Below are 243,793 nucleotides of genomic sequence, written 5' to 3' on the forward strand. Positions count from 1 at the left end.
TTTATAGTGACACATCCGATTGCAGAGAGCTTGTCAAACGTTTCTGCAATCCATAAAATGTGCTCACAGGGGTTTTTTTTACGCTGGAGTAAGGATGTATGACTACTATTTACAGTATGCTGACCTCCTGGAAAAACAGTCATACTGTAGCAAAACACCAAACTTCCTGCTACATAGATCGTTACCTTTATTGGACGTTTTCCTTTTCTAAACCGTTCTTCATGGCACAAGTATGTAAAAAGTATTTCAGTTTTCAATATTAAGTCTAGAATGCTGCCTTTTGTTTAAACAGTACAACTGACAATAATTCATGAGAAAAGTTCTTTTTACTTCAGGTCCTTTTCATGCAAATCCCAATTATCCGTGATGGAAAGCACCTCCTGCCAAGTAACAAAAAAAAAAAAGGTTTTGTTGCGTTATTGGATCTAATAATGTGATTGATTTGACTTCTTTGTCTCTCAGTCTGAGATGAAGTCATTTAGTTACACAAGGGCGAATGATTTTAAAGGAAAGGATGATAATAATCAAGAGTGCTTCTTTGTCTTTTCTTTTCCCTGATCCTTATGCAGCCGGAAAATCCATCATGACAACTCATTAGAGGAGAACTATGTTTAAGCTTCATTACTGACGGAGCGTTATGATTAACTGTGATTTATCTGTTTCAGCATCCGTTAAAAAATATGATTTACTTCTAAATGGGTGAGGAGAAAATGTTTTAGCGGCTCGTGAAACTGAGGGTTTTTACACGTTGTTTTGAACACCACCTAATTCCTCAAAAGAAAACGCACCGCTGAAACCCACAAATGGAACAAACAAATAGATGTTTTTGGAAAGGTAAATGCCTTAAACCACAGAGACCCTCCAACTAAGGTTATTTATCTACCCAGTCCACTATGTTGATTAGCAGACAATAGGATGCAGCTCAATTTACTTCTAATTAGGCTTCTAATGTGTGTTATTAAATACATCACCATGTCCCAATTAGAAAAAACTGGGGCTATACATCATTTTAATTGATATCCACCTCGGGCCACATGGGCTCACCATATTCCATCAGTGCTCCCAAAATGATCTTTGCTTGTGGAGAGAAGTGGAGCCTTTTTATTGAAGCGCACCCATTGACTTTATGCTGTATGTGTGTGTACTCTGCTTGATTGTATATATCTGGATTTGTGCATTTTGTGGTTTAAGGGACATTTGAGAATAGCAGTGTGGCTCCTCATTATAAAGCACACATCTCCCATGATACCAATGCGTTCTGTTTATTGAATGGTAATGTGTTAGGGAATGCAAATGCAATCTGCCTCGTGCATTTTGTTCAAGCAATCACACTTAATAAGCTATGGCTGGATGCAGCCAGGCAAAATGAATGTTTTTGATTCAGGTTGGATCATTGGAGATAACCAGAATAAATTCCTGAAACAGAAAATGCGAGTGCACCGGATTTCACAACATGATCAGAGTGGTGCAATGAAAGAAGGAGATCCATGATATTAAAGAATCTCTGATTGATATTTTTCCAGTAATAACACATTGCACAGTATCGCCTCTTGCATGAAAAAGAGCCATTAGTTGACCTTAAGATCTGCAAAACATTTGAGAGTCTTTCAGCTCATTGTTTAACTTTTATGGACCGTTTTGGTGCCCTGTGACCCTGACAAGGTCGAGCAGAAGTGGATGGAGTGACAGATCATTTTGGTGTTTTGGTTTAATGTTACCAGAGTCATCATGGTCTGGAGGATAGGGGAAAGTAGTTGAAATTCTATTGCAGTTTACCATTGCAATACCACATAATAGCTAGACTGACTAACAGTGTTTAACTAACATGATGGTGATTTTAGCAGTTAAAGCCAGATATTTCCTTCAGGGGTTAACATACACTAAAAAGAGTGTGAATGTTGGACACGCTACCAATATTATTTAGGGCAGCGTTGCACCTTTAGATAGTTTCTCCAGCCATAAATGGTTATAAGAAGTAATAGAAAATAAAAATAGTTAGTTTGCACCAATTTGTGTCACCTGTGGCCTACATTGAAAAGATGAAACGCAATCACTTGCCATGATGTGTTCTTCTCGCTACCGGTAATATTAAAATATTAAGTTCAGCTTTGATATTCCATGAAATTCGAACTGATACTTTTGTGAGAGAGGTAAAAAAAGTGAAATGTGATGAAATGTGTTGAATTTAATAGAGCTGTAATGAGACTGTATGAACTCTAAGAGTGAAACTAATGTAGTCTGAAAAACCATCAGCACCTTTGCACCTTTCTGGGCCAAGTTAGATTGCATTGTCTGGTTATCAGGGTTGAGGCAGATAAAGCGACTATCGATCAATAGCCATTTCTTATCCTTACCCTTCATCTTTTCTCTATCAAAGGGCAAAAGCTCCTTTCACACGTGATTCTGCCACAGATAACCACATGTTCAGGCCCTCATTCGATCTGTCCCTTTCTGCACTGTTTACTGCTAACCAGCCTCTGAGTGTACATTATGTCTGCCAGCCTACCACTCACTCAGTGGGAGGGCACAGGGATTATGTTTATTATGGACTCTCTGCTTCTTTGTTTTTGTTTTTTTTTCTGTCTCAGTCTCTTCGGCAACTGTCTGCATGAGCATCTGTGTGATGTTCAAAGTCTACTCAGGGTTCTTGTATTTGGTGTGGGCCTTCTGTGAGAGGGATGTGAGAATGCAAATGTGCTCAAGCTTAGCTGACAATGATATTTACATGGAAGATCACAGTGTGGAAGAGCAAACATGTCGCTTTTGTTTGAAGAAGGGAACTGAGCGCTGAGGAATACCAAATAAAACATGTTTAGAATGACAAGAGACATTTTAAATTTCATCTAACCCCCACATAAGGGCTGACTGCTAATGCGTTTTGTCTTAAAACTTTTACAAAGTAGATTAATTAGTGTGACAAAACTATTTAAACTCACCAAGAGTAGAGATGTAATGTAGTCAAACCTCCACTAGGACATGAAGGAATCCCCTGTTTCTGTGTTCATTATGATTTATTTACTGAGGAAGCTGTGCTTTGATCATCATAATTGAAAAACCCTCACTGACCTCTTCCACGTCCTCAAAGTACCATTTTAACAGGAACTGCTTTTAGCAGTCTTTACATCTGGCCTTTTGCATGCCAGTGAAAAGTACACTGCAAAAAAAAAAAAAAAAATCTTCATAATTAAAAGAAAACTTTTTTTTTAAGTGAGCTATTTAATCACATAGACAGTATTTTCAGAAATGCAAGCTTCAGTTTTATATTTCCTTTATTTAGAGAGTTGGTTTTTCAGTTACTGCAGTGGCTTGTGGTGACATGTTCTTTACACAAAAATATTCAGTCATGTTTAATCCTTCACTGCACAGATTAATTTGGTAGTTGACATGTTTTCTCAGACATGCGACTTAAAAGTTCCTTTTATGTCCGCCGGGCGTTTAAAGCTGTGTTCTAATAACAGGACTGGCTGGAAAATTGATAGGACTGAAGAGATATGCCCACAATAAATGGCAAACGGTTTAATGAGACACAGCAGAGTTATTGAGGGGTTTGTTGGGTCAATGAGAAGGTGAAGAGAGAAGGGGAGAGGCTGCTGAGTCATTGCCACTAAACAAGTGAGTTGTACCTTAGTTACATGACTTATTGGTCATCTGTTCTCACATTTTGCTTATTGGTAAACAATGTTTACAGTAACCGAAAATAAATAAGTTGATGAACAAAAATGGGATTTTAAGTGAAGAAAATCATTTAAATTATTCCTGCCATTTTTCTTTTCTTAGAGAAGAGAAGCTTTCTCCTGGTAATCCTTCAAACCATCCTTGTTCAATCTTTTTCTAATTGTACTGTCATGAATTTGAACATTTAACATGCTAACTGAGGCCTGAAGAATCTGAGATGCAACTTAGGCATTGCACTGTCTGACCTTATGGTGAATTTTCAGGGAAGCCCAGTCCTGGGAGGATTGTGGCAAACGCTCCAGACAAGCAAACTGAGAAAATCTCTGCTTTTTTTTTTTTTTAGAGGTGATGGAAGTCAATTAATCATTTGATTAGCAACACCTGACTGCTATTTACCCTTTAATTTCTATGGCAGCTGTAGAGGTATACGTAGTTTTTCATGGAGTCCTGTGAAAACTGATATATAGAAAACGAGAGTAATAGAATAAACAACATCACAATGATATATGGGAATATGACAGTGAATACTAAATATTAAACATTATTGTGCAGCACGTAAGATCGACAGCACAAAGTGTGCTTTGAGGTAGGAGCCAAAAAGGGTGTAGTTTGTGTGTGTGATCACCCAGTTGGGATTTTTCTAATGAAATCCCACATGACCACATTGCATGATCTATTTTGTGAAAATTCCTCTGCAAAGAAAAGGTTCATTAGTGAGGTGATGCAACACTCGATTCTGCTGGCATGACTCGGATGAAATGCAGAAAAAAGGATGTACTATAAGTCATGTGCTGTTGACACTGGCCTTTCTTCCTCATTGCTTGGGATCCTGCAGACTTCACCCGTGTATGTTCAAAAATAATGGCAGTGGTAGAAACACCCAGCCTCCCCCCTACCTCGTTAGACCTCATTAAAAAACCCAATTTGTTATAAAATGATAAACCAGCCTTTTGCCAAAAACTGCGCTTACACATTTGAGAAAAGTTACATAATTTTAAACTGTTTAACTAGCAAAGTTTTGTTTTTATTTTACCCAAAATTCATCACACATAGAGATTTATGATGAATAAATGAAGACAGAAACACACTTTGACTGTTCAACGTGTTTAATCTAAAATATCTGGCACTGTTATCAAAGCATTGGTTAAGTAGCTAACACATTAAGAACCCAGAGAGCTATTAAGATGAAAGCATGTTGTATTTTAGCATCTACAGAGCTTGATGTCCCAAAAGAACAGGCACAGGGACCAAAAGTTTTTCTGTCCCTATCAGACTACATTCACCTTCTGTTTTCTCACAAAGAACTCAGACTCAGCACTACAAATGTAGAAGGGGAACACTTTTACTCACATCGGATTATTTGCATAGCAATATCAAAGTGGATTTCAGTCTCAATTTATCTCTATATCCCATGGGAATGTCATAGGTGGTAATTTTCTTCTCTGTGATGAGAAGCCAAATAGTAATTGAAAGTGAGAATGAATGTTTTAACAGGTAAATCCCCCAATGAGATGTTTGATAATATTTCCTCCTTTGACTTTTTGGACAGAGATGAAGCCCATTCTTTATAGATCCACATTCAGATGACACATTAATCTAGCTTGCTGCTATGTAGTACTTCTCACCCCCATGTGCCTCTGCACCAAATGGCCTCTGAAATGGGAAATTGTGGGGAAAGTGGGAGGGCAGCAGGTGTATTACTTGGAAGCTGGGGCCCCACAGCTAAGAGGAGAGAAGGCTTGTGCGTTAGATTGCTAATACTCTCAGCCTGTCCAAAAAAATGCACCTGCTTGTGGCTTGATGTTAAATTATTTGGACATGGTTTATAATTTAATTCCATTGCTGTATTAACTCCCAATACATGAAGCTATTAACTGGGGAGCTGCTGATCGGTAAAGTACTGTCGTTGCCATCCCAGGTGAATGGTAAAACTTTGAGGTTTGCCTATAAAATACCCAGTGCCTATGGATTTTGTGCTCCGTGGAAACCACAATAAAAATGCAATCTCGACTTTTGAGGAGAATCTATCACAACAGAATGGAGTACAATTCCCTCTCCTGTCATGTGCTATGCTCTGCTGCCTTTCCTGCTAATAGAATGGAGACCCCATAGTACTTAATAGTCAGACTTAACTGAACCTAGATCTAACAATATTGCAGAACAAAATGGATATTTATGTTGCAGACATTTTGCTTTGATGTAACAAAATTTGATAGCTCGCCTTTTATTTTGGTGCCACAGTGAGCCAGTGTTGTCATGTGACGGGATCCTGCTACTGGAGCAACTAATACAGCCACTATTAATGTTATTAGCTTCCCCTGTTTGGTGAGGCAAAATATCTGCAAAGAAAAGAACATGAAGTCAGGAGCTATTTAGGCACCGTCCACTTTATTGTATTTTTTAAGCTCCAAGTTTTGCAAGAGTTTTGACCTCCTCAGACTTTTCTTCTTCGCCATGCACCTTGGCAGTGAGTGATGATGTGCCAGAAATCCTTACTCTGTTCTGTGTCTCTAGTATCTGCCTCTGTTCTTTTTCTGTTTTACTACATAGTTGCAGAGGCTCTTTCTCATGGAAGTTTTATCCATTTCATTTATAGTCCATCTTCTTCGATCTCATAGTAATTATGTTATGTTGATTTTATATTATACAAACTTTTATGGATAAAACCTGATGGTTTTGGCGATATTTTTTTAGTGCCACTATGAGGTTAAACAGCGGGGTTTTGAACAAAATGCCTCAACAGCCACTGAGTGGACTGTCATTTGGTGCAGATATTCACCCTACAATCTAACTAAACTGCAATTAATTTTGCAATTCCTTAACACTTCATCAGGTAGGATTGTTTTGGATTTGAAGCTGGCCGCCTTTCTATGTGGAGATTACATGTGGTGCTTCTAAATTTGCCTCAGATGTGTATAGTTGTTTATCTTTCCATGTTAGCCCTGCAATAGACTGGCAACCTGTCCAGGGTGAGCCCAGACCTTTGCCCTATGACAGCTGGGACAGGCCTCAGCCCCCTCCTTGTGAAAATAGATGGATTTCAGGTGGTAGACCAGATTGCCCAGTAATGATAGGGTTAGAGGTTTGACCCCTCTTTCCTTCAAATGCTAAAGTGTCCTTGAGTAAGACCACCAGTTTAGTGCTTTGCATGGAATGTGTGAGAATGGATAAATGATCACTGCAGGGGCCTATAAGTACAGACCATTTATCATTTATGTCACTCTCATTAACACAAAAAAGTTATATTTTATAACAAAATGCTGTAGGCTGTATAAAAATGACATAACCACCATGCCATCACTTGTTATCAGAATCACATAAAACATAACTGTATTAAATTCAATAATCACATTACATTCACAATAATGTTGCTGCTTAATGAGTGGATTGAAAGACAAAAGATTTCTTTGACTTGGCTACAGTCACCTGATGTTAGTTCCTGTGCAGGCATGAGGAAAATATGGAGCATGTGTGTATCTTTTTTTAACCACTACCAATGCTAATTGCTAGGTGTACAAACATGTGTGTAGGTCCCCACCTGTCACTACAAATGGCCATGCACTTTATAATGCATAACTCTAAACCTTAGCACAATCTCAAATGTATGTACACACGAGGAATAGCTGTAATAAGTAGTTTCTTTATTCGGTATTGTAGGATGTTTGTTAACTGTGGCATATGGCACACAGTGTGAAAAGCCACAGCATTTATTGAACAAACAAGACAGCCGCTATACTGCAGGGCTTCAGACTTATAGATGGCAGGAGAAAGTGGAAATAACACAAACACAATACGCTGTCAACTCCATGACCAATTTGTGACAACTACCTCTGTTCCTCTGTAAACGTGGCACTGGTATTGGAGGCCAAGTCTTTATTTGTAGTATGGCAGTGGAGGGAAAAGTGTTTTTGTCATGCTATGTCAGATTCTGGAAAACTGGAAACTGTGGTGAGGTGAAATGACAGCATCCCAATCACAAGTAGGGCAAGCAATTAGGACTGTAGGAATATGTGAGGGAGTTTGAAATCAGTTCAGATGCTTTCCATTGTGACAGAAAACCATGTGTGGCTGAAGACCAGGACAGAGCATGACTTTCTCTTTTCTATCCTCCCCACTTTGATAGAAGAGAAGAACACCCCAGGATGGGATTCTTGGCAACTACACAGTGCTTAAAAAAGAGTGGATGGCAGATGACACATGGTGTATTTCATGTCTTTATCCTACTGAGTACCAAGCCACCGGGCATTCAAACAGCTCCCTTTTTATTTGAGCTGTGTCCTTTCTGAAGCTCAAGGATGCTGTAAAGGGCACTGACAGAAATCTGGAATAGTGTTAAATTTACAGACACAACTCTTCCAGGAATAGCAGCGACAAGGGAAAAATTGGCAAGGCAAGGGTTTTTCTAACAGAGGTGTTGTCCCGTTATGTCAACAACAGATATGATGCCCCTTTTCAACAATGGTTAGCTGAGAGTGAAATGGGACTGATGTGAACCAGCTTAACTGATTAAACAGACTAATAGAAACAAGATAACCTGCAAACACATCCTCTGCCTGTCTTAGAGGAGCTGAGGATCTGTTTGCAGATTTGCTTCAATTATCTTGATAGTTATCCCAGTAAGGGTTGCAGTGCCTCTGGGACAAACAAAGCAGGGTGAACTTCCTTTTTCCATAAGAGCTCAGTGCCTCACAAAACAGAGGGGAAATCTACTGGAATCCATGAAACCATATGCCTGCCCTGAGGTCTGTACCCAGCAAGCATGCCTAAGATATTACAACAAAACAGCGCCTGAACCACTTTGAATGTACTTCAATGTAGTTTTCAAGTAGTCTTTACTACTTATATTTGTTGAGTCATGCAAAAAGTCGATGCAAAAAACTCACCATTGTGTATGAGGGAGTATTAGCTGCCAGAATAGTACACGTCCTTTGGTTTTCACTATAAGCAGTTCAAGTATTCCAAGTTATCTGATTCACACTACGTTTATGGTCTTACTTTACTTTACTAATGAGTAAAGCCTGTCTTTAGCAGATGAAAGCTCAAAAATTACTCAGGTCATAAAAAAATCAGTGAACTACAAAGCATTATGAGTAGTGTCTCTGTCTTCCCAATTACCTGTAATATTTAAATAATGTTTTTACCTACCTATTTTACCTACCAGTATGAGGATCAGTCTTGCAAACCTTTACAGAGTTTATAGAAGAAGTACCAAAAACCAAGTTAAGCACAAATTTAAGTGATATGCTGATGGCAGAACATCTGTCACACCTCTGCTGGTATCTGATCTTATATTCTGCTCAAACCTGATGTATAATGTTTGCATACGTTTTCAGTGTATTTCAAAATGTTTTCAGCACTCTACCAACTGCAACCACGTTTGGTGTCTTTCAGTATGTTATTTCTTTTATACAATATTTTATCAGTTGTGTGGTTCCTTTCTTCCCCGCTCATAATTAATTTCTCTGCTGTTTTGCTGTCTTGAAGCTCCAAGTGTGGCCAGTTTATGACTGTTTGATTTAATATAACTCTATAGACGGGTGCTTACGATTTAATCTGTGAAAAACTCAAGATTAGAAGATCTTCATAATACATTGAATGAATTCATGATGGTTGTGTTGTTATTTGCTGGGGCATTTCTATATGTTTCATACATATAATTTACCATACTGCAGGGGATTCTCACATATTTTCTGTATTGTAGAATTCCATTTAATACAATATTATCTTAGGATAAAAAAGTGATAGATGGCACAATTCACAAAATGTAATGACCATATGGTGTCTTTTCCTCAACACAAATGGTCTAGCTACCTTTAAAAACAAGGAGACCGATGATCTATTATTGTGAGTTGATCAAAAGCAAGTCCAGCTTTCTGACTCGTACTTTTAACTGTGTAAGTTTCAGCTTTTTACTCCTCAAAGAGTTTACATTCCAAGTACTTAAAAGTTCGTTTCTTTTTTCAAAGTTTACCTCATCTGACTTTTCTCTTAGGGCCCTTTGAGCAGCTGTGCCTGCACCCAGTGTTTAAACAAGACAAGTTTTTTTTTTCTGACAGACTTCTCTTTGCTTTAATCACTATTCATAGTATGAAAGCAGATATCAAAGTGCTGTTTGTCAGACTTGTTATACCAGTGTAACAGTGAGGTACAGATGTGCTTTGCTTTCATTATTCAGTGTGTGTGTGGTGTGTGTGTGTAGACTGAAGTATTTTTGTTTTAGAATAGCAGCATGGTATTTTTGGCTGGTTATGCTGAACATGTGGCAGTCCTCCTGGAAAGCTGACCTGTCGGTCTGTCTACAAGTTAATGTTCAAGTCCATCAATGCCCATCTGCAACTGCTTCTGTTTTCTCTCCATCTGTTCGTCTCACTGCTGCTGACACACACGTGCTCACGCACACACGCATCATTCCATCAAGTACCTGGGATATTTGCACCTTTGCATGCTGGTGGCAATTATGGCTTATGGTGCAAGCAGCACAAAAGAATAAATGTTTGATGAGATGTTCGGTAAAAGTCTTGTTAGAATGAGTGAAAAAATTCATCTCACACTCTCCCACCTACCAGCTGCCAAACCACAAGCTCAAGGCAATATGTGAGACAGTGGTTTGCATAAGTTATCACACTTACTATTGCAGGTTGTTTTCATGACCAGGCGTTGTATGAACACACCAGTGTATTTGATCAGCGTTCTCTTTATATTTATTCATTGTTAATACCTGCATCGTGAGCAGCTTCTCTCTGCAGCTGCACCTGTGTGCTTCAACAAATAATGAATAAAAGATTATCTCTTGTTATTCTTTTATTCAAGACTGATGCCTGACCTCACTGTGTGTCATTGCTTTCTTGTTTTTATATGATTAACAAGTTGCAGATGCAGCCGGTTAACCTGCATATCAAGCATAGTCTCAGCAGCTGACTCTTCAGATTTCTTCTCCATCCACGAACACCGAGTGAATATAAATGGATCTGAACTTTAGCTGCCTTTCAACATCACATTCTGACATATTGCAGGACCTCCAATGGCACCTCATCCGCTAAAGAAACAACAGTGTATAAACAATGAAATTAAATCAAACTGCAATGAAAATATGTGCATGACATATGGGAGTTTTATTTAATAAAGCATATTGTCTTCGCTGCAGTACCTTCAGTATTGAAGCAGCGTTAGTAATATTTTTTAACAATGGATCAAATGTCTATGTTAAATTTAAGGGGGTCAAATATAGAGCATATTAACATGTGTTGTTGTTGTCCCCAGAGAGGCCAATTGCTGTGTACAGTACCTTACCAATCTCAAGCTATATAGACAAGATGACCAACAAGCTGCTGAAGATAAAGAGCAGGATTTTTCCTTGAAGTTAATAGTGATCGAAAACAAGCCTAAACCTAATTAATACCGGCCTTTTATTCATCAAAGCACCAGAAACTTGAGTAGACATTCATTCCATGTAGGTGCGTAATAACGTTTTAAGGTAATGAGGTGCAAGCTTTTCTTTTTATTGTAGTTGATATTTTTAACCCAAATGTGACAAGAAATATCAACAAAACATCAACTGTTTAAACTGGGAAATATATTTATATATTTAATTCTTTTTTTAACTACTGTTTGTCAATAAATTTGCCAGTTTAACTGATTTTGAGATGCTGTCAGACCACCAAACATACACTTAGAACATGACACCTGAACTTGCCACCCTTTGTGACTGATATGCAGAGGGAACCTAAATATTTTCACTTCTTTCTCAAATATTCTCCTAATACTTTCTCCAGGATTTGGTCTGATTATTTGACAAAAAGAATAGAAGAATAATAATTCAAGCTTTCAACTAAAATATTTTAGCTCAGGTCTTCAGATCAGTATGGTTTAGTGATTAATGGCATTAGAGTACATTTTAGATTTAAACTTTTTCCATTAAAACAGGTCAAGTAAACCGAATCAATCAACAGGAATATTTACATTATAATCATTATGGAACAATGGATTTTGACTCAGCGCTCATAGCAGATGGCAGCAGTTTCATTTACTATGGTGCCCATAGTTAAGAGACTGGTTATGAAGCAGCTCAGTATGCAGTTGTCTTATTCAATATTGGCAGCCATTTGTCATGTTAACCTCTATGCAAGGACCTTGAAATTAATAAGCTTAAAATGTAATGACACATAATTGTCATTAAACAACTCCAAGACAACGCATTTTATCTCATTGATGCATTTAGATCAATTTAGACACCACACACCGTCTCTCTGTCTGACATACACGTGTAACTTGTAAGTCAGACTGCAGGTCCATTGCTAGATAAGAAGTTTGTGATGTGGATCTTCATTCCCAGTGGACATAACCTCTGTCCCTCTTTGGACACACCAGGCAGACTTGTTAAGATGCAAAGAGAGCAGGAGCAGTCTGAATGTTCAGTCCAACTCAGAAAGTCAGCTTCTGCGCTGATTGACAGGAGAGGTTGTGTTCATGTTTACCCTTATAGAAATACATGAGACTGTAAAAAAAATAAGTAAATAAATAAGAAGAATACAAATACTGTACTGCAAAATTGCTTGGCAAGTGAATAGCTGGACAGGAGGAAAAAAGAAATGGGAGGCATAATGCATGAATTGATGGACTGATTCAAAAGGATGATGGAATACATAAATGCATCAATATAGAAATTCAATTTTGAAGCCAAATAGAATCTTTTGTCCATGCTGGTTTTCTTTTTAAAGAAGGCAGTGGGAGAAAGTTCCTCTTTAAGCACAGATTACAAACAGATGCAAATCTGAAGATTTGTAGGCTGTTTTTTTCTGAAAAATTATTAAATAGACTTATAGTTGGAGACAAATGCCCGCTACACAGCTAAATTTTGGGATCTCCAGCCAGTGGGGCTGCTAGTAAAGAGTAGAATTTATCATTGTATCATTATCCAAATACAGCTTGAGGTGAGTGCTAATGAGTTAGTGCATACATTTCTTGCCTTGACAATATCATATATCTTAACTATTCAGATGTGTGAATATATCAGTCTGTGCCAGACAACAGTAAGAATCGGGCTTGAACTCAGCTTGCAGTTTGCCCTTTTGTGTTTTTCAAAGCCATTTAAAATGTATGAGATGAGTGACGCACCTGCGAAGACTATAATTAATTGCCACACCCTCCTATTTATATTCTACTTTACCCAACGCCTTGGCGCATGTGACGTCGTGGGCGCATACATTAAGGCTGCTGGCAATGTCCAGCTGCGCAAACATGGAACTTTACTACCTGGGGAAAGCAAACCGAACAGTCATCCCGAAGCCGCCACCACTGAATGATGTGTTTCAGGGACACAGTTTTGCGAGACCAATATGTTTGATTGGCAGCTCATTAAACTGAACCGTATCCGGGTTTTGAGCAGCTGATTGAACATACAAGTGATTTTTCAAGTGGGGTACTCTTCCTTCCAGAGCTGACTTTGCTGTTACCTGCACTTGTTCCTGAGCTGAAAAAGTAGCTGTGAATTTTCAAACGCTTTTTAACTGATAAATTCACTATCAAATCTCAGTTTTACCCCGACCAAAGCTTCAATTTTCGAAACACAGCTAGGTTAAGTTGTTCCCAGTGTTTCATATAAAAAAGACAACTGTTCTCAAAATGATTTTATCAGGGGAAAAAACAACAATAGATTATTATTCAAAAATGTCTTGAATTTCGTTTGTTTTAGAAGATGTGGACATGAGAACCTCGAGAACCATCTATAAAGCAGGCACTTAAGGAGGCTGTTTGGTTGCAGTCTTCTGACAGACAGGCAGGCAGATATCGGTGCCGTTAGTTTAGCGCAGCTTTAGGACCCAGAGAGGCTGACGCGGCTGCTCCCTGCAGAAGAAGCATGAACAGATTTGAATGCGCTGGCTCTCCACCGCTACCCTAACACCACTGTACATAACGGGCCGGAATTTCTCATTTTCACCCTGAAGGATAAGGTTTATCAAAGGACTCTGCGTTGGTTCCAGTTTCCAATGGTTTGTTTCTAGGAAGCAGGATAACCCGCTTCCACTCAAGTCGCTCAGTTACTAGTTGTAGGTTGTCCATGTCCCTGGGTTTTGTTCACAGCTACGTGCACAGCAAATAAAAGTTTTACGGACCAGCCGGCATGGATCACCTCGGCTTTTAAGTGAAACACAGACACACGTGCAGCAGCCCGTCGCGTCATTTTGGAGAGGTAAGTTGAATTTCGCTGTTGTTAGTGAATAGTGCTGCGGAAAGTGCGATGACAAGCGCAGTTTGGTGAAAAATGGTGCTCTTTCTGTCGGTGCGGAAGCTTGCTGTGTACTATTGTCTGTGTGATTCATGGAGGCTAGACTGCAGTTCTTCTGACTAAACACATTGCACAGACACACTGGTTTGCTATGCGTAAAACGGGTGCCTTTTGGTAGATCTTTCTTTATAGCGCATAAAACACGATGATCTACTTTTACAGCAAATTTGATGTATTCGGGTACATAAAATTGTGTCGTAAAAATCAACATTTTATTTTAAAGCCATTTCCACAGCTAGTGTCATGTTGTCTTGTGATTTGACAAGTGTGTCTGTTACTTGTCAAAGCACCCTGTTGACTGATGGGCTGTCATACTCCGCCGGCGGAGCTGTCCCTTTTCTGCGGTGCTGAAAGTTTCCCAACTGGCCGCGTGGCTTGTCGCATCACAGGAGAGCAGTGACAGGAATCAAGCAATGTACTCGTGTATTTTTGTTATTTCCAGGGACTGACATTTAGGATTTGAAAGGTAAACGCAACTAAGCTCTTTACCGGTCTACCTGCAACATGGTTCGTACAGGGTGATGCGTGTAACTCCCACGGCACTTACAGCACTGAAATCTCAACAGGGACTACGGTAAAAAGTGAGAGGAATGGAACAGGCATCATTTGAATGAACACAAAGGGAATTTAAAAAAACTGAATTGTTTTAATTAAACTGTAAAACGATCTACTTTATGCTATATATTAAGATTTAAAGCATTAAGAGTTATGATTATGCATTATGTAGTCCGTTTTGAACAGTTTTTGGTCTATTTATGGACTTTGCTTGGCTGAAGGCTTGCAGCTATGTGAACTCATATTCACCGTGAGGAGCTCCTGTCTGTGATTGCTGTTATCACTAATCTGAAGCTCTTCACATCTGAGATTTACAATATGGCTGTGAGGATTTCTGTAGACAGGTAGAGTGCCGTTGATGCTGCTGCCATGGCATTGCTTCATACAGTATTTTCTATCTCAGCTCAAGCTCCAGAGCAGACTGCCCTTTGTAATACTGTGTGAGTCTTAATAGTCTTGGCAGCATTTGGCACAGTGGCACTTTACAGACTGATTCACTTTCTCAGAGAGCTGATCAGCATTTTCTTTTTCTTTTTCTTTATCTTTTTCCTATTTTTGGTTTTAGTGATGGTGGTGATGAATGGGGCTGGTTGGATTTTAAAACCAATGAATGGCTTTTTTGTTATAATATAAGTCCCTCCTGAGCATTTTTGAAGGCAAGTAAGAATTTCTGGAACTTCTCTTAAGACTTTTTTTTTTAAAATGTAAAAGCACACATTATTATTGGAAATAATAAGATTACATATTTCTCATGCAAATTCGACTCTGCTGTTGTAATAATTTTATCAGTCTTTTTATAATACCTATCCCTGCTGTGTTACTGACATTTAATTATGTTATCAATTATTCTTTTGTGTGCATTTAGCATTTGTTACATTACAAAGACAATTCATTTTTTCCCAAATCCCATTTTTGCTGTAATCTTATCTCTCCCTCTTCACTGCACTTCCAGTTCACATGTCGGTATATTACCATTTTCTTTGTCATGACAAAGAAAATGATATTACATGCATATTAAACATGCTGAATATTCCATATCACACTGCATCAAATTGATAATAATTAGGTTCAACAATTGAGATCAGGGACAAAACAAAGAATGCGATATTAGGGACTTATTCAAAGAGAATAATAGCAGAATTTAAAATCATTTTATTTGCAGCTTACTCTTGCTTTTGTTTGTTGAATGGGTGACTTTGCCCACTGTGAACTGCTGGTCACACGTCTATGGTTGCTTCAGTAAATCTCTCTAATCCAGAGAGGCGGATCATATATGCCGTCATGGCAAATTTGGGGCTTATCAGCAGACTTGAAATTTTGTGCGTGGCAGTCAGAGCGGGACATGAAGAGATCTCATCTAACAGGATTAGGGATATTTGGAAATAAGACAGCAAAGCAGATAATGAATAAAACATTAATACATTGTGAGTAAAACCAACAACAGTAACTAATAAAATCAGTAAAGATTCTTTGAAAGGTTTTCCTGTCACAAATCTCCAGAATTGCATTACAATATTTTGATTGTGTTTACACACTTTCTCTTTCACCGTTTATAAAAAGACCCATTCTCACTTATTAGTATTCACTGGTTAAGAAGATTGAAAGATTTCCAAAGAGTACAAGAAACCATCATTCAAAATTGCAGGTATTTCATGTATTCAAAACATTTCTGCAATAGAAAATGACAAAAAAGAAAAAAACCACAACGATAACCCATTGTTAGGTGAAAATGATAGAGGAAGTAACCATTACTCTTCTTCATCTACTTTCCACCCTGAAGATGTTTGAATACCCCGAGGCTTCTGACGATTGATTTCTATTTTATTGTTTTTATTTTTCATTTCTCTGTCATACCGGATGAAATTGCTGTCCTGCAAGGTTGCTTGATTGAAAAACTCCAGTTCAGTTTAGCTCATCCCCCTCAGAGCCCCGAGGCTGTGGGTCCATCAACGGGGAGATCCCGTTCCCTCTGACACCCGACCTCACATGCAAAAGGTCGAGGGCTGCTCGCTGTCGGCAGGTCTCATCATTCCCCCATGACACGGCCATTATGGTGCCCCCTGGATGGCATGTCAGTCACCTATGGTGGCAAGTCAATTAGTCACGTCTTAAGGGAGTTAGGGTATGTTTGCTTGTTGGATTTTGTCATTCATCTGCACGTGGAGGACATGCTGGAAAGGGATTACAATTTTCCCATCACAATCAGTTAACTTACTGTATGCCACAAAACAATTAAGGACTCACATTTTTATCTTAATTCATCAAATGTTCCTCAAGTAATTGTTAAGAAAACATGTTATAAGACCAAAGTTAAGAATAAATGACTAACAAAAACAACAGAAGGAGATAAAGATGAAGGCTTTCTAGAAAAGTCAGAAATGGGATGCAGGAGATTGTGATCAAAGTTGTGGTTTAAGGTGTCTATGCTTGCCTCTCAAGGAGATTCAGTGTTGTGTGAATCAAACAGAGAATTTGCAGCACCACATGGAGATTTATGCTGTTAAGTACCTGGATTGCTTTTTTCTTAAGTCTGTCTTTACTCTGTATGTGTGTATTTTTAACAGAGGTTGCTTGTGTGCAGATGTCTCATGAATGACTCACTTTCTCTTTTTTCCCACTTTTTCATCTTGGTCAAAATACAGGATTCTCAAACCACACAATATTTTCTTTGAGGAGGGCTATTATAGTTTTTCAGCTTTAATATATTTGTCTTTGCCAGGCCAGTATTTGTATTTATTCTATGAACATAATGTCACAGAAGAGGAATTTGCTCTGTGCCCAAATCTGTAATGTCAAAACAATGTACAGCTCCATAAAGTGTGAAATGGAAACGATAGAAAATGTGGCTGAGAGTGTATTCCATGATTTGTCTCAAGATAACTGTGCATTTGCTGCTCTAAAACTCTGAGTAAAATGGTCCACATAAAGTGTGATCTCGATCAGCAGTAGCTGGCTCTAAGACGCCCTGCCGCACACCTCAGTACAGAAAAAAAGTTTAAAAAAAAGTTTAGCTGCTTGCCACTTAGTATCAAACCAAATGTATTGGGGGTAAGCCTTTGCGATAGACTGCTGTCCTATCCCTGGGTTTGTGTTGTGCAGCTGCTGTAAGCTGCTTCATGCCCCTGCATCAGGTGATAAGCTCCTGGCCCGTCAGCCTCCTCAGCATGAAGTTTCCCTACATAGTAAAGCTAACAGAGAAATGTAAATGCTGAGAAAAGCTTTCTGTGAATGCAAAAAAAACCAAAAAAAACCTCACTATTCACTGTCAGCCTCAAGATCCCTAACAAGACATCTGAATTTTAGACAAAAAGTTAAAGTAAAAACAAAATAAGTTTATTAATAAAATCCATAATATACTGTGGGTAGAAAGAGAGACAAAAAATGCTCTTTTTTGTAGTGTTCAGTGGTGGCTTATGTTGTTAAATGTCATGTGGTTTCTGGTGTTGCTTATATTCAAAAGAGTTTAATTGTTAAAATGTTAACAAGTGCTTTGTTAGTTCTTCAGTTTAGAAGTGTTGAACAGAAAAGTTGTTGTTCTCTGTTGTTTAACATCAAAAGTGAATGAAGTTGTGCATTTTTGCCTTCACAGGCCACATAAGAGCTTCTTTACTTCTGTCCAAAAGTTAAAAAAGTACAATAATCAAATTTAAAGATTAAAGTTCGTATTAAGATAGTACCATTTAATATGGGATAATATTACCATTTTTTTAGATTGCTGTTGTCATGACAGCACCCCCTGTTAGTACTTCTAACTAGATTGGCAGATCTGTGCAGTCTGTCAGTGTAATGGTTTACATCTTGGAGTCTACACGGATCTGAGGTCAACACAAACCTACTCCTCACTGTGGGTTTTGACAGCGACTTCCTCATTTTCCATCCTCGTGACTATACCCTTCCAACAGAAACAGGATGCTTCTCCTTTTTATAATCTGGGACAAACGTAACGGCGCTGGAGTTGCTGACACAGCAGGAGGGATTTAATGCTAATGTTAGAAAGCTAACTTATCCAGCTCTCAATCCTTTCTTCATAGTGAGGGCTAGCTATCGAGAAGTCTACCATGCTGGCTGCTATTTCTGAGAGGAACACGTTCCTAGAATAGCACAAGTCCCCCATATGCTGAAAGTTGGAAATGTCAAATAAGCAGCTATGTGTTGTTGCAACGCTTGAAAACTCACTCTATTACTGCTTAAAGACCATACAGAGGATGTACAGTCAGATACATAGCGCTATGACATTTGCTAACAATACTAGTGCACAAATGTCAATCAACTGCTGACATTATCCTTCTCAGGAAAATGTACACAATAGCTCTAGTGTCATCTCAGTTTATGTTTTCTTGTGAAGAATTCAAATGAAATGTGAAAAAATAGTTTTAAGTCTTATTCTTCTCCTTCTTTCGTTTCCCAAGGCCTATCATCTGCCTCTGGAAAAAAAAATACTTTTAAGTGTTACCTTTGAATTACTGCACTTACATATTCAGCTTTTACCCAAGGGTTAGGAATAAGAATTCAGTTTTCTTCCCTGCCATATCTTATATCTTGATTTTTCTCCTCTAGCTCATTGGAGTATGCCTACTTTGCGATAAAACTCAATATTAGTGTCTGGACATCTCCTACATCACTGGCACCCACACTAGCCAGTATCTGGCAGGATATCTGTGGTTTATTATTTTGTGTTTTTTCTTGCTATAATGTGCTGCATTATTTAACAGGTTTTAAAGTCATAAAACAGCTTGGGTCCCAGCGGGAGGCACTGAGCTGTACTTGGGGTGTTTTTTCATTTCTGGGGATTTTTAAAGCATCTTTTGATTTTGGGGGACTGTCCTGTGCCTGGACACAGTTTGAAATGTGGGGTGGAGGCAGAAAAGGGCTGCTGAATATCACATTTTTTTTCTTATCAGAAGGTTGTCCTCCCCCTTTTTTTCCCTTTTCTGCCTTTGCTCTACCTTCTTCCTTTCATGTGCCTCTGATATCACGGCCAGCTGCAGTAACTGCTCCACTACTTCTTGGGATGAGAATGCCTCAGTCCCTCAATCTCCATATTACCCAAAGCACGCTTAATGAATAAAGTGCCTTTTACTGTGCGGCATTGGACTGGGTGGAGAGCACAAAAACCAAGGCAAGGTCACTTCTGCAGTGTGTTCTTGTTAACTCAAATTCTGAATGCCAGCTGTTATTTGCATGCATTTGTTTGTCTCACGCAGTTTCTTTAAACATAGTGGCCAAGTTTGTGCATACTCAGCAGTGGCTCATTGTTTGATGTCAATACCCAATTCCAAATGGGATGAGAAAGAGTACACAGTTGCCTGGTGTGTATTGTCTGTCAGTGTCTCAGTTGTCTGTGCTGCTCTAAATTTGCAACAAAGTCAAATGTACCCTGTGTATGTGTGCACATTCATTTGCATTATTTGTGTGTAATAACATCCACTCCCAAATATGAATCTGAATAATCAGTTAGCAGTGCAAATGTGCACAACCTTTTTGTTTTTAATGTGTGCATGTGCCGGCTGAGGTGTATGCAGCCACTGGGATTAGTGGTAACCCATAACGTAGGCCAGGTCATCAGTAAGGAGCACATCATCTTGTCTCAGCTCCCCACAGAGACAAAGGCAGTAGATACCCCCTTTGTAGCAGCTGGGAACAAAGCACTAAATGTGCAGACTTGCATTAATGCAGGTAGATTAAAAAAAGATATATGGATTAATCAGCGCAATAGATATATTGAAATGTTCTCTCTCGTAGCCGACTCCAATCAATGGCCATTATGCTACTTGGATACATGTGTAAAGAGTCCCTTTCTCCCTGTCTGTGTACACATTTTGCAATAGTTTCTTTGCTTAATGATGGGTTGGTGTGGCCCTGTGGACATCGTTTGTCCCCTTTAATTACCTGGAGGTAGAGATTGTTATTCATGGTAAGGGACGGGGGAATAGTTGTCTGTACGCCCCCCCTCCCCGAGGCCTGCTGCTCTGAGCATTGATGTGGGAGGATGTGCAGAAAACAGATGCTACCCCATGATTTCTGAGTGTTTGTACTAATGATGAGCATCACTAGTCTATCTTTCAACCCTTTAATGGAGGTTCAGCTTGATTTAAAGTCTGATTTTATGGATGGAGCAGTAGTTTCTAGTCTTTCTCATAACGAAGGGCTGCGCCGCAGCTTTTAGACAGCGATACTGTATTTCTTTACATTGCCTTGCCCTTTAGAGGTTGATGTAAAGACAGCTTTATATCAGATCTGGCACTGCTTGTTTTTGAGGCAAACCAGCAAATTTGTCCCATTCACTGCGAGCTGTGTCTACTTCGATCTTCTTTCAGCCAGACAGCCATTGATCACTGTTCATTTTAGTGCAATGTGAAAATTAACTTGCAGAGACTCAAAATTATTCTGCGATAGGTAATCAATTACATTTTTCAGCTATATGCCATCTCTTATTGTTAGGCTCAATTGCACTTTGAGAACTCGGTTTGTTGTTGCATGCAAGGATGGAAAGACATTTTGGACTTTAGAGTTGGCTAATACTGCACTGACAGACTCTGATGCCCTTAAATCAACCCCAGGAAACAAATAATGAGAAAACATTGAATTTTGTAGCGTTCCAGCAAATTTGATGATATCTTGGATTTGGATAGCTGATGTCACTCAGGTTTCCCACATTGGAAAATCCAGTATTCCTCAACATTATTACACCACAATTAGGTAATCTGGACTTAAAATGAGGGTAGCAACTACATCGTCTATTATATACTGCTACAAAACACAGTTTATACCTTTTACCTCTATTTACCTCATTATCTGAATATTATCAACAAGGCTCATTTGGGCATGCCAGTTTTGGATATGAATACTGTTCATTTGAATATTCATATTATTGGCAAGGCTGGTAGATATTTCTTCCTCCTTGTCTTGTGTGTGAGTCTCTATCCCGCTTGTATTTAAGTGTTGGGCTGGATATGTCCCAAAGGCTGGCTCTAATTCCCTGTGGTGTCCATCAGACCCCTGTCCCTCGAAGCTCTGACAGAAGGAGCTATTATTTTCTCATCGCCCTGGTGGCCTATGTCCCCTGGGAGACGCGTCACCACGTGACTGACAGCTCCGTAAACACAGCCCTGGGGTGACTGAGTGAGAGCTCACTGCAGCGACACCAGCGTCCCGCCTCTCTCCCTCTTCCTCTTCCTCTCTCTCTTTCTCCAGACTTCTCACCTCTGTGTGTCTATCTGTCATGACCTGGTCCACCCTCGGCCTCCCTACTCCACCTCTTCACATTACCCTCACCTGACGCTCAGGGTCAGAAGCCACCTGTGTTGAGGCGAGTTTATTGCTAACCTTGCTGCACCCTTTCCACCGGCTGACCATGAAACAACCCCCACCCCAAACAGCCTTATACCTTTGTCCTCTATGATATTCAACACATTTTCAATATTTTTAGGTGCACTCTATTAGTTCCTTTAATGCAGTATCATAACAACATGGCACAGATTGCATGGGCTGGTGCAGCTCCACTGTGTATGTGTCAGTAGGTCTAACTCCGATGTAACTAAGACAGATGACTATGTCAAGGTTGTTTCCCCACAGGGCTGGGAGAGTAGTTCTCCTCCCAAGCTGCTCCGCTCCCTCCACTTTTCAGGTTTCACTGGGGCCTCACAGCTTATTGTAATGACCTGATGTAGATTCAGAATCAGCAGCCCGGGACATCCATCTACATCAGGGGGCAGGAGACAGGAATACTCTCCAAGTCTGTCTGCGAGCGTGGGTGTGTGTGTGTGTGTGTTTATGTTTGTTCCTTCATGTCTGTTCACATAAGAACAGCGTTTTTGTCCCTGAACTAGTTCTAGGAGATATGGGCATAAAATTCCTACTGGAGTTTTTACACTGAATGGTGCTAGATGGTATTTTCCACAGAGTGGGCTAGCTGTTCATTTGCAAGTCAAAGCATTATGTGAGATGTCAGAAGCACGTCTATTACAACCAAAAACTGTGATTTAGGGGAAAAAAAGTGATGACATACTTAAAAGCAGTCAGGAGCCAATGCACATTTTTGAGAAACTTAATAAGATCATTTTTCATATTCTGTTATAATATTTTAAATGTAACTGTTTCACTGGGTATACTGATTTTACTCAGTTGGGGTTTTTACCCAGCAGTCAAACATTATTTTCCAACAGAGGACTCAAAGCTGTTAAGTCGCTTTCTTCAAAGCCACCAGACTCCATTGACAAGAATAGTAATTTCACCTAGAAGAACACGGGAGTTGCTCATCTACAGATGTCTCAATCCATTAGTTTGAGGTATTGTGAGCCTTTTTGAAAGGGTTCATTTTGATCCACCTAATGTGTTCTAGCACCAGAGTTGCACAGCGCAAGATAAGCATACTTTCACTTTGACTAGCGTGAAAATGAGCTATTTTCTTTTATTAAGTTATTCAGTCTCTTGCTCTTCTCAGTTACCACTTACACCACCCGAATGCAACAATGGCTTCTTGTTTTGGTCGTAAAACTTTTAAGTTCTTCTTTTAATATTTGTTGGAGACATTTATGGTATTGTGAACATATAATGTTTAGCTACTGAGTATGCCCGAATGCCTCAATCCAAGAGTAATGCAGTTGGGTATTTTAGAAGACACTTTCTATGCGCTAGGCTTTTGTGCTGCATTACCTTTTACTGCTAAAACTGAATGTCAAATATCTGCCAATTTTAAGAAAAAGACTATAGTTCAGTAGAGTACTATTTTATTATTCATCATGAATTTTGAATCAGCTGCTGCAGCCGGACGCAACTTATATTCTATTTAACGTTATCTATTAAACATTAAATAATAATTAGTTTTTGGCATCTCCCATTGCGTTGCATAGGTGATGAATGTTTTTACCCAGAAAGTTTATAAACATTTTCTAGCTATGATTTAAGTGATGATTTATCCTTTTAAGAAGTTTAGCATTCACACCTGACTTCTGACTTCTTCTTATCACTTTATCTTTAACAGACTTAAATTTTTTAATTCTGAAACTTCAATGTCACATTTAGCATGGCTATCACTTTTACACCGCTCCCTGGAAGTTCTGTTCCAACCTGTGTGCTCTATGATTTTACAACAAACCTATAACTTGTGCAAAGGGCAAACAGTTAATTCTTTTTTATATCCAAATTTCAAGTGAAGGATCATCTCTGGTGAAGAATGGCATGTCTCTGGCTTTGACTGAGCAATTTTCTGTAGTTTTTTATTTGAAGAGTCCGCAGTTTCCTAGCCTAAAGGCAACACGTCAGGTGAGGAGCAAAACCAGAAGCATGCTCAATTTATTTTATTTTTTTTAAAGATTCATCAGGTTGTACACTGTGAATTCGTCCCCGAAGGTAAGACTGGCAGAGCTGACTTGTACAATAACATACTGTGGTGCCTGAGGGAGAACATTCAGAGGAAACGATCAGAACAGCAGTGCGTCCCATCTCATGCCAGCTCAGAATACACTGAAAATGCATTTTTTGCTCTTGAATTTTTTGCTCAAACAAACACAATCTTTCCTGAGCACCTGGACCACTCGCCAGATATGGCAGCCCCCACAGCCTCGCCCACTTCCTGAAAATCAAAATTATGTTGAAAGATTGCTGTTTTGGTACACTGGAGAGGATCCAATGCCCATTGCAGAAGGACAAGTTCAAGGGGACAAAAATAAAAGCCTCAGTGAAAACAGTTACCAAGCGCATGAGACAACTGATCACCAACAGCAAAATCTAAATCAGGTAAGGTTTTATATTTTTATGGTTCTGTTCTCAGAACATTTTGATCACATCTTTTATATAACTCTCCTCATCCAAAATTTAAGGACATTGTTCAGTCAAGATTCCCCAAACTATATTTCACATTCTTTATGCCAGGCCTCTATAAAGCATATTATAAATGTTCTTTCAATAAATAGTCATAATTGTAAGGTAGGTTAGAGCAGGCAGTATTTCACCAAAGTGTAAATATTTTATTACCTTCTTTTTTCAGATTAAGTCTGGGAGATGATAGTGTAGTGTTTAAAAGTCATGTTTGATGCTTTAACTACCTGCACTGTTTCCACTACACTGGAACATTTACAATGATGTAAGTCCATTGTTCCTATAGGAAATAAATATCTAAGTTAATAGAGAGTCAAGCCATAAAATAAAGAGACACTCAACCCCTGCCCTTTCTCTGCAAATCTTTTTTTTTTTCCAGCTCCACATCTGAAAACCGTCTCGCACCTATTGGCCAATTGCCCTCCTTGCCTGCAGTTACATAAATACATTCTAAATGAGTAATTTTATGAGTAAGCCTGTTTTGGCAGATAAACATGTTTGTTCTTAGCATTTAATGCCAGAAACAACTAGCCTGATTCTGTCTGAAGATAACAAAAGAAATACACATGCTATATGTACTAAACAGAACTTATGTCCAATATATTAGATACAACTGACATGAAGGCAATTGTAACTTGTAACAAACCTTGGCACAGATGTCTACTTCAGGCTACAGTTAACATAGGCTCACCAAAATTGGGCAACAGAAGATTGAAAAATGCTGCCTGATCTGATGCGTCTCAATTTCTGGTGCCACATCCCACTGGTAGGGTCAGACTTTGGTGTAAGCAGCATGAAAGAATGGATTCACGCTGCCTGGTACCAATGTTTCTTCCTCAGCTTGTAATGAGTGGGGGATATTTTCTTGGCAGACTTTGGGCCCCTGAGTACCAAATGAGCATCATTTAAACACCACAACCTACCTGAGTATTGTTGCGGAATATTGTCCATCCCTTTATGACAGCACTGTACCCATCAACTCGTGGCTGCTTCCAGCTACATAATGTGCCATGTCACAAAAGGTGGTCCAAACCAATACTTACAAGGTGAGGTGTAACTAATACATTTCCCCAGTGTCTAAGATTAGCAGCTGGCAACCAATTTAAATTTAATTTGTGGGACCTGGTTTTAGAAAGATGGCCTGCTGATAGAAAGGGGTGAAAACTTGTTCATTTGTTGATGACGTTGTGCAGTTAAGTGAAGATTATTTTTTTTGTATTGTTACGTATTTTTTAATTCATCAGGAAGCATGCACTTTCTGCAGGAGACAATTTTAAAGAGTCTCATATTTCCCACTTTTCATTCAGTTTAATTCATCTTTTTTTTTAAAACAAAGTGCCAAATCATGAGTCATCTTCTGGCACTTTATAGAATAACATTAACACAATAATTCACCCTTGAGCAGGGACTTGAAGACAGTGTACCTCAAACAGTTTGGGTTAGGAAAGAATGGGGGAAAAAACACATGAACAATGAAAGCTAAATGGCTTTGTGTGACAGAGAAAGAAGATTTAAGGACTGACTGTTTAGATCACAACCATAGTCAGTATATGTTTAACACCCCAGATCTGAGGTGATATTGATCTTCCCAATTACATTCAGAAAGAAAACTTAAAAAAGTTGACCAAGAAAGAGTTTTTACAACTTTTAAAAACCCATGTTCTGTCCATATCGTAATTCTCTCTTGACAGCCTATTAATGGAACTTGAGATGCATTTTAAATGAATTCTTTTGATGTCTCTGTCCTTGTATGCACTCAAATGATAAAATACACTGGAGATGTAGGTGTGTGTGCCAGCATGTGTTTCTGTAGGTGTCTGATTTAGTAGAGGAGGTGATACCTACACTTGAGAGGACGAGGCTAATACTAACAAGGGCAACATCTAAAGAGCTTGTGTTTTTAGCACTTTCAGATTTAATACCCTGCCCTATCAACAAATTAACACTGGCACTTTTCTTTCAAATTTAAAGTACCATCCGTAACAAAGCAGGCCTGCTAACATTGCAATACTGTTATAAGAGACTTTATGTTAATGCAGCTTTGCAGAGCATGTAAGTGCAAAGTGAACTCTGCGTAGTGGGAAAGTCAATGAATATTCAGCTCAGTCTTCTTTCTATTTGGCTGCCACTGTAAAGATAAATGAAGAGGCATGGATCTGATTTTGTCAGTTATTTTCATAACCTGACTCTAAGGTAGGACTCTGTAATTGCCAGTTTGATTTACCTGGCAGTGTCACTTTGTGGAGAAAAAGACAAAAAGTTTGAAACAGAAAAAGCACATTTTGACAAAAGAAGAGTCTGTTAAGCGTTTCCCTGAGCACATTCCATTTACCAGATGCTTGTGGAAAAACCTCAAAAACAAGAGAAACAAAGTTTTTGTCCACTTTGACCCTCTGTTTTAATTGGCTAAGGGAAAAGGAGGCTGGGATCACTGCCTGTCAGTGTGTGAATACTCTAATTAACTAGAACCTTGGAGCATTGTAATCTCTGGATTTTGGAGTATCATAATGCATTAACTTTAATTAAGCTTGTGAGCTACGTGAGCTAATTAGATGAATGTGCTTATTTGTAATCTGGATAATATGAATACATTTTACACAAACTGGAATCAGTCAGTCTTGCTAATTACAGTGTGTGTGTGATAGCTCTAATTGGGTACTGTGTGCCTGCCTGTCGACGATACACTCTCTGTTGTTACTATCTGTGCACCCGGCTTAGGCTAATGTGTTGAAATCCTCATGGAGAGATGATGTGCTCGGCTGAAGGCTGACAGTCCCAAGGAGAAAGGCTCACCATGTCGGAGCCTTGTTGAACCACGTACATGTTCAGGACCACTGCTCCTGTCTGTCAGCAACAAGGCAGTGCAAACCCACTGTGTTCTCATTATCTACCTGATTTTTCCTCTCTTTCCTGCTCTGTGGCAGTCGTTGCAGCTGCTGCTGTTTATCCCTGTATAGTTTTCATGTCTCATATCACACATTTGATCTTTGTCTGCTGTTTGCTGGAGCGTGAAAGTCTACCACTATGAATTGTCAGGGCCAGTGGTTTGAATGTTGAAAGGGGAGGAAAGAACTGTATCCATTTCACAGCTGGTCCATTTTCAAGATGGATTTACAGTATCAGTTTCTTGAGATCCGGGCCCTCTTGTAATCATTATGACTTATAAACATTAGAATCATTATAAGCTCTCTTTTGCCTTCAAAACTGCTTTAATTCTCCATAGCATAGATTCAACAAGGTGCTGGAAACATTACAGCATGCACAATAACAACCTCACACCGACCTGTATAGATGAAAGATTCCATAGTATACAATGAACTACATGTCACATTTAAGAAAGCAGTTTAAGATGGTCTGAGTTTTGTGACATGACATGTTATCCTGCTGGAAACAGCCATCAGAATATGGGTTCACTATGATCATTGAGGGATGGATGGTCAGTTGTCACTAAGACTAAGGAATCAAAATGTGCCAAAAATATCCCTCATACTGTTATACCACTAACTCCAGCCTTAGCCCTTTATAGACAATAGGACGTGTCCATACTTTCATGTCTTTTACACCAGATTCAGACCCTGTGATCAAAATGTGGCACTATAAATGGAGTCTTGTCAGAACAGGAAACACTTTTCCAATCTTCTATTGCCCAATTTGTGGGGGAGTGCATTTAAATTGTATTCTCATTTTCCTGAGCTTAGCTGGCTGGAATGGCGCCTGGTGTGGTTGGTGTAGCCCAGCTGTTTCAAGGTTTGTGCTGCTGTTTTTTTTTTATGTAATTCATTTAACCTTTATTTATATGGGTAGTCCCATTGAGACTCAATGTCAATGTCAGAGATGCTTTTCTGCATACTCTGTTTGCAACAAGTGTTACTGTTGTCTTCCCAGATTGTTGTCTTAAAGTCACTTAAATCATCTTTCTCCCCCAACATTCTGCCCTTTACTGTGATAAGCTGACTGGATGAATGTAAGGTTCCACAGCACCATGTTTTGTCTTTATGTAATCTTTTAATAAAAGATATACTCGACTGTTCAAGCTATAATTTGCATAGAATCTTCTGACTGTATTCTGTGACAACGGTGTGTGGATAATATGTTGCTGTAAATGAATCTGTGATTATCTTTATTGTCTGTCAAAAGCCAAGCAAACTACTGTTACCCTGTATCGTCATTAGAGACCTTTTATAAAGGCGAATTAAAAACCTACAAAGACCTACAAAGTTTGTGTAGCTCGATTTATTTCAGATTTCCATAATATGCTCAGTTTTTAATTCAGCAGATCATCGTACTCAAGTTTACATCCCTAAAACCACTATGTTGCTGCCATGTGATTGGATAAACATAGAAACTGACAGTAATGAAGTGCAAATACTTTCTTACTTTAAGTAGAATTTTCAGTAGCTATACTTGAATATTTGCTTTTTTCACAACTTTTAACTTTTATTATCTACATTTTAACACAAATTTAGGTACTTTCTCAGTACTAATTTCTGTACTTACATTTTCATAACATGCTTATTGTCTTAGCTGCAAGTCAAATCAAACTGGTTTGGAGCTAAATGGAGGCAAAACTAAAACATGAAATCCATTTGTGTATCCATTACTGCTAAATGCACATTAAGAGATGAAAATGGCAAAGATTATATAATTCATGCATCATTGCACTATACTCTGAGGATAGACTGTGCCAGAATGATCTGGAACAACGTTTTTGGTGGAGGAGTTGCAGTATTTCAGCATCTAGGTAGCACTACAGAGAAAAAGCCAGTATAAAGAGAGTAACTTTCTTTTAAGTGGCAGGCAATTTCAAATGCAACATTTTGAAACGCTTAGCAAATTTAATCAAACACGCAAATTGTTTCCATGCAGTTTGTCACATGTGTCTGCCAGCTAAAGGTACAGCTGCTGTATTTCTCAGGGAGAGAAAGGAATGTGAGATAGCTTTACTCAGAGATGGAGAAGGATGAAAGAAAACAGGAGAAGAAGAAGAGAGATAGGGACTGCTCAGTGACACTTAATAAACTGGGATTATAAAGCTTGCTAAGAATTGCCTTATTTATCCGAGAATGTTATTGAATTTATGATGTGTTGCTGAAGTAAGATTTTTATTTCTTTTTTTTTTTCATATTGTGAAAAGTCCTGCAAAACAAACTGAACTGTGCTATTTGGTTGACTGGCAGTGCTGCGACGTTTAAGACAGGATATAATGATTAATTTGCAAACTTTTGGTGAAGTTTACAGTAATGCACAATGTTCCACTGGTGTGAAGTGATGTTAGGGTTACACTGGGTAGCAAATTAGCTATGATGACTGCACACCATCTACTTATAGGTTGTTAAATTTAGTTGGCTAACACAAAGAGCAGCAGCACAGCTCAGCTCCAACTCTGGAGAGTTAGGATTCCCACACCTGCCAAATCCTACCTTAACTGTATAGGTGTAAGTCACCTATTTAAAATCTAGGTCCCAGCAAAGAGAGATTTAAAAAAAATCCCTTTGTTTCTCTTCCTGTGTTCTATGAAACAGATGTTCAAGATGAGTACATATGCTAGAATTATGATTTAAGTTTACAAAATAAAATTGCATAGCAGGCAGAGGGTGTCCTTCAAAGAGCTACTTTTTACTGAACTGGAGAATAAACTAGAATAATAAGTATAATAAGTATAGTATAATTAGAAGCATAAATTCTTCTTTTTCTGCTCTGGGGTGAGATTCAGTTACATATAATACAATGCTGCTACAATATTCTGCTCACAATAATGACAATAACAGGGCAGGACGTTTTTGATACCATACCCCATATACAACAGTCATCTAAGATTTATCCAATATGTAAGAGAAAAATACCCTAAACGTGCATGACTTGTGTACTGTATTATTTATTGTCATTAAATTGGCACATAATTTAGTTAATTTGCTGTCTGATTTGTCTTATTCTGTGTTTCTTCTTCTCTTAGTTAGGCACTTTATGTTTACTTTACCTCATTCATTTGATAATAGAGATAAGGAATAGTGACTCTGGTAAGTCGAATACTGAGAATATTTAATTGTAATTACAAATATATTAAATTTCAACAATAATAGTAATAAATAATAACAGTGTAAAGACAACATATCGTAACAGAAACCTGTAGAACAGCGGTCCCCAACCTTTTTTGCGTCACGGACTGGTTTAGGCGCGACAATATTTTCACGGACCGGCCTTTAAGGTGTCGCGGATAAATACAACAAAATAAAACTAGTACCGGTACCGAAAAAAAGAAGATTTATTCATAACACACGTGAAAAGACCCAGGAAAACTGAGTTAATGATAAAAACGATAACAAAATAACGCTGAAAACCGATAAAAACCCTGAAAACCATACATTTCAGACCTGAGCCTCAACTCTCGCGGCCCGGTACCAAACGACTCACGGACCGGTACCGGTCCGAGGCCCGGGGGTTGGGGACCGCTGCTATAGAAGATACTGCTGTATCATTATTTTGTCCGACACTTACTAAGCATACTTCCATAATTGTTCCTCCTACACTTTATCAAGTCATTTGATAAATGCTTCTTATTCTTCAATTTTATTTATTTCTTTTGCTCAGTAAAACATTATAAAGTTTTCTTAACAGTTTGATAAATACAGGCCTTGAGCAGTATTGCAAAATGGAGTCCATAAAGCTGTATTAGAGATTGCTGTGTTGTATACAAGAACCCTATTTATCTACAGGATTAACTGTCTTACATCATACTGTTATGACAAAAAAGCTTAACTAGGTCTGTAAAGATAAATGATACATGAGAATTCACTACAGAGGCAGCAAGAGTTATGTTGGCTAATAAATGAGAAAGAGAACATGTATCATGGAGGAAACAGAAGAAAATGTGCCTGTGGCCCAATTTCAAGCAGACGCCTGGAGTCATGTTGTCTTCAGTCTGCCTTCGTGGTTCTGTATTCTGTTTATTCAGCTTGAGGCATTCTCTGACAGCTGTGCTGAAATGAGCTCTGTAAAGTTAGAAACAGACCTCTGAAGTTAAAAAAAAAAAAAGTAGTCTTACACAACCACCATTGTGATACTTCTTACACCATACAACCCCACAGGGAACTGCAGCCCGGTTTCAATCAGGCATCACAGTGAATAGATGAATAGGAAAAACAAGGTGTTACTATGATCTGTACACAAACTGTAAATGCAGTATATCTCCAGACATTATAAACTGTCAAAGAACCCCCCCTCCCCCCGGAAGCCTTATCTATTTATAGGTTATTACACAGAGCGGGTTGAGATTCATAAGGGCATATGGAAGGCAGAAGGAGATTGTCAGCCACTGTCACTTACAGTAAATGAAACCTCTGCTACTCCCGTCCTCCAGAAAGTGCATCTGAAACACACTATTAACTTTCCCATTGCTGATGTCACTTTTTATTGCCCCTTGGTTTCAGGTTTTTCTGAGTTGGCAGGCTCTGCTGCACTCCTTTCCATGCCCAGATAGATGCTTGTGACAGAGCATAGAAATACAGCAATGATGGAGATATTATTCTGAGGATTTAATTTGCCAGAGTGGGTTGGGAAAGTGCACCCTCATGATGATTAATGCAAAAAACCCTGTGCTCTGCTTTAGGAAAACCATCCACTGTCTAGCTTTTGTCTATAAAATCTCTGAGATTTTTATTAACACACATTTTTCAACCGTGTTTAGCCTGGAATTGAAGAGTAAGCTTAGTGCAGTTGTAAACCTGCCTGTGTGACATTTTAATCAGTTTTATCTGTATATTTCTATATCTAACAGTTTGTTTCTGTGCCTGTCATATGGTGGATGTGACAGATGTTAAATCTGAGAGTGTTTGGTGAGAGGTTAATTACAAATCTGTATGCAGTATGTGGGAACTGGTTGTGAATTAAATTGGAAAATGCCTGCAGCTCATCTTCATCCAGCTGATATCCAATGTAGGTGAGTCTGAGTAATGAGATGGACCAGTTTGTGGGATGAAGACCATCAATTAATCAATTTTAGTTTCTGACAGAAAATATAGTTAGGGATGATTAATAGCAACTATTAATAAGATATTGTTAATGACCAGAGGTCTGCGACTCTACCGTGAGTGCTTAAACCGGCCATCAAGGGACTCGGTGTTGCTTTGCATGTGGCAGAGGGTAAAACGTGTGCTGCTTTTGTGCGGGGCATAATAGAGAGTGGCATTTGAACATACGCTTGCCGCATTGTGCACGCATAATTAACATTGCATAATCTACCTGCTTACATAGCAACTTTTGTAATTAGAGTTATGATTGCAGCAGGATAATGACAGCGATTCTGCAGCCGATAATGACTGTTGTGCTCTTGGCAGTTGCTGCATTGTTTGTGTAGCAGACTTCTGACATATGGGACACAAAAGGACACAATAGCCAGGCTGACTGCTTTTGTTCCCACCCAGGCAGACCCAATCACTGCAGACAAATTGCGCTGTAAGTCGTCCAAATGATGCTGACCCTGGGAAAATGGTTCAGACACATAAGAACGGGCCCATAATGCGAAAACCTCGGCTACTTTAAGCTTGTGGACACTGAACCTGAGCACAGAACCTATAGCTCCCTGGTGCTTTCTGACTTCAATAATACTGCTTCACTGAGAGACATTTCTCACCGAGTAACAGCTTTTGCAATCTCCCAATCATGGTCTAAAGTCACTCAAAGGGAATAAAGTTAAGTTTGTATTAACTAAAGGCCTGTTTTATTGATATTAGAAAACAAATGTATGTTTTCTATTTACAGAAAGAAGCACTTTGCCCAGCTTTTTAAAATATGTCCACATGGAGTAATAGGACTAAATAGGATTGGATGTTTTTATGGTAATACTACGTCGAAAAAATCAAAGAACCACCCATCTGTATCCTGAAATAATGGAATTGTCCTTTAAAGAAATGGTGGAGCCTTTATTCAAATAAATTAAGAGTTGTCAAAAATGGCATCTTGATAGCAGGCACTTAGGCCTGTGGCGTCACTCGCTGTGCAGTCAGTGGGGACAGGTCCATAGTGCAGGCTAAGGACTAATCCATCATCACTAGTGAAGGGGCTGGGGGCCGTGCGCTTGGCTTCTCACTCCAGGAAATAATAAGCTTTTAATTTTTGAAAGATCACATTCATGAGAAGACAGGTCACTATAAGGAAGCCAAGTTACCAAGCTCATCTCCGGAGAGATACTGGAGTAGCTTCAGCTCTGATTTGAGTTTTATTTTTTCTTCTATCTGCATCAACTTCCCGGTTCTAGACAAAGAGATGCTTATTAAATTGGATCTGCTTATTGTCGAATTTTTCTTTACCAGAATAAAAACCTCCATCTAGGCTAGTAGCGTCCACCGTTAAAACAAATCCAAATGATCATTCACTACATGACATACAGTAGCAATGAACAGAAAGTGGGACAGTGAAGACGGGTCTCTCCCGGTGGAATGGATGGAGCATATGCTATTATGTAAGTCAACTGCAGGGCGTCTTAATGGCTGCAGATTTGTTTCTCGTCCCTGAATGTTGCCACTGTCTGCACTGTGGTTCCCACAGCAGTGTGGAAGATTGGTAGTGGGTCTTGGGGGAGCATGAGAGATATGATTTACACAAAGAGGGAAGGACAGTTCAGCCACGTGTCATCCACCCTCCCTACCGATCACTTTCCACCACCCAGGCAGGTTAATCCTTTTATTGTAATGAAGTGAAGGAGCATAATGTGAATGTGAGATCCTTAATCCAGTGTTGGCATTTTTATGAGAAAGGAGAAGACATGGTGACACAGAGAACGGAGTGCATGAGAGGCACAGGGACTATTCATCAAAATACGGTGCTGACATGGCACAGCATGATAAACCACACCTAATGAGATTTGCAGGTGTATGTACAGAAGAAGCAAATCCCCTTAATGGTATTGATGACCACTGCACATGTACTGTAGATGTATTTTTTTTTTTACTCATTCATTGTAACCTGTTCCAATACAGTAGGCTTTATCAGTTTATGCACATTTCACCAAATCAGAAATGGACTGCTATGATCTGAAGCTCATTGTTCATTAAAGTGTGATTCCCATGCTCTTTTGTTTGGGTCGCTATTGTTGTACCGGTTACTGTGCATATGATTCAAGTCTTTTATAGATATATATAGCACATGGCGCACTAATCCTTAACTGTGGAATCTGAAGCTAAGAAAAAATGTAGTCAATGAACCGCTAAAGCAGTTTTTTTTATTATTGAGCAGGAAAAAGCACAGAACAAATAGCAAACCTTATAAGATTTATTTAATACTTATAATACTGTTTGGCCTACTCTCAAATTTGTTTGACCATTTCCAGGTGTGCCAAAAATATTCAGAGAAAGTGATAAAAGAAAAGAAAATGTGCTTCTTTAAATAGTGAGGAATAAATTTCAGAAATAAATGACATCTACAGTCAATATTTCATGCAAAAAGGCATTTCTATCTATTTTATTTCTAACTGCTGAAGCTATAGCAGTCTGAGTTAACAAACCCTGTGGTTATTTTTGGCCCAGTGGTGGGTAATTGTTATTGCTGTGTTCTAAAAGAAACAAACCTGCATGTGACTATCATCTTTCTGGTCCTGCAAGGCAAAGGAACATGGAAGAAACAAAGGTACCGATTTAATCCTAAAAATACCTTAATGTTGGAAAATATCCAGTTTTATTTGGCTAACTTTCAGCAATATTCCACTCACACTCAGCTAAGATGAGGCTGTGAAGGGCATCGGATGCATTTCAGAAGCAGGGTCAGTGGCAAATAGAAATACTCATTAATACTGGAGAGGCCAGGATCTATAATGGAACTGCTAACCCTGTGGTTAAAGACTAAGAGCTTTCTGATCAAAGTCACCAAGATAATATTGCTTGTCAGTATTTGAAATTTTTGGTTCTCTTCAAACTGGGGACAAATGGTGACCAGATATTTAAAACAGCGGTAGCATATCAGCAGTGTTTGTTTGTAAGAAAGACGGCAAAGAAGCACGTTGGTAGAGTATTTAGCAATAAACTTGAAAATGTCAGATTTAAATATTAACTATTAAATTGACTGGCTCTTAAATGGCACCTTTCTATACCTGAGTACTCAAAGTGATTTATACAACATGCCATTCATACAAGCACTTTTTTCTGTGCTCAAATGCTTTCTATCTAACATTCACACACATTCAGATGCCAATGAATGCACTGGTGTTAGTACTTTGCCCAAGGATACTTGACATGCAGACTAGAGCAGCCAGAACCATCGAACCATCAACCATAATGTTTTTATGTTAATGTTTTTGTGGTTTATGTCATCTAATCTCTAAGAATGGATGAAATTATGGTAGTTGGCATAAAGTGATCCATGAGCTAAAAAAGTGTGGAATGGGGCATCTTTATGGTTAGTGAAACTATATCATGTGATCAACAAGTGTTGAAGAGAAAATGTGAACAGAAAACTAATTTCTGCTTGTACACTCAAACCAGTACTTTACAAGACGTCTTTGCAATTTAATCTTTCAAATAGTTATTGCAAAATAATACCATGCATTTATGTCACAGTTTAACTTTATGTTTTGCATTTATTGTATTTGTTTATGTCATACCAGTTAGGCTGATACTTTGAAATCTTGAAGTCTTTCGGCTTTTTATTACACTATCTTTAAACACGAGCATAAAACTGATGCATCACAATAAACAAACATTGGCAAATAACTGCCATTAGTAATTGTCAGCTTATTTGTCTGTTGTTATTCTGATTGCACTCGACAACGGCAGTTTCAGCCTTTTCAGCCAATACATCCCCGATGCTGTCCCCTGTGCTTTTGCTTCCCAAGCTGCTTTACTATTGGTTAGTGTGCAGTTAGTATCAGAAGTAGGAGATGAAAGAAAAAAAGGATTAAGCGATGAAAAGTAGAAGTCCCAGTCAGAGGTAAAGTGAAGTTCATTCTTATAACCAGAGGTCTCCACTTAGCTTTCCCAAAAGTTATTTGCCAGTCCTGTATTTAAACATTTCACCTGAGAATTTCCAGGTTCATGGATAGTTCACATGGATTTTGTGTTTTCTTAATTCATCAAGAAATACTTGCAAGTTGAGAAAAACATATGTCTTTGTTCTTTAATGTTCGATAATATTTTAGCCACAGGTTGTGATTCCTCTTGAGTTTAAGTGCTTGGGTCATGTGGATATGTCACAATTGGAAACCACAGGTTTTGATTGGCATTGCCTTGGTTTTGTAGGCTTTCAGAAATCAATTTGTGGGCAGCGACTGTTCTGCTGATGGTTCCCGTCTTTTGTTGGAGTTGGTCACTGAGCCAGCAGCAATGCTGCTTGTCAGTGCCTGATTAATTGGCTTGAATCCATTCAGCAGTCATTGAGTCAGATAAAAAGAGACAATAAAGTCCTTTCATTCCTCCAGAACTGAATCTGTAGTGAACACAGTCGAAGGCGCTGAAACAAGTCTAGCGAAACATGTGTATTCCCTTTGATGGAAGCAGGTTTAATAATGAGTCCTGAGCAATAGTCATTAAATTGGACTGTGATGCATCCTTATGTGTGTGTTTGTAGTTTCCAGGAGGTAGGGCTCAAATAAATCTTCTTTTATCTCCAATTTGTCCATTCATTAATCAAATGGAACACTGTGATGAGTTGAATTATGAATCCAGCTCCCTACTTGATGGAGGGTTGAGGGGGTCCTCTCAATGCCATTCCCAAACCAAAGACCTCTGATACTGACTTGTCACAGCCATCTCCTTACTGGTAATTGGGTATTTATCAGATTGCCTGCAAGAGGAAGATGCAGTGTTTATCTGACACAATTATCAACAATAATGGGGGAAGCTAGCCTGCTAGTCTTCAAGGAAACTGGTAGTATGGTATGGATTCAGATGGCCAGGAGTAGTGAATGCAACAACTGGGACTTTATCTGACATTCAGGCAGGAAAATGATTGTCATATGGAAACAAATGTGCAAATACAACACATAATTCTTAGAGTCTGCTGTGACACTGAAGGAATAAAGTAATGAAAACACATTTTGGTGCAACCCCAACATTGAGATCTAACAGAGAGACTTTTCAGTGACTTATCTCATTCAAAAGCCAGGAAATAAAAGAGGTGCAAGACTAAATCGATGCAGCTGTGAGGAAAAGAATGACATAAAAGCTTCCATGATAAGTGGCAAATACATGGTCCATTTAGTGCGTTATTAAAAGACATGCAAGTCTGGAAGAATTAAGTAATATGAAACCAGAAAGTTTTCATAGCAGTGCCAAATTTACTGTCATTGCAACATACATATGTTGAATTCCACTGGTTGTTGTGGAATGGTAATATAAATCATCATTATAAATGATCCGATGCTTGTAGAGACTCAGTCACTGCTGTGGTGCCTTGAAATATTTGATAAAGCATGTCCATCATGTTTTTGTTGAAGCATATCCAATTCAAGGAGTATGTCATGCCTGGAAAAAAGGCTGTAAAGAGAAAATCATACTGCCTCACAGCGCAGGGAGGGAAGTCTGAAAGACCAAGAAACGAAGCAGTCAAGGCTGCCTGGCCTGCTGGATGTAATCAAACAAGGGTGACCAGGTTGTTCCACAGATGGCTGATCTGGAGAATCCTCCGATTTATTTCCATGCCACAGACGGTCCTTGTCACTATGTGCAGGTGATTTCAGTATGGCAGCATTGTCTCTCCCCTCTCTCTCTCTCTCTCTCTCTCTCTCTCTCAGACACACACACACCACTACACTCTGACATTTTGTCTCCCGCGTCTGAAATCAATTTGACACCGACTTCTGTTGTGTTGTGAACAATATAAGATGCTAGGTCAGAGTTTTGCAACAAGAAAGTTGATTTGTAGCCTTCTTGGCATTGTTAGCAAGACTGAACTCTCGTCTGACAAAGAATTATGGATTTGAATGACACTGAATTACAACGTGAAGGAACTCATTAAAAGATTGTGAGTCATTTAGATGTGAGAGCTGCGTTGTGTATTATGATTCTTGAAAGTAAGAAGTAGGAAATGTTATGCATTACACAACTTTTTTTTTCTTTCCGGTTGGTATTTACATGTGTGAGAGAATTCCCAGCTATATAACCGATGTTTAACTGTTTGTTTTTAATCTGTTTTTTCAGTTTGACCTTAAGTGATGCCAGGACAGTGAGCATCATTATGCGTGGCACATGGTCAGGGGCCACGCCCCTCTTCATTATGGTCCTGCTCAGGCTGGCTTGGGGTCAAGAGGTTCCTTTAATCCCAGGTAAGACATGACATGTTTCTCAGCACGTGCTTGTCAGCTCATCAGTGATCAAGACTTCATGGTCTGCCTCCATCGTCATGGTTTGTCTGTGTCTGTCTGTCAGTCAACGGCTGTCTGACTTATTGTATGCTTGACACCGCTCTTGTAGTTTTAGTGACTTATTGTTGACATGGGACTTAAATTCAGAGTCATTTGGAGCTAAGATAACTTTTTTTTGGCACAAAGTAATTTTCTTTTTTTTTCTGTGGCATATTGAGAAAAGTCCCTGATTTTCCAAACAACAAAATAAAGAAGTACACTACATCGTAACGGCCCTCCGTGGCTTGAACACACTAATATTCAGAAAATTTTAATTTTGCACTGCTATGAACTTCCTTTTGCTAGTCAGTATGAAAATAATTTACACCTTACCCACCTCTTCCCTCTTCCAGGGTTTGTAAAACAATACAATACAGAATGGAAGGGTTACAAAGACACAAACTACACAGAAACCTTAGATGGACAGTAAAACAGATATAGAGATTCTAAAGTTATGCCAGTAAGATGATCTTGTTTTAAACAATTTTTCTTGAACTTGTTTGGGAATTTGATGTACAAGTAAAGTACATCAAATAAAGTAGAGTCATAGGAATCATAGGAATTAAAGAAAAGCCAACTGTGGTGGGGCCTGCACATCCAGCCACCATTCAGTTATGTTCATTAAATGTGTCCAATGTATACTGTAAATGTTACTAAAACGTTATCCTTCCGCTGATCATTATTATCAACTTCTTTAGGAGTCCTCTACATGTTTGATGACATTATTTTGAAGATCCCTGACCCCATATATGTACATATACTGAATACATGCACTATATGGACAAAAGTACTAGACCAGCAACATGTTACATTTGCAGGATCTTCTTGCATGGAAATGGATGCCATGAAGCTACATGGTTAGATGGATAGATGCTTGGATTTATATAAGTGTGGCAATGAGACTGAAAGCACATGAATTCAAGTATTAGGAGTTGTTTTTGTAGTGTATGCGAGGTGAACTTTTTCTTAGTCTTAGTCTTAGTTTTGACTGAGTAAAGTGAATTACTCTGTAGTTTCTGATAAAAAAGTTCAAGTTCACAAGGTCACCAAAGGATTTCACATCCTATGAAAATTGCAAGTTATTAAAAATTGATGTTTATTTTATTTTCTTTCATTTTTTACAGTGGAAAATAGATTGAAATAATCCACAGGATTGCTAGATGAATACTTCACTGGCTTCTGTCATCGATATCTGAAAGTTCGTCTGTTGACTTTTACAGATTTCTTTTCTTATCTGTCTATGAGATAAATAATCTAAATTGTTCCATGTCTTGTTTGCTTTAAGACTTTAAGATATGGTTGTTTTTACATGACTGATTTTCTAACCTGTGACATTTTATTGAAATGTCTCCATGTTTGAGATAAGTGAACCACCCACACTATGTGCTTTTGTCACCGCAATTGACAGTCATTTCAGTTCCACCATGCTGATTTCTCTTTTTTCCACCCAGCTCTCATCCAGCAAGACAACAGGCCCTTGCAGTCCTGCTTAGCAGAGCATTTCACATTCACTGCTTGCTGTTACCTTCTCATTCTGACTACTCTGCTTCTTTCTATTGCCTTTCACCTCTCATTCATTTTCTTTAACCATGCTCATGCCACCACCTTCTTCTCTTTGTATTTTCTTTCGCCAGCACTATCTAGGAAGCAATTTACTTGTCAAGCAGAGGGCAGTATGCAGCTCCCTGGTCTCCGATGTGATGGTGTCCGTGCGTGTGCGTGTGTGTGTATGAGGGATCGCTACCTTGGCAGAAATGCTTTCAATCACACTCTTGGAGCACGATCTCTGACTGGCAGCAGTAGGAGCTATATTAAGATTGAATCGAAACATTTTTGCTTAACAATCTGATGGCATCAGAGTGCTATACCAAGGGCTTTTACCTATCTCTATTGCTTATCACTGAAGAGATGCAAGGTGATACCCACAAGCATTCTAAGTGGTGGGTGAAGTATCTGTAAGTTGAAATTGTGTCAGGAACAAAGATATGAAAAAAGACATTCTTTCTTATGTAAGGCACCTGTTGTTTAGCTTCAGTGGCAATTCACCTTAACCTAAGATCTAAGTCATGGGTTGTACCTTCTGTACATGTGTCAGCAAAGAAAGGCAGCTCTCAGTAATGTCTAGATTTAGGAAAGCTGAATTCCACCAGGACCGTGTTTCTCAATGAGAGAGAAATGTCAAAGCGCCGCTTTATTTTTTTTATCTTTACATACTTCAAGACTGACAGTGCTATTATTTTCCTTGCTTTAATGTAAATATCAGCTGTTCCCGAAAGCAGTGACTCCCTGTTTCCTTTATTTAGGGCACTTTCATCATTTGGGTTTTCCGAGCTTCTTTGTTAACCATGTCTGTTTCATGAGTAATGCACCATTATTATGTGTACTGTCTAACTTTAGCAGGAAAAAATAGGACGCCATAAAATATTTTGTTTGCTCTAAAAGATTCTACAGCTAGTAATTTGCACTCAGTGACATTGTTCGGGGCCAGTGCAGGAAGACGTACTCTTTGTAACACTGTGGATGGGGATATCATGGTGGTGGGTGTCAGTGTATCTCACGTTCCCAGATCTCGACTGTTTCAGACTGCATAGCTTGAACAGCTTGTTAACATGATCTTCAGTCCTCCATCTGTGTTCTGAGAGGCTGCATTCACTTGGAGGACTAAGTGTAGGGAGCTCATGTTTTGAAAGTGTTCAAAGACTGATACAGTTAATGCATAAAGTTATTTTTTTTTAATGAAAAAAGTTAAATTTGGCTGGCATGCAACAGAAAGTCGACTTGTGTAAACATGCTGTAATCTTTACTGCACTGTAGCTGCCATCCACAGATGTTTCAGCGAGCACAAATTCACACAATGTTGTTGCTGAACATGATCTGGAGGGTTTTTTTGCAAACGTTAGAAATAATGAGCTTGTCTGTGTTTGGTGAAAGGGTTAGAGGATACTTTTAGTAACCTCACAGTTGGCCATTGTAAAATGTGTGATATAACCATACAAGCAAATATATTTGTATCAAATATGGCTTCAGACATTGATGTAGGTTTTTTTTTTATTACTTAATATTACCTACAGAATACAATTTTAACAGTAAGCTTTGACATCCCCATGTTAAAGGCCAAATCCATTTCCAGGGTATCTTATATATCAACTGAATAAAGTTACAGTTTTGGTTGATCAGGCAACCATATGGCGTAAAGTTTTTGTACAGGCCAGGGTTTGAATCTAGTGCAGTCCATGTACTGCAGATACAGATACAGGCTTTTCTCTGTTTCATCGGCAGTTTGACTTTAAATTTCTTCTTTATATTGATTTTTTAACATTGTACTGTAGCAAACATTCAATATATAGTATGTGTGGCTCTGCATGTCCCATAAAGGAGAATTTTCTTTTCTTCATACAGCGGTTTTTGGTGAATCTGCTCTTTGATGTGATTCTCTAGACAAATGAAATCCATAACAAACGATATTACATCTGTTACACTCAAAGTGCAACAGATACTGATTCAATTTACTCATCCGTTGTGTGACTAGAAACAAACTTTCCTGCAGAAACATTCAGGTTTCCAATGCTTTTCTATTAAAAAATTGAAACACTAAGCAATGTTCACAGTTAAACCGCGCCACCACATAGTGTGAGTGGTTTCTGTCAGGTGAGAGAGCCAGACCCCGTGGTGTACTGTGGGTCCCCACTCTTTCCCTTTACATTCAATATTCAGCTTGCACACCACCCCGAGGGTGATTAAATATGTGGTTAATACAGCACCATGAGAGTACTGAATTACACAGGAGCCATGCTGACCTTTTTAAATTACAGAACCAATTGTGCGAGACGGCAGAGGAAGTTTATAACAGGTACTGCCAAGATGAAGCCCGGAGGAGAATGGATCTGCTGCCACTGTCCTGCTGACGCTCTCCTTATTAGTGTTCTGTGCTATAAGCACCCTATTTGACACTCATTCTTTCCTTCCTTTCTCTCACTCTGGATCTCATTTGACTGCAGTTTTTGGTCGCTTTGTTTCTGTATCTTGTTTACTGTTAGAGCATCCGTGTAGATGAGCTGAAACAGCTGTACTGCATACACAAACTAATTTGACATTTCATTTCACCGTTGATGAGACATGTATCACTCTTGACGCACAGAGTAGCCTCACTCCATAAATCTTGATCACTGGCCTTTTTCACTGATGCATCCTAGTCAGCATATTGGCTTTGCAGATATTTGAAGGTCGTTTCTGATGTCTGATTTAATTTGAGGCTAACGGCAAAAAAAAAAATGAAGCCGCCAGTTTCAGCATCAGTCACGTGACTTCTTGGAGTCACAGCCATTTTTCAGGGATGACTGTGCTCATCTTCAATCCCCATCAAAAGAATTCTAAACCTGACTGGCAGCGATACAACAATCTCTGCTTGGCAAAGGGCAGGAAAAGCTTTTTAGCAATGAAAAAGTCAGAATAAAATACCCGGACATTAAAAACCAGGTCTGTTTCTCTCCTAGCCAACTTTCAAGAGTAATTCCTGATTGCTTTTCACAGCACTTTGCAAAATGCCCAGTAATTGTATTTAGATGAAAAATCCTCGTTTCACCACCACTGTTTCAATATTTCTTTCTCAAGAGAGAGTATGGCGTTATTAGAGGAAGAGGAAGGATTGAACGTTTGGCATTTAATATAATGAAATTCGTGTGATAGAATGTTTTTTAAGACAATACAGTTCAGTGACACTATTCATTCCATTAAGACATATTAAAAAGCTTTGTCAAAGACACCAGTGCTCTTTTTTCCCTCTGAACTCTGTCCATACTGATTTCTGCGAACCGATCCCAGTCTTATCATCTGAAATTGTGGTGCTGTGGTCCGTGCGTTATTTTCCTTTACACTTTCTCTCCCATTGTTTTTTGTCTTTAGTGCGTTCACATTCATGTGTTTTTAATCTGTTGCAACATTAAGAATGATACATGGGCGATCGTGGCTCAAGAGTTGGGAGTTCGCCTTGTAATCGGAAGGTTGCCGGTTCGAGCCCCGGCTTGGACAGTCTCGGTCGTTGTGTCCTTGGGCAAGACACTTCACCCGTTGCCCACTGGTGGTGGTCAGAGGGCCCGGTGGCGCCAGTGTCCGGCAGCCTCGCCTCTGTCAGTGCGCCCCAGGGTGGCTGTGGCTACAATGTAGCTGCCATCACCAGTGTGTGAATGGGTGGATGACTGGTTGTGTAAAGCGCTTTGGGATCCTTAGGGACTAGAAAAGCTCTATATAAATACAGGCCATTTACCATTTACCAATAATTGTGTTCAGAAAAACAAAGTCTTTGCTTTTATGCTTCTTGGGGAGTAAAAATTGAACCAAACGTATCTGATGATATTATTGATTGTCTTATTGAGAGGATTTTAAATCATATATTGTTGACGGAGGGTTTTTTTCTGTTTTTCATGTAAATATGCCTTTTTTTTTTGCACTTCTGTGTAAGAGCCTCCAGTGTTCCATTAGGAAATGGCGGCAATCTGTCTGCCATCTTTGTTTTTGCAAAACAGCATCTTTGGTCACAGATAACCATATTGTTGGGAGCATCTGACACATTTCCTCTGTCCTGGGGCACAGAGCCCTGTGCTTATCATCTCCCTGCCTCTCACTTCATTCGGCCACCATTTAATTACAGAGCAGAGCAGAAGCCAGTGTTTCCTCATCACACTCCGTCCACCCTCAGGCCATCATTTAATGATGAAAAATCTGCTGTGGGAGATTTGGGCATTTGTTTTATTATCGTTCTTTTCTCTTTTTGCCATCGAGCTGTGTGTCTGCGAATGAAAGGAGGGTGTTTTTGTACACAACCAGCATATTTTTGGCAATATATTTTGCTCGCAGGCTTGAAATTTGATATTCTGAGCTTAGAAGTAGTGCTCTCCGTATTTCACACCTTCTGCTATAGCTTCTCACGTATGAAGTGTGACTTTATCTTGAACCTCAGCTCCCTACCATTAAGAACGGGTCTGTAACAAAGTTAGTCCAAGGGGAAGGTAAGATTTAGCTCAGGTCACACTTCCTCTAAGGCAACAAAAGATAAAATACCACAGAGGCACAGAGGTGAACTATGATGAGGCTACAAAAAACTTTAATATCACATGCTTTGCCAAGTGTGTGCAAGCCATTTCCGGCACTTTAAGCAAGATAAACAGAAATGGCTGAAGCTGTAATGTCATCATAAAATATGCTGACTAATTCTAACCATTACCACCCACGCATACATCAGCAACCCCACAGGCATTTTAACTAAATGTTTGGAAACCTTGTTTAAGGCATTTGTTAATCTAATTTTGAACATCCTTCAAGAAGCACTATGTGTTTCACTTGAATATTCATACAGTATGACTCAGCTTGTGGCTTAATGATTTCATTCAGAAACATTCCAGTGGACACATTTGAGAGAGAAAAAAATCATATTCCTGTCTATTCTTTATTAGGCTCCTATAGGAGTTTTAAATAAAATATAATTGGCACTATAGTACCAGATGGTACAATAACAGTGTAGCTGCACATATTTTTCACATGCAGCTCCTTCATACATTATTTCTCCCCAGTTGCGAATGTGTGTACACTTGTATGCATGCGTGATATGATGCGCTGTGCATACAGCAGACTTTATTGATTTCCACAGAGACATGACACTAGCACCTTCGTATCTTTTCACCTCATACCTCAGGTTTGGCCCTCTCTCACACACCTGCACACACACATACATGCATACATACATACATGCACAACCCCACTGCTATCCCTCCCCCACCCTCCTGATTCTCCGAGCTGAAACATCCCTCTCATGGGGTTTGTGCTGTGGGGCTACGGGAGAGTGTCATCTCACAAATGAATTTCTCCTCACATCCCGCTCTCCATTAAAGAACCTGTTTGTGCTCCTACAGCAGCACGCAGAAGTCCCCTGCAGCTGTTTGTGCTCTCAGACACAAGTACTTGTTCTTTATATACCTGTGTTGTTTGTGCTCCGGCTACCTGCATCTCATGCACTCAGCAGTGAGACTCTTTCTTGCCATATTGCATTTCTCATGTGCTTTTGTTCATGTGTGCTTCTCGTTGTTTTACTGGTTTTTCCCATCGAGGTTGTTGAATTTGTTAAGTCAGTGTGAAGACATTATTGCATTCTTGCAAAGGGTGGTCTTTAAATTTAATGTCATGATGAAGAAAGCAGACAAACTACAAAATTGCAATGATATCACATGCTTCCTTGTTTCCTATGTAGTCGCAGCTATCGCTTTATGATTTTGGTTTAGATTACATTGAATGTCCAGCCTATTGAAAACTCCTCTTGGCATTTTTGCTTTATTCTTTTGGATCTAGCATAGATGCATGCAGTAATGACAGGATATTAACGTTTTCAAGGTCAGTAAAATATAACACTGCCACAACAGGAAAACATTGTCATTTCTCACTCACACAGGAGTCATGTCGTTCTAGTTTCACTTTTGATGAGGAGCTCAATAGGCATCCGTCTCTACAAACTGTTGATTTGGATTCTGAACTCAGTTGTGGAGATGTATTGAAGGACTGGCAGACAAATTGAGCAACACTCATGATTGGAAATCCATGTGCCTGCCTACGTGCTTTTTGGGACAATGAGCATCTTATTTGTTCCTGCAGAAATCACATGCAGGGATTTCAGGGATTTCCAGGCATATGGAAAAGGCAATTTTCACTCATCAGTGTATGGTTATGTTCCACATGCACTCCTTGTATATGTTCATCTGTGCATCTGTCAGGGGGTGGGTGAGTTGGAAAAGTATGAAAATGTTTTGGTTTTGCGGGAAAGAACAGTTGGATGCAAATCCTCTCTTAAAGTCGCTGTTCTGTCTTAATTGATGTTCCATTGAATTTGAGCTTTAAAGCCTCTGCAGTACCACTGGGTATTCTGTGCATGTAGCCTGAATGGCCTTTGTAAAGTACTGAATTGTGAGCTCAATTTCCTATGCACGCTCATCGTTTCCCTTTCCCATTTGAGACAAGATATTGGAGATGATCCCCCTATTCTGGCAAGTGGCCATTTTAAATGGAAGCTATTTCAGCTCTTTCATTTGTCAATCAGGCTGAAGAGTGAGTCTCTGACGGTGGCTCAATGTGAGGCTGTAATTGTCAGCGTCCCCTTCTGCCCAATGCGCAGCCCGGTGCTTTGCATGTGAAAAGATCCTGAAAGAAGACGTGAGCGCTGAATTAATACTCAAACTGCCTTTTGTCTCCATCACTTTAGCTTCTGCCACCATGAGGCACAATGGCACAGACATGCAGACAATCGATGAGGAAAAAGCGAGCAGGATGAAGGCTTCCTGTCTCCATTTTTAAGGCTCTTTCTGAGTGAAAATTGCAATATTTAGGGATTTGGATCCACCTGTAGAAGCTGCCCTCACTGCCTATATATAGTGGAGTAGCACAATGATTTTGCTGATTTTAATAGACTTTTATTAAAAACTTTTTTTTTTTTTTTTTTTAAAAAGATCAGAACTTGTTGGAAATGTTGGAGCTGAAAAACGGTGTACACCAAAAATCATTAAAAAACACAACTCCTTTGATCTGTGGACAGTGTTATATATTTTTCTTTAAAATAAGGATTTCAGTGTTATACAGTAATTTTTAATAGTATTCTACCACAAATATAACGTGTTTAGTGTATTTGCTTATATCGAGTCGAACATTGAAGACTTAACTGGATGTTATATATCATGGCTAAGAGTGGAAAACAACCGCAGTGGCTTGCTTAGAAGCACTTCCAATCGCAGACAACACATACTGCATGTAACAGTAGATGTTGTAATTGAATTTTCCATAATGATGCTAAAAGCTAATTTAATTAGAAGGTGTATATTTTTCCAAAAAAATAAGCATATTTTATATATTGGATTCATTTATAGTAAAAAATTCAGTTATTAGTGTGACAAAAAGTTCCTCTATCACATTTTTAGGTTGTCAAGTCATTATGAATGTAAGCTCACTAATCAGAAAATGTTTGCCTGCATGCCTACATTCAAGTAAACAGTGCTGAGATGGTCTCGCTCCACCTTTCCATTCAGTGGGACGATAACCAAGCTATGATGATGGCCTGATAACGGTCTGTAAGACTGCCTTAGCATCTATTGTGGTTTTAGGGAAGAATATTTCTGTTTTTCCCTTATCTCCTCTTAATGTTGTCCCACCTGTACCCTCATAATCCCTACAGGTCCTCTTGCTTCCAACATACTGCTGTCTGTTGCAATTCCAAGTAATGATTTGGGTAAAAACTGTTAGGGGACATTGGGAGATAGGATTCTTTACTGTACAAAGGGAATGTTCCACTTTTTATATAATAGTAAATAGGCAGAAGATTAAAAAAGGCACATTCCAAGTCCCAGTTGGAGTTATAGCAGATCTACCAAAACTTTTGCTCCATTTCTCTTGCTGTTAACCTTCTCTATGACTACAATTTCTTCTGGATCTCATGATGTGTGTATATAGAACAGGTGGCCTTAGGGGGAGCAAAGCCTTTGTTTGACAGACTAAAAGAGATTTCCCTGGACAAAGTCCCCATGCTGATGATCATATCTAGGTAATAAGCCTGATATACAGCCCTATTTTCCTGATGTTTACAGCAGCCCCATGCAGCTTTAATTAACGAAAGAGGTGTCCCTGTTGCTCTAGAACAGCCTCACCTGATCAGTTATTTCCATTTAGAAACACACACTTGACTATAAAAGTCAAATGGAAAATGGCTTTGAAACAGCAGAATTTCCTAATGAACACTTAAATCAGGCAGGAAAACATCAGATTAGCATGCTGTCAGCACTAAATGCCACCCAGGAAACGGTGTGCACAAAGACTGCGGGAAATTAATTTGGAACAAAAAGCCAGTGGAAGGTTTTTTTTCCCCTTATCTCTCCATGTGAACTTCACAAGGAGCAGGTTGACATTGGTTTTATTACCCCGGAGCACTGATGACGAGCTGGATGAGCGAAAGTGCTGACAAGAGGGAACGAGCGGGTGATCAGTCACTGGCTGGGTGCCCATCACAGGCACTCAAGGATGCTGAGAGGACGTTGGCCTTTGTCATGTGATTGCCTGAATGAGAAGACCTATGGCAGGGCCAAGTGTGTGGGGGGTTAAACGTACACAGCTAGGCCGCAGCATCGAAGAAAAGGGAATCTTTCCGCATGCAGTCAGACACAAGAGTCCAGATATGCTCACAGTAAATATTCTCACACACCTGCACATACTTTAAGTACACATTTGTTTGTAGAGACAGCTTCGTGGTGATAATGATGGTACTGATGGTGATAGAACCGCCAACTACATTCACTTGACTGATGTCAAGTGTCAGCTTTTCTACCTTGTTCTTTTTCTTTCCCTGCTTCCCTCTCCTTGAATCCATATGATGCACTCCCCCCACTCTCTACATCTCTCCCTGTCATATTAATGTCAAGTTTCTTCGAGTAAAGGTAAGGGGAAACCGAGCTTCCTCTACCATCTTGCTTTTCTTTGCGCAGTTTTATTGCCTGTGTCTGTCACACCTTCAGGCTTTGCTGCACAAAAGTGCAGCTGTGTACTCGACGTTCACTTTTATCGGCTGCATGGAGTTGATTGCAGGAGGCATAGCTTGAAGGTTACAGTGCCCCACGAGTAGCAGCAATTCAAAACGATGTATTGATATATCCTTCACGATCATTTTAGTGCTGTAACATTAGTATTAGTCACAGGTTTTTTATGCCTGAAGGCTTTAATGGCAAGTTAATGATCATTATTTGAGGATTTCTGACCTGTGTAAAACAGGTACCAGCTTGTTCTTTTGTTTGTTCAAGATTCACTCACATTATTAGCCTCATAAGCCAACAGCCTTCATCAAGAGATGACTTCTGAGATGTGTTCTTGATATAACACTCTCATCCTTGTATGTACACTGAAAGAGATAATACTGTGTGTAATTGTTTCTCCGGTTTATACGGACTGTGAAAGAATCGATTCGGATTTAAGCGGGTGGTGATAAAATCCGCAGCTTTGCACCGCTCTGTGCAAAAATATATTCTGAAGGTAAACAGAAGCTATAATTAATGCCACAATTATATTACCTTTTAAAGTTAGTTCTCACAGTATGGAAGCTTCTCTCTGTGTGTCTCTGGATAGAGTTTACCCGCTGTGAGACCAAGAGGGAATTTTGTATAAAAGTCAGTAGCTTAAATAAAAACACGTTTCGGCTAATGTTATTTATGTTTACGTATGTTCTTTCTCTAATTTTTAAAGATATACTTTTGAGTTTACTGACTGAGCTGAGGTGATGAAAATGCACCAATGTACTGTAGCAAATTACACAGTTATGTATTTTATTGGCAGCCTTTCAGATGCGTTATAATATAATTAACATCTGATATTTAAACGTTTGATTGTGTTTTGCCACAGTTAAATGGGTTTATATGACGTCAGATCAGTCATTTCTGAAACCTATGACCTATTCATGTCATGTTCATGTTTTCGATCTGCATTGGCTTTGTTCAAAGACAAAAAGATTAAGTTGTTTTAGAAGATGTTCCTTTAAATTGGTAAGAGGACTGGTTTTCTGTAGCACCTTTCTACTCCTTTTTTGTGTATAAGTGCTTTCTATCTAACATTTCCTCCTGGATAAACTCGGGGTTCAGAATCTTGCCCAAGAATACTTTCGCATGCAGACTGTAGCAGCCTGGGATCAAACCACCAACCTTCCAATTAGTATATGACCTGCTCTACCTCCTGAGCCACAGTTACCCCAAAGATGAAGGAAGAAATAAATTTATGTCCAACAGTGTTGACTGAGCTGCATAATACATCACATCTACACATTATGTGTGGCACCATGCATGCAATGGATTGCACTCTTTTGGACAAAGAGTGCTTTTGCATATTTCAACCGAACAGGGGAAAAAGCAGGGGATGGGGGTTTAGCCCTGGTTCTTCCTTTTTTCATAAATTACATAAATTAATGTGTAAATAGGTAGTTATTAGTGTTTAAAGAGGCCTGTTGTGAAACTGTGTGAAGTGCTGTGACAGATTTGTGAGGACATGAAACTTGACAATGGCACAATACAGCCTCTTCAGCCTCTGTGACATCATTTCCCCGGCCTTCTGTATTCACTATTTTGACTGAAATTAATTGCCTCTAGTGCCCTTTATCACTGTGACAATACAGAGAGATGTGAAGTTGACAGTGTTGACTTCATTATTGCTCATTTCCATATGAACAACAGTGGTGAAGAGGTCTTCAACCTGCCCACTTACCTCTACTGTGCTTATAAATTGCACAACGCTAATACACACACAGTTACACACACGTATCCCAGATTACCATATAACTGCCCTTCACAATCTTTGACAGGTCCTTTTTCTTTTTGTCTGTTATGCGGTATTTTATTATCTAGAGTAGATGCTGGCAGGGATGGGATGTGAGGGACAGTATCATTTGCCAAGGCTGCTCCTAATGGGTGCTGAAATCTACAGGACTCATATGGATTGTGGCCAGGTGTGGAGGGGGTACAGAGTTCCATATCAAATGGCTACACTGCCCCAGACCTCTCTGTGTTGGGTCATTAATCTTGCTGTCAGTGAACTGTCTTTCAAAGTATCTTTTACCTCGTCCTCACCCTTCTTCTTCTTTTTCCTGACCGCCCAGAGTTGTAAAAGCAAAAGAAAGCGTGTCCCATCCCTCTTAGGCTTCCACCCATTTACCACTCATGCAATCACTTGATCAGAGCTGTATTTGATGATGAGTGTGCTGAGTGGAGGTGGGCAGAAGAGACCCATGGGGTGGCTCATCTTTACCTACTTCTGATTGGAAGTAGAACTATGATGGAACTAAACTTCACTGCAGAATGAGCTTTCCTGTTACTTTCTAAAGGCCCTCTGTGCATTGCAAATCACACCGCAAAATAATTTTCAGCTTCTGTGGAGCTGCACAGTAAACATCTTTGCATGGTGAATACGTGGACCATAGTGAAAACTGCCCTTAGCGTCTGCTGACATGGCCATTCTTTGCATGTCTGAGGGAGAAGCTAAGGGGCTAAGCTCATGTTTCCTGACCCAGCAACAGCAGGAAGCAAAGCATAGAAAAGAGAAGAGAAGCACTCAACTCTCACTTAACAGTGGTAAGATGACTGTGTGAGCTGTGCCCATTTTAGACAGTCCCCTTTAATGCTTCATTTGTGTGATTTTGTGAGTGTGGCTGCTTTAGAAAAAGAGTCTTCTGCTTATCATGCCAGAGAGATGAAAAATGCAATTGCAAGAGAAAGTTATTTATGAACTGTGATAAAGTGTAATTTACCCACAGGGTGAAATGAATAACAAAATAGAGATGTTTTTTTTGCCCTCTACACACAAGTTGCTTAAATATCCTAAAAGTGCATATTGCCAACTCTAGGATGAATAAATAAATGGTACATTTTATTCTTTGATCAGTCTTCTTTTGTCCAAATCTATGAAGGAGCAGACAAAGAGCATAATTTGAGCTCATCACACCCTCACATATCAAATATTAGTTTGTTTAAATATTTACTTTTTAGATCTTTAAAGTCAATCACAAAGAGCAGGTCAGACAGTCTTGTGGCACAGTACTATACACACTCTTAAGATATCCTGTGATAGTAATAATTACGAATGACAGGACAGTATCAAGCGTAGCTATTACAGTCTTTAATGATCCCTTTAACGGCAGATTTAAAACTTGTCTTATAATTTTATAGTAGCAATAAAAATCGATGGAGAAATCTCTCTTCCACTTTGAAAAAAAAGAATCTTCTACTGATGACAGTGAAAGACATGGACTCGATCTACTTAAAAGCACATATAGAGTCATTAGGGGATGTGAGTGTGTCATTGTGTAAAGGCTTTACAGCACTGGTCAGCACTGATTGCTCTGGGAAGGGGGTTGCAGGTTTATGTCAAGGTGACTATGTCAGTGTGTCATTCCTGGGCGCCCTCATGCAGAACATTGCTTATTTATACATCTGATTTCTCTTTTCAATTGGTTTTGCTGTTCCTGTGACAATGGATGAAGCAAAATTCCCCAAAGAAGCGTACAAATCAATAGCAAGATAGCTGACGCAGCGCTCTAGGATGGAGTGTGAGTGAGGACCTGACAGGGCTTGTTTCACTCCTACCTGACATGTTCACACCAGATCTGACATGTGCTGTCAAACACTGACCCTCCCCACTGTGCTCCACCTCACCAGCATTACATGCGTCTTCGGGACAGATCTGCGTGGTTTAATAGTTTTATTGCTTTGCGTGTTGGGATTTTGACAGGTCAGGTTTTTACAGATGTGCACAGTATACTCCAACTTTCACTACAGACATGTATTTGTGCTCACCAGTTTTCTTGTGAATGTGTTGCTGTCTTCCATTACCAGAACTTTCAGAAGGCTTAGCATTTCCAGATCTTTCTCTATCTATAGCCATTTATTCAATAAGACCTGTGCCGCTTGATATTGATTAGCCATCAGTCATGAGCTTATGCGTGGTCCAACCCTGACCAATACTTTCCTGGTAATAGAATGGATAAATGGAATATACTATATCATTAGTGGATAAATATCATCAAAATGATCCAACTATGTATTTCGTAACATGGTTCTCTGCTACGTGTACGTTTGGTTTATATATCTGCACTGTATCTGAGCGAGACAACGTGTTTGTATCTGTTTTAATAGAGTAGCTAACTTATTCAGGGTTCTTAAATCTATAGTTTTATCAAGTTTTTTTAATGTCAGAAACATCTATTCCAACATTTCTTCTGCATGTGAAGCACAAGTATTGCTATCAGCATGTTTTGGATATTTTGTTCGTTTATGACTTGAAGCTAACTGCCTGCCATTGGCACTCAATTTCTAACCCAATGTCTTTCTCTTGTACCTCAGCCTATCCATCGCTACCTTCATCACTACCACAGCTTTCCTTTGACCTATAGTGCAGCACTAGAGCTGTCATGCTCACTAATTTAGTAGTGACCATCCATCACCTAGAAAAGGCCCCATGGCTTTTAGTGTATTGGCACACATTAACAGTTCCTTCAATGCTGAACCAACCCCCACTGTACCTGTCTTGCCAGCCTTTCTTTGATCACTAATAAAAGAAAGGTTAAAAAAAAGAAAAAAAAAGAAAAAAAAAAAGTCTATTGTTCAATAATATTGACCTGCAAGGTGATTTATCCACCTTTGTATTGAAAATGTTTTTTTTTCTTTGAGAGGTTTCATGTTCATTGCTACCACCGTAAATGCCCCCATGCTACAGAGCATTCAATAGCTTCTGACTTGATTTATCAGTTTTAAGACGAAATTGACGAGAGCTGGAGAGAAGTGACAGTCTGGCCCATTAATCAATGTAAAGGGCAGTTTTCTCCTGAAACACAGGCAATTCCAACAGAGCACTAAGTGAACCACTGTGGTCATCAGAAAGAATGAAAACTGTTCAGCTAAGGGTAATGTCCTGCACACATCTAAGAATACAAAGGCTCAGGCAGATGCTGTCTTTCCCTTCCAGGCAAAGAAAGCTTTAACCTGCACACCACGTCTAGAGCCTTTCCTTAAACATATCATATGATTTACCCTGAGGTGGAGGGCGCAGAGAGGGCTACCTCTTTATACCCAATTAAGCTTTCCACAGGAGGTAGACGGTCCCGGCTGACACCCCCTCTCCCTCGATGCCCCATTAGAGCACTGAGAAGTTGGTAGAAGCCAGAGTCCCTGGCGGACAAAACCCCTGACCTAGAGCCAAGGAGAAGCACTCCAGCTCCACTCCCCTAAATATACAGACATAAGTACAGAATAAGAAGTTGCCTCCAGTTCAGTAGAGATGGAGAAAGCTGTGTGCGTGCGTGTATGTTTGTGTGTGTGCCAAGAAAGGTGAAAGGCCACTCTTTGTTTATTTTTAGAGAACAGTTTGTCTGAGACAGACCTTAAAAACAAGAAGAAGACTATAACAGACTGTAACAAGCAAACATAAAAACCAAAAATACTCCAACACAACTTGAAATGCTGTTTCAGTAATTTAATCATCCTTTGTCTTCTGCTGTTGCTACATACTTGTTTATTTCTGTTACTTTGTCCTGCACCGAGAAGCCATTCCCTTAGCCATACAGCTACACAAACCATGAAAAATGCTCCAGTGCGCTTACCCAGTGGTTTTGCATCACTCATAATTCATTGTCCCCTGTCCAGCCAGCCATCTGGGATCAGCTGGCCCCAACAGCAGAGATAGACTCGGTGCTGTCGGTGTGCTCCAGCAGCACCGGCCCATCTGTCCCTGCCTGCAGGCTGTGTTGTCGATATTCAGCAGTCTCATAATCAATGACCATACAGGCGAAGGGGAGAAATGCTCCTCCAACTCCAACTCTGACCAGTTTGCAGGTGTCGGGTGTTTTCTCTCCAGAATGCTGTCTTTCTTTTTATATCCCTCTGTTTGTTGTCTGTGACTCACACCCAGTGCTATCGAACCCCATCACCCATTACACAAACCTTGTGGAAAACATGAAGCAGTGAGGCTGTTTGCAATAGTAATTACGATCCTAAAGGCAACTGTACAGGTTCATCATTAGCGTTAGCAGCTGAACCCTGCAGCTGCAAACTTTCTTTTTTATCTCTGGTTTGTTTTCCTGTCAGGGACCCATTGTTACCCACTGATTACGATCATGTTGTTTTCTTCTTTGTCTTTGCTCAATTTATCCCTAAAAGACACCTGTGTTCTTTAGCATCTGCTTTACAGCAAAGGGCACGGATTTAGGAACATCTATGTTCTTAGTGTGACATTTCCAGACAGAAAATGAAGTGTGAGACTGTAAATGTCAACCATAAATGCATATCACAAGTTATACTTTATATTCTTCTCTGAATTTATTTTGCTCCCTGGGTGTGCTTAATTCATGCTACATGAGTGATGGATCGTAGGGGTTGAGGCTTAGTTTTCAAAATAGGTCCGTGATCCTTTTTAATTTCATTTTCACAAGCTGCTAATTTATTAGGACTCATATACTTAGTCATGTTAGTGTGCACTGAAAGGGTGGTTAGGGGACATTTATCTAATTACAGAGGAGGGGATTCCATCACCAGTAAGACGCTAGACGTGCCCACTAGTGCTTTACCACATGGTGGCAGGAGTGGTTGAGGGATTCAGATGCTGTTGCTAAGCCAGCGTGAGTTGTCAAAATGAGATTGAATTAAGAGTACTCAAAACCAGTGCCTATTTTGTTTTATCTGAGTCTACTCTTAGACTTTATGGACTGTCATGTGCATTGAGTTGAAGGAAGAAATTTTCTAATGTATAGACCCATTTTCTGTATAGATATCAATCTTGGTGGGGCTTTGGAAAGTTGTAAACTCACATAAATTAAGTCCGGCACTAACAGCAGCACAAACTTCCTAAAGCTAAAGATTTTCTCATAGGAAGAAAAATGGAGTGTAATTGGAAATCAGGCTTGCTGCTTGTGAGGCTGCTAACTTAACTACCTTAATGAATAATATGGCTGGAGTCTGATGTTGCTGACTGCAAATGAGAAGGGGAGAGAATTCAAGAGACAGAAAGAAAGAGAAAGACAAAGTGTCAGAAATGGACAAATTGATAGCAACACAGACAGAAATGTAGATAGGAGTAGATACTTTTTGGACATCTGTGAAGCTTTTATGGCCAATTAAGATGTGCATTCAAGAAAATCCTATTAAAGCTAAAGTGGTGTTCTCTGTGTTATTGCCTCGCTGTGTGTGTGTGTGTGTGTGTGTGTGTGTGTGTGTGTGTGTGTGTGTGTGTGTGTGTGTAAAAGTGAAAAAGACAAAGGGAAAACAAAGAGAGCAGGGTGGGTGTGTGTCTCAGAGTAAATTTGAAGCTTTATTACTGGCCTATATTGCACCCCAAATTACAAATCTTGGAGCAGTTATTCCTGCCTGGAGATGTTACTTCAACCCCACGTTTGAGGCAAATCATCCTGTAATGATATTGCTCATTGCAAATGAGGGAAGTGATGGAAGGTAATGAATGAGGCGGGGGTACAATCCGATAAGGCGGCATCTAACTAAGTGGGTCTCTCCTTCTCAACCTTCAGTTAGCCCGACCCCGTCTCCCATTGCTTAGGCCATTATTCAAACCGTAACAAGACGATTCATTTAGGCTGTCGGTGAGCAGAATTAGATTCCCGCTTGAGCGACCATTGAGCAAAACATAAAGATGTTTCCCCCACCAAACATACAACATTTACATAATTTCAGCTCAGGGTTGGGGCAGCAATAATAAGTTATGATAAAACTGTCATTAGGGGCAGGAATGTGTGGGGAACGGGCAATACACAGTTCAAGATTAATATGGGAGCTGTCCGCGGTTCTGAAATATCAGGGGCACGGAATAATGAGAGTGGCTTTGTAGGGATAACATACCTATATGAGCACATGCCATTGTGAGTCTGCAATATGCAGACTCACAATGGCTATAGGCTTGCCAGTATCAGTGGTGACTCTAATGTGAAGGTCAAAATGTGTGCTCTTTAATATGGTTTCATAATAAGATTACAAGCCTTGGCAGACACTGCTGCAGTAGATAATAAAAGCTAAATCAGCATATTTTCTACTTAACTTTGACTATGTGTACTCGCCTATAAAGGCACAATACAAATTGAAGGGAAAAACAATGTAAAGGCTATGCCATGTGTTACCAGAGCAGTTTCACTGTACTTTGGTAGTGAGCCTTTGCTGGAGGCATAAAGCTGTTCCTGGAAAAATATATTTTTTCATTTGTTGTTTTGATGAAAGTGTTGGAGAGCACTGTCGAAGACACTATTCAACAATCTCCCATTGGTGTTCATTTGGGTTGAGATCTTCTGGACTATTGCGCTTATTTTATATATCCTTAATTTAAACTGTGGAGTCACAGTTATAGCTACTGGTCTCTATAGTTTTTAAGTTAATTACTTTGTAATGTTAGGCAATCAAGTTATACTGCTATTATAACTATAGATGATGATTAATATCTCATTATCAAACTCTGGCTGTTGCAATAGGATCCATTCTCTGGTCCATTGTTAACTGTAGCATTAATATTTTTTTAATATAGGCAGATGTGAGCCAGTATCTTGAAAACCAACTCTATATCAGAAATCTTCAAAACAGACCTCTGTCTACATATGTGCTTTAAACGGACAATTATTCATAGCTTCTCAGTTTAAAGAACTGTGAAAGCCAGAGTGACGCACACTTTCTACTTCCTCAGTGTGATGCTGAGCAGCATTGGTTTCTTTGAAGGGGTTGTAATGGCCAGGAAAAACTCAAACAAAATGTGTCTAATAGATGCTACAATGCAGGAACGGCTTTACAAGGACATGGCATCCAGGGTAATGTGCAATTTGTCACAAGCGATGGCTGTAAACACTGCATTAGATGGGCATCAGCCTGGATTTATTCATCTCCAGACAAAAGCAGGAACAGCACTGAATGAAATGTTTGACCATAATCGATGCTGCAGAGAGAGATTGTTCTGTGTTCACTGTCACAATTCAAAGACTGTCCTCATTTCAAGCTAAAGATACTTCGTCTCTCGCACATGTGCATGTGTTACTCGTTTTTGTTTTTAACAATGTAAAGTAGATTGTTACTTTACTATAAAGGTTCTGTTATCTTTTTTATGCAAGTTATTTCTTTTTTAAAATAATAATTAGTATGCTGTAAAAACCACAACTGCTGCCCAATCAACTTCATAATCATTTTCCTGATCTCCTTTGACAGCACATAACCATCTTGAACACTGAAGTTTAGCTACAGTAACTATGGAGTGGGTGGGAAATGGAGACACGGTTTCACCACCCTAGGGGAACCAGGGCAGCATCATGGCACAGCTTTACGAAGCTTGGTCTTCTTCAGTTTGTTACATGGCCCTGTGTGGTAGTTTTTGGAGCTGTTACATCTAGAACCTCTGTTAAAAGAAATAACATGTGCACCTGGGCAATCAATCAATGCAGTAAAATCTGTATCAAATTTTAGACAGTGCTGTTTTTAGAGGAGCGTCCGACATCAGTCGCTTTCTTATGTGGCTGCTCCCAGCTGTGGCATTGAATCAAGTCCAACGTGGAATCTCTGTCTCTGTCTCTCTTGACAGACACTTTATTGAAAAAGCTATAGCCCTTTATAGAGAGAGTGTCAATTTCAAGACAAAGTCAAGTTGGCAGTCACGCAGAATCCATATTTAATAGTGGCAAACGGAGCAAACACAATTCAGGAAAATCAATACTGCTTTCACGTTTGATCATACATCACCTTTCACTGAACTAGTGCTTACCTCTGTCCTTTTGTCTCCCTGAAAGACGCCGTGGATCTCTAACAATGAATTGTAAACAAACACATAACAGTTCTACTTCTTTTTGTGGCTTGTAGACAAAGACCTATCTATAGTTATGTATACACACTGTAAATGGTTGTGAGAATGCAGCATTAAGTGAAGTAATGAGTGAAGCTTGACAACAGAGGGGAAAAAAAGGATTTTTCCTGTCAGCTTTGAATGTTACACACATTACTACAAAGGAAATTACTCCGAGATGTTGTTGAACTGCTGTGAAAAACCCAAGTGGAAGAATGAATTAGAGACTGAATATTGGAACTTGTTCATTTCACAGAGTCCATACCAGATGAGGGCGATGCTGTCGTGCTGTAGGCTGAAACAATGTAGTTTGAATGAATGCTTTTAAGCACTTAGCCATTATTCGGGACATTTGAGATCAATCTGGACTTCTTCAGCTCGTGTATCAGTTTAAAATTGGTTATCTGCTGGCAAATAATGCCTGCATAATATCTGCATAATATTGTTGACTAGTTATGTGTAATTGGGGTAGCAGAGGTCAGGGTGGTGTAGTCTGGGTCTCATTTAACTCTGTTTGTCAGAGGCAGCTTGTTCGGCAGATGGGCCTTGGGTGCTGACAGCCATAGTACGGAGCAGGGGTGAAGGAGGACTGGGAAAGGACAGTGGGAGGGCACACACATGATGACCTGTCAACTTCTGTCACCTGTCTCTGTCTGCTTTTTTGTTCTTCGCGGCCCACCACCCTCCCCTTGTCAGGGTCTGCCTCAGAGCCCCACAGGTATTATGCATCATTTGGTGATGAAAGGTCTCGGTAATGGATCTTTTCTATATCCAAGCTTAACTAAACTAGAGTGACAGCTCTTCCCTCTCCCCATTCCAGACTTTATATTGTCTCTGTCTGGGAGCGAATACATTTTGAGTGAATGAATTTCATTAGAGGCTCTCGTGTGTGTATGCTCACATGTTTGTTTTTTCTTTTCTCTTCTCTTCACTCCTACATTTGCCTTTATTGACTACACATGGATTGGGTCACATATTTGGTTGCTACCAAGGTGAGCATGGATTATCTTTGACCCCAAAAGAATACTGTGCGGCGATAACAAAACCAGAGCGAATGAGATGGAAGAGTAAAAGGCCGCGTTGAAGTTTACTTAACAGGCAAATAACCCGTGCGCTACTTTCCCTCACATATTTGCTAATGGGAACGACATGTAGCGATGCAGTTTGTGTCTGTTTTCTGGAAACTTTGTTGACTTTCAAGCAGGAGAAAACCATTCCAGTGCCAGCAGGGAGATGATTGGCATGGGAGCCGTTGTAGTAATGTATAAAAATGTGCCTCTGATCACTGTTCACTCATGCAGTGGAGCGTGCTGGAAAATACCAAGCCCACCACGAGCTCTAGGTCCCCTGTCGCTGGGCAATGTGTCCCCCCCACCAGCCCGCACACTCAATCTGGTGTACAAGTGCCCATCCCTCCCCCCCGTCCATCTTCTACCCCCTCCTCCTACTCCTGCTCTCGCCTTGGCACACACACTCTGGTATGCACTGAAATTCAATCAGATGCTTAATTACATCTTAACATGGGTTCCTACCAGCTGGCTTTATTCCCCCGTTTCTGATTAAAGGGATTAGAAAAATGAAATTTAACAGTGGATTTGCATATTGCTCTAAAAGGGGGGACTGGCATGTCTCTGTGCTTGTATGACCAGTATTTGGCACTTTTGCTCCCTGTAGTCCATCAAATAAGGAAGAAAATACACAAGGACAAGTTTCTGCCTCCAATTCTGCACAGCAGAAAAGAAAAAAAAAAAACCTTAGCTATGCCTGTCTTGGCGCATCTCACTGACTACTGAAGATCTCTGACACAGGTATTCTCCTATATAGATCATAACCCAAAGTAGGATAAAAGGAATTTAGGAATGTGTTTCTGGGAATTATACAGTGCATATTTCATGGGTTTTGGGGCAAAACCATTTCTGTTGCTCATATTTTTCTGATGAATGGCATACAGCAGAACCGGGTGGCTTTAGGCTTCTTCCTAATGGGGCCAAGTAGGCCCACTATCCAAGCTGTGCAAAGAAAATGGGCCCATTAATCACAGAGCCACCACCACCATCATCTCCATATGATTATTCTCCTCATGTGTTGCCTAACTCCTTTCTGCACAGGAATTATCGTGACATTCAGTGCTATTCTCCACACTTCCATTCTCTTTTTTCTCTTAAAATAACTTGCAGGCTTACTTCTCAAGTTAATCCGCTGTATGCAGCCGAACTAAACGTATCCTGGGAGAAGATCTGTTTACGCACTCTCTGTTTATTTTATGCCACAAGAAATCATTCTGTTAAGTTTATATTAAAGGGATTAAAGGCTTATTGGTGTGTCAATTCATCCAGATAGAAAGGTGGAACAGTGTAAGAGTGGAAAAATAAACCTTATAGTGGGCTCTCAAGGGGAAAGAGAAATGAGAGAGAAACTTGAGTATTTAATGTGAGCAGTATGTCAGCATATACTTCAGGTAGGTGTGTGTGTGTGTGTACTTTGAACAATTAGTGAACACTTACCCAGTGCAGCCATTTTAGTACCAATTTGGGAGCAAATCATTAACATTTTGCTTTTGATGAAGGACACTTTAATTAGTCCCGATGAAACAGCGTGACGAGCATAGGCTCGAGGAAACTATAGCATGAACAATCAGAGCTTTAAGTGCTGGCCCTGTCAGTCTCACAATATGAGACTCTACTGCCCTCTTTTGGAAGAAAAGAAAACGTCACACAAAACACAGCAATCTAAAAGTAAAGGACTTTAAATTTTTGAAGAAGGCAAATAAAAATGGGGGGGGGGGAAGTTAGATAAAAAACATCAAACTTTCCAAAGAGAAGAGAACACAAATATAATGATGTGAAACTGCAAGGAACAAGTCAAAGATGCATATACATTTATACTTTCTGCATATGTTGTTATCATAATTTTCCTCAGTGTCGGGCTGTGGTACCATTAACAAAAATGTTTTTAATTGTAGGTCTATTTTATTTTTTTGAAGAACTTCGATCTGTGTATTAAACTGAAAGGTTTAAAGAAGTCTTAGTGCGAACTTAGGTCCACAAAAAGTGCTGTTTGATATAAGAAATATCTCCACAGCATGAACAGATCCGTTCAGAGCCTCCAGTCACGAGTCCAAGTTTATCCTGGTTTAGACTGCCACCTTGTGGTCAGAGGCTGTATTTCTCATATCTCTCCCATTATCTTCTGCTTCACACAACAGCAGGTACTAAAATTTGATTCACAAATAAATATAACTTTAGAATTTTACTTTATATCCGAGACTCTTCTGTGCAGTTTTAAAGGGTAAATGTTTTATGTGCACAGCTTCTGCAGAGATTGTTTTTTAGCACAAAACAGAGTGAGATCCCACTTTATTTGCAGTGCTCCTCTGTGATGCACAAATTTAATATAAACGATGCACACTTGTGGGATTAGGGTATACGTGCTGCACCTAGTTAGAGGAATACACACACATATTTTCTGCTGATATTGAGAGCTGAGAATGAAATTTAAACCCACGTAGGACCCAAAGTAATCAAGGGCTCTTTATAAGCAGAAAAATAATTTATACTGAAAATAGACTTTAAAATTAGCTGGCATTTTAAAATTACTCTATCAGGTATATTATGTAGCAGAAAAGAAATTCGCATATTTTCTGTTAAACCCATTTCCTTTTTCAACTAGATGAAAAATGTCACATTCCTTGATTAAAGTACCAAAATCAGATCACTCCTCTGGATGTCACATGATTTTCCCATCAGCCTGAGCAGTACAAGAGCTTGTCCTTGAAAGGATATGAGGTTAAATAAATTAACTGACAATTATTTATTCCAATCAGTCTGTGGTGTAAGTTATCGTTTAGATTGAGGGTGGCTGAATGAGAAATGTTTTCTAAATGGTTCTAATTCAGGCCTGGCTGCTAGGTGTCACATCAACACCAAAACCCTGATTTTCCTCAGGTGTCCCTGACCTCCCTGGGGTGGAATCACTTTCAGTGGTGGCTCAGATTGATATTGATGTCAAACCCAACACTGCCTCCTCCTGGACAATAGGTACATTGCAGCAGCTGACCTCAGCTGCACCTTCTTACATCTGCAGCTATTTTGAAGCTGGTACGCCTCTGCTCTTAATGCTCTAACACCTTTTTATATGACACCAGATGTTTCAACTGGGTCTCATCACACAGCTCAGCGAGCGCATACTGCTGCAGGAGCCCTTTGAGAGACACCGAATCAGAGGAACAGGGCAGTAAAAGATGCAGGTACACATTTATGACAACCCCATAATCATGAATGGTGCACATTTACGCTGTAGGTTTTGTGATTATCACCTATGCACTTGGGAGGAAGCCAGCAAACCTTAAGTGCAGCTTCAGCATTGATATTGTGTGTGTTTTTTCTTAATTAGACATCATTAAATGCAATTCAGGCACCTGTTAGCTGATTTTTGCAAGCAAAAGCACATTTTTACCCTTGCTGTAATTGTGAACCTGTTCCTGTGAACATGTTTACATTAAAGAGAAAAAGACTAGATTAGATTAGATGGTGTAGGGTGTTCTACTCAGTAATATAATCTACACTGCTTTTTTGGTCTTCTATAATTATAATAAAAGGTTTTGCACGCCGTTTTCCTGGTTGTTTTCGTTTTAACAGTAGCAATTTATAATTTGAGATGCCTCAAAACCCAGTGACATTGGAGAAAGCAAGCATGAATGCGTCTCTATGGAGCAGATGTACGCATGTATGTCATCCAAAGATGAAAGAGAGAGGGTGTAGAGTAGAAAGTTTACATCTGGATGAAGAAAGAGCAGGAGATATGTATATATGCAAGAGAAGAAGATTTATACCGAAAGCACGCAGCATGCACCAAGAGAGTGCTAAGGAGAGAGAGATGTAGAGCCTAATGCTGAGTGTTCAGGAGTGGTTATGGTCCAGATGGCCCTGCAGCCACAGCAGCTGTAAATCACAGTGCGTTCTACGATCTGGACGATAGTGCTGCGGGCTGGAATCTCTCTGCAAGGTGAGACTGCTGACAACAGCCATTACAGGAAATGAAACCAGGACACTTGGGTGGAGGTAGGGGAGGCAAATGACATTCACCCTATTTGTCTCTATAAAATGGCAGATGTTAGTGGAGCAGTGTGGCACCATAAAATCATCTGACATAAACAGAAGTATTTTGAGCTCATTCATTCTTCTTGAATGCTAATGTCAGCCAGCTTCATTTAACACACAATTTGAGAAAATTGTTGTACTGTTTTCTTTTTTTTAAAATTTGACTGCTGCAATCATTAATCATATTTAATCATTTTTAATTGATCACATTTAGAGATTGAATGATAGTAACACATTCAGACATGATTTCAACTTACACACTATATTATTTGAATGGTAACATGGGAAGCATACAGGTGAGAACAAATGAACAAATGAACATTAAAGACTGAAAACATTTTGTAAAACTTGAGTTTTGTAACTAAGCAACTGTATAGAAGTAGTTTCTTCCCCTTTGCATCTTTGTAAGTAATCACACGTGTTTTCCCCTGCACACATTAACCTTCAGCCAGGTTCCTCTTGTGACTTCTCATTGATTGGAGAGTTGCACTGGAGAGGCAGGTGATATATTTGTATTGGAGAAGACAGATTGAAGGATGGAGGTGTGGGTGGGACAGTGTTGTTGATTGAGTGGGGCCATCATCATGATCATGCAGGGAATGCTGGGTGTGGTCCTGTTTATCATCCTCCATACATGGTTGACATAAATCACTGAGAAACATTAGGGCTTTGCTGTGCAGCACATGTGTTTCCAACAGCAGTACTGTATTGCTGCAATCTTCCAAAGAGCGTGCCCACATACTGGAACACCACAGCACATCCAGGTTGTGAACTATATTTACAGCCTGTAGATTAGATGTCACCGTGCTGTGCTGTAACTCTTTCCTTGGGTCGACACTCCCGTCCCTTTAAATGTGGATGGGTACTGATTTTTTTTTATTCTTGAGGTTGAGACACTAATGAAACATGAATCACTAGGAACCCTTCGGAGGGGACGTTCTGTCATCATACCGTATTACTATACAGCATCACGATGGCTAATTTAAGCTCCAGCTGCCATCCTCCACTGTAATTAAAATCCTAATCAAGTTTTGGGGGGAAAAAGTTATATTTAAGTTATTATATTTTAAAGTTGTGAAAGAAAAATTATTAAAATTTGAATGTTATTACTTTGGTGAGCTTAGTATATACTTTAGATGAAGCAGTTATTAAATAGTCAAGTTTGTTTGGTAAAGGTGTTACATTTTATCTACTCATTCACTAGTAATGGTTTCACATTTTGGGAATGGTTTCACATGTTTCCCCGTGCTGGGTAAAAAACTGATATCACTCTTGAAGACAAAACGTTGATATGGAACAGCCAATATTCAACTTCTGCTTAAAGTGTGGAGAAAAATTCAGTTTAAAGTAATCCATCGACCACCATCTTTTAATCTCACATACAGTATTAGCACATTGTATTTCATTTTGTGACATTCTTTTATTTTGAGGCTTTGCGCTAAGCTAAGTGGCTGTTGGGTAGGCAAGCTTTTCTTGGTGCACTCAAATGCACGTTGGCAGCTGGATTATCAGCATTCAGTGTCTGAATGAATGTTTGTATCACCCCACACCATACCATACTTTAAACAAGTGTGTCTGTGTGTAAGCCAAGTTATCTTTACCCTAGCTTGACTCATAGCTTTTAGACTATCTTTGCAATATTTATGACAGGCAGAGAAATACCCTTCAAAAGTTTCCCTAATCAATCCTGTATAACCTCCTCTTAGTAAGCCAATATGTTAAAAAAAAAAATAGATGCAAGCCTGCAGTTGCCCAAAGGTTTTTCTACTTAGCCTGTTTTTCTGATCTCTGGGCTTTTTCCACTGTCCATGTTGTCCATGTATTTATTTATTTGTTTTTAACTTCTAAAAGTCCACACTAAGATAGCAGGGAAAACCAGCCCTGTAATCACCCCTGCAGGCATTCACTTCACAATGGTTGAGGCTACATGCTGGTAAAAGAGGGAGAGAGTCACTTTCCCCGCCCACCTCCCAATCAGTATCTTGCTGTGTTCCAAGCTGTGTGCTAATGTCCAGTTATTTGTCTGTTCATCTCTGGTGGGAGTCTTTGTACCACCCATCAACCCTGCTGTCACATCACATTGCCAGAACTAAGAGGAGCCAGAAAGGAAGCATCATAAACACCCTACTTGCACAAGGGGGGGAGGCACAAGATGCCGATCTAATTTTGAAGACTATATTTTATAGAGGCTGAGCTGTGGGCATGTGATGCATGCTTTGAATAGTGCCATCCGATAATCTTGTTATATCCGACATTTACCAAGAAAATAGTGAGTAAACCAATGGAAAATCAAATATGTTGGGCATAGTGCATTCAGCTTATGATTCTGGCTGAAAAACACCCCACTGTCTTAAAAGAAAAAACAACTCCTAACTAATAATTTACAATTCTACACAACATATCAAATGATGAAAATAATACATTTCACTGTTTTTGAAAATTATTTGAGTGTATTGCATTTGATGCAACATTTTAAAAAAAGTGAAGTCAGGGCCATCTTGCATCACCTCTTTGAGACTTTGTGATTTTTGTTTGTTTTTGAACATTTTCAATAGGAGACGTCTCAGGCTCTATAGTCAAAGCAGGCCTTTGACTATAGAGACATGCAGTGGTAAAATATGCAGAATGTGGTTGTGCATTTTCTTGCTGAAATAAACAAACCCTTCCCTAGGGACAAAAGTGTTTTTTAGCATATGTTTGTCCAAAACATTTATATTTTGTTAGCATTCGTAATGCATTTGCAATGTCCCAAACTCTTCACTTGGGAGAAGTTCCGCCCTTTTGTATCTATTTTTCACCAACTTCTCTGGATGTTGGACGTTTTTTGTTTTCTTTTGGAAATAGAATTTCAATATGAAACATTTAATACTTTTTTCAACCTCCCTAGTCCTGGGGGGTAGCTATTTAATCTGAGGTGTGATTTGAGTGTAGTCTGCTGCACTGAATGTAGTCTCTGTAGATTTCTGGAAAAGGTCCCAGTAAAGAGAACATTGCAGTGGTTTAACCTTGAAGCTAAATCACTCTGTGGCTCCTCTCATCTCCTCTTCATCTCAGGTTATGGTGGGGTGGAGTCTGATGTTGTTGCCTAGGACCGAGGTCTTAGGTTGTTGATGTAATAGCTCTCAGTTTAATTGTCCATCCAATCCTTATGTGCAGACTTGCAGTGGAGGTAGAAAAGAGAGATAAATGTTTTTTATCAGTGTTACATAGCGCTGTTGGCCCTGGACTTTTATAGACACTTTATGGTTGTGACTTTCTATATGGCAGCTTTTGTAACTCCCTATAGATGCAACTAGAGGATGACAGGATAAGTCAAAGGTTTTTCTCTGTTAGAACCCGCACATGCAAATATGTATGACCTCTGACCTCAGGCAGTAAATTTTGAAAGATCCAATACATAACAGTGTTATGGTATTGTGGAGGCACAAGAAAGGTTGTTTTGTACCATACAGCATTAAGATATATAGAATTATGTGTATAAACAACATACACAGGCAAAAACAATGGGTATACCTTTTCCTACACATAAACCAGCATTTAAAAAAGGAATAAGTACACACAGAGCATGTGAAACCTGAGCGATATAATAGCATGTGGAGGTGAGACAAAAGTTGAAATAAAACAAAATAGCAGATGCTGTAACCTTGCACAATAATCTGTCAGTTTCTTTGCGAGAACTGAAGTGTTGATTTGTCTTTCTTCTTCTGAGTTTTTTTGAAAGCTGCAAATTTTTTATTTTAAACCAAAAGCTACATAATAATGTTTGGATTATTTTGTTTTATCTTACAGTTCATTCTAATTATAAAGAAAATCAAATAAAAATCTACAAACACGTTAACAAACAATATACTACAACAGTCAACTTCAATGGTATTACAGTTAAACCACACAAACCAGGTTAGATTCTCTGGTACAGCTATGCTGGTGATGTGATATGCATATCTTTTTTTTTTTTTAACATCCACCGCCGTTGTCTTCCATGGAGTTCGGTGTCTTTTTGCGTAGCTGAGTTCACCAGTGCTTTCTTTCTTTCTCAGGAAGTACCACACTGTAGATTTTGCCACTCCTAATACTGTAGCAATTTCTCAGATGGGGTTTTTTTTTCTGTTTTCACAGTTTAAGGATAGCTTGTTTCACCTGCATGAAGAGCTCCTTTGACCCCATGTTGTTTCTTCACAGCAAAATCTTCCAAATGCAAGCACTGAACCTCAAATCAGTGCCAGGCCTTTTATCTGCTTAACTGATAATGACATAACAAAAGGGTTGTCCGTACGTGTCCATGAAATAGCCTTTTAGTCAATTGTCCAAAATTACTTTTGTTGCCTTTAAAAAGAGGGTGGCACATGTTAAGGAGCTGAAACTTCTAAGCCCTACGCCCAATTTGAATGTGGTTACCCACTAATGAATACTAAGAGACTACACATTATGTCCATGTCCATAACACAACTATAATTACAATATCTTTCAGTAAACAGGTGTTCAGTGTTCAAATATATGTGGACCTAACTGTTTATTACTGTGCTGAGTCTGACATCTTTAAGCTCTTTCTTTAAAACAGCGTTCTTTAAGAGATAGAAAAGATATTTTGATTGTGTAAGGACACATCAGGACTCATCAGATACTGTTGATCTGCTGTAGATAGTCTTTCAGGCCTGATACTACTTCTTTTGTTCTCCACTTGTACAGTTTCTTCAGATTTTTTAATGACATTTTAATGACATTAATTGCTAAATTCCGACAAATTCTTGGCTAATATTGAATCACCTTGGTCAAACTGTCTTATCTTTTTTGTAGATTCAGCTAAAGAAAAAATGATGGAACTAATGATGTGCAAAAAGCAGTAACACAATGCCTCAAGACCCCATCCATCCATTCTCTTACGCTTATCCTTTCAGGGTCGCCGGGGGGCTGGAGCGTATACCAGTCTGCCGCACACCTAACAAGAGAGACATATAACCATTCGCACTTACATTCACACCTATGGACAGTTTACAGTTACCAATTCACCTAACCCAACGAACTGCATGTCTTTTGACTGTGGGAGGAAGCCGGAGTATCCAGAGAGAACCCACTCAAACATGGGGAGAACATGCAAACTCCACACAGAAAGGCCACAGCCTGATGATAGACTGAACTCAGGACCTTCTTGCAGTGAGGCAACAGTGCTAACCACCATGCCACCGTGCTGTCCACACTGCATTGCTAAGTTTTTTTTTTATATGTACACAGTAATTCATTCCCAATTCAAGGGTCAGTGTTAAGTTAACAAAATTAAGTAACAAACAAACAAACAAATCCTTTAAACATAATCAGGTACAAGAACTGGACTGAAAATGAATGAAAAACCAGCCAATGTCCAAAGAAAAGCTTTGAAACACCTGGAGAACTGTTTGGAAGACCACTTAAAAAAATTACAATAAATTGTGGGCCCTTGAAAGCAGGATCTAAAGAAACAAGGAGTTGCTTAAGACAGTACAATAAATCCCCTCATCTCTCTCCCTCTTTGTTTGTCACATTTTCATAGCACACATGAAAAGAAAAATGACCGGAGTCCATAATAGCCATGCTAAGAGTTTGCATTAGAATCTTTTATTAATAAATCCGTTCTTTAAAACCTGTCAGAGAGGGTTATTTATATGTTTTCACTAGGTATACTCTGAGTAAACATAAGGCGAAACACACTGCATATAAACAAAGATACACCTTATACATGTTAGGCAACCAGGTGGACAGTTTGCAAATGCTGCCTCTGTTGTAACTTGTCACACCATTTATTCTTCATGAGTAGAATTAGCATTGCATTGTCTAAGCCTCTGTGCTGTTGGCATTAGCAGTGACATTTCGCAGGTAGTGGGAGAGCTAGATTGGCACCCCGAGGGGTTGAAGTGGCCTGTCGTCACTGCAGTGGTAATTATTCCAGAGGCCTAATCATTAGAGAGCTGTTTTAATCAGACTTCCATCAGTGCCCAATGGAACGTGATTAATTACATCTCCAGCAGCGTGATCCTTAAGGACCACTACATCAGGATTACATGACTGACAAATAGGCATGGTTTTGTAAGGCATTGTCCATACTATTCAATTAGGTTAGAACATCAAGTGACTAGACTTAAATTAGGAGCTCAATATGTAGAATAAATTTTATAGTAAAGTCAGCACACACATTTGTTATTATCTTTAGTTCACCTCCCATACTTGAAATACTTTGGACTTGGCTGCTTTTGTGTAGTATTTTACACTTGGCAATTACACAGCAGTAATGAAGGGCATGTGAAAGAGATGTGGGGCGTGGGCAGAGGGGGAGGTGCTGCTGACACTTCCAAATTCCCACGTTAACCTGTGTTCACCTGCCTCCTGACAGCTGGGGCAGCGGGAGGAAACGGGCAATGTAACTCGAAACTCAGACTTGCTGAGCTTGTGTTTTATAAAAATAGTCTTTTGCAATGCGTGTATGTGTTTGCAAATGTGTGTATGTGTGTGGTGTATTGCATATATTTTAAATAAGATATACAAAATACGGGGTATTTACTACACTTCAAATAAAGAAGCATGGTAATTTAGTGGAATAATGTTGTTATTTTTTCCTGAATGAAGACTTTAGAGGTACAAACATCTTGCAAATCAAGCCTCTATAACTGTAATTGCTTTTTTCATACAAAATTCATCATAAATTATTAGGTCTATTAATATATATCTAAACCAGCCTAAACTTGTTTAAACTTGAACAACTCATCAGTTTGATTCAATGATGGGAAACTGAATCTTTGACAGTGAAACAAGCTTACGTTTATTGTGTCATAATAACTTTTTAATCTGTTTCACAGGAGTGATATTGTTCCGACTTCCTTTCGAGACTTTTGTAATAATTTGAATTATAGACTTACTGTCGCACGCACTAACACAGGCTGTCATGCAGGTTTGTTTACTTATTTAAACAGCCGTGTCGGTTGATTATTTGCATACAGGTTTTGCATACAAGAGTTTGTCTTGTTTGTTGCAAGGCATTAGTCTTCTGTGATCTTGTTCTAGTAACATGTTTGCCACATGTTATAACCAGTTAGCTCAATCAGTCCGGCCACGTTGAAAATCCGCTCATGAATGAGCATCATGGATATGGATACAAGAGCGCCATTGCACTTGTGAAATTGCTATTCACACCCCCACCCCCCCTCACTCAGTGTCTCTCTCTCCTTCCATTGCCCTCCCTCCTCACTTGCTCTGTGGATGTGTTCTCTCTCCCTCTCTCAGACGCTCTGTTTACAAAGTCAAGGCTGCTCTGAAGTGACTATCTCTGTGATTTATTCTTTTTTTTAATATCAACACTGCCTCTTGTGATCTGAGACCTGTGGTTGGTGGATGAAGAGAGAGGGGGAGGACACACATGCATTTGCACACACTCCTGGACTCACTCATCTACTACCTGGTGTGGGTGACAAGCGTGAGCTGCTGTCGGATGTGTCACCATCACTGTGACAACTTCAGCTTTGCAAGAGGGTGAAACATTTGCTTTTTCTTGTGCTATGTATGTTTATGAAGGGGATTTATTGCTGTTTCAACAGTTTCTAGCTCATTCGTCTGCTTTGACCAGGACTGCAACAGATAGCTTCTTAACTCTGTGAGGCACAGAAAAATAGTGCAAAGACAGAAAAAACTTCAATATTACAAAGTTCCAAAATTCTAGGCTTACTTTCACTTCCTATCAACGCTGGGATTACAGTTAGTCTGTGAGGCTATTTCTTTCAAAAGGATCTTTCCAAGGAAAGGAGGAGGAGTGGTTTCTGCTGTGATTGTGTGACCCTTCCTGGGGCTTCACTGTTGTGACCTGAGAATAACGCTCCAGGGGAAGCCGGGGAGGAGGTGTTCTCAAACCAAACAGCTGTGTGAAATATGTCTGAGAGTGGGACAGCACTCCCCATGGCCCTTGACTCTTTGCTGTAGCCCTGATGCAAGTTTCAGAGACGCGCATGGCCACCGGGCAGCTGCCTCTTCTCTTGTTGGTGGTGCTGGTGGAGGTGTTGAGTGGAGTCTGTGCACCAGCAGATGGCTCAGGGAAGTACAAAGGAAGCTGGAGGTGGAAAGGTGACAGGAGCCGTGAGTAACTCCTCCTTCCTTTGCTGCATCAGATTTTCTCTACTTGTTCTTTCTTGTCTTTCCTTTTCCTCTTTTGCAAGAGTGTCCAACAGCTTTTCTTTTCTGGCTGTTTTTTACTGCTCTTTTCACTGTTGGGACTTGTGACGTACGAGCTGGGAAGCACTAAGCACTGTGTGCCACTTTGATTGCTCTGGTTGCTGTTTGAGTCTCAGCTCATTTCTCTGTGACAGGCACCTGGATATGAGAGTGAAATAACTCACTTATATGAGTCCAGCAAGCTTGGCATGTGTTGCCAGTTTTAAGAGGTATCAATATGTACGTGACTGCAAAGTGCCTTTCTGCTTTTGAATTTGCTATGAGTTGCAATCCATAGTTTATTATCCTGTTCCATGTGTCCTTCTTTCGCTCAGCATTACTCTAATATTCCTACATGAATATCTCTCCGGGTCTCATTCGTAGTCATTAATTGATCAGTGTGGAGTTGTAAAAAGCTACTCAGAGTGATAGAGCTGCCTATTTCCTCAGAGTAAAAGCTGAGAGTAGCTCCGACTTCATTATATATGCTGACACATGAGTGCATGGATGTTGGGAGGAGAGAGAATGTTCAAATGAGAGCTGCGGTTGTTTCAGGACATTGCTGCTGTCCCCGGCTTTTGGCTGCTGGCTAATAGGATTGTTTGGCATGCCACCACTGCTTGACTCTGAGTGATGAAGTGGAGGGTATGTCCCTTTGTGTCTGTGTCTGTCCCCTCTGTGGAGGTTAAAGGCAGATCGCTATCTTGATACTGTTCCAAGATTAAATGACTGGAATGGGATGGAAAAGACACTAAGTCAGCCTAGAGGAGGTCACTGCCTTCCCAAGGAGACAGAGCTGGTCTCAAGTTGGCATGAAAATTGATATTGTTAACAGTTTTAGATGGCAATGACACTGGAAGTGTTGTGTTTGGCGTTATATTTAGTTACTTGACAAAGGAATTGGAAATCCTGTAAAGTGCATTAGTAGTCTCAGTCACCAGATCACTAGTAGAGTATTTTTTACAAGAACCCTCTTTCTCTTTTAGTGAATGTCAAACTGAAAGAAATGTTTGGCTTTTGGTTTGGAAACCTACACTGAGACTAAAAGTTGGAAGTGAAATGTAAATACAAAAAGGTACGAGACTCTCAAAAACCTACACCACTCTGGGAAGCACTTCTGCACACAGTGTGCTCTCTATAAAATATATCATCTTGAATAAGTGAAACATTTTACCCAGAAAATATAGGAAAGATTGTTTCTGCAAATTGTACAAATTATTGGTTAAGCTTTGTTTCTGTTATGCAGTCTCCCTGTCAATCGAATTTACTGATAATTTGCCTTTTTACAGCAGCCACAGCAAGTTTGTGCTCTAAAGCTGTGCTTTTTTAAGCTAGAAACAACTTCTGTGTATCTAGAGACAGAAGCACGCTCATACACATTAATATGCAGTTATGCAGTTTCACTCAGTTAACATCCGCAGGGAAATACAGCTGTGTATTGTCTGACTGGTTTATGACTAGAATACATTTTCACTTTCAAATTTCAAGTAATTTTAGTTCAGAGTTTCTAGGTTGTTATTTAAGCTGGTTGCTCATGCCCATGTTCATAATTCTATTTTAGATATAATAAGAAATAAGAAATATTTCCATGCTTCAGTGTTTATCAAACAAACTTGCAGCATCTACTCAGACTTGTTACTCTTTTGTCACCTGCTGTCAATCATCATCACCAACCACAGACTGTACACAAAAGATGGACATAGCTTTTGGGTCTGAACAAAGAAATGTTAGGTCTGAACCTGCATTTTTTCTAATGGCCTGCAGGGGGCAGTTCATGTTAAATTTAATATATCTCGCTACAGTTTCATGTTGACATTTGTGAACATAATGGACAAAAAGGACATGCCCAGGTGGAAGTGTACACAGGTTCAAGCTTGCAGGCAAGCTGTTCTTGAAGAGATGAATGTACATGTGAGACTCAGCTATTGCAATCCATCTTCATCTCAAAATGAGAGAGAAAAAACGGAGAGGGTCGAGAGAAGTATTTCTGTCTGTTGGTGTTGAGTTTTAAATTAGAGTTAATGAAACTGTGAGGTTGCACAGATGTTGGTTGATCACAACTCCTTGGGGGGGCAGTCTATTTGTTTGTCACTGAAAGATGTCCCTGTGTGTTTGGAGAGAATGATAAAGAGTGGGGAAAAGACTGTTGAGCCATTTAAAACATATAAACTGAACACCTTTGTATATGCTCAGTTTACAAATGTGGGAAATTAACTCCTTAATATGTGTATCTGTCTGACCAACAGCAGTAGTGCTGATGTGTTTTTTGTGTTTGGGCAACACAGTGAGAATTGTGGAGGGTGTATAGCAAATGTACCCTGGCAGAGAAAATAGTCTTTATTATTGTAATCTCGCAATTACTTTTTGTCCCTGCAAAATTTCATCTTTGGAAATCGTTGAAATATCTCTCTCCGTATAATCTGTGAATCTCTAAGCTTCTGAAACGCCATTAAAAATGGACAGTCATACACCTGTGCTTCAACCCAGCTTGAGCAGCAGGGGCACAACAAGCCAGGTCACGAAAATCGAGAGGTACAGCACAAGCAGAAAGAGCAGCTCGTGACAGCAGATTGCGATGTCAGTTTGACATCATCTTTGTCATGCAGTGCTCTTCATCAGATCCCACACAGCAAGAACTTCACAAACTAGTCATATTCATGTTTTATATGCAGTGTATGGTTCTGTTAGTTCTGAGTGAAGCCTCGCGAACTCCAAGATGTCTGTGACATAGACGCCTGTGTCACGTCTGTGTCACTCCAATGCTGGGTGAGTTAGGCTATAGCCCCCTGTGTGAACCAAGCTGGTTAACCAGTTAATTATCTATTTAACAGGATGTGTGGTTATTACAATAAAACATGACTCAAAATATAGCAATAAAGGATTATAATGATGGACAACATGCTACATTTTTATATTTTTCTTGTTTTATTTGCATTCTAAGGACTACTTAAAGTGTTAATGTAGTTTTACCAAAGCAATAGAGGACGTGATCAAATTTTATGTGTTTTTCTTTTAATGCATTTTCCTCATAAATTGCATTAACAGATGTCTAAAAGGTTTTTGTATTACAAATCAAAATGAACACAGATGTTCCTCTATGTCTGCTAGATATGTAAATACACAGCTGTTTGCCAGTGATAACACGTCAGGTTTTTAGTGTTTATAGCTTGCTGCCATTGAAAATGGTCAACAGATGAGCTAATGCAGGGGTTTATGTCTCCACAATAATATTCATCTGTATTGCACCCAAGCCCATGTGGTGATAGAATCCTTTAACCTTTCTGTTGTGGCAGGCTGTCACCTTAGAGTCGCCTTATCTTGTCACCTCATTCACTCTACAGAAAAAAAATTGTTTAATCTCTAAAAACCACAAAAATGGGGAAATGTTACTCATAAAATGTTCATGGGTTTATCTGACTCATCTCCTGGATACTGAATGTGGCATGCAGACTGCTGCATGCAAAAGTTTCATTTTGCAGCACACAGAGCATAAAGAGATATGCATAAGTGAATTCTGCTGATATAAGTAATAATGTCACTTGCTAATATTTGCTATCCGAGACTAAATCTCTGCTAAGAGTGTGCAGGCAGAGCTCCTCTCGCTGGAAGAGTAACGTGTACTTTTACAGCTAATGTCAGCACACAGTGGGTTTTTTGTATTTTCATGTCACACCCTCTCATGATCTTACACATTGGCCAGTGCATGAACTCAAAGCAGAATCCATAAAACTGGTGTGCAGGTATGAGTGCGTGCAGTTAATAAATAAAATATTACATTTTCTGTTTTTAGCATCATGTTGTCTCCACACACCTCAGATGCACCATCTCTATGTGTAACTTTTAGTTTTTACAACATTCTGCTTGTCAAGAAGACAACTCAGGAGTGGGTTAGCTCTATTGTTCCAAGCAGATATGACATAATTATTTATAACTGATACAGTATATTTACAGTATTCATGGATAAACATGAGCTTTGGTGAACCCTTACATGAACAAGTCCACAAATGGACCACCAGCTTTGTGCAGTTTGCTGAGGTTTCGGTTCTGCTTCTGTCACAGCCTCATCCTTGTGATTTATGAGGCAGATTATAGGATTTATGGCTGATTTACTCTGCTCTGGATGCTAACAGAATCCACAGAAGTCTAGCTGGCTGCCTCTCAAAATTTGATCAAAGTGCATTATTTATTTCAGATATACCAAATGTTTGCCATGCAAACAGTTTATAACCATTCCAGTTTATTCTGCAAAAAATGTAAATAAACTGACTGATATATCGCCATATTTTTCCATTACATGGTCGATTTGTGTGACAAAAAATACTACTGCCTGCAATATTGTCGTGATAAATTATCTAGCCGTATGTAGTTTAAAGTATGTTTTGGCCTATGTAAGTCTCTGGTATAATTCTCTGGTTTCATTTGCCTGAACTTATGAAACCTCGTTGTGTGCAGCTTTACGCTACATTGTAAATATCAAATTTAGTTGTGGCTAGCATAAATGATTTTCTGTGGGAGTTTGTGGCTAGCATAAATGATTTTTTTGTTGGAGCTGCATATGCAAAAGACATAAACTGATACATCCAATAGATGGCAACAGCGACATGCTGGGCTGGTTTGAGTTTGAGGGAAATAATGAGTGATAAAGAGCAGTGGGCTGTATCATGTGGTTTGGGTCAGAGGCCAGATGGAGTCCAGACAGTCTTAACCACAGACACACAGTCATCAGAAACAAAGCCCAAAACTCGCAAATATGTGGAACAATTATTGTAGATGTCTCACTGTGTGTAAGGAATAAAGTGAATCTCATGGTATGAGCACCAGATCCAAATCTTCTCTTTGCTGTAATATTAGAAACCTTCCTCAACCCTCAACCCTCATCACTCACTTTTTCCATATTTGGAACCAAATAAGAAACAACTCTTCATTATTTAGCCTCACACTCTAATTAATTCACTATTAGATGTGCTAATGAGTACCGGAGCCCAGATGTGTTCTCTCTTTTTTTTTTTCCCAGGTTTTTTGGTCATTCTCTGCACTGCTTCCTCTAAGCTCTGCTCTTCATCACACCTTTCCCATTTCTCTCCCTGCCCAAGGCTCTAAGAGGTACAGACATTTTTTAATTAGATAACCGTGAGCTGGGAATCTCAATTACCGCACGCCATACACAAGGTCAGAAACAAAGCGATGGAAGGTCAGTTTATGGCACAGTGGGATGGCAAAAGGGAAGAGGGTGCAAATGGAATCTCAGTGTCACTGATATTGGATTATTTATCTTGTCACAGTTCCTAAAATGCAATGAACCTGATTCACTCAGTATTTGTAAAAACAGGATCTATAGCAAGACATGGCACACATGATAATCATGCGTGTGTTTTCTATGCATGTTCTGTGGCTATTCTTTTGCTTTCCAAACAAGCCTGCACAATAAATAAATAAATAATTAAATAAATGGTTTTTTTATTGTAGTAAGAGATCCAATCCTTAAATTTTTAATGCGTTCACAAAAACAGCTTCATGTGAGAAGAATTTAAACTTTTCAGCAGAGAGATGTGAAAAAAAACAGGTGGATACTGTGATCAGACATGGCCCATAAATATGGGGCTCAGAGAAGCATAAGCCAGAGGGAAATCACAGGATTCTGAGAACATTCAGGGTCAAGGGTCATTAAGTACTGGGGCATGTCTTTAAAGGCTAAAATTCAAATGGTACCACTCCTTGATGTTTTATTCCTCCTTTTTTCACGCCACTTTCACTTTAGCCATTTTATAGGGAAATTTGCACACGCAGATGCTTTTCTTTTGCACATCTGGATGTGAGATATAAAAAATGGGGGGGAAAGCACATGCTCTTACTTCACTTTCTTATTCTGCTTTAGTCTGGACACCCATATATCTTCCAGATATATAACACATATTATAGTCTGAGTACATATACATCAAACCTTGAATAACCTCACCATACCTTGTATTTACCTTATTTATTTAGCCCTACTAACATTTCTACTACTTTTATCTCTACCTTTTCTTTGTATATGACTGTATGTTTGTCTTTTTCATTGCACCTGAGGCATAGCCATTCTGCAAATTTATTACACATTCTATAATGACAAAAAGGGCTTTTAATTCTATTTCTAATTCTAATTTGAACACGTAAGTGGTGCCAGTGTTTTGTCCTTTGAAAAGACACAAAATATTCACCCATCAGAACTTCAGCTTTCAGGACTTGCGCTCAGCAAAGTCATTGACAGCACTTCTGACTAGCTCTTAAAGCAAGTCACATTATTATATGCCCAGCTGTATAGCTTTAAAAACTATGTTTCTGCTTTGATATACTGGTAGCTATAGCAGCTGGCTGCCAGCAAACACTATACTGGACCTCTCATGTTTGTGCCTTTTGCCATTTTAAATTAAATTATCTGAGAAATAACATGGTGGTGCACTCTGTCTTGTTAGTTTATTGGTCTGTGCTAATGAACAGATATGTATGTTGCTCAATGCACATTCATGGAGATAGCTTGCTAATCTTATTTAGCATTCCAGCTGCTCAACCAATTATGGCAACTTCTGGCTGCAAAAAACGAACAAGTCATGGGTGACATCATAGTAGCCCTTCTGTTTTATTTGCAGTCTGCGGAAATTGTCAATCCAGTGTTTATTGGAAGGTTAACATGGTTGTGTTTATGCTCTCACTATAATACTACTAAGTCTGTGTTGCACAGTATATTGAGGTTGCGGTAAAAGTTTAAAAAAAATTAAAGGACACTTTTCATGTCTTTGCCTTCTTGGTTTAACAGAAATTAATGTTGAGGTTTTGCAAGTCTATGCTATTGTTGAAGAGAAATACTGATGACTGCACATTCTTGCATGAACATTAAATATTCACGTTTGATAGAGCGAGTTCAATTTAAGGTACATTTGTCGACTCCTTGATTAACTTTTCTGCTGACGAGACAGGTTTGCTTTGATTTTCTGAACTACATGCTGTAGGGCATTCAGACATAACTGTGCACATATAGGGCAGGCAGTCTGTCTGGCAGACAGCAGCAAACCCACACCGTCCAACCACAGCAAAGACAGAGCAAGCTGTTTACCAGCCCAGATGAAAATCTGCTGAGGCCCTCGTTCCCCTCACTTCACTGATGAAGTGGTAATTATAGAGGTCTCACACCTCCAGAGAGCGCACAATCTTAAGTCGCTGTGGTGTTATGCCCGTCTGTAACACATTTTGGTCACACTGTTAAACAGAGGCAACGTGGCTAGTGGAGGTTTGTGGCTGTTGCTGTGTTTTGTTACTGGTTCTGCTGATTCATGGTTTATACAAATTTAACATAAATTTAAGTTCCTATCAAACGGAACAAAAAGTATTTGAGTTGCAACTAATTGTTTTCACTCCATTTGAACGATTATATTTATTTTTTATGCTTTTCCTATCTTTTTATGGAACCATTGGAGCAGCCCTGTATATACAAAAACATATTTTCCCCCACAGTTTTGGGGGTTTTTTTTCTTTTGGAAAGCTCAATAACTAATCCACCTCTGCTGTCTGCGTGTCTTCAATAGTGGCAAACACACATCGGTTTAAGCACAATCCAGCTGTGTCAGTGGTTGGCGTCCGTCGTGGGAGAGGGTCTATGTATCAGCATTCCATCGCCGCTGACACAGCATTCACACACCCCATTTACTCACAACAATCCCCTGCTCCATCTTACAGTATCAGCGCTGTCATAATGGAAATCCATTCCTCAGACACTGGTTAACTTGTGAGCTCGTGATTTGCATTTGTGTGGAGATATTCAAGCCATCTGTTTCCATAACCCAGGCATACAAGAGATTTTCTCTTGGTCCAGGTCCAGATCATCAAGTGGCATTAATAATAATGCCACTTGATGGCCTGGACCTTTATATAGCGGTTTTTGAGACCCTCAAAGCGCTTTACAATTCCACTATTCATTCACTCACTGGTGGAGGCAAGCTACAGTTGTAGCCACAGCTGCCCTGGGGCAGACTGACAGAAGCGAGGCTGCCATATCGTGCCATCGGCCCCTCTGGCCATCACCAGTAGGTGGTAGGTGAAGTGTCTTGCCCAAGGACACAACGACCGAGACTGTCCAAGCTGGGGCTCGAACCGGCAACCTTCCGATTACAAGACAAACTGCCCACTCTTGAGCCACGATTATCGTGGCTTACAAAGTGAATGCAGAATCCAAGGCTGATTAGTGGGTAGACTCCTGACGTTAAATTGCTCCTCACTGTCACCACACGGAGCATCTCTAATAAAACTGCATAAAAAATTAAAGCTATTTTAATTCAAAGAAGTATTCTGGTTTTGTGCTTTAAACATTTTCAAATGATGTCACATTACTGCATAAATGAAATATTGACGTCTTGCTGTAACATCTTTTTTAAGTGCAGCGTGAGCAGTGGAACAGTAGGGAATCACCCACTACTTATGATTCAGTGAGAGGCCTATTGTGGCAGCGACACTAATCAGCACTAATGAAGACTGGCTGTGGAGTCTCACGTCATAAAACCTAAAGTGAACCTGTCTAATTAATTTGCTAATTGGAAATCTGGAACAAAACAAGGTTGGTGTTCTTATATTGAACTGTCTCGTTGTAACTTAATTTTGAGAAGACTGTAAGTAGAAAAAGCAGCTGGAATACAATTAATAACTGGCTTTGATTAATGTTATAGGTATTATATTTAGATGCTCACTTCATTTTGTACTAGATGCTGGAAGCAGCCTTACACATCATTCAGAAAACGGTGGGATAAAAGGGAATCGGCACAGAAATAGTCCCTAGCCACATAAAGGCGCTATTGGACATATTACCACCAGATGTCTGACACCATGTGATTTGTTTCACCCTCTGTAACCCCTTTGAATGTAACAAAAATGTTGCTGGTCTCTTGCACGTTTTATATTTCTTCAGATGTACTGCAATAAAGCATTAACTAAAAACATCACCCATTCCATTGTGTGAAGCCACCTTACGTTCTCATCTTTCATGGACAGTGTGCCAAGTTTCCTCGGATAGAAATTCACCCTTTTTTTTAAAGTGCTCAACACAAGCAGATGGTAATGCAATACCCTGCCTGTAACACATCACTCCATAATCTAGCTGCAATCCAGAAATTCACCTGTCACTAATAAATTTTGCTGATTTCATTTGGTGAAGGGGTGACAGAAGGGAGAGCTGTTATGCCTTTACAGGAGGAGTGGAGGGTTGCACTTTGTCCTTTTGTTGCATTTCCTGCCTTTCTTGGATTTACGATGTGCTTCTCACAGCCTCCGGCCCTCCGGTGCTTCGGCTCTCCCATGTGTCATGTGACACCTCTGCTTTACAGCTAGCAAAAATCATCAGAGGCCATGCCTGGGAAGCTGCTTGTGGGCTTTTTTAACACTGCCAAAGCTAATAATAATATTAAGTTATTTATTACATGTATAACTTTTAAAGTTTTAGCTTTTAATGTAAGGGTCTAAGGAAAACACTGTATATGCCCATGCAAATTATTATTATCTGGCTAATACAGTGACTGAATAAGAGGTTAAATAATGAATTTGCTCTTGGTTTATATTGGAATGTGATAGGAAAAAAGTCTTCATATGGTCCTATATGAGGCCAGTCTGCTACTATTTTCCATATCAGGTATAAGGTTGGATATCACAGATCGTCCCTTTTTGTATATGGCTCCTATTCTACACACAAATCCAGTTTTTCTTAGACAGCTGATAATCATATTAAAGGAGATAAAAAAAAAAAGTGGGAGGTTAGTAGATACATTTAAGGCTGTAAATCTTTAAGAAAAGATTTTGGACTGAAATGACTTATGGAAACTGGTGAATGAAATATTGTGATTTGTTTTATGGCCTATAATTATGTCGTCATCTAAACACCCCGTGGCAGAGGCAGAATTTCAGGTGGAAACAAGCTTTGATTTAATGAGATGACAGTTAGATGAATTGCATGGAAGAATATTGTTTCAAGGGTATGTTTGAGGTCATATTGTCAAAAGCCATATGTTGCTCAATTTTAGTGTATTTCATACGTTGGTAAAGTGACTGGGTTGATATCTTCCTTAAACCTGCTGGACATTAAAAAACCATAAATACACTATACTGCTTTAAAACTGCTTTTGTGAACATACAATGAATGGCTTAAGCTGTCAGAGAAAGCAGATGTTGAGGTCTCACATTGTAAAACTTGATCCAGTCTTCATCCTTAAGAATTTTGCCTAAAAACTGCCTCAGGTGAGACGCTTTTCTTTCTTTCTTTTCTTACTGTCTTTGTTGTCTTTAGAAAGACTTTCTTTTAACAAGAGCACAAATGGGTTTGATCTGAGCTGGCCTACCAACAGCATCCACATTCTTGTCCACTGAGTTAGTTGAAGTTTGAAACAGTAATTTTGGTTTGTTATACTAAAAACGGCATCGCAGATGTGCAAGACTGTATGACAAACTTGAGACGTGCCTGTGTGTGATACAGACAAAAATCACAGCCGTGCCGCAGGTTTCCTGACATTTGATCCGTGCTGGCAGCTGTAAACTACAGTGTAACTTAAACATCAGAAAAAGAGGAGGGTTTTTCAAGTTGACCTGTAGATTTAGACAATCCTACAGTCCCCTTGTGGTCTTACCAACTTGATCTGTCTGTCTACTGAGATTGTTAGTTTTATGAGTGCTGAGAAACTGGCTGCATGCCTGCAACATTCTTACCGCACATCGTCTCAAGTCCTCATTTTCATCTCTTCTAATCAGAAAGTGGCGTACTCAGAGCATGAGTTGGTTTATCTGCCCTCTCTCATTGGACTGTGAATGGGTAGTGTGTGCTCCAGTAAATTAGCATACACATGTTTCTCCCTGACAAGCACCAGTCCGTGGTGGAATGAGAGTGTTTGTGTATGCAGAAAGAGAGGGAGATAGGCTGGGAAAGAGAGATAGCGCTTGCTGTTTGTTCAGTTTGCTTGACTTCAGATCAGATCGTGACTGAACTGTGACATGGGCAAATGAACAGAATCATTTCAAAACTGCTATGTGCAAAATACCTGTATCTCAGAGTAAATGCCAGTAAGTGTTGTCTTATACATCAAACTAAAGCTGAAGCATGGAAACTCAGGTTTGTAAAGCTGCAAACGAATTATTTGTATAAATAATAAAATGTGACACAATGTAATGATTTAATCTCTTTCTTTCTTTAATGTAAAAACGAAAAGTGTCTCAGTAAGTTAGATCCTGATGTGAAATCGGAACAACTTCAGTGCTCCTTGGCACTGATTCTCTAAGTTGGAACTGGATCTGTGCCTTCCAAAAAATATTCCCATATTTGATGTTTTGATACTGGTAATTGAGAGTAGTGTCTAGCATGTGGCTCTAACATTTCCCTGCAATTGTTTATTGGGCTGAGATGAAGACACCACTACCTTATGGAAATGTTTTATCGCATGTTTTATGTTTTCTAACAGGATTGCTTAGAGCAACTTTGTACTTGTTGGCATTGCATCTTTCCTCTAAGAGAGGAACTGGACCAAAACTATGGCAGCAAAATGCTCCCCCAGTGTTTCTAAAAGCTTCTGGGCTAACCTCTGGTTAAACAAGGCCCCACCTAAATAAATGGGGAGAGATCTGTAACTTTCATTTCAATGGTATATAAAATCTTAATCTAAATATCGTACATTGACAGAATCATTCCCTTGAGTCATTACAGTAAATCTCTGTCCTTCTGTCTGTGTGCTTGTTCCTTTGTCTGCCAACCCCTTCTACATGATCAAAAGTTGAGCAACAAAAGCGAGCACACAGGTGCATCTTGGGCTCCTGAGGGTTCTTATCTATATCAGACATTACGACATTGTTGTGTTGCCTGGCAACCACCTACAAATAGACTAAAATTCCTCATTTTTTAGTATTTGTACCTATAGACCCTCCTAAAAGCATAAAATCATTTTTCATTTCACCACAATTAACTTCTACTTTAAAAACAAAACTTGAAAATTATGATTTATATTATTAAGCCATCACATTGCTTGGCAACCACCTAATAACTACTACAATTATATTTCTATAATAGAGCAGGGCATGGGCATTGACCAGTGTATATGATAAACATAGAAATTAGATTAAAGAAAAAATGCCTCAAAAGTTTGTTGTTGTTTGCCGCAAAATATGGTTTGCTTACTTCTGCTACATATGCAAATTTACAACATCATTTACAGTTCACTTCGGAGTGTCACCATAATTAGTGTCTCTGGCTCATCTCACCAGAACATAATATGCAAGGAAAAATGAAAAGCACACTTATAAGCGTACATCTTTAATGAGGAAATATCCTTGCTACCATAAGGCAGAAGCTGCCGTGAACGGCAACTGTGCAACAACATTTTTGGCTTTATATGTTTCCTGATCCCACAGTTACTAAACAGATGATTAGCTCTTTAGTTGACAGGGCAGGACAACCACCAGCTTTGGTTATGGAGTCCTTCTATTTCCTTAAATTCTTTAAGTGCCAGATCTTTCCTTCATAATGCGGTTTCTTCCGTAGTACAACAGAGAGACTAGATTATTATGGGTCAAGGCTTTTTCCTTTAATTTGTCATGTTGTCTTTATGTATGCACATATCCTTTAACAGCTGGTCTTTTTTTTTTTGTCTAAGTAGAGGTCAGGGGGGAAAAGGTATTATGTGAAGGAATAATTGTATGTCATTGAAGCGGTTCAGCAAACACTGCCAAACCAAGATGCATTTCATATTTGCTCATTTGTTTTGACCACAACACAGCTTGAGAGAAGAAAGAGATTAAGAGGTGTGCCTAGTGTGAACTGAAAGCCGGGTGTCATAACATCAAAGACTGACAAGGTTATACATCAGCTGTGGATCTTCTCCTCTCTCAGGAGCTTTAATTAAAAAGTCGCAGAATTCCCCTTGGCTTACGTTAATGCCACAAACAACCTCGAGGCGTTTACCAGGAAACTTTGCTGGGCATTGAGGGCACAGGTGAACTGGAAATGATAAACAACTATCAAGTCTTTACATCTCTGTCCTGCATAATTTGCATGAGAAGAGTTTGAGCTTAAATACACCAACAAGTTTTGGGGTCACATATCAAGAATTTTGGTCAGTAACCACCAGATCTCATTTAAGCATAAAAACCCAAGAAATTTTCCTTGTCCCTGGAAAGTCAGACTTCGGCGATGGAGCAGCTCCAGAAAATGTTACTGGGAGGAATGACGGATTAGAGGCTTGCTTTTTGGTCTCTTGGTTTGGGAAAGAATTGTTCACATTAACATATTGATGGAATTTTCAGAGATTATTAAAAAACACATGTGAACTGAGTTAGAGGGTGTTTTTTTTCCCTGTGTGTGTTCATGCATGTGTGTTTGTATGTATCACACTGCCTGATTAAGCGAATCAATGAGCAGGACAATATGCCATCATTGTATTTTGTCAGTAATTTGCCGCTGCCTTGAAGTGAGGTCTAATTTATCTGCTCTGCTGCCCTCTAAACTCATTTTCTATCATCATGAGCCTCCAGTTTCTCTTATAGATTACTTTTTCCCCTACCATCCTCTGTCTTATATATAACATGAAAGAGAATCTGAACACTAGTATTAGCTGTCATTACTCACACAAACCACCCCCACATACAAAGAAATCTTATGGTATTTGAGTGAAGTGCAGGGTAGAGCAGCTGCATGAAGCCGGGAAGTCAGAGAAGGTCACTAGTCTGTCGGCAGTGATGGTGCGGATGTTGACAAGCTGCTTCTGAGTCATGACCATGAGCTGTTCACCTTGGCTACAGAACTTTAAATTCTTGAAAGATCATATTTTTCTCACCTATGAGAAGTCTCTCCTCTCTCTCATTCTCTTTTCTCCATCCTCCAATTTGTCTCTCGCTGAGCAGAAAAAGTGTTCCAGTGTCACAGAAATGGACATCTGGGCTTTTGGCAGCTTGGGGTATGCTTGCCTCAGCTCCACTGGGATGTCAAAGCAAGTTCAGACTCCTTGCAGGCTTTGAACTTATTTGACATCAGTGTGGTTAAACAAATCTGAACGGCAACATTTTAAGTAATAATATATGTTTTACATAACGTAAAGGTACGGGTATAAGATGTCCATAAAAAAGTGTTTTGCAAAAGTTAGCTTTTCAGGGATAAAGGTGCCCTGAAAGCAGCTATGACAGCTTTAGCGTGAGCTGCTCGCTCAGTGGGATTCTACTTGGCACTCACCGATTGCAGCTCAGCAGAGTGACCATGCAATATTTAGCACCCTTCAAGCCAATCAGCACTCTTTGTCCTGGATCTGTCTCGCTGTTTTTCTTTTTGTGGTTGGTTGCCGATGCCCTCCAAGCAAATCTATCAGTGAGCAAATTGAGCAAACATATTTCTTCCTTGACGTTTGCGCTTCTATTTAATAACAATCAACCAATCATGCATTCAGAGGTGAGTCACATTCCAACTATGAGGTGTGTGGTAGTTTTGTAACCAACAAAACCATGAGGGGGGAAAGGATACAGTTCGCACAACCGCAGTGAAACTGTCAATAGCAAAATCCTGTTTGCAGGCATTCATGCACAAACTAACATGTCTGATCAGAACACTTTGTCGTTACACTCGTTTTATTTTCTCCAGCTGGTGCAATGGACCTGTGGCTGTTAAGGACATCAGAGGGTTTGGTGGAAAAGCTGCAAAGTCATTCAGTCAGCCTTTCCCCGCAGTTCACTCATGGGAACTAATACAGGCCTGATTATTGTAGTTTGTCATTGTCAATATCATGGCTCGATTCTTAAATATCTGTTGAAAACATAATAGTTGTGTGGGAAATTAAATACAGTCTTAAACATACTCAAGCACTCACCCTGTTCTTACAGAAACTATTGAAAAACACATATAAAATATCTTTTTCAGTTTCTAAGTCATACTTGTTCTTACTAATGGGACAGTTTTAGCTGGTTAGATATACTTTAATCCTTCACAGATCAGGTTATAGACAACTAATATGCACAGGGCTTGGCAGAGCAACATAAAATACAAACAGTAACAGCTTGTGGATTGTATATATTAGTTTCCTCTCATTTATCATGAATTAAACTGCTCTGGTATAATAATTAGGTCATGCTTGGAGCTAAAGGTATTATCAGCTAGCTATTAATGTACTTTACCGTGTTTGCAGGGGTATGGTTTCATACGTGAACGTTAAGAGCCAGCCTTTCGGCACAGCTGAAGTGTGCATGTGTGAGTGTGAGCCATTTGCGCCACTTTCTCACGACAGCTGCTGCACGACTTAATGATTTGTGACATGGGATTTTATGCTGTGAACGCACCGTTTTAATCTTGTCTTTAAACAATAGTTTACCAGTTTTGAAAATAAAATGTGAAATGTGGCCTATATGGTATATAGCTAAAGCTGGCTAGCTTAGATTAGTGTGAAGGGTGATGCCCAGCTTGGCTTTGTGTTAAAGCTATAAAATCTGCCTACCAGCATCGCTAAAGTCACAAATGAGTATATATTATATATATTATATTTTATCAGTAGTTTAATCTGTACAAAAACTGAAATGTAAAAATGAAAAATAGGGATTTTATTGGCGATTGTGTTGGATGATTTATTTGCCATGAGTGTGGACTCCAAGGAAAAAAACTGTGAGCAGCAGTAGGCAGATTTTCTTAGTGTTTGTACTAAACTAAGTCTGCTGAGCCCAACTATAAGATAATGTGAGTGGTATTGATCTTCTCCGATCTTCAAGGGGAAAGAAACTATGCATTTTCTTTTAAATTAAAGCCAAACTTCTCATTTAAACAGGTCCTAATATGCTCATTTTGACGATCATGGTTTTATTCTCAGACTCTACTAAAACAGATTTCCATGATTCACAGTTTAAAAAAAATACTTATTTTCTATATACTGGGGATTGTGTGGCCATTCAGTTCATCCACTGTCTGGCACAAGTTGATTTTTTTTTATTCTTTAAGGTCACCCTCCACCCTTCTTCTTCACACTGTATGTTATTCATCTCTACATGAAAAAAACTGCCTCTCCACTTTGACTTTGTACTTCTCTCCAGCTTTCTGTCCTTAATGCGTACGTATGTATTATCTCAAGGCATAATTAAAACTCCATTAGTCATGCAGAAAACAAAGAAAGAGTAATCAAAATGGAAATGAATGTACTGGTGCTGTAGAAACAGATGAAGCAGACAGAGTAGATTCTGCTGAAAAGGGCTCTTTTGAAGGAGCTTTTTGTAATTTCTTTCTTTACCGTTTTGTTATAGTGAAGACAAAAAAACGAAGTTTTAAGATGGTGTTATGCGTTTGACTATTGGCAGCAAAGATGTATTTAAATTTGCAGCTTTGAGGATGACTGCTACAAATGAAAGCAGTGGAAATCTTGTTGACTGTGCATAATAATTAGCATTCCTGTTGGCTGTTCATACTTTTTCCCCTCTGTCGTCAGACAAAAAAAGTAAACAGATGTTAGTGGAGAACATTCTCAAAGAAACCAATTTAATAAGTGAAATGGCTTGAGGTCCCTTACAGAAATATGCTGCTTCTCTGATCAGCCTGTGTGAAGGAACATGTCCTACAGCAAATAATCAGTCAGTCCTCTTAACAAGCTCCACAGTCAGACTCCCCAAACTAATCATTTTAAGCCCATCCATCACTTTTGCAGACTGCCAGGGTGCCAGTGACAAGATAACAATGAGACAACAGCAAGTCTCTTCAGCTTCTTCATTCACATTTATTACAAGCTCCCAGTGTTTGTCATTTAGCAATAACTGCATAAGTCAGACTGGACAGCAGCTGAAGTGCTGATTGACTTCGTGTTGTTGCCAAGATACTAACAGTTCCTAACCTGTGGACATGAAGAAACAGCTGTGGTGGAGAAAAAGCAACATGCTGTTCTGTTTGACTCCGAGGCCAGGGCTTATAACCAGGGGCCCGTGAGTAACAAGGGAGTGGTTTAAGAGACAGAATGTATGCTTTTGTATCTTTAAATAAGTAGTTAGTTCACTCCACATGGACCATGTTAATTAGTTAGCAGGGGATCTGATGTTGTGTGCTGCGTTTGGGCTAAAAGGAAAGGGAGATCCAGACTGTGGGTCTGGATACATGCCCCAGGGAGATCTGTGTACACCACCTGTTAATGAACTCTGAAGTTGTCTCTAATAGGACCTCCGCTTATGGACCACCCAGAAAATACAGCATAAAGATGTAAAGGGCAGATACTGCAGACAAGACTCGAAGCCAGTGGAGATGGAAAAACACAAAGTCTAAGACTATCTGATCTTATGCTACATATTTTTTATATAATAACATGTTTCTGCTGATATGTCTTTGACACAATTATCTTAACTCAAAGGTTAACTCAATGGTTGTCAGTCATATCAAACTGTTTTCACCAGCAGAAATAGATGGTAAAGGCCATTTTCACAACTGAGCAAAGATCACCTGCTGATTAAAAACTGTAAGATGATGTTGAAAGCTCTGAAATAAACTAGTAAGTCTTAATCATCCAAAAACAAATTCAGGATATTATTTTATTTAAAATTGGCAGATTGATATTTTTCCTTATGCTTTTAAGGAAGATGTTCAATTAAAGCTAAGTAAAGCTGAAAATACTTTCCACAATATTTGTTAGTGTTATTTGCTATTAATGGACTCAGTTTATAAACTTAACAACATTTTTTTTAAATTTCATCCTTTTCCACTAGAATGAGAAAAAAGCCTTTAAGTCGGTGTATTTGATTTAGTTTATACATGCCTGATTGTGGTAGTATGTATACTATTTTGTTTCTGTTATTTTTTTTTTGCAAAAACACACATTTATATTTTTGTCCTTGCTTTCAGGCTATAATTGCTGCCAGTGTCAAGCTACATTTTTTTTCCAGTAGCAGATGTTTGTGTTTAATCTGTCTGTTGTGAACAAATTAAAAACAATCCCTGACTGCCGGTGTCACGCTATAATTGTCAGACAGTGCATCAGACCTGCTGTTGATGTCTGTGTTTCTTCATGCCATGCACATTTTCATCTCATTCGTTACATGTGTCGTCACACTTCATTCGCATGCACTGATACTGAGTAACCTACACGGTTATTAATGTGTGACTCAGTGGCTCTGCTCTCCTGTTGTGTCGGTCGGATCCTGTTGCTTAGACAAACACACGGGCAGAAAAGTGCCAGATAATACGTTCGGGCCAGCATGAAGCCCTTTTACTGCCACGCTAATTGCATCACTGCGAGCACAGCAGGGGTGCGTAATCACTGCATTTTGAATGTCTTCTTTGTGGTTACCATCATTAATGTGTCCAGTGCTGTTGTTAAATGTGATTTCAGGTCATTGCTGTGTATGAAAAGTTTGCATAAATTTGGACTGTCAATTTTCTAATGGTGGGAGTGGCAGACGATATTGTAGGTCACCTTCTTCTTCTCACTCTAATGGCTTAAAGTACTCTCCAATGAACAATTCCGTCTGCCCGTCTGCTATTTATCTGAAGTGATGCCAGATCTCATTGAGGAAACAGATACTTCCGACAGACTGCCACTCACTTAGCTAAAGGGGTTAGGTGATTAAGATTCAGTTTACCCCCACCACCACCCACCCCAACTGCCCAGCCCACATTAACCCCCTGTCAGTGGTACACAAAAAGAATGGGCATGGCTGAGTCTGATTTATTTCACACAGAGTCATCATAAGGGCACAGCGGGCCTCTCGGCTCCTCGATAAGCCAGATACACCAGGGCCCCGTTGGCCTTTCTTTTTACTCTCTTCCCCGTGCTGTCCCGCCCTCATGCAGTCTGTCACACATACTCAATCTGTCAATCCAAAAAGAGAGACAGGCACAAAGACGGGCACAAATCAAAAGGAACTGATTAGCGATTAATGGTGCATCATTGTATTTGCATCAGGACTGCGTGCACGGTGTATGTGTGTGCATACAGAGTGATGTTGTCAGTCATGCAGAGTGTGCCCTGGCCCTCCCTCTTCTGTCCACCACATGTGCTCCTATAGGGGTGCAGCCACTTATGGCTATTGATATTGTAGGGATGACTCTGTTGTGCGCACAAATGCTCACATTCAATCCCAACACAGGGTAGCAGAACAGCCTCCTGCTGAGCCCAAAGAAAAGCTGAAGATTGCATCAACAGATCATTCTGATGGATCTGTTCTCACCTAGCGGCTGATTGAAACTTCAAAAGTTTTTGGTTGCTTTGTTTTAGGCACATAAAAAGGAATTTAAACAAGTGTTTGGATTATTTGATGTTTGCGTGATGTGGGTGTTTGGACTCCTCTGCAAGAGACAGCGTTTACAGGGATGGAGCCTGGCACTTCTGAGCATATTTACAGTCTGCCTGTGTCAGGGAGGCAGAGGGCTGGAGGTCTGGACCGTGGGTGTGGAAAGTGGGCAGAATGCATCTAGTTTCTCAGTCCCTTTGGTGTTATTGTTGACAGAGACGGGAGTCGCTCAAGATGGTGCCAGCGAAGGGGCAACACCAGCTCCTACCACTGAGCATGAGGATGACAACTCTTTGGGCTACACAGGTACTGCTGCTGCTTTTAACTTAAAAGTCCACTCACATATGTTCTGTGTTTATTGGTTACACAACACTACTTTTGGCTGTTTTTAGTGGAAATATGTCTCAGTGCCCACCTTAAATTTTTGCCAATCAGTTTTGAAGCCACTGAGTCCTCTGTGCAAACTTTTAGTAAAGTAAGACCGGCCTTGTGTCCAGCAATAAACTTTAGAACAAACAAAACAGGAACTCTACGTCAACCAAGGCACATATTCCTTTGGACTTCTGACCTCTTCTTTAGAGTAAACTAAGGTCAAACATTCACAAAATGCAATTTATTCTTTAAAATTATACTTAAAATTCTGCTGCCTTTGTTTTTGTTGGCAACATTTAGTTTGCATTCAAATATCATATCACATTTGACCTCTGATCTATAACCTTGATTTATTTATGTTCAGTTATTTACAAATCAATGCCTCGTATCTATTATTATCCTCTTGCATGTTTATGTAATCAAAGTAAACATCCGGGCAGTACTGTCGTTTATATGCTGTACACATTCATTTTTATTTGTTTGTTTGTTTGTTTTTTAAGGTTAATAGTGCATGATAGATGTTTACTTTGATTACATAAACATGCAAGAGGATAATAATAGATACGAGGCATTGATTTGTAAATAACTGAACATAAATAAATCAAGGTTATAGATCGGAGGTCAAATGTGATATGATATTTGAATGCAAACTAAATGTTGCCAACAAAAACAAAGGCAGCAGAATTTTAAGTATAATCTTAAAGAATAAATTGCATTTTGTGAATGTTTGACCTTATTTTACTCTAAAGAAGAGGTCAGAAGTCCAAAGGAATATGATATTTATCATGTTGACAGACAGAATGACATGCATGTCAGTGGTACCAAAAACATAACTTTCTTGGGGGATGTGAAAAAAATCGAAATATTTTCAAGGTCCACTTTTCGAGAGAATCTTCTTTTTTTTTTTTTATTGATCTGCAATGAACAAGCAAACATTAGGCCTCTCTTCTGCAAAACAGGTTATAATTAGACTTGGAATTCAATTTAAAATCAGAAAAAGTGAGCTGACTGTCACAGCAAGGCACACCAGCCAATTATACTGTACCTAATCCCTTACTAAGATTGGCAGTCAAAAGGATTTCAGAATGCTTTCAGAACAGCCAGTTGTTTATATTTTTCAATCAGAAAGTATTTTCACAGAATAAATAAGCACTTAGTTTAGACACCATGTTCCATATGTGTTTCAGTGGAAGACGCTTCTGAAAGAGGAGAATTGTGGGAAAATGAGGCACAAAACTGAATAGCATTTTTGTAGTTGGGTGTCTTCAATAAATGAGAAGCCAGAAGCGGCTTCCGAGCCCAAGAGACTAACAGACACACATACGCACAAATTCAAAAAGGAAACAAGTCTGGAGAAAATTATGGATGATGCATGTGTTTTGTTTGAGTTTTGGGCTCTTTTCCCAGAGTGAGGGTGAATAGTGTTCCCCCTGTGTTGTTGTAGCAAGGAGGCCTACTTCACTACGTGATTTACCGGACCTCACAGATCTTCAGGAAATATTGTGAAGAAAAAGGAAATCCAAATTGACTGCCAAAATCTTTATGTGGTCCATCACAATGTGTTGTAGCCTGGTAGCTTGTTTTTATACTTGGACTTCTAAAAGATAACCAGCAAAACTATAACATAATCATCAGAAACACCATAGTGTGGCCTTCATCAGTAATGCCAAGGGAAAAGGTCTGAGACATTACGGAAATCTCCTAGAAAATGGCAGCTAATGACCTAGCTAACAGGCCTTGAAGACTTTGAATGCAGGTTTAAAGAGGAAAATCATGTTGTGTCTGCTTCACTGCATTTGTGTTCATCTTTAGAATGATAAATCTACCTTTTGGACAGTGCCAAGAGTTCATCTTTAATCTGGCCATTTAATCCCATCTGTGCATGAAAATGAAGGAAATCGATCTGGCCCAGTCAGTGAATTGGAAATGAGACTAATGTGCCCTAATACCTCATTCTGCCCCTGATAGAACAAAGTGGGCTGCTGCCAAAGACTCCATTTACAAGGAGCGTGACTCTCTGGATGAAACGTGAGGATAATCTTGACAGCTGCCAGTCTGAGCTAAAAAAAAAAGAAAAAGACTGCTCCATTAATTGTTAAGGTGAAGAACCTTTTAGGTGCCTGGGTTTGTTTAATTATGAGTGTTTTTCATTCGATCTCTGTGACCTTCATCCAGAAACAGAGTTCATTGATTTCTGTGTAAGTTTCACTGATTAACTAATCACACTCTATACACGCGATTCAAGGATCCTATGTCCTTGTCATCCATGTCCTTTTATAACATGTCTGAAATCCCTACCAATATCATCATTACTTTAACCTGACCTTCTTTAGTTTAGGTGAAACTAAAAACAACTGCCACATTTCCAGGCACTGACTCAGTAATGTTTTATATTATGGTCACTCGGGACTAATACAGCCTACTGTGAATTTTATAAGGAAACACAAGCTGACCTGAAGTTTGTAACACATTAAAAATATTTTTTATTGGTCCCTTATGATATTGACTCTCAGCCAGCTCTAAATTGTTTCCCGATATCAAAGAGCTTTGCACAGAACTTCACATTCATAATAAATGAGACTGACCTGTGTGGAAGCAGTGGATTAGAGAGGCACGCTAAAACTCCTGCACTTACACTTTGCTAGCCAGTGCTTGGCAGGCATGCACACACAGAGGAGACAGGTCTTTGGTTCTTCTGCCTCAACATGAAAGGCTGAGCATTACTTCAGAGAGCACATCAGCACTCATATCCTCCCTCTCCGCTGACAGCTACCATTGCGTTTGTCACAGATCACAAAGGACGGCAACTTCAGAGAGCTGCTCTATTTGTAAGGTTATGGAAATAGAAATAGGGAGGAAGAGAGGGAACTGAAGGTTGCCACGCTGTCATCACTGATTGGCTTCAGAATAGAGGGGTCCAGGCATGTCAAAATGCAGCATTTTATCATCTCTCAAAGCAGTCACCCCTCAATGTCTCCAAGAAACCATTCACGACACTGATGGATGTGCAGACAGGTGATGTGAGAACAAAGACATGTCTAGCTGGGAGCTGCGGAGGCATCAAGGTTAATATTGCTGAAGATGTGATCAAATAGTTCACATAGTGCAATGCAGGCTGTTGGTCCACATTTTTGTAGCGAAATGAGAAAAGGTGTACTGCAAGTGATAAAGATGATGGCTGTATATACACCATGTAAGATATTCATTACTTCTGCACACTATCTCTAGGCTGTTGCTTTGCTGAAGTCTCCTTTTTGTCTTTACAGTCACTTCTACTGACTTACTCATATGCATACTTCTATCTCTAAATTGTATTTAAGCAATAAGCGCTGGTTGTCACATTGTAGTATATACTGTAGCTGAGTCATTTCTGATGATGTCTCACACTCTAAAATACTGTATTTGTCAAACAGCAGTCGCCTGATATCTACCTAAGAATAAACAGTATTCTACCTGAAACATCCACCAGACTGATGCATATACCAAGTGCAGCATGAATGTAGAAAAACCTTTAGAGTGTACCCTATTCATGTTGAACCATGCTGGTACTTTCAAAAGAATATAGACAACACTGAGCTGAGCCTAGCTTCTTGCCTATGCTGTTGTAGTAAAAGCATGCATTGTGTGACACAGTTCTGTCAGGTGTCATTTTGTCACATGGCACATTTTTATTTTACCATGACGATAAAAGCAAATTTTTTGGAGGGAGAAGGTATTTTTTTTATATTCATGCTAATGTTGCAGTATTTATTGTATGTTCAAATCCAGCATATTTAACTAAATAAAGTCTCAATATCTAATCATTTACACTCAGTTTTACCAAGTACTGATTTTGGTTCATAAACTAATAATAAAATCATTTTAAACCATGATCTATCAAACTGCACAACCAAACAAATTTAGCAGAAAAGGAATTTTAAAAATCAGCTGCTGCTACCAAACTGCACAAAAAGCAATTTAACCTTTGGGAAAAGAAATAATACCTCTATTTAACTGGAGTGGATGGAGTTAATGCTTACTTGATGTCTTTATGATCTTGGCGCTTGTTTTCACCTTATTGATGTGGAGCTGAAGTGGACTGTGCTTGGATACATGGCACAGACAGCGTTATCATGATAGAGATGGAGAACTCTATTCCCTATTCATCCTTTCTTTTCATTACTGGGCTCTTGCGCTGGCCTTGAGTCCCCACCCTGAAAACCAATTTCCTTGACACCATCACCTTCACATATATTACCCAAGAGTCCCCACAGCATCATCGTGTCACATCTCCATGACACTCATTTATGTTCATCAGACGTAGTGCCCTGATAATCATGATACAGGAAGCAAAGAGAATTGTACACATTCTCCAGTATGGCAACAGCACTCATTTCATAACAGTGCAACAATAGAGAGATATCCCTTGCCACGCCTGGAGGAGCGATTCACTTGAGATATAATTAGTTATAACCAAGCACTAATGCCCTATATACAGCTTCCCCGTAGTCTCTTTGCTGCTGGAGGTTTTTTTGTTCCCCATCCAATCTCTTTTCATCTCCCTGATCTGCACAGCTTAGCTTAGCCCTGTCCAAAAAATAGGTCTATTAGCCATTTTTGTCAGGATAGCAAGTGTAGTAATGTGGTCAAGAGGCACTGGAGTGGCAGTAAGATTGGAGATGGGAGTTAGCATGAGTGCAAAGGGGTCAAAACACAAAGACTATGAGGTGAGAATTAAATTAGAATATTCAGATTCACGTTTCTAGTGTCCTCGTGATAATTGGGAAGAAAATTGGATGGGGTTTTGCTAAGTGCTAATAATCTTCTGCTCTTGTCCAGTCAGATATGCTTTGTTTCCAAATGAAAGGATAATAAATGTTTTGGGGGTATTTTAGAGTGTAAATGGGTCAAATTTTTCCACTCCTAAATGGTAGTGGTCTAACTGGTTTGGTTTGTCCAGCCATACATAAGTTGGTGGTTCACAAAATTTCTATAACAGGGACCTGAAAATAAAACAATGAAAGCTCAGAAAGGCAAACCTATCACATGTCAGGGTGGGGATCCTGCCAATAAAATGATTTCAGGAAGAAATCTTTGCCTCATTTTATTGACCTGTTTGGATCTCTTTGCTCAACACACACAGAGGGCACTATAATTCTGGTACAACAATGCAGTAACAGTGTTGTGCGCACAAGTCCCCAAACAATTTTCCTTTACAAAAGAGGCAGCCGTGAGCAGAATGGCTTTTTGCAAAATCAGAATTTAATCTGTTCAGCACAGCAACATTTGGTACAGATATGTGGAGTTAGTTAGTTATGTGATGAAATTCAGTGGATTTACAATCAAAACATTGACTTGAGAGCAGAGGTACAACACACTACACTCGATTTCTTGTTCCAAATGAAACTCATTTGTTTTCACAAAAGTGACCTCTGTTAAAGACTGTTAAAGACAAAGTAAGACTGGTCAAACTAGACTCATCATTAATCTGAGTTTGACGAAACATTAACTGGAGCTGAAGGTAGTTTGTAGTCAGTTCATTATGTGCTTGAAGCATTAGATAGCACTACAATCCATTCACAAGCTTTTTGAAAGGGAGAGAGCATTTGAGTTTAGTTATTTATTTATCCACAAATGCACATTAATTACCTATCCTCAATCAGCCCGGCACAAAGGCAGGATTGATCAGGATCTAAGAGCAAGGGTAATTTTTTCACTTAAGCTACAGTTCAATAAAGCCCTGATCCATTTACTAAAGTGTACTAAAGTGTCTAAGTGTCCCATAACTACATCTAGGATTCCAAAACAACCACCAAAGTATAAAAACCCTGATGCATAAGCAGCACAAGGGGGACCAAAGAAATGTTGCCGTTGGTTTTAATCTTGTGACTCATCAGTGGCTCTTTTGGACTTGTTGTATGCCTCCCAGATTTATTGTTTGTAATGACCCATCCAAAGCACTGGTGTTTATTATTCCTGGCAAAACTCTGTAGTTTATATGTTCACTTCCAGAGTTGCCTTTGCCCTCAGATCAATTAGCTATCTTTACGAGCCAACGCATAAGGAGTTCTTCGACTTCGCCGACAACCCCATGTGCTCCTCCCAGTAGAAATTACTGTAATAACTGTCAGCCGGACTGACTGGTTGATGATCTGTAAAATCATTGCTGGTTTTATTAGTGGTGATATGATTCATGCATAGTCATGTTGGACATGAAGTATAGCCAGAGACAATAATAAGCCTGTTTCTCTGAGAGTCGGCGTGAGCTGCAGGGAGGCTGTGGAAACTCAACAGTGTGACTGTGTCTCAGAAGGGCTCGCTGTCTGTGTGTGTGAGAGAGGGGAATATCACGAGGAGGTGGGCTGTAAATCTGAGCAGCACCTGCTCCCTCCGCTCTGGCGCGTGGTGTGAGGTCAGCAGCACCCAGATATCCCATCGATCATATTTATTGCATTCATCACAGCACCAGTTTGTTTTGGCAGCTGATCGCACCGGGGAAAGAAAAAGAAAGAATAGGCTTTTTATTTGAGGGATGTGAATGCTTTTAGCATGAGCAGCGTCTTTCCTTGCTCGGGATCTTAGAAGATCAATCGCTGATGTTGGCTCAAAGCATCCACTGTAACCCCAACTACTAAAGAATGATATTCTAAATACACTTGGAAAGTTACTATAAGAACTACCTCACAGGAAAAATATTAATGCCCCATCAATTCTCAACTTTGTGCCACTTTAGGTTTGTGTGGATTATTGAAACAACAGTTTGTGTTGTTACTTCACTGATCGATTTCTTTTCAAAATATAAAAGAAAGATTTTACAAACCAAACCATTTTGGAATGTTAAGCAGTAACCGGCTATAATCAAAGTAGCTGTAAGACTCTGACAATGGCAGTGTGGGCCTGTTGGCTAGCTGAATCATTGGACTGGCATAAAATGTGGTCCTAGAGGGTTTACCTTGTGAGCTTTAGTTTTCTCTGACTTCTTACCTACCACCACAATGTAGCTTAGTGAAAACACTAAACTACAACTGGATAGCTTGTCAAGGTTTTGCAGATACAAAATTATGGCTTCTTCATGATTAAAACTATAAATAGTGATCACTTCGGGCCGTCATCAGCAAATTAGAAAATATAGCTGTAAAATTAATGGCATCACAACAAGCATTATGCATTATTAGTCAGAAATATTTGTATTCTAATATTCTAAACTACAACTGTCCTTTACACTTACCGAACTCAGGTCAGGATGATCGTTTTGAGTGTGTTAGCATTTAGCCTTAAATGCTACTGTGCTACAGTCTCAGGGAGCTGGTAGTATTGTAGTAATTTCACAATAGTGTATGCTCAAAACTGTTAGAAAATCCACTTGTTAAGTGACAGATCAACCCTGTTTCCAGTGTCTGAGTGATTAAGGCTGTCATGTTTTTAACATGTGGTAATGCTGTGTGTGTTGTTTTATTTAAGAAAAAACAAGCCCCCCAAAAATAATCAGTAGTCATTCTGTGCCCCTCCAGCGTTTTATAAGCACTATTTATTTGTATGTGCAACATGTCTTTAAACTAAGTTTTAAAAACAAATGTACATTACAGCTCATTGATTCTGGACACCAAATATTAGAATGTCTTCGACTTCAGCAGTGCATCTTTGTAGAGCCAACAATGTAACCGATGTAAGTGGCTGATGTCATCATTATGCTTGTGTTAATTACTTTGTGGTCGTGCAGTTACATTTCCAGGGAGCTGCACATCAGGCTACGTTACAGGGTTTCAGAGAGGTTTGTGGGTACGACAAACCTATGCTGTAGATTTCCTGCTGAAGTCCCCAGTCAGGCAAACTAAGACTTCAGTGTGAATATTGAGTATAGGATCAGGAGTTTTTCACAGCAAGTAATCCAAACCACATAGCAACATATTAATGACAAACCTTGTAGTGGAAGGGATCATCTCAGATTTTCTCTTGGATAAAATCGGATCTATTTTCAGCATCTTCTTCCTGCCATATAATGGTATTTATCTCTGCTCAGCAGTAACCCTCAATATGAATATGAACCTCAATAAGAACAATCTATCCCCCCTCCCAACCTTTTCTGTGCTAATGCGTTTATTAAACTAAACATACATCTGTAGCGAAGACATCCATATACCCCACTTAGCACAACTTCACTTCCCCTCCAAACATTGCTAACAGAGCTGTACTTTTTTTGTTTTGTTTTTTTTAGAAATAATTTATTTGGGATATGGTATATCATCTTTAGGTGGAAACTAGCTTTCTAACTTCCTGCTAACTTCTAGCTTGGCTAAATCTTATAAAGCCTATTTTTCTTAGATGTCTGATTGTTAAAATTTATTGTAACACCTGAGAGAGCAGCCACGCTACTCACTTTTTGGAGGTGAAACTTTTTTTTCTGTTTTTACCTCTAAGTGGTGCCTCAGACTTTCTATGAATTCTGGGAAGTAAAGGAGCTTTTGGCCCCAGAAACTGGTAATGACATCAGACTTAATAAGCAAAGGTAAGACTGTGTGGCTTTGGCTTTTTTCTTACTACTATTATTTGTCTTATTTCTTAATCAGACTTTCTTTTCTCTATCTCTTTTGATTTTTTAAATGCATAGCTCTTTGGTCAACAGTTGTTGTTTTCAATGTGCTATATAAATAACTTTGACTGACAGTACTTCCATCTTAGCTGAACTACTGCTTTTCTCAGTTAAAACTTGACTATTTTTTTAAAGAAAATTAACTGAATGTTGGTAAAATGAGCAACTGCTCTTGACATAGAAGCACTCCAGAACATTCTGAATATATGATTGTCTATAGCAATACTTTTCCTTATATGTGACTTTCTTTGTACACGTATGCCATATCTGCAAGCCAGTACCTACAGAGTTGACTCAGTTGGACATAAGAGTCAAAACCTAAATATACTGTATCAGACAGCTGCAGTGTGTGACTTGCATAAAATGAATCTGACCAGGAAATGATTGTTTATGTTTCCACCTAAATTAAAGTCAGATTGCTGCTCCACTCTGGCTCTTGTTTTCAATCTCACTGCCATGTGATTGGCTGAGGTCCAGCAGTGATAAGAACAAAAGAATCTCTTGGCTCAGTTACTGAGTCCTACTGTCAGTCATTAAAGCTCCTGTGTCTCTAAAGCAATTAAGCCAATTAAGCATGAAACACAATGCTGCTTCTTTCGTCCGTTGTGCATTTTTATGAGGGAAGGAGTGAAGTTTTGGTCACCGAACAAGCTGCATTCAAGGAAAATAAGAGCATCCAAGGACAGCCAGAGAGGCCTGTACTGTTCAAATCTTATCTCCACGTGATGCGAGTACAGTCATGAATAAAAAAAAAAACAATCAGATACCATAGTGAGCGCTGCACAGTAATCTGAACGCTTGATGTCTTTCCATACGGAATGTGGTCTCGCAAGACGAGAATCTGAACAAAAGCGACTAATCAAAAATGTTCGGACAACAGAAGTAGAGAACATTCACGTTAACTTCACCAATGTCTGTTGCTGCACATATTCCAATGTCTGACTGTATTTTGATGTCGCTGCCAGCGTGTTACGTGATAGCTGGGTTATTTTAATCAGACTCCACAGGCCATGTCGAGGCTGACGCTAAACAGATGCTAATGTGAGGCCCATTAAAAGACACAGGGAAAGAGGGATTCAGTGTGCGCAGGCAAGCGGAAAAGCAACAGCCTGTTTATCGCCTCATCCTGTTTTGTGTTCCAAACCTCGTTGTGGCATCCTGCAAAGCACCCCTTCTTTCTTGTCGTCAGTGCCCACCCCGGCCTCGCATTTCTTGCAGCAGTGTCATGCATGAGGACATTCCCTGAACAGAAACACATTTGTTCTGTGATTTTCTTTTAGTGGATCTCTTACTTTTTTTTTTACATGTCTGAACAAAGATTCTATAGTAAGAAGACAAAAACTCTTACTCTTTTCTTTAGCTTTTGTTACATGCAGCTTTGCATCTTGCATTTTTGTTTTGCCTTTTTTTTGATTCTGTGATATTTCTGTCAGTAGAGAACAGCAAAAACTTTTTGGTCATGTCCAGTTTTAAAAGGCTTTTTGGCTTTTGCCTTGTTCCTTGGCTGCATGTTAGTGGGTTCACTGTATTTATCCTGGGACAGAGCCCAGAATGATACATTCTTGGGCTCTCTTGTAGAGCTGATGTCCCAGTGTAATTGTGCATAGTGGAGAGGCATCACGAAATGGCCTGACAGCTGCTGAGGTTTCTGTCATAGATGTTCCAGAAATATGACATGACTGCACTTACTGCACACTGAATAGTGTAAATGTCTAAATATGGCTGATTTGAAACTAACTGGACAGCTGTGTTTTTAATTTGATTCATTGTTTGGCACCGTGGCAGTCTAACTCCTGAAGATGTGTGCACTAAACTCTTGTCCACACTGGTTGATGAGCCTCCCCCATTTCATTGATATGTTAATGTTTTTGACTGTTCTGTGGTTAAACACTGCAGTAATTCTCTTTACGGTAACTGTAGTGAAATTGTTATGATTGTACACCTAGTTATAGTGTGGCTGGTGCTCCTGAAGCTTTATCACCCCCTCACCAACCAATCAGAAATGATTTGTTGCCACAGTGACACAGTAACACTAATATCATCCAACTTCCTCAGGACCCTAAGTCACCTCTACTTTCCACCTCACATCAGTTCTTGTCTCCCACTCCTTCCACTGAGTCTGTCATGCCTCCTAAAAATCATGTTGTCTCAAGAGAGACCTGACAAAGAAGTTCTCATTGTAGGATCCATGTATGATGAAGCAATCTTTATTCAACATGATATTTTCTGCAGGTTCAATCCAACACATATGCTATGCAACACTTACTTCGTTTTAAGTTGTTAAAAAAGGGGTATTTCTGAAAACTGGCACAGGAGTTTTATGAAGTCCAATTTCATATCTTTAATTGAATCTGTTTTAAGTTCATCTTTTGCTTTGTGGTGACTAGAGGACGTGGCTTTTTTCTGGTCTTCTTTCGTTTATTTCATGGAGCTTCAGGTCTGGATCTGAGCATAAAGCCCAGAGAGACTCGACCTTGCTTGTCAAAGGACATTTCTCTCCTGACATCTCAGATATTCTCTCTGATTTTTGATGGGCCACTTGTGCAACTGTAAAATGCATTACAGTCAAAAAACAGGAGCAGGACAAAGTTTCCCTGGAGGTGTTTGCTGATTGTCTTGTAAAATGCTATGAGAATCAATTTAAACAAGTCCTTTTTTATTCAAGTTGTTCGTCTTTATCTTTTGAAAACACCTTGAGGTTGTGCTGTCCACTGCCAACTCAAGGAGACTGTAAATTTGAATTGTTGTGTTATAAAAGTAGCACAATGAATAAATAAAAGGATGGCTCTGCAAGGACAGGACATGAATGAGAAGAAGCTGGCTGTAGTGAATGTGAGGCGAGTAAAGTATGGTAACAGTCCAGCCGAAATGCCTGTGAAGGAAACTCAAACATACTGTACCTGTGGTTCCAAGGTGACTCCAATTGCAAGTCTGTCTCTGTTTATGCCTCAATGGATTTAGGGGTAACAATGCTAGCCTGTGGAACGTTAAATCCCATACTGCATCACTTTTCTGTCTTCTGGGAAAGAGTGTTGTGTTTGCCTCTCAATAGGGAGCATCTTTTTGAGGGGGGAAGTTTTTGTCTTATGCGATCTTGTTTGGTGTGCTGGCGAGATGGGAATGAAAGCCATTAAATAGTCTTAGTCAGAAAAAGGGGGGATGTAGGCTCCCTTGCTATAGCCTGCCTGTGTTTCACCCCATCACCTCTGTGCTGAGGGGGCCTAGGTTTTGTGAGGAGGCCAGCAGAACTGAAAAGACGCCCAGCATGTAGTCAACAGGATCCCCTGTGCTGCTGCATGCATAGAAACATCATAAGAAAAGACAGAATGTCCACAAACTCCTTTTGAATATTAAAAAGAATTATCAGAGAAAGAAAAGACTGGGAAGATGAGAGAGAGTCTCTCCTTTGAGCATTGGGATGAAGAGATGGAGAAGGGAGCGGATTTCACCACGCATATTGTACATGGACTTGCCCTCATTAGGATCCCATCGTACTCTGGGGCGAAACATTGTCCCTGGATTTAGGAGGGTAGCCAAGACTGCAGGGGTTTATGTATTTTGGCAGATCTCAGGAGTAGCAGCATGAAGGACTGGTGGGAAGTGCGGCAGTGTTTGCAAGTTGTTGCTTTGGAGAATTTGGATTGCATTTTTATTATTTGCTACATTTTAAGGAGTGTCTTTTATCTAATTGGAGCAGGGATGAATTAAGGAGTGTTTGTGAAATTTCCTTACTTCAGTAGATTGTTTGAAAGGTGTGTTTTTATATGCACATCTACATTGCCCTGGCTCTGTGTTGTGTAGACTCATCACCATGCAGATTGTTGGTTTGCTGGTGATGGTGTTTGCAATGTCGGTCATGCTGGGAGTCCCTAAAGACCATAAGGGTCCACACGCGACCCATCGCCTATCTGGATTACAGAAGTCCCATTGGTGCAAACAGATGCCAAACAATCCTGAACTTCACAGAAAACATCAGACTTTGAGGCGATTCCACAAGTGTAGCCAGATCTTTCACAGTAAGTACAAAACTGCAATGCCATGTAAATAGTTAACGACTGTTAAAACATTATTTGGAGCACTTTGCAGTCTGGGAGCGGGTGTTTTTGTGTCCTTTTTTACCTCACAAATTCTTGGAAGATGTTTTGTAGGAAATGTTAGGCTGTGGTGTTAAAAGCTCTCAGCTTGGCTCTTCCATCACAGCCTTGATATTGTGTCACTTTTTTTGCCTTTGCTAGTCTAATCAAGGTTATAGAAGGAAGTGTGAGGACAAAGAACCTCCATTTACAGAGCTCAGTCATCATAACTTGTACTGGCTCTTTTCTTTTCTTTTCTTAACAACCATAGAAGAAGAGTGAAGAAAGAAGAAAATAAAATACAAGAAGACAGATTACAAAAGACTTTAATGTAACTTGACCATATTTCGTTATTGTCCTGGTCCTGGTTAGAGTCCAAGAATGGCATAAAAGCATAACGGCATTTTATTGTTGGGAACAATTTTCGGCCTCTCTTGTGTCATCTTGGGGTGTGGGGGGGTCCTCCTTTTTTGTAGCTAATGTGAAAAAAGACATAAGACAGCCCTATGAGTGATCTGTGACACAGATAACTTTCTGCTATGTGAAATTCAGTTTTATACCTACATTTTAGTCTTTGCTGGGCAACATCTAGCCATTAAAATACTCACGTCCTCTTGTAGCAGTCAGCATTTTCATACACCCTCCTGTGTTGATGGAGCTAACCATGAACTTAGCTGATAATTGCTTCTATGTTACTGTCATCTGCTGCTGGCTAGAGGAAATTTTACCATTCAACTGGTAGTGATCAACTGAACAGCCACTTTAGAGATCCAGGGCTGCAAAAGCTTTTAGGAAAACCTGGCACAAGGATGGAGTGAGAATGGAGTGTGTAAAAGTGTAATGTAATGCACACATGGATGAATGAGAAACAAAAACAGACTGCTCTCTTAATATGTCAGTCATGTGGAATTGTTCATCAGCAGGAGTGAAAACTGGGGCACAGAGAAGGAAACAATCAAAGCAGTGAAGGCTTAAAGTAGATCTAAGAATTTTTTTTTTAAACTTAAGAATGCGGAAAGAGCTGTTCTAAACCATGCGTGTGAGAAATATTTTTAATTTATGTATTCATAATCCTTGTATTTTTACCATCCAAAATGCTGTAAAAGAAAGAAAGGATTGTTAGGGCTTGTTATACTCTGTTTCCTTCCCTCTAATGAAGATGAACGCCTTATAAGAGTAATCACAGCAAGCCAGTGTGCTCAGGTTTCACAGTGTGAACACTTCCTTGTTGTCTGAAAAAAGCTGGGGCACATATTTCAGTGCCAGGTGGTAATACTGCCACACCTTCTTTCACGAAAGCAGACACAAAGCAGTCGTTGTTGGATTATTTCACATAGTGTTCACTGGAGGGCGCTGTGTGGTAACAAATGCTCAATTGATCCGACACAGACGCTCTGATCCAATGTGAGGAAATGTGTCTTTCAGTGGCTCTTTTTTTGTCATTCCTTTTTTTTTCCTTTCCACATTTTGGATCTTCTAATAAAGTATATAGTATATCCTGCTGAGTTTGTAAATTCTACATGTTAGACAGCTGCTCGCTGTCTAAAGTCGTCATGCCTACTATTGCGCCTCAGAAGTTGGGATCTATAAACTGCACTGATTTGACCATAGCAGAGAAATCTCACAAAAAAAAAAGGGGGGGGGGGACACATTTTATATAGGTTATTCTGTTGTTTTTGTTTTTTGTTTGCTTGTTTTTTGTTGTTGTTGTTGTTGTTTTTGTTTTAAGGAAATGATAAGCTAGAATATAAATACTGTCAGAATTCAATCAACTATCTGTGGTCATGGACGGTGCACTTTGTCGCAATAACTGTGAGCTGTTTTCTTTGGGTTTATATTAAAATGTATTCATACTGTTTATCTGAAACGGTGGAAAGGCTGGGGGTATTTGGAAAAACATGTTATGAATTCAGCTCCCACTCTCAGCATTTAGCTGCTTGGACTGGAGGACTACTGTTTTACATGTACTGTAAAACAAAGGGACTTTTAAAAACAGTATTGGATATTTAAAGAAGAGATAGTTCATCCAACTCTAGCCTAATGCTTAAAATGATTAAAATAACAAAATTGTATTACTTTATAAAGTAGTTTATAAAGTTGCATAATCACTGGTCTATGAAACCATCGGAGGGAAAACAAAACCTTAAAGTATGTTAAACCCATTACAGGGGCTAATAACTATGAGTTGTGAAAACATTATTAAATCCCTGTAGGAATAGCACTGGAATCGGCTGTTGTATGTTCGTGGTCAGGAGCCACAGAAATAATAAAACACATATCCGGATAGACTAGTTTTCTAGGGTTTGTCTCATGACTGGACATACTGAAAGAAATTACAGTAGACTGCCAGTTGTCTCTGTGAAACTTCGCTGCTCGGTGGGATCCAGGCGGGAAGAGGTTAAATTTCCTCTCTGGGAAAGATTCGGGTCTATGGAGGGGGTAGAAAGGCGCATACCAACTGACGAGGCATTCCGCTTTCCTTGAATGAAATCCTGTGAATATGAATCCGTATTCCCCCCCACTCGCCTGAGGTTCGGCGTCTGCGACGCGCACAAGTGATAGGAGTTGCAGCGGAGGAGAAACGGGGGGGAAAGTGATGGAAAAGTTGCAGTGATCTTGTGTCCGGATCCGGTGGATGAGAGAGGATAGGACTAACTCGCAAAGTTTCCGATCTCAAGTGACACATTCAGAACTGGAATGAAATAATGTGACTGCAAGCAGTTTAGCGTGGACTCTGGCGACCGCTGGCGTGATTTCACGCACTTTTGGACTTAAGTTTTGCTTTGCGCTGGAATTATTACTTTGCTACTTTTTTTGCACAAAGGAACTAAACGATTTAAACAACACAGCCTGGTTGATCAGTGAGAGCAGCAACGGGATGAATCCAAAGAAAGGATAAAGCTCTGCCACTTCTGCGCTGAGTGATTCTAGCACACATTTAACTCATGCTATCATTCAGTTGAACTGGACTACTGGAACAGAACATGTGTTGAAATCTCGGACTGTTTCTGTTTTATTCTTTCCCATCTCAACTCCCCAATTTCACCTACACCAAGAAGCCATATCAGGCTCGTGTTGGACTGATCTTGGACTTTTATCATTTGCGTTTGGGGACTCACAAACGAAAATCGGTGTGTTTGTTTTTAAACTGTGGATTTTAAGCTTTTTCCCTTTGAGTGCAGTTTGACATGAAGAAGCGGATGCCTCAATTTTTATTTATATAATTTGGATTATACGAGAACATTTCTCACAAGAGAGACGTTGAATGATGTCTCCAACTTTAATTGGATTTGTATTTCTGTTAGGAATTCTCCATGTGTGCTCAGGTAAGTCGTTGGTAATGATTCAGAGTAATCTGCTGGCCTTTAACTGGGGTTTTACTAGCTGAAATGAAAAATTTGAGGAAGAATTAAATTCAAGTTTTAATCTTTAATTTTATAAAGGCCATTTTAAAATGATTTAAGTGACAGTGGATACACAAACGTATTTGATTTAGGAGCACTCTGTGCAGAATGGTTTCTGCACTAATGTAGTTACAAACTTTCCCAGAAATAAGAAAACACATTTTGAGAGCTGGACTTTTGTTAGGAAGTGTGTTGTAGTCATTGCTCTGCCCTTTGAAAGATGATCCTATTTTATTAATGTATTTTCTTTCACTTTCATGCTTTGAAATGAGAAAGGTACACGAAACTGTGATTTTTTTTTTTTTTCTTTCACCACAAAAGTCAACATCCAGGGTAAAGGGGTTGTCTTAACTTTTAAAAGCTGAGCACACATAAAGTCACACATAAAGTGCTGAGGCCGTATGGGATGAGTGGAAAGAGCAGCTATCATCGGTCATACAGACAGCACATGCCCCTATGGGGAACATGTTTCTGTGTATGTCAAGATTCTCCCCCTGGACCACGATTATTGCTGAGTGCAACACCATTTTTATGCTTATAAAATTAAAATCTGCTGCAGCAGATCAAATTACAGAGATTATTCTTTTTTCTTTTTTTTCATCAGTTGTTTTGTAATACAAATTTATGCAACTCACGTAGAACTACAACAGTTTTAGGTGTCTTTGTTGCCTAATCCTGCATTACCCCCCTCCCATTATCTTTCACATTTTGTTTCTTCTCACCCATCACATGGATCTCTTTAAAGAGTTTCTGGACCGTGCTAGCTGGGGTTTCCAGGTCAGCTGCTTCAGAGTTGAGAAGAAATGCTTACAACCTCGTTTTAGGACATTAAGAGGAGAGGGTTTGGAATGAGGGCATTTTGTAGCCAAAGAACTGCACAACAAAACAAAAAAACTAGTTATCAGAACTTCTATACAGGAAGATGCTCAATAAACATTATATTTGTAAAGAAACTACTGCGTCAGAGAAATAGTAGTGACATTTGAACCCTTTACTACGGTTTACTGTTGCTACTGCACACCTCATTACCTAAGTAATAGTCAGCAAAACTCATACTCGCACTTAAATGACTTTTATTAAGCCTTAAAGTGACCTATCCCCAATAAAATATCCAGTTCATTCCCTATAAGGTCTGGCAGCCCATATTCATCCATTTTTTGATTCAGTGTTTCTGCATGATTTCATTGTCTGCATTGAGTTATTTGAACCTCTGACTTGTTTCATGCAAGTTTGGCCATTGTTTATTGTATGGTGATGGGGAGAGCTTGTGAACCTACAAGAAAATATTGTAGCACCTAAACAGGAAGTCAGGTCAGAGGTGAGGGCTGAGAACTGAATCTGCTCCGCCTTAAGCTGGCTCCTAAGCCAGTAATGGTCCCGTCCTGTCGGAGAGCAGAGTTTCCAATTACTCCCGTCTGTGAATGTCTCGGGATGTTTTCTGGGGAGAGATGGACTGGACAAGAAATACTATAATGACTAGCCCTGATTTAGACACAAGTGTCAGGAAAATTAGATTTTATGCCACTTCCCAGGAAAAAATATTTCACATTTGCCACTAATTGCATGGCTGAGAACTTTATTCTGGAGTAGGGAATATATCAGATCCCTTAAGCAAACTCTCAGTGGCATTTAGTAACATGTCTTTGTATCCTATTCTACACGTTCAAGATTTAGCCTGGGTGAGAGAATATATTTTTAATGCTTCTTGTATCTGTGAAAGAGCAAGTGAGAGATAAAATGACCTTTGCCCTGACAGACTTGTGATGACTTGCTTATTGCCGCTTTGCTGTGTGTGAAGGGTGTAAATTGATACCTCCTTCTGTCTTGTCTTGCCCTGTTATCAGAATGATCTGTCCTCCTGCTATACACTAAATGGTTGTTATCTCTTCTCCAAGTGCTCATCAAACCTTGCACTCACCTCAGAGGTGCCATTCAGATGAGGGCAAGAGGTGGCTCTGCTTCTCACACACAGAAGGATTCTGTGGATTACTCTGAGGAAATAAGGGTTGTTAGAATGATATATATATATATATATATTAACAGGGAGGCTCTACCTTTAAGGCACATATCAGACTTTCCTCTAAAAGTTTGCTTCTATGCTGGTATAAACCCTTGGAGTGATTACATCCAGCCCAACAGAGTGCCTAAGTGTGAATGTGTAGTCATGCTGATAAAAAACATAGACAGTGGGAGTGGTACCACCTCGGTAAGCATCTCCAGCCCCGGCAGCATCAAGCTGTGGAGGTCTTGACAAATTGACCCATAAGTGCTGATAAATCGCGGAGCACTTTCACCTGCTACATCACAACATTTCATATGACAGGACACAGCAGGTTCCAGAGCCAATTAATGGCCAGAGACCACAGGTGAGACATATCTCTGTCTCCTGGCTTCTTACCACATGGCCTGGAAACATGCTCATTAAAGCCAGTCTTTCCCTTCCCAATTTTATCAGTTCTGTGAAATAGTGTTTAGGAGTTGCTTCAAATGGCCCCAAAGTAATGATTTATCTGAGCGTTTAACCTTCTGAACTGATTTTGGGTAAGCAAAGCAGATTTCTTAAGAAATTTGAGTCTTGAGTCTGTCGTGTCACCTTTTTTTTTTTCTGAGATAAAAAATCTCACACCTGCGTGAGATGATGGTGTCCATAAAGCTGTAGCTCCATAACTTCCACTAATACACTTTAATCTGATCCTAATCCGAATCAAACTGGGTTTTACACCCTAAGATCCGGGATTAAGTAGACTTTGGCTTAGTGAAAACACATGGAGGAATGTGGGAGGCCAGCGAGTGTGCTCTTCCTGTCCATGAGAACTGTGGCTAACTCATTAATGACCGACAAGATAAACATTTCAAAACAGTTTGTTTGAGGGCAGATAAATTAGGCATTGACTCTTGATGATCTGCCTTCCCTCGACTGCTCTTCTTTTAATGACCTCAAAGGACTGCTTAATTGGATTAATTAACAAATCCATCTGACGTCAATAGTTTGTAATTTGCCGTGGCTGCAGCTTGACTGATACGGATGTCTGCAAGGAGAAACGGAGGATTTAGATTAAAAAAAAAAAAAAACCTGAGGAAGATACTTCTCAATGTCCTTTGTGTCAACTTCTTGGTATTTTAAGTACCACAGGAATTAACGGCTGTGTCTCACCAGGATTCAGTTTAGACGGTGTGAGTTTCGTAGAGTATTGCTCGCTCCGCGCTGATAATGTTGTCATGACTTACTTAGCAAGTATCACTTTGTCTGTCAAGTTGTCTGTCGGTCTAAGCCCCAAAAACGTATAGCCAGACAGAGATAAGCTGTCTACACTAAGAATACTCTGGAACATAACTTCATATAAGTCATATAAGCGTTTTAGTCTGCAGCTGGCTGATATTTGAAGGCAGCAGGCATGTCTAGGCTATTAGACTCCTGGGCCAATATAGTTAATGCATCTTGTTCTGTCGGTTGACGTGGAGGACAAACATTCCCTCTTGCCACTCGGTCTAAAAGTGATGAATGTTGTGTCCTTATAGGATGAAAGGTGTTGTCTGGTTTCCGTCCCATTTCACAAATGGCACCCTTAGAATTCCCACAGCTTTCCTTTCTGTTATTAAAAAATATAAAGACCTTTTTTGTTTCCTACAGAGCCCCACAAGTTACATTTGATTCTGTATCACACATGCATGCTTTTTTGATCTACCCTGAATGTATTGCTGGTGTCCTGATCATTTCAGTAATATAGATGTGATCAAGAATAAAAGACAGGCACATGGGGCTTGTGTTTGTGTGGGGTGGCGAAAGGGGCTTAAGAAATCTCTTCATCCTCTTACCCATCCCCCACTTTTTTTCTTTTCTTTTTTTTTTTCTTTTGGCCCAATTTTTTTAAGACTTGCCTTTTTTGTGACTGGTCAGCGCAGAGTCTTTCTTAAATAAAGCAGGCCGACACGCAGAAAAAGCCTGTGGGGAAGGGACGAGGAGGCCGTATTGTGTTGCCTTAACGGGGCGATTGTAAGGCATGGAGGAGGGGAAGAGAATAGTTCACCAGAGACTGAGGGTGTGTGAGGAGAGAGGAGGAGTGCAGCTACACACAAAGGCTACCCTAGGGTGTTGAAGGGGGATGGAGGGAGGAAGAACAGAGGACGAAGGGGAGGACGGAGCAGTCAAACATACCACGATACGCCAGCTTGTGGGAATACTCTTGATATGGCTCCCTGTGCGCACATTGCATATTCTTACTGTTCCCTCATGGCACTGCTGAATGTGCTGATTAGGGTGATAGAGGTGGTAAACTGTGAGTTGGGTTTTTTTAGAGGAGGACATGTGGGGACAGGTGAAGTTGATTTTTAGAAGTGCTGAGTAAATAAAAGATCCTGGTACAAAGCTTCAGTGGTGCGGTGAGGGTTTGGTTTGGTTTTTGGGCTGCATGGCCAACATCCCTCATGTGTCTAACATTTGCATGCTCAGGAACTCTCACAGGGCTTGCCCTGGGCCTACCGTTTGCTGTGGCGGTGAAGCTGTGCTACCGTGGGGTGCTCTGCCTTGTGCATTTTAAAAAGGTTCAGACCTCCCTCCCTTTCATTTTCTCCACTGGGGAGACTGAGAGATGGCATTGAGGACAGCCTTTCCCTGTATCCGTCTTTTCTTTCTCACTCCCAGAGCTCAGGCCTCCTCCCAGCCTCTGTGACCATTCTATTACCCTCTCATTTCAAGGCCTGGATACACTTTTGAAATGCTAAACCTCCCTTTGGTTATAACTGACAGGGGAAAATACCATTAAAGAGGCTGAGAGGAATAGATTAAATTAGCAGTTAAAAGAGAGACTGCTAATTAGTTGATTAATGTATTTGGTTCCTCCCCCTCTCAGCTATGCTGCCACCATTAAGACTCCCTTTGGTGACAAGGTTGTCTTCCTATATCAAACATTTTTTTTTATTATTCTGTTTATTTTATGTTTTGAAACATTTGTTATCTATTTATGCAGTGCAGATTCATGATTAAAAGCCACTCTTATTGTGAGTTGTGTCAGCAGCTAAATCTACTGGTTCCTGGGGGCTAATTCTGTCACACAAAAGACTGTGATAAAAGTAGGAGGGGTGCACTTTATTTAAGGGGAAGCACTGAAAAACATAATTAATGAGAAGGTGACCTTGAAACTTACTATTACAGGACTGCTTTTGGAGCCTGTTCTACCATTCAGCAGTAACCATGGTGAGGAGGCTTCAAATAACTGGGTGATTTTTTTCTTTTCCATCATGTAAATACACTGTTGCTCTGAGTTAAGAGATTAACTTTAATCCCAGCCCATTATCAGCCTCGCATATTTTCTGTGAATTGGTGACATTATTTTTCCTGAAACCTGATGTCACCATTGAATCTCACACAAAAACCCCAAACTTTTTTTTTCCTCTTATTTTCTTGGTTGATAATGTGTGAAGTGCCACAGTCTCTAAAATGTCCAAATGCTATTGAACTCTTTGAACAAGAATAACGCCTTTTAATTATGTGTAAAGGCTCTGAATCTCCCCTCTTTCACAAAGCTTTTACTTCTCAGTTTCGAGACTTGCAAATCTGCTCCAGTTCTTCTGTAAAGAGTTCAGTCTCCTTCAACTGTGTGATTGTTTTGCAGTCACCTCCCCTCTTTCTTTCTGATGTGCAGTCTTTTGCTTAAACCATGAAAGCTCTAATTGAATAACAATTGTAGGTACTCTGTGAAAGACAGCTTCCTCAGCGTTTAAACATAAGATTGGTTTGGTATTTGTCTGTATGTCAGTCAGCAACTCTCAGTGGTGAGCTTCATACTTCTGACTTAAAGCGGGTTCATTGTAGGTTTAGGGCCTCATCCCCATTTCCCTGTATACACTTTGCCTTGACAGATTCACCTTTCCTGCCTTAGAAGTCATTAATGTAGAAAGGCTTTACTTCCTTCTAAAATGTAGTCTTGACAGGTTGTCTAACCAGAAAACACTACAGTTCTTTCTTCACCTCTACACAGTGTACAGTGACAATGATGGGACTACTTTGAGCATATTAGACAAGAGCAAAATAATTCAGAACTCTTCTTATCATTCGTAGCTTCTAAATCTAACTAATGTTCAATTTAGCTGCAGTACTGTGCAAAAGTTTTGAGCGACCCCTTATTTCTTTATTTTTTCTTTCAATGAGTCAGACTTATAATTCTCTGGTCTGGTCAGGCTTTCTGAAGATCTTTTAAAGTTTGGCCATTGGCTGCTTTTTCATTCATTTTAATTACAGTTCTTGAACCTGACCGTTTTCCTTTCTTTCTTTTTTTGGTTTGTTGTTGTTCGTTAAATGACTTAACAGTGACCTGTGGAGCATTCAGCATAAAAAGGAATCTAACTAACTTGAACCAGTGTGGCATCCTGATAGACAATGGCATAAAAGGCAGCCAACATCCAAAGGAGAACTTTGAATGTCCTGAATAACTATTCCTGAAGACTTTTTAAAGAAATTACAAGAAAGTTTGCCTAAAAGACTTGGAGTGTATTGAAGAATACATTGGCATTGGTCATACCAAATATTGACTTAAAGCTTAAATTTTACAAACTCAGTTTTTGTTTTGTGTGCTGTATTTTCATGTATATTTCCACACGTTTCCACATGTGGTCATATTTCCCGTTATCCTAACAAAAGACTTTCACACCATAATGTATTGCACTGCATACAGTGGGGCAAAAAAGTATTTAGTCAGCCACCGATTGTGCAAGTTCCCCCACTTAAAATGATGACAGAGGTCAGTAATTTGCACCAGAGGTACACTTCAACTGTGAGAGACAGAATGTGAAAAAAAAATCCATGAATTCACATGGTAGGATTTGTGAAGAATTTATTTGTAAATCAGGGTGGAAAATAAGTATTTGGTCAATAACAAAAATACAACTCAGTACTTTGTAACATAACCTTTGTTGGCAATAACATAGGTCAAATGTTTACTATAGGTCTTTACCAGGTTTGCACACACAGTAGCTGGTATTTTGGCCCATTCCTCCATGCAGATCTTCTCAAGAGCAGTGATGTTTTGGGGCTGTCGCCGAGCAACACGGACTTTCAACTCCCGCCACAGATTTTCTATGGGGTTGAGGTCTGGAGACTGGCTAGGCCACTCCAGGACTTTCAAATGCTTCTTACGGAGCCACTCCTTTGTTGCCCGGGCGGTGTGTTTTGGATCATTGTCATGTTGGAAGACCCAGCCTCGTTTCATCTTCAAAGTTCTCACTGATGGAAGGAGGTTTTGGCTCAAAATCTCACGATACTTGGCCCCATTCATTCTGTTCTAACACGGATCAGTCGTCCTGTCCCCTTGGCAGAAAAACAGCCCCATAGCATGATGTTTCCACCCCCATGCTTCACAGTAGGTATGGTGTTCTTGGGATGCAACTCAGTATTCTTCTTCCTCCGAACACGACGAGTTGAGTTTATACCAAAAAGTTCTACTTTGGTTTCATCTGACCACATGACATTCTCCCAATCCTCTGCTGTATCATCCATGTGCTCTCTGGCAAACTTCAGACGGGCCTGGACATGCACTGGCTTCAGCAGCGGAACACGTCTGGCACTGCGGGATTTGATTCCCTGCCGTTGTAGTGTGTTACTGATGGTGACCTTTGTTACTTTGGTCCCAGCTCTCTGCAGGTCATTCACCAGGTCCCCCCGTGTGGTTCTGGGATCTTTGCTCACCGTTCTCATGATCATTTTGACCCCACGGGATGAGATCTTGCGTGGAGCCCCAGATCGAGGGAGATTATCAGTGGTCTTGTATGTCTTCCATTTTCTGATGATTGCTCCCACAGTAGATTTTTTCACACCAAGCTGCTTGCCTATTGTAGATTCACTCTTCCCAGTCTGGTGCAGGTCTACAATTCTTTTCCTGGTGTCCTTCGAAAGCTCTTTGGTCTTGGCCATGGCAGAGTTTGGAGTCTGACTGGTTGAGGCTGTGGACAGGTGTCTTTTATACAGATGATGAGGTCAAACAGGTGCCATTCATACAGGTAACGAGTGGGGGACAGAAAAGCTTCTTACAGAAGACGTTACAGGTCTGTGAGAGCCAGGGATTTTCCTTGTTTGAGGTGACCAAATACTTATTTTCCACCCTGATTTACGAATAAATTCTTTACAAATCCTACCATGTGAATTCATGGATTTTTTTTTCACATTCTGTCTCTCACAGTTGAAGTGTACCTCTGGTGCAAATTACTGACCTCTGTCATCATTTTAAGTGGGGGAACTTGCACAATCGGTGGCTGACTAAATACTTTTTTGCCCCACTGTATATGATGAAGTACTGTCTGAAAATCATTATTTTGGCAGTTCAACAGTTCACTTTGAAAAGAGGATGTTGAGTGGACCAGTGGCAGGGAATGATGTTAAGATATACTCAGATATACTTTCTTTCTTTAAAATTTCATCCTAAATCAATATTTCCAAACTAGCATTTCTCACAGCTTTAGTCCGAGCAGTGCTTCTGCTGTCAAATGTGGAAAACTGACAGATGGGGAGTAACTAAATTTGCGATCAAGTTGTTTTCACTTTGAAGCATCAAAGGAAGCAGTATTTGGTTCATTACATTGTGTACCTGGACAGTTGGTGTGTATGTTTTGAGGAAGAGACGTGGTAAGTGGGGCTGGAAAGCATTCAGGCCAGTGAGCAGTTGTCTGCAAAAGGAAATTTCTTTTTAATGCCAGACTGGGCACAGTCTCCCCTCTGTGGACGTTTAGAAAAAGGCTTCTTGGCAGACTTTGCCCCTTCATTAATTTTGACCAAATATTTACTGTGCATCACATGGCAAGCCTTACATCCCACTTAAATTTTTTCCAAGCAAGGTTTTGAACAGTTTGGGGCAATTTGTGTTCCATTTGGCTGGACTTGGGCCATGTCCCACTCAGCAGGCCCATGCTGGTGTATCTGGGATTTTGCCACATGGCTCCACAGAGTCTTAACCTATGCTGTGGGAGCCACGTTTCACTTTAAGAATACCATCATAGCCAACAGTATGTGAACCGCTGTTGCATATGCCAATACCTAAGCTTGCACACATTGACACATCAATACTATGTGCTCTGTATTTGCCCTTTTAACCTAAAGGGCACCAGAAGGAAATGTGCCCGGTTTCTGCATTCAGATGTTACCACTGTGCCCTCGACTGAATGCAATAAATGAAATTCCCTTTCTGCATGCAGCTGTCTGAGATTTACTACAGAATGTTTTTGGCTGAGCGTTTAGAATAGCCCACATAAGAAGTTAAGGTCCTCAGCTTTGCACTAAGCAACTGTAATGTAACGCTGGTCCAAAGTAGACTTGTATCACTGTTGCCATCAAATAAATAACATTTAAAAAAGCATTAGGTGCTTTTGGCCATGCCTGCCTCGATTCACATTGGCATCTCTTCAGAGCAGTTCTCTTTCTTGGCATTAAGCCCACATGCCCTACTCCCCACGACTGGGCTGTGCCAGCTGAGTGTGCTGGTCCCTCTTCCTCCTCACTGCTCTTTCAGCCCCTCCCCTGCCTTCAGTCCCCACATGTCTAGTGGCTGGACAGAAATACTGCAGTTAGCCCAGAGAGCGACCTTGGGAGGAGAGAATCACCTGCTCATATTGTTATTGACACAAAACTAAGCAGGCAGCACTTTTAGAAATTAAATTAAGCAAACTGTTTTATTTACATTTACTCTACTGTGCCATTCCCATCGAAATATGCTCATAATTCTTGCTTGAATGCTTTTTTTTTTTTTTTTTTTCAAAAACAGTAAACACTGAATTTTGCTGAAATACAATTGTATTAATCACTTGAGGATTTTAAGTCTAGCAGCTTGCGTAAGTCAGCAGTGAGATACTCACTGTCCCCTGTTGGGAAATAAATGTACCAGTGTATTCAATTACCTCTGCTTCTCCTACCCTGCTGTTGTAGAAAGCTTTGATGTATCCCTGAGATCACACTGGTCAAACCTCATTAAAAACTGGCAATGCTGGAAAACAAAAACAAGAAGTAATTGCCCAGTCTTGCTCCCTTGTGCTTCTTTTCAGTAATCCCCCCCCCCCCCCTCCCCTCCCCTCCCCACTCTTACTTGAAGCCTTGACTGTGCTGCATGAAGCTCCTTAATAGAAGGTCCAAGCCTGTCATCTGCACTCCATATTAATTACAACTCTTTTCCTGGGGTATCTGCACTGCTGATGGAATGACATCTTTGACACCGGCATTCATGAGAAGTCTGAGCTAGGTTTTCTTCTCAGGTCATCGCTGTGAATATACAGGGTCAACTTGAGGAGCCTGCAAGTCTGCTCAAAGACACACAAACACACACATTGTGAATAGATTGATAGATAGATACCAGACAGACTGACACACATGCATGCAGACAGACGGACTCTGTACTTGCATCCACGCTGCTCTGTTCATCCCATCTGCCTGCGGTCTCTAGAGCCAATTTGACAGGCTGCATCCTAACAAGCATCCCAGTCTTTTCCACTGCAGATTTCCTCCTCTTCCCAGTGAATTGATATAATAAAGAATAGCTATTATACTTATCCTGTAGGAATGAAATCTGCCCCGATGGCCTTCCTCAGAGTTTGACAGCTTTTGTTTGTGTCTAATGACACTGACTGTAGCAGATTGGTATCAGGAAGAACTGCAACTCATTCACAATTGTGTCCCATGGGTGCCTGTTGAAAATTCATTATTTTTAGTGTGTGTGTTTCTCTTGCCACATCTTTTCACATTTACTCCTGCTTGGTATGTTGCTGACAGTGTATGTGAAATTATGTTGGATTGTTTAAACTGTGGGGGTAACATTATTTATAAATACGTTTGCGCTCACATTTTCTTTCAAAGACACACGAAACAAATATTTTTGCATTCATCATACTTGTTCCTGTGCCTTGTATCTACAGCCTGGTGCAGAAGTTGAAATCCTGCTACTATTGTCTTAGATTCAGATGGGGGCCCCAGAGCAGGATGAGCTCCAGCCTCCCAAAGGAGTACTTTGCTATGCTGTCTTACTCTCAACCTGGCTCGCATTGCAGAGGGATGCGCCAGGATGCGTTTCCCAGCTGACACAGCCAGGAACTCGGGCTGGTGCTTCAGGCCTTGAGACCTCTGCTGGTTCTTGTCCTGATGAGCGATAAGTGTGAATATCCTAGAGCGTTGGAAGTTATGCTAGTAACCCTTGGCCCCGAGCAAAGGAAGTAGAACGCCTTGTTTATGGTATCATCAGCTGATTTGTCACGATTTTATTGCAGGTGAGAACAAGCAACAGGATGATCAAAGGCAACAACAGTGATAAAGGGACTCTGACAGATCTTAATAGTTAGGTTGTGTTTGCACAAGATGGAAATTGGAGCAAGTATGGTGGAAGATAACAAGTAATTGGGCTTACTTTTTCTTCTTCTATGTTTATCATATTGTGAAAATTATAAGAATTGATTAGATAAATTGTAGTGGGCTCTGCTGAGACACACAATAGTAAGGAGGGTGGGTTTTTTTTGTTTTGTTTTGTTTTTTTATCAAGGGGTGTTGTGATGTGTATGCAAATTGCCAGTTTGCCACAGCCATATTTTGCTCAAATATCAATGGGAACATTGTTAGTTTCTATAACAACAAATACAGCCAACCCAATAGTGTATTGTTGTGTATAAACTCATAGATAACAAACTTCTGGTTTGCTTGTGTTAAAAAAGCATTTGGACAGATATCCCATTTTTTGGAAATTGATAACTATTCTCAAGTGCTGATGTAGTATAAGCGAGGTAACCATACCCTGTTGTGTTTGGTAAATGGAGACAAAGAGATGAGGAGGAAAAGAGGCCATAAAGATATCCATCAACCCCCTCCATCACCCAACCTCTGGAGCTCCATACAGACTCACACACAGGGCTCTAATCCTGCCTCTTAGGAGTGTAAGCGATAGCCTTGTGTAACATTAAAAACAGGTCTGATCTGATGCAACTGGCAAAGTCATTCATGCAGCACATTCCAGGGTGGGATTCTGAGGCTGAAACGGTAAAAGATTCAGTTTCACTTTCCTGTTAATGTCATCTGATCAGCAGGAGTACAGTACCTCGTCTTTTCTCTCTGTGTCCGTCTCTCCCGCTTATCTCTGCCCCTCTCTCCCTTATCGTCTCTAATTCAACAGAAAAGGGTGCCTTTTCTTTTGTGTTAAGTCATTTATTGGCCGGCCCTGTCCCGAGCAGGCGTGGCTCCTGTGTACGCCTGGCTACCCCGAGGGACACACCCTTTGCTCTTATCTCTGCCATAAATCCCTCTTAAGTCCCCTAATCACAGATTAATGGGGCTGCAGATAAAAAGTGCCCTACTGTGCTTGGCCTTCCTTATCACAGATCCATATTCCATATCTCTTACCATTGCTCAGCTGGACATCTGATATGGCTTGTGATGATACGGCTAAGGCTCCTGCAACAGCTTTCAATTTTACTGCCTCTCTTTATGATATTCTGTGACCTTGCCCATTTTGATGGGGGAAATTAAACTTGCAGCAACTTCACTCATATAATCAAATGAAATTCGTCGCTGGGATCCTTTGTTCTGTGACAGGCGAATGACCCAGCATTGTGAAGTTGTTTTATCAGTCAAGGAAGTAGACACATTATCCTGTCTCCCTACCTCAGGGGACCAGACTGACAACGGATCTAAATTGCTTCACTGTCCTTCTCCCCCGTGAGTACTCTGGGGTAAAGGGCAGGTGCCTGGCTCCCTTCCTCTTCCTCACACTCTGTGAAGATAGTAGCCATGGAAAACAGCTGTGAGGGACAAAGGCACATTCATTTTTGAAGTTAGGGAAATCACTAGACCAGAACTGATTGCTGAAGCTGGGTAATTGTTTTATGTCTTTTTAGCTTGTCTTTCTTCTTTCCTTCAGTCCTTCATATAGGGATTTAGTCAGTGGTGCATGATTAGTTAAAAAGAACTCTATAAATGCTGTTGTCTTCCCCACTGATGGACTGGTGTCAATGGACAGAAAAAAATCATATTAACATTTTAATATTTTTGGTGTTGAGTTGGTCTCACAGGGAACTGGATTCATGTTCCTCCTCTAGGTTCTGTTTTAGCCAATCATAGTGCTTTTCAGCACAAAGAAGGTAACTATTATGAAGCAGAATAAAGAGCCAAAAAATAAATAAAATGACAGGAAATTTAAAAAAAAATTTAAATATTTTTTTTTTAAAAAGGCTTAAGGACATAACTAGCAAAGCAGAGGACTTTCATCTGGTCAGCAATGGTTTTAATCCAAAAATATACACTGAATTATTTTAAGTGCATTTGTAGTATATCCTAGAGGCTATGAAGTGAATAATTTTTTAATTCTTTAATTCTGTCTCTTTTTCTTTGTTTATTTCTATTATTATTTCCTTTTAATTAATTTTTCTCTTTTTTAGATTTCTTCCAACTGCATTTTAAATTCAAAGTGCAAAAGTGTTAACGAAATGGCCCGTGTCTCTACGAAAGCTAACCTTGTGTTTTTTTGTGGGGGTTTCTTGTCCTGAGGCTGCTGAGAGTTGAGGTCGATGGAGGGCCTTCCTCTCTATTTTAAGTCAGAATAGTTAGCTCGATTGATTGTCACATCCCAGACTTGGGAATAGTTGTAACTTGTTACCGTACAGTTGCACTCTATTGCTTTTTCATGTTGATATCTGCAGGCGATTAACACTGGCAGTAAACATTAACAAATAAATTCTTACACTGCAAATTTAAAGAGACTTTATTTGATTATATTATCTCTCATGATAGTTTTACTAGTCCAGTGCAAAAATAGTCCCCTCCTGAGGTTTCACTATGTTGTTTTTATTGGAAGTAGTCTGTCTCTTTTTAGCATATTTCTTTAATCCGATTGAGGAAGCATGATTATCTTTTGGAATATAAAGTCAGAGTATATCATCTCATGTTGCATGGTGAAAATAAAGTTTAGCCCCAAGACATAGATGAATCCATGTGAAGCTAGTAGCCATAATCTCAATACACATAAATATTCCTGGTGATATACTGGCCATTCGCTTCATGAGAACCATCATAAATCTCATTCTTATGCCATGTCTATCCATGTTTAGAGTGGGGGGAAGAGTCTGGGTTTTAGAGTGAGCAAACGCCTGGAGGTCTTCATGAATCCTTGCATGCGTACAGTATATGGGTCAATGTCTAGGTCTGGACCCTTGTGGCAATGCGGTTTGGCATGAGCCTTTCCAATTCATTGTGTTCACTTTTGCTATTGGGATTGTTGTTTGTTACTAAGATTACTTTCATGAGTGAGAAAACTCTGACTCCATTGTTGTTGTTTTTAATTACCTCCAGTGAGCAAAGACTCCCTCAAGCATAGTTTAACACTGTGTAGTGTGAGTCTCCCTATGTGAGTAAATGAGAAGACAGATGCACAAAGCTCTCTAGCAAGTGAGACGGTTAAGGGAGAAGTAGAATTTTGCCTCGGGCACCAATCGATCAGATCCTTGCAGTAGAAGTCCCAGCTTCCCTTTGGTGAAGCTGTGTATTGCATTAGCTCATCTTGCATTCTCTGTCTGGAAGCAAAGAAGGGGGGCGACGAGGGGGATAGAAAACAGGGGAGAGGATGGTTGAAAGCAGCAGTGGAGAAGGAAGGGCAGTGCTTTGAAATAAAGGCGAGTGCAACTTAAAGTAATGCGAGAAAGCAATGGTGAAAGTACGCACTCTGTTCATCTCTTATTTCGGTCTCAAATTTGGTCGTCTGTGTGTGCTGCATCGAAGGAGTGAAGTGAGCTTCCACTTCCTAAAAGCTTGCACCTGTAGAAGGGAGCACGGGCGTGTTTGTTCCTTGACAGGATAATTCTCTTTCCCCCGGTGAGGGGTAATGGAGCTGAGGTAACAGAGGTCACTCAAAGTGTCTGCGGGGATCAGCACGGCAAAGCCTACATACGCACACACAGGCAAAATATGCTTAGAAAGAAGTCAGTCGTGACGAGGAAGGGATGATAGCATTGTGTAACTGATACATCCCGTGCACCCAGTCACGGCTCAAAACGCACACCCTCTCAGCAAACACACACATAACACTTATTAGTATACTTCAGTAGTTCACCTGCTGAATATTTATTAATACAATTATTCTCACCAGCTTCTCTGTTACAGGACACAGTGGCCCACTTCATATTGTATTATCAGTCTGCATGTTCATCATGCAGATCGGCCATAATCATCTACAGTAAACAGTCAATGATCAAACACAGTTCCGCCTGCTGCACAGCTCTTTTCACAGTGTGCTACATCTAAATAGTTAATGGTTCCCCCATAAGGCCCCAAACTTCAGACCATTTCAAATTAGAGAGAAGCTATCTAAATCAGGAAGGGAACGGGCAGAGCAGATAGCGGCTGAGCTCTTCAAAGTCCTCTTTAATAAAACATATTAGCCTGCCTTGTCTGCTGAGGGGTGGTAGCGGTACAGTTGCTACAGTAGTAATCAGCCTGTGTATGCTAGCGAAGTTAGTGCAGCTCCATGCTGTCTGACCAAAGGGCTGGGTCTTTATTAGCATATGGACTGTAAGTTGTCGGTTTTGAGAGCAGGTTACAAATGGGGGTTAATTAGCCTAGTACTGGTTGAGACGGTTTCAATAGCCAGAAAGCATAGATATGTATTTTTTATAAACTTTATTCAGTGCCAGATAGAGGACTAATTCATTCTTGCTAAAGGCTTGATATATCGCTCTCTAATTCTCCATCTGTTTCTGTTCGACTCTCAGAAATGCTTTAATCCACAAATGTGTTTTTATACCCACGGAGCGTCTGACGTGCAGGACCAAAACAGTTTCAGAATTGCGGGGATTTCTGTGTGTGACTTTATCTTATGTGTCATGTGGCCACAAAATAATAAAACTTCAGCTTTGCTGGCGTTAGTGTAATAACTTCAGATACAGTACTGATTACGGGTACATTTTGACTGCAGTTCTCTGTGGTGTACAATTATTGCACTGCACCATTATTATGCTACAATCTTAATCGCAGAATTTCATTTAATTATCATTATTTTAATTCCATTTTTTAAACAAATGCTCGCGTTAAGTGTCACCAAGTGTTTAATTTTTGGAAGAGTTATTGGAGGAATTTTTTTTTTGTCCTCCACCTGATTAAGTGCTTTAAATAAAATAATAACATTGAATTGAAATTACCTGAGAAGAAAATAATCAGCAACCTTGCAATCTGCAAACAGTTAACTCGTTTGCTTTTGTGATATTTTTCCCCACAAGCACCGCAATCAAGCACTGCAGTTTGTGACCAATAATTTAAAAAACAAAAAAACAAAAAAAAAAACGTGTGCAGAATCATATGAACATCAAACAGGGTCCCAATGGAGGAGCTGACGCCACATTTCAGTGTTTGTGTAGGGTTCATGTAAGAATGATGAGGTGCAGAAGAAGCCTCAACCCTCTGAGATAAAAACTCCATTTCTCTAACAGTGTCTCTTTCTGATGATTCCCATCAATCAAGCAATTTTCAAAAAGTCCGCACAGCCCTTACCTGTCAAAATCATTACTATTGGGATATTTCAAAAGACTTGGGATCGTGATGTCCTTCACTGGGATACTGGATTAATTATATCTCATTGACCAAAGTACACATTTGCCTTGAAGTGATTTATCTTTCCACAAAGCTGTCACTAATTATGCTGACTTTACCAAAAATATGTGGCCACCACAAGAAGATGCCTTCTCAGCACCAGTTCTCTTGGGTAATATGGGTGGGTGTATGGCACATAAATGAGGTAGTGTGGCAAGTTCACGGGATGCTGGGTAAATTAATTGCAGGCCTGCGCCTCCAATTATACCCGACTCTCTTTAATTGGTGCTGAATGGGCTCCAAAGGCCTATGCTGGGAGATATGGTGAGAGGGGAAGAGCTCTTTCTCTTTCTCTTGGTAACACAGACACACACACACACACTTTTGTGTGTAGCCACACAATGCATTCACAGCCATCCAGTCCCGCCCTTCAGGAATTAACAACAAGAAGCTAATTTGCATGTAAAGCAGGTTTGATAGCTACAGCTGACTGGTCAGAGAGCAATATTAATGACCAGAGATAGCACTGGGGTGTTAACCCCCTTGGCACTGCTGTTGGCTCTGCTGTGGCTCATCTGTCTTTCTTCAAAAGTGCAATTTCTGCTCTTGCTCCTTTTCTGTCATGAAGCTACGCATGGCACCTTTATCTTATCTTTTATCTCTTAATTTCCTTTTTAACCTTCAAGGTGTGTCATAGTTTTGTTTACCGTTCCCATCATTGTCTTTTCTGCTCTTTAATCTGTGAAATGACACTCACAAAGGTGCAGCAATGTTAACCTTTACCACAGGAGCTGCTATTGGAAAAAAAAAAAAAAAAAGACATGTTCTTTACTTCTTTCATCACCACAACCTCAAATAGTACCTTAAATACATCTATTACTATCAAATTTTGTCTGTATTTAAAAGCAATCAGCATGTTTAATACAGTGAAGAACTTATTGTTAAGAACTGATTATTGCTATATATGTAAAGTAGAATTATATTAACTGTTTAAAATTTATACTGAAGTGACAAAGTATTTTAAAGTGGCCTACCATCAGCTGCTTAAATTTACATGCATCTACTGTAGCCACATTGGGCTAACCCTTTAAAACTTTTCAATCAAATAAGACAAAGTCCACAACAAGCCTATCATTCCTTTAAATAGCTAAAATAAGGACTCGCAGATGTAAATCGTCACTTTTTGTCATTTCTTCTCAGGATCCCGTCTGCGCCAAGAGGACACCCCACCCCGGATTGTGGAGCACCCCTCTGACCTGATTGTTTCCAAAGGGGAGCCCGCAACTCTCAACTGTAAAGCAGAGGGGCGTCCAACCCCAACAGTGGAGTGGTACAAGGATGGAGAGCGGGTGGAAACGGACAGGGACAATCCCCGTTCTCAGCGCATGCTTCTTCCCAGTGGCTCGCTCTTCTTCCTGCGCATCGTCCACGGACGGCGGAGTAAACCGGATGAAGGTTCTTACGTCTGTGTTGCTCGCAACTACCTGGGAGAGGCAGTGAGCCACAACGCCTCGCTGGAAGTAGCCAGTAAGTGCAGCATGTCTTCCCACTTTCACACCCACGCCACGTTCTGGTGTGGGGTGTGAATAGAGTAGTTTGGGTTCAGATGTTGCTGAATAGCAGGCTCCAGCTTCTTCCTGTGTTTCTGCGCTCAATGTGTTCATTGAGTTGAATAATCTCTCGGGCGATGGGCAGGATGTGTTTGGCCCAGCCGTCTCTGTGGGCCTGCAGAGCCTTGGAGGGGGAGAGTGGCCTGATCATTCCAGGGTGAATGCTTCTCTAAAGGGCCCTTGGTAGGTGGTCATGAGCTACAATAGGAACAAAGTCCTTTCTGTTTTCATCCTACCTCTGCTTTTTGTCAAAGAGATAGATATGAGGTTTTATAGCAAAAGGAATGCAATTGCTGCATCTGTGTTTAGTCATCTTTTAATAAAGAGCCTTCCTACTCATTTGATTGAAGAATCGGCGATGCCTTTTTATTGTCTGCTTTGCTTGTGCTATGACAGTTGAGCTTTGATGTAGAGTGGATTAAGCATCTGTAGGGTCAACAAGAGGCCTTTGTGACACATTAACAAGGCTAATATTTGGCTGTCAGTGTGCTTGCAATGCAGGACGAATAATAAAAAAAAAAAAGTCTTTCTAAAACCTTAAGTCTTTTCTAAGAGTTGTGACTGGTGTTGACAAAATTGTTCCCATGATTCTTTAAAAGACAGATTTTGTTGGTGAGGTCAGCTCTTCAGATATATTATCTCTTTGCGCTCTTGACTGGCTGAGAGTGAAGGCTGAGGAGCTCAGATATCAACCGCTCCTCCAGCGTGCCCAGAGGCTGTCACCAACCTCACTCACTGTAATCTAATCAAGATGGGGAAAGAAAGAATGGTGTGTGCGCTTGAATGTGAGCATGTGTGAATGAATGTGAGCCATTGCTGCATTGGGCATGGGCTGCTGTTATGGTACTGGGTATGAGGTGTCAGTCAAGGGATTGCTGTGTAGTTTAAGCTGAATTAGTGGAATATCTGGAATATACAAATGTAACAAAACTTCCCCACTCTGATTGCTTTTTTTAATATTTTCTATCCCAACTGTCAGCTAAATGAAATGTAAAGCAGACGCAATAGATCCGAGACATTTTGAGGCCTGCTGATCAGACTATAAGTTTTTATAGTGTATTGTCTATGCTCTGATTTAGAACTGAGAGTCAAGGTCTTGCTTTAGAAGTAAGGATAATGACAAAGAGCTGCAGAGAATCAGTATCATATATATATTCCCAACTAGGCTTTCTAACATAAAAATGACAATTCTGCACAATTTAATAAAAGTGGAAGACCATTTAAGTTTGGTATACTTACAAGTTTCCATAGGCCAGAGTGCTAAAAATATCTTTCCCTTGTAGTAGGCAATATGCTGTGTTTATTTCAGAGGTGGATTCTTCAAGTAGAAAAACAAGATACTTGGCGGGAAACACGAGGACCAGAGCACCACTGGCTCAGTGTCAAGTTTAGGTCTATGCTGTATAAGGTTCAAACAGATGCATAATGACAAGCCACTGTGCTCCAGCACTCTCTCTCCTTCTCGCTTAGCTGGTGTCTCTCGCTCACCCCTCTCCACAGTTCATGCTTAACTACATGTAATTATGTTGTTGGAGCAACCAGGATGGAACCCTGGAGATTAAAAAGAAAAGCAAAAGAAAAAGTTCAGAAACTCTGAGAGTTCTTTTCAAGGCTACATCTAAACTCCCGAGTAAATAAACTTTGAGACATATATCTGACTTATGAGGGTTTAGGAAAGTTTTAAACCCTTTTTTACCCCTTGTTGTCATTACAGATGCTTGTCATAATAATACTGTTATGAGCTCAATATAGTAGATAGAATCACTCAGGTTAAATTGAGGGATTAACCAGACTTTTAATTTCCAATGAAACTCCAAAGAAGGAAGTCATGGGTTTAATTGTGTTTACTTTGCCTCGTTCTCCCTCTCTAACATTTTCACTTTAAAAGCACTTTAAAAGCTGAAAACGTGAATTTTTTTGTGATGTTATTCTAAGACCCTGGCTTTGACAGTTTCCTGTGCTCACCAGTGATTGTTAACGTAATCCACATTTCAACAAGTCCTGTTTTGCCAGCTAGGAGAGCTAGCCCAGTTTGTTTGGTTTATCATTAACCACATGTACAGTACAGCCCACAATCTCTCTATCTCAGCCTCTTAACCCAAAGCCATTTACCATGAATCACGTTTGCTTGGTGTATTGAGACAAGCTTAAGATAGAATTCTTTGCCTATTGTGTTATTGTTTTCTTTGCTTTAGAGATGTCAGCGACAAATAATGAAATACCTTTGTGCTTGAGAACAGCCAGGTGATAAAGACCATTTGTTCAAGATTGTAACTAAAAGTATTTCAAACATTATGATTATTTTTCCATGATATAAATCTTCAAATGCCATTCTTTTTTTTTCTTTGCAAAACACTAAGCAAACAAGACTCTGAACTCAGCAGGGGAAAGTAAAAGTAAAAAGTGTATCTGAGATTACTTTAATGTGAGTGAACAGAAGAAGCAGAACTGATTTTTTTTCTTAACCCTTTAAGACCTACCATAGAACCAAGTCTGCCAGAGCTTATATTATATTTTTATATGCTATAGTGCCATTTTTGGGAGCATTTCAATTTGATATACATCAATACAACCATTATAGCCCAAATTTTTAATAATATATATGCATTAAGTGCATAGTAATTACATAATTGCAAAAAAGTGCAATAAACTACAAAAAACTTGAAAATCGTTTGTTTTTTTTAACATATATTTCTAGTTAGAGGAATTTAAGATGCTTGTCCCTCAAAACTGTAAATACTAAAAAGTTGCACAAAATAGTTTCCCACCACAGGAAATTGGAAAGTGTCTTCATAGTTTTATTTTTGAAATACACCATTTTTTATATACTGCAGGAAAAACGAAAAATATATTATAATGTAAATTTGCAAAAAAAACCAGCATGTGCATCAAAATAAACTATTTCCAGCAGTGCAATATGAGTCCTAAGCATCCCAGAAACGACACAGAAAGTCATAAAGTCAAACATAACTTTTAAAAACACCAGTATAGGCTCATAAGGCCCTGATGGTAAAAAAAAACAAACCTACATTTCCCCAAAATGACGTCACTTCCGGTTTTGGGCAGGTCAAAGCAGACTTGCAATCGTTTACGCTGAAGTGTTACAAACAGCTGATCGGATCAGCAAAGCGTGTTTCTGGAATATTATGTTTTTGTTGCTGCAAGTGCTTTTTATGCAGTTTTTGCAAAGCTATATGTGGAAGGAAACTGTGACCTAGGACAAGCTGACGGCATAAGATGTAAGTACAACTCCTCCGGTTTCATATGCAAAAAAAATTATTGCGCTAGCTTACGTGGTTGCAGTGCTACCGGATTTAAAAATAGTTACGCAAAAGGGAACGTGCTCATTGACCGGCTTTAAAGCAGCGGTCCCCAACCTGTTTTGCACCACGGACCGGTTTATGCCCGACAATATTTTCACGGACTGGCCTTTAATGTGTCGCGGATAAATACAACAAAATAAAACTAGTACCGGTACCGAAAAAAGAAGATTTATTCATAACACATGTGAAAAGACCCAGGAAAACCGAGTTAACGATCAAAACGATAACAAAATAATGCTGAAAACCGATTAAAAACCCTGAAAACCATACATTTCACACCTGAGCCTCAACTTTCGCGGCCCGGTACCAAACCACTCACGGACCGGTACCGGTGGCTTGGGGACCGCTGTTTTAAAGGGTTAAGTTAATTATTTGAATCTTCTTACCACTGTTCCACTAAGATGGAAATGAATACCTTTATTAATTTTTATATATTAAGTAAGAGAATCATTTATAATGTTTATAATTTTTTAAGCAATCACTACCAGACAGGCACAAAATGATAATAGTGGATATACCCTGTGATCTGTCAGAGTAGATTGTTTTACCCATGCTGTGTACGAGTCCCTGAGAGGCTCTATGAATAGCTTGCTTCCCTTTTCCTGGTTGTGCAGATAGTACAGTGAGGTAATGGACGGCACACTGCTCCACTTGAGTAGGCGATAACCTCAGGGCCTGCTGTGTAGTGGCCTGGCTGACTTGCACAGTGCTGACCGCACAGGGTTGGCTGCAGGCTTCATATCCACACACAGATTCCTTTCTCCAGAGGCAGGGTTTACTTTTTACAGCCACTAACAACAGAAGCAAAGGGATGTTTACTTGAATTCGGTCCACAGCATATAACTCTTTTCAGCCAAGTTTACCCCAGAATCGCATTGATCTCAATGCTGCTGTGAAATCTCTGTCACCATGTGCAGCCAGCTGGCTTCACCGACTCTCTGATTAGTAGGGGTAGGTCAGGGCGTCAGATGTGTTGAAGGCGGCTCAGTTGATCCTGACAGATTCTGGGCCATGCCTGAGGGTCATCTGCAGAGTGGAGGACAGTTGGCTGGCAGGCAGCAGTCCAAAGGCAAAGAAGCCACCTCCCACTGATCTGAAGACCCTCCTGTCTCTTTTGCAGGACATCTCTTATACTACATCTGTTGAATATCGAATAGTTGGGGTCTTTGTATTGTAAACATTTCAGACTAATCCTCTCCACCTGACACACAACATAAACATTCCAGTTGACTTTGTCAAACATTTCCTTCTCTGCTGCCCTTTCCCATCTCCTCATCTCTTCTCTTGTGATTATTTTTCCACTGCTGCCCACTGAAATAGAACACGCTCTGTGACTGAAACAGCTTCTTTCACTGCCTGATGGCAGAGTAATTATTTATTTGTCATGGTCTTTGCCTTTCATTAACTTATTACGAGAGGAGCAATATAGTGCAGAAGGTCTGGGTTTATAAATTTCATCAAGTTCTTGTTCACATCCATCTTTTTTTATTATTATTTTTCTGGGTATCGCGCTTCTTTTAATCTCCTTTTTCAGCTCAGCAAATATTAAGGACTTTGAGAAGCAAAATGAGACTGAGGTGAAGAAAGAAAGGAATAAGGGTGAAAGAGCTGACTGATTTTGAAAAAGGAAAAAAAAAAACAGGACAGCTAACTCCACCAGTAGCACCAGTGAGTGTGCTGGCAAGCTGCCAGTGGACTGGAGGCAGTGCGTTACAGCTCTGTGGCAGTTATTTGTCTCAGGGAGGTTCAGAGCAAATTGGTGCAAACGGCACAGCCAGGGTCTGCTTCGTGAGTCAACATGCAGCTGAGGCGTGGGCTCCACACCACAGACGCTCCTTGGCCTTCACTCTAGTCTGTTTCATGTTGGAATGCAGACCCGGTCCACAATCTCTGAGCCCGATGGCGTGTGCATGTGTAGCTGTCAAAGCTGCCTCAAAAAAAAGAAAGTCTCCGTTTCATATTAGAGTAAAATATTCATGTTGCCTATGAAATGTTTGATTCATTATTCATGTTTATTTTTTATTTTGTTCTAAATAGTTCCAGGGTGTGTGCTGCTGTTCAAACCTATTTCAGTCCGCTGTTGTTAATTTTGAAATTGCAGTACATGGGTAGCAACTGGTTACTGTCTAATTACACTCCCCACAGCACATAACTGTCAGCTTAGTCTTTGTGAAACCTCTGCAAGGGAGATATGCTCAACACATGCATTTCAATTAGTCGTCTGTATAGCCATATATGCATAGAGCAATTTTTATCATGCATGTTACGTGTGGTCTGTTGAACTTAGCGTCTTTGCCGCTTCGGGCTGTTTGCATAAATCAATGCATTCCATTTAATTAAACCTGGAGTATCCATTTGCTATGCTTGGTCGATACCCAAGTCCCCTTTTGAGATGAAAATTTCTGTGATACACAAGCAAGCCCGGAACTAGCATGCAGTTCTTGTTAGTGACTCGGATATGTACCTTAAAACTTTGACCACGTTCGCTAAATATTCATAAGAAGCCTCCTGGCAGATATTGGCTGACATAACTGCCCTAAAATGGAGTTGTCACTCCGAGCAGTGATGGCAACCTGGGGTGAAGGAGAGAAGATGCTAGTGTCTCTTTCAGTCTTGTGAAAGTGTGTCAAATGCCACAGTGATTTGGGGATTTTTGGAACATGGTTTTCGCAACCATGCGAGCGTAACCTCGCCCACACGGCCCTCCCCCACCAAAACTAATACTGCTGGCACGATCGGAGGCCAAGCGCTGAAATTGCTCACCACGGGAAACAGTAGAGTAGCAGCAGATAAGAGCCAGAGCAGCTTTTTGACAGAGTTTTAGGCGCTTTGTGGTGTTTTACAGTGAACACGGGCACAGAGCCTAAAGAGAAACACACATCCTGCAGAGTGAGAGAAACTCGAATAAATGGATTGGTTTACACAAGAATGATGCTTTCGACAGAGCGAGATTTCCTGCGTGTGTGTATGCGTGTGTGTTCATGTTTGATTCCATCAGTCTGTCAGTCTGTGTACACTGCTCTACTGAACAATGTCTAGTGATGTATTCTGTGAAAGAGACTAGAGGTGCAGGTGTAGGACAGGACATGTCCTCCAAAAGTACCTGAGAACCCAGAGTCCATTTGATTCCCACTCTGTATCACCTATATTATCTGATTGTCAGTAAGTAGAATTTCACCATTAAACGATACAAAGAGCCTGGGTGAATAAAGCACTTTGTAATGGTGACAATATACTCCTTTATATTAGGTTAGTCTTTTTAGTGTGATAGATATTGGCCTCTTTGATCTCCCTATATATAAAGACAGAATGAGTGTAGTGCATTAGATGTGCTAAACACAGCTGTTACACACTGACACGAGGCTCTTTCTGCCTTACAGATCTCTCAGTGTGCATTCATGTAGTAAATGACTTGTCTCTGTTAACGAGGCAGCTAGCCCAGACTTACCGAGTCCACGTTAAGCACTTTTCTCTGTTTCTGTGATGGCTTTTGCAATCCGTCCTTTTATATATGATGACATTGCCCAGAAATCTCTGGATTTCTTTGAAAAAGGCAAAACTACCTCACAGCTATGTCTGTCTGAGTGTTTGGACACTTCCCCAAACTCTTGTGCGTCAGATCTTTTTTTTTTCACCCCCCCGGTCGCCACAGTGACTGCTTATTCATCTCGATGTAATCCTCGCCTTTGGCTGTAGTGCAGAACAGGAGGTTTTGTAGGACAGCTGCTGGATCCCAGGATAGTGAAGTATGATATTAACATTATGAAGTGCTAGTCTAGGACAGATAAGATAAAGTGTGTGAGCTCTTGAGACCAGTGGTCCTGTACTACCACTTAGGAGCAGCACTGATAACAGAGTAGTTTCCCTTCCTCTACTCTTAAAAACTGAGTTGTGTCCAGCAAGTGTATTTTACTGTGCTCTTTTTTCTTTCTTTCTTTTTTTTTTAATAAATGTGTCCATATTTTTTGAGTTATATTCCATATGGTGGTAAAGCTTGCGTCAGTGCTGGTGAGAACTAGATGAATGCATGCTGCTAGATCTAATCTCCCCTTCTTCTGCTGTGAGTTGGGTATTACTCTTGTTGGTAGGTGTAATCTCTTGTTGGTCTGAGCTCCTCCTTTGGCCAGAGAGTCTCTGCGTATGAGTGTTCATATATCTGTGAGGTTTGCGCATTCATACGTGCCTGCACTCTGGTGTCTGGTCATATGATGAGGTGTTCTGCTCTGCAGACACACTCTGGTTATTAAACCTGGGTTAAGCCCTCACTTGAAACCTTCTATCATGCTTCTCGATCCGAGACGATGGCGTTGGGGAGGATTAAGGGGTTTGGAGACCAGAACTTTAGGGGTTTTTGCCAAAGTTTTGAAAGTGTGGCAGGAGGCACATTCTGCACCAGTGTACACGAATATTTTTGAAAACTATTTTTTCCCTTCTTTATTCTAAAATGTAATCTTGCCCACACAAGTGCTCTCTGTCTATACGATAACTCTAAACTTAAGCTGTGTCAAGAGCATGCTGTTAAGAGATTTGGGAACCAATCGCTGGCAATATAAACCTAACCTCAAAGCTATGTTGACCAGTCAGAAGCACTGATAGTTCAGATTTCCCTGTCTGCATTGCAAACAGTTTCTGAATCTCTTCAGCCTCAAACAAGTTTTGCAAAGGGTCAGTTTTTACTGACCCAAAACTGTGTTCGCATTTAGTTGAAAGGCTAGCGTGCATAGAGAAAAATGTTTTTGAAATTGCACAGGCATTAGTCTATAAGGTCAGGATCCAGGGATTTTTGCTGTGTAACATACCATCTCTATTGATAGCCTCAGCTCTACTCTCACTCTCTCATGAATGGGAGAATGAAACTTATTGCTTGTTTTACAATTAGGGTAAAAAACACAACCAGTAAAATTTCACCAAAAATAGAAAAAGTATAGTAAATATTTTTTGTGTTTATCTTAAAAGACTAATGTCTCATACTGTGATTTACTCATGAAGACAGACACCAATTTTGCACGTGTGACAGACTGTACAGACTTTTTCTAGGATTTATTTATATCATGTAAACACAGCCCGTTCTCACTCCCGAGGCGTAACATGCCGACGTTTTGTCACGTCCCGAAAGGAGGCCTTCGGTGTTCTTATGGTACGCGGCGGGTTATGGCCGAAATCCAGTGCAATGACGCTCCCGCGGTAATAGACGTTCCAGCCCTGTATTCCAGCCTTAAACCTAACCTTATCCCTAGCCCTAACCATAACCTTATTCCTGACCTTAACCAGGACTTTAATGGCGTTAAATAGCGTGTTTGTAAGCGATTTGAAGAAAAAGAGCGAACATGTGTAGATTGAGTCCAGACGGTTGTCATATTTCCTCATTTTTCCGAGGTCGTCATTTAGGAACGTGGTGGGTAGCTGAAAACGTAATATGTTGACGATTTGTCACCTAGAGTAAAATGTTACGCTTTGGGAGTGAGAACGTGTTGGTAAACAATAGGTCATTTACGTAGAGAAAAGATATAAAACTCAACAACAAAAATAAGCATATTTCTAATATAATATATACACTGTTAAATACAAATGAAGCATGTATCAAGCAAATAACATGAGACCAATAAGTCTTTAAGAACTTTTAGGTGTAAGTTTTGAGTTAGGTTTTTTTTTGCTAGTTCTTTTCCTTTACATTGAACTGTAATGTTCACAAACTTTAGAAATGGTTAAAAAAATATTAAATATAAATTATAGTGACAGGAAACTGTGGCAAGTGGACAGCACACAAATATGTGAACTGGTTGTGTAATTTGTGGATTTCTAACTTCTGTTGGGCTGTTGAGAGGCAGTTAGGTGGTTGTCTGGCAGTATAAGCACAGATGGGCTGATTCTGCTCAGCTTCAGTGGACTGATAGCACAGAAAACAGTGTTTATGCCACACTCGTGTGATACGAGCCTTTATGTGATATGTATTCCCTCTTAAACTGCTATCTCCTCTTTTCCTGCCCACTGTGTTTCTCGCCTTCCCTTTTTTCCTCACTGTTTTGCTTTCTCTCGCTCTGTCTCCTGTGACTTGATAAGGAGAGAAAGATTGAAGTACCGATGTGTATTTCCACGACCTCTGCGAAGGAGAAGGGAGGGGAAAGTGGGGGGAAAAAAGACATCTGAAATTTTATCAAAAATGTAGCATGTTGCTGAGCCTGGAGCGTGACAGGCAGGAAAAGCTGGAGAACTAAGCAGTCGACCCAAACACTGATAATAATCTGCCTTGTGCTATCTGACAGCCAATGAAATGCAGTCTTCTTGCTGCTGATTATGGAAAGCCAGAGCCCTGCAATCACTCACTGACAAACAAACAGGAGATATATGATGGCATTCATTTGTCATTTAATCGCCCTTCGGTAGCTACTCTGATCATTAAGGCACAAATTGGGAGAAAATTAGTTTCTCCTTGTCATGTTACATAGACAAGAGCGTGTCCAAGAATAGGACCAGTATGAATGAAAGTTGATGCTCATTATCATAATGTAGTTCTTCCACAAGCTTTCTTTTCTTCTGACCTTTCTGTAATTCTAACAGTTCATTTCTAAGCCCCAGATATTCAACATGCTAGGTCATGTTACAAATGAAGGGATTGGCTCCATTACCACAGTGATTGTGTACTAATGATGAAGCAAATGAAAAGAAATGGATGAACTGGAACAGCAACAAACTAATGCTATGCAGGTTGTATCTGAAAGCTTTTATTTGACATGTTTAAGCATCTGGCTCACTAGCTTCACAGCGAGTGTTGTTTGTGCAGCTTGGGGTTAATTACATGTGCAGTGATCATAATAATCCTCGATGGAGGGTATGTAAACATATACATCTAACAGTCCAATTTGGACAGTGAAGAAGAGGGTGGCTTGCTTGAGCAGTGAACAGAACAGAAACACCCTCACCTCTTCTTTGTGCCTCTTTGACCTTTCTAAACAGGGTGTGGCAGCAACACAAAGGGAGCTCCGTGTAACCATATACAGGCAAAGAGTTGGATAAAAGACAGACGGGAGACGTCATGTGTAAAAGGAGAAAAGTAGAGAGGATCCATTCAAAATTCAAACAGTAGTCAGTGTTGCTGTGGGTAAGTTTGAAATAGCTGACATGTGACTCACTGAGGCATGGTATTGTATGACTATAGTGATGTTGTTAAGCTTAGGGGTGACATTTCTATTCTCCCTACCCTACCACCCCCTCTCCCACTGCTTTCTCTATGTTTCTTTCTCTGTCCACCTTACACTAGTATCAGATTCTGTCAATGGTGCCTTAGTTCTGTTTAGCAGATTGGCTCACATCTGATGGATCGGATAGACAGGCTGTCAATAACCAGTTGGGATCTAGCCGGTTTCTTCCCTTAACCCCTAAAAATACCTCGGGATTGGACGCTTACTGATTCTAGTTTTCAACACTTTCATTATTCCTTTCTTGTTCTTGAGAAAGGAAAACTTTTAAGAGGCGCTGTACCACACCTTACCTTTACTCCATGGCTTTTATAGTGTAACCTATTTAATGTTTGGGCTTTAGAAGCTACTTTGCTGTCTGAGTCATGTCAGTAATCGCAGTGTGGAAGCGCATGATCTTGAGACCAGGCCTGTGCATCCAGTAGCGTTTTTCCCCTGCCAATGGGATTAGTCCAGAGTGCCGACTCTGCAGGTGGAAGCCTAAGTTAATTTACCCCACTGTTTGGAGCTATAATAGCTTATTGATTGTCTTACAGAGATGCAAAAAGCAACATGGAAGGGCATGGAGAGGGGAGAGAATAAGTTAATCATCACTCAGTGTGTTGCCAGGATTTAATCACATTAACCAGGGTTCACTACTGCTATGTAAATTCACTTTCAACCTCAGAGGAGTCGGAATAACTGCTCTGAGACAGACAGGACCCTGCTGATTTTGTGAAACCTTCCTTCAGCTGCGGTTTGGTCCCTGTCGGCCTGGTGCTTTCTACCCAGCACCCACCTCAGTCCTGAGGGGATGCAGGTTCTCTGCCCAGAGGCCCAGCTTAATTCATGCTAAGCTGTTGGGTTAATTTTAGCTATGCTACCCAGTGGTGACCACCATCTGCTATACTGCTCCTCAGGTTGTCTGAAAAGCATCAGCCTGGCCTCTCTCCATGATTCAGACCATAACTCTCAGACAGCTGGTTGAACCATCACTCATTTCTTCCTCTAGTTTTTTTTTTCTTCAGGCTAAAGTGCTCCTGTTCAGTATGTATATGTGCGTACAGTAGGTGCAGGAAGATGTGTGTGTGTGTGTGTGTTCCTTGGAGGAAGTCTGGCCCATTAGCGCTGCCGTCATATGCACATTCTTGCTATGGCTGGTTACCTGGAGACTGCACATTTTGCTTTTATTTGACTGGCTGCCGTCTAGCTACCAAAACAGACTGACACAATCTCTCTTGTTTAAAAGCTTCAAGCAAAGCTGCTACTAAAAGTGTGCTCTAGATCAATACTTAGACTATGGAAGAGCTCTGTAGCGCTTTCTATTTTTTTCCCTCCCAACCCCATCCTTCCCAATTAAGGATGATTTTGGGACTAAAATCTGTTGCTCATCACATTTACTTTTTGTGTTCTTTCGGGACATCATATTGGCTGCTATTTGCACAGAAAGCAGCAAAACTTGGTTTAGCTGTGGTTGGACTTTGCCCATGCTTTAGTCTGCCTTTTATCAATCTGTCTGCACCCATAGACTCAGCTAACCAAAAGCAAAACAATGGCACAGCAAGGAGAGAGGTGAAGGAGTGAGATAATGTAAACACAGAGGCAGAAAAATGTTGACCTCACACCCTGTCTCACACGCACACCGACACTGACCTGATGGCTGAATTCCTATCTGGCAACAATAGGAGAAACATCTGGCAAAACTGTCCACCTAAGCCCAAATCTAAACGTCATCAGGTTCCATCTCCACCAGGTACAACATTTAAAATACTCTCTTGTCCACTTAAAAAAGAAAAAGAAAAAAAGAAGCCTTGATGCGATTTTAAATAATTGCGCAGTATCTACTGCTTTGAGATCAAACATGCAAAAGGAGAGATAGGAAGGAACAACAAAGAGAGATAAACTATTGAGGAGAAAATTGCGGACAGGCTGCCATTAAGCGTGGGATGAGAGAGTAGAAGAAGGTGGCTCCAGTTGGACAGAGAGTCTCTTTTGGCTTGTGAGGGGAAGATAAGGGGACAGGTGGTGTTCTGTTCTCTCCAAGATCTCAGACAGCTGGCAACTCTCTGCCTATAAGCATGCTGCCATACAATGTGTGCATGTCTCCGAGAGCGCGTGTATGCATGTTTGTGTGACATTTGTTTATAAGTTATTGTGTGTTTATAGCTACATGTGTCTGCATTTGGAAAGTTGTTTAAACACTTGGCAGCTAAGATATGTTGCTGATGTCACTCTCGAGTCATATTTTTTTATTTTTTTATAGTTGTTTCTTGTTTCTTGTTTTTGTTTTTTTCTTCTCTCTGGAAACACAGCAGCTTTTGACAATTTTATGCCAGTAAATATTTTATTAGACTATTTTTATTCATGCGTGTTGAGGATTAAACGTGTCAATAATCTGTAGATTCTGCGTGTAGACGAGCAATGGAAGGTGCACATTTTTGACATTTACTACAACCCATAAAATTTGGGTTTATGAATTTGAAATCATTGCATTTTATTTTTGATTACATTTTATGCAGTGTCCCAACTTTTGGGGGCGTACTGGGGTCGTACATTTACCTTTATCTGTGCCTCCAATACAGTCATGGTCAACAGTGCACAACAGTGCTTGGGGAAAGAATTAGCAGTCAAAAACCAGGGAGGATGGAGAGAAATGATAGGTTGCTAGTTAGTAGAATTTAACAAACCCTGCTTAAAGAAGTGAATGTTTTTCACTTTTCTATATGACAAAAAGTTGCACAACCAATTGTGTTTGTGCTCATTTTGAGGTATGAAAGACCAGCTGAACTGTTGCCTTTTTTTTTTTTACCTACACCCTTAATGTGAGAACAGCAACAAAATTGACAGTTTTTGTTGTTGTTGTTGTTGTTAGCCTTTTTACTGTAGGCAGGATTCCACATCGATATGGTACCACCCCGCAGTGCCTCATGAACTTTATTTCATGACCAATGAAGACTTTTCCATGCAAAGCAAATGCTGGGTTGACAAATGAGCCAAAACAGAAGGGACTTAAAATTCCTCTGTGCTGGCCTGGCAGTATGTAGCATGCGTGTACTGTGGTTAGTTCAGAGTTCTTTACTGTGTTGGCTTTGGGCTCGTTCCACATACAGCACTGTGTTTGATCTGGCAGTGTAGCGGCCACTGAGAAGAGCTTGTGTCATCTCAGTGGCAGACTGCTTTTGTTTGCAGAAAAGAAAAAGAGATGGCACTAAATGGTCCAGAGGCGCTTATTTGCTGTTGGCAAACAAGCACTGTCCTCAGTGGTGAAGCACTCAGTTGCCACAGTGGCCTGACAGCTGGCTTTCATCCCTGAGCGCCACAAAGTTTGTTCACAATGCAAGTTGGTCTTAAATGTAATTCATGCTCTGTGTGGCCATCGTGCTCTGGTGGAGGCTCAGAGAAAAGATTCCCCTCCAGCACTGCTTTTGGTCAACCGAATAGGAATCAATTTCCTAGGGCACTATTGATTGGTGTCAACTCTTATGAGTGTTCTTTTTTTCTCGGTTCTTGTTAATGGTTTCTTTGAAGTTCCTTTCAACTTCCCACCTTCAATAGAACAGTTGGCTTGCACCTGATTCATTGATGTTTCACGCCCCAGAGGTCACCTTGATGAGGCTGCCTTCTTTGTGGCAAAGAACTTTTTCATATGCAAAGATGAATGATGGTGATTTTTTTTTAGATGAAAGCACTATCAGCACTTTCTGCATCCGCGCTCAATTTATTTTCCCTATCAGTCTTGATTAGAATCTAAACATTTCACCATATATGAATCATGGTTACATTCCAAATCTAATCAGCTGTTAAAGCAGACTCGTAATGAAATTTAAAATCCTTTAAAGACCATAATGACACTTGCATTCAGGCCAATGGGGACACATATTTCATCATTTATGCAGAATGACTCCTTCAAGGTTCCCGGTACCTTCGTGTGTATCTTTTAATTTTGACTAAATATCTAATTAACAGTCGTGGAGATAATTCTGCAGATCAATGATTTTAATTTGCTCGGGAGCTTTCAAATACACGCCCACTGCTTAATAGATATTGTGAGTGGAAATGATCTTTTTGTTCAGCTAACACACTAACAGAACAGCTAGCTTTGAGATTCACCATTTAGTGTCTCCTAGTCTCGAGACAAATGAGCAGCACAGGCTTGTCTCGGCAGTGACTGTGGAAAATGCTACATGAAAAATTGCTGCAGTGATTAGATCACACACTGCTTGCATTCAGACATGGTCAATTCCTTACATTCGCTTTGCCACAAGAACTTCTGCAGCACTGCTTTCCAAGGTTGAATGGCATCTGAAATATAGTTTCCCTTCATCCTGCACAAGGGTCCAGCTATTTCCCCTTGAGGCAAGTCCACATAAAGCCATCTTTGTCTTCCAGACACACACATGTTATTATAGCTGTCCTCATAACTATAAATATATTCATTCTGAACATCAACTGTTTTCCTTTTTGGCCGTAAAGTTGAAGGAATCCTGTAGCTTTTCACCGTGGCATGCAGGACACAATAGAAATGTCAGCATTCAATTTTTCTGTGATACCGAATCATACATTAAAGTCTTTGCAGGTGTTACAACAGTATGCATGCTCCAGTGTGAATAACAGTCACAGTACTATGGAAATTCTTGTTGCCTGGTACATGTTAGTGTAACCTTGAGGAGCACATAAACCCAGTGTTGTCTGATGTTTATGTGTGACTTTCATCGCTAAGCTTCACGTGTCAGTTTGGTATTTTCTTGCTTGGGTAAAAGATTCTGATTTTGTTTATGCAAATGAGTGCCAGGATATTCCACAGAAAGAAGAAATATCTGAAACAGGTCAGGTATAGAAAAACTAGGCCAAGTTCTCAGCAGGAAGCGTTCTTTGTCGTGTTGTGTGGAAACTGTCAGAAGAGACGAGATCAAGGTGACTATTCTGCTCATTCCAAACAACCTCAGAGCTGACGGCCGTTGCCCACTCGCTCCTTGGGGCAGCCAGAGCAGAGCATAAACCCTTAAAGCAGGTTTTAAACAAACAGTCTGGTGTCAAGGCTGTGTGTGGCATTTCTGTTCAAATGCCTGTGTCTCCTCTCTACTGCTCTCCAGAGCAGTGCATGAACAGAGCTGTTTCCCTGTCTGATTTATCTGTGCAAGGTGAGATAAGACACTCCCTCAGCCCGTCTGTTAATCCTCTCTAGTACTGATGGAGAATGAGCATCAATCTAGCTTTTACAGAAAAGGTTTGCTGCATGGAAATGGTAGACTACACATTAAATGCACAATTGTAGTATCTAGGCTATCTCCCCTTTCTGAGGAATTTAGTGGAGGAATAGGAAAATATTTAATCTCAACGGGGTTCTCATTGGCAGTGGAATTTTAAGAATATCTTCAAGGAGGCAGGGACGGTCAAGGGATTTGATACATTTCCTGGAGAACTAGGAACTGTTTTTCTAACTTGGTGGTAGTTTGTAGCCATATTTCTTTTTAGCAGGCCTGTACGTAGCAGAATGAGACTGTTTATCCCTGCAGGGCTTTCCTGAGCTACAGCACTTAAAATGCAGGATAAAATACAGTTATTCAGGTTATACAAACACTTCATCTTAGTTATGAATGTCATGGAATATTTTATCCAAGCCATGGTGGGAACCAGTTTCAGCACATTATAGTCCACTTTTGCCTGTTTTTTCCATGCAGTATATTTTTGTTCATACAATTTCTCCATCTGATCTGTAGTGAGTTCTCATACTTGCTAAGTACTGCACTCACTGGTCAACTTTGATGTCAAGCTAAAAGACTGCACAACTGTGTTCAGCAGATGCTCACTGAAGGCTTTTTTCTGCAAACGAGCCCAAGTGAGTTTGTGGAACAAAGTGAGATGTATGAGTCCCAAGGGGACATTTTTCAGCAAGGATGTGTGTCTGAGGGTGTGGAAGTGTGTGGATGCGTGTGTTTGTATGTGCACTTTGGACGTGTGGAGAGACTCCAGATGAAACCCATCCATATCCCTGACACGCCTGCATTCATCAGGAAGCTTCAGCACCAATCTGCTGACAGCACTGGCCTGTAATTGGCTGACGGAATTAAACATCTCTGCACTAGACAAGCAGAAGACAAGTAGTCTGATGTGGACAGTTGCACAATGTGACCTGCGAGTGACGACCGTATTACCTCTACAGTGTTTAAAGTAGAAAGAGAATAAATTGACTTGGATGTAATTTCACCAATCATGCATGCTGCGTGCTGAACTACAACAGTTGCCACCCAGCTGTGTTTTTGTTGTTGTTATTCCATTGATCCTAATCCAAATAAGTGTCAACACACATTTGAGAAAATGACAGGGATTGGCACCAAAATATTGAAATTTTGTTGTGGTATGCATACTTCTCCGTGTGGAATTACACTTTGGATGATGAGGGAAGTTACTGTGTTAATAATTGTTTAACAGTAGAGCAAAAAACTAGCTGGATGTCATTAAGGTAATCAAACGAATTGTGTTATCAAGCAGAGTTTTAATGAAATACTCCCAAGTGTTCCCCAGGTCACAAATAGAATAATTGTGAATATCTGAAATGAAAGGCAATATAAAATAGAGAGGACCATTTACTTTCACAAACATGTGCAGCTGTCATACATGCACATGACTGTTGTCAGGGAGAAAGCATTATGGACATGTCATTGAGGAAGCTCACAGTGTTGAGCTATGGAAATGGAAGCTCTTCAGCTGCATCTCTTTGATGTAGCAGACAAAATGCAGGGATAGTATCCCTGAAGAGCACTTATGCTCGGGATCCATCCCTCCCTCTCTGAGGCCCAGCTGCTATCATTTATAAAAGCAGGGTTTTTACTGTACAGTATACCATTTACATGATAATCTTCGCTTGGTATATGAAGCACTAACACAAGCCCATTCTACACCTTCCCACTCTTTTTTCCACCCCAGTGTGGTGCCTATCATTTTACCTGAATTCTTAATGAGTGATAATAAGTAATAAAGTCTGTTCCAGCTCCCAGACATTACTGGCTCAGCCGTATTATTATTTTTTTCAATAGCAGTGTGGTCTTGGTGATGATCCTCAGCTTGCCTGCGACTGGTATGTGTCAGTGAGAGAGTTTCTCTCTCCTTTCTCTCTCTCTTTGACCTCCCTCTTTACACCTTTAATCCTGTCTGTCTCTGTTTATAAACCTTATGCATTTTGACAGGCAGTGTGGGGAGAAAGGCGGGTTTGGGGGCAAAGGTTTTTTTTTCTCCCCCTTCCTTCCTTAGCCTAAGTTCCCCACTTGTCTGCCAGTAGGGAGAGACACTCGAAAGGTTTAAAAATAATCACTCCCGTTTTCAATGGAGGGCTTTCTAATTGGGCCTGAACTGACCCCTGAATGTGACCGTGCCGTCTGGCTTCCATCCCTGCACTTGATTGAAATGGGAAAAGTCGACGGAGATTCAGCTCATTCTTATTTATTTATGTTTGGTCGTCCCCTGTTTTGCATGGCCCAGCAGTGGATTAGCACTCTTTAGATGGACCCACAGTTGTGGGGCCCCACCCCACCACTGCCAGGGCTAATGGTGTATGAGAAGGGGGTGGTACAAGCTGTCTACCTCAATACACCTCTTTAACTGTGTCTCCAGTCATCAGTCCCACAATGTTTTGCACTTCTAACTCAAGTATAAAGTTTCAAATTCATTACTTAAGAATGGCTGCATTGTAGAACTCATAGTGCTGTTTACCAAATCCGCAACTTGATTCTGTCTTTTTGACACTTTGGCAGTAAAACAGATATTTTGATGTTTGTAGGGAAATACCTCTTGTAAACAGGTTTGATAGCACGCTTGTGTACCGGGAAATGCAAGCAGGATGCAGGATCTTTGTAGGCTAAACACATCTGACCTGGTCACAACACTGTGTCCGTTTATTTCCAGTTTTACGTGCTGGAAATAAACTCTGAGTGACAGCTAAATCTGCAGGCTTATATGAAAAACTAAGCCACTGTGTAATTGAATATTAGTTAAATCCTTGCCATACTACTGAGCGTTGACCTAAAAAGCCCAAATGTGTAATTGGAGTACTGTGCCCACTTCAGGCATCACAGTTGGGCTTCTACCATTGTGTTTATCTTAAATTAATTAGATCACCATCTCTTTGTTGTTATGTTTGTCAGCGATTACCTCAAGTCTAGTAGCAACCACAGCGGAGCGTCGATTGTGAATGTATTTTGATGATTCCTTGTTTAGATCTCTTTTCTTTTCCATTTCACACCAGCTTTTAAGTTAGATGAATCTGATAGCTGCAGAGATCATTTGGTATCATTAGCACCTAGTCTTTGAAAAGCTCTGTGCACGATTATAAATAAAATATCACAGGCAGGTTTGTTAATTTGTATTGTGCACTGGGTTAGCCATCCTCCTGTGTTAGGCTTTTGAAACGTTTTGCTAAAAAAAAAAAGGAAAGTATGAAGTAGTGTTACTGGGCCTGATTTTGAGGGAAGAAAAAGTCGAAAATTGATCCCATTTTTCTCCATCTGTGGAGAATTATAGCCCTTTCTCTATGCATAATCTACTCAGCGAGCTGTCTGCTCAATACTGACGAGTATTTAAACGGGTGAGGACATCAGCTGAGACAGTAGCATTGACAAAATATCTCTAATTAAAATCAGTGTTCTTTCTTATTTGTTCTTTGTATTATCTGGGTTTTGCTCGGTTCTCTTGGGACCAAAATAATTTTCATCAAGTTCAGCTCCAAATGAATCATCTTCATGCATTTAGATATATTTGCTGCCATAAATTGCCGCGCTTCCTAATTGAAAGGCTTGTTAGCGAGGAAACAGCCAAGAGACTTCAAAAACCCCATCTGTATTTCTCCACTTCGCACTCACCCTGCAGATGTCTACTGCAACTGTTTAGTGTCCTCCTGTGTTGATCTGCTGAGATGTGAGTCCTACAGGAGTGTATTAGGAGTCTGATGGGAGTTGTGCAGAAAAGGAATACAAAAAATGAAATACACAGGTCAGTAATGTGACCGTCCCTCTGGCAGCAGATATAGCATAAGGGAGAAAGTGAAGGAGAAGTGCTGCTATTATCTCAGCCAGTGATGCTAGCAAAGTGTTTTTAAATCACTTTTCACTCCGTACCCTAAAGCGCCATACATTTTCCCTTTAGATGCTTCACCCATTGGTGCCTCACAGTCACTGGCTCACTTTGTTTTCCAAACCACTATACGCTAGAGCAGCAATGACTATGAATTATTGCAGTTACTCGAATACCATTAATGTGTATTTTTTTTAAATTGCTGAAACAAACACAAAATGTTAAGTACTGAGTGTAGAAGTGACAGCATCAAGTATTGTACTCTTTCCCTAATTAGTTTTGTTCCATTTAAAGAGAAAGAATGTACCAGATTTATGTTTTAAACCTTTAAAGCCACAACATTTGGAAAATGTGAAAGTTTAAATGGCAGAAAATATTAAGAACTACTATAGAGAACCAAAGAGTGACTGAAATGTCCTAGTCCATTATAGTAATTTGGTAGAAGCTGTTTTTATTGCAAGAGAAAGAGAGGAAGCAGACATGATGGATGTATGGGAAGGTTCATCTTACCACTCTCAGCAGGGGTGCCAGATAATGTGGGCCACTTAACAACTACACAGGAAGGAAGAAAGGACGTGACTATATTTCTTATTTATTTTCCACACAGGCGGCTGTTTACCGAATCAGAACGCCAAATCTCCATCTGTTAAGTACAGCACTGCAAAATTCCTTTGCATTTAGAGCGATTTTAAAAGTTTATCATTTAATGCATCTCTCTGTCAATACTGTAGCTTTTGCTGGCACAAAACAGGAGTGAAAGGATAATTTAATTTCAGTATAAACATGTATCTGTAAAGCACGCTCTTTTCTTTCTGTCTTCATTTTCTGTTTCTGTCTCTCAGCATCTCTCAGGGCTCTTAGTCTGCAAGCAGTGGTAGAGTTGACATTTAGCCCTCCCGTAGACAAAGAGCACTGGCAGAGTGAATGAGGAATGGAGGGAGTAACTGGCAACTCCGGGGCACAGGCCAGATGGATTAACTTGAAAGGCATGGCATTGTAAACCAAATTCAAATTAATCCCTTTTTTGTGTCCCTTGATGGAACAATGGTTCTTTCCTGGGCCTCCGAGAGACATTGACGCTGAGGGGAGAGTCAGGTCTTCACCATATCCGACACTATTCACATCACTGCTCTCAATTACCTGCCACAGAAATCAGGCACTTTCTCAACACTGGCAAAATTGCCTCACATAATTCGAAGCAGGACCCGTGAACTGAATATATTTTAATATTAATTTCCAAGTCACAGTTTGTGGTGAATATGCACATCTGGAAACCGGTTTCATTATCTGTCCGGTATGTTTTTTTCCTAGACTGACTTCTATTTTTAATGCAAGTGCACCTTTGGGATTTCCATATAAAATACTTCCCCATTCTCCACACCATTTGGCTCTCTCCAGTTTTTTTTTTTTTTGGTGGGCATGTCTGTTTCCCCCGTGGCCCTGACCAGCTGAACAGCCTCACAAAGAAAGTGAACTCCAACACCCCGTCCACAGAACAAAATTCATGAGTCCCCCCCAACACTGCTGCTGCTTCCACCTAAAATTCTGTGGTTTGGGGTTGTTTTTTTTTTCTTTTTTACCGAACCAACTAATGCAGTGCAGTCGTGTCACTGCTATAAGACTGGTTGTGTTTGCCAGCTTTTCTCTGTTTTCATTGTCTTTCTCAATGACCCATACTGTTCCATATTTTATTTTAATGGGAAAGTCCGTTAGTAAATCACTCTTAAATTCCTTTCGGAACCACGTCTTAATTCCTCCTCCTCCCCCTTATTTGAGCGTGCGTGTCTTTGTGAGTGCATAACACACAGCAAGAAGTAGGACAAGAGGTCCCACTGTTACAGCTTGTATTATTTGACGCAGCTATTCATTAATTATCTTCTCTGTGCAGTCTTCCTTATCGCTCATTGTTTCCTTTTTTTGTTTTCTGCTTCAAGCACCTTGTTCTACTCCCAGCTCTTTGTTAAATCATTTTGCCTATCCAATATCCTTGGGAATCTTTGAGAAAGGAAAAAAAAAAGGAAGCGTGCGGTATATGTATTATTACTATCTGAATTGCTTGCTTGCAACATTTATATATATATATATATAAGTGTATTTTTACATACAGTAAATTGAAGAAAATAAAGACTGAAACTTGAAAAGCTTTAGTGAGATAAATGCTGATGGTGTTCAACATGAAAAAGGACACGTTGAGCAGAGAATAGATTGCCGGCTGTCACTCTTGGATTTTTCTTCCTTACAAATCTGCCTCTGAGGCTGTTTGTTGCTGACTGGCTCTGAGGACAGATTTATGCTGTGTTTAAGTTGGCTGGAAAAGCTTGAATTTATCACCAAAAGGGTTCAGAGGAACTCCTACACTCAGCGTTTGAACACACTCGCGCAAAGACACCTCCAACGCCTGAATGTCACACATGCTTCTACTTCTGCAGCCCTGCTCTGTTGATGGTGCACTAAATGATCCATAGCGGTGTATATGGACTGCACCTCCTCTTACTGGTCACAGACACTTGCTTTTTATTGTTAGCTCGTACAAATGTTGACTCGTATTTTATCATCAAATCAGCACGGTGCAGTGTTATTTAATGTGCTTAATCTTGTCCTACCACATAAAATAAATTTAAAAAATAACAGTATTCCAACCTTATGCATTAAACTGCTACACCACTTTGCACTACAGAGCTTTTTTTTTTTTCTGAGATTCTGTCCCAGAGGTGACCCCTCTGGCATTCACCACAGCCTATGTGGCATAACGCTAAACCTCAAATGGTTTACTCACAGAGCTATTAATAAAAACCTCAGTGACAAGCACATCAGTAACAGACAGCAAGAATGTCAGTCAGTTATAGACAGTGGGGCACATGGGGGAGAATTATAGACAGCGGGAGACTAAAAGTATGCTGAAATCTGTTTGTAGAACAGGGCGTGAGGAGGAAACGTTGATATTTGCGCCCCCGCTGCGCTCTGGGTGCTGTGATGAATGGTGCTGTATAGCGTTTAACTGCACTGTGCATTCTTGTGTCTGGGCTGTTTACTGTTACCACACCTCACTTCTCTGTGTAGCGGTAACCAGCCTGGGTAACACATGGTGCTGTCAATGCCAAGAACATTGTCCCAGTGTAGTTATTTTGACCCCGTTTCAAACCTAATTCACTCCGCTGCCCAGAGTCGTCGCATACCAGCGGCATAGCTTCACGGCACAAAGCTCAAGAGATCTGAAGTGTAGAAAACAAAACAGTATTGCAGCTGTAGGAGGGAATCAATGGGCACAATTGTGGACATGACGGAGGGGATTTCATGTTCAGCAGGATTTTAAACCATTAGCTACCGTCTCTTGTCTTGTTATCCAAACTGCCCATGTTGCACAGCTGTATGTTGTGTTTTTTTTCTTTGTGTCTGATAGATTCCATGCCTTGTTAAGGCAGGATTTAGTGTCAGTAAATCCACATTAGCGGCAGGAAGGACAGTGACCTCTCCAACTGTAATTAGACAACTCCAGTTCGGTGCTTTGGAGACCAGCCACAGACATGACTTTCATCATGATGTGTGGACATCAGTTGATTGGTTGGGGACAGGTGAGGATAACATTTTGACCTTCAGTATGTGTCTGCGTGTATATGTGTGTGTATGTGTGTGCCTATTTGTGCCTCAGGAACTCATTGACTTGGATTGCTGACTTCTCAGAGGGCCTCTTGTCTCGTTAGTGAAATGTTGATGGTTCCAATGTTAAGTGAGGGGCATTAGCTGCTGCGACGGCTCTTCCAACTCTCTAAAGTCTTAAAGACAGCAGGTCCAGCCTGAACGTTTTCACCTGCTAAATGACAGTCAAGTGTTTAAACTTGCTGTTTCGAGAATGTTAACATCCGTGAAGGAAAAGTTTGCGGCCACCAAACACACACACACACTCACAAACACCTCCACCTCAACCCCCCACGCCAGTTTTCTATCTCGGCGCCATCTTGGCATGTACCCCATAACAGTTGTGGAAAGAGGGAAAAAGGAAATTCAGTGTTCGGTGACAACTGTGAAATCACTTGAGATGGAGGTAAATTGGAGGATTAAGCTGGGATTGAGCCAGAGAAGTGCACAGTGACTGAAATGGAGGAGGAACTGTTCCCAGCAAAATGCACTGAATAGATTTTTAGAGCCTCTGTAATTGTCTTTCTCTTTGTCTGCTGTTCTGGAAAAGCACCGACTCCCTCCTTTCTTTTATTCTTAATGTTTTTTCCCTGGCTTTGAGTTTCCTTCATCCTTTGTTGAAATCCTATAGGTGGCAAACAATAATACTGCTCATTAAGAGTTTTTGTTTTAGGCCTGTTCCCTATCTAATTTGATAGAGACACTCTTAATATTTGCAGTTTTTCTTCCATGATAACCCCACTGTCAAACTATTTTTGGCTGCTTTTGTCTGTATTATGCTTTCTGAAGTTGTTTACCTCCCTGCTGGCCTGTTCACAAGTACCACACCATGTGCAGCAATGTGTTGTGACACACAACACACTTTCAAGCTCCTCTCTTCTCTCACCTGCCTGTTCCTGTTCTTCACATTTACTGTGCCTTTATACAGGTTGGCTTCCTCACAGTTTTTTCCACATGCCTTTGTCTGCCATCAGTAGCCCACCCGTAAAGTCTGCTTTCCTTTTCATTCTACTTCCCTTTTCCTCTCTCCAGCACTCTATCATCTGTTCACTTTGCCTTTTTGGTTTTCCACAGCACGCCTGTTCCTCATCTCCCTCTGCCACTGGATTTCTTGATTCTCATTGGCACTTAGCAGTGGTACCATTCCTTACTTTTCTCCCAGCTCGACTCCACTGGATGACTGGAGCCCTTGTTGAGGTGTTGTTGTGGTTATTGGCTCAGGCTTTTTCTCAAGGGGCTCCTTTAGCTTGTCTCTCTTCCCCGAGTGTCCCTGGCCCCTGGCCTCCAACTCCCACGCCTCTTGCCTCTGCCACAAAGCTGCTGTCAGTTCACAGGCCACATGTGTCAGGCCTCAAGGCCTTATTTAAGACCCAAGTCCTGCCTAGGCGTCACTGCTCCAGCAACAGAGAGGGCACCATGAAAGAGAGGGTGTAGACTATTCAGCAGCCTGGAAAGGCACAGAGGAAGACTGAACAAGAAAAAGTGATGGAATTAAAGCATAAACACACTCTTGGAACAATTGCTCTCAGCTCAGCTGACACTGTGAACTCTAAAAACAGTGTTCTGTGTGTGAATAGGTAGAGTGACTATTCACCCACACATGGTGCCCCCAGTTCATAAGGGTTTATAAAAAAGTGTGAATATGGCAGTTTGGTTGGAGGGGACAGTGGAGCTCAGCCAGACCCGAACACAACAGCCTCTCTGTGAGGCTGCCTCTCTCAGCAGTGCAGGAGCCCAGACACATTAACAAATACAAGCCTCCAATAAAACAGAACCGCTGGACAATGTTCTGCCAGCTTTGCTATTGGCCTGATAGACTGTATGTGAGGCACATGAGAGTCATGCCCTTCGTTCTATTTAAGTCTGTTCTTGGGTCTGTTTTTCTCTATTAGCTTTGCGTGAACAAGCAGTGAGTCATTCCATTTCTGAGCGTGCCAGTGATTTTATTTGATTAATTTATGAGCACATATTTTATCAAGCTGTTAGACTCCAGCATTGTACACTATTTTTTCTTAGTTGTCATCTTATACTGTTTGAAACTGTCTCCATTTGTCTTGGACACACTGGAGACACTCAGCAGTACGTCAGTGTTTTAAGGTGACGTTATCCTTAAATAGTACTGTGACTAACCAGGTAGAGATGACTGACTCTGTCAACAGATCCTTAAAGTGTCTGTGTGTGGGGGGGTCACAAGAGACAGAGACCCTAATTGACAGTCAGTGAGTGTCTAAACTCAATGTTACTACAGGACTCTCAGGGCCTTGATCAGTCAGTGTGGAGAGACGGGCAACAGAGAGCAGGAAGGAGACAGTCAGGACATAAACATAATTGTCCTTTGGTATTCAGCCCTTAGTGCTGTTGCTTCATGTGGCACAAAATGAGAAAGGAGGACTGTGGCCCGAATGATAAAGGTTAGGTTTTGTTTGACCCTTGAATGTGCATGCAAACTCATTTTGTCTCTGTTCTTGCCCTCAGAGGAGTGCTTTAGTGTAGGTGGTGGCCAGGGTAATGATGGTTTCCACAGCCATAAAGAAAAGAAAAAGGAAAGAATGTCCATCACAGTTGTGGGAACAGAACCATAAGCAGCCTGTGAACAGAAATATGTTCAGACACAGATGGAGTTAAAAGGGGGACAAGGCAAATTACCTCTTTTGCCAAGACCCAATTTGACTAGTCATTAAAGTTTCCTCACTGTGGTCATGAGGCAGTATTGGACATGAAAGGTTTAAATTAAAATGTCCAGCATGAATGCTAGTAGATATTTGCCATAATACCTATAATGGTGGGCATTTTCTGTGGCAGATTAGTATTTTGTGTGATTTCACATTTCATTACTTCCCAAAGCCATAATAATAAATTTTGAGCTTCAAGAAATCTGAGCACTTGTTTGACCAACTATTTTTTTTGTTGTTGTTGTATTTTGGGGGGTTTTTCATGGTGTATCTTTACTTTGTGGTCATTTTCACACCATCGTCGTGCTACGCTATCATGCAGTATAGATGAGCACCAGTCTTCAAACGAAAAATTCATTTTGGTGCCTGTGGTGGATCTTCTTTGCCGGCAACCATTTTCACATGAAGCTTCCCTTGTTGCCTTCCATTATCCCCTTTTAATTAATGTGTCTCCCAGAGCACATGGTGTGCAGTAATTAACGACTAATTGCACCCAAGGTCAGTGGATTTATTCATTTATCTGTTCATTTGTTTAGTAATCATCCTTTCTGGTGGTATTTTTATATCCGTTGCTGTCATTTAGGTCTGTACCCCTCCTTTCGTGTTTCCCTCTGCAACAAAACACCTCGCTGGAGGTGATGATGGCCTTGAGTAGGAAGCCAGTGCCCCATAAAGGCTTCACTACTAGCTGGGAATGCCTAAGGGAGCTTTTACTCCTTGTGGGCCGTGTAAAAGGGCTGGCTGCCTTAGGATAGGCAGTCTCTGGTGGTGGTGTTGATGGTATGTTTGGTATAAACAGTGTACTCGTAGGGTCGATGCTATCCGAACAGCTAACATATTCATGTTTTGTCATCCAGATTTTTTTTTCATAGGTGAACAGATTTATTTTCTCTCTTTGTTTTATTTTATCAAGCAGATCTTTTGTCTGTGAGAGATGAGGAAAAGACTCCCTGTGATCCCCACTATTCCCTTTGCTGAGCTTTTGATTCTGGTTTCCTTCATGTTCACATTGCTTTGTCCCTTATTAGTATGCCCGTGTAATGTAGTCACAAGTGCACACTGGTATTTTTCTACACACCTAAACCGAGTCTCATCCATGAATGGCCAAACAGACAACCCACATGCCCTTGCACATTGTCAGTCAGCAGGGTTTCTGCTCAGCATGTGCACACCTTGCTTCTGTCATTTTTTTTCCATATTAAAGTGCCGGTGTGGTGGGTTCCTGCTGGTTTAGGGTAGGGGCCTTGTCCCAGGGCTGTGCATGTGGGCCTAATCCTCTCATTAGTTCAGCCAGTACTGGGTGCAGATGGCACATTGGCACTGAAACAGGGGGCACACCCCCTATCTTTCTACCACAGTCACACCCTCACTGGTATATGGCCATTATCGCTAATGGATTGCTGTTGGTCTGTTTTGTTGCATATGATGCTTTGCTTGTGTGCGTGTTTGCGCATGTGTGTGCGCATCCTCTCTGTTGTTCCATTGATGATGTTTATCGCAGTTTAGTCCAGCTGTCTACAAAGACTGATGAGAGTTTAGATGTTTGCAGGACGGTTGAATCAGCTGTCACTTGAAAAACATCTTTTGTAAAAGCCCATCTGTACAATTTTAAAACAGCAGCTCCATCTGATCTTAATGACAAGCTGTGAGAAATGAAAAAAAAAATGCCATTGTGACATTTTCTGATACAGGCTGAAAACAGGACAATCACACATATATCTATACTCTGCAATTATTGTCTGCTTTACCTTTGTCTCCTCATGATGGATTGTTGGAAACTGTTATTTTCATGCACTCCAGTCTCTGCAGTACTGATAGTCCCGCTGATTATCCAAGGTCCTAAAAGACATTTACAAGGCTCTCAGCAAAACTGACTCTGCCAGTCCATGAAATAACAAACTGTTAAAAATGTTCTTGTAAATTTTCTGCCAAGGGGCTGGGGGAAAATATGAGCAAACTGGCAATCGAGGCGCAGCACTTGAGGTGCTGGGAGCTATTGCGCTGACAAAAACCAGAAGCCCTTCCCTCCTTCGAGAACGTGGTTGTCGGCACTCTGCTACAAGGTATATGTGCTGCCACTCCAGTTAAATATAGGAAGTGTTTCCAACCTTCCAAGAGCACTTTTTTAATTTATTCTAACAGTTCTTTGACACAGTTTGTCTTACTAATTCCATTTCGCGTTAATACACAGGCAAAGTTAAAGAGCAGTTTTTAATATTCAAGACTGGTCTTAAGTAAGCCTGAGTATGAAGTTTTATTAAAACTGAGTGGAACAGATATACACTGCTGGATGTGAGCCAATCATTGACAGATGAAAGCCTATGCGTGTGTGTGTGTGTAGCTCTGTGTGACTGTTTGACTGAGTGCGCGTGCGTGTGTGTATATGGAGGTCATTCTGGGCTTCCTGTTGACAGCTGCAGGCTGTGGGCAGATTTACTCCGTGGCAGATGCTACTAAGGGACACAAGTCAGTCTTGAGTTTATGTTATACCCTTTGGCTTCATCTATTTATGGAGCAGGGCTATACAATGGGAATAGGTAGACTAAGCAAAGCTTCTTTCAATAGTAAAATGTCTTGACAATATATTTTTTAAGGCGTGTGTGTGTGTGTGTGGATACCCTCATTATCAGATGTGCAGAGGAAGGCATGCTTGAGTTCTCCCTACAGAAGAACACATTCAGTCTTTAAAAATCCACAATAGACTCACTGTGACATTCTGGTGCCTCCTTTCATCTTCTCCTTCCTCTTGTCCATGTCTCCTTCCGTGCTGCAGTTCTGTTCAGTGTCTTTACATTGTGGTGTCACATGTGATTTGTATCCCTCCCTGAGTTTTTTTTTGTGAAAGAGGATCAATCTGGGTTTTCTCAGTAGGTGAGTGAACATGGCCACAGCTGATTATGGCCATGTATGCCAAAGACTTCTACCACAGCATTGTCCCTTGAGGTAGGAGGAATGGTCTGGCTTTCCTCATGTGGATACTGAAGTTCACTTTTGTTGGAGAGCCCTAATCCAGATCTTAGAGGGTCTTTTGATAGATTCAGCAAGCAAAGAAAGTTGTCATCATCTGTCCTATGTGAAAGCTCCATCATCTCAGCTTTTTCTTAATTTGGGGCTAAAGAAACACTCATTAGCTTAGGCTTGGGTTCTTAACTGAGCCAGTCGAGTGACTTGTGGATTTGTATTGTGTGTGTTGGCAGTCTGAGATCAGGGGCCCAAAACCAAACAGAGCACATGACCTTAACCAAAAAGTCAAACACAGGTTTGTCATCAGAGGCACAAATGTGGAAATACTGTAGGTTCATCTGGTCAGCAGTAAAAAATGCAGACTACAAGCAAAGCCTCAGACTAAATGAAAGGCAGACTGGAGAACAGAGAGTTTAAACTGGTTAAAGTGTGGTATTTTGTTAAGCACTGAGCTTTTTCTGCCTTCTATTGCTTTTCTTTACTTTCCGTCTTCCCCAGACACATAAATAGCCTGCCAAAGTCCTGAACAGGTTAGACCCTGCTTTGAGCAGTGAAACATGGATTCAGTTTCATTGCTCAAACATTTACCATTTAGTTTGCTATGTATCAGCCTGCACTCTGACAAAGGCTGCCATTGTACCGGAGGGACATTTTTTGGCTTTTCTTTTCCCTCTCAAGGCTTCAGTGCTGTATATTCAAAGGGTGCTACATGTCAGATAAGTTTCACTTTATGCCCACAACAATCATGGCTCTATTGTTCAAACGAGGCGGTTTTGTTTGCAGGCCCTTGACAGGGGAAAGGATGGAAGGAAGAAAACAATTTGATTCCATGTTACTCTAAACCAACAAGACACATGCCAGTGCTTTTTGCGTTTTCTTTTGCTACTGTCTCGGTTTAATTTTAATGTCTTGGCTTGTTGAACATTTCCTTTATTTATAGACTTAGGGGTATGATGGCCAGCTCACACTGGTAGATTCAAATAGCAGTAAGTGAAAAGTGGAAAACTGCATATATTCCCAGAAATATTGCCAGGAAAATGTCAGTGAAATGCAGATAGGACGCTTATGTTTAACAGCTATTGGGATCTGGTGAGTGAATTTTTTTCATTCTTTTTTTCTCTGTCTCTAGTGCTTCTAATGCTTCTGTTCTGTGTTTTGTTTTGTTTTGTTTTTAAAAAGGAGGGAAAGAGGAAAAAAAAGTTTTTATTAGATGACTCATTTTACCAGATAATTCAAACATGAATTTTGCTTCAATAAGCAGACTACATTTACACTAATCATATGAAATGGAGTTTTCTCTTGTAACAAAATAGTTATGCTACAAGCAACAGTAAGTTTTCTGGCTTTATCATGAACAAATGATGCCAATAGGAAGTACATACGTAAATGTCCTATACGACATCAATGAATCTTTATGTTGAACACCAGTTTTTTAAATGCTGGTATGTTTGTTGTACTGTGATTCCAGTTGGTGAGACGGAGGTAGACTAAATGAGAGCCAGACTGTTTTCTGTGAGCCCTGTGAGGTTAGTCGTGTTGACGAACAATATCCTGGCCTCCCCTGGTCCATGTCTCCTAAGTGACTCTCAGCTACATGACCTCCTTTTCTCTCGGCATCACTCTGTCATCATAGTACTTACTCCGGTCCCCCGCTATGACAGCTGTCCTTTCATCAAACATGGCCTTTTCAGATGAAGCCTGAATAACAGTGACATAGCTTTGTAGGCAATATTCAGGATGAATGATTTTAGCTGCCACACTGGAGCTCTAGTTTGTGCTAGGCAGCGTCAGGGCCCTCCTGCGATCCCCCTCTGTTTTAATCAAATCGAAGTCAAAGCTCTTTTAAGTTGAGCCGAACTCTCTATGTACCTACTGAGGACTTTGAATCATGTTAGATAGCCGATGATAAAAAAGGATATGAGGTCATCTTCTTTATGAATGTCGACTAGAATGTACTACACTGTCAACTCTGCCCTCTTTTTATCACCCATTGCTTCCTTATCAAGGTAAAGAGGCTCTAGTATTGACCTTGCGGGAGAGGCTTTCGGTCTTGCTCTCAGTACTGAGCTTACAATGACTGTTTGCTATTGTTTGTCATTCTTTGCTGATCTGAAGGAATCGATCAGGCCATGCTGACTCAGTGGACAGAGGTTAAATGTTCATACGCCTGCTTGACTAATCTGTTCCCTCTTAATGACGGTAGTAACAAAGATGGCCTTTGAAAGGGTGACAAACGAGTTGGGTTACAATGACGAATCTGTCAGACATGGCTGCACTGTTGCACGATATACTTTTCTCTCCAGCTCAAGATGGAGAATAAATGTACTTCATTTGGAGGAGGAACTTTTCTCTTCCCTATATGTGTTCCCTAGCTGTTTCCAACAAGTCGTCAGGGCACTTCTCAGGGGATACTGCCTTTTACTGTTAACCCTCAGGAGTCTATCATCTTTATGTTTCGTCATAATCAGGACTTTATGCTGACAACTCGGAGACAACAGGATTAGATGTGGGGGAAGAAGAAAATAGACATCTTCTGTGTGTTTTAATGAAATCAAATAAATTCCTCTTGGGACAATACTGTGTGTGAATGTGTTCAAAGAAGCACCCCGTGGCACTTTCAGTTATATTGGTTTCAGTATATGTTTGTGCCTGTAGATATATCCAGCACTATAACCTCCTACAGTAATAAGTTTTGGGTAGTTTTCTCCAAAACTAAGAAAAGTTCAGTACATATTGGGTGTATGATTGGATTCTTTGTCCTGCTAAGACTGTCTGTAATATCAGTCTCTCTCTCTATATATATATCCTTTTTATTTCTTAGTGAGTGTGATTGGGGTGCTGTGGACCAACCCTTCATGCGAAAGAGAGAAAAGGGGGGGGAAAGGGAAATTTCTCTCATACAAGAAAAAGGATACTCTTGGTTGGCTTATTGATCTCCCTTTCCTCTTCCCTATTTCTTTCACCCCTTCTCTCAACCCATTCCTCCCTCTTTCCCTCTCCAGTAGACTGCTGATGAGCTTGCTCCCCACAGACCCGCCGCCAGGCACAGTCAGTCAGGGTTCTCTCCGTCCATCTCTAGCCCTGCTAGGCAGAAGATTTCTCCTGAGGCCAAGTAGAACAAGGCATATTCTGTTACAGGCAGTGCAGGAGAAAGAAAAACGTACTGTTACTAGATATGAGTGAAATCAAATCTGTTTGACTTGCCTGGCAGCTACGGCCATTTTCCATGCAGACAGAGAATATCAGGATTGAGTGAATGGAATGCAGTAATTCATGGTGCACTTGACAGATTTATAGGGCTGTCAGTTATTAAAGTAGATCTGATAACAAATTATTTTATTACCACCAGGAGCAAGTCAGGAAATCAGTCGTGCAAACGCGTAAGATGTTCGATATCTATCTTATTTTAGTGACTTATGATCGTTAACTTTTCTTCCGCACCAGACGGCTCTTGTTGCACTTCTTTAACTATACAAATGATACAGCCCGGTGTAGCTGAGGGTCAGAATGGGCAGAAAGTGCTAGAGTTTTTTCCATCTATTCTACATCCTCTGAGTGCCCCCATATATTACAAAACGTGTGCAATGAATGGGTGCAAAGCAGACAGAGGGGAGAGCACGCTCACATTATAACTGCTCTCGGATGTCTAAACTAACACTCAGTCTGCACTTCAAAGGCCTGTGGGCGTTGACACACTGCCCTCCTTTGTGTTCGTGTGTATTTGAGTAAATTGAAATTGAGGAGTGAAAGACAGGGCAGAGAAAACAATGGGCCATAAACAAACATTGAGTCCTAGCTCCAGAACAGCTGGTGTTGTGTTGAGAGGCCACAGTGTTTGCTTCAGCAGTGTGGCAGATGCACTGTAAAGCCCTTTGCTGCTTTTATTATCAGCGTGTGCACGCGCAAGTGTGTGTGTGCGTCTGTCCAAGTGGCTGAACAAGCCTAGCGAGGAGGAAGAACAGTGGAACATTGTGAAGGCAGAGTTTGACAGATCAAACCATTATCTGTACTTCACTGACCATTTTGCTGTTGTCAAATCAGAAATATGTCTCTGTCTACGTCTATGATTCTCTTTCTCCATTATTTTCACTTTTTCTTTTTATCTTAACACACTCGAAGACACACACACACACACATACACACACTTACCCACGCACAACCCAACTTGGGACCTATAGCTAATGAGAGCGTGTAGCACAATTACAGCATTTTTGCTTTGCAGCACAGGTTTGAGTCCACTCAGGCAGCCTTCCTTTTATTCCACCCACCAACATGCTGCATAGCTGGCAGTTCCACTAATTGGATAGTGCAGTATGTGTGTGCAGCTCAATGTCCTGCTATGGCCCTTCATCTGGGCAGATGCTGTGGCTATGGTGGATGTTAATGTGAGATGCCGCAAGCATCATCTGGTATCAGTCACTCTGTAATTGGAACAGCCCTGGTGGTTCATTGTAGCCTTCCCAGGCCCTGTTATAACCCCACCCACGCTCTAATAGTGGATGGGACTCCACATTCCCAACCATGTGTGGAGGAAGAGTCTTGGCGGAGGAGGAGGAGGAGATGGAGAAAAGAAGGCAATGAAAGGGAGCCAGAGGAGGAAGAGTGTGATTTCTTGCTTCCTGTCTCAGTCTCGATGGTGCACGTCTGGTCGCCAGCATGCTTACCCCTTTCAGTGCTTCCTCTAATCCCTACCCCCTTTTTTGCCAGTAAAATGATGATAGATTGATAACACCGAGCAGAAATTGCTTTTTACTAGCCCTCCCACATTTTTGGGTTAAACATAGATGGGGGCTGAGGTTCATCAAAGTAATTAATGTTGGCATATTTTTTTCCCCAACAGAAATATTGCTCTATTCAAAAACTTTCCCTAGTGTAGTTTTGATATGTCTTCTTCTTTGCTTGTGGGTTTTATGTTTTGTGAACATGTGCGTAGCATGACGTGTGTGCGGGTGCGTTTCTGTGTGCGCTTTTTATAAAAGCCAGCTTGTGGAGCTAATTAAAAGGCCTTGTGTGGGACAGAACCATTCATCTTAGTGATGGGCCCAAGCTGTCATGCCACAGTCCTGTGGGGGAATGAACCGCCGCTGCAGGAAAAAAAGAAGACGCAACACACGCTGTCCGTCTTTTTCGCTCAATCCCAGGCATCCTAATGGTAGGGTTAAATGTCAGTCTACTTAAGAATTCATTGTGTTATGTTAAAATATTCCAAGGAGTTTCTGATCATCTCCTCTCCGCCACTGCGATACAAAAGAAATTCCCTCCTCCTATCAACTTACCCTCGCAAAAGGTGACGAGAGCAGTTAATGTTGAGATACGCTGTCTTTGACAGAGGGATTAAGATATGCACAACCCTCCCTCTAGGTTTTCTGTGCTCAGCAGGGTTTTTGGATCACAGGGTAATTATATTAGCTGTGATGGACCTGACAAAGATTGCTGCCGATGGAATTTGTGCTTGATGCCTTTTTAGTATGCATCTCAGGCTTGTATATCCTTTGGCCTCTTTTGCTTGCCCCCCCTGGCCTATGCTCTATGTGTGAACCCAGGCTGCCTGTCCCCTTGCCCTCTCATTACCGCCACAAGCCCAGGGGTGCTGCCAAGGCACTAAGAGGTGAAGCATGTGGGTCAGGGAACAATGCTGCCTCTGCCTCCAGCAACATGTATGCGGTCTAAAATTGCACATCACGTTTCCATGGATGAGCAGACCTAATACTGTGTGTTATCGATTATGGATGATGGAGCTTCTCTGACCTGCATATCATTATCGGTGTATCCAGAATGTAACCGCAATCTAAGGCTGTCCTGAATACCAATGTTTGTGCTCTGGAGCTTTGCTAATAATTAACAGGGAACATGTAAAGCTTCAGCTGCCATTTGGCATGGGAATTTATAATTTGATAAAGTCATCATGCATATGAGTTAATAATGATGACTTTAGATTCCATTGTATTTTCGAGTAAAATGGAAGTCTCTTTTACTTTTTCCTCACAGAGTGCCCAGTCTCAATACTCATTTGCTGAATGATACAAGAGAGAGAGATATTTTTTCCTTTCTCTTAAAGTGTAGCTCTTTTGAAGCTGCACTGTCCACAGAGTTTTTTTTCCTAGGTGCTTTTTTGAAGAAAATAGCTGAAGGGCTATAAAAAAAGACTCTTAATTTAGACACATAGTCAGCCTGCTGGCACCAGTAGGGTGTAGTGAAAAGTGATGGTCACTGCTGAATGTGAGGGGGATATCAGGTACCCAAAATAAGCAAATGGATATTCTGGATTTGGAAAAAAAGACAAAATCCTAAAAGAGAAATTCTGCCGTATGCCTAGAAAACAAATATCTAAGTAGTTCAGGATAACAGTTCTAATGCATTTCTGTGCAGTAGCGCTGTGTTCTCCAGTTTCAGGACTGGGTGGTCAAGATCAGCTGCAGGATCCCCACATTTTTCAGTCAGTCAGTGGTAGTGCGTGGTTCCTCTAGGGAGATAAACACAGTCACACATCATTGTTGAATTCGGCTTATGTGCCTCGTAATTTAGTCAGACTAAATTTGCTGTTTAGAAAGACCTGAAGGTCCAAGGGGAAAAAAAAAGATGTGATTGGCAAGTGGGAACAGCTGCATCACCTGGTCAGTGTGTCACGCTGTGAAAAATCCTCCATCACATATGTTACAAGTGTTGCAGTAAAATGTTTAGTTATTTAAAGTAATTTTGACTGGCAGTGCTCTCTATGCATCACAGGGTCATGCGAGTTCCCTTTGCTTCTCGCCCTGAGACACCCTCACACTGAGCAGTAATACTAGTTTTTCTTCTGTTGTTCCTTCACTCAAGATTAAATTACAATAATTACCTGCTCTGAAAGTTCTGGCACATGGAGCGCTGTCTAAATCTTCTAACTCCAGTTGCGAACAATCAAGTACAGACCGTACCTGCCTTTTGAAACAAGAGTCCAGGTCTTTTGAAAGATTCCCCCCCTCCCAGTTTGGTCTTACCACCGCAAAACAACAATATCGAAATCTTTTTCTTCGGAGAAAAAGAACCATGCCCTTTCTTGGCTTGCGTAGTGTGCATCTTGGGACTTTGTATGCTTCACTGTGTGTAGCAGCACCTGCAGAGTCCATAAAAGCAACACGTGTGGATGTGTGTGTGTGTGTTGTTTGTTTGTAGGGGAAGAGGTTGATCCCCGAGGGGCTCTGTTCCACTGAGACACGCAGAGAGCAAGGGGTCACTGTGGAGGAAGGGGAGGTAGGAACCCTCACCTCCACATGAACCTTAAACTATTGAGAGAGAGGCGAGGAGAGATAGGGGGGTTGAGACTTGAGCTTGAACATACGTCTGCAGGGCCTGAGACAAATGATAGGGATTTCCTCTGCCTTTCTGACCACGTCTGACTGTCTAAGCTCTTATCTTCTATCTGTCTGGTGTTTTGAGGAATGGCGGTGCCATTTAACTGAAAGGCTTGATATCCAATCGTTTATAAATGTAATAAACGTAATAAACATAAACGTCAAAAGCATTCCAAAAAACACTGGCAATCAGAGTGGTTGTCAGAAGTTTTTCTGTAATTTTCTCTTCATTAAGACTAATGTGGGGAAAGTACATTTTCACAGTGAAAATATGTTCCAGAAACCAAAAAAAAAACTTGTTCTGGAGCTATATTTCTTTAGCCAGCGCACATTTTCTGTTCCAACTCTGTAAAGGGACAGGTGGAAAGTCATTAAATCTAAAGTCTAAACTGTGCTCTTTGATTTAAACAGCTTGCTGTCAATGCCCAAGCATTTTCACTATAACTTCATATATAAAAAGTCTGTTAGATTGTTAAACTGTCCGGCTCTGTGTGTGTGTGCGCGCTGCAACCGTTAATGGAGTGAAGCCGCATGAATCTCTCCACGGGGTAGGCCTAATGTCGACAAAGGAGAGAGATATGGGTTTCACTGGTGTGTGCTGCTGGGTGATGGATGGACGGAGCCGGGGTTAAAGCGGGGTCACCGTGTTTGTTGTGTTGTGTTTAGGTGGAGATGTTTGCCATACTTCATCACCATACCTCAATGTTTGAAGGGATATGTGTGTCACCTCTCTCTCCTTACGCACACAATTGTGCACACATACGGAGTCTTAAAAAAGAAAAAAAAAAGGGAGTATTGAATTGAGTATTGGGTTGGCAGATACTTAATCGATGACTTCGAGTAAGTGTGGAGAATTGTACTTTCTAATAACTAATTGGTCCCCATTGGTTGCATTTAGCTGCATGCTACAGAATTATCAGTCTCCTTGTTTCCTTCGGCAGAAGGTCCTTGAGATTCTCTTCCTGCTTGTGCTCTAGTCAAGTCATTATTCTCAAGTGTAAAATCATGTATTTGGTTAAATCAAGGCAGCCTGGGACATGCTTTGGTCTGAAGAGAGGCTTAGGCTACGTCCACACGTACACGGGTATTTTTGAAAACGGAGATTTTCCGTTTTTGTTTTAAAAAATAATCCCGTCCACACGTAAAGGCAGAAATGAAGAAAAACGCTGCTAGGAACATGCCAAAGCAACAGGTGGCGATATATTCCTAACCGTGCAGAAATGTTGGCCAATCAGAAGTCTAGAAGCCTCGGTGGGAAAAAGTAAACAAAGCTGGGGCATAGAAGCAGAACCGAGTCGTATGTGTGGAGGGACAGTAACTGTGTGTGTGTATATGTAAGCATTTAAACACTGCAGAGAGTACAATTAACAGTAACAGTATTGTAGAAATTCATTTTACCGAAACAATAACGTGGCGCACAGTGCGACGTCAAAAAATGCGCACACCTTTGATGCTGCGTTTTCTGCGTTTTCTCCGTTTTTCTCGTCCACACGTAAATGCAAAAACTGAGTTTTTAAAAATATCCACCCTGGCCGGAGTTTTTAAAAATCTCCGTTTTCAGTGACCAAAAACGCCGTTTCCGTGTGGACGAAAGGTGCAAACGCATAGAAAAATCTGCGTTTTCAAAAATACCCGGGTACGTGTGGATATAACCTAAGACTAGAGGATGTTTTTTGCCACAAGCACCAGCAGCCTCCCAGCCAGGGCGCAGCAGACTTGCACACCTTAAGAGCTCTCCATGGATAGAGCGATGGAGGATTTATATTTACTGGAGTACATATAAGAATCAGTTATACATAATGGGCTATAACTCACTTTTTGCTACAGTAGGTGACAAACTGTACAGATTCACTCACATAAATTACATTGACACGGTTTGCTTCCAGAGGGTGAGGGGAATTGCTGACCCATCATCGTCCGATTGAGGATGTGTCACTGCCACGCCAAGGTTGATTTCCTCAGTTCTTCTGCTTTTCCACAGGGAAACGGGCTATTTTGCCTCTATAGCCACATTAATTTCAATGTTGTTTCCACTGCACTGCTGCTTTCACACTCTATGCTTTCTCAGCAGCTGCTGTCGAGGTACACTTGATGCCAGCTACACTTGTGGGTCTGGTCAGTTGCCAGCAGTCACAGGCTGTCGGTGGGTCCTGGGTGTAAATGTGAAGCCCTGCATTGCTCAGCACGAACATGTGTGCCCACTCAACTTTTTCACGATAAACACGGCTTCTTGGGTTGTTATTCTAAAAACATTCAATCCAAAGCTCAAGTGCGATTCTCTCTCCATCACCTGTTTCAGGGTGCTTCTGACCTTTACTGTGGCTCCCCGTGGGAGGACGTCAGCTGCTCCTGTCGTGAAAGCGAATGTAATAGCGAAGGCCCTCACCTGGAACAAGCAAGATCATTGGGCCATATCCTCACTTTCACGCCAGGCAGTCACCAAATAAACTCTATATACTGTAGCCGATTTAGCAGTGGTCCCTTGCAAGTCCTGTCACATTTATCTTCCCAGCCTGATATGGCTTATCTAGGTTCCAGCGTGTCAACCGTGGCACATTATCATATAAAGTGAGATAGTGAACGCATTCTATGTCACAGTCTCTGACCTGATTAGAGCTATATGCAGCAGCACAGGTGCATCTGGGTTTTGTTTGCCTGTTTGTGAGCATTGTATGAACATGTTTGGCCTGTTTGGTGTAGTGTGACAGCAAATGTTGGCTTATTTATGCAGCTGATCTGTTTTTCTATTCTATTCTTCATTTTTAACTCAGTGGAGATAAATCTGCACAAGAATGCCTTTCTCCCATTGGACTTTACAACAGTAAATAAATAGATGTGTGTAGTTACTGTTAATTTGTCCATGATGTCTTCGGCACCTGTTATCAGCACAGTCACGCAGCCAAGTGGTAGTCAGACAGCTGGATTAATCCTCTCTTTATAACATATTACCTCCCTCTTAACCTTTCAGAAAAGCAAGGACGAGAGCGCGAGAGTGATCACACATGTGAAGAAGATCATGCCAGACACCTCGGGTGATTCTCTTACTGTTAATAAGCCCCGTGCTCTCATCAGTAGTAATGACTTTCACAGGGAACAGCCTTCATTATGAATCCCTTTCGAACTTGTAAATGGTCACCACTTGGAAACTAGTTGATTCATTTGTAAAGAAATGAAATCTACCATCTTTTCAGAGGCAGAATCGGAGTGTCTATGTTCAAAGTAGCACTTATTATGATGAATTTTGTACAAAAAGACTGTTCGGGGAAGGATAAAAGCATTCTCATCATACATTTTCCCCTGGGATGTGGTTGCTCTCAAAGGAGCCCTCCTACCAACAGAGATTTGGGAGATTCCAGGAGACCATAAAATTTCACCAAACATGAGGGAGGGCAATGAAAACAGCACAGGCGGAGACGTCCATTACCACCATAAGTGTGTTTTTATCAAAGTGAATATTTCCCTTCTTCCCCGGGCTTTTAATCTTTTATGTATTTTCTCTGACAAAACGCTTCTTTGAGGGCTCGTTCTTTGTCAGATGCGTTGGTGATAATTAGGTTTACAATAAAAGAGCAGCAGACATATGAGGATATCCTCCTTTTTGAACGTTTCTTTTCAAGGGAAACTTTAGGTAACTTTGCCTCTTGAGATTAAAAGACTGATTTTGATGACAAAATATCTGCCTGGGAGTTATTCCTTCCTCCTTTCTCCCTGTTTAACTCACTTGTCTTTCCACACACTTCTGTGCGCCTACTCATTTTGAAGCTCTGCTCTATCATTACCTGAGTCGGAGGTGGGTTCATGGTGTATTTTGCAGTCTGTAGTTTGCCTTCCTTCCTCTCCTATTTACCCTGCATGCAAATAACTGTCAGGCTAGATGAGCGCTGTTTCGCATTATGCTCCCTGCTCTCATGTTAGCATTCTGTCTTCTCTCCACTGCACCCTCAGAGAAGCAAGCAAACGCAGCTGTGAGCGAGTGGTATTTACTCTCATCTGTGCGCTGTTCGCCATGACTAGTTCCATAGCATACCCTCATTACATGAAAGAAGCAGCCAGTGCTCTGCAGACTGGAAGAGCATTCTGTTGCTCACTTAAAGATGGTCTACATCTGATACAGGCATGGTTAGCGTACATATGGAGCGGTCGGATGTAATTTGTACTTGATGATGATTTATTAATTATAAGATGGATAAAGTGTTTTACTTCTGCAGTTTGGTGCCAGTTTCCACATTTTTGCCATTAAAGCGACTTTTAAAACAGCTGTTTCTAAAATGCGCTTGCCTTTGACATTGGGTCAGCATGCACTGGTGTTAAACATATGCGTAAACTGTTTGAAGTTTTCTATTTTAAAAATCTCCCAAGGATAAAAACAAGGTCAGTGACATTACAGCTGAGTATAAACAGGCATTTCAACGTTGTTCTTTATTTAGACAGGTGTTAAAAGGGAGGTTAGTGCATCTAAGTAGTGTTTATGAACATTCTACTGCACCCACCATATTCCCTGGGATGAATTATCTTGGTAAATCATCGACAGCTTTTTTTGTATGGTACTTTCCACACATGTTTATTATACTAATTATAGAGCAGCGGTCCCCAACCCCGGGCCTCGGACCGGTAACGGTCCGTGAGTCGTTTGGTACCGGGCCGCGAGAGTTGAGGCTCAGGTGTGAAATGTATAGTTTTCAGGGTTTTTATCCGTTTTCAGCGTTATTTTGTTATCGTTTTTATCGTTTACTCGGTTTTCCTTGGTCTTTTCACGTGTGTTATGAATAAATTTTCTTTTTTTCGGTACCGGTACTAGTTTTATTTTGTATTTATCCGCAACACCTTAAAGGCCGGTCCATGAAAATATTGTCGGGCATAAAAGGTTGGGGACCGCTGTTATAGAGCATTCATTGTGATCTTTGGCAAGTCTGCATCACGTATGCGCACATGTTGGGATATATGTTTCAGTGCAAGCATGTTTGCGTACAGCTATGTGTGTAGAAATGTAATGACATAAAGAACTGAGGTTATACAAATTCTAATAAGCTACTGTCTTTTTGATGACTGACACACACACACACACACACACACACACACACACACACACATGGGATTTGTGCCATATTTTTGCTAAAATGTGCTATAAGTAAGTCAAAGAAGAAGAGGAGATAGCCGTGTGCAGGCCTAAAACTGATAGGATTTGTGACATACGTTCTCTTCCTGCATGTCTTTCTTTTTTTAATTCAAATTTTAACAGTTGTTCTGGTTGTTCATTGTCATTTGCAAAATAAAATTTAAAAAAAATACAGTGGTTGTAGCTCCAGGCATTCGGGGTTAAGATTTAAAATTATGCAGCACAAATACATCAATGAAAAACATGATTTCATTCTCTTGAAAAACAGCTAACCTGGAAATATGCTAATAACAAAAGTCTTTTTTTCCCCAGTACATTTGTTTGTGTGTTTGCATGAGTGTTCCTGAGTGTCTTCAGTGAGAGGGCCAAATGCCAGTCATCCCTTACTTCTCTCATTGAGATAGATGAGTTGTAATAAGGGTTGGGTGGGTGTGGGGGATTAGCTGTTCTACTGTTTCCATGCATACGAATGTATTTTGATTATGTAACGCACACACAGAGACACACAAGCATTCACTCCATATCATCTACCATTGTCAGCCATTGATTTGCAGACAGGACTTTATTGATTGTCGTCAGCCACAGATTACAATCAGTCGGAGCTCTTCTTCTAGCCCAGGGACACTGAAGACAGATGCGGCACTGTAAAATTTCTCTATCTTAATCTGTCCAGATGCCAACTTCCAATTTTCTTGCGTTCTTCCTTAGTCTGCTAATAAATCGTGTTTCATCGGGCTCAAAATTTTAGTGTCCTTTGACTGCCAGGGAAGGGGCTAAAATTATTAGAGCTATTTGGTTCTTAATAAATCTGGTAGAATTTGATGAATGGCTCTGTGCACTTTTGTAACTGCTGACAGAAAGAGAGCCAGTTTGACACAGCATAGAAATATACTGATTTATTTAAAACATATAGCAGTTTTTATTGATGCTTCTACTAACATCAGCACATTGAACAAATTGCTTCTTCTTTGGTCATTTTGGTATTATCAGCATGTATGCGATAAGTCTAGTCTTTAGTGTAGTGACTTACAATGGAAGGGCTAATTAACAATTCACATTATAGCCTAATTTATATCAAAACATATTAAATACCTGGGATGTGACTTATGTGATTTTTCAGAACCACAGTATAAAAGGACTTCAGAGGTAGATAGAGTTCCAGTAAAAGTTGGAAAATACTGAGGAGGACTGGCAGAATGTAAAAGGCCCAAGACCAAAGGACAGAATTTAGAAAGAAGAAAAACGGCTTTAAAATTGCCCGTGGGTATGACTGATAAGCAATGAGTTACTAGGTTTCACTAGCAAGGTTCAGTGTTTGTCTGTTTCTCAATAGTTTTTCCCAAAAGTATTCAGAAACCTTTCTACACCCTGATTACCCATCATGTCTGATTTTTGTCTTTGTTCATACAATATAAGGACAGACTCACAAGATGTTTTATGTTATTTTCTTGTTTCATTTCTATTTTGAAATTTTACAAGAAAGAAGGGGGAGTGAACTTGAGGACTGAAAGAATGATGAGCCAGTCCTCCTCTTATTTACTTCTAATTTCTCTTCTCGTCTTGTGTAAATTGTATTGCTTTGCACATTACCAAGCAGCCCCCACTAACTCCTCTTTAAGCCGGCACACTGTCTCTCCGTGAGGAGGCTTGTTAAAGACTGACCAGTGATCAAGCACCAAGGGCCTTCCCAGGTCAGACCACAGTGACCTCTTGACCTTTGTCTGCTTAACTCCAAATTATGATGTATTAAAGCACAAAGGACTACTAATGGCTTTGCATGTATTAAACATCTGCCCTGCTTCATGATCAAAGGGCCATTTACAATAGGACCCTAAATATGCTCACAGGAAGTAGTGGTGAGTAAAAAAGGTCAGAGGTCAAGGCAAGCGTGTAAAGTGGACCTGTGGCTAATTATTAACTCACTGCAGTCTTTGTACTTGGAGCCAGCTGTAAGACTAGATGACTAAGATCTTTAATATCCTGTTTGCAGCTCCTAAATGTTTCTCTGTATCAGAGGAGCACGACAGAAATGGAGGCTGCTGCTTTGAAGATGATCGAGCATGTCCTTTTAGTCTTGGAAACAGATGACAATCAGAAGCGCAGGTGCCTAAAGAGAGAATGCCATGTTCTTGATTGCGGTGAAGACGATTTCCTGCTATCCAAGAGTGTGATCGTAGAACGGCAGTCAGACTTCTGTGTAGCGTTGCGCGCCTTTCAAAGCAAACAGCCATTGTCTCAGTTTAGAGTTGTGGCTCCATTCCTGCGGTGTCAGAAATTATACAGTTGGTCTGAGACGACAGGATCCGCTGTTTGGACTTGACTTGGCCGCGGAGCGCCGTGCTGTTTAGCTCAAAACCCCTCAATTTGCTTAGACTTAAATGAGACATTGAGAAGTCACCAGACATTCCTGAAGTGAGTGAGCAATCATTCTGTATTTCAGTGGCACAGAGATGAGAGACAAAGAAAGCAATTGTAACTGAGTTTGAAGGTGGCTAAGTGGTTTATGAGTTGCCACAAATACTGGTAGTCTTAACTGTAAGATGAAGTTTCTGAGCTCTGAGGACTTTTAAGTGTTGTGGTTTTGAGGTGAGTTTTATCACGCTTGTTGTCAGTGCGTGACTAAGTTAGTTGAGCAATCCTTGATCCTCACTTGTCATGTTTTTGCTTGCACAGTGCACGACATGTTAACTGAGTTAATCCTCTGCTACGATTAATCATTAAAAAATCCAGCGTGGATTTGTAATTGAGCAAAACTTGAAATAACAAGAAATATCAAATAATTTCAAAATGGAAGCCCTTCAAAGAGTTTAAGTGCTGGTAAAGTGAACAATTAATCATGTTCTGAGACTCAAAAAGTCATCGACCTCCCTAATAAGAAGGTGATAATGGATGATCCTTAATTGTTCCATTTATCTCTGCTCCAGATGTGCTCGAGGGTTTTTCTTCCAAGAACCTTTCTTGTCTTGACAGGGAATTGCATCTTTAAAAAGACAAGGTGGCATTGTCTTAGTAAAAAAACAGACTTTGACTTTCTCTCTGTTTACACCTGGATTTAGTTCCAAGTCACTTTGACAAGTTTCTTTAAGACAGAAGATGATTAATAGTCAGCCTCACTGTAAATTATAGGAAACACTTGCCACGGCACACACATTTCAGAGCTTTATAAGGGTGGATATGTGACTTTTTTTTAATTAAGTTATAATCCCGTTAAGTGTTTTTCAGTTGGGGATTTGGCTGGCTGCAGTTTCTGTAAGGTTGTAAATCATCATTTTACCCAAACTGACAGCAGCACAGTGTACTAAATAGTAATTATTTTACAGTCTTCATCATACACGAGCACTACCAGCGGCGAACAAAATAACAAATTCCTGAAATGCTTCTGGAAAATGAAAAACAAGTGAAATCTGATTTTATCCAAATTCAATGAATTCATGTAACACAAGCCGAACTGAGCTTATCATAATAAAGTATTCAGTACTGTAAACCTAAGCAGAAACCACGCAACAAGACTCTCTTGCAGCAATGAGGGGAAAAAATCATTTCATCTTCAGCTTGCCTTTCCTTCACCTCCCAAGACAGTATAATAGAAATGTATTTTATCTACCCTGCTCTGTTTTTTCTTTTTATTAGTTTTTTAACTTTTCAGTTTCTGCTTCTGTCTCTGTGGGCTGTGTTTTTCTGTCTGGTTGTCGGCCTTTCTCTCGGTGGGGTATATCTGGGGTCTTTGGCAGAGGTCTCTCCCCTTTTCTTCTAATTGGCCAGCTTCCCTCTCTCCTTGGCTGCTAGATAATTGGACATGCAACCCCATCCCTCCCCTCCCAATCACTGCCTCTCTCTAGCCCCCTCTGCATTCCATATACTTCGCATCCCAGTGTGAGTCTCTCGGTGGACCCATGTTCAACCACTAGATCAAAGGGAATATACAATCCCGCACTGTCCAAACACATCACAGCCCAGGTTGCTCTCGCCTCACTCCCAATACCAAATACCAGTATGAGATGAATTTTTATGTCCAAGATATTACATCCAGCATCTTTTTCCACTACCTGGAGACAAAGAGTAGCATCTCCTTGCAGTACATTAAGAACAAGGTAATTCATTTTGGTGTAGCCTTGCTGGAATTATTCATGAGACGTTCAATATAAAAATATTCTGAACTGCTCCGGCCCTTAATAATTCATGCGTAGCATTCGTCTTCATTGGTATAGAGAGCAGCGGAGTCATCTGTCACTATAAGGAAGCTAGGTTTAACTAGTATCCAGCCCTGGGGTTCACAGAGGTAGAACAGGAGCACTGGAACAAAAGAAGGCGGCGTGTGGTTTTGTCCCTCTGACGCGTGGGCCTCCCATCTCTTGGAAGGAGGCAGCTTGAAAGAGGGGAAGACTGCGCTGTTGACCTTTTGGGAAAGGACCACTGGCTTCAGATTGAGTGATGGTGTCAGCCACAAGAGTAAAACACCTCTATTAGGAATGTCTAGCATGCTCGGGCACTTCTAATTATGAAGAATGCAAAACAACAGTCAAGAGAGACAGGAGAGGTTGCCTCGCAGTCATCCGTACGCCGGGCTTGCTCACCAGCTACAGATATGCGGGACCCACCACAGCGTGACTGCTTCGCTACATTCGCCACCTCAGATTTCAGCACTTTTCCTCTTCCATCCTGTTTTGAAACGAACACTGCTTTGTGTTCTTAGTTGTTTGAGTATTAACATAGCCATTGCATAAACCTGACAGCCCTGTATTGCGGTTGTAGCACCATGCAACCAAGCACTGCTCTAACTGCAGCCAGCAGGCAAGACTAAATCCACCCACATTTGAGCTCATTGAGTGGGAGTTCAGACAATCCCTGGAGTCCATCTAAGAAAAAACTAAGATCAGGCTAGAAACTGGGACCCAGAAGAAGAAAAAAAGTAACTCGACATTTGTGGTTGCTTTAAAACTGCCAATGATATAAGCCATATGTCTGCAATTTTACTTGACTAGGTTGTCATCCCACTTCCCCATAAAGGTATCCCTGTGAGGGGAAAAGCCTTGTAACATTATCAGCAGAAATGCATTGCTACTGGGCAGTGGATGATAAAGAGAAGAATGGATAGCTAAAAAGATGGAGAAATGGAGAGATGGAGAGCAGAGGGAGTCCCCAGAGATTTTCCCACTGAGAGACTGAGGTCAACAGCAGAACACAAATGGGCTTTTTTTTTTAACCAGGAGCTATAAGGGAGTAAGACAGCAGCACCAACTAGCCCCCACCCCTTCTACCTCCACCTTCCAACCTTATCGGTCAATGAGAACTGAGGCCTCATTATAGCAGACCTCAAATAAGCACAGCAGAGGTGCAAAGACCAAATAAAAGGGAACCAAAATGAGAACAGCAGCCGCAGTGAAGTGCCATCACTAACAACCATTGAATTTATTTCTCAATATGGCATATATATATAATATTATGTCATAGAATAAGAGCGTGATACACTTGTATATCTGGGGAAAAATTATTAACTGTTGTAAAACCTCTAAGCATTCATCTTTACTTCAGCAATAAAATACATTTCAGAATAACCCAATTGGCAGATTTGTCATCTCATTCAGTTTTACTGTCACCAGCACTCATAAAACGTCTCTATTTATTGAATGGCAGCCAAGCATTGCGGTTTCTCTCAAAGCGGTGTCCTTGTGCCTACCCCAGTAACCTTGAGCCCAATGGAGGAGGTCAATTTGAATCAGAGCGGGTACTCTTTTAAAAGAGAATTACAAAATAGAATGAGGGAATAAAAGACCTGCGGTTGCTAATGATAGCAGCAGGGAGGGCAACACAGGGAGTCAGGTGATTATTCAGTATCTCTAAATTCATTCCTTGCCCTGTATCACTCCTCCTCACCCTCTCATTTTCTCTCCCCATTTGTCTTAAATTGTTTTTTTTCTCGCATCTCAGCAAAAATTAATTCCCTTTTGCACTTTCTCTCGTTCAACATGAGATTGCATTGGTCGATTAATATACAAATACTTTTTTATGCATGCATCCTTAAAAAACATTTTTTCCCCTGTTGTTGGAAATGAACAGGGTCCCAGCAGAGACAGGGGGGAGTGAGGGAAAAATAGTCTCAAATGAGGTCCAGGTGTGCAGGTAATCAATTTCAGGGAGGCTGGTTTTGCAAGGCTGCATGCTGAAGGAGACTGTCATAATTGGGCCACCATTTCAGACAGGTAATGGCGTTACAGCATTTTATTCTGGGCACACACACAGACGCACACACACATTCCTGCGTAGACCCATAGAAATCACAGGCAGCTGAACACAATTGAGACAGATTAGTTTGTGGCACTTTCTAGTTACCCTCATGTTTCAAGGACTATTGCTGTTTTGTTCATTCATCATAAGGCAGAGGCTGTTTGGTGGAGCTTTTCCCCGGCTGTGGCCAGATTTATCACGGAGCACAACTCCCGCTCAGCTTGTTAACATTAGCTAGATAAGTTGTCCAGCATACTGGGTGCGGCAAAGTTAAAGAGCCTTTTATTAAGGCTAAACTGTAAATGGATTCGCATGACTGAGGTGCTTTACACGGGAGAGCAGTTTTCTCATGGATCATCCTGCTTGCCTGCTCTTATTTGTACACGCTATCCTCTGTGAGTCAGCAGACAACACAGGTGTTTCTGCAGAAGCAATGCAATATTCATCAAAAAATTGTATGAATTCAGCCTGTATCCTCAAGTTTATATAACAAATAAATAAATGAAGGCTCGGGATGTACAGATGAGTGACAGACTAATGGAGAAACATTTACCTTTATAGTAAAGGAATTAGGCTGTTGTTTGTAAAAGTACTCTGTCATCCAGGTCTTGGTAATCTAAGGAGCTTGGAAAGAAAAGCAACTGGACTTGTTTAAGTTTCTTGAAGATGTTTCACCTCTCATCTGAGAAGCTTCTTCAGTTCTAAGAGCAACTGGTTGAGAGTCCCAGATTTTAGGTGTTTATGCTGTGCAGTGCATTTGCTGGCATAGTCTATGCAAATTTCAGTGTTATCACCTTAATCCATCCATCCATTCGCGTCCGCTTATCCTTTTTAGGGTCGCGGGGGGCGTTGGAGCCTATCCCAGCTGTCATAGGGCGAGAGGCGGGGTACACCCTGGACAGGTCGCCAGCCTGTCGCAGGGCCAACACTGCGACAGACATGATTAAGGGTTATCACCTTAATCATGTGGTTAAATATTTCTATACTGACGGAAAAGTGTCCTTTAAAAGGTCAAGCCCACTCACTCGATAGTTTGAATACGAAAGTAATGTGAATCATATGCTATGGCCTTCAGAGTCATCAAACATGAACCCGAGCGAATACTTCTGGGAGATTTTGGATGGAGATCTTAGATGTTAGGGCTTTCCAGCACCATCATTAAAGCGCCAAATGAAGGAAAATCTTCTGTAAGGATAGTCTTCCATCCCTCCAGTAGAGTTCGAGAGACTTGGAGAATCAATACAAAGGGGCTTTGAAGTTGCGCTGACAGTATGTAACAGGCCAGCACTTCATAATGGTTTCTCCTTTCACAAGTCTGCGATGGTGTACATTTTATTTTTTTCTAGGTTTTTCTTCAGACTTTCGACCATGCTTACATTTATTTTGCCTGTCACTTGTTTTATTATGGTTACGCTTTTATTTCTATTGTTAAGTAAAGCATATCGCATTTATGTGTAATGAAATTTGCATTATAAATTACATTTCTATTCCATTTTTAAAGTTATTTTGCATAAAAATCAATACAGCGGGACTCTTCCGCGTGGCTGTTTATACTGCCAGAAACATCCTTGTGACTAGTGGAGAGACATTCAAATTTTTGTTTGGAGGATCTCTTGTTGAAAATTGTCATTATAATAAATCGCTGCCTACATTACATGCTCTAAAGAATACTAAATTTAATTATGAAACTTAATCTTAATTGGTCCCAATCTACCTTTGCGGAGAAGTAGCAGCAGAATAAGAGAGCCGAGAGGAACTGCCATGCAGTGGCATTTACAGAGACACTGACGCACACATTTGCACACACTGAACACAAAAGAACATGCATCTTACTGGCTCTTGCGGGTTTTTTTTCCTGCCTTAATGGATCCAATTACTCTTTCAAAGACTGCCAACACTGTACCTTATGGTGAACCAATTGTGATGGTAATTCAGTTATTTTTAATGGACACACTCTCAATAATGAACCTGTAGGGGAAAGATTTTCCAGACAAATTGCAGCTCACGTGGTAAAAGTCGATTATGCTAATGTGAGGTGCAGAGAGGTTGTCATGTCTCGTGAGGTAGGGGGTGTCATGTATTCCCCTGTATAATGAAGGAACCTTTCCTAAAATGCTCCCACTTTTGTTCCATAATGGGAAGGGAGGGGTTTGCTAGTAGCATTGACGTATGACACAGTGTTGTAAAATGGCATTGAAATCAACACATCTATGTGTATATCCCCTGCTGAGGTACAGTATGGCATATTCCATCACTCTGCATCATTTATGAGTCACGGTTTGGAACCTAGATATATGGCTTTTTCCACGGGAGTCAGAAGAGGACAGCACACCAGATGGCTCTGAGAATTCGGTCCAGAGTGTTAACATAAACTGATATTACTTTTGGTCTATTCACTCTGATCCAGTATCGTCTATCTGTGATGCCCAACAGGCGTGCGTTCTTGGCTTTCCTCCTGATCAGCCATTGAGTTACCTCGTCTCCTCTCACAAGTTCCCGGTCTCTGACACTTAGCAGACAGGAGCCTGGGATGGGGACCACCGGACACAGAGGAGGTCACTGTATCCTGTTTCACCAGAGAGGATGAATAGATCTGGGGCAACCAAACACACACACTGCCCCCAGACTGCCTAGGGCACCGTGGTCTGGAGAAAAAGGGAAGGCGAGTACAAAAGAATGACTGAAGTGCATTCCTGAAAGGAGGAGAGATGGGATTGAATGACAGGGGAGGACAAGGGGCCACTGGTGACACTGGCAGCCAGTAGGATTGAGTTTTCCCTGCGAAAAGCAGGCTCAGAAAAAACAATGACTTTGGCATTTGTCTGGAAGGGAGAAACAGAAACTGGGATCTTGTGCTGTGGAGAGCTGAGGGTTCACTGGAATGCCTTTAATGTAACCTTGCCAGGGCTCTCATCAGATACTCCATGGCTCTCCTTATAGGATGTAACGCGAATCAATCTTTATCACTGCAATACTTAAAGTACACTCAGCAACTCTGAGGGTTTTCTCTTGTAGTTCAACACACTGTGAAAGTTTACGGTGAATAACAGTGAGGTTTTTGTGCCAAGATGAACTGCCCTCCAGCTCTATCCTACATTAGATAAGGATCGGCATTCCTCCACTTTACAGATGTAGGTCATGTATCCACAGCAGTGCAAGCAGCATTTGAGGCTTGCTTCATTTGTTTTATGACCCATCACTGTTTATTGTGGATTATCTGCCCTTCTACCTCATAGATGAAATTGAGTACATTGCACTTCTTTTTCTTCCACTTGGCTGAGATAAAACCACATTATTGTGTTTGGGAAATGCCTACATAATTTACTAAAACAAATTTACAATAGAGAATATTCTGTGTTTGCTATTAGAAGTGTGGGGACGTAAATTTTTAGTTAATGTTCCTCGAGACGTCAATTGAACAGACTAAATGAGCATGACTGAGAGCACCGCGGTGTGCATGTGAGATTTTGCCTTATGCGCAAAAGACTTGTTGCAATTGAGGCAGCTGTTGCACGTACCAACTTAAGTTTAACCATACTTTCATGTTTTCATGTGATTCATGAATCTCACAAGGACTGACCTGGTGAGATTGTTGGTGTGAAATCTCTGGAAAAGTTAACACGGTGTTCATTTACACAATCGATTTTTGAACAGGAGTGTCCCCCTTTAAGTAACTTTTCAAGAATGTATTATAAACATGTTCACTGGGAGTCAATACTGCTTGACACATAATATTGTATTTCCACCTTTTTGATAATTTATTTTCTAATATCAAGTCGGGTTGTCACGATACTAGAATTTCAATCTCGATACTGATACCCAAGAAAATATTCTGTCCCATTTTCATTAGCATGTGGGACAAAAATGGAAAAAAAAAATCAAGAACCATTTTTTATAACATCTGTGACGACGCTTTTTTAAAGTTGACTGATTTAGCGCAAAATAAATAAATAAATAAACAAAAATCCTCATGGTGCCAAAAACAACAACAGTATTTTTCAGGTTGTCTGAAGCAGTGCTGTGCTTCTGGGACTTTTCTCAGCTCATGTGGGATTTAAGAGAAACATAATAGTTTTGGGGCACAATAATCGTGTTATCTTCGTAAATGAACACTGTCTATTATAACAGTACAGACAGCAGGATTGATGGCGCTTGGTGTCTAGCCCCCACATTAACATTACCATTTTATTATTAGCCATAGCCGCTAGGCGCTACCTTAATGATAACTTAACAGACAGCTAATGTGGCTATCGGATGAAGATACTGTCGACTGCTCCCTTATTTCCACTGCGGTTGTCACAGCCGGTGGAAATATAATCGTGTAATTAGCTTGTACGTTGCCAGAGCACTAAAATACACGGCATGAACATAGTAGAAGCAGAGAAGTCTGCTTGCTTAATGTAAATCTTACTGTTGATAAAGATTAGTAAATGCATCAAATTCAAATCATAATGCCCACACTAAAGATGTGTTACAACATAATCCCTGAGAGAAATCAAGAAAAAGATCCACGGAACTTACAGACGTTTAAATGTCTCTCATGTTGGAAGCTGATAGAAATATCCTCCCAGGCAGCTTTTGGCAGACACAGGTCAGCAAGTCAATAGTGGCCAACAGCTCAGCCAGGGGCCACCACACCCTGCAGATACCAATACAATCCAGTATCACACTTCCACTACTCATTACTGCTTCTTTGTTGGTGGTAGTCTGTGAATAGGGCCAGATTGTATTTCCCCAGTGTCCATACTGCTATGGGACAGGAAGAGGCTAAACAGAGCCAATTAGCTTTGATTTCTGGTCAATTAGTTGCTTTTTTCTTCTACATAAGAGTGTATATTATCCTTGGGGAAAGGATGGCTGTCTGGGACTCAGTAGAAGTCTGTGGAGCTCTTGTTGACTGTCCAAAACAAGTGGTCAAACACAGTCAGATGAGTAAACAAACAGCAACATGAGATGTAGAACAAAGGCAAGTTGAATCCTTCAGATGAATTGTTTGTTGTATTTCCATGAAAGCTCGTTCCTGAAATGAAATGACAAATGTAGCTGAATGTAGTTTTAAGATTGCTTCTTGGTACGGAGATATTTTTGGCACATTGTGATGTGCACTAAGACATGGTCGACATGGGAGGAGAGAACGGTCGGGCTTTGCTGAAAAGGAAATTGAAAAGAAACTGAATAGCAGGAGTCAGATTTCATGAAATAATAGCTGTGACAGAAATGGGAAAAGGCAAGGAAGCAGAGAAACCAAGAATGATTTTTCTTCTTGGCTCACAGAAAAAGAGAAAGACGAAGACAAATATATCAGGGCCATAATAAATGTACCATTGTGTAGGCAGTTTAACTCTCATACAGTGCAGTTGGAAGCAAATATTGCTTCTGTCAAACTATTATTGGGAGCTGGAGTTGGCCTTTCAGAGTGGAAATCTTGGACTTGGATTTCTTTGACTACAGTGAAGCACACTGCTGGACTCTCCCTCAGGTCACTTTCATGGATCTTCTACAGGGACTTTTCTCCCTCTGTGTGTGTGTGTTTGTGCCAAGTGAGACATCAAACAAAGCGATGCATATTGGATCAGCTCCATGTGCACATGGCCTTTTATAGTGACCTGCCAAGGATTCTGCGCCAAAAGGAGGGACTAACTACAAGCCAGTGCTGCTATCTTCTGCTGGGCCTTCAGGCCACAGTTCAAAGGCCTGCTGGCTGGAGCTGTGGGCTCTGTTAGCTTCTTACAGCAAACACACACGGACAGTACACAAGTGGTCAAGCTCACATTGTAAGCTACATAAACACATCAACACAGAGAGTGCTCTCTTGCATGCTCGTGCATGGACTGGAGTGGGGAAGTATCCATTATGACTTTAATTGTGTTTTTCTATGCATTAGCCCAGGGCTCATTATGGCCTCATACAGGGCGTGGGTGGATGAGGATACATGCACGAAGCAGTGACAGAGGGCTTTTAGTGGACAGATGAGAAGGTGGAGAGCCTCTTCAGCCTGGGCAGTGCTCTTCTATCTCATGTGGAGTGGCCATGGATTGCTCTTACTACATCATTCAAGTTGATCACTGCCAGTCCTTACTCCAGCCATTCTAAACAATGGCTTTTGTTAGTGGTGGTAACTCTTTCAAGGACATAATTTGGAGTACATTAGTGGTGCACACAGCTGCGTTTTCACAGCGGTGTCAAAGTTACACGTGTGGTATATGTAATGCAGTATGTGTGCTTGCATGTGCATGTGGCATCTGTAGTGAAACAATGGAAGAATCGGACTGTGTAGCCAGTTGAAATGGATGTCATGGCTCATCTATTCCTACAAGTTGGGTTTTTTTATTATCATTATTATTGTTATTATATAAAAGTAATGTATTTTGGATCAGGAAGTTAAGTTTTCATAGACTGTATCTGTATAATCTTCATTACTGTCCAACATACTCAACATCTGGCCCAGTAATCGTTTTTTATTAAATGAGGGAGCAATTAGGGAAAATCCGGAAACATAAATGCATAACAAACACACATAATAAACATTTCCTTAGCAACCCTGACTCCGGTCCAAAATGTGTAACTGGAAATGAGCCAAATATTCACTCATTTCAGTGTAAAGTTCAAGCTGGTGTCAGAATGCAAACGAGCCGAAAAGAAAAATCTGAGTGGCGTCCAAATTTGAAAAAAAGAAATCCCCTCCCACCACCCCAATGATTTTGCATGAAACACCCACCACCAGCCACTGACAACTAATAATGTTTTGTCTAAATATGAGTAAAAAAATCTAAAAATTTTGACCTTTAGCCAAAGCACTCTCCTACCCTCAAATGTCATACGGTAGTTTTGAGATTTAATGGTTTTAATTAGTGATATCAGCAGCACGCTTTGATGCTGGACCATTAACGGGAAATGTGCTTCATCTTTTTTTTTATGCAGAATTGTATGGATAGAAAATAGGATACGGGACAAAGAGCCCCGGTGAGATCATAACTCATCACTGTGCAAAGACATACAGTATGGCCTTATCTGTCACCACGGAGGGAAGGTGCTGTCATGTGACTGGTTCACTCCCCAGAGACTCCTACTGTATCATGCTTAAGCAAGCACAGTAAACCACTGTGATGTACAGTAAGAGGGTTACTTCTAGGGCCTCGTGCTCATGGCGTGTAGTTAAGGAGGTATGGTAAAATAGATGGTGACAGACGGAGGGTCAGACACTGGGATTGCAAGGACAACACTGGCTGGGTTTTTAGCCACATGATGACAGAGCTGACACTGGAACATCGTCTGGCGTGCTCGAGATGTCTCTGTTTACTAGTCGGGGTTTCCACTCCCTTAACTTTGTTGTAGATCTGTCAAAGGGTGAGGTGTCCACTTTAACACCAGTCATTCACAATGCGGTGTTCTCATGTTTTCCAGACTCTGCTCCATTTTTCTTCTGTCATCGTCACTCCGCAGTTACGCTAGTCATTTCAGTATACGGGGATTGAGAGAGATGAACAAATGAGACAAAAACTGACACATATACAAAAGTTAAAAAGAGCAGCAGAGATGAAAAGCAGAGAGAACTATGCAATAAGGATGTAAGCAGCTAGATAGAGGGGAAATATATTGCCAGTAGTTGCCTCTGAATAATTCATAGGTTCTTCACAATTGAAAAACTGACTGCTTTTTATGATGTCATATTTCACAGCTAGTTTATACTCAGGATGCCCGTAAAAGCCCAGAGACTGAAGGTAGATATTGGAGATGTAGCTGTGATACTCTGATACGGTGTGTGTGTGTGTGTGTGTGTGTGTGTGTGGTATTTTCCCTCTCCAACCCAAACATACTGTAACTCTCAGTTCATCTTCCATTAATTAGTCTCTACCCAATGTGTGTATTTACACTGTCTCTGTTTTGATACCTGAACCTTTGCAAATTAACTGTGCAATAAAATTTTGAGTGAGCCGACCTTGGTGTTCGGAGATCTTAGTGTTTTTGACTTTTTGTGTATGCTCCGTGTGAACGCGTTCTCTCATGTCTCAGTAGCTGGTCAACCAAACACTTCAACATCCCTAAAAGCTCCAGTTGACTTGTCTCAAAGCCATTTCTCATGACAAAGAATGCGCACTGAAACCACAGAGTGATTTGTGTGATAAAAGAGGGTCTTGGGTATTGAACTAGAATCCATCTCCACTTCAAAGACTCCCAGTATCCATAGAAGCGTTTGCTATTCTCTGTTGTGCAGGTGTGCTGCCTCCCACAGGCTCTGAACGCCACGGCGCTCTACAGAGATGCTATCTCTCCCAGATACAGACAACATGGTGGGGACTCAAACAATAGAAGGCATGTGGTCTCTGGTACTGCAGGAGGGTTGTGTGTTTGCAATCACTTCAAAAATTGTAGACAGATCCAGTTGTTTGCAAGGGAATGTAATGTTTTGTTTTTAGCTAAGTTAAAATATGTGCAGTGTTTAGCTGAGTTTTTCTCCCAGCATAATGTGACCCAGGTTTGCTCGTTTCATCCCACATTTCAAAAAGATGCAAATTACAGGGAAGGAAGACTCCCAATTTGCTTTTGCAGCTCTGGCTGTGCTGTATCAGGATCAAACTGCACAGTATTTTGTGCTGTTGAACACCAGCTGTGCAATATCATCTTTCTCATCGTGTTTTTTGTAGTTGATCTGAAACTAGGTGCTAGGGGGCCATACTTCTTTTGAGTCACCGTGTTTCAAAGGAAGCTCCAAATGGCCAGTGTCATAAAATGTCACATGCTAACTTTTCTTGTTGGGACAGAATCATAATTTCACCCATATGCTGCTTGTTGTAGCAACGTAACACCAATATACCAAGATAAAAGTAACCGTCAAGCTTTGTCAGGCTGATATTGTATTGTCCAATTCCAGTGTTGCATATTGCATTTGAGCTGCACTATGCCAAAATCCCTGTGCTCAAGAAAAATAGTGAAGGAATGTTTTATTGATGTCACCCTTATGGCTTCTGCCTCCAGGCTGGTCTAACCCACATAATATGAACTCTGAATTATTTTGCTTTTCTCCACAACAAACTGCCCTCATCTGGCCCTGTCACATCCTGACTCCGATTTTTTTTCTTTCTTTTTTTTCCCCTTATTTTCTTTTTTGCACAATGTAGCTTTTTAGTAGTACGGTCTCTTATCAAAGATTTGTTGGCATTTTTTGTACCTGGTAGAAACCAAACATGGGTTTATTCTGTGATTACCTCCGCGGGGAGGCGGCGGCAGTATTTTGTGAGGCATGTTAGATGTTAGGTCTTATCTCAGGAGAGCTGGGAGGAATGGAGGTAGTTTATCTGCTCGCTGAGTCTTTACCTCTGCAAATGAGATTGTTAGTTTGTTGGAGAGATACTGAGGGAGCGGATGATGGTTGTGGGGGCTTCTTGTCTTGCTTGTTGATTTCACAATCACATGCTCTGTTCTGCCAAGGGACAGTTTCAGAGTCTTCATGTTTTACACCGCAGCTCCACTGCTCTATTAGTACACTGAAGCAGTTGGGTTAGCAAGTGCTAATGAGTTGTATTAGTGACCACGCAACCTGGCAGCTTTGAACACAACGTTGTGTGTGTGTACACGTGGCTTCTGACCTCAAATGCTCTCCTCATCTAGCAGCCGGCAATACACAGTATGCCACCATGCTGAATGTCTTTTAGTTATATTTCACCTATAGCTGAGTGTTTATTCCCCTCTTAAATAATCCAGACTGCCAAGATTTAAATGGTGTTCACACGAACTCTTATTTCACCAGTTCTTGCCTCTCACAGACTCATTTGTACAACACACCCCAGTTGGTGCTTTAGCTACCCAGCTCATGCATCTTTGCTTCTCCCTTTTGGCAGAAAATTCAAACATCTGCCGCCCCCACCCCCCACCCTCACCCCAAACACTCCTCTGCCTTTCTGCCTTCCATTCCCTTATCCTTCTTATCGGCCGACCAGTTCTTTCTCCTTCATTTCTTAAATTTCCTTTCCTCTTGCTCATTGCCCCTCCTCTGCACCAGATGGGCTCCTCTCTTGCTTTCAGGATAATTTGTCTATGATGCATGGGGGCTTTGGGCTGACCACATGCCTTTGGATGTTGGGAATGGCATCCGTGTTGAGTAGGATTTTTTTTTTTTTTTTTTAATGAAGAGGTGAAAGAGAGGTTGCACTTCTGTTGTCTGTCAGCAAAATAGTTCAGAAGATGAGGAAAGAGAAGAAAGGCTCTCAGTGTTTCAAATTAAAGGAATAAATAAAATACTCTTAAATGATTAATAAAGACAGAAAGTCAAAGAAACAATTTAGAAAACAAAAAGAAAATGACAAAAACAACAACAGAAAGAAGAACCAGCAGGATAAGCTGCCCTTATTAAAAGACAATTGAAACATCCCTGATCTTTAATAAGTCCATTACATTGTACAGTCGATGGGTTTTACACCATCCTTGTCACTGCTTTTCTTCTTCCCAAAAGGATTAACTGCCAGAGGAAATTTCTTTAGTGTGATTAGATGTTCATAGATGAATTTTTCACGTCTGTGTTTTGAAGACTCATCTCCAACTGTATTGCAAAGAAAGCCTGCAGGGAATGGGGCTCAAAAGATATGAGACCAGTATTTAGTATTATCCTTTGCTGTCACCCAATGAGGCCAGGATATGTCTATCATCTCTGAGCAATTTTCCCTCTTATATTTTCTATTTCGAGAATTTCCAATTACGAATCACTTAATAGCTTTATCGCACGTGGTTTTCTAACTTTGTGTCACATCATGTAGGTGTCACAATTTTACAGGACAAACATGATGTTAAACCATGTGATTTTAATAGCCACTTATTGTTTTCTTTAATCAGAGATATTTTTCTTGAAAATTTTATTTTAAAAAAAGTCAAACAAATCTTCTTTGTGAAAAATGAGCTTCACGACAGCATTGTCTGTGATAACAAGATGAAGATGACCAACTCTGAATGACCTCAGTTAAAATATAATTAACAAAATCAAACTCCCCACATAAAATTTGTTTAGGCGGAAAACACTGCGACACTCAGCTTTGCTCTAGTCTCAGGGTGCCAAGCTTGAAAATTCAGTGTATGCAACAGGCATGCATGAGAGGTGGAAAAGATTCTGCTCCCACCTCTATAAATCTACTATAAGGCTACTGCGGCAACTCTGAGTGCAGTAGCCTTAAATTTCCACTTCTACGGGGCTTGGCTTTGTACCCTGGGGAGACTATCATAAATCAGCTCAGTAGGATGTTTCAGGCATGTTAACAGTAGCAAAGTATCCCATAAAACAAAGAAGAAAAACTATGACAAAACATTTCTTTTGTCTGCACGCTCAATCCTGTAAAAATTGAAATTTGGAAAATGGGGGACTTTTCAGTCTTGAAACCTTACACACTGTCAATTTCACAGAGATCAGGTTAATTTCTGGCACATTTACAAAACCTTCTCTTTGGTATCAGCAAAGCTCGATATTGCATGTTGGACAAGTTGACAAGCATAGTGAAAAGCTATAGCGCCAAAGTATCTGGCAGCGATCACATAGGAGTACGCACTTAGTAGGCAAGCGCTAAAGATGAAATTTCAACTCTATGTTTCTGTTTGGCACACCGTATCTGACAGCATTCCCTCATTCCATTCCTTTCGGCAACACTTCCCACTGTAACAGATCTTCTCTTAGATATGATGTGGACATCTTTTCATCTTCTCAGGGTCCATCTGGGAAAGTTTAGGGTCCATGTGGAAACCATTGAAATGGGGACGGCAACTGATCAGAGAAAGATGTGCCCCTCTGGAGCTGCAGCACATGTTTGGATACCAGTACCCTCATTTGCTTTGTCTCACCCTCTTTAACATTCCTGTGCCCTATATCTCTATCCCCTTACCCCCACTTCCCAACTTTTACTTAACCTCTACAAGCTCTTCCTGTCTTTGTCGCTCTTCCTTCTTCCTTTCCTCTTTTCCCATCTCCTCTGTGCCTGGTAAAGTGATTGGTGCAGGAACGGGATAGTGGAAATGAAAGTGGCCATGACGAAAGGCTGAGAGATCTGCTGTAACATTACATTGGACTCCCTAGCGTTTTTTTTTTTCTTCTTTCACCATTTTCCTCAGCACCTGTTTCCCTCGACGCAGCCACTATCACATTACTCCTCCCCAGTCACCTCTGCAACACCAACTGATGTAATTCCAGTTTATAGTTCAGACCGACCAAGACACTGCAACAATCGCTCACTCCTACGGTTTCCTAAACCTCCAACAAATTAGACTTTCATTGGAAACTAACGGTATTAGGCTAAGATTTCCATTACACCAATTTAAGATGAAAGGCTGAATTCTAACTTTTCAGCTTTGAATTAGTGTGTTTGACACATGCTACAAAGGCATCGGTGAAGTTGTGTGTATGCTGGATCTCATTAAGCATGCATTAATAAGGCGTAGTCCAAACAGACTGGCAGCAATGTGAGTCAGGAGAACTAAAACCCAAGCAAACACACCTACCTGCACATGAGCACTCATATAAACACACTAGATGCTTCAGTATATAAGACAATGGGAGGTTCAGCCAACGCATGGTAAGCAGGAGCTGTTTAATATTTGTGATTTCCATTAACACTCACATGAAGCATAACCAGAAACTCAGTCACTGTAAACATCACATCCCTCTATTAACATGAGGATCTCAGTCCCCTCACCACAGTGCTGTTTGCACAGCACTGCTATAGAATACCTCTGCATCCGTGTCCATTAGTCTCTGTTGTTATAGCTGATATAGCTTTGTTTTGGGAAGATGGGCAAGAGATTGGAACGAGTATGATTATCTGGTTGCGAGATCTCAGGATAATAGAGAAGTGAAAAGATTTGTAGCAGATGTTTGTGTTTTAAAATCTCTGACAGGGTCACAAAGGGTCAGATGGCACTCTACGGGAAAGCATGCTGTGTTTATGGATGTAATTTCTCTGATGTGTGCAGGCTGCAGTGGACAGCCTGATCTTACAGTACCTCTTTGAGCCCAGGATCATGAGTTTTCCACCCTGTGCAAATAAGCCCGTGTCATTGTACGTCACATCAAATCAGGATTATTTGTGATGACCGCGCTGTCCTGATTGGTAGTAATTCGTTTATGCGTCACTGTATTTCCCCTCTCGTTTTGACACACACACAGTACACAGATGAACACGTAAACAAATGCACGTGTAAAAACAGACAAGCACACGGATCTCTGTTCTGCAGCAGGAAGGAAAACAAGTTGCCTCACATCCCCTTTCTCACCACTCATGCTCAAGGGTCTCATGGCTGGTCTTGGTCCTACACAGCTTCTTTGTCATCACAGAGATGAGGAGGGGTCAGATTTGGAGGAGGAGAGGCTGACGAGGTCCTGCTCCTTGGGGGATGGGGCTCCAAGTGCCAGGAATGTTAATTGGGAAGATTGTTTTAATAAGGTTCTCATCTTTGCAGATGCTGGGAGAGGGTTAGCTGCTGGGGCCACACAGACAGGAGGGCAGCTCCCAGCGCGATATTGTCAGAAAACATAACTGACACAATGTGAACTAAGCCGTGTTAGACACATAGTGGGATTTAGGCACTTGTGGATAGAGATATTCCATGGCTCTTGGCATGTTTACGCCTGCTTTTCTCGAAGTAAAGGGATTTACTATAATGAGCATTCTGTGGTGACAAATGTGTGATCTGCATATTCTCACCAGTTGTGTGTTGTGTAAAATCCTATTACACTGTGAAGACTCAGGCTAGCACAGTCTAGCTTGAGCACAGGGTGAGAAGAAAGAACAGCAGCGAGTGAAACTATAAACGCAACGAGAGGGAGAAGAGTTCATAAAGGGATCAGTTCACCCAAGCAGCAAAATGACACATTTTCTCACTTACTTTAAGTAGTATCTCATTGTGTGTATATGTGGTTTGAGGTTTTGAGATCCATCTTTGAGATTTCTGCCTCTACCCATGAGTACAAAGTAACCAAATTTTGTTTTTTGGTGCTCACAGTGCTGAAGAATTACATTTAAAAAATTTAAAAGCTTAATGTCTTTTCAATGTCTTTTCCATAATAATAAATAATAATAAATCTAGAGAATTCTTTTAGGGTCTACATTATGCAGTTTTAATAGAAAGCATTTAGAAGCCACAGTAAGACTTCAATTCAGAGAAATGACAAGCAGGGCTGCAATGTGTCCCTCTGTTGTGTTTGAGAGGGAGAAAGAGCCAAAGAATGAGCGAGCACACAGTACAGGTGTACCTGCTTGTGTGGACGATAGTGTTACACCTGTTCTTTTTTTATCTGTGTGCAGAGAGCTACAGGCTCGGGGCTATACAGTGAGTGGGGAGAGTTAAGTTACACCAGTTCTCAGTTCCTCGTCTTCCTCTGGATGCAAAGCTCCACCTATAGACACGATTATGAATACAAAGTAGAAGTTTTACTCAGATGACGTAAACTTAAAAGTAGAGCACAGTCCAGTGAGGCTGGACAAATCACAAACCCAGTAGTTAGGTGTGCACAGAATTGTTGTAGTGGTAATTAAGTGATCTATTGTCAAAAAAGAAGGTAAATCACTGCTCATAAAATGTATTCATTTACTTTTTTCTCCCATCTTTCTCCCTCATTATTATTTTAGTGCATAGTGAAACTTCTAAACCAGCAAGAATGGAAAAAGTTTGAATTCCACTAGAAGCAGCATAATGCTTTGGAAAAGTGTTTGGCATTTTTTTAAGCTTGCCCAGTACTGATACTGATTTGAGTGCATTTAATACCCACAATATCTGATGCAGTTTCCACAACAGGTAACAGGCTCTCCCTGAGAATCCAAACAGCCTTGATTACTTTCATATGTAGACAGTGAGTGATCTGTCAGCTCACAAATCCACAAGGAGCTTGTCAATGTTTTTCAGTCATTAAATGAAAATGCGATAATCCTATACAGATGTTTATTGCACAGCTTGCATTGTGGCAGTGGGTGTTCTTATCTGGATTTTATTGGATTTATATATTTTTTTTCCTTTTTCAGAACTTTTTGGACCAAAAGAGTTGTTCTCGAGTTTTCTTTTCTTTTTTTTTTCCTCTGACATTCCTGGCTTTGCTGCCCCGGCACTTGAAACACTCTTTATTTTAGTCCAACTCGTGCTCACCCAGCACTCCAATCAAACAGGCACTGTTTATTGAACTATGAGGTGCCAAGTCACTCACTCACTCAGTCACTCACATAAACCTGCTTCCCCGCTGCCCTCTGTGCCTTTTGCCATGTTCGCCAAACGCCATCTCGCTCTCCAAGCCTGACGAGAAGACTTATGACCATTTAAACAAACACAGGCACTCAATGGCCTCTCTGTCTGTGCGGCTGCGGGGCAGAATTTCCTTTATGCGGTGCATGTGTGCGCGCCTGTGTGTGAGCACATGTTTGTGTTCTTTATGTACGGACATAATTACTGTTGGATACTGCTGCACACGAGGCCTACGTGTGCGTGTTAAAGTGTGCAGAGGGTGAGGTGCCGAGATTGAACCCTCTGCATTGGCAGCTTCGCTGGGCCAGAGCGAGCTCGGACAAGCCCTCTGGTGTGTCACCTAAGGGTTCGCAAAGCCATCTGCCCTGCCTGCCAGTGTCCGTTACTGAAATCACTTGGCCTAGTGTAATAAAAATGCCTTTATCCAACACACACAAACACATCGGCTAAGCTGGCATATTTCCCTACATGGCTTGGTTTGTATTTATGTGTCTGTGTGTCACCCTCAACAAACCAGTTGTTGAGAAATCTTCCAGTAACGTTAAACCGCAGTGATTCCTCCTTTGTATCTTGATACCAAAGACAAGTAAGACAAGCTGTGAATACATGTTGAGGGCTGTGCCTGAGTTTTCTTTGTTTACAAAAGGACTCCCATACTTTATTGTTCAAGCTAGTTCTGTTTGTAGGAGTAATCGGGACATCCTGTCTCTGCTCCGTGACATGACATCACATTCTGTAGGATGACCTCATGATGTTCGGGGCGTGCAGGTGCAAAGCCTAAAGGCCAGTGGGGTAATAGTCCTTCTGCTCTTGTTGACATATTTACGGGTGTGCATGAGATATCTTACGGTCAACCATGCACATAGGCTGTCAAGCATTTTTACTGACGTGACTCTGCAGATGTGACCTCATACTGAATGTCACGGTTGTCTGGGGAGCTTTGATTGGTTTCTATGTGATTTATAAACCCAGGATTTAAATATAAATGCGAAAGCTATGAATCAATTCTTTAAAGAACAAAACATTTACAAGTGGAAAATCTGTGATGGCTTCACGATGATGTCGGCTCTTTTTTTCCAGCTGCCCTGTTTGTCAGTTTTTATCTCTGTATTTGGATATATATTCATGAGTTGGAAGTTTGTATCTGCAATCATCCGTCCTAGACAGCATTATCTGCATGGTCAGTGTGGCTTGCCTGCTGTTGGACAGACGGATAAGACTTTCTGCACGGTGGGCAAGAGGAAATAAGCTCAAAGCAGAAGAACGCCAGTCAGATCCAGAAAGAGAGGCGCGTCTGCTGTGTCCAGTCTCTACTCTCTGGTGGTGGGGTCAGAGGGGAGCAAAGAAACAAGAAGGAGGCGGGAGGCAGCGATTCTCCAGAGTGCACCAGGAGTCCTGTTATATCTTCACACCCACCAGCAAAAAACCAGATTTATACAGTGCAAGCAGAGACACACAGTATGCACGCCTCTGGCAAATTATCCACCTGCAACAGCCTTTGCAGTGGAGTGCCATGGGTTAACACACCATTGCTATAAGCCTGTCTTTGATATAAGCCGCTCAATGTGTGTGAGCCGAAAGAGAGGTAAGATAAGGGGGTCAAATGCTGAGAGGGGGGAGAGAAATTTAAAGACAAAGTTGGAGATGCATTGAGTGAGCGAATGAGAGCTGTCTGTATCGCAGGACAGAGCTGGAGGCAAGGTGAAGAGCATCAGTACGGAAGCATACAACAGAGCCACGCTGTGATTAGGTCAGGTTTGTGCTTATGGCGTAAACAACACTCATGATGGGGCAGAGGATTTATGTTGAATAGTCAGTAGAAATGGACTGGAGGGGAGCTCATCCACTGTAAGCTTTAGTTTAATGCACATAAATCCGTTATTTGACCAGAGAAGAAGAGATTTAGTGGATGTTTTCTTTCATTACATGTAAACTATTATTTCCATTTTTTTTTAAACATTTCTTATGTACATATTTTGCGTGTACAAAGACTTTAACATCTCAATCATGTTGAATCATAGAGACACTTTAATAGTAAATACTCCTGCAGTGCAAAATAAAAAAAACAATGCATTTCTGCTACAGCTGAGGATTTAAGCAGTCACCTATAACCAGGAACATCTGGGGCTGCTTAGCCATTTGATATTTTTCTTGGTGTTCGCTGCGCTGCACATTCATCTCTGTCTAATATCCTCAGGTAGTATTTGATGATATTTGGCCCCTGATAGCCCGGCAATGTTGCAGCTTGTGAACTTGAACTACCTTGAGGAAACCAGGATGGATAAAAAGGACGCGGTCTTGCATTATACATTGAGCAGAGTCTCTTCTTCCTTTTGTTTCTACTTTTCTTCTTCCTCTCATTAATTCACTTTCTCCTCTCCTGTCATTCCCGCTGCTTCCGTTGTGGAGATAGCCCTGTCCATTCTGTTTTGAGGAAAAAGCCAAAGCCAAAGGCGAGACCCACGCTGTGCTCTGTGTCTCTGTGGGATTGAGTGCGGGTGCCTTCTGATAAACCTTTAATTCCCTGGTGGGTCTGTTTTTTGTATCCCTCTAAAGATTTGTGAGGAGCTTGTTTTACTTGGTTTAATTTCCTCAGAACAAAGCTCATCTGATCTTCCCACCCAGAGTGGTGTGTGGCATTAAGTCTTCATTTTCATTAATGTTGGAGGGCAGCACGGGAATCTCATTTTAATTTGACATTTAAACATCTGTTTTCAATTTCCTGAGGAAAAGAGTGTGTGTTTATGTGTGTGACTGAGCGTGTGTGTGTGCGCGCGCGCACCCATTTGTGTGGGTGGACAGGGGATAGCTTATGGGGGTGATGAACCTGTTAGTTTTCAGAACTGAGAGCAGCCATCTCAGCTGACCTTTTAAAGGAGGGTTTGAATGCAAGAAATGATGGCAGCTAATTGCATTAGCTTCAACACAGCTCCAATTTGCTACTGTGGACCTGGAGACAGCTTTATTATACAGTACAATATAGCCCAACAGATGTTTGCCACTACAAGCTAAGACTCTGCTTTGATGAATGATTTTTTTCCCCCCCTTTTTTTATGCATAGTCAGCTATTTGTCTTGCAGCAAGCCATGTCAGCCAGGTGAGGTAAAACATGTTTTGTTCTTCCACTCCTGAAAAGAGGAAATGCAGGGCAGAATGCATCCCTTTACCTTGACAAAGCGTATTGATATCTGTCCAGGTCCGGATATCCACTCTGTTCCATCCCGTCATCAGCATATTTGTGCAAATCCAGGACGGACAAAGAGGCGTCTTCATGCTGGGACCTGTGACTTTGGCTCATTTCCACATATTAAGCTACAAACTGAAAATCTCTCTGTACACGCATACACTCCTCTCTCTCTCTCTCGCTCTCTCTCTCTCCCACACACACACACCGAGTTTGGCCCCTCTGTTAATAGCCCAGGAAATATTATCTGCAAGGGGACAGCTGCAGGCTCACTAGAGAGACAGAATGGTAGAGTAGGCTCATTATCCCAAACACAGATACAGACTGCACCGCACACACTTACAGGACAGCACGTAGTGTGAGCGCCTTGCATCACTCCTCCCCCCCCCCCCCCCCCCCCAGAATTCTGGGTCCCAAAACAGGAGCTGTAAGGGGCGAGCAGGGATATACGTGAATACAGGAAGGAGCAATGCTGGATCTTTTATTTACATGAGTTGGAGGGGGCAGGCAAAATGATTCTGCCCCGGCCCCAGATCTGATGGGGCTTCTGGGGATAGAGTTGGGGCTTTGTACCCCATCCAGATTTCGGTCTCTCTGTCGATCTCACAGACTGTCTGGCTGCCTCTGTCTCCCTCTTGCTCACTCCTCCTCAATCCCAGAGGATTTTGTTTTCCACTACGCAGATGTTCAGCGTTGTCTGCTGCGCTGCACTCAGCTGTGTTTATAACAAAGAGGTGTTGGTTTGGAGGTGGAGAAAGGCCGTGAGGTGGGGGAGTGAGTGCCGTTGAAGGGGGGGGGGGGGATCACTGCACTGTTGGTGTAAACATTGAATGATGCCAGCTCTCCCTCGGGCCTCCAACAAGTCAATATAGCATCGTTTTTCCCTCTTTTCCTCCGAGCATATCATTCTTTATTTTCCAGAGGGACAGATGCCTGTGAACATTAGCTAAAGGAGATACAGTGAGCTCAGCAGGGAAAGTAGAGACACAGTGAGAGAAGACGGTGTGCAATTAAGGTCACAGTTAACTGAACTCACGCTCCCTGGCACTGAAAGACTGTATTTACCTCAAAGGAAAAATATGATTTCCCTCATATCTTCAATGTACAGATTCTTGATCAATATCAATCACTGTCTCCAACTGATGCAGCATATTTATACCTTGGTACATTAGGTTGACTTTTACAATAATCCTCTTAAGGACAAGCTGGATTTGCTGATACAAACAGACAGTTTCTTTAAATGGAGCTGGTGCTCTAATGGATCGGATGTTTGGTGTTTACATTCCTGAATGACTCGATCTGCTATTAACCATACAGCACGAACTCGGCACACAGCTGCACTGCTGAGTGTGAGATGAATTAGAGTGAGAGGCTGAAAATTTAGGGAGTTACACACGTAATTGCCTTTCAACTGTACACAGCACAGTGTGTATAGATCTGTGGACCCATGCCTTCTCTTGATGGCGCAATGGCGAATAACTCACAAAATATCCAGTGAATCCTTTTGCTTTGTTTCTGATAAATGCTGCTGCGTGCTTTGGAATTTAGATGCTTCTGGGGAGGCGTGGGTGTGATTAGGCAACAGGACTGTGGAAGCCATTACGGGCCATCTTCCTCTAAAACAAAGTTCCTTTTAATGGACTGAATACTCAGTGTTACAAGAAACAGAGAGCAGTATCTGGGCTTGCCAATGACCAATTAAGTGCTTAAAGGGTTTAGTCAGGAATTTGTAGGCTGTCAGTAGGTGAGGGGTCCTTCGGTGAGCCTGACTTTGATCTGTGACTGAGGTGACTTTAGAGCAAGCTAAGGAGCCTGAGACAAAAAGATAGCTAAAGTGCAACTTTTATCCTCAAAATGCAGACAGAACAACTTGCACATAATTTTCAGGTTTCACCTACAGATAGCAATGCACACGCACACAGTGCCTTGATCTTCCCTACTCTGTGTGTGGCCGGAATTTCAGGATACAGACACTGTTTTTATATATTTTATATGTATATATGCATTGGAGCTGGAAACATGATTACTGGCACACACTGTCTGCCAAAAGGAGCTTGTTGCTTTTTCATAACCTTCTCTCCGCTCAATAAACCTCCAGTTTATCTTTAACACTGCACATTATGAGCTCATTGATATGAAGTTTGTCTGCCTCTCAGAAAGTGGATTTGCATTGATCTACTTTGTTGCGACGTCCACTTATTAACGATATTAATCTACTAGTCTGATTAGGCAGGGAGGCAAAGACTAATGATTTTTAGGTGCAGCCACGTATACAGAACTACTCAGTTCATATTTTAAAACCTGCACATCTATTCGTTATCAAATTACTCTCCACCAGAAATAATTAAATGACAAACAGTGGAACTCGTGTATCCAAAAAAAATCTAACTCCATGGCTGTGTCATCTATTTTAAAGCACTCCAGCAGGGAAAATCAAAAAGACAGGAGTGGCAGTGATCTACGGCCGGCTTTCAAGCATGTTAAAATAGAATGGGTGCATGAATTCAGAATATCTAAATATGAAAGGTCAAGGAGAGATGAAGATGCGATAACAGACACACTCTTTAGTACACAATGATCCTCTGCATGGAGTAAATCAGAAGCGAGATATGTTCGACATTTTGTCATTTGATGCAGAGCCAGTTTTGTGTGTTAAGACAACTTGACTTAAAGTGTTGGTTTTTTTGTTGTTGTTGTTTTTAAAAAAAAAAACACCTCAATAGCGTGCTTCTTTCGTTCCTCCTTTTTCATACCGTCCCCAGAGGGAAACATTTTAGCATTTCATTAAATGTTTCCCTTTTTTGTGTGTTTTCTCGTAGTTCTACGTGACGACTTCAGACAAAATCCTGCAGATGTGATTGTGGCAGCGGGAGAGCCGGCAGTCCTGGAGTGTCAACCTCCTCGTGGACATCCTGAACCTACCATATCATGGAAAAAAGATGGAGTGAATATCGATGACAGAGATGAGAGAATCACTGTAAGTAACTGTTATCGCTGACATGTACTGAAGCTTAGAGACTGCTTTGTATATGTCTGTTTAAATCTATGCGAGAGAATGACCTAGTACTCTAGGTCAAGTCATTACCACCACCTCAGCGTTTGGTGAAAGATTGATTTGTTCGGCTCATTATTCACAAATAGCAATTCCCAAACCCAAAATACCCAATCTTGATGCCTTCTGCACATAATAACTGAGGTATGGAATTAGTCTTGCTCCATTAGCTGGCAGCATTGCATTGATTAGGGATGGCCTACTGGTGAAATCAACCAGGAGAAGTGTAGATCAGGACGGAGAAATGAGCTGACTGGAATCGAAGAAAGTTGCACTCAGCAGTAGCAGGACTGACTGCAGAATCAAAACAACAACTATCTGCATTTACAACCAAACCACCAATTATTCGGTTTAATTAAAATAGCACCCAGGCCAGCACAACAGTATCAGTCAGCTCTACATGCTTGCTTACTGAAGATGTTTCTTGATTATCCCTAGCTTAAACACTTTGTAGCAAACACAAGTTTGTGTCTGTAGTAATTGTTCTTGAGCAGGAGATTTTTACTTGGGTTTAATTACAAGTCAAACTCAGCAGTTGGCTAACATAAGCAGGCAGTGAGTAGGCAGTAGTTAGTAGTGCGCCTGGATCACATTTTAACAATCTGACTAGATGGATTTTAAGATTCTGGCTGCACATTGTACATTTTTTAGGCAATCAGAGAGTTTGGCCCCCCAAGTGCTGACAAAGTGCTGAACTTCACTGTACAGTCGTGGAAAATCTAATCTTGCCCAGATTATAAATATAAGCTACTAATAAAGATGTTCCACTCAGTATGCCTGCAGTCTGTCGCTGAAAAACCAGTCTGGGCTACTGGTGCACAATAAAATAAAACTTTCTGGGCAGGTCAGAATTGTGATTTATCACTGCTGGCTATCTTTAGCGGAGAGCTGTTCATGACTGAACACAGTTTTGCACAGCGAGGGTGAGTTGAGGTTGGATATATTGAGTCCCAAGCTCTTTAACAGTGTAGCTGTTCTTTCTCAGTTTTTTTTCCTAAGCTGCACATTCAGGAAGTCTGCACGCTGCACAGCATAATTGAAAGAAACAAGCGCATAATCTGGTTTAAAGAGAATTAAATCATATCTGTCTCTGAGTTTAGTCAGTTGTCATTGAGGAGCACGAAAAATTCACAACGCAGTCGACCTTGTTGACTGGAGGAATTTAGTGTCGTATTTACTATACTGCATATCTGGCCATTGTATGCACAGCAGCTATCTTTGCCCGCTGTTGCATCACAGATAGTGTTCTCTCCTTAAACTGACATCAAAACTATTCATGTTCAACATTTGAGCTTCTGTAAAATAAAAGGAATGTTAATCTCTGTCATCCTTTACCCTTTCAGTTTTGGTTATTATCTACTGGACTACCTCATACTTTGAAGATAAAGCAGTCCTGTTTCATCTCCGTGTCATGCATGCCTCACACACACGTTCTTCCACCTAATCATGTTTGTGCCTATTTAAGAACAACACGGATAAACTGTTCCCGTTTCTGCAATAATACTGATTTTACACCCAGAATAGTGGAAGCTATGACTTATTCTTACTGCAGTATATGAGGTTTTGTCCGCTGTTGGATGAAATTCTCTGAGTAAATGTTTTCAATGCTGCTGCTTAATGACTCAGTTGTGTCCTTGTAGCTTGGAGCAATGTTGGGCCTTCTGAGGAACTAAAAACAGTCTGGACCAGCTGGTGTTGCTCACTGTAAACTTCCTGTCAAGTACAAAACCGTACAGATTGAGTGTTCCCAAATGACCATTTTAAAAGTAGCGCCAGACGTCATGAATGGCAATCGGAATATGTGTAATCAACTGTGGTGACAGATGTTAACAGATCAAGTTGTATTAGAAATAGAAAAATCGTACGGCAAGCTTGTTTATGGTATAGTAAATTTGGTTGCAATGAATGACCATAGAGGGAGAAGCAGAGGTCTTTTTAATGTAATGAACAGCTGAGCTCGTCAAACCCCACCCCATCTAGTCTGCATTGTTATGTTTGTTTCAATCCACTTCTCCCACCATGCAGCATGCTTAAACGTGCAGTCTCCTTGGTGATCACTGTTGATCAGAGCAAGGTCCCAAACCACCTGCAGTGGGGATTTTCTCTCTGCACTGCACTTTATACTGGGTTTGGGATGGCTTGGATTTACTGGATATAGCTTAAAAAGGAGGGAATGAACTCCAGAAAGGAAGAGAGAGCGCACGGAATTCTTCTGTGCTATCTATTTTAGCCAGCTATACGTAAACACCTACTGCACACTGCGTGCCGTGACACACATGGATCCAGCACGGCATTAAAACCACCTGCCTGATATTGTATACGTCCCTACTTTGTGCGCCATTTCACATATATTCATGACTTCATGCGAAAGGTTTCCCACAGCCATAAAAAGTAAGTTGCCCTGCTGCTGTGCCACTAGCAGCAGCTGGCCACATCCCTCTCAACTCTGTCTAAATGGTCTTCCAGGAACAATAAGGGAGGGACAACTAAATAGAAAAAGAGAATATGCCAGTATTTAAGCCTAGACCATTGTCTCGTTAGAGAGAGAGTCTGCCGGCAGCATCATAAATGGCCAAAATGCAGCACATTGTCCTTCTCGTTTTGTGCTGTAGTTGTGGCTAATTATCGGCCTGGAAAATGAACTGCTGTGTGAATACCAACAGAGTTGGTGCTGAATGGGGGGCTTTTGCATTATCAGCATTGCCAAATGACATGAGACAAAAGGCAACAGGATAGTGCCATCTCCCTCTACTGCAGGGATAATGGTCAGATTGTTGGGGCTTTCATCAGCCAGTGTGCTGCACTGTGTTGTGTTGAGAGGATATGCATGCAGGAAAAAAAGAGGACCGCTGCTACATTCATTTACTTTAGCCAGCTCTCACGGTGTGTTCACACCGAACGCGATGGACGCGAACAAAAACGCCCCAAACGCCCCTAATTTGACGCGTGCACATTCGCGTCTCAACGCGTGTCCAAGAAAAATCCATCGCGCTTCAAAATATGATATTTTGACGCGCGTGAACCGGAAATGTGGGAGGGATGTGGGAGGAAGTTGTGCCAGACCGGTATCTTTGCAAGATGGCAGCTGTCGAGTTAGCGCTTGAAGAGAGAGTCTCCCTTCTGTATGTACTGTGGAGAGCAGAGCAGCGGCGTACAAGACGTCCTCGCCGTACCTGGGTCCATCAGGTCCTCCAGAGGCGTGAGCAGTTTGGTGAGTTTCACCATTTGCTCCAGGAGCTGCGCCTGGATGACGGCCGATTTCAGCGATATCACCGTCTTTCACTCGGCCAGTTTGAGGACCTGCTTTCCCGCGTCGGTCCCAGAATCGCCCGCCTAGACACCAACTACAGGCGCTCAATCCCACCTGCAGAGCGCCTGTCCATCTGCCTGAGGTTAGTAAAAGTATTTAATATGGTAGTCCTTTATTGATACCTGTGCTAATATATGCTAAACTATCCATTTATACACTGCTAACGTGGATGTGCTATGCTAACAGTGAATGCTCTCGGTTTTTACTGATAGCAAACTGTGGTACGGAGACGACTGTTTATAATATTTCTAGTGATACTCAGAAGGTCTCATCAAGTCCCGATTTAATTCGATTTATGCTGTTATCAGTGTTTGCAATGATAGCATGGCTGTGGTGTTATATCAATGTATGCCTTCGGTGTCCTCTCCTCACAGTGGAGGTTGTATCGGCGCTCCATGGAGCTCCGTCCTGAAATTGCGGAGAAGTGTGTGAAGGCGACGTGTGTTCTCCACAATTTTCTGCGCTGTGTGGACGAGAGAGGGGCACCTGCTGTGAGGGGTGTGGCACCTGCTGTGGTGGAGCCGTTGCAAGGCCTGGGTCGTATGGCAGCAAACAACTCCTCCAGAGAGGCTGTCCTGGTGAGGGAGAAATTCATGGCTCACTTCTCGGCGGAGGGAGCTGTGTCTTGGCAACCAAAGGAGTAGCCTGTTTGAAGTCCGAGTGACTTCCCCACAACGGCTCTTTTAAGAGCCACCCACAAACCTCTAAAGAGTGTTCCTGTCCTTTTAATTTTTTCTTAATAAATGGAGCTCTACTCCAAAATAAACTAACCTCTTTTTACTCTCTTAAGTAACTTGTCTTCACTATGTTCCTATATACAGTGTGGTGCAAAAGTTTGGGCAACCTTATTAATAGTCATTATTTTCCTGTATGAATCGCTGTTACAATGAAAAATGTCAGTTAAATATATCATATAGGAGACACACACATTGATATACAATAAATATTTATTTCATTTCTCTTTTTTTGTGTCGCCAATTTATGCACCTGCTTGATTTAAACAGTTATTGCACACTTTCTGTAAACTGCATTTCACTTCTCAAATATCACTGTGTGTGTCTCCTATATGATATATTTAACTATTTTTATTGTGACAACCAATGATTTGTACAAGAAAATAATTACTTTTCACAATGTTGCCCAAACTTTTGCATCCCACTGTATTAGTATGTTTTGTCATTAGTATAATATGAAATAAATTCTACTTGTGTCAAGTCGGGTGCCAATATTTGCTGTGTAGTAGAACAGAGACATTTTGTCATTATAAATGTTTATTTGAAAAAATATAAATTCATTAACAAAAACATTTATCATAAATATATGAAATTTAACTATTTACAGAGAGACAGGAATAAAAAGGACCCAGCTTGGAGTGGAAGAGCCTCAGGGAGAAGGAGGAGAAAAATAAGAACATTGTTTCTGCCCTGGAGAGCTGCTGCCTCATCAGAAAACTACTGATCATTAGGGTCCAATGTTTCCAAATTTAACACAGCTGTGCTGTTTTCAAAAACTAATTTATAAATTTGAAATTTCACGAATTCTCGTGTCTGAGGCGGCATGCTCTCCAGAGCAGGAACAAGGCCGAGGAGGAAATGTTCAGTTGGAGACGGGCGTGGCCTCTTTAGGGACTCCAGGATGGCCAGCTCCACCGCCGATGGACCGTCCTGGGACCCGTCCCTCGCCCGCCTTCGAGCTGTCCTCCTCTGTGGGCCTGTAAAACACAGCACAAAACAACACAAAGTAATGAGAAGGCTGCTACTAGATTTTCATTTTCAAAATTGAAAAAAAAAAACAGGATATAAACAGATTGGTTGTAGATATTTAGTAAAGGTGATCACAAGGGAATTCAAGCAAGTAAAAAGCTGTCAGTGCTTGATGTTCATACCTGTGGGTGCAGCAGCAGGAGTGGAGGGACCAGGGACTGGAGAGCCAGGAGAAGAGACAGCTGAGGACTCTGCTGCATGATTACTTGACTCTATGAAGACAATATTAAATGTTAATATTATTATTAATGTTAATATAGGTTGAAGACAATAGTCATAGAGAATATTATATTATTATATACTTATATACTTATTATTATATACAGTGGTCTCTCATTTATTGCAGCACATGAACAGTAGTCACAGTTCTCACAAGTTGATTCTCAAAGTGAAAACCTTTGTCGATTTTAAAACGTAAAAGTATTATGCCGCGCTTTTTCTCCGTCTGCGGCGCCACTTTTGTGCGCCTTTTTTGCTCCCGGTGCAGGTGTCTATTTCCGAATGAGGGTCATAGTTATGAGTGTTTTTGTGCTGTTTTTTTCTATTGGACGTGATGGTTATCAAAACCAAACATGATAAGTTTGGCAAGCGCAGGAGACACAACACGGAGGAGATTTGTCATTTGGGCTGCAGAATGCAATGCGCATTGTTGAAAGCTGTACGGTGCAATAAAAAAAATCAGCGAAAAGGCGAGGCGGTCACGGATGAACAGCGGGACTACTGAATACTGTTTATTAATAAACAAAATATGTTCCTGTATGACAACACGCATAAATTAACTGCCTACATTAACTCAATGTAAACATACCTTCTGACTGACACTCCCCTGCTGCCTCTTCGGGCTGTCCCTGGTCCTCGGGGGAGAAGTTCTCCACGGTCCGCACCATATTGCCGCTTGTCTCCCGCGGGGTGAGGAAGGGGTCCAGAAACCCCATGACCGCGAAGAACTTCCATCTTCTCCCCGATCCTGCTGCAGACCCACTCCTCTTCTCCTTCTCTGCCTTCTTCTCCTTATTATATGTGTCCCTGAGGCTCTTCCACTTTCTCCTGCAGATGTCCTCTGAATAAACGCATTATCTTGTTAGCGGAAAGGTATTTGTACATCAGTGGGAAAATAGCGGGACAGTGGGCGGGCTTGCTAGCTTTTGCGCGGGTTCATCGGGTCAGTCTGAAAATTAAAAAGAAGGAATGAACTTACCAGGTTGCCCGATCTCCTCACTTATGTGTCTCCAAGCTAGGTCCTTTTTATTCCTGTCTCGGTAAAAGTAGTAGCTAGCATCGTACAGCTCCGGGTGATTAGCCACGGCACTGATTAGCTTTTCCTCCATACTGAATGAAGAATGAAGGGCTTTGGCTGGATCTGCCCCTTTGACCTAGGTCAGAGCCACGTCACCAGGCCCCTGATTGGTTGTCGCGGCGCGATTTGACGCTGGAGTTCAGATTTTTCCAACTCGAGCGGTAGACGCGAAACGCGCGTATGCACAAAATGCAACACAAAAACTCACGCGCGTGGTTTTATTCGCGAGTCAAACGCGCCAGACGCGCTACACTGACTCGCGTTTCACGCGTTTTGGCGTTTTCGCGACGCAAATCTGCTTCCGAATTTTCGCGGGACCCGCAATCGCGCGTCATCGCGCTTTTCCATTGACTTTACATGTAAACCTGACGCTCCATTCGCGTCCATCGCGTTCGGTGTGAACACACCGTCAGAGTCCCTGCTGCTCTGGCACTCCAAATATGCCTGCAGAGAATGGGAAACTGCCACAGACTCACAGAGGTAAGGATATGGATAGAGGGAACAGGGGCCTTAAGTGGTTCCTCATGTCAAAGCCCTGTGGAACCAACAGTACACCCCCTCTTTCTCTGCTGCATGGTCTGCCCTGACCTTGGGCCTTTGTGAGTGTCACAGTGTTTTAGCTGTTAAGCCTTTCCTCAAACAAACAGTAACATAATGATACTTCAAACCCCTCCAGCACCACAGGGTGCCCTAAATAAGCCAGGCTTCCAAGCCTCTTCAAGTCCCTCTGCCTCCTGCTTTACCATGAATATTAATCAGGGGTGAAGGGCCGAGGAATGCCGCAGAACCAGAAGAATGTGTCTGCTGTCCAAAGTTGTCCTTCAAGAAAGTTAAACTTATTGCAACTACTTTACAGAAAAAGATGAAAACACGCTGTTTGAGGTATAGATGAGATGCCCTAGCACGCATGTGACTACATGTGTAACTAGGCTTAACACGGTGGTCATGGCTGAAGCAGATTGTTGCAATATTGTGTGTCAAGTTCTCTGTCAGGTGTTCCCTAATGAAGCTATCCATTACATGCTTGCAGAGGGTGGTCCTGGTCTTGCAGGCTGATGTGTGCATTTAAAACCTTAAGCTTTATCAGGGCACAGAGATCACCGTGCACCGTGCTATTGTGTGCATCTCTGCTGACTGGCATGGTTGTCAGCAGAGAGAAGGGCTGAGGGGCCTGTGCTGGGACCAGGACTGCTTTTCCGACTGCCTGAGAACAAAGCATCTCCTCTGGCCTGTAATCAAAGCCCTGGGAAATAACAGACATGACATTCACCTGGACAAACACACATTTTCTCCTCTGTGTGTGGGTGTGTATACGTGTATGTAGTTCATGTGTGCTTGAATGAACGTCCACTTGCTCTCACTTGTAGTTGTATGCACATACATAAAAAATAATAAAAAATGAGGTGAGGTGTTACCTCAGTGAGCTGTGGTTCTGCTGGATTTGAAAAGTATTCTTTAGCTTGGCGTACCCTGAGGAGAAACAGGCCAGCTGATAGTGGCTTAGAGTCAAGTAGACTCTCCGTAAGCTCAAAGCAAAAACCCAGTGAAAAGCCTCTTTCCCATCAAGCCATTATATGTTTGTGAGTGCATTTTATCACGGTGTTGTAATGGGCTTTTGGTCCATAAATGCTCGCTGGAATTCTTGAGTGCAATCAGGAAATGTTTCCTAATGTTTGGGCTTTGCTGTTTTCTGTGTGTCAACAACAAGTCCCAAGTGTCTCTCAAACTAATATTGCCATTTTTCTCTCCATACAAAGCCTATCACCTTCTCTTCTGCTTTCACAGATACGTGGAGGGAAATTGATGATTACAAATGCCCGGAAAAGCGATGCTGGGAAGTATGTGTGCGTCGGCACAAATATGGTTGGAGAACGTGAAAGCGAAATAGCTGAACTTACAGTGCTTGGTATGTACCTCAGATTTTTATCTTTTTTTCTGCTTCTAATGCTACCCCCCAAAACATGCAACAGCCACACACTTTTTTCTTTTTTTTGGCCTGCAGAATAAAAACAAAGGTCCAGATGTTAAGCTATGATCGTCTCCCTCCCAGGTTACTAAATGGTGTCACTGACCTTTATCAGATGAAGTGTGAGATTACCTCCAATCTCACACTTCATTATGAATCTCAGGCTGTTCTCTGCAGCTTCCCTGCAAACCAGCTGCATCTTGTTTCACCGTAACTGACCTCTGACCCTGATTCTCTCTGGCCTAAGCACAGAACATGTCCAGATTCCTGATTTTTAGCATCATCTCCTTCACTTCCTTTATTTCCTTTCCCCAGAAACCTTTTGTCAAGCCCTTTTGCCCCTCTTTCTAAATAAAGAAAAAAAACAACAACAACTAACCATGGTATGTGGCTGTGGTTCAGGAGGTACAGCAGGTCATCTACTAATTGGAATGTTGGTGGTTTCATCCCTGGATGTTCCAGTCTGCTTGCCAAAGTATCCTTGGGCAGGATAATGAACCCAGAGTTACTCAAATGCATTGATCGGGTGTGTATGTGAATGTTAGATAGAAGCTGAATGAGACCTATATAAAAAGTGCATCGCCTGCTCCAGTAGAAGAGCACCAGATAAGAACCAGTCCATTCACCATGTCCCATCTGATGGAATGTGTTAAGACTAAGAGATGTGAATTTCTGATTTTTCTACAACCTCTTTATGACAATATTATAAATTAGTAATATTATTTTGTTTTTAAACTTTTGTGACTTGTTGAACAGAGAGAGTCGGACCGAGAGTGGTATATATCATCTGGATTTTGTCTTATAGGTGTCTATCTTTGTTGGGGTGGGATTCAAATATTGCTATAGCTTGGATCTATGATGGATTTACAAATAAAAATACTCTAGCACCAAACATCAATATTTGGGCACATGCAGGTGCTCTAAATTGATTTCCCGAGCAATTTGACTTTCAAAAGTCTAAGCTCATTGAATCTTTGTGGTGGCACTTATCTGGTAAAGTAGGGCAAAGTAAAGGGAAGTTGCACTAAAAAGAGAGAAAATGGTGAACAGCAGAGGAAGGCAAATCAGAAAACTCACTTACTGAACTGACACGTACTAGAAACTGAATAATAATGAGAGATTATATTAGCATGAACACTGACACCTTGGTTTAAATAAATACAAAACGACTGTTTTTGCCTTTTCTTTTTCTTTTTTTAAACTTTCTCCACTGTTATTTATTTTTAGTTTTTTTTTTATTTGGACGGAACTGAGACAGATCTGAGATTTGTTTTTTGTTTTTTTTATGGAATCAAAGCTTCAGCTCTATTAAAAAAACATGATTGAAGGACTGCTGTGTGTTCATTTACGTGCTCTTTTTCATCTCTGCAGAGCGTCCCAGCTTTGTCCGTCGCCCGAGTAGCCAGGTGGTGTTAGTGGACCAAAGCGTAGAGTTCAGGTGTGAGGCCCGTGGCGATCCAGTTCCCACTGTCCGCTGGAGGAAAGATGATGGCGACCTGCCGAAAGGAAGGTCTGACTCATCAACTGGTCCCCTTTCATCCCACAATACCTGCCTAAGTCACACACTCCCCGTCTTTGTTTGATCCACCCTCGCTTTTGTCTTTGTCTGCAACTGTTTTTGTGTCTTTGACAACATGTGATATATGAGTACCTGTTTTAATCTAGGTATGAAATTCGCGAGGACCACACCCTGAAGATCCGTCGTCTGGTCTCTGCTGACGTGGGCTCCTACACATGTGTGGCAGAGAATATGGTGGGCAAGGCGGAGGCATCAGCTACGCTCACTGTCCACGGTAAGACAAAATACTGTAGTCCTACAAATATGTTATTCATGGCCCCTTGGACAGCTATTCTGAATTCATTTCCATTTTGGGTTATTGTGCTGCCTGATTTAAATGCAGTTTAGCCCAGCTACGATGCAATAATGGTCTTCAGCTTTAGCGCCACATGGTCATCACTTTCAGCTATTCTCTCTCAATTAGCTGATTGATTTCTAATAAAACAAAACGCAAAAATCCATAACAGCTGTAGAGAGCACATGGGAGCTCGGCTGTAATCGATTTCATTTGCCCTATACAAGTGGCATTACTCCGGAGGCCTGTCTTCCTTCACATTTTAAGATGTACAATAGTATTTGTGAAAATATGGAATATCTCAGTGCCTCCAGTAGCCGTCTCAACTGGATGTCTTATTAACACAGTTGGAATATAAAGCAGCTGGTCACAGAGTATGAACATTCAGAAAGAAACCATTCAGAGGAATTGGGGGCTGGGATCACCCCCCCAAACCCTCCTGAGAATCAGAGGAACACAGAGACCATTTAACGGCAAACTAAGGGGGAATGCTGAGAGTCGGGTGGGAAGGAGGGGGGGAGCTTAGTGGTGTTGGATGGAAGGGCAGTGAGTATGTTGGTCATGGAGGTGCCTCACCAATGATGCAGAACAGGTTGGGATTTGGGGCTGGGGGCAATTGTGGTGAAGAGGATAGAGGGGGAGAAAGAATTCTCCAGTGAGGTCAGTCATATTAATGTCACTACCAGCAGTCTGCACAGCCGAGATTTAAGGAGACAAGGCAATTCTATTCCTCTGCCAACCCCCACATGTTAAAAAAAAGATACTTCATCCTCACATGGCTACCCTTTGCAATTATTTCTTGCTTTTCTCCACAAGACAGCGATCTTTAGATTGGTTTGAGGAGCAAGATTAGGCACACCTGCCAATAAACCCGTCAATAAATCTACTTCACTTATTGCCTTTTTTCATTCTTTCTCTCTCCCTGATGAAAGCTTAGTTAATGAAAGGGAACAGCATTGATGCACCAGTTCAATAAGCTGTTCTCCTGAGCAAGGGTCATGTTTGAAATTCTAAAACCTCTCCTGCCCTGAGTGGAAATTAAATGTCTTAACCTCGGGCCAGTTCCCTGCTGTGTGGAGAAGGAGAGAAGCAAAGCCCTGACCCTCTTTTAATACATTACTGTTTGCCCACATATTATAAGAGTTAGAAAGGTACAAAAAAAACACTTAAACTACAAAGAAAAACCACCTCCACAGAGTTAGAAACCAATTTTTTCTCTCCAAGTGTAACACCAGGTGAATAGCATATAACTTAAATTATATGACTCCTTGAGCTAATGCTATGGTTAAATCCAACGATGGCTGATGCCTAAACCCAAGTTCCTAGAATCATTTCCATTTATCCTTGAATTTCATGACTTTTATTCAGACCAGGACATGAGGAGGCCATCGAGGTTGTGGCCACTGAGTAGTCCAGCTAATTAAAGACTAGCAGGCCACAGTCCCACGCCCGGAAATGACATGCTTCTAATTACAGATGTGGGCACAGAAATGGAAAGAAAAGCTGGGTAATTGTAGGTCTGAGCAGGCCGAAGTAGAGTAAACGATGTATAGGTAGTAAGATGCCACTATAGTACTGAAGACAACAGTATTATGGGGGGCAGTCGTTTAGCCTGTGGCTTCAGTGGGCATTGCTGTTGCCCTGAATCAAAACTCAAAGTAGGGCAATATTGCTAAGCCTGAAAAGTAAAGGGGCATATAAGGCTGAAATGAAATGAATATAAATATTCTTTGAATTGAAGTTTTTCTTCTAATTGTGTGGTCATGTGTAAATGCAAGATAAAACCAGTTTAATTAAAACTGGATTTAAAAAAAACGGTTCAATGTAGAAGTCATTTCCTACAATGTCATTATGAAATGTCTTTATCATTGCAGCTGATTGAGCAAAAAAAATATTAGAACTATAGCGAGACACGCAGTGTTAAAGATACTGGCCTTCAAAGCGAATCTATTATAGAGCGGGACAGTTTCTGAGAAGAATGCTGTTCTGTATGGACGGGGAGATTTTCACGCTTTCTGTGGTGGGATTGTCGGCGAACAATGACGACATTGTGAAAGTGGCGCCTGGGGCTATTTTTCTTTCAATGCGCTCTGCTCTCATTACTAACTTAATCAGTGAATTATTGTCTTACACATGTGTTTGTCAGTCTGCTACACCTCCTCTGGTCTTATAAATATGTCAAGTGAAATATTCATTTGATTGATGAAAGAAACACAGAATTGGCCAAGTCACCAGCTCGATTTATACATTGATTGTAAAATAGCTAATCTAAGCCACTTGAGAATGTAGTCCTGACATAGTTTGTTCAGCTATTCATTAAGTTATGAGAATACAAAATCTATAAGGTTTAAGAATTAGAAAAAAAAAACACTACAGTGGGCATGGGGACAATGTTTATGCAGTATGTTTGTTAATTAGAGTTTGCTAGTGAATGGCATAGGAATTTAAACATTGTTTCACATTGTAGTGCACAGAATTTTAAAAAAAGTCGATGTGTTATTATTTCTCAGCTGGTTAAGTTTGTCCTTAGCCATGATTTATGTGCAGAAAGGTCATGAATGCAATGGTGGTCCCCAGAGCAGCGCTGCTAATAACCCATGTAAAGGGTCTGGAAGGAGACTTGGAACTGGTGCCAAAACAGAGTGAATGAGAGGAACTTTCCCGCCGGCTTTGTGCGTGCAGTTCGAGTTATAATAAATACCAAAACCTGTGATAATAAATATTTGCCTGTTGTTGTGAGATCTCCACTTCGGCTCATGTACAGAATACAAAATCTCAGCGAGGGACAGAATAAAGTATGATGTACATCTCCCAGTGGGAGCTGCTATTAATCAGGCCAAATCCTCTGCATGCAGCCTGAGTCTTGTGTTGATGACAGGCCCACTGAACAGCAGCCTCGATCAAACCCCTATAAATATCTCCGCTGTGGTCTTCGGTACATAGTCTGCCTCCTATTGGGCTGGATGCCACAGTGCTCGGTGTGTTTTCCTCGGCTGCTCTGATCAGCTTATCGATAGACTAACCTCTGCTCTGTGAGCCAGAAGAAAGCTCACAACAAAGTAGCCAGGTCAGGTTTAAAGATCTCCTCTCCCACCAGGTCCACAATTGTGATCACAGCAGCATGGGAGAGGTAGGGTTACCTAATTAAAGGCTTAGACACACATGAATGGGTGTGTGGAAGCGTTGCAAGGTGAAGGGGGTGTTGTGTATGTTCACATGACTGTGTGTTCCTGGAGCATCTCACACAGGGATAGTGCTGAGCGTCTTCTAGGTTTGTTTGATGTGCGTGCTATTTGCATTTTAAAGGCCAGCGATAGGCAGGGGAGGAGGAAGAGGTTGGTCATTACTCTGACTGACAGCGTTTATGTTTCCGAGGGAGCCGTTGAAGCAGACAGATTAGATAAGGTGAGTGATTGGCTGGGGGAGATTTATGACCGGAGAGTGACAGTTAACATTCACCTTGTGTTTTTATAGTCCCGGGGTACATTTGCAAGGCTACATTTAAGAGACTGTGGTGTAGCCATTCCTAGGGGTGCTCTAAACCTCATTAAGGGTGTAGGGATGTTCACCTTCACACAACACCTGGAACAAGAGGAAAAAGGATAAACAAAGCTTGATGTTGCTGAGCATAAAACATCTGCTCTGTGTGCTTCATATCGCTGTGCCTTTTTATTTCACTTAGTCTGCCATTTTTCCTGTCCTTGAACACCTTCCCAAATTAAAATCACATTGAATCAGATGCATTTCAATGCCTTTCTGACTCATTCACAGGAATTATTCTTTGCATGTTATCGTGTGGTCCCTAGGGTTTGAGTGAAGTATGAAATGTGACATGTTTTACTGATGATGGCATGCTTATTTGTACATGTGGACATCACATTGTTTTCCTTGTCTCTCCTCTTTGTGTCATGCTGTTTAATATTTATTTATTCACCTTTGGGTTGTTGTTGTGTTTTTGTTTCCTTTTTAGTTGTGTCTGGTAAGTTGAAATGTCACCCGTCACCTATTCACCGCCCTGACAGAGACAGGAAGCTGTCACAACCCCCCTCCATTCTCCTCACATCACCTCTCCACCATCCAATCAGCACTCATGTTTCAGTTGTCACGGGCAACAGTGGCAAAAGGACATTAATGGGTAAAAAAAAAAAAAAGTACACTCAGCTTGGGCCTCCAAGGTAAAGCTGCACCATTTCATTCTATTATTTTCCCCTTTTATGCATTACCAAACCCCATCTTATTCATGGACAAATTATTTCTGTATTTCAAGTGACAGTTTTCAGATTGCTTTTCTTATGTATTATACAGCCACTGTGTAAAAGATGAAAATGTGTGCAGAGTTGTATCATTTGATATTAAAAGCGTAAACTGGGCTGCCTCTCGACCTCTACATACAGTTTATTTGACCTCACAGACTGAGACTAGTGTCACCATGTGACATTGGTCTGTGTCACCACACTTTGTCTGAGATGGACTTTGTCATTAACATGCATGGATATGGCATTGTGGTTGAGGTCTGCACTACTGGAGGGTGTCAGCATGGACAGATGGCTTAAATTTATTCCCCATTTCCATGTAAATTTTAATGGTCCATGCCCTTGCCCATGCAAATGAGGGGCTCAGGAGTGAGCCTTGTTTTTTCTATTCATTACAACAATAATATGCTCGCATTTTTGCATTTGATCAGCATACTGTTTGATCTGCTGCGCACACATCATGTAAAGTTTTGAAAACGAGCCGGATTCAATAACAGATTAAATACAAGCACATTGGCCTGCAGTTACATTTCCTTTGTCTTTTATTCATAGAACTCAGACCCTCTTGTAACTATAATACTGTGATAAATGTAATAGGCAGTAGTGTGTTTGTCTATTCATTGGCTAACCATTTTCATGGCTGTCCTCCAGTACCGCCAGCATTTGTGGTAAGACCGAAGAACCAGGTGGTTGGAGTTGGCAGAACTGTCACCTTCCAGTGTGAGGCCACTGGAAACCCACAACCGGCCATTTTCTGGCAGCGGGAAGGCAGTCAGGTAAATAAAATAAACTGCAGTAAAAGTTTTCATCTCAAAAAGCTTTGTAAATAACTATTTGTAAGCTTATTTCACACAATTGGCTATCATTTTAGAATGAAATCTTCCATCTGTCCAGTTGATTTGCTCAAGGAAATACTAAAATGGTGACCACATGTAATCCTTTTTCATCCGTTCTAGAACCTGCTGTTCTCCTATCAACCTCCTCAACCCTCCAGTCGGTTTTCAGTGTCTCAGACTGGGGATCTGACCATCACTGATGCTGTGCGCTCAGATGGGGGATACTACAGCTGCCAGGCCCTCAACATTGCTGGCAGTGTGATCACCAAGGCTCTGCTAGAGGTCACAGATGGTAGGCAAACTTTTTTTAAACACCCTTTTTGCATATAACAAAGCCCGAGAGAGAATTAGGAACACTAGGAGGAAATTTAGAGGAATACGTCGGATAATACTTCGGAATTCATTGGTTCATTGGTATAATGCTGTTCAAATGTAATGCTGTGGCTTTGCTTCAGAGCATATTAATATCCAAAGTGAGGTTTGTGAGGTCTGGTCTGGCCAGTTCGTTGTGTTCCTGTCAGAGGTAGAGACTCTCTGGTGCCTGTGCACCCAGACCGTGGCGCAGTACTTGGCTTCGCTGGCTTCACACTGGCTAAAGTCTCCTTCAGTATTCCATGGCTGGCTTGTTGCTGTCTACTGTTGGAAGACTGTAGCCATGTGGTGAGGTCTGGATTGGGTCCTCTAATTACCCTTCAACCAATCCCTGACAAGCCTGGTGGACTAACCTTGGCTTCACTTCCACCATTCCCACAGTAATCTGGGCAGCTATTAGTTTGTCTATGACACACCTAGATTCATCCCTTCATTTAACAAATGTCCTTCTTCATTTAAGACCTACAATGGCGTGCTCCAAATCTACGTCCTCCTCTCTCTCTCATTCTGTCGTGCTCTCTGGATAATAATAACAGTTATTAAAGTGAGCAGGCCGCTCTGAGGCCACTACTTCTCCGCAGGCAGATTTGGTAATTACAGGTCATGCTGACAGTGTTTTAGTAATTGCACCATCCCCGGCACAAAAGCAAAGACAAAGCAGCCCACAGATTACACCACAGCATGGTTCTGAAGATCTACGCACACATACATATATCATTATGTGTTGCTTTTACACTGTGTTAGATATCAATTTGAGTTCTTCTCACTGAATGCAACTTGCTAGTAAATCAGTGGGGCTGACAGCAGTGGTCATCAATAGTGCTATGAATAATAATGATAATCTGGGGGAGGCAGAAAACCTATAGTAGGAATATGATGAATCGCAAACGGCAGAAATTATTTAAAGTCTTCTGCCGTTTTTTGTGCATTACATCCTTTTTCTGTCAAACACACGCTTTTACTCTGTCTTTGTTTGATTTGTGTTGAACACCCGGGGTTCACAGGCTGTGAGACAGGGAGGAGTTTAAACATTCTCATGCTAATACCTTTGTCTGTTCTGGCTAGATGTTTTTTTTAAAGCCTTTTTTTTCCCTGTTTGGTGTTTTATGGCAGGGGGATGGGCCAGGGAATTGTTGGCTGCAAGCGTTTTTATGTATACTGCTAGTCGTCTGGTGGATCTGCAGCGAGAGGACTGAAGTATCTGAGCCGCTTTCATTTTAATTACACTGTTTTTATTTGGCTAAGTTGGACTCCTGCTGTTGAATGATTAGAAAATTGCTTCCAGTTCTTAAATTGAATTTAATTCCTCTCCTGCTACCCTTGCAGTTTTCCCATTCTTTCATTGTTACAAGGTTGTTTACCCAATTCTCACCGTTCTATACCTTTTGTGCGTTTACTCCCACAAGCTGGATATAACTGACTGAATCCCGTGTCTTTTCTTTCCCCGCTACACCACATGAAACCTTCACAGATTAGCGCCATCCACATAATTGCCCATTTTCCTTCCTGCTTCCACAGTTGTGTCAGACCGCCCGCCACCAGTCATCCGCCAAGGCCCAACCAATCAGACGGTGGCTGTGGATGGCACGGTTGTTTTTAACTGTGTGACATCTGGTAACCCTACACCCACCATCCTGTGGAGGAAGGACGGCGTCTTAGTGTCCACACATGACTCCAGGGTCAAGCAACTGGACACAGGTGCACTGCAGATACGCTATGCAAAGGTGAGACACCTGGACACGTTTAAAAAAAAAAGTCTGTTTTTAATGTCAAGCAAAGTTAAAGGACAGCGTAGTTCCCGCTGCTGTTCATAATTTCACTCAAAATCTGCTAAATTGCCACGTGTTTATATACACTATATATAATACATGATTTCAGTTAATTTAAAATAGACTTCAAGGTTGCCCATATCACATGCATAATGTGCTTGGCAAACCCCTGCTGGTTGGTAAATAAAGCATGTGTTGCCTGCCAGCAGCCAACCCTCAGCAGGCTGTCAGTCAGTTGCCGCAGATCTGAAATGGAGTCTGTGAAGTTGAACAGTCTGTAGTTCTTGTCAGTCAGCGGGCGCTGTGGGCTGCGTGTGTGTGTGTGTGTGCGCGCACACGTCTATGTGTCATGGCAAGCTGTGTGATGCTGAACACACTTCTAGGTAGAGACAAGGAGGGGGTAACGACGTGTCTTCCAGATGGAGGCGTCACGGGGTCAGAGGTCACGTCATTTTGCGGCGTTCTGATGAATGCCGGCACGTCTTGTGGTGACAAGATTGCAGTGCGACTGGGCCGCCAGGCAGGAAAGGAGATGCGTTTGAACCCTTCCCCTGCTGTAGAAGAGTAAACTCTGCAGGCGCTTTACATTAATGAACTTGTCATTTATACCAGACAATATTTTAATGAAGATGTTTTCGTTGTGTGGGGTGATATATTTTATTCATATTGTTTTGCGGGTGTTACAGTTTTAATGAATTTTATTCTTATTTGGGTGGGGGGGAAACAGAGGTCTGTCGACAGGATATGCTTATACTTCATGATTCAAACGTTTATCTTTTTCATTTTTTTCTGTTTTACTCTGTCTAAACATAAGCACAGTAGTGTCAGAATAGCATCAATCACTACCAAACCGTAACAGAGTTATTAGTATCAAGCAGAGGCATAGACTCCAGCTGACAGAACAGACAGTTTTAAAAATGTATCTTTTTGTAATCTGTGCCATCATGTTTATGCTTCATGTTTGGCTTATTAGCATCTCAGAAACTTGTCAACAAATCTCAGTTAAATTAGGAGGAAATTCAGGCTACAAGCCAAGAAATTCTGATTTGTTTTTGGTTGGATCCGGATCCAGATGTCCGGAACTTTGACTTTATTTTTTAAAGAGAACATGTGTTTCTTCAGTTTTTCTTAAACTGTTGCATTTTAATTGAAAGAACTCTTTCCCCTGAATCTAATGCATTAATAGAATTTTATTAAAATTTTATTTTTATTCAAAACAAACTAGTCAGAAAGAAAGACAAATAAGCCCTTTTCCAGTTATGCCCAGTTCCACAAATATACTAAATTACCCATTTGCTGCACAATGGTTCACATTTTCCAAAATGCAAGTGAACCTTGTCTTTGTTCCGCAAAGTTACAGTACATCTACAAGCACATGAATCATGAATCAAGGTTTAAACATATGCCACACGTGTTGCACAGAGCAGTCACTTTCATGTTTGGCATTCAGGTGGATGGCAAAGGGAGAAAAGGTCTCCAATTAGTGTATGATCCTGTGAAAATCTTTTCCATTTGACTGGGAATGCTCTGCCACTTTTGGCCTTTCCAGCTGCTTTCCCCCAGTTTCTGCTCAAAAGGAGATGATATTGAGATTATCAGGCAATGACAGCTGCCTGCCACAGACTCTTTCAGCATGTCAATAAGCAAAAGCAATGATGGTAGGGTGAAGATAACAAGAGGCAGAGCCCAGTTCAGGAAACCGTGGGACACATTTAAATAATTTCCATTTAAACAAATATCCTCCCTTCTCCTCCTCCTCCTTTCAGCTCAGTGACACTGGCACCTACACCTGCACTGCCTCCACACCCAGTGGAGAGGCCTCTTGGAAAGCCTATTTAGAGGTCCAAGGTAAGCCTAACCACTTTACTAACAAGTGTATTCTTTTTTTCTTGTTTATTTTGGTGGTTGTGTTTATTTAAACTGAAAGAGAACCAGAGACATAAGCCTTGGAGATGTTCCACATTCCCCTGGTTGTTGGGAAACAGCAGTAGACTATGTTTTCCTTATTATTTGCCTTTCTCTGTTCTGCATTTAGAATCTGGGGCCCAATTCCAGCCAAACAGACCTACTGACCCAAACTTGATCCCCAGCGCTCCTTCCAAACCTGAGGTCACTGATGTTACCCGTAGCTCTGTCACGCTTTCCTGGAAACCTAACCTTAATGCTGGAGCCACGCCCACTTCCTATATCATAGAAGCCTTCAGGTAAAGCTTGGCCATGAACCAACTAATAACTGGAGGGCTTCATTTAAAGCTTTTTAAATCTTAATTCTCTTTGTGGTGTGTCCACAGTCATGCATCAGGAAGCAGCTGGCAGACCTTGGCAGAGCATGTGAAACCTGAGTCATTTGTACTGAAGGGCTTGAAGCCCAGTGCAGTCTACCTCTTCTTAGTACGGGCAGCCAATGCCTATGGGCTGAGCGATCCCAGTCCAATCACTGATGCTGTGAAAACACAAGGTGAGAACTATATAATAAATTCTTATTGATGTAAATTTAAAAATATAATAATGTCACATTTGGAGTTTTAAAATATGACCGCTATTTTTCATTTTTGTTCGCCTCCACACAGATATCCCTCCCACCAGTCAGGGTGTGGACCATCGTCAGATTCAGAGGGAGCTAGGAGATGCTGTCATCCACCTGCACAACCCCACTATTCTCTCCTCCTCATCTGTCAGGGTTCAGTGGACAGTGAGTATAATTTTAGCAATGAATGGACTGTTGTAGTTTGTTTTTTCTCAGGATCAGATTGCAGAGTGGATCGTTGGTATAGCTCGTCACTAGAGCTTCAAGGTTAGTTTAGTTATAGGCCTATGGTCAATTTGTCAGACCACTCAGCCGAGCAGATGTACTAACATCCTAGCATCGTACAGGAAAGGACACTGCAGAAAGCAGCCTGGAACACAATCCAAGTTTTCTTAGTGTCCATCTGGCATCAGTCTGAACTGGTCAGCTGGCCAGAAACCAAAGATTTGCAGTTCTGTCTATAGCGGAGCACTCATCCACCCAAAGCTAGACTTCAGAGCACAACCTCTTGCAACAGGCCATGTAGTGCTATATAGCAGTATGTGCCATGCCAGACTGTGCCATCTAAGATTGAAAACACTTGACGGCTGTTAAAATAATACGAGTGAGAAGGAAGAAGCTGCCAACTCATGCTCTAAAATAGAAATGGCTTACAGATGTTAAAACGGGTAGGTGGGTGAGGAAGAAGTAGAAACGGCAGCTCATGGTGATTTTTCTTTGCTGGTACAAACTAAATAACAAGTACCAATCGCCTTCTATAACTAATCTGGCAAATGTATGTTTTTGGAACAATGCAAATACACTTTTGTGCTCCACCGACTTCCTTGCATAGTAGATATTAGACTATAGGATGGGGGTCACCAAGGGGTAAAAACAATCCCAGTTCTGTCTTTTGACACAAGGCCACCCCAGCATTCCCAGGTATTATGAAGTGCCATAGTGAGTGATAAATGGGGCATAGGAAATGTAAAAAGGATACTGACATGTCAAGACTGATTTAAACCATTACTGCCCAGTTGCTCTGTCTCGCTGGAATGTTCCAGTAAAAGACATGACAGGAGGGAGCACCACAACTTCCTTGTTTTGTGGGGTTAAATCTATTCTCAATGTGCAGTTTCTTGGTTTTACATTTTCCTTTGTGTTGTGGTAAATGCTTGCACAGTTTTCAGCTTAATGAAGACCACCTGAGCCAGCAGCATATTTTATGGGGGAGGGATAAAGAAATCACTAAAATCTTTACAAGCCAGTGCTGCCTGCCTTCCACAGGGACTCATAGGGATATTAGCATACTGGTTAGCAGTTATTCTTTTCTTTAACCATGTTGGAAGTAACATTAATTATCACTATGATTAGAAAAATGTCTTTATTCAGCTACCCACCATTTTTTTGTTTGTTTGTTTTTTTACTACTACTACTACTTCGTGTATAAAGGTGCACTTTTTATTCTCTTTCGTGACTTTAGCAGTCAGTAGAGAGCAGGACAGGATGAGACAGGCAGTTCTGGGAGTCTGGGCCCTATTTAAGCAGCTCCAGACTTGGAGGAACCTTTGGCCAATGACCTCATAGTGTGGTTTGCACAAATCACTGCTGCTCCAAATGGCGCATAGACAGACTTTCGAAAGGAGAAATGTAGAAGATGGGGATGGATAAACAGAGGGGTGATGTGATGAGTTAGCACCCCATTCCATCTGCGTCTGGCGTATCAGTTGCATGAAGCCATGGCTGTCCAGTGATGCTACAGTTTATTACGCTGCCGTATCATTTTCCGCTGTTACTTGTGACATGCATGATCCAGTTAAGCTGACACCACCTTTGCCTCTGTTCCTGTTGCGTTCACTAGGTGGAGCAGCAGTCACAGTACATCCAGGGCTACAAGGTGATGTACAGGCCTTCACCAGAGGGGCAACAGAGGAGTGAATGGGCCGTGTTTGAGGTGCGAACCCCTGGGGAGGGCAGCGCCGTCGTGCCGCACCTTCGCAAGGGCGTCACATACGAATTCAAAGTCCGCCCCTTCTTCAATGAATTCCAGGGAACAGACAGTGATGTCAAAATTGGCAAGACGCTGGAGGAAGGTGGGGAGGGTGTAAATGCGTACGGCTGTGTGCGAGAGTGCTTCAGTGCTTGCATGTGTGCTTGCATGTTTTCATGTTTACACCGTTTTATATGCACGGCTTGCATGTGTGAGAGAATACAACAGCTGCTGGCAGCAGGCAGGATTATGTTATCGCTAACTGTGTTGTATTCACGCATGCTTGGGTATGGCGAGCAATATAAAACACTCCAGTGCAAGTGTTATACTCATTTTTCATAAGGGTGTGGTTGTGGCAGACTTGTGAGGTTTGGTTTAAACCCAACTGCAAATTTTAATTTGTAGTGCAGAGTGTTTACTGGAGTGCGTGCGTTTTTCTGTGTTGCATGTGTGGGAGTGTTTTGATCTTTTTCTGCTGGATTCTCCTTTGTTTCCAATTGTGTCGATAATTGTTTCTGGAGTTCTAAACATAACGTTTGTTTTCTCATAAGCAGCAAAATGTCTGTTTGTAACACTCACGCACACTGTGACTTTTTCTTTTTTCTGCGCTTAATTACCATCACAGGTTGGCGCTCACACAGCAGCATATGCCCCAGCACTATAACTGTCTATTCTGAATAACAGTTGTTTGCTTTTACCCCCCAAAAAACACTTACATTTACCAAAGTGATGTTTTAGATTAAAAGAAATGCTTATAAATTTGATAATTAGTCATTTGTTCACACATGAGCTTTAGTCACGCACAGAAGAAATTCTGACAGCTAAATTGCACAGAGAAAGCAGGGAGAGACTGTAGGCACTTAGGTGTTTTTTTTCCCCCTATCATATATGAACATTTTTTTTTCTTTTGTCTACCTCCCCAGCCCCCAGTGCCCCTCCTCGTAAGGTTACAGTGACAGAGAGTGGGGACAATGGGACTGCCATCATCGTCTCCTGGCAACCCCCTCCAGAAGAGGAGCAGAATGGGGTGGTCCAGGAGTACAAGGTAACAAGGAAGGACAAAAAAAACCCAAACAGCCAGCAGTTACCTCAGGTCTGAGCAAGTGGGACTGTTCAGAAAGAGACACAAAGGAGACAAAACAGAGGTGAAGATGCTCAGATAAAAGAATAACAGAGAAAGAGACAATACATAGACATGGAAAGGTAATGAATTCCTAGATGAGGCATACCTTTGTACACCTCTCAGTGTCTGCTGACAAAAGCTCAGAGGCAGGAAAGTTGGAAAGCTAGTGGAAACAGTTGTGAAACAGTGCCATCTGGTGGAGGTGGTAAATTCACACATCTTGTGGCATTTCAAAAGTAAAAATCTATCAGTGCTGTATATTTTTCACCAAAATGTTATTATTATCTTTTATTTGCTGGGCTGTAGTGATGCTTTAAGCTGTGATTACAGATGTGTGTGTGAAGTGGAGATGGAATGTTCGTTTTTTATGAGTTTAGGGGAAATTATGTATTTTATAATATATGATTGTAGTGGTATTAATGAAAATGAGAAGTTTCCTTTGAAGAACAGACTACTTGCCTTTATTTCCTGCTGTCAATAAAGATGTAGTAGAGACATCAGTGTAGTGTGTGTATAAGAATGAGAGTAAACTTTTGGCAAAAGATCTCAGTATCTTTCTTTCTGTAACAACTCTAGTCCCCTGTCCTACCTCTTTACCAGATAATATTCACACTTTAACAATGGCCAATATAGGACAGCACTCTCCTGTCATACATTATGCTGTGGAAGTCTTTTATTTTAATTGGAAAGCCTTTATGAGTTACAAGAAATATAGGTGAGTGGCAAAAAGGGAGATGAGGCAAAGCCTGTGAAAAAGTTAAACCACTGTTAATTTTCCAGGTAAATGTTTTCTGCTGATAGACTTTAGAGTAATTTCATGGTTTTTAAGTACAGTTCGAGAGTGTTCCCTGCTCATTACTGAGCTCAGTCCCCAGCGGCACTGCTTCTCACCACAATTTTTAAGATGCACAGGAAATTTTAAGCCTTTGTAGTTTTCATCACAGAAGTGCAAAAACACACACGCTGGATGAAGTGAGCATATTAACACAGTTAACTGGTGGAAGGAGGTAAAGAAAACAGACTGACAGAGATACAGGATGTAGATGTCTCTGAGTCCTATTCCCAGGTTAAAGTATACTTCTGTGACCCTGTTGGAGTTTGTCTGTGAGACAGCCGCCCTTCTAGGGACTCGCAGCTCTAAGCTTCTGCTAAAATTGGGTTATGGAGATGATTACTGTTTTTAATTGGTTTGAGACTGCTCCGTGACATGTTATGACTACCTCAAGTAATAATAACCCTGTGTTGAGCATATTCTGTAAAACGTTGTAAGTTATAACATGTTTTCCAGCCTCAGAGATGAAACGCAATACCCACATTGTGCTAAAATGGCCCCAGCCTATTATAAGAGCACAAGACCAGTGGCAGCTACCAAACTAAATGTTCTCACGAAACGCTCATAACACTGCCTCAATCTCCACTTCATCTTTGTCTCTGTTATGGCAGATTTGGTGCTTGGGGAATGAGACTAGGTACCACATCAACCGTACAGTTGATGGCTCAACCTTTTCCGTGCTGATTCCCAGTCTGGCCCCGGGGATCCGCTACAGTGTGGAGGTAGCAGCCAGCACTGGTGCAGGTCCAGGGGTCAAGAGTGATGTCACTTTCTTTCAGCTCGGTGAGTAGAAACAACTGTTGCTTCTCTCCCCTCTTTTCCTTTTTTAAAAACATTACTTCAGCGCCTTTGTCTTCTGCCAATCCTCACAACTGAGTGAAGTCCAAATATTTGACAAACAATTATGGCATTAATCCAGACATCTTGAATTAAGAGCTTTAGAGAGAAAAGACTTAATGCCAAGTAAACAGACAGTTATGTAATGCCCTTCTTTATGGGAGCAGCCATGTGCAAGCCTCTGCCTGTCTTCTCTTTTTTATCATCAGCGATGTTTTAAAACTATAATTGGAGTGATTATTGTTAGAAAAACATCATCAAACCTGCCACACGGGAGTCTGATGAGTCTGAATGACAGGGGGTCTTATACAGCTTTTGCATAGTCTGAAATAGTTTTAGTTTACAGTAGCTGGCAGTACGATCAACACAGGCACATTAAATTCCTGTGTGGCAGAGCTGTTGAACTGACTGCCGCACCCTGCTCCATTCTCCAGTCAAGGATGCAATGTTTTCTGCCTCTGCTTCGCTTCAGACAACAAAGGCAATAATGAATCCTGCACTCCGGGCTCAGACATGACATGTTATTAATGCTAAGACACACAGCGGAGCCTGCTTCCGAGGCCAGTTGTTGTAATTTACTTATTGTTTTTTGTTCTTTTAGTCTAGATGGACAAATATTTGGAGATATTTTGTCAGTTTTTATTCCCCAAAGCTCTGAGCTGGCCTGCTCGGGAGAGATGGAAAACACATGAATAGCAGGATGAGGCAGAGAGAGAAAGAGCTCCATCTGGTTTCAAATGTGTGATTGAGTGGGCTGGGATGGGCATGAAGAAGCATTGGCTGTGACTGATACAATTTATCTCACTTGAAGAGTTCCTGTGGTGATTGTTGCCATGTTCCAACACTGCACTGGAACAATGTGCCTCGGGGACCAGCGCTTCACCCAAATGAATTTGTCACACTCAGAGCTTGTATGCGTCATCCCGGCCTAGATACCTGTACAGTCCCTTGTGGGCTGCTTAGTCACATTGACATGCTGCGTTCCCTCGGCCAGACAGAGCCACAAATTGAGAAGACGGCAAAGTAAGAAGGGATGCAGACAAATGGAGATGTAGCCTCAGTGCCTGAGACAAAGAAAGATACGGAAGGGGTAAAGGCAGCGAGCTGGTTTCTTTTGGGAAGTGTTTTTGCTTCTGGCTAAGAGTGCCAGTTTAGAAGAGCGGCTACAACATGAAAGACGCGAGAAAAAGAGACGAAGACAAAGCAACGAGAACATGAAGAAATTTCAGCGTGACTTGGGTTGGGGCAAGTCAAAGAAAACTTTCATGTGTCACATATGAGGGAGAATAGACAGATGAGAAAAACAGACCGAGAGCAGGTTGTTGTTGTGAGCAGCTGTACAGCCAGCATCTTTGCAGCAGCGCATTTCACAGTGAAACCGGCTTCAAGGCATTCACACCTCAGATTTTCCACAGATGTGCCCCGGTTTGCTAATTACTGTGGTGTCTGTGTTTGAGCTTGATCTCTTTGGATTTATTTATATGATTATGATACCACTATTGCTCGGTGTGAATGATGTCTCTCTGTTTTCCTATCCGCTTCCATCAGGCTGCTGTGCTGCACAGGCTCTGTTTGAATGTCTCTGGTTGCTTTTATATGCTCACCTGCTATTGTTGACTGGGGTTTGCAATGAAAGCCTTTTGAATTATAGAAACAACTCCTTTTCCACAACAACCCCAGCCTCATACATACCCGCTGAGATGAAGAATCTTTTTATGTACCAGGAGAAAGAATATCCCTATTTATGTATCGTGCAGGCTCCATTTATTTTAAATGTATTTCTCTATTTCAGTCTTTTTCCACTTGGTTTAGTTTCAGCTTTGAATAATGTTGTTTTCACATTCTCAACTCACATTATTTCACTTGTCCCATCCAAAATTTGCAAGTCAAAATATACTGCTTCTTCAATCATTTCTACTTTGTGGGTGCCAGTTTTAGCACTGCCACATGGCTGAAATGCAGCAGCCTGGGGTCAAGTCCCACCACACGCTTTCACTGCTTTTCTGTCTACTAATATGCTGTCTAATAATCACAAAAAGCACAAAAAATAATTTCTACTTTGTTCTCACTGTTCTAGATGCTTCTGGCCGAATGACAGACACAGTGAACCAGGAGAACCCCCTGTCCCAGCAGATCTCAGATGTGGTCAAACAGCCGGCATTTATAGCAGGCATAGGAGCTGCTTGTTGGATTATCCTCATGGTCTTCAGCATCTGGTTGTACAGACACCGAAAGAAGCGGAATGGCCTGTCCAGCAGCTATGCAGGTATACGCAAAGGTCAGTACACGAGTGTAACAAATTCAACACTCACCGAACTATCAACTTGAATTTCAAATTCAAGGCGCCGGTTTACTTCAGTGAGGTTTTCTCACTGCATTTGGTGAGCGAGTGTGACGCAATTCGGTCTTCCCCATCGTCTTTACCCTAAATGACGCCAACCTACCTCACATTCTCTCTGTCAAACACAGAAAGATTTCTTTGTAGAGCAGCGCTGGAGGTGAGGTCTCCCGTAGAGTACTTTAAGATGCAGTGTGAGCTCCTGCTGAGAGTACTGCATAAACACCTCTTTTATTTTGTTTTCATACTTCTGTCACGGTGTCTTTGCAGGAGTGTGTTAGGAGTGTTTGCAGTCAAGTACATTTTGGGGTCCAAAACTCCTCCTTTTACCAACTCCCTTCTGACTGCGCTGGGAAAGGGATAATGTCTGGCTGTAATCTCGCTTTTTCAAGGACACATTTTCACGTGGTCAAAGTACTTTTGAGAGAGCAGCCAATTATTTCATTCTGGTTAATAAGGACCTCATACCTTTGTTTCAAAAACTCAAAGACTGTATTTCAAGGATGTTGGCATAGCCTCTGCCTAACTCATTCATTTTTTTTACCCGACTTAAAGTAATGAGGTTCGTGACATCCCCAGCCTCTGCCCGCAATATTTAGAGTATAAAGAGTGCCATTAGCCCCTCTTTCAGAGTCTCATTTATGTGTTGGCTGGCTTAATGTGTAGCCTTGGGCTGTGCAGCTGTTGCCTGTGAGTGCTACCTTCTACAGCCTCACTTCCAGGTTTAGGTTTACTGCTGATTGCCAAGGTTAGAGAAGATAGACCCTTCAACCTTGATGCACACACAAACAATGATTTTAGCTGTAAATCTGTGGCTATCCGTGCTCTTAATTTACTCCAGCCATGATAAAAGTGGGAGCAGTGTCTCTCAAAGTAAAAGAGACCTCAGCTAAGCTTATCCTGATCTCCTGCACATTTACAAATACCTGTGTGGTCTGTGAGAGCTATTGTGGGGTTTTTTTTGTTATGTCTTAGATTACAGAGAAAACAAAGTGAAGACCAATATTTAATGAATGCAGTCATGATCCGAGGTCAGGTGAGAGATGAGAAGACAGTGTAGCGTAAGGTTACCTCATGTCCCGCTGTGAATCATATATGTTGATGTTTGGTCAAATTTGGAAGAAAAAGAAAGAAAGAAAGGAAGATGGAAGCTCTTTAGAAAACCAGGAGACAGACATACCTCCCCTTTTCTCCTGGTGCTCCCAGACCAGAAGAGGCCACAGTCTTTGTTTTTAAAAGAGTATAATTGCAACCACATGAATCAACAATCTTCGCTAAGCTGAATTTGCATTACTGTGTATCTGTGTGTGACAGTATATCCTAGCGCCATCTCTAAAAGATTACATTTATTTTGTCAATGCAAAATTAGTCTAAACAGCTTTCTCTTGTTTCCCTCATGACCTCATGGCGTTATTCGTCATTATTCGAAATACTACAAATGACATCACTGTGTAACACAAATGTTATTATGGGATGCTACAGAAGCCTTCACATCTTTTAGCTCAAGTCATTTTTAAGAGGAGAAAGCAGCAGTTACATACAGTCACAGGTTACATACTGGTTCATCACTCTTGGGAACAAACATCTGTGAGAATGGCAACCTGATTCTTGATTTATGCATGTTAGTCACGTTTCTCACGACTGTTTTGGGTACGTCTCTTCTTCAAAGGCTTCATCAAACAGATAATCTTTTCCAACCACTCATATCTTTCGATTTGTTTGAGCATCAAGGGGAAAGATTCAAACGTGATAAGATGATTGTGATGTTTAAAGGACATCTGTTCGCACGGGGTACTGTATGAGGTAATTGTTTGAGGAAATAAAAATGTGACAGCAGCACTATCCTGCTTCTTAGATGTCTCTTCGCAAATGCAGTTTTAGTCGGAAGGCAAAGTGCAACATTTCTAAAAAATGCACATATTTAAGGCAGTGTGCTGGATGACTACCAGCATGAGGCAAAGTTGCATCAACTGGAGTGTTGACTGGAGCATTCTTAACTTCTTCAAACAGGGAAACGACTAAGCTATATTTTAAAGACCATAAAAATATAGAAGTTATTAAAGAATTTAATCCACTTTCATGGGGTTTCTGAACCATTTCATAAACCGTTGCTTTAAAAAAAATGTAATAATAAATAAAAATAAAAATGAAAATGTGGAAAATAATGTTGTACTAAGGCTTTCATGACCAGGCCATAATTACTTGTTGGGCTGCAATAATCTAAAAAAGAAAAAAACAGAATTTGATGTATTTCTTTTCCTGCCACATATTGTATTGAAAAAGTCACAAAGTTAAAGTTAAAAACTATAGCATGATATCAGTAATTTCTTGCAGTAAATATCAGATACTTAGGATCCTATTTTCTACAAGAGTTTTCAAAAACAGGAACCCTACTACAGTAGATGGATGTTTAATAAACAATCCCTTCCATGCCTGTGCGAGCAATTAAGTTGTGAGGGTGATGATGTGAGTGTTGAGATAGCAACAGACATCTCAACAGTGCGAGACCTCTGAACAGCAGGCCTCTGACAGTCTGGGCCACGACTTGAACCAGCAGCTGGCTCAACATTCATTTTCCCTCTGGGATGTCTGAGAGGATCAAAGACTAGCAAGCAGCATGCAGCGTGTGAATACAGGCTATTGAAGTGTATTGTGAAACTTATACATTTTGTGGAGTTAATATTTAGAAAGATAGTTCTGATAATTCACCAACTTTCTTTTTCTGTCTTTTCCAACAGTGCCATCCTTCACTTTTACACCAACAGGTAAGCGCCTTCTCCTGCAGTACATACAGTATCTATGTTTTTATAAACTCAATGTACTACAGCACAGGCCTTTTCCCATTTTCACAAACTTCTTGGAACATAAAAATACCAAACAGTGTGCTCGAAACCTTAAGCACATCTCAGTCCAGTTTCCCAACAGAAAAAGGCCAATTCAGGAAAAAAGGAAGACAAACAAAACAACACAAGAAAACAATCAGAATCTGACAATGACAGATACACATCCCCCATAAAATCCAAAAAAAGATGCCTAAACCTATTCAAAGATCCCTTGTTTGTCCTTTAATATATGTTATTCTTTCAGTGGGAAGGTTGTCCTCTTTGTTTCCTTTTAGATACAAACCAAACCAGGATATCTTATAACAAGATAAACATTTTCACTGCCGTTGGGAAAAGCGTCCTTTAATGAATTAAACAGCCACAGTCCTAATAGAATCATTAGAGAAATTACCAGCTGTAGAGAAGTTGGTGAGGAACACTTAATTAAAAAACAAATAAGGCCCAATTAATTGGCACAGCAATGGTCCACCTCCACATAAATGTTCCAGCAAATATTTGAGCTGTTTCAGAACTTAAAGCTCAAAAAAGAGAGGCCACAGTACCAAGAATCTGTTTTTATAGTAGTGGTAACTTGATCAAAGGGCTGCTGGCAACCTCAGAGGGGATTTAGGAGAATGACACACCACCAGAGTCTCCAACACACCAATTAAATAGGCAAGTGGCAGCAGAGCTAAGGAGGTTATCTGTGAGCTGAAGTGACACAGCATAAAACAGATAAAAGAAAAGCTCCTTGTATATCTGTATCTTTCTGTCCCTGCAACTCTGTCTTTACAGTTCTCTCCACCTTTTCTTTCACTCGTGGACTTTCATCCCTCGGAAATTCCTTGTTCCCTTGAGGTGTGTAAAAGGGTGTTGGCGGTGTTTAGCGAAATGGCAAATGTGAAACAGTGTGAATAGATAAGAGGAAGTAACAGTGAAGGAGACAATCCAGTGCACTCTGTGTTTGTTGTTCTACTGGTTGATCCTGTCTGTGCAGGGATTGTATCTACACGGTAGCAGTGCGCTTTGTGTCTGCCTTGAGGCTTGCAATCAGGTAGAATAATTTTACAGGCTTGTTTCATGGAAATCTTTCAGCTGAAACATAGTCCTTGCTTGCGCATTAAGGTTCGATTCTTTAGAGAGAAATTCCCTGCCCTGGTACTCTGTGTGAAACCAGGACTTTACTGAGCATTATACTGATTTCCAACTTTAACCAGACTGTGATAATTTAGTTTTGCATAAGATCTCCTCTGGCTACATGCAGAGACCACACCACACACTTCCTGTTCTGAAAGAGAGACATGGAATCAACACAGCAAAGGCCCAACCTACCCCCTTCCACCTTCTCTCCTCTCAGAGAAGAGATTGTAATTAAAGTTGGAAGTTTATCTCTCCTTCACACACACCGGCAGCTTAGAGCTCCTTGAAAGAGTCCAACTTGCAGCACACAGAGCTTCAAACACGCTGAACCCGAGCCAGACAACCAAAGAGCTCTGCATCTTTGTTCTTCATAAGCCTCTTACACATCCTCCTGCTCCTGTTGCTTCGTGTGTGCGTGTGTGTCTATGACTCAGCTGAAATGATGACACATGCATTCAATCGCACACTCACTTGCTCTGATACAAAACACAAAAACAAAAACACAGCACTAGCTTAAAAGGAAGTCTCCCAATCATTTTTCACAAAATTGGCAATTAAAAATAAATAAATTATTCAATAAGAAAATAAGTAACTCAAATAAAGAATTTCATGTTGAACTTACATGACTGTGGTGAAAAGAAGGACATCACGACGATCATAACGTTGGTGGAATCACGACAAACTCATTTTCTCTCTTTCAGTGGCATATCAAAGAGGTGGAGAAGGTGTCAGCAGTGCTGGAAGGTAAGAGTTCATTTAGTGTCTTTGAAAAAAAAATTATTTTAAACAGGCGCATTAAGTGAATGAATGCTAAGAATGTAATTTCAAATACAAAGAATCCTTAAACCTCCGGAGTATATTAGTAGGGTGTGCCTTGTGTACTTTTCTTTGACAAACACTAGGGGGAGTGCTGTGCCTTTCAAAGGTAGCACAGAGCAGAGGAGAGGGGTAAGGACTTGCATTAAGTATGTAATAATTCTACAGGAACAAAGCCCCATATAGTCTGGCAAGTGCCCATCCTTGTCCCAAATGGTGGAGAACCACATGCAACCACCAGGCTGTGCCGTAGCATCACCATAAAACATTAATGGAGCTACATGCATGTACACAGCAGCAACAGCACGCCGCCTAATGTAGTGGAATTGTGCATTTTGCATAAACAGCAAGAATGTCTGGACTTGGACCTGTATATCCATTGGATGGCATTTGGCATGTGTTCATATAACTGGTAAATAGCAGGGAAAAAACAGGAAAATATGCATTCATTCATTATGCGCTCTTTACTCTAGTCCAAAACATAGTTAATACTGTAATGTATGCGTGTGTTTTTCTTGTGTTAATGAACAGTTAGCTTGAAGTCATCATTATATTATTCAGTTGTATGACTGAATTGTCAGCTCTGCACAAAGACAATGGTTGTTCAGTATCAACATATAACTGCCAGGGTGATTGAGGAGTCATTGTGAGATTGTATTTGGCTGTACAAGACAAATGTGTTCATTACCCAAAATGAATCCAAGAAATGAGTCATTTAAGAGGGAATGAGAAAATGTAATTCATGGCTAATTCACTGTTTCGATACGCGAACCCAGAGTCACTCTATAGAGATTTGGATACTCAAACAATATATGTTCCTGCATTCTTTTTGTATACTAAATTGATTCATTCAATGAGCAAAAACAGACTGTCTTTACTTGGCTTAAGGTCCAATATTAAAGTAGAATCCTGTTAAATGAGCCATCTTGATTTGAATTTGGATTAAAGTTGAAAAACAGGAGACAAGACAGAGATGGATGGCAAAACAATGATAAGGATGCATTTTTCTTCCGTTGCTCAAGTCTGTTCTCCTTGTGTACAGCTTTAAAAAAAACACTTTCCAATGATAGAGATATTGTGTGACACTGTGGAATCTACTCTGCGAGTATTTGTGGTTCACTGCCTGTTCAGGACGTGGATTTCGCAGCATTGGGAGAGAATTTTATCTAGCTGTCTAATCCAGGCGGATCGCTAATGCTCACGACGGCTCAGGGAAAGTGTCATCGGCTATGGCCAAGCCAAGCACACACAATCTATTTAGCTGGGCTTTTTTCTAATGTGCTCCCTGGGCCTGTGTGTGGCCGAAAGGCAAAAAGTGCTAAAGCCGGATTTCTACTTTTCCCCTTCTCAGCTGGATAAATAAACTCACATAATCTTCTCTTTCAAATATTATGTTATTGTGGGTGTTGCAGTTCATTCACATAAATGTCACTGCGGCATTGGCTTGGTTTCTTACTATTGTTAACCACTTGGTGCCCTTTTTGGTTTTTTTCCTCCTCCTTTTTTTTGTCCACAGGCCTGGTTTACTAAACATTGGGGACTCTGCCACTCAACCCTGGCTGGCTGACACATGGCCCAACTCATGTTCCAACCACAATGACTGCAGCATCAACTGCTGCACTGCTGGCAATGGCAACAGCGACAGCAACTTGGCAACATACAGCCGACCAGGTATGCATGTTTTGTCAGTGCCGTATGTAGTCAACAACCAAAATAAACCCTCCTCTCGAAGGCAACAATGCAATCATTTGACAAAATAACTGTAGAGATAAGAAATGTAGGGAGCTGGGGGAATCTGCAGTGCAAAAGGAAGTAAAATCTGATATCTAGGTTAGCTCCCTGGAGAGTTATTCTGTGTATCGCTCCCTTCTGTAGGTCTCCACAAGAAAAACCTAGAGAAATATTAGGATTAAGAGAGGCTGTGCGCTTGTGTGTTTGATTTATCTGAGGTTAAAGTAGAGCTGTTTTAGGCAGGAAATAAAAGGAGCACACTGAGCAGGGCTCATAGCTCTACTCTGTTGCTAATCAAATTGCTCTGCTGATTTCCATACAGTTGTTATACCCGGTAATGTAATTTCCCCTAAGTGCTCAGTTATTTAAGAAATGTGCAGCGGGCGAAGGGGTCAAGGCTGGACTGCAGACGATGGCCAGAAGCAGAGAAAAAGAGAATGATAGAGGGAGAAGGGGGTACCTGGAAATGCAGATGGGAAGAGAGGAAAAAGTAGTGATGAAGAATAAGTGTATGTTAAATGATACAGTGAGATGTATTGGCAGAAATACCGAGCAAAGATAAGATAAGTAGGGTGAGGGGGAAAAAAGAGAACACCACCAGGTGGCCTCTAGTTTATTTAGCACTAGTACAGTTATCAACAAAGGGAAGCATATTTGGCCTCAGAATCTTATGCATTGCTGCCAAACCCCACACACACACAGAGTATGATGTAGGACGTAATATTAATAATTAACAGCCATGACCAAAAAACCTCTATCCTCTGGAACTTGGATTGCAATGAAATGCTTTATGTTCTAAATTATGCACTTTGGGACTATGCCTTTAAGGGCAGCACATAATTCCTGTCCAGCTGTTCAATCCAATATCCATCCAGCCACTAAATAGTTTCTCCTGACTTCAAACCTTTCCAGTGAGGATTAATAATTCATTTTGTAGACTATAGTCAAGTTGAGTTTTTCTTTGTGCTAATCACCCCTCTGAGGTTGAAGTGTTTAACTCTACCTTAACATGGTCTGAGATGTTTAACAGGGAATAACAGGCTAGAGGCAGCCCTCACTCGCATGACACCCTGCTGTCTGACACTAAGGAGCTTGCCAGATGCATGCTTTGTGTGTGTGCCAAACCTAAATTCTGAACATTAAGAGGATCACTGACTAGGTGACAGAGCAAAGAAATACGAGTTAATGTCCCTTTATCTCAGCCATAGGGGCGCTTTCACACATCAACCTTTGAAGTGTTTGAGCTTTTCCATGCAGCTGAAACATGAGTTACGTGGCACGAGCTGCGCGCACCTATGGCCGTCCTTGGTATTTACCGCAAGGCTGGCTCTCAGATCTGCTGGAGGATTTGAATATTTTATGAGCCAGGGAAAATTGGATCTGTCAGTGAAGCTGTGCTTTTACTGCACGCCTCATTCCAGGTCTTTGATACAGACATGTCTCCGTCCCTCTCAATGAGCAAAGACGCTCCCAACCATCAGAAGAAAAAGAACACAGATGACACCTACACTGAGTCATGGGTGAAACTGAGAAGGGGGTAACATAACCTGTGTCAGTCACCTAGAGCAGATCGTCATTTTTGCAAACAAAACTGAGACTTAAAGCATAAGTAGAAATGTCTCTCTGGAAGGTGGGGATCATTCAAAAAGCTTGAGATGAAAAATGTGTTGCTTTTCTTAATTTTTTCAGCTCGACAGTAGATGAAATGATGCCTTATTGTTTGAAATCTTTTGCCAAACTGGCATACTGCTGCTAAGCTGATCAGCAGTAGAAAAGACTGACTAAATGCCCTCCTCATGTTCTTCAGCCGACTGTATCGCCAATTATAACAACCAGATGGAAAACAAGCAGACCAACCTTATGGTGCCTGAGTCAGGAGTCTATGGAGATGTAGACCTGTCCAACAAGATCAATGAGATGAAGACCTTCAACAGCCCAAACCTTAAAGATGGCCGCTTTGTAGGTCCAGGGGGTCAGCCGACACCTTATGCCACCACTCAGCTCATCCAGTCCTCCATTATGGGAAACAACATGAACTCAGACAGAGTGACTGGAGGGAGTGGAGGTGGACTCGTGGGTGGAGGAGAGGTGAATGAGAAACACTGCTGGAAGCCCCCCTCAGTCCAGCAGCAGAAACAGGAAATAAGCTCCCAGCTGCAGTACAACATCATGGAGCAAAACAAGCTGAACAAGGGTGAGTGTGTGGAATAGCCAGCAGCCATCTTTAGAGAGGCCAACTCCAAGCCATGATCTTCTTCCACTCGATTTTTCCCTCACTTCTCTCTTCTCCTGGCTGTTTCGCCCCACTCTGGATACGTGTAGAAGAGTTTCATGCTCATGTATCCCTTGGCTCTGTCTCAGTCCTATTCATTCAACAAAAGCACCATCACTGTCTTTCTGCCTGTCTTTATGGCATTCATGCAACCTCTCCACACAATAGAGTAGAATCTTTACTGCTAAATGAGGGCCAGGCTTGAATTGCTATCATCTTTTGGTATCTGGGGTGTCTCGTTTTATAACGAAAGCAGGTGTGAGAGTTTATCCTTGGTGTCAGATTTCTAAAGGAAAGATAAAGATAACTCAAAGATCTTTAAAGATGCTTTGAATGAAGCTATCATCACCTGGTCGTACCTGCAGAAAGGAACCACAGCCGGTGTGATAGTTTTAAGATTTCAGTGCAGCTGTTGCATGTGTTCACATACTCACATGAGAATGAATATGAAAGCATGACCTGCATGCCTCATGTGTAGCTAAATACATAGTTCTCGCTGTAATCTCATTTCACTCCATATATTGTTTAACATTAAAGTGGTGATCTTTGTTTAGTACAAAGTAGTCGTCTTTGTGGTGTCCCTGTTCGCCTGCCTCCCTGCAATAACTATATCCTTCACTATCCTCACCACCAGATCGCTACAGAGGAGGTGACAGCCTTATGCCAGCCACCATTCCCTACAGCCAGACTCATGACAGCCACACTGGGGGCTCCTACAACAGCTCTGACCGAGGCAGCAGTAGTACCTCCGGTAAGATGGTTAGAGGATCAAGGACAGGAGTTTTTTCAGGTCGGGCAGTCGGCAGTTATACAAATCAACACAGACTCTCATTCGATGTTCGCAGGAAGAAAAAAAAAAGGCAAAATATTATTTTTCCAGCTAAATTACTACTATGAATTCTATAATCACATATACCCTCAAGCTCCATTTTAAAATCCCAGTTTTCTCAAAGGCTTTAAATCAGTTCGAGCCACTAATAAAATATGCTTTCAATTGTAATTTGATTAATTTGCATGTTAGCCCATCTTGAAGCAAAGGGTTCAGTGTGGAAACATGGTGAATAAAACACAAGTGCCAACAGCACTTTGAAACAAAGGCATGAGAGCATGTTTCCATTGTTTTTTGTTTTCTTTATGCAACATCATCCAAGGATGTTTAAAGCAAATTAGATAAAAGGAAATGCATCTTCAAATTATTTTGTGTTTGTTATTCTGTTTTGTACTTTTTATTTCTGGGTTTGTCCTTGCTTATTTTGCATTACTTCCGTTAATTGGCTTTACTTTAATTCCAGTATGGAGCAGCCTAATTTCATCATGGCCTCAATGTCTGTCTTTGGACAAGGACAAATGATAACACATTGCAGACGGCATGCAACACTGCCACCTTAATGCCATGTATCCATTCTGATATTGCGTTTGAAGTTCAAGCCATTAAGGAGCAGCCTTTAGTGCTGCCTGCACATCACAGCTCATTGGTTCACAATTTTAATAGTTTTCTATTAATTGGACCCTTTTCTGCTGTTTTCCTTCTACCTTTTCTCTTCATACTGGGTTATACCCCTTCAGGGAAATAGCTGTTATAGTATTTCCCCTCATTTAATTTCTGAGCAGTATGGGCATACTTACATAAATTGGAGAGTTGCATTAGCCTTTTCACTCTCACATGTAAAATTATCGTTTTCTTGTCAGTCAGCCTTATTAATGTCAATCGTCTCTGCTGTCAGTATCTTTGTTACCTTGTGATTTCTCCCGCATTAATAATTGATGTGATTTTTAGAGACAGAGAGTATGTGTATCTGTAGCGGTCCTGTGAATGATCGTTTTCCCTTTTGTGAACAGGGAGTCAGGGTCAAAAGAAGGGAGTGCGCACCCCCAAAGTACCCAAACAAAGCACAATGAATTGGGCTGACCTTCTGCCCCCTCCTCCTGCAAACCCACCCCCAACTCGGAACACAGAGGAATACTCTCTACCGATGGAAGAAAGGTGGGACATGTCTAAATGGTCATCTGATCTGACAGTATATTTAAATACTAGTTCATTGCTGCTGCCTTTTCTCCACATTCATTCCAAACAATTGCCCCGAGCATTTTCTGTCCATTAGTGCGAGGTTCATGTCAGACTCTGATAGAAGGCTGACATGAATATTTAGAGGATGTTTTCTGGCTTCAAAAAAAAAAAAAGTTCATGTTTTTGCTGAGCGATATGAAGGTAATGAGGCTTGTTTCTCTCTGCTGGCAGCTGTGATCCAGACATGCAGTGCCCCATGCCCCCCTCTCACATGTACCTGCAGCCTGATGAGCTGGAGGAGGAAGAAGAGATGGAGAGGGGGCCCACTCCTCCCATCCGTGGGGCAGCTTCTTCCCCTGCTGCCGTGTCTTACAGTCACCAGTCCACAGCCACTCTCACCCCCTCACCCCAGGAGGAGATGCAGCCGATGCTCCAGGATGCCCCAGACAGCCATGAACGCAGGTACAGCAGCATGATGTCAAGCTGTCTGCAAGAAGAAAGCTGCTGAAAAGAAAAAAAAAAATCCTCAAGAAATATATCTATTCTCTAAAGCCTCATAAAGAAATATGATTTACTTTGCATTTGAAATTCATGGCTGTTTTCCTGATTGAGCCCATTAAACTCCATGTATATCGTCTGTATATTGTGTGCACCGTTGGCCATTTTTCAAAAGCACATCTTAGGTTTTAGACTGATTTCTTACCTTCTGGGGAGTCATTTGTTGCAGTTCATTTCCGTATAGTACGAGGATTTAAGCAGTAGAACATTAGGGGTTTTTTTTTTTATAAATGTGTTTCAAATAGGTAGCACATCAGCGTAAATTTAGTCAAATGTATTTTTGTCAGTGATTATAATTGTGCAGAAATCCAGCTGTGAGATAGAACTGTTTTGGAAAACTCATCCCTGTCATTGTGCCTGAAGGAGGGGGGAAAAGCCATAATGAATTTGAAGTTCATCTTCCACAGAGAAGCCATTTTAAAATAAATTAGCAAATTCACATCATTGGGGTGATCAAAACTTAACTTCTAATGTGACATCAGAAGATCATCAGCATCATCAACAGTAAAGCACCTCATTTGTAGTCAATTGGCTAAAACATGGGACGATTAAGTTGTTTTTTCCATAACTGGGTAACTATGATTTAATGATGCAAAAAACTCTACAGTTTATAAGATACTGATGTGAGTTTTTTTCTCATTTTTTATAGGCGCCATGCTGTGAGCCCCCCACCCCCTCCCAGGCCCATGTCTCCTTCACACACATATGGGTATATCAACACCCCGTTAGCCTTGGACACGGATGGTATGGAGGAGGAGGACATACTGGAGGAAGAGGAGGACGGCGATGAGACAGATGCAGAGGTGGCTAAGATGCACTACCACCACACCCACCCCCACACAAACCCTCACCATCCCCAGATGCATCCGCGGAGGTTGCTGCTACGAGGGCTAGAACAGACGCCTGCATCCAGCATGGGGGACCTGGAGAGCTCAGTGACGGGCTCAATGATCAACGGATGGGGGTCAGCTTCCGAAGAGGATAATGTCTCTTCGGGGAGATCCAGTGCAGTCAGCTCATCAGATGGATCCTTCTTCACAGACGCCGACTTTGCTCAAGCGGTTGCTGCAGCTGCAGAGTATTCAGGCCTCAGGGTGGCAAAGTACCCTAATTCACAGGGCCAAGAAGTTGGGGGAGCTTCGGGTAAAGTAGACCACTTTTATAGGAAATGTTTCTGCAATAATTTTATTCTCTTGCTGTCCAAGAAAAAGAGGGGGAAAACACTATTGTTCTGTTTCTTTTGTCAGCACGAAAATACCAAATAAACCCATCAAGTCACCGTCCTGGCAGCCCGGTGTCTACAGACAGTAACATGAGTATGGCCGCTGTACACAGGAGGCCTCCTAAAAAGCAGAAACAACATCCAGTAGGTCATCCAGCGAACCAGCGACGTGAAGTTTTCAATGAAGGTACACATCTTTTAATTACATCTAGTTATGTTTAAAACAGGCTGATTTGATATTGTAGATTACTAACCAAAAATGTAATAATAAATAAAATGCTAAACATTTCAGGTTCAAGTAATAGTGATCCAGAATTTCAAGTCTTGTTTTAACAAATATTTCTTTCAGGTCTTTTTTTGTTTAAAGCCTGTGGTGTGTGTGTGTGTGTGTGTGTGTGTGTGTGTGTGTGTTATGCAGCATCTAAAAATGATCAATTATCAAGAAAATTAAATGTTTATCATCTCCATCCGGGCACACACAGTCTCTTTATCACTTATCATTATTTACACAGACAAGTGGCAGCAGTTTAGCTGTATCCCACAAGTACACAGATGGTCAGTTTGTATCAATGCTGCTCCTATATTTCCTGTAAAGATATGGAAGGGAGAAGTGCAGTTATCTGTGACAGAGTGTCTGTAAATGACTGAGTATGGGTGTGCTGTAAGCCAGAATTTTAATCATCTTCTCTCATGTGTTTATGCGCATGCATACGTGGCTTCACTCCTAATCTGTGGCAGGGCTGAACAGATCGGGCGAGTGGTGGGCTGGAGGCCAGGGCCATGGTGGGAAGAAATTGAGGGGGGTTGTCTCACGGGGGCTCTGCCCAGCTTGGAGATGCTGACACTAGGATGTCTCTCTACTCTAGCCACTAATGAAATGGATCAAGGTGCTGTGGCTCATACTGAAGCATCACCTAGCTCAGTAGGGGTGGAACATAAACTCAAAGGAGGCTAAATACGGGAACAGCTGCACAGAGAAAGAAAAGCTTTAACCTTGTTAAGGGACAGAGCAATTAACATTTTATAGCACCATCATTTAAAACTCAGAAGCCTACCAATGAACAACCTGTTTTTCCCCACTTCCTTTCTGCTTTGATCTTGTGGAAAGATCTTTTTTTTTAAATTTATCTGTATTTGAGAGTGTGCACATTGTCACTCTTGTGTGTACAGCATGTGCTGTCCCAGAGCTGGCTCTCCTCTTAGTGTCAGGTGTCCTTGAGTGTTGGAAGCACTTGACAGGGAGATTTAATATCCAGCTCACTGGGAGCCAGACCAGCTCTATCACTGCAGAACCCCCCCCCCCCAAAACCATCATCCTTATATCCTGGCTTCCTCCCCATCCGCTGCCCCTCCCATTGGCGTGATCTCTCCATCCCACTCCACTCTCCTCTCCTTTCCTCTCCTGCTCTGCTCCGTCTTTGTTTGAGCAAGGAGGGGGCGTACTGACAGCTCTGCAGTTCTGTCTGCCTATCAGTCCTCTTGCTGATTACATTTGATCTGAATGGATTGTTTTTCATTTAGAGTTTATTGCCTCCCCTGCCCCCAACCACCCACCCTCCCACCCTCCATACCCTGTCTGTGGTTTGGAATACTGCTTCTGAGGTGATAGGTAAAAAAGATTTAATGAAATTTAGAAGAAAGGAAACACAAACCCTGTTTTCTAGGCACAAATTACATTTACAGAGGCAAACACATATCTGTCATTTGTTTATATATCTCTGAGGTGTCCTAATATCTTTAGGTTAAGACTGCTAACCAGAGAAAAAAAAACAACACCTCTACCTCAGCAGCCTCACTTCCCTACTACTTATCCTTTTTTGACCTAGTCATTTCTTTTGTTTGCACAGTTGACGTAAAGTTATATTCTCTCCATGATTCATATTATGTTTGACTCTGATGCCTTTGTCTGCCTTTTCACCGAACTTAACCCTTTCCTTTCCTTTCTCTTCCGATATGCTTCAGCCTTGCCTGCCTAATTAACCACCAGACCCTCAGATTAATCCTCCTTGGCAGAGACGGAGACAGTTTCAGACCTGAGCTCTGTTCTCGCCGATATTTCCTCGTAAATCTAAAAGGCGCTCAGCTCCTCCCTTGTAGCAAGCTATAGCTCAAAGACTGTGGCATTGATCGGAGTCTGACTGAGGCAGAACTCAGGAGGCAAGACAGATATTAAAAAACTGCAGACGCCTCTCTGCTATATGATATTGACCATCCCTTTTGTATTCAAGGGGGAGTGGAGGATAATCAGGAAAGTGTATTGAAGCTTCACTATACTGCTAAGACAACACAGCAAAGACATCACCAGCCCCATTAGCTTGTTGTGTGTTTAAAAAAAAGAATAAAATTCTTTGATTCTTCTAATCCAGTTTTGTCTTAAAGTCTGTGAGGTAGCTACTGAGATCTTAAGTGTAAGAGCTGACACTCACTATGTTTAATAACGTTCTAATCCAATGTGGATTATGGGTCTGGCTGCCAACAAAACCATCCTCCAGGTTGGTAGCTGATTAGAAGATTAAATGCCATTGATCGCAAGCAGACAAGGCTTTTTGCTCCGCGTTTTGTTTAGATAGCCGTGTGATGTGTGAGAGGCCAGGCGGCTCACTGGCTGGTCTCATATGAATAATGGCTCAAGGACAAGCAGCATTGATTCATCGACAGAAGAAGTCGAATAGGCCAGAGAGGCAGCTGCTGACCGTCACACTCCCCTCCTCTCTTGCTCAAATCTCATAACTCTCTGGCAGATTCAGCCTCTCTAATGTCATCTGTTCTGTTTACTGTCTGTTCGGAGGAGTTTCCGTTCAGCATGGCTATGTCTGCAGCTCTGGGTGTATGTACACACATCACAGCTGTGTTTGTGCATCACCTTGCAGGTGTGAGACAAGTGAGTGACAGATGATACACACTAAAGTTTCATAAGTACACAGATCTTGTTCTCCAGTCTGTTGCAATTTTCTAAACTCTTGTGGGGTTTTTTTTGTTTTTAATGTGCTTTTGCTTCCTGTGTTTATTTTTCAGATCTCCCACCTCCACCCATCCCCCCTCCAGCAGTGCTCAAGTCCCCTACACACCCTTCCAAGGTAGCTCTGGAGGGCCGGGGAGTGATTTCCCCCAAAGCCGGTGAAGGTCGAGACAAGAGAGGAGGAACAGGGGGATATCGAGCCCGAGAGGACTCGGACCCCAGAACCAGCTCATCTGAACGCAAAGATGCTCAGGATAGACAAAAGACTGCTCACGGAGGGAAAGGGAATAAACATGAGAGTAGCACTACCAACAAAGCACGCCAGCATGCAGGTACTACAATAGTTACAGCATGAAAAAATTCTTCAGTCGATGGGTAGCACCTTGATTCTTAACTATTGTTCCCTGTTTATAGGTCCAGAAGACATTATGCCGTATAGCCGACCACAGTTCCCTACAGTCAACAGCCCCCGAGACCCAAGCTCCTCTAGCTCCATGTCCTCCCGGGGCTCAGGGGGCCGGCGGAGAGGAGAAGGAGGGCGAAGGAACCCTGCAGATATGGGCCTCAACACCTCCGGAGCCTTCCAACCAGGAGATGAAGAGATAGAGGTAAAGGGTAGTCTTAGATTCTACTTCTCTGAAATATACATGATGGGCATCTGCATTCTACTTGAGTAATGTCAAAGACAATGTCCCATGTTTGCATCTGTTAATCTTGGCAAGAGATTGAATACAGTTTTTGGACAATGACACAATCTTTGTAATTTTTGGCTCTCTACACCATCAGACTGCCAGGAGCCAACTTTAATTCAAGTTGGCTCCAACTTTATTACAACGGCTCTATATTTTAAATCAAGGTATTTTTACCAAACATATTGCATTAGTTGTTTAGCAATTTTCAGAAGCTGAAAAGGAATTGGACAACTGACTGAGAAATAGTGTAGTAGGCAGGTTAAGTCTCAATAACTGGAAGTCTTAACATGAGGGAAAAAAGATCATCATGCAAAAGAGGAAAAGACACTACTGGCTAAAAACCAAAATAAACCTATCAGAGAGAAAGCAAAAATTATTTGGGCCATTGTTAAAAACAAGGAATGCACTAGGCAGCTCAGCAATATCAAAAGGCCTGAAAGACCAATGAAAATACCTGAAGTGAATGACCACAAAATTCTTTCCTTGGTTAGGAAAAACCCTACGCAATAGTTAGCTAGTCTTAAGGAGGTAGACATATCACATAAAAGAGCACTGTTCTTCTGGACAAAAAGAAGAAAACAAAACAGAAAACCAAAAAAAAAAAAGATAAAAATAAAACCAAAATTATCTTGTACCAGAATGGCGTGAAAAGAAAAGTAATTAGTAGGATTGCAATAGTTCCTGATCAAAAACGCAGCAAAAATGGGTACGTACAGCCGCCAATGAAACTGGGTCACTAGCATTTATTTATGATGCGACTGCTGATAGAAGTAGATGGATTCATTCTGTACAGGGATATACTCTCAGCTCAGGTTCAGCCAACAGACAACACTTCAGTCCAAATTGGTAAAGAGCCAAACTAGGGCTGTTCGATATAACGATATATATCAGATGACGATATAAAAACGTCTATTGTTTCGTGGTGTCGCAAAATAAACTGTTTACGGCAATATTTTTTCATCGTTTTGATGGTCACTGTAGTGGCTATATTAATTTCTTAAAGTTCTCTCTTTCTCTTATATGTAATATAACCACACTACAGACGGACAAGCGCCTGTTTTTATGCGTTGTCGTTAGCAACAACGACGGTAACACCATAGCGTGTGTCCGCTTGTTTCTGTTCCACATAAACCTTTTCAAAATGAACTGAATTACGTGAAAGAGCAGATTATTTACGGATGAGAAATAAAAAAGAGCTGTCAGGTGCTAAAAAAATAAACCTTAGAGTCAAACGTTAGAACAGGCTTTTCCCCGCAGCACGCCGTGTAATAAATACTCACAAAGAAAACGGTGGCCGTTACAACTTATGTCTAAAAATGTATCGTTTCATGCATCAGTTAAAACACTCGACTCCGGGTAAAGGACGTGCAGCTGGAAACACTTCCCGCAAGTCGAGCTGCCCGAGATTCACAGAATTTACAGAAAATGTTGAACAAATGGCTGAACAAAACGGCTTTTGGTGATGTCTATGACTTTAATAAGTTATTGACTGCAAAGAATGAAAATCCTTTGCAGCCAATAATTTCGTATTTAAAATACTTTTTTGTTTAAATTGTCCTCTGACAATGGGATACACAGATACAGATCTACAGTGAGTCAATATTGGCTGACCTTTGTGCTAACCAAAATGTTTTTGTTTTTCCCAGATGGTAGAAAGCTGAAGAAGGAGGAAAAGGACAGACTGTTCTGATTTGGAGCACCATTGTTTCTCTTACAGTTTTAAATATCTTAGTATTTCACCATCATGTTGGCTGCCCTCATACTGTACATCAGTAGTGTTTCTTTACATCTGGAAAACAGACCAATGTTGTTTTTTTTCTAACTTATCATTTTATATGTCCATTGAAAAAAACGAAAGAGTGAAGAATAAAATGGTGCATTCAAAACAAAATACACAGTAGTATATTTATGTTTAATTCCAATGCAATATGGAGTGAAATCTTACTCCAGATATTGACATGACTCAGCTTGCCTTGAAAAGAACTTTGGAAAGCCCATACAGTGAGATGTTACTGTAATAAATTAGCTGCAAGCAGAGAGAGGTGGACTGTCTGTAAATATACATGTATACATGATGTCTTCTTGTTTTACCCATTGTGGTACCTCAAAATTGTCTTCCTTGTTTTATTTTTTGCAAATTCTAATTTTATTATGCCAGTAAATATAATTATTTTATCAATTCCATCCATGTTGTAAATTGCTATATTATTTAGCTTCCCCAAGAAAGTGCCACTTTGGGATTTTTCCTTTTTTTTTATATTTTTCTTTTTTTTTTTGTAATGCACTGTTATGTTTTGTGTTGTCATCGATGTTTGTTATTTGTTTTACTTTGGTTTTAAAAGCACAATCACTAAACTTTATTTTAAACCATTCTATCTATTAACCTTTTTGTCTTACTGGAGGAAAACAGGTATGACAAAAGAGTCTAGTTAATCCTGATGATGATGATGATGATGTTGTAGGTAAAGATTGCCGTTTACAAAGGCTGTGCTTGAAAGGAGACTCCTTATGTTGTGATTGTCTTCCTCTCCAGTTGTGACGCAAGTGATGACAACGACAGTTAATGTGAGTCATAGCTGCAATGTAAATACCTTTTCACATTGACCATAAACTCAGCTATTGCACATTAATTGAAATGGTAATGCTGACTCCAAATGCACTTAAATGAATGTCAAATACAGGAAAAATGTCACTTTGGGAATCTGGAGAGGTTGTAATTGGACAAGAAGAGTCTCTTTTCTTGATACTAAAGGGCTGATTGAGCCCTGTTTTAAGGAGAAAGGGTGCTGTTGTTTATTCATAGGACATCTGCAAACATTTGTTTCGTAAAGCAAAAAAGTAAAAAGAACTTTAAAAAAAGATGAATAAAAAAAGTTCAAATTACAAATGTTCCTTTGGTCATTTGTCAGTATTTTCTGAAAGGATAAGCCTATATCCCTTTTTTTAAAGCTCAAATCCACAAAAAGGTTAAGACCAACAATTTGTTATTCTATGACTCAACATCCATTTTCCTTTGGTGTTTTTGGCACAACCCCACTCCTGCTGAAGAATCTTTCCAGCCATCAGATTTCTACCGCTTATCCAGAATTTATTCCCAGGAACACTTTCCAACTCCTGCAGGGATCCTGAGGCTTTCCCAGGCTTCCTAGTTTGGGGTTTTTGGAAAAACCCCAAACAAAGCTAAAGTTTGTACAACTCATATCGAAACAGTTACAAGGCGGGGAGAAAAAAAAAAAAAGAATCTCATAATATGACACAGATGATCGCACCATAGACTCAATTATGTGCAATTATGCCCCCTCAGCATAAGAATGGGGAAAAAAAACCTATATATTGCCCTCTGTTATCTTTTCCTAAGTAGTGATGTGCAATTCCAATGATTTCCTTTCCGATACCAAGTAAAATTCAGGGTGGTATCGACGATACTGATCCGATACCGATACTTTGTACAAAAAATTATTTTATTTATTGTATTGCTATTGTATAGCTTCATAATAATTACAGGACATTAGACTACTTGTTCTTATCGCTTGACAATGCAGAATTATCATATAGAAATTAAAAAACTAAAGCTGTGTGCTATTTGAACACGTTTCCTGCCTGCGGCCCTAAAGGACTCCGTGAGAGACGTCTGTCTCGCCCTAGCAGCACCTGTCCCTCTCCTCCTGTTCAGTTCGCCTCAACATAAGCTCATCATATTCTGTGATATGATTTTTACTGTGAGGTATTTGACGAGGTTAGTGGTGTTGCCACAACACCTCACTGTCTTGCCACCTGTATCGCAAACCACGACTCGGCTGTTTGTGGAGGTAAAATACGTCCGCACATGACTCCATTTACGATCAGTCATTGTTGTGAGTGCGCACTTGGGGCTGCGACACATTTATACAGCCGCATATGCTTATGAAAGGCGGAAGAGGAAGTAGTTCCTTCCAATGTAGACAATCTGAATGATATAGTTTCTTTCCACTGTGTTCCTGTTAATGACAAACTACAAATCTACCCTAAATTACTAAAATATTTATATTTTATTATGAGAATCGATTCTAGAACATAAATGATTGGTATCGGAGGAATCGATATTTCAGTATCAATCTGCACATCACTACTAAGAAGCTGCCTCCATTTTCTTGTCTGCAAGTAAGAAACACACAAAGAAACAGTATTGTGTACCAACACACATCACTGTTAAGGGAACACAGAACCAAGTTTTTATAAGCTGCCCACCTGCGCACACATCTTTCATCACGGCACAAAAGGAGCTGCTGCTGGCAGTAAGAACTGAAAAACTGTGATACTCTCCGCACGTCTGCAGCAAGCATTTTGTCACTGTTGGGTCAAATATCTAAATGGCAGTTTTAACCTTTTATACTGTAACAGGTCTGTGCTACATCAAATCATTTGGAGTCATTTACAAGTTTTTGCATCATATCACAATATTGTTCCTATAGTGCACAAAACAATGAGACAACCCTTCTTGACTAGATCCATCCATCCATCCATCCATTCGCTTCCGCTTATCCTTTTCAGGGTCGCGGGGGGCGCTGGAGCCTATCCCAGCTGTCATAGGGCGAGAGGCGGGGTACACCCTGGACAGGTCGCCAGTCTGTCGCAGGGCCAACACACAGGGACAAACAACCATTCGCACTCACATTCACTCGCACATTCACACCTAATGGCAATTTGGATTTTTTCCAATTAACCTATCCCCACAAGCTGCATGTCTTTGGACGGTGGGAGGAAGCCGGAGTACCCGGAGAGAACCCCACGCAAACACGGGGAGAACATGCAAACTCCCTTGACTAGATCCTAGATGGAAAATACTTCAGTCTTATAATGTGACAATATTGTGCAGCTCCTGACAAGTTAGAAAGGTTAAGTTACTTTAGTTACTGTTAAACTAAAGGGTTTCTTTACGGTTTTATTTAAAACCAAAAGATAAAATAACTTATAAATGCAGATAAACAATTTTTTTCACTGCATCATCAGGAACATGAGCCAACATTTTTCCAAATATCGGAACAGAATTTTGAGGACATGTTGTGCAACTCTAATACCAGACTTATAAACACAGTAAAGCATGTTGACAATATGCAGCTTTTAATGATTTATATTATTTTTGCATTACTAAATACTGGATAACTCGCAGGCTGCTAAATACAGCCAACATTTTAACTTTTCAAAATAAGAAACTAAAATAATGTGCAAAATGTGATCCACTTTCCACTTTGATCTCTCAGTTGCATATAGCTGACACCCCCCACTGCCAACCCCCCCAAAAAAGTTGTCAGGATTTCCAGAGCATTTTCTAGAATATTGCACAACATAAGCAATGAGATGTTCAATTCATTTTTTAGCACTTTTCAAAAACATAAACAGGATTTCTATTAATTTCCCATTTCTGACTAATCAATAATGCATGCGAAGTATACAAAACTATTTCTGCTGATGTAATAAATTATTCATAAAAGGCACACAAATATTTTAATGATATATTTACCATAAATGTAA

General features: G+C 40.9%; 2 protein-coding genes and 1 long non-coding RNA gene across 9 annotated transcripts; 1 reads left to right on the top strand and 2 right to left on the bottom strand.

Annotated features, from left to right (window-relative positions):
* Positions 1 to 13,460: 13,460 nt before the first annotated feature.
* robo1 (roundabout, axon guidance receptor, homolog 1 (Drosophila)) lies at positions 13,461 to 241,141 on the top strand. 7 transcript variants are annotated; one of them, XM_087851096.1, is made up of 31 exons: positions 13,461 to 13,864; positions 38,458 to 38,582; positions 91,730 to 91,819; positions 125,660 to 125,986; positions 194,785 to 194,942; positions 203,173 to 203,293; positions 204,725 to 204,863; positions 205,019 to 205,146; positions 210,111 to 210,235; positions 210,416 to 210,587; positions 212,186 to 212,391; positions 214,203 to 214,284; positions 214,472 to 214,640; positions 214,728 to 214,894; positions 215,007 to 215,128; positions 216,804 to 217,035; positions 217,856 to 217,977; positions 219,499 to 219,670; positions 221,802 to 222,002; positions 224,801 to 224,827; positions 226,726 to 226,768; positions 228,357 to 228,511; positions 230,379 to 230,765; positions 231,478 to 231,594; positions 232,683 to 232,827; positions 233,083 to 233,313; positions 234,059 to 234,552; positions 234,657 to 234,818; positions 237,647 to 237,922; positions 238,005 to 238,198; positions 239,929 to 241,141. In XM_087851096.1, exons 2-31 carry the CDS (start codon positions 38,495 to 38,497, stop codon positions 239,941 to 239,943), a joined length of 5,067 nt encoding a protein of 1,688 aa, XP_087707222.1. In that variant the 5' UTR covers positions 13,461 to 13,864; positions 38,458 to 38,494; the 3' UTR covers positions 239,944 to 241,141. The 7 variants fall into 7 exon arrangements, with proteins under 7 accessions (XP_087707222.1, XP_087707221.1, XP_087707223.1 ...); XM_087851095.1 differs by lacking the exon at positions 13,461 to 13,864 and having other exon boundaries at positions 38,423 to 38,582; XM_087851097.1 differs by lacking the exons at positions 13,461 to 13,864; positions 38,458 to 38,582; positions 91,730 to 91,819 and adding an exon at positions 72,079 to 72,214.
* LOC148098964 (uncharacterized) lies at positions 199,465 to 201,740 on the bottom strand. Its single transcript, XM_087851092.1, has 4 exons — positions 201,289 to 201,740; positions 200,899 to 201,150; positions 200,213 to 200,302; positions 199,465 to 200,038 (listed from the first exon to the last, which is right to left on the bottom strand). Exons 1-4 carry the CDS (start codon positions 201,416 to 201,418, stop codon positions 199,779 to 199,781), a joined length of 732 nt encoding a protein of 243 aa, XP_087707218.1. The 5' UTR covers positions 201,419 to 201,740; the 3' UTR covers positions 199,465 to 199,778.
* LOC102780323 (uncharacterized) lies at positions 204,753 to 233,318 on the bottom strand. Its single transcript, XR_437130.2, has 3 exons — positions 233,129 to 233,318; positions 226,647 to 226,761; positions 204,753 to 204,849 (listed from the first exon to the last, which is right to left on the bottom strand). It is a non-coding gene; the product is annotated as an uncharacterized LOC102780323 (long non-coding RNA).
* Positions 241,142 to 243,793: the final 2,652 nt, after the last annotated feature.

Source organism: Neolamprologus brichardi, chromosome 14 (genome assembly GCF_056152115.1).
Source record: "Neolamprologus brichardi isolate AB-2024 chromosome 14, ASM5615211v1, whole genome shotgun sequence".
Lineage (NCBI taxonomy): Eukaryota > Metazoa > Chordata > Actinopteri > Cichliformes > Cichlidae > Neolamprologus > Neolamprologus brichardi.

What these genes read in the sequence shown, in the direction of transcription:
- robo1 (XM_087851093.1), top strand. Translation starts at nt 91,549, where the DNA reads ATGTGGGTGTTTGGACTCCTCTGCAAGAGACAGCGTTTACAGGGATGG. An exon ending in GGCGACCTGCCGAAAGGAAG is followed by an intron (nt 204,864 to 205,018) that starts GTCTGACTCATC and finishes GTTTTAATCTAG; the next exon opens with GTATGAAATTCGCGAGGACC. An exon ending in CCAGACAGCCATGAACGCAG is followed by an intron (nt 233,314 to 234,058) that starts GTACAGCAGCAT and finishes CATTTTTTATAG; the next exon opens with GCGCCATGCTGTGAGCCCCC.
- LOC148098964 (XM_087851092.1), bottom strand. Translation starts at nt 201,418, where the DNA reads ATGGAGGAAAAGCTAATCAGTGCCGTGGCTAATCACCCGGAGCTGTAC. An exon ending in AGGGGAGTGTCAGTCAGAAG is followed by an intron (nt 200,303 to 200,898) that starts GTATGTTTACAT and finishes TTGTCTTCATAG; the next exon opens with AGTCAAGTAATCATGCAGCA. An exon ending in TCCTGCTGCTGCACCCACAG is followed by an intron (nt 200,039 to 200,212) that starts GTATGAACATCA and finishes TGTGTTTTACAG; the next exon opens with GCCCACAGAGGAGGACAGCT.